At 40.6% G+C, this 288,358-nt stretch overlaps 1 protein-coding gene across 1 annotated transcript; it reads right to left on the bottom strand.

The window, feature by feature from the left end:
* Positions 1 to 49,723: 49,723 nt before the first annotated feature.
* CNTN6 (contactin 6) lies at positions 49,724 to 282,524 on the bottom strand. The gene is made up of 23 exons (XM_045022626.1): positions 282,410 to 282,524; positions 232,658 to 232,792; positions 192,026 to 192,152; positions 182,855 to 183,030; positions 147,199 to 147,294; positions 133,974 to 134,177; positions 131,570 to 131,672; positions 118,414 to 118,598; positions 115,873 to 116,009; positions 111,755 to 111,884; positions 110,300 to 110,450; positions 82,973 to 83,100; positions 75,657 to 75,832; positions 75,199 to 75,316; positions 74,134 to 74,292; positions 73,893 to 74,042; positions 69,433 to 69,503; positions 66,318 to 66,552; positions 65,530 to 65,645; positions 63,876 to 64,062; positions 53,526 to 53,638; positions 51,517 to 51,685; positions 49,724 to 50,673 (listed from the first exon to the last, which is right to left on the bottom strand). The coding sequence occupies exons 2-23, from the start codon at positions 232,710 to 232,712 to the stop codon at positions 50,573 to 50,575; spliced, it is 3,087 nt and encodes a 1,028-aa protein (XP_044878561.1). The 5' UTR covers positions 232,713 to 232,792; positions 282,410 to 282,524; the 3' UTR covers positions 49,724 to 50,572.
* Between the last annotated feature and the right edge of the window lie 5,834 nt (positions 282,525 to 288,358).

Here is a 288,358-nt window from a genome sequence, read left to right as displayed (position 1 = left end):
TAAAGAAACTATTTTTTGTGAGAGAACTTGAATTCATGTTGAGCTTTCATGAAAGTGGATTTGGAAGAAAAATGTGTTATGTACATCTGTACTAGGCTTCATTCCGGTATCTGTTTTTATTTGAGAATTGACAATGAGACAAAAAAGAAAGGGTTTACTGATTGAAATGGATTAATTAGACAATATTGTATTGGACTGGATTGTTGAGGAAGCAATTTTGTTAGAGCTCTGAATACTTACTGTTGTTCTGTGCTGTAAAGTGGAGATTGCTTTTATTTATTTTTTTTATGGTACCATAAAAAATAAAAAGGGAGAAAGAGCACTGATCAACAATCTTTTATTACACTCAGAGACTAATACAATGCCGCTGCTTCAAACATAAGAAAATATATTCAACAGGCAGTGGACTACTTTACCCCGGATTCCTTGTGGTAGGACTTATTGAACTAAGAGGTTGTTGATTTGTTTATTTTTATATAGATCCTTTCAAGAAGAATGTACACTACAGACCAAATGTTCATATGATGAGTGGGATCCTTGTATAGATGAGTTATATCTCTGCATGGCTGTCTTAATGACAAATGAGTCATTTCACTTTGGCTAATTGATCATGCTTTGTATATTTGTTTATTAGCATGAAACCATTTGTTTCTGTTCTTATTTTGCATCTGTAGAAAAGTAATGCTGGCAACTGGTAAATTATATAAGAGATCTCCTTTGAATCTTAATGATAGAGAGGAACTGTTAACATCATTTTTGAGATAAGTTGGGTTGTACTTTCTTTCAGATACTTTTGTGATCATATAAGTAAACTACAAAACTGATTTTAAAATCATGTGCTAGATTGTAACCTGTCCTAACATGGTTGCACAAGGCAATCAGAAGAAGTAAGGCCATGGACACATTAATGGAAGTGTCCCAATGATTGTGTTCTAGCCATCAGAGGAGTGAGGTTCAGGAACAGCTTCACAATAGGAGCTCGGAGGACAAACAACTTAATTTTTAAGAGAGAGCTGAACACATTTATGAGTGCAGCTGTATGATGGGGTTGCTTGTGATGGTAGGGGATAGGGCTCAGAAGACCTGAGGCTCACTTCCAGTTTGTCTTATGTTTCTAAGTCTCATGCTTCACAGTTTCAGCCAGCCACTGTCAGGGATCAGGAAAGGATTTTTCCTCCCAATGGTATTCTGGGAGGTTTTTTTTAATCTACCGTACTTTCTCTGAAGCATTAGGAATGGCCATGACTGGAGATGTGACATTGGGTGAGGGTTAGGCAAGGGCTCTGAGGTAGCACTGGGCATTCTCTCATTGATACCAGCTCCTGCTTTCATGTATTTTGTGGGTCTTTATTAGCCATTAAGGAAATATTTGAACACAATAACATTGTTTAGGGAAATCAATATAAATTTACAATAAGGCTAACTGGCTTTCAGATTGCGCTGTAACATCTCTTCCCTAGAGTAGTTCAGGAATTCATGTGAATGGAGAGGTTTGGATATCAGGTGGGAATGTAATTGGACCAAATGAGGGACTACCCAGAGAACTACAATATAGGGCCTTTAAGGATCACATAAAGGAACACAGTGGGAAGGAAAGCAGAAAATAAAAGGCCAGATCCTCAGCTGGTTTATAATAGCATAGCTCTACTGAAGCCAGTGAGCTGGGCTGATTTACAATAGCTAAGGATCAGGCTTAAAGTTATTTTGCAGTAGGTACAAGTTGCTTTTTAGGAAGTTGCATAATGATAACTTCCAGCATAAAACAATATTCAACAGTAAAGTATATTAAGGAAAGAGCTGAAAAGGAAGATAAGGAGACAGTCTGAGGAGTCATAACTCAAGCAGGAAGAAAATGGAGTAACTTTCAAAGGAATTAGCGGGATCCCTTGTCTTGTTGGTAGGAGTTAAAACATTTTTCATGCTGACCATGATCACAGTTAGAGGTGTATCTGTTCTTATCAAAAGTAACTATGTTCAATTGAGGCTTATTTGGCCAGACTAAAATTACCCAAGACATAATTCCTTGAAAATAAAAGGAGTTACTTGACTACCACAAATGGTTAGTGCTCAGCCATGGAAGTAGAGTGACCACCCATCCCAGTTCAGGGACAGTCCTGAAATGCAGACTTCAAGTCCTGGTCCCAGGCTGAATGACTTTGGGACAGCATTAGTCACAGATTCCCTGCAGCGCCACCCCACGGCTCAGGGGTGGCACCAGCGTCTTCCCGGTGGTGGGAGGAGAGGACTTAGTCCCCCTTGCCACAAGGCGCCGTCCTCTGCTCCCCTGAACCCCCTCCCCCTATCCAGACCAGAAGTCAGACCCAAGCAGTAGTAAGAGCTGCCCAGGGAGCCTGGGCCATTGTGGGAAGCCCCGGACCCTCCGCCTGCCCTGGGGACTGGGGATGGTCTCGGGCCCCCCGGCCAGGGCAGATGGAGGGTCCAGGGCTCCCCACAGTGGCCCAGGCTCCCTGGGAGGCTCTTACCACTGGCCAGAGGGCAGGATCTTGGGGGGAGGAGGGGAGAGAAGAGGAGGATCAGGTGGCAGGGCCACAGAGTGGTCAGGGCTCCTGCATATATCTGGCTTTTGCCTTTTGAAAAGGTGGTCATCCTACATGGAAGACACTGCATAAGAACTGTTTGGAGTAATACCAAGTATTTTCTCCTCAACATTTCCCAGCTGCTCGAGTAAGAAAGGGAACTTCCACCTCTCTTACGTTCTTGTTTGAATGTGTGCAGAGGAAGGCAGTACAATGAGAAGAAATAATACTTACTCACTGAACTGCAGGAAATTCACCCATGCAGACGGCACAGGGTTGCATGGCCCTCTGCACATTTCTTCCCTTATGTATCTAAAACCATGAAGAGTGTTCACACTGCCCTTAATGCCCTATTGTCTAGGTGTTTTCCTGGACTGACAGCTAACACCATCACTGAACCATTCTTCAAGACTCATTTATTTGATAGACAGTAGCCAGTAGGTAGTTTCCATCCTGCTTTAATATTGGTTTAACCACCAGAAGAATTTTACTGTTTAAAATATTAAACACATCTTCAAATATTAAACAGTTAACATTTTTCCCCCTGATTGTTAAATTTGTACTAAAACTGCCTGGAAACTGTGGTGCAGCCTGTATCTATGGATCTGCCGAAAACTGGTATCAACGGCTATCTCTGATCTCATATACATATAATAATGCAGAAAGGGCTTGTCATAAAGAGTTTCAGAACATTGCACAGAGCAAAATGGGGAAAGCTTTTCTTATGTGACTTTGTGATTGATCCAGTGGGAAACAAATCCATGCCAATGAGCCTAAGGGGCCAAATTGATCAGTAGAATGATGGACAGATTATTTTTGCTTTTCCAATTTTAACAAATGAAAATAATTAAAAATGGGAAAGTAGATAAATGACAAAATCTACTTTTAGTGATTAGTACTGGGGGCTAACTGCTCTTCCCAGTTCTCTCTGTTCACTGAAAACAAAAGAACAAGTAAAAGGTCTATGAGCAGGGGAATCTAAGAGAAGCTAATGGGGTTAGGTGTAAGGACATCGCTTCTCCATTCCTCTGACATTGCCCAAGTGGATGTGCAGCTGCTCCACAGAAATAATTACAAGCAGAAAGTTGTTGTAGCACCTGGTCACCCTGCATCCACCAGGGGAGGTTAGGAAAGGTGTGGTTAAGATTGTACATCCATGTAGTGATGGATCTATTGGGAAAACTCACACCACGCCTGCCCCAGCCTTACCTGAAACCCCTGTGTCTGTTGCCATGGGGAGATGGGCCTCACAGTGTGTTGGAGGTCTAGAGTCTCTCCAGGGTCTGTCCTTTCCTTTCCTCTCGCCATACAGTGTATCAGTGGTGGCTTCACTGGGTTTAGGATCTCACACACAGATAGAAAGGAAAGAGGGGATGTAGTGGCTTTGAGTGGTTCCTCTCGGTCAGCTTCAAAGGGAGACCACTCCGTCTCACTATGCCACCTAGCTATCGATAATCAATTGGCAGGGGATTAGCAAGGTATAGTAGCAGTTAATGGTCTAGGCCCCAGCCCCTGGGGGAAGTACCAGCAATCACCCAAGCTCCCTCACTTGGGTAGATGGCAACCACCATCTGGCTCCAGGCCTAAAGTTAGCAGTCTTTAGTCCAGCCTCCCTGGCTGGGGAAGACAGCAAACACAGTCAGGCTTTAGCCCTCTGGGTATTTGGCAGATGGCAGCAAGGCAGGGGCATCTGCCTCCTTCTCTGGCTCCAGCCCAAATGAGCTGGAAGCCCTGCCTCATATACTTCCTGCCCCGCCCCCCTGCTTCTGACATTGGTGGCAGGCCTGGCCTAGCTCTGCCCACCAGGGGGCAGGGAGTGGTTCCTCCACTCAATCAGTCTTGGAGGGAGGTCACTCCACCTCACTATGGGGAGGTAAACAGTTGGTCCTGAATATCTTTATTTCTAAGGGGGAAAAATGATACTTCATAAATACTGAACTGTGGTGTCATTTTCAACCTATGCCCACTTTCCTATTTTGGATTCATTTCTAAAATCTACTAAACCAGTTCAAAAGACTGAAATGTTAAATTAACAAGTTCTGGAGTTTTATCAGCAACATGTAGCTTTTTCGTTCAATATATTTGCATTTAAATGACCCCTATGGCTTCAGGGCACTAAGGCAACAATTATTTCTTTATATTATTCCATGAAGAACTAATAATAATTAGTGGGATGGAGTTTACTGCTCTTTTAAGTAGATTCGAAGGAAACTATTGCGCTTGGGAAAGTTCTTCTATAGATAACACTAGAGAGTGAAATCTTCAATATACCTATGCACCATTTACTAAATGGACAGCAGAAATGTAAGGTTCCTCACACTACTCCCCCCAGTTTGCTATAGCCTTGACATGGAGAGAAATATTCTTTGTTTTCTGTGATGAGACTGCCAGCAAAAACTGTCAATTAGTGACAGTTTAATTTTGTTTTGTTGCTGTTGTTGTGGTCATTAGTCACTTAGGAGCTGCACTGAGGCATTCAACTCACAAGGCCACTGAACAGTCCTCAGTTGTTATTAATTTTAGCTAATTTCCCTGTTGAGCCAGATTTGTGTCAGCGTTCTACAATACTGTTGATGGTATATTTTGTATTTTCTTCAGAGCAACTGGTTTAATGCCAAAATATGAAAGTGTCACTGAACAGTTTCTCTGTTCTTTGATGGAAATTCAAGATTCTTTAAATTGAAAATTCTGAAAACTCCAATTAGCACTACTAATCATTTTGTTTAGCCGATCTAAAACATATTAAATATTTCAAAATGGATGTATCCATTATTCTTTGTTTTCTCTAAGCATACACTTTACTGGAACTAGTATGATGATTAATCATGTGTCTTGAGATGGGATTTGAAGAAAGTCAGAAAGGTCCAGAAGGTGGGACAACATGGGAGAAAATGTTTCCCATTTTTGTGAGACAAGAGACCAGGCTGGAGAATAGGAAAGGACCTTGAAAATTATAAGGAGAAATTTTGCATTGGATTCTTAAATGGACTGGAAGCCATTTCCGATTTCTGAAGGCTGAGGTCTTCCATAAAGCCAAACACATAGCCTTAAGCAATTTAATTTCTTTCCATTTTTAGGAATCCATAAAGAGATGAACCACCATGTTTTTATCAAATCAAAGGTTAATTTTTTTAACTAGAATCCCTATGTCAATCTCAGGAGATAAGTTCAGAAGTACGTTGGTGTCACTTTATATAAAAGTGTACGCACATATAGGAAGCACATGCAGTATATAGAAAATACACTGACTATATGAAGAGTGGATATTTCTCTTGTTTTGTTGACACTTCCATTCATATGGAAAATTCAGTGCCAAGTTTTCATCTCTTCATGTTCTGTTACCTCTTGTAAAAGTCAATATGTTACTATTTTCTGTATGTCAGCTAAGACTGATTGGACTGCTGACTTTAAAGACAGGTCAGAAAGTCATTGGGAAATAAAACAATAACCTTTGCTAGAACCGAACAATGATAAATGTCACAGAACAAAAGATTTAGATGAATTTCAGAGAACTGACAAGCAAAATATTTTGACTGTGGTGTTTAGGGGAACATTCCTTTAATCATATTATTGTTTAACAAACTTTGCAATATAAACATACGGATAGTGATAGCTAAACATGTCATGTTCCCTTCTAAACTGCATCAGCTTAACTGTACCTTTAAGACAGTGAGCACTGTGTTGCGGGCCGTGCTGAGCTGCACCATCAAGAGAAGCACCTACTGGCACTCTGCAGAATGTCTCCCAGAACTCACAGCACACATGGGGAGCGTGTGCATTTCTACACCCATTTCTAGGATACACTGCCCCTTCGTGATGGCCCATTTCCATGGGCTGGTGGAGGTGAGGATTATGCCCCTTCCCTGCCACTTTGGATAACTCCAAAGGGAGAATAAAGAGACTTTTTAAATGGCTATAAACGTTTTTCAGTAAAATGTCAGACCTGGGAATTCTGAATTCACTTCAGTTGCCTCATTCATTCCTTATTCTGTGCTATTAATAATCATTCATAGAGCACTATAAATGTACAAAGTACTTTACAGGCATAGAGTAAGACATGTCCTTGACCCCAAAGAACTTTAATCTATGGCCTCAGTTGGGAAACACCTACTCACACCAGTTGTCCTTATTCACAAAATTAGTCTCATTGAAGTAAATAGAAATGTCTGAGTTGCGGTTGCAAGATCAGACCTTAACAATCACTTCTGCATGTCTTTCTTCAGAAGACACTATTTTAGTTCCAGTGACAGAGCAACGAGATGAGAGCACCTTAAACTGCTTTTGACAAAAATGGAAATTAAAGCATTTGCCTATTTATAATCTAAGATCTGATCTTCTTCCTAGCGTTAACTGGGTCTCAATTTTCAAACTCACATTTTTGGGGCTTAAAATAATCAGAAGCAAATAGTGAATGCAAAAATAAAGGCCAGCTGTTAAAAACGTGTTCCTTACAGTGCATCCATGCTTGACTTAATACATTCTTCATACCGGTTTAAAAGCCATAAAGTCAGAATTTGTAAATATAATGACTACTGGACACGTGCGTTTTAAATGTTTCTTTAACAGCAGAGTTAGATTCAAAAGTAAAACAAAGTAGAAACTGGATGATTTCAAAGTATTGGTAATGGGAGGTGTAGTCTTTCAACTCTAGGTCAATGGATCACCTCTGGCTGAGTCTGGAAATGACCATTACAAGTCATTACCATCTGATTGTTCAGTGTGAAACGAGTTGCTAGTCTTAGTCCTGTTCCTAACAGAGACATAGCTATATAAAAAATCTACTATTACAAGTGGAATGAGCTGAGAACCTAAATGACAGAGGTTGAAGGTTGAAGGCAAAGGTTGAATGAGCCCTGAGATGCTGGAACTTCTCACTTCAGAGGTGGTTACTGAATTCTCTGGGTCTAAATGAAACTTGTGGAAGATACAAACAGATTCCTTCCTGCAAACATGCTGCAAATGGAACTCCTGCATGTTGGACACTTACAGTACCTGGCATGTATATTCAGTTCAAGTATGATCAACATTTATTAACAGTTGCCATATGGCAGTATCTGACATATTTCCTTAGCTAAGTATTTTTGAAGATTTTGATTCTATCTTTGAACTCTTAGAAATTTGGCAGGGTGCACAAACAGGTTTGACATAAGCATTATTTTACAAAAGTTCTTTGGTTATTACTCTATTATTTTATGGGATCTTATTTATATGATATTAAAATTAAATTAAAATAATAAATGGTGTAATTGCTTACTATGCAATACTAACTTTTATTTGATCAATTATGAAAAATTTACCTACCTAATAAATTTAAACTAAAACATTTTATTTTCAGTCTATTCCTGTATTCCAAGTTACTCATGGATGTTATCAAGGGAATTCAATCCAAGTTTTTTAAAACTTTGATCAGCAAAACAGTTTGAATAATTGTGACTGACAACCATAGTTATTAAACTCTTGATCCGTGTAGTCCCATTTTAATGGTATCTTTCAGGGAAGAATATATGTATCATATTAGCATAAAGTTAATTTAGTTTCTCATTCAAAATGCAAATCATTAAAGCTTAATTTTAAGTAGCTCTCCTTTATTTTTATTATTATTATTTTTAATGCTAGCAACTCTGCAGGGCCAAGTTTCTCAACATCAGTGAGACATAGGTGGCTAGATAAACAAATCCCTCTAAAGCTAGTTTGAACTTGTCGACGAAGATACAGCACCGTCCTTTAAATTGTCAGTTTTGGGTGTTTGTCTGATGAGGAATCTATGAAATCTGAGTTGGGTACACCTAGTACAATAATTTTCTCAGATATGATGTGATGACAAGGCGATGTTCTTATACGGTTTGCTGGAGACTCAAACTTAAATATGAACAGTAGAAACTTCAAGGGTCGATGTATAGCAACATCACTCCAGCTGAGGATCTGGGCCCCAAACATTATGTATTTATTTAAGACCAAATCTGGCCATCCTGCTCGAAATGACTAATACCTTAATTCACAAGGAGTAGTCTCATTGATTTCAATGGGATTACTTACAGAGTCTGGTCATACTCAGTGTGAACAAGGTTATCAGAATCTGGCACTGGAACAGTTCCTAAGCTGCTTTTAGCCCCCAACGAACAAATCTCTACCCAGCAAAACTCCACTCCCCTGCAAACATGAGCTCTCATCAAAGCCCTACTTCATTCCAAGCCTGGGAAAATAAATTGGAGTGTGCCCCAAAGGTCCTTCTAACCTGAAAATAGAGATTGACTTTCCAAAAGATGACAGTTCTTTAATATGATTTCTATGTTTATATATTTTTTCAACTTAAATCCTATCTTTATAATTCAATTGAGAAACAAAATATTTTGCCTCTGATTGCCTGGAAAGAAACATTTTACAGCTTTCTCTAGAGTTCTAAGAGCTGTTTAAAGTCATCTGGTTTTTAAAGAAAAAAGTTGAAGGGGAGCAATTTCAAAGAACCACAGAGGAGGGAAACCACATCTTCTGTATCTTCTTATTTGTATACACTTTAGCACTTATTTAAAAGAAGGGAAAATATATTCTGGTTTCTACAGGCTCAGGATGTGAGAAAAATACTGCTTAGAAATTGTCATCTGCAATGCAGTAAAAGCCTGATCCCAACTCTCATAGAAATCAACGTAATCCTTTCAATTGACTTCAGTGAGAAAACAATCTGGCTCTAAAACATTCAGAAGCACACTGACACACGTTTTGTATTTACTCCGTTTGAGCAGATTATGTCATACGGCGTTATGTACGAGCATAATTTAAGGGTAGAACATGATAATGACTTCCAGGTAGAATTAAACAAAAGTCACCTGCCATAGAGAAGCTGCTGTTAAAAGCTAGAAATCTGACATTTTCTGATTGTGAGCTTTCAACAACAGTGAAATCTTGATTCAAAATGAAAATTAATTTCTAGCATTCTTTGTTTCCCATTTCCCAATCAGGTCTATTGATAATATTGTTGCCCCTTCTGCTGGCACCAGTGACCATTCCAGCACCCCTAACATCCTTCTGACAAGTGGTAATAATGGAGAAGAAATCCATGAAACAGAGTCTGGATATATTTAAAGAGCAACTTGCTTTAATTACACATACACCATTCCTGGAACAAAGACAGTCACAAAGATGATATAGGTAATCTCCTCTTCCAGACATTTCCATCCCCTTATCAATGCCTAATTTCTAGGATGCTACTCTGTCCCAAGAATTCTATCCAAATACAGAATGAAGCAGAGATCAAACTCCATCTGTGTCAGTTTATTTCAAAGGGCCAGCACATAACAAAACTGACAATACAGTGTTTCTTCAAGGACTAAAAACTTGCTCGCTCTCCAAGAAAAAGAGACACTATCTGTGACAGTGCCATCTGCTGATTTGTGACATAACAATATCCTACATTTTTAGGATTTCATTAATCTCAAAGTTGCCCAAAGTTCTTAACTATACAGAAATCACTTCATTTACCATTGAAGGGCAGGCACCTCCGAAATGAAACATGGCATCTACTTTACAGCATACAGGTAGGTATTAAAATATCCAATTTAAAATACAGTTGCCTTACAGGATGGAAGAATGTACGTTTCTGAGCACACTGTGGTATGGCTGCCTAAAGCAGAGGAAAAGGTTGAATGGAGAATTTTGGAGATTTTCTTTCCCCAGAGATAAAGACAGTTCTCATAACTACTGTTAACAGTAACTGGCTTTATTTTCTGCTTGGTTATAGTTAGTTTAATTTTCTTTCTCTTTTTGACATGTTCCTGGTTTTCATAACAATAGCTGTTGGTTATTTACTGTATGTGAATTCATATTATGTTTTGAAATAGTCTCTCAATCCTGTTTATTTGCATTCTCACTATATTCCTTTTCTTCAGAAGTTTTCAGGGTCCATTGACTGAACTCTTTGATGAAAGCATTTCATTTGACAGATCGTTTTAACCTTCTAAAAATAAACCTCTCTCTCACACCCATGCAAAGTCAGTCCTGCTTCATAATCTTATCTCACAAATATAATCTGGCCAATCCATCTTTTAATGCTACTTCTCCAAAGGCAAATGTCACATCACCACAATGCCTCAAAGTGCCATTCCTTCAGATCTCCCCAGGACAAACACAGTTATTGCAAAATCCCCAGATATGTTGAAAATATCAGATCATGAATGGTTTTCACCAAGGCGATAGCATCTTTTTTTTTTATTTAATTAATTTATTAAGTCATATCCACTGGTCAATATTCAAATAAAAGCTTCCTGCTTACAGTAGCCTCTCCACTTGGAGATATTTTCCCTACCATATTTTGCCTTTGAATACTACTAGCACAAATCCTGCTCCTGCTCCTGTTGAATCAGCTGTAAAATTGCCATTGACCTCACTGGGAAAAGGCTCAGGTTCAGATTTTTGCCATTTAATCAACGAGAAATTTTAAAGATTAGTCTCTTTACATCTTTGCTTAGTTTGATCTGTCAGTGAGCTGCTCTGGCTGAGGCTCAGAGCAATCTTTGCAGACTTTGGAGAGAGCCTTTATGTCACAAAGGAGAATCCCTACAAGGGGGCATTTCAGGAGGGAGGGAGGAAAGCGAAGAAGAAAAACAACAAGCTCCAAAGATTCCCCCAAGAAGAACAAAGAATAAAATTAATTAAATGATTTGAAAGCCGTGTTTAATCTTTTCAAGTGAACTGAAACCTGTTTCCACCCTCCTACCTCTTTTGATTTCTCTTTGATACAAAACCTCAATTAATTCTTTGTAGGCTTTTTTTACAAGACAGTAAAAAGCTCTCATGAAAATGTCCAACTAGCTGATTCCATTAATCCACTTCTCTAGATTAGTATCTAAATTATATTATAGTATCTGTCCAGCATGTCTACATAACATTCTATCTTCTATTTTCAATACAACTTCACATAATCACTGGTCCCTATGAAAGACTTAGTTTGTCATTTCCTAAAACTAATTCATCTTCTTTAAATCCCTTTTCAGTAATCTCTGAAATTAAGACAAATGATATAAATAAACGATTTAATCAACAATTTTATTTTGTCTTCTGTTTTTTTCTGATGTGTCTGGTCCCAACATTATCCACAATTTTTAGAAATTAATCAGGTTCTCTTGCAAAGGCTTCAGTTGCTCTTAAATAGTTTAATCTCATCTATATTAAATATTTAAACTTCCAACATTTAATAATGATGAATAAGGTTAAGATTGAAGCTAAAAGTAAATTAAAAAAATTCTTTTATTTCAGCCAGTGTTGACCTAATAGTTTTAAAGAATTATTAAAACCATCATTCCCATATTTCTTTTCATTTCATAATGTTGCCACTTCTTATATATTTAAAATTATTCCCTTTTTTCTCTGCTTTGTACTACTCTTGCTGTACATTAGTGTTGGTGCTTGAAAGATTTAAATCTGGCCTTGTCTATTTGCATACAGCACACTGCTTTTTATGTTGTCTTTTGGGAGACCTAAGTTTGAATGTGACCTCAGATCTTCTGATTTTTTTTTAGCTCAGCAGAGGATAGAAGATGAGGGATTAATTTGCCAAGCCCTGTGCAAGTCAAACCAATGAGATTCCTTCAGTGAACAAGTGCTAAACTATCTGGCCCAAAATTATTCATTTTGGGGTGTTTTTCTTTCCCTAGAGGAAGAACCTGGTTTACCATTTCAAATACTTCTCCACGCCAGAAATCTCAAATGCATTTTTAATGTAACAACACCTAATAACTTTCTAATGTTTGCAGTATTGCTTTTTATTTTCAGATCTCCCTTTGAAGAAATATTGAACTTCACATGCAGTCTATATGCACATAGATACTGCAGGTGGCAATTCATCCTGTTTGTGACTCTTCTGTTTATATATATTGTAGTGCATTCATTTTTTAATCTTTCTCAGTAATAATAAAACATTTCAGCTATTGAGTGTTCCATTCACCAACATCTCTGAAGTCTAATTTCTATGCTTTTGGAGTATTAACTTACCCTGTTTCCGCAATCCACCTTTCTTGAGGTGTAACACCCAATTACCTCCAGATGTTTCAGACTGTTAGTAATAAATATTAAATCATTAAGATATTCTGAAATTTCTGTTCTTGTGATGCATATGTTTGTAGTATGAAATCATGATTTAAAGCTTTAGTTGTGGTCCTTATTAGACACGTCACCAAATTATCAGTCAAACTCCCTTAGTAACTGTCCTGTTTGCAGCCTTTAAAATCAGCCTTCTTTCAGGCAAGGCTCAAGTGTTAGTTTCTTATTTTACTTGTAAGATATGTAATGCTTTTCAACTGTTATTTAATGAGCGCATTTCAGTTACATCCTCCCAACACCCCGATGAGTAGTAGTATCCCCATTTTACAGATGCATAACTGAGGCACAGATAACCTGAATCAATGGTCATTGACGGCAATGAAATGACTCCCATTGACTTCAATGGGCAAAAAAGATTAAAGATGGGGTTTTCAAAAGCACTCAGGTCTGCTCCCATTCAAGTCAATGTAAGTTTTACCATTGACCTCATTGGGAGCAGGGTTAGGCCAAACACTGGACTATTTTTGAAAATCTCAACCTAAGTGGCATACACAAGGAGTTCTGTGTGAGAGATTGAAATAGAACTCCACTGTCTGGAGTCACAGTCCATCTGTGGGGAGGAAAATTCAGTAATGTATGTTATATATGCATTGTACAGACTACATCTTCATAAGATGAAAATGTTACTAAGGCTAACCCTTGAAGGCTTTCAGCCAATAAAAGGATGACAACAGCTAATTTTTGAATACAGCTAGCCCTAAAAAAGGTGTTTTTTCCTCTTTCACTGAAATTAAAAGAGAGTGGTATAAAGTCTTTCTGAACTGATCAAGCAATGCTCTTTGCGCCCCACTTTTGTGATAATCGGACCTACACATTTACACTAATTGTGAGTTCAACTGTAAAAAGTATGTGAAAGTTCATAAAATGTCACAGTAACTTATAGTGACAAACATTAATGGGAAAAGGTACAAAAGGGAGATGGACTGAATTAGACTAAACACAACAGGTGACTGATATAACTCAAGGACTGTGTTGATATCATGCTTGACAAAAACAGAAAAAGTGGAACCAGAAATTAATATACTAAAACAAATAATAAGGGGATGGGCCATCCCACCTATCACTCCCTTTTTGGGTCCTTAAAGAAAGGAACTTTGGGGATAAAAGATGGCTCTGGAGCAAGCTTCACTGTCATGTCTTCCATCCCACACTTTCCTGGGACACTAAGCCTTTGTCTTGATAATCCTGAGAGATGTCTTGACCAGAGTGGCTTAGAGATACAGATGGCATTGACACTTCTGCCAGCTCCAGCTAAATCCCAAATATGGCCTGAGATGAAAAGGGATTGAATTTAACAACAGTAGCCATGACAACAGCCATAGGCATTGAGTTTCTAATCTGTTGGGGGGTGCTCCCCACGGCTCCACCCAGGCCCCACCCCCACTCCACCCCTTTCCGTCCCACCTCTCTCCCACCCAGTTCCACACCCTCCCCTGAGCGCACTGCACCCTAGCTCCTCGCCTCTCTCTGCCCAGTGCCTCCTGATGCTGCGAAACAGCTGATCCATGGCAGGCGATAGGCACTAGGAGGGAGGGGGAAGCGCTGATTGTCAGGGGCCCGCCGGCGGACAGGAGGCACAAACACAGTCAGGGAAGGGGAGGTTCTGGTAGGGGGGCTGCCAGTGGGTGCTCAGCATCTACCATTTTTTCCCAGGGTGCTCCAGCCCCAAAGCACCCACAGAGTTGGCGCCTATGACAACAGCAGCTCCAGCTCATATCAACTAACTTCTTTTACCCAAATGGATAGTTATTACCATTTTTATACCAGCCAAACAGAAAGCGAACAAAAAATGTTGTCAAAATGAAAGTCTTACTTAATACTTTACATTTAAAATACTTTAACTGTTTTTATTTGTCTGTATCATTAATAAAAGGTTAAAGGGATTTTGTCCTGTTTAATGTTGGACAATGACTAGGTTATGTTAACACCTTTGGCCCATTTATTCCAACTAAACCAATATAACAGCACCCTTTACAGAGCTCATCATGACTCATCCTGTTCATTTCATCTCTGCAAGGAACCAGCAGCTGCAAAACTACAGCTAAGAGGAACAAACAGCCACAGAGGAGCAATACGAATAATCAGCTTTCCAGTTCAGATGACATCATCCATGCTGAAGTCATGTATTGGTGAGATGAAGTTATGGAGCATTGCCAAAGAATTAGTTTAAAATGGGTCTTCAGTAATTTTAAATGGATATTGAAATGATATGGTAATTTAAGATATTAACAGCTTCTCCTATTAAACACATAGTTGTTTAGACAGTGTATTTCTGGAAAGGAGATATAAATTCACATTGGTAAACAAAAAGATATATAGTGGGATTTAATTCAAATTTAAAATTGTGAATATTCATTCATTTGTGGGTCTCAAGACAGCTTCTTATATGGCTTACTTTGACTCAATTATTTCTTTGTTATAGGACTTAGTGGAGATTACACACCTTTGCCCACAGCCTGTTTAGGTTATCCATAAAAAAACAAACAAAACTCACCTGCACTGGCTCTGTGGATGAGGGGAAAGCAGTGAACATGTTATTCCTTGACTTTAGCAAAGCTTTTGATATGGTCTCCCACAGTATTCTTGCCGGCAAGGTAAAGAAGTGTGCGCTGGATGAATGGGCTATAAGGTGGATAGAAAGCTGGCTAGATCGTCGGGCTCAACAGGTAGAGATCAATGGCTCCATGTCTAGTTGGCAGCTGATATTAAGCGGAGTGCCCCAAGGGTTGGTCCTGGGGATGGTTTTGTTCAATATCTTCATTAATGATCTGGTATGGACTGCACCCTCAGCGAGTTTGCAGATGACACTAAACTGGGAGGAGTGGTAGATACGCTGGAGAGTAGGGATAGGATACAGAGGGACCTAGACAAATTAGAGGATTGGGCCAAAAGAAATCTGATGAGGTTCAACAAGGATAGTGCAGAGTCCTGCACTTAGGACAGAAGAATCCCATGCACTGCTACAGACTAGAGACCGAATGGCTGGGCAGCAGTTCTGCAGAAAAGGATCTCAGGGTTACAGTGGATGAGAAGCTGGATATGAGTCAACAATGTGTGCCCTTGTTGCCAAGAAGGCTAACGGCATTTTGGACTTTATAAGTAGGGGAATTGCCAGCATATCAAGGGACATGATCATTCCTCTCTATTTGACATTGGTGAGGCCTCATCTGGAGTACTGTGTCCAGTTTTGGTCCCCACACCACAAGAAGGATGTGGAAAAATTGGAGACAGTCCAGCGGAGGGGAACAAAAATGATTAGGGGGCTGGAGCACATGACTTATGAGGAGAGGCTGAGGGAACTGGGATTGTTTAGTCTGCAGAAGAGAAGAATGAGGTGGGATTTGATAGCTGCTTTCAACTACCTGAAAGGGAGTTCCAAAGAAGATGGATCTAGACTGTTCTCAGTGGTACCAGATGACAGAACAAGGAGTAATGGTCTCAAGTTGCAGTGGGGGAGGTTTAGGTTGGATATTAGAGAAAACTTTTTCACTAGGAGGGTGGTGAAGCACTGGAATCTGTTACCTAGGGAGGTGGTAGAATCTCCTTCCTTAGAAGTTTTTAAGGTCAGGCTTGACAAAGCCCTGGCTGGGATGATTTAGTTGGGGATTGGTCCTGCTTTGAGCAGGGGATTGGACTAGATAACCTCCTGAGGTCCCTTCCAACCCTGATATTCTAGGATTCCATGATTAAATGAAATTATTTTGCCCATCTTTAAACTGTTTAGTCATCTATGGTTCCATAAAAAAGGACTCATTCCTGATTTTGAGAACAAGAATAGACCACCTCTGAATGGTATCAGCTGTGGTGAAAGTTCTCCACAGAAGCCCATAAAGAAGAGACTGTAACCAAAATAACTGTTTGCTGTTTTGTTTGGTTTTTAATTTCCCCCTTTCTTTAGCAATAAAATAGTTATAGTTAATTGTGATTGTTGTTCTTGTCTTTAATCATGGTGTCCACTAAGCCATGACAGAGAACCCCCTATGACTAGCATAGTGGGAATTACATCCCTGTATTGGCACTAAGAGACAGAGCTATTATGATTTGTTTCTCTAGACTAGAAAATGTTAGTAACATGGAGAGGGGGAGAAATTACTTGAAACCACCCTTTTCTATTCTCCACATCCTTCTGTACAAGTGCACTCCTGTAGTGGAGGACCGATTGATAACCTCTGGTGTAAATCTCAGTTGTCTTTTCTTGACCTATTTTTGAAGGAGATCTCTTGAACTGTAGATTAATCAAGATCCGTACGGAATGTCTGAAAACAGAGTACAATGAAATCTGCCAAAACAGGGCTGAGCTTGCTGTGATCCTTCTTTTCATCACTCTTTAAAAGCTTTTCTAAGGATAAGTCTAGAAGTGAGCATACTAAGCCACTGAAACCTGTTCCTAGGGCTTAATGAGTCCTACATTTCTTCAGCTCTGGGGCAAAGCAATAGATTGTGTCGCAGGTACTTACACTTTTTTTTTAATTTGTATCCCTGTTTATTCTGTTGTCCCCAGATATACAGTTACTGGGAATGTGCCAGTAGCTAATGTCTCCATTTTATTACCTTGATTTTGTCTGTTCCTGAAGAGTATCTATTTTCTCTATGGTTTCCTAACCTTGCTTCATATCTGATTCAATAGCTTCCCTACAGTTGGATCCTGCTTAAGCTGGAGTCAATGGCAAAACTCCCCATGACTTCACGGGTGCAGTAGTAGGCCTTGAATGAATAGTATACTGTTCATGTTATTTCTTCTCTTCTGGCTAATCACCAGAATTAGGCCAAGGGAATGTATATGGCCAACATCCAGTCAAAATGCCAAATAACACAAAAATCAGTAGGCCATATGCAGCAATGGGAAGATCGTCCATGATATGCCACTGTTCTATTGTCGTCCTCACCTTCCCTCAGTTCTAAGAAGTTCATGCAAAAAAGATTCATTCTCTAAAAAGTTCCCCAAATAAAAAGTTTGTTTCTACTTGCTTGGCAGGAGGAAGAAGCAGCTAATGTCTCCCTGCTGAAAGCATTAACTGATTGCATTGTTGCTTGAGCACAGCAGCTGTCCTTATACATTTAGACTCCCAGTGACAACAAAATTAAGGCAGTCTCCCCTCCTGACAGGCAATAAAATGAAGCTATCAACTTCTTTATTTTTTATGAGAACTTCTCAGATTAGGAGGGCATCACAGGAGAGATAGAAGACGTGGTCTTTTCAGTGACTGACCCTCTATGACTGGACTAAGCTGGTCACATGGAATACGTCCAACTGATCATAATGACAGAGCCCGCTTTTTAATGTTCCCAAGGAAGGCAAAGAAAAAAATAAACAAGACAAAACTCAAATTCCAGGGTGCCCTGGGGAGAGATTTCCTTCCTGGTCCCAAATTTCCCACTTAGTTTAAATTTGTTCATGTGAGCGAGTGTTTCATCTCATTTAAGCCCAAGATACCAAAGGCATTCCAAGTAATTGTTCATTGTTTTCTTGTATGCTGTTAAGTGGATCCTGCCAATATATCTGCAGCAGAGTACGATTATCCAGCAAGGGGAGGGAGGATGCTCCTGCATGTATTTAACTATTTCTTTTTCATTTCCTGAAGGAGTGCCCAGAGGCTTTCTCATTGCTGCTAAATCTGAGAAGATCCCTACTATCCCTAAGGTGACCTTTCACTGTAGTAATGTCTGTGATGTCCCAGGCAGGCTATGGATCAAAACTCAGACCTGTTGATTTTGTGCCTCTTTTGAGGATGCCATATACAGGGGCTGTCAGTGTTCCCTCCCCACTCTGAATTCTGGGGTACAGATGTGGGCACCCACATGAAAGACCCCCTAAGCGTATATCTACCAGCTTAGGTTAAAAACTTCCCCAAAGCAAAAATCCTTCCTTGTCCTTGGATGAGTACTTCTGCCACCACCAAGTGAGTTAGACAAAGATTCAGGACCAGAAACACTTGGAGTTCGTGTTTCCCCAAAATATCCCCCCAAGTCCTTTCACCCCCTTTCCTGGGGAGGCTTGAGAGTAACCAAGGTGAGCACAGACCAGACCCTTGGGTTTTTAGGAAACTAAAAACCCAATCAGATTCTTAAAAAACAGAACTTTATTATAAAGAAAAAGTAAAAGAAGCACCTCTGTAAAATCAGGATGGAAGGTAATTTACAGGTAATCAGGTTCAAAACACAGAGGATTTCCTCTCTAGGCAAAACTTTAAAGTTACAAAATCAGGGATAAACTTCCTTCTTAGCACAGGCAAAATTCACAAGCTAAAACAAAAGATAATCTAACGTAGTTCCTTACTATTACTTACTATTTTGGTAATATTAGATGCTTAGTTCAGCTATGGCTTAGGAAGATGTATTTTCCCTGCCCTGGTTCCTTGCTGATCCAGAGAGAACACAAAGGAACACAAAAGAAAAACCTTCCCCCACAGATTTGAAAGTATCTTCTCCCCTCATTGGTCCTTTTTTTCAGGTGCCAACTAGGTTATCTGAGCTGCTTAACCCTTTACAGGTAAAGGAGGGATTTTATGCTACCCTTAGCTATATGTTTATGACAGGGGCTGATTTGGACTTTGGTTGCCCTTTGGATTGTGTAACCCTACCTTTGCCCCTTCTCCTCCTTTGGGTCCTGTCAAAGTTGGGTCCTGTCAAAGGATAGGGCAGCTATGGAGTCTCCTTGTATAGAAGAATCTACATATGGCACAGCCAACTCTACATCACCTTCTCTTAGCCCCCCCGTAGTGCAGGGTACATGTTGATGGCATAATGGGGATAGAAGGGCATATGGGCAGAGTAGAATACTCTTCAGTGGTCCCCAAATGGTGAAGCAGCTGACCTAAATTAGGTTGGGAGCTGAACCAGCCCCAGAAGTCCCATGTATGTTGTCCCAAGTATACCTGAAGCCATCATAGACCCTCCCCTTTCAGGTGCACCAATGCTCTTTTCTGGCTCACTTGATGATCTGGGCCACTATCTCTATTTCTTACTACTGCCTTTCATGTTAGGCCATCACTGAAATATGGCTTTGCGATCTGATAGTGTAGTGAGGAATAAGAAAACTCCAAGTAGTTTTACCCTCCAGGACTTTAACACTTTTGGAAGACAAAATTATTAAGGGGAAAACTGCAAAACACTTGATCCATTTCTGTGTCTTCAAACTCCTATGAATGTTTTGATTTGGGTGGACATCCTACCTCCTGTGAAACCAATGGAAAGAGGAAACCTCTGGAACCTGAGTCACCTGTTGCTGAATTGAATTGCATATAGTTGAAATAAATGGAATATGAGTACAATTGAATCACAATCACACACACACACACACACACACACACATATATATGAAAAAAATGAATTAAAAAGTTAAATCTTTTTAGGAAAGAATAAAGAGCTAATCTTTTGTATAGTTGTGATTATATATGATTGCATACATACAGCTGAGAATTCAAGTCAAAGACTTCAGGAGTATTGCTGAGTTCTTGTATCCAATGGACTATAGAAGAAAATGTTAAAACTTTTCAGCATTCAGCTAAATCATCCAAATTTGCCACAGCAGGATACTTTACCTATTTTCTGAAACATTTAGTTTCATTTTCCCCCCTCTTAATCTGACCCTTGTAAATCAGTGATGGTAATTTGTGATCTCTTTCTTGTGAAGCTACTAAACACCCAGCAGAAGTAAAAGTTCCCATTTTAAATATTCAGTGTTGATAAATGCATAGTAATACGCATTGGGAAACATAATCCCAACTATACATATGAAATGATGGGGTATAAATTAGTGGTTGCCACTCAAGAAACAGATCTTGGAGTAATCATGGATAGTTCTCTGAAAACATCCGCTCAATGTGCAATGGAAGTCAAAAAAGCTAACAGCATGTTAGGAACCATTAGGAAAGGGATAGCTAATAAGACATTAAATATCATAATGCCACTGTGTAAATCCATCGTACATCTGCATCTTAAATACTGTGTTCAGTTCAGGTCGCTCTATCTCAGAAAAGATATTAGAACTGGAAAAAGTACAGGGAAGCACAACAAAAAATGATTAGGGGTATGGAACAGCTTCCATCTGAAGAGATTAAAAAGACTGGAACTGTTCAGCTTAGGAAAGAAATGACTAACGGGGCATATGATAGAGATCTATAAAATCATCAATGGTGTGGAGAAATCAATTGTGTACGTACAAAACGGGAAATGACTGCCTAGGAAGGAGTACTGTGGAAAGGGATCCAGGAGTCATAGTGGATCACAAAATAAATGAGTCAACAGTGTAACACTCTTGCAAAAAAGCAAACATCATTCTGGGATGTATTATCAGGAGTGTTGTAAGCAAGACACAAGAAGTAATTCTTCCACTCTACTCCATGCTAATTAGGCCCCAACTGGAGTATTGTGTCCAGTTCTGGATGCCACATTTCAGGAAAGATGTTAACAAATTGGACAAAGTCCAGAGGAGAGCAACAAAAATTATGAAAGCCCTAGAAAACATGAACTATGAAAAACTGGGATTTGTTTAGTCTGGAGAAGAGAAGACTGAGAGGGTACATGCTAACAGATTTTGAATACATAAAAAGTTGTTAAAAGTAGGAGGGAGAAAAATTGTTCTACTTATACTCTGATGATAGGACAAGAAGCAATGGGTTTAAATTGCACCTAGGTCAGTTTACGTTGGACATTAGGAAAAACTTCCTGTCAGGGTAGTTGAGCACTGGAATAAATTGCCTAGGGAAGTTGTGGAATCTCTGATATGGAGGTTTTTAAGAACAGGTTAGACAAACACTTGTCAGGGATTGTCTAGATAATATTTAGTCCTGCCATGAGTGCAGGGGACTGAACTAGATGATCTCTCATCGTCCTTTCCAGTCCTGATTCTATGATTTATCCCTTCACATAACACAACAACCAGGGGTCACCCAATGAAATTAATACGCAGCAGGTTTAAAACAAACATAAGGAAATACTTCTTCACACAGAGCACAGCCAACCTGTGAAACTCATTGCCAGGGAATGCTGTGAAGGCCAAAAGTATAACTTAGTTAAAAAAAAAAAAGAATTAAATAAATTAATTGCAGCTAGGTCCATCAATGGCTATTAGGCAAGATAGTCAGGAACACACCACCACATTTTGGGTGTCCCTAAACCTCTAACTGCTAGAAGCTAGGACTGGACAACAGGGGATGGATCATTTGATAAATTGCCTATTATGTTCACTCTCTCTGAAGCACTGGGCACTGTTAGAAGACAGGATACTTGGCTAGATGGACTATTGGTCTTATCCAGTATGGCCATTCTTATGTTCTTAAACCATTATTACATAGGCATTGCCATGGAACATTGGAAAATACCTCATGATATAAGAGCAATTGTTATAAAATGACACTCATGCATTTGGATTTTAGCTTTAGAATTAAAAACACCATTTATTAAAAAAAATGAGACAATGTTATTTCTACAATTTTTAGTCTGATTTCAGCTGTTAGAATCTCAGTGTGACATCCTAACATGCTAGCATCTTTGAAGAAAAACACTGATGTGCCATAGTTAGTATATTAATATAAATATTGTAAATTTCTTTTGAAACATGCCATTTTCTGCCCCAAAATGTTGTAATCACTTTAGCAAGGGATGGTGTATGAAAGTAAGCTTTATAACCATGTTTCCTTGTGACATACAACATGAAGTACCGTTACCCGTGCACCTTACCATCTGCTTCCTTCTTTCTCACTCTTCCTATCTGCTTGAGAGCCTCTCACACTAGTGATTGGCCACACACCTCCAATGATTCTGCATCAGCCCACATGCTCATTCAGTCCCTAGCTTTCTACTTACACGGGAGCCCATTGATATGGTGTCCTTTATGCTACAAAATGGACTCATGCTCAATTGGTATGGGGGTGAGCCTTATCTAAATATCTGGACAGACTCATATCACCATCTGTTTTCACCAGAGAGGCCTTTAAACAGTGGCTTTTTTTTTAACAGGTAAGCTAAAACCTCCAGGACTTTTAAAGGCACATCAGCCCTAGTTAGCTAGGACACTCATATGCAGTTGCTTATTATAACTATGGATTTTAAATTTAAATCATATTTCCCGTTCAGCAAAAAAATCAGGTTTTGGGGGATTCTAGGAATTACATTACTGACTAAGATACCAATCTTGCTATGATAGTGTCACCAGTTCTCACAATTATTGTGAGTCTTATCACATTTAATTTTTGTTAACAGTCCAACTGCTGGAAAAAAAGGATTGACTGCATGAGAATCTCAGCATTTGTTTCTCCAAAAAAGTACTTTCTAGCCCTCAGGATTTCAAACAAAAGCTGACCTGAGGGCATTCTCAAGCTCAGAAACCAGAAGGCAAATAAAAAGAACCCCACATTTATTATTTAGGGGGAAAAAAACCCTCATAATTTTATAGGGCTAACTTATGAATTTTGAATGCTTGAGGTTGGCAATGCTTCAGTAAGCTCTGTGCAGGAGTAGGGCCTGCCTGCATGGAGTTCTTAGCAGAACTGAGTGGTGAAATTCACTGCTGTGCAGATGGTCCCCTGGAGGACCAAGTCCTACTTACATGTTATTTTGAATGCTTAAGTAGGTCTTAAGTAGTGTACAGGTTTTGAGCTGTCCCTCTTCAGCGGTATGAATTGCACTGTAACAGAAAACAGAGGGGTCTATCCTCTTCATTGAAGTCAGTGGCATAAGTTTCAGTGACTTCAATGGAATCAGGTTGCAGATAGGCAACGTAAACTACTCCCCCGCATCCTCCAGCTGTCTTCCAGAGCTACATGCTAGTTAATTTCCACGGGAAGATTGATATGAACAGAATGTTGCTTTTAGAATCTGGGTTTTTCATTGAATTCCTCTCTCCTCACCAAAATTTTAACTGCTTATCTGTGTTGACCTGAGATTTTCAGTCAGTTTGTGTACTAGTTAACATGATATATTGCTGCTTCAGAAATTCCATTGAATGTGACAAACTTTTTATCTATAACACAAGATCAGGATGAAACTCCTTAATGTCATCCTGAAGAAGATCTATTTTCATTCTTTTGTGAGCCACCAGAAACACATTTTGTATTACAAACCACAATTGTAAATAATGATTCTCTTTTAATTCAGTAACCTCAGTGTCTAATTTTCCACTGATGTGTATATGCTACAAGGAAAGCTTAAAGACATAGCTGCTAAATAGATCAAAAAGAGCTAAGGAAAAATGCCTTTAGCTGAAGAGAAATCACAAATGTTATTTAAGGCACTTTATATGTTCACAACATGCATGAATGCTAATCTTTGGGAACTCTCATGTAGCAAACATGGTTTTAATTCTCATCTTCTCTCAGTCTGGAATTGTAAATGAACTTCACCCTATAAAAAGAAATAGAGACATTAATTTTCTTAAGCGATCTAGCTTATTCAGCTGGAAACTAAATGTGAATTAATGGTCCTGATACACTGAATATAAAATTAGTGATAATGTGAAATGCACATAATGATAATATCAGCTGAAAGAGTTATAATGCTAGGGTATAACTTTTCCCCCCTATTAATACACTCCATTAGTATAAAAAATGCAGTGAAAAATGCTATCTAGCACTTGGGTGCTTTTTCAATAGCTTCTTTAAAAGAGTTTGTAACACCAGCCATATTAACCCTGTGAATGTATACTTTATCTTATTTGTGTGAGACCTGATTTATAACTATGTTATTCACTGGGATAATATTATAATGGAGCTCAGGTAAAAACCTTCTTGAAAAAGGTGGACATGACAGCTGCCCTTCATCCAGGATACATGTAAGAAACAGCTAAGCTCCTTTTTGGAGTAGATAGCTGAAATAACAGGAGGCAGTGCAGAAGCTGACTGGTGCAGGCGATGGATTTCACTGGGTATTGTTTGATGGAGATATCTCTGATTGGGAACAGAAGCACTCAAAAGTAGAGCTGGTCAGAAATTTTTCAGCAAAAAGTTTTTTTGTTTTGTTTTGTTAAAACTGAAACTCTGTGGGAAAGGGTTGGTTCTAATTCATTTCTCATTTTAAATAGAGTGGAAACAAGTTTTGAAATTGTCAAAGTGATCCATCTGGACATTTTCAAAATGCAATATCCCTTTCTTATGGATTTAAAATGGCTTTCTATTTTGAAATGTAAGCTAATTATACTAAAAAAAAGACTTTTTGCAGCAGGCGGCATACTAAAACACTGTAATCCTGGCCAACTTCCAAATTACTTAGTTACATTCTACTATTCTTCACTTCCTGCCCTAAATTGTTATGTAGTATTGCTATACACTGTTAAAGAGTTGCTGCATTTCACTGTAGTGGGGGGTACATTTCTTTGTATCTGTGTAATGGCATCTTCTTTAATGATGTAAAAGCAACCCAAGTACCAGAATGCATGTTGGTAGAAGTCTGGGTATGTTTTTATTAGTGAACAAGATGTGTTCACTCATGTTAGTGAACACATGGTGACTAACAATGTAAAGTTCCATGAAGACAAGATAATTTGTAGTTATAATACCAGTAGTTAGGCCAAAGTATACCTTATTTACAGGTTTGGTTGACAGAGATAATAGTACTGATCTAATATACTTACATTTCTGTATGACATTTGACATGGTACCGCATGCCATTTTGATTAAGAATTAGAATGATACAAAGTCAACAAGGCATATATGAAATGGATTTAAAACTGGCTAGCTAATAGGTCTCAAAATGTCATTGTAAACAAAGAATCATCACTGATGGTGTGTTTCTAGTGGTATCCCACAAAGAGAGGTTCTTGGCCCAACACTATTTAATATTTTTATCAATGACCTGGAAGAAAACAAAAAATCATCACTGAAAAAGTTTGAAGATGACCCAAAGATCGGGGGAGTGGTAAATAATGAAAAGGACAGGTCACTGATACAGAGCAATCTGGATCACTTAATAAGCTAGGTACAAGCAAACTATTTGCATTTCAGTATGGACAAAGGGAAGGAACAAAGAATGCAGGCCTTACTTCTAGGATGGGGGACTCTATTCTGGAAAGCAGTGAATCTGAAAAAGACTTGGGAGGCTATGTCTTGGGCGGGACTTAATGTCATCAGTGCAATGTTGTGGCTAAATATGCTTATGTGATCCGTGGATGTATAAACGGGAGTATTGCCAAGAGGTAGGGAGGTTTTATCACTTCAGTATTTGACACTGGTGCAACCACTCCACCCAATAAGTTAATCAGTCTGATGTCCACTTATTCAAGGAGAACGTTGTAAAACTGGACAGGGTTCAAAGAAGAGCCACAAAAATGATTAAAGGTTTGGAAAACATGCCTTACAGTGTGAGAGTCAATGAGCTCAATCTATTTAGTTCAGGGGTGGGCAACCTTTGGCACGGGGCCCATCAGGGTAATCCGCTGACAGGCCGTGAGGCCTTTTGTTTACGTTGACCATCTGCAGGCCCCCCATTCCCAGCAATGGGAGCTGCAGAAAGCAGTGGCCAGCATGCGCCTGCAGCTTCCTGCAGCTCCCATTGGCCAGGAAGGGCAAACCACAGCCATTAGGAGCTGTGAGCAGCCGTGCCTGCAGACAGTCACCATAAACAAAATCTCTTGCAGCCCGCCAGCAAATACCCTGATGGGCCACGTGCCGAAGGTTGCTGACCCCTGATTTAGTTCATAAAAAGAAATGGTGATAGGAATTCTTCAGTCTGAAAGATAAGGGTATAGCAAGTTCTAATGGTTGAAGTTTTACAAAATCAAACTAAATAAGGCATTTTTTAATCAGTGGGGGTGTAATTATAATTCCAGTGGTTGTGGTGGCTCTTCCAATACTGAAAATGTTGTAACAAAGATTGGATGTTTCTCTAAAAGTTACGTTCTAGTTCAACCACAGCTATTAGCATCAAGAATGGAGGGGTTGCTATGATGGGATAGCCTAATTTTGGCAATTAATTCATCTTGATTATTAGCAGGTAAATATGCCCAATGGTCTGTGATGGGACACAAGAGAGGGTGGGATCTGAGTTACTACAGAGAATTCTTTCCTGTGTTCTGGCTAGTGAGTCTTGTCAACATGCTCAGGGTTTAACTGATCGCCATATTTGGGGTCGGGAAGGAATTTTCCTCAGGGCAGATTGGCAGAGGCCCTGGAGGTTTTTCACCTTCCTCTGCAGCATGGGGCACAGGTCACTTGCTGGAGGATTCTCTGCACCTTTGTGCAGAATCTTTAAACCACAATTTGAGGACTTCAATAACTCAGACATAAATTAGAGATTTGTTACAGGAGTGGGTGGGTGAGATTCTGTGGCCTGCGTTGTGCGGGAGGTCAGACTAGATGATCATAATGGTCCCTTCTGACCTTAAATTCTATGAGTCTCTGAGAAGGAATTAATTCAAGGAAGTCCTACAGCCTATGTTATGCAGAAGATTAAACTAGATGATCATAGTGGTTCCTTCTGACCTAAAAATCTAGGCTCCCCCATAGTTTTATCTCAACCCTCTAACACATTTTAAAACTACAAATTGCTTTGTCTTCACTGGGATTTTATCTCATTTTAGTTACCACATTAGCTAACATGAGTCAAGAACACAACTATTTTCCTAGTAAAGACAAGACTATTTTCTGAAGAGTTTAGATGTCAGTTTAAGTTTGTGCAGTGAAATGCACTATATAAATCTTTATTAATCAGAACAGTTGCAGAATATTGACTGTGCCTGTAGCCCATTAAGCACAAAATGTTCTCTGTAAAATAAAGTCTAGTTTAATAACCAGTAATTATTAATTTCCCTTCTTTTCATACATTAATCTTTGAGAAATAAACAAATGTGTAAAATGTAGTTTAACAAAAGTTCAGTTGAATTAAAATCCACAAATAAGTCTTAGAAAATGAATCCTGCAATTTAAAGCCTCCTCAGTTTTAACCTTTGTAGTGCTCGGTTAGGAACAAAAGATAAGTGTAAGCAGCCAAAGTGTGACTCACAGGCCAAATATAATTGTGAAATATGGCTTGCTGTCATCTTCAGCTTTAATAGGCCTACAGAGACTACAGGTTCCAGCAGGGGCGGCTCTAGTAATCCGGCCGCCCCAAACAGGGCGGCATGCCACAGGGGGCGCGCTGCTGGGCGCCGGTCCCGCGGCTCCGGGGGACTTGCCTGCGGAGTGTGCGCTGGTCCGGCGGCTCCAGTGGACCTCTCGCAGGTATGACTGCGGGAGGTCCGCCGGACCCGCCTGCCGCCCTCCTGGGAAAATGCCACCCCACGCGCGTGCTTGGTGCGCTGGGGTCTAGAGCCGGCCCTGGGTTCCAGCATGCCATACTACATCTTAATCTGAACGGAATTGTTGCAGCATCACATGCTACGACTTTTATTATCTCTGTTTGTCTTAAATTGGAATATTGAATGCTGGGACTAGAGCTGCTTGGGAAAAAAAAATGAAGAAATCATTTTCCAGTGCAAAAAATGCAGTTCTATTAAAATCTAAAAGCTTTGTAAAATCATGTTAATCATGTTGGGGTGGGGTTGAGCAAAAAAAGGGAAAAAAATAGTTCTGCCATTGTCAAAACGTCCTTATTTGACACTTTTGGAATGAACCATTTCAATTTTTCCTTTTGAAATGAGTTTTCATTTCAAAATTTGTTTGTTTCAATTTTGACTTTTACGTTAAAATAAAAAGTTAACTCGACCAAAACAATATTTCCCCCAACATTTTCTTTCATGGATCATTTTGAATTTTTCAGGTTTTGTTTCTAATTGGAATAAAAACAAATTTTGAAATCTTGTTAATTAAATTTTTGTTCTCCTCAGAACTGTAGGTGGGACATAATTTTTTGGCTCTATACAAAAGATGAGAGAAGCTACAATCCTGCCTGAGAGTTTTCACAAATTACTTGCAGTGCTTTGGCACCAAGTAAATTGCCTTTATGAAGTCTTTGATTGGATGATGTTTGGATGTCACTGTGTAATTAAACCCCAAAAGAAGTGTCTGATAAAGCAAGTATCTCTGATAAGGTAGTGCATGTCTCACATACCAATGGGAAAACTCTCCTCTCAGGTCTACGTGGCAAATTTTGACTCCAATATTCTATGCAGATGGAATGTGCAGGGTCCATGTAATGTGAATGTGAGTTCTGCGAAATGAAGGAGAGCAGAGTATTGGAGGATCTGGGATTGGAAGCCTAAGGACCAGAGAGTAGCATTTTGTCCACAGTAAGTAATGAGCAATATCTTATTAAACATCAAGGACTACATTGGAATTGTGGTTTAAAAATGATGATGTAATTGGGCCCTGGATATTTAATGTTATTAAATGCCAAACTACATCCCATAAAGCTCGGCGAGCCTATGAATCAATAAGGTTGGCAGTTTTATTTTGTTTAAAGCTGTGAACTATCACATAGTGACCAAACCATAGTTAATGTCTTTAATTTCAAATAAAAAACCCCAACTGTTAGGCTGGCATAATGATAAGCAACAGACTGTGATTTTATCTCGTACTTTTCATTTAGTGTTTTTATTAAAATGCTTTACAGACAAGGTTTTATAGAGCAGGGCATGGTCCCATTTTTTACTTCCTCGCAGTGACTCGTATGTCAAAGAACCAGTGATGTATTTATAGAAGAAATCTTCCAGGAGCTGGAAAAAATAGTTTTATGTTTGGAAATGATTAGGAATCCATACTTATGAGTGTAGTACCATAGATAAATTAGATAAATTATTATGGTGGGCCTTAGATACAAATGTCTGCTGCTATGCACTGCCTAATATTTCAGAATCACTTTGATTTTCCTTCTCTGGGAGAGAGTGATGATGAATAATTTACCCACCTCTTGACTACGTTGTGCTTCTAAAATAAGGATTTTTAGTTACTAATTCTTTTTATTTTATTTTTCTAAGCATTCTCAATCTCTCTGTGCATGAACAATGTAAAGATTTGGCGGCTTAGATATTTCAAACCTCAATAACAGGAAGGTCCTTTTGGAATATCCTAATCAAACCACCCTGTATTCAAATCTCTGTCTCTTTGTGAGATCAAGCCTGCTGTTTTCAAGCTATATGATTACATGAAAATGAGGTTGCAACAAAATGATTTTTTAAAGAGACAACAAATAAGCCAATATAAATCTGAAAATCATACTATTCTATTCAGGAGGGTAGGAACATTTGAAATTCATCAGTTAATGGAATAAACAGCAACTGCAAATCTTTAATGGTCAAGGTTACCTAGTACACATGAGCAGGGTCTACATGGACTGATTAATGTGCAACACATTAGTGCTTTTAGAAATCACAAACTCCATTATGCACATTCCCCCATTGTGTAGACACTCCTAGGTCCCTTTTGGAAAGATACTTTGGCTCCTAAATCATGTAGCTGCTTTTGAAAATTACACCCTTTCTCTAATCTTTTGTTCTTTGTCATTGAAGCTTACGTGTAATTAACAGCTCAGTTCCACAGTACCACCTTCAGATTCAGTCTATCTCTGCTAGTCACGTAGGATGGCACAACTTTTAATCAATTGTATAAGCTGCAATAATTATACTGTACATGTTCCACACACTGGGGGCATCTCAGATGTTTGAATACATATTTATAAATATAGCACCAACATCCTGAAAATCGAGGGCAATACAGACTGGCAAGAAGAAGTTGGCCAGAAAATGGAATTTCTGTCTGGAAAGAAATTCTGAAGTGTCTTTTTGTTCAAAATCTAAATGAAAAAGTCAACAATTCTAAATTTAGTTTGTGATGAAAATGTCAAAATATTTTATTTCAGAACCATCAAATAATTTAATACTGGTACACAGTGATGATGATTGTGAAGCTTGGTTGAGGTGGAGGAGTCAGAGGGTGGGATATTTCCCTTACTGCTAAATGATGAACTAGCAATTGGCTGAGACCTCAAGGGTTAACTCTCTCACTCTACAAGGCAGCAGGAATGGAGGGAGATATGCACCTTTCCCCTTTAAGTACTCTGCCTTGTTAATTAGATCAGCTTGCTGAGACCACAGCTGCTGCAAGCTCCCTCCATCCTGAGCCCTGGTGTTCTCCCCCTTTTCTATAGAAGATGGGGTAAGTGGGGTGCAGGAGCAGGGGGAAGGGGGACACCCTGACATTAGTGCCCCTCTTCCTTCCCTCCCGTTGCCCCCGCACAGCAAGCAGGACTCTCGGGGAGCAGCTCCAAGGCAGAGGGCAGGAGCAGCACATGGCAATGCGGGGAGGGACTGCTGCAACTGCTAGTCTGATGGGCAGCTGCTGCACAGGGAACTTAGGGGAGCGGGGAGCTGATAGGGGGGCTGCTGGTCCACCCTGGTTCCAAGCCCCCACCAGCTAGCTGCAATGGGCTGCTCTTCCGGCAAGCAGTGAACAAAGCAGGCGGCTGCCAAACGATGTTAGAAGGGAACATTGCACAACTTTAAATGAGCATGTTCCCTAATTGATCAGCAACGTGACAACAAAACAACGTTAACCGGGACGACTTTAAGTGAGGATTTACTGTACTAAATTAATTAAAAGTTACAAAAGTCAAAATGAAACAGGAGTCAGAACAACAACAAAAAAGTTGAAATGAAATACTCCATTTTGATAGATATTGTTTTAATTTTTTTCTGTCAAATTTCACTGAAATTGACACATTGCCATAAAATGTTTCAATTTTGATGAAAACAGTTCAGAAAAAAAAAAGTCAACCATCTCTAGCAGGAACATTGCCTATTCCCATTGTGTGGGCAAGTGAAGAATATATATTATTTTAGGCTCGATTCCAGTAGTCTAAAGGAAAGTGGCATCTGTAATAGCACTCTTTCAGTCAGGCAACTAGTCGTGAGGGATGCTGTAGTTAATAGTACAATAGCACCTAATATTTCTATGCACCTCTCTTGACATTGAGTAAGAGAAAGTGTTGTTATGAAATCCCTCTCACTGTGTTCTTCCAGGCAAGTTCACAGAATCAAATAATGGTTGAGCTGATAAATTTCAAAATGTTCAGGTCTGATAATCGCTTTCACCTTTTCCTCTCTCTCTTTTAAACAAGGAGAACAAACATTAGAGGTTGCTAGCTGGACTGGATTTTTTTCACACCAAGACACATTATTCTTTGTCTTCTCCTAGGGCTTCAACAAAAGATCTGCCTCATTGATATTTTTGTGTATTTGTTGTAACATTTTATTATATGCTGGATCTTTTGGATTTTTGCATTCCTTAAAATCAGTCAGGAACTGCCGTCTACTTCTCATGGTGGCTGGGGGCGGGGGTGCATAAATTCATGTTGTGTCTTTCAGAGCAGACATTTTTGAGACCTTAACGTTTTTATACTTTTGCATGTAGTTGCTTTGAGTGGTTTTCTCTCTTTGGTCTTGTCATATACAGTGCTACCACTAAAACATACATGTTTCATTACATACTAATGTAAATTCTATATGGAAATCATCATTATATAATAGGCATCAAGCCCGGAATAAGAGATAAAAATGCAGCGATCTGGTTAAAAGTACTCCTGTTCTTTTTGCGGATATAGACTAACATGGCTGCTACTCTGAAAAGTGGTCTGGTTGTTTTTTTAAACATTTACACTTTACCTTCATGGGTTGGGATGAAAATTTAGTCCCATTTTTAATGAGATAATGAAGGATCCTGAGAGTTTTCCCTCTAGCCACTATTAGATTTCTGCCTCTATTTCTTATAGGCAGAGGTCATAGAAAATAACAATACTTTGCATTTACTAGACAAAATTTTTGGACAAAACTTTTTTGGTAAAAAAAATGCATATTTGGGTTGGCCAAAACATTTTGTGAATTAGTGTTGAATTCACCAGATTGTTTTCGCTGGGGAAAAAAATCCAAAAAATCTCTAAATGTTTTGTTCAATAGAAGCTGGTCCAATAAAAGATATTTCCTCACTCACTTTGTCTCTTTAATATCCTGAGAGCAACATGGTTACTACAATACTGCATAGATTTCTGAAATGAAACATTTTGATTTTTTTCATTTGAAATGACTTTTGACTTGATTTTTAATTTCATTTTATTTTAAAAAGGTAAAAAAACCCCAAACCTCCTCAAAAATGAAATTAAGTATTTTGTTTTCGACAAACTAAATGTTTCATTTAAATTAAAACTATTTTTTTTACATTTTGTTTCCCTGAAAAACTCAAAAAAAAATTGGGTCAATCAAACCAACAAAAAGATTATTCACACAGCTCTAGCACATAGTGGACCAGGTCCTGAGCTGTACATAAGAAGCACTCAACACTTCTCAGAATAAAGAGACACGAAGTTGTCATTTGGTCCTCCCTCATCTTAGAATGGCTCACTGCCCAAGCACATAGTAGAATGCTACATGAAGGCTACTGGTCTACACAAGGAAATTAGGTGGGTATAATTATGTCACTCAGGGGTGTGAAAAATCCACACCCCTCAATGGCACAGTTAAGCCATTGTAACCCTCCATGTAGAAAGCATGTGCTACCCCTCCTGGGAAGGTGGATTACTTAAATTGATGGAAGAGCTAATCCCCTTATAAGGATCTGGCGTCTAAAAGGCAGATCTGCAGAGCATGGGGCAACTGATATTTCCACAATGCCACCAGGAGGCCCCCGCAGGAAGCACTATGGAGAATAGGCACCTAAAACACCCAGAGTGACAGTACCATGTGGCCCTTTGATTGGCCAAGCATACAATTTAACACTGGAGGGTGCCTCAGGAAGCCCTTTTTAATAATTGGCGTCGCATTAGCTGTCCTCCAGTCATTTGGTACAGAAGCTGATTTAAATGATAGGTTACAAACGGCAGTTAGTAGTCTGGCAATTTCATATTTGAATTCCTTCAGATCTCTTGGGTGAATACAATCTGGTCCTGGTGACTTATTACTGTTTAGTTTATCAATTTGTTCCAAAACTTTCACTAATGACACTTCAATCTGGGACAGTTCTTCAGATTTGTCACCTAAAAAGAATGGTTTGGGAATTTCCCTCACATCCTCAGCTGTGAAGACCAATGCAAAGAATTCGTTTAGTTTCTCCACAATGGCCTTATCATTCTCGAGTGCTTCTTCAGCATCTCAATCGTCCAGTGTCCCCACTGGTTGTTTAGCAGGCTTCCTGCTTCTGATATACTTAAGATGTTTTGCTTTTACTTTTTGAGTCTTTGGCTAGCTGTTCTTCAATTTTTTTTTTTTTATCTTCCTAATTATATTTTTACACTTCATTTGCCAGAGTTTATGCTCCTTTCTATTTTCGTCACTAGGATTCAACTTCGTTTTTTTAAAGGATGCCTTTTTGTCTCTTACTGCTTCCTTTACTTTGTTGTTTAGCCATGGTGGTACTTTTTTGGTTCTCTTACTATGTTGTTTTTTTAAATTTGGGGTATACATTTAAGTTAAGCCTCTATTATGGTGTCTTTAAAGAGTTTCCATGCAGCTTGCAGGGATTTCAGTTTTGGCGCTGTACCTTTTTAATTTCTGTTTAAGTAACTTCCTCATTTTTGTGTAGACCCCCTTTCTGAAATGAAATGCTATAGTGTTGGGCTGGTGTGGTGTTTTCCCCACGACAGGGATGTTAAATTTAACTATATTATGGGCACTATTACCAAGCAGTCCAGTTATATTCACCTCTTGGACCAGATCCTGTACTCTACTTAGAACCAGGGCCGGCTCCAGACTCCAGCGCGCCAAGCGCGTGCTTGGGGCGGCGTCCCGCTGGGAGGGCAGCGGGCGGCTCCAGTGGACCTCCCGCAGGCATGCTTGCGGAAGGTCCGCTGGTCCCGCGGCTCCGGTGAACCTCCTGCAGCCGTGCCTGCGGAGGGGCCGCTGGTGCCGCGGCTTCGGTGGAGCATCCGCAGGCATGCCTGCAGGAGGTCCACCGGAGCCGCGGGACCAGTGGACCCTCTGCAGGCACGTCTGCAGGAGGTATACCGGAACCGCGGGACCGGCGACCAGCAGAGCGCCCCCGCGGCGCGCCGCCCTCCTTGGGGCGGCAAAATTACTAGAGCCGCCCCTGCTTAGAACTAAATCAAGAATTGCCTCTCCTCTTGTGGGTTCCAGGACTAGCTGCTTCAAGAAGTAGTTATTTAAGGTGTCAAGAAAGTTTCTCTCTGCATCCCTTCCTGAGGTGACATGTACCCAGTCAATATGAAGCTAGTTAAAATCCTCCATTATTATTGAGGGTTTTTTATTTGTATAGCCTCTCTAATCTCCCCGAGCATTTCACAGTCACTATCACTATTCTGGTCAGGTGGTCAGTAGTACATCCCTACTACTATATTCTTATTATTAGATCATGGAATCACTATCCATAGAGATTCTATGGTATAGTTTGGTTCATTTAAGATTTTTACTTCATTTGATTCTACGCTTTCTTTCACATATAGTGCCACTCCCCCACCAGCATGACCTGTTCTGTCCTTCCGATATATTTTGTACCCTGGTATTATGGTGTCCCATTGATTATAGTCATTCCACCTCCAAAAAAAAACCCACCCCCCAAAAAAAAACCCCAACAGTAGTTGACCTATAGGGTCCAGTAGGTGAGTTATGAGAGAGCTTGCTGGATCAGACCTCCTTTGCAAATTAGGAGGAGGAACTCCTATCTTCTCCTGGTTCTGGGGTGCAAGTGTAACCCACATACTTTTTGAGTGTGGTGTTCTGTCCCATCTAGTGGCACCAAGATCACTTAAAGAGAAAGATAAAATGAGTCTGTTCTATAGCCTTAGTTAAGAGCCAGTTGGCTTTTAGCTCATGCAGTAGAGGCTCATGCACTAAGCTCCAGAAGTCCTAGGTTCAATTCCCCCTGCCAGCAACCCGGGTCTGTGGGAGTTACAAGTGGGGTCTTGTCTGGGATTTCAGCTGGGAAGTCTCTGAAGCTCAGGTTGTGCTTCCTCAGCTACAGGAAGTATGTAACCAACCCACCTTCTGGGTGTGGTGCTCTGTCCCATCTAGTAGCACCGAGACTACTTAAAGAAAGAGAGAAAATGAGTCTGCTAATACAGCCCGTTGGCTTTGGCTCATGCACTAAGCTCCAGAGGTCCCCAGTTCAATCATGACTGGGGTCTGTTGACATTACACAGGCATCTGGCTGCAACGCGCATGCCCGGAGGCGGAAGATATAGGCACCTCGGGAACTTTTACTGCAAAAATTTAGGTACCAAGCAAGTTTGGGTACCTGCAGGGTTTTGTGAATCCTAGCGGGGCTGGAATCTGGGATTTAGGTGTCTGAAGTGTCATTTAGGTGCCTACATCCTTTTGCGAATCTAGCCCTAAGTGTCCTGACTCTCTCTGCTGCTCTACCCACTGTTCAACACACCCTCCCAGTAACCCAGTCCAACCCATACAAAGCAACACTTCTTCCCCTGTTCCTTCTGGGGACAGTAAGGCCCTCACATTTCTTTCCTTCTCAAGTCTAGCTGGCCCTTCCACTCTCCTGAAGATGGGGGCAGGGGCAGACGGGGAGGGAGAACAGAGTTCACCATCAGCATCAGTGAATAGCAGGAAACGCCAAGACTCACCTGGAAAAGCTTGAAGAATGAATAGCTATTTGATCCTTTGGTTCAAAATTAAAAGTTATCCTTTTAACATCTGTGTCCCAACTCATTCCCTACCTGAGATTATGGGGTAGGAGTTAGCTCAACTACAGTGATATTGCAGGGGTTGAGCCATGTAGAGTCAGGAGCTTCTTTCCTTGGAGTCAGCTTTTGTCTGGTACTTTCTGTGCTAGAAGCAGGAATATAAAAATGTAGCACTAGCTCAGCCAGGAGGAAGACTTTCATCAGCTCATTTTTGTCAATAAAGAGAGGAGTCAATCACTCTTGGAATGCAGCTCTTTCCAGTGCTGCACATACCAGGCCAGTGCAATCACAGAATAAATCAATAACCACATTAATCAATACGCAGTAAAATGCTGATCTCAGTGGATAAATTGTACAGCTGTAAGAAGGCCTTCAAATAAATTTCAAACCCACTCAAACTTTGTAGGCTTTCAATTTACTTAGGATAGTGAGATGTGTGACAGATTCCAGTTGCACATATGCAGTCCCTTTAAAATCTCCAGGGTAGCAGTGCTGCAGAATAACACAATTAACTCACACTAGCACCACCTAAAATGTCTATTTCATGGCACATTGAATGCCCCAGGAAATATCCTTTAGCTGACACCTGTCAGCACAGAAAATTATCAGGAGGCATTGACTCAGGAAGAAAGTCCAGGATGAATGCAGAGGAGTATAAAACTAGTGGATGCTGGACTGAAATCTGGGCAACACAGGATTGAAGACATTGTGGTTTCATGAATGTAAAGAAGGGTAGATTTGTGAATCTAATTGCCACAAATGCTACCATGTGCCTAGGGCAGGCTGGAATAGCTGACCCCCACAGACACTTTCTGAGTTCTGGTTGAGTGAGTGAACTCTAGGGGTATGTCGATGCTGCAGCTGTGGGGGTGCTTGCCAGCAGAGACACACTAGTTCTGATAAATCTACCACACTAGAAGTAGCCACATATCCATGGTGGTCTGGGGTGGCATCTCAGGTTAGCCACCCATGTACAAACCCACCTCACCCTTGGGTATGTACTTAGATTGCTAGCCTGAGTCAGTGCCCATCACCACGCAGCCACACTACTATTTTTAGCATGCTAGTGTAACCCACACACCTTCTGGGTGGGGTGTCTGTCCCATTTAGTGGCACCGAGACCACTTAGAGAGAGTTAAATGAGTCTGCTCTGCCGCCTTAGCTAACAGCCAGTTGGCTTTTAGCTCATGTGGTAGAGGCTCATGCACTAAGCTCAAGGAGTCCCCAGTTTGATCCTGTGGTCTGTTGGCGTTACACTAGCTCAAGCAGAGCTAGCATGTGTCTATCTACCTGCGCTGGGAAGCATGCTACCAGCTGCTATATAGACATACAAGCAGGAGATGACTGGAAAGAACATTAACATTGAAGATAAACAAAACTAAAATCCTCAGATGAAAGGCACTATGTAACCACAAAGCATTATTTTCTCAGCATTAATAATAATTACTAATGAATATCTAACCAATAAAACAAATCCTTTTTCTTGTTGACAAGGCCATGGAGAAAATACAATTTTTTAAATCTAGTTGTTATTCAGAATTATTCAGTAGTTGTAGTTTAAAATTCAAGCTGTGTTTCTTTTTTCTTTTTTTATTAGTTGGGTAAATCAGATGGTGTTGATTATGTTACCTGACTGAAACTTTAATGTTTCTGCTCAGGTTTCTGTGTAGGAGACAAGACTGCTTTTCAAGTCACTTTAGGGTATTTCTCAGTGTGAAATCCACTCCATCTGTCTAATCATCTGAGGTACTCGAGTATCTACAGGCCAGATTTTAAAAGGCATTTAGACCTGCCTAAAGATTCAGATAGGCATCTAATCAGATTTTTAAAAGCACTATATACCTAATTCCCATTGAAATCAATGGGAGTTAGGCACCTAGTTACTTTTGAAATTCCTGCTAGGCACTTTTAAAAATCTGGGCTTGGACACCTCACTATCTTTTAATGTATGTATCCATCTTCCTAATGCCACTGGGTAGTAGCTCTATTATCCCCATTTTACAGATGGGGACCAAAAAAAAATAGCGGGAATTGATCCCCCCGCCCCAGGCCAGCCTTCCTATCCAACCCAATAAAGCCCTAATTGTGCTCTATCTGCGTAGAGTACAGAGATGTTGCTAGCCACCACACAATCTGGAGACAATAAGCAGAGCTGCTGTGAGCCCACCTCACACTTCCTCACGCCTGATATTCAATTCTACCTCTTTGACCTTTGTTCACGAAGCAGAATGGACACAAAAACAATTTCTGTGGTACAAGTGTACAGGCACACATTAGTGGCCAGTGCTTTAGTCTCCTTTCACAAATCTAAGTGTTGTGGAGGGCCTAGTGGGGTTCCTTTATACCACTGTGGATCTCAGACTTATTGCTACCAAGTAATTCTCTTTCTAAAGAAACATGTTGGCATATGAAAGGGAAGATTAAGTAATGAAAAGATACATAACAATAGTATAAAAATGGCATTCTAATTGCTACCTCAGAAATATTTTTGAGTACTAAGTGCTAGGAATTTACAAAGAAAAGAAGTTCATATTAGAAAACTAAATGACTGAGGGCTGTGGAGAGGCCTTCATTTTACCATTCTGTCAAAAATGTCCAAGTGACCTTTTCTATATGGGAAATTTATCCAAGGAAGACTTTTTATGAACCATTTAATAACACTGATTTTTTTTTCTCCTGCTTTGAGGATTAGATAATGGTCAGCATCAGAGAAATGCCAAGTCCCTGTGTATACTCTGGAGATGACATGGGGCACATTTGAATAATATGCTGATGTTTTGCAACCTTGTTTAAATTTTCAGAAAGAGTTCATATTTTTAATGCGTCATTTGGCCATTTTCTATATATTTTTTTCCCCTGTCAGACAGAGCTATCATCATAAGTGGCAGAACTCCAATAATACACACTCAGTACTAGAAGGCAGGAAATAGACATTATATTGTTGCAATGGCAGAGAGAGGTTGGACTACTTTTTTTTTAATTATTCCAGAAAGAGAGGTGCAATGTATGTTTCCACACTATCTGCACTTTGAAAATTTCATATATGTCCTTTCTGAACCAATTTATAGGTCATTGGTCTGATAATTTTATTATATGCCAATCCACATTTACACAAAGGCCAACATTTTCAAAACTGGCTCCATAAAACGAAGTCCTTAAATCCATTTTTAGACACTGATGTAAAAGTGGTCCGATTTCCTGGGCAACTTCTATGGGCACTGTGGGTGCTGGACATCTCAGAAAGCCAGACCTCTGACTATGCATCCACATTTGAAAATATTGTCCCAGACAATATTAAAATATTCTCCTGAAAAGGTGTGTGCAGTATGCCAAATACCGCCTTCAAAAACATCATTCATCCTCTGCTGAAGCCAAAGGAGCTGAATGAAGCAGCTGAAAATCCATCCCACTGTGATCTTGTTTTCACGTTTGTCATCTCAGCTGATATCAAAAACATACTAGCAGAAGCAGAATGAAGCTATAGGCTCAGCTCATTAGTTCATTAGGGAACAAGGAGTATTCTTGCCTCAGCTGTGCAGAGCAGTTGGAGCACGTCCTCCTGAGCATTCATTATCAAAACACAGGTCATTTTAGCTGCTACATGTTCCAGAAGAGGAGGCGAAGACTTGTCTGTGGGGGGAAGGAAGCCTTCTGTTGATGCGAGTGGCCAACAATCCCCCAGCATGTAACACCAAGACAGTCAATCAGAGATGGTGCCCTGAGGCCTGGCAGATGGACAAGCAAGCCGTAAGCTAATCAGACCCCCAGGAAAGCCAAGTGTGATGCACATACTCAGATATGCCAACAGCAAAAGATGTTAGAAGAAACGCTGTGGCATATAGGCATTGACAGAAGAGAGGCAGGGGACAGCCCAGGAAAGGTGCCAAGTGTCAGCAGTATAAATGTGCAGCTGTATCCCACATATATTTCCGATAGCAGAGGGCAGGTCAGCACAAGGAACTGGTACAGCTGGAACCAACAATAGCAATGTGAGAGACAGCCCAGTATATATGTCATTCCCAGCCAGTATTCTGTACAGGCACTAGAAAAAGACAATATGGAGGATATTCTGGGGGCTTGGAGAAGTGATTTGTTCCAGATAAAGAATATGGTGAGATGAGTGGGATTCTTCAAACCCACACGTTAGTGAGGGAGCAAGGAATCAAGACTCAAACACACACACAGACTGCTGGACCTTGCATAATTATGCTTCACGTGCATAATTCCCAAGACCTTCAAGTGACCGTGTCTAATAGCTATTGATTTCTGTCATACCTCAAACATATTCAATCCCAGGCTCTGTTCACCATCACACACTCCCATCTGTGACTATGATGTAGTCGGATGTGTACTCTTCTGAGAGCCATCACAGGACTGCCACACTATTCTCACCACTGAGTTCCTAACCCCCAGTGCAAATGCATTTCCCTTTTTCCACAGCGGTATCCAAGTGTTGGCTTGTAATCATGTTGTGATTGATGCACACATGTCTCTCTCCTCTGTCACTTCAAGCTGATGAGCCCCCAGCTTTTAGTAGAAATACTTACTACTAGACTAGGGTTTCTCAAACAGGGGTCACTGCTTCTGTCGGGAAAGCCCCTGGCGGGCCAGGCTGGTGTGTTTACCTGCCCCGTCCACATGTCCGGCCGATTGCGGCTCCCACTGGCCGCGGATCGCTACTCTGGGCCAATGGGAGTTGCTGGAAGCAGTGGCCAGTACGTCTCTCAGCCCGCGCCACTTCCAGCAGCTCCCATTGGCCCTAAGCAGTGATCCGTGGCAAGTGGGAGCTGCGATTGGCCAGACCTGCGGACGGGGCAGGTAAACACACTGGCCCAGCCCGCCAGGGGCTTTCTCTATAGAAGCGGCGACCCCTGTTTGAGAAACCCTGTATTAGACCTAAAGTGCATGACCCTGCACTTTGTACTTTTGAATTTTATCCCATTTCTGCTATTTCAGCCTTCAGGAAGATTGGAATGACCTTGTATAATATTCTGACCCTCTGTATTGACTATGTCTCCCAACTTTGTCTCACCAGCTAATTTCATTAGCCCACTCCTACTTTTTATGTCAGACATTAATCAAAAAATTGAATAACATTGGCTCCAAGACTGATCCTTGAGGAATTCCACCAATAACCTCTTTCCAGTCCTATAATACACCTTTCAGCACAACATTTTGCCTTCTCCCCTTTAGGCAATTCCTTATCCACCTTACAATTCTGTACTAATCCCCATCTTCCCAAATGATATTCCCATGTAGTACACTGTCAAATGCTTTACTAAAGTCCAAGTGTATTAAATTTACTGTATTTCCAGTATCTTAAAAAATCAGTTATTTTCTCAAAGAAAAAAATCAGATTAATCTGTATGATCTATTTTTGATAAACCCATGTTGCATTACATCCCTTTTACTGTTTACCTCCATGAATTTAATTATCCTTTTCTTCACAATTTCTTCTAAAGCCTTGCATACTATTGAAGTCAGACTAACAGGCTTGTAATTGCCTGGGTCACTTTCTTTCTCTTTCTTGACTATAAGTAAGGCATTAGCTAATCTCCAGCCATATAGTACTATCCCGAATAGATAGATGTATTAAAAATCTTTGCTACCAGATTAACAATCTCATGTGCCAATTCTTTTTGTATTGGGATGGAAATTATCTGACACCTCTCCCCCACCCACCCTCAATTTGAGCATATTAAATTCTTTACGTTTTCTTCCACCTCAGATGTGGTCATTTCCATTTCTATATGCTCACTTCCATCAGTTTTCCTGCCTTCATGTGCCTGTTCCATATTATCACCCTTATTGAAAATCAAGGCAAAGTATTCACTTAGTTTTTGGTCATGCCTAGATTATCTTTAATCTCCTTCCCATGAACACTGAAAAGTTTTTTTATTATTATTATTATTTGAGAATTTACTTAAAGGTTTGCTCTTTGGGACAGCTTGGTAGGTATATATTTATATATATAGGTGAGAGTATTAGCTCAGGCATGTTATTCCAGAATAACATACTTTATTACCACATAAATACAGTGCAGGATACTATACATGGCAGACTAAAGCAGTGAGCAGGGTCCATTTCAGATCCTTTTACTCTATTAAAGTTTCCTCAGGAAAGAGATTCATATATTTTGTTAAAACCAGGTGATGTGTCTATATCAGTGGAATCGTTTATTCTAGTTGTATGATACCAAAAGCCTGTGTCCTGCAGACATCTTTAGAACATATTTCAGTCGAACCGTTTGAATGAACAGTAGCAGCTAGCAGACTGCTGGGGCTGCACAGATAAATAATGATTGTTGCTAATAAATATTTACAACATAATTATAGTGGGCTAGATTGTGCTTAGGCTCAGCCCTGTGGACAGTCCCAGGCCAGAAATGTGACCCAAAGAGGCACAACTGCTTCTCTGATTCCAGTTTGTTTTAAGGGAGTTTAATACACATGTAACTTTATTCACATGCGTAGTACATCCGCCTTTGGAGGAGCTCCACACTTTAATGGGCCCACTCACATGAGTAAAGTTGCACGCTATGAGGCGTTTCATGGCTAGGCCTGTGAACATTTTTCTCAAACAAATAATCCTATTGCAGTCAATGGGACTAGTGGCATGACAAAAGGGTTTGTAGGATCAGATATATATTTGAGGCTAGAATGAGAATAGCAAGGTATGGCTAGAAAAAAATGCTTCCATTTGAAAAGTTTCTTCAAAAAGAGAGAGAGAGCAACAACACTGTATATTGAACTGTCCCCATGAAATGTTTCATTTTCCACTAATCTGCACTCTCTGGTGGTAAAACTAGCCCCTCGGAGAAATTCTGACCAGCTCTAACTGTAACTAATATCAACTTACCTATGACCAAAACAAAACACAACTTTTCATTATGGCACCTTCCTGGTAACACTACACAACCAGTAAATCCACAAAAGAGTGAAATGGATTCTTTTCTGGCTCTGATATCATCAATATGAGATGCCAATTTGTAACAGTGAGGGTAATTAACGAGTGCAACAGTTTATTTGGAGATGTGAAAATTTCTCCATTGCTTTAAATCAGGATTAGATGTCTTTCTAAAAGACAAGTGATGTCAGCTTTCATGATTTTATCACAAGTCTCATGATATTTAGAGTGTATATCTATATATACATACACACACACACACACTTTTGTGCTTTCTCCCCAGGTTACCTCTCATGCTTAGCTATTCCCTGTAAACATCAACAAAACTATTTAAATAACAAAATTGTCCTCCTTCAAATCTCTCATTTAAACTCTTCTTTGATATGATGCTTAATAAAAGCACTTGACAATAGTTAAGCAGCTGGAGTGCTGAGATCACTCAGATCAATATTGTCTCATTGTTTCCTTGTGCTCACACCTGTTGCCTCTTGTCTCCCACTTGTAAGCTCTTTGGGGGCAGGGAACATCTTTTTGTCTTCTCTTTGCACAGCGCCTAGCGTAATGGAGTCCAGGTCACTGACTGGGGTTCCTAGGCACTACCGCAATACAAATAATGAATAAATAAGAATAATAAATGTTAAAACTGCTCGTGAATAAATTTAAGTTTGTGCGTAAGTGTTTGGAGGATCAGGGCCAAAGGGAATTTTGCCTCTCTACAGGCTGCTTCCAGCTGCAGAATCTTTATGAATTATAATGTCATACAGCCCAGAAAGAACCAGCCTAATATTCAGAGCCTGCTTAAGTTGCGGAAGTGGTACATAGAGATGTCATCTCTTTACATGTGACCTGAGGAAGGTAGATGATTGATTATTGAGAGGTAATTAGTATGAAAACTCCTAGCAGCATGCTTGCAGAATGGCTTTCTAGAATAGAACTATACTTTTTGTTTTGTGACAAAATCTAACAAGAGAATGTAAGGATGTTCAGCTCCCATCCCCATGTTGTTTCTTTGTCTGGTAGACACTAAAAATTCAGATTACAGAAATCTGAAATTGCTATTAGCATGGAAAGGTGCCACATGAACTGTAACCTACCTGCTGTGTCTGTAACTTGACAGATACAGCACTTGCACTGACTATTCAAATGAGCTGAAAATAGTTTTGCTTATCTCTATTTTTAAATGTCATCTGTCATAAAATATTAAGCAACTCTAAGCAATGTTCAGATGGCTTGTGGGGTTGTGCGTGCAGTCAGATATCTGTGTTGGGAACTTGTGCTGACTGTGAGCTCTCCGCAACGCAGAAGAGTGGGAGCAACTCAGCATGTGCTTGCAAGGTTAAATGCAACGGTAACTTAATGAGACAGTCTCTTCATTTTGAAATGGATAATAAACTGTTCTGATTTTGAAGCCCACTAGTGGATTTGATTGTCATGTCTTTTTTTTTTAATTAATCTCAGTTTTGAAATTATTGGGTTTTACTCTGGTCTCCCACTGATCTTCCTCTATTGACTATAATGGAATTACCCCTGATTTACTCCAATGGGGGAGGAGAATCAGAACCACCCTACTCTTAATCCATCTGTTCCTTTTTCAATGATAATTCAGCGTTGCTATAACTGCTAGAGTTGCCATTTGGAACACTTGAAAATATTTCAGCCTCTTCATCTACACAGGTTATTTTGGCCATGAAATTTGTTGGCTAAGGCTGAGGGAAGCTTCAGATAGTCCTAGTGCCTTTCTTTGATTTAGAGGAAATAATTAGTTATTATTCTTTCTTTTCATGCTTACAGATAATCATTGGCTTTCAGGAAGTCTTCAAGGTAAACAGAGAGACAATGGCGTTAAAAGAAAAGGTTGAAATTAGGACAAATGCTGTGAGTAAATATCTAAATAAGAGACTACCTACAGTAGGGCTAGTCAATAGACAGACCATGAGCCAAATCCAGACTGCCAAATGCTTTTGAACAGACTCTGAACTCTGTTTATTTACTTATTATTATTCTCATTATTGTTGTTTTTGTATTATTTTCTCTGGAGTCTGGACCTTGACTATACCTTGACCAAGAAATTTGGACCTTGACAAAAGATAATTGATTACCCTTGGCCTACAGACTAAACGTTCTGCCCCAATTTACATGGATTTTTAAAATTAATACACTACACAAAGCACCTTTGTGCAGTTAATACACTACACAAAGACAATAAATATACCAACTGCAGCATAAATCCTGGTTCTATATCATAGTGGTGTCCCAAGTAATGGATCTGGATTACATTGGGGAAAAAAAGTCACTGGTGCTGTCGCTCTCTCTTTCAAGGGTGGAATAAAAGTTTTATTTGTCTTCCCTGGAGCTGGGAGAGGACATGTACCAAACTGTTCCAAATACAAAGCAATGTTTCCGAAAGTAAACAATTCAGGTTCCACTGCAATTCCCCTTAACTTAACTGCCCCAGCATTTGGAAGCAGGAAGCTAAAGCTTCCAACATTTGAATTACCCCTCTCTCATCGACAGGAAAGCTGTATTTATTTTGCTTCTCTAGTCCTGATTGGCCCCAGACTGTTTTATTCAGAGGCAAGGTTAGGGTTGCTGAGAATTAAACCAAGACAATTAGCCCTGTCTTGTCTAACCAATTGTTGTTAAGGCAACTCAACTGAGTCCCAGGTGTCAGGAATCTCTTAGGCTCATTTGAGTCCCAAAAGAGAGTGAAAAAGGAATTCAAACAACAACAATTCTGCACATAGAGTATAGTACAGAAAGAGAAAACAAGACAAGATGATCTTTCATACTCCACTTACATCACATTTATTCACTTAATCAAACCACATAAAACACTGGGTTTTATAGGCTATAGAAACATCTATATACCCTACAAAGCACCAGACCATCCTGTCACATTCCTGAATATGGGCACCCTTCATGGCACATCTTATCCCTATATATTACCAAACAGTGTAAAAAAGATGTGATTCATAAGTGTGCTGGTAAGAGATTAATCTTTATTTCCAACTCCTGGTTCAGTCAAATGACATGAGTCCAGATTGCAAAAGGTTATACCATTGTCAAATACTGGGGATCATTGTCGATTGAGTCCAGTGTCTATTGTTACCTGTTCTTTTTGTTAAATCTTTTTGTTAAATCAAATGCAAATAAAGCCGAGTCTCAATAAAATTAGCAACTATCCACAAGCACAGATGATCGGTGGAACCCACCAATAGACATGGAAAACTTTTATGTTCTCAAAACAGTTCTGTGCCTGGTTTGGCTTCTGAGGTGGATCTGCCATCTAAAGCCTGTGTTTTTCAGTGCCAGTGACTGGGTGACTTTTGTTACCTCCCTCTGTCAGCAGCATTCTGGATGTCCTCAAGAAATAGAGACAGTGTCTGCCTTACTTTTGTTTAGATAGCTTCTTTTCCTCCAGCACAACTGGTTATTGCATATAATCATGTTGTGGATTAACTAGATATTAATTTAGCACATTGGACACCAATTTCTGTTTGAAATTTGCCGTTCTCTCCTACTTGACATGGGATAAGTGTTTGACATTTGTCTTGTTCGCTATCCTCCATTCAAGTTTCCTGGCATATCAGTTTCTTGTAGAGGTGGTTGGAATATTTTGCTGCCAGATGCTGTTTCATCAAAGCTGAAACATTTTGTAGTGGTGTATTGGTTTTGACAAAGTTTACCTTGGAAAGGCGAGAGAGGCTTTCAGACAGCCTGGTGTTTAGGGCACTTGCCTTTACACACACACACACACACACACACAAAATGAAAATCTCCGTTTTTTGTCTGAAAATGGACATTTCAACACAATTCCATTTTCATAAAAACAGTTGAAATGGCTTGTTTTCATGCCAATGTGGAACAAAAACAAATTCTGAAAGTTGCTGTAAATTGGAATTGTCAACTCTAGTTTTTGTTATCTACTTTAAAGTCAATTTCTTTGACTCAAGAAGCATTTTAGATATTGTCATTCTGCCCAGACGTCTCCAGAATGGTGATCCTACTAACACATGGGAAATGTAATCTGATATTGTAACTAATGCTTAGTATGACTCCCTGGAATTAATCGGGGATATTTTAGCAAGTTCTTTGCTATTTGCAGTGACTTTTCTGCTATTCCATTTATCGGTATTGAGTAATGGTTTGGTGCTTAGAGATCAGAGTTCCTGAAATGAACCATATATGAAGTGGGGTTAGTTATCTGCTCTTAACACTAATGAACAAACTATGATTCACAATAAAGGGTAATGAGCAATTACATTGCTACTCAGGGGGTTGTCCAACAGCTCAATTTTCAAATAAATTGAGTATTAGTCCACTTAAAAAAAGGTAATCTTTTCTATTTAGTTTAGATATGCAGGCCTGGGAGGAAGGGTGATCAGGAATCTCGTGATTTTTCTGCCTTTTGTTGTATTTATTGCAAACTCCTCTCCCTGCAGTTCCTTCTTTTCCCTTGCTCTTGAAAGTGTGTCCACTATAGGAAGTTCCTCCTTGGGCCTGTATTTAATGAGGGGGTTTTGCAAGTTCATGCTAATTTATGGATGTGTAGGTGTCACCTCTCACAATGGTAATATAGTTTCCAATGGTTTATAATCTCTACCGCAACAGATTTCTGCCAATATACATATGCATGAAGCTGCTCACAACCAAGCACAATTGCCAGCATTTCTTTTTCAATCTCAACATAGTTCTGCTGTGTTTTAATCAGTGCTTTAAAAGTGTATGCCAGGGGGTGACTAGTCTGCAGAATGACATCCCTCAATCCATTTGAGCTCACATCTGTTATAGGCAGCACTGGCTCTGCTGCTGATCAGGTCTTCCATGTCTATGGATGAGCATGTTGTTTTGAGCTTTGAAAAATGTGACCTGTTCAAAATAAATACTAATCTTAATAAGAATCTGTTTTCACTGCTCTGCTCCTTAGTACGTGAATAGATTTCTTTTCCCTCTGGGCCTTTTGTGAAGGGGAATGGGTACACAATAATCATCAGTAGGAACATTCAGAACATGTAAGTATGTTTCATGAAAAGTGCTGGTGTTAGTAAATATTTTCTACATATTCCATTTTTTAACAAGCAAAGGGGACACAGCACGGGTCTTTATGCTGAGGGTGCACACTACACAGTATTTAGTAGTGGAGAAGGAATGTAAACTAGCGCGAAGTGCTGAGGAATATTTTGGTCCCCCAAACCTAATGTGAGAGAGTCAGTCCATTGATATTGATGTTCCTAAAGCTGTCAAGCTATAATCCACTAGTGTCACTTCACATTTTGGGCCAAACTCATTTATTTTAAATGGTTTATAGTCACCTACTATGGGGCTGAGTTTGACTGTCTAATAACTGAATAAATTGAAGAACTTAATCAGGTGATTTTCATCATCTTGTAGTATAAATATACAGCATTGCTCCGTTCCTTTCCCCTGACAGTCCCACCTGAATATCAGGGCCGGCTCCAGGTTTTTTGCTGCCCCAAGCGAAAAACAAACAAAACCGGAGTGCCGCCACCGAAGCAAAACCAACAACAACAACAATAACAACAACAAAAAAAGCCGGAGTCCCGCCCCAAAATAGCCAGAAATGCTGCCCCTTGAAAAGTGCTGCCCCAAGCACATGCTTGGAATGCTGGTGCTTAGAGCCGGCCCTGCTGAAGATGAATCTACAGTTTCAAACAGTGACAAAATAAATAATAGTTAATACATAGTGATGGAATCTGTCAGGAGACTCATATTTTTTTTTCAGTGACAAAGCATTTTAACAAGCTCTGATATAATACCATTGCTCTGGTAAATGTGAGAAAATGGTGGCAGTCAAACACAAAGGGAAGACTGAGATTTTTCCATGTGAAGGTTGGTAAAATCTATACTGTATATATCTGAGGGAAAGAGACAATCTGTGGACATTATGACTAATACTCTTGCTGAATTGATTAAAGAGCAACTTTACAAATCATTAAAAACATTGGACCCTATTCTCCCACCACATGATTTCAGTATCTCCTGGTCAGAACCCTTTAAGGGCCCTTTAAGATTAGTCAGTGATGTAATATGCATCAGGTGATATTCTACCCTATTGAAGTCAATGGGAGATTTGCTACTGACTTCAATAGGGCCAGGATTTCATCCACTATGTACAGGCAGAGGGGACCCACATAAATGTGAATACCCTGCAATTATATGTCTGGGCAAAAAACATTTCAGAACTTTTTCAACATTTGAGGTGATTTATGTCAAATCAATATGCAGAGCTTTTCAACAAGGCACTGTATATTTTATTGGTAACAGAAAAAAGCTCTCCTCAGATTCGTCATTAATTCTTTCAGTGATTGCATTTTATTCAATAGGGTAGTATTGGTATAAAAAAGATATAGTGAAAATGTGCGGAGAGTTTTCTATAAGATCACACATCAACTTTTCATCTCCTGAGTGGCACTGCTGTATGCTTGTGAATTGCATTAATGCTAAAGGAAATTATGTACACAAAGTATATCCAAAAGCAGCAAGATGAAAATATAGTCTTAAATATTTAAGTAACTATATGTTTGGATTATTCATTTATTTATTTATTAGAAAAACAGAACTGAAGCAGATGATTTAGAAAATGAAACACAAAATTACATTGAATTTCCAAACATTGATAAGAAAAATAGTACATCAAATATTTCGCAGACCAACCGTGAAGATGTTCCTTTAATAATAATATTAATGTAAATATTTAGCCCCCTCTGAAATGCTTGATTTATTGACCAGAATAGTTTCTTTGCATTAAAAAGTTTTTTAAAAGCGTATTTGAGAATATACTGGTTTAGTGTATGCTATATCATAAGAAATATTGTCTCGTTAAGGGCCTGATCCAAGGGCTGTGGGATTGAAGTCAATGGGATTGTTTTAACTGAGTTCAACAGGTTTTGGATTGGCCTCTAATTCCTTTTGTAGAAGCAGATGACTATTTCCCTTTTCAGAGAAAATAATTTGGTAAAGTTCAAAAGGGTACATTATATGTCAATTCATGTCTTGTAACATCCAAGTGGTAACCTGATACAAATAGGTGCAAAATGTAAACAAATATTTTTTCATTAAATTGTGAAGTGTGGTTATTATTCTTTTGTATAGATTGAAATGAGGAAGATAGGAAAAATATCCACTTCACAAACATCTGCAAACCTATTCCCTCTTTGTTATCAATTCACAATTTATGAGTTGGCCTGGGTCTTTCATGTGGGTCATATAGTTAAACTGGATTTGTACCATACCTCATTGTTTGCAAAATATAATAGGTGTCACTTGTTCCAATCACACAGCTATATTTTGGCACCACTCCATTTAATTTATGTATATATATTTATCCTCAGATTTTAATATATTTTTAGTAATGCAATATTGATATTTACATTCTTAATAATGTACAGTGTACATTCCCACCCCTCAATAGTATAGTCATCGCGAATGTTGGCTGTGGCTTTAGTATCAGGATAAAATCTATAGACGATTTACTTTCAAAAGTCCATGACTGTCCCTGGCTTTAATCATCAAAGAGCTGAGAAAGTAAGAATGCAACTCAGAATCATAATCCCATTTGTTACCACATGGACTACCAATTGGAATGATTTTGTTCCTCTGGAGTTTAAACCTATAAAAATACAAAAATAAAACCACCTCAGGCAAGTAAATTCATATGCAATAGTACTTTGTGTCAGATCTATTTTTCAAAGAATTCAGAATCATTCAAATTTTTCAACAAAAATGCATATACAAATGTTATGAATTATAATAATTCATATCAGCTCATGCAAGGTGCTAAGTGTCCTCGGTGCAGATGCTAGCACTTCATAAAATCGGGACCATGGTGCTTTGTTACTAGGGGGACCAGATGTCCTGATTTTATAAGGACAGTCCCGATTTTGGGGGCTTTTTCTTATATGGGCACCTATAACCCTCCACCCCCGTCCTGATTTTTTACACTTGCTATCTGGTCACCCTATTTGTTACTGCTAATGGGTTCACATAATGCTTTTTCCAGCAGCATTGCCCAGGAATTACAGAAATAAAATGACATAACTTCATCTCAACAAGAGAAAAGGGGGAACCTTTTCATGATAGCTGGCACCTTCTTTGAAGGTATTTTAGGAGGAGATGCACCCCCAAGTCTATTACCAACAAATCAGTGCTACATAATGCTTATTAGGCACACCCTTGTGTTGAATAGAGTCACTTATTCCACACGGAGTTTTGTCCCACTCTCCAGGCCACTGCAGAGGGAGAGAGACCCTGAAAAGTTAGGCCACACACAGACTGTGTAAATTCCTTTCCCCTATTTGCATTAAACATAAAACTATACCAGAGATTACTGCAGGTTTACCTAGCTTTAAGCCACGCTATTGCTCATCGATGGTGGTGAAGGTCTAGTTAGCCTTCCCTTTAGAAGTGCACTGGCTTCATTTTAGACAATAATATTCAGAAAAAAAAAACGTACTTGACATTTTTGGAATCCTAATTTCCTCACTACTGCTGCCATCCCCACCGTCACTGACTGTTCTTATTTCTATGAGATAATCTTCTTCAAATGGTACCAGAAGCTCAGCTGAGGTGTTATTTGTCTCCAGTATATGAGTTTTGCTTTGTCTATTTTGCCTGTACGAAATCTAAATATGAAGGGATTAGAAAAAAACAGAAGTAATTGGATTTTTGTAGTTGCCTTTTTTTGGCTCTCTGAGAGAGCATTATTCCTCGTATCTCACACACATGTAATTCTGCATGTTCAGAACCCTGCAGATTTATTGAGCAGAAACTGAGACCACTTCAGAAAATGACAATCATTTTCTGTGTAGACTCGGCATATGGGGCCTAATGCGTGTTGTGCTTCAATTACAAAGCCAGCCCTTGTCCTATGTGCAACACAGTATTAATAAGAAATAGATCCAAATTTCAGTTACAGTGTAAGGCCATGAAAGATTATTAAAAATGTATTATTCATGTCTCTATCTCACCCAGTGTGGAAGTATGGAGGATGCACTTAAGGCCAGATTTTAGTGTTTCTCATCCACAGTTAAGGCCTGATTTGAAAACAGCTCAGCTCTCATTAAGATAGCCAAACGAGGGATTTATTTTCAAAAGTGCTCATCTCCCATGATCTCCCCTTGTGACACTGATGGCCCCATTTTCAAAACAGCAAAGAATCCATCGTGCTGAGCTCCTTTGAAAATCTGCCCATTTGTTTCTGATCCAAAGTCCATCAGAATCAATACAAATACTCCCACTGACTGCAGTGTAATGTTTATCTGCAGAACTGAACAAAGTGAAGCAACCTGTAGGTGTATGTACTAAAAAAAGCTCAAGAGCAGACAATAATTTGGATAGCGTCAACTAGAACTTCTTCTCTCCTAACACAGAACTCACTGCATCTAGTACTGTTCATGTGGTCTTTTTGTTGTGATATCATTGTGCCATCTTACAGATTGGTTGGACTATTTCACTGGTGCACGAGGGCTAGCCAGAGATAAATTTAGATGCAAATCCTGCGTGCAAGAATAATCTCTTCTTCAGGAAGTCTTTCTTCTTTGCCCGCACAGCAATGACACTATCTAACTCCTTGCTCTTGGCAGCTTTTTGACACTTTTATGCTAAAAAAGATAAACTGAAGAGTGAAGTGGATGGAGAAATGGTGTTAATGGGCATTTTTAAAATAGGTTTATTGCAGTGAATACTTAGAGCTCCTAGAATGTTGAAATATAATAGAAAAGTATTGCCTAGAAGCAAATGGTTAAAGCACAAAGGAGTGAACCTAACAGAGCTCATCTAGTCTGTCCCTAAAAGTGTGCAGCTCGTCAAATAACATAACTCACTAGGGAGTAACAGTGTACGGGCTCACCTCTCTTCCAGAAATGTTGCACATTTTTTTATTTTTTGGGGCAGGGTTTTTTTTTTCCATGGGAAATATCTGTGCATAACCTTAGGGTGAGTAAAACCACAATACCACAAAGGTCCTCCATATCCTTACTTATGCAAGTCTTCACCCATGCGAGGAAGAGTTTTGCAGGACTGGGCCTAAAGGACAGTGTCTAAATTCTTCATGAATGGTCTGAAGAATCTTTCCTTTCTTGAACTGGATTGTGGCCACCTCCCTCCTTGGTCAAAACCACTGCAAACAGGCTTCATACTAAATTTACCCTTTTAAAACAATAGATTTATTTAAATGATTTGCATGGAGAGCTCCTTGACACTTTTATTACCTAGAGGTCTATCCTCTGATCTGTGTGGAGATGCATTTATGCATTGACAAATTATAAGAGCTGATAGTATATAGCCCAATTTTAATTTTTATATTTAACTGTCCATCATGCATCCCAAACACTGAAGAAGTCAATATTTTCCACTTAGTGATTAGTCTCAGGGAAAGTATGATCATCATCAAGCATTTGCTCTACTTGTGGTGTCTCTATTATAACCAATATGTATGATTAATTAGACAAAGAAATTACTTACTTTGTAGCCTAACACCTCTGATTCATTTTCCATTGTTTTTACATGTTCCCAATTCAAGCATATTTTTGAATTTGTCAGTTTCCATGCAATATTTGCTGGTGGTTGACTTGGTGCTTTAAAAAAGATAATCACAAGATACAATTGGATATTAATTTGCATCGTATAATCGAATGAGCTGATGACATGAAAGTAACCAATGCACGGCTGATCCAAACCAAGAGGAGTAAAAATATTTTCAGGTCAGTCATCACTATCATGTTACTTAGAATTGTAAAGTTCTACTCATAACACAAATCACCTACTGAGAAAAGTGCAGTTTTGGAATATAGGACGAATCTGGTGCTTTCAGCCTATACTAAGTTACACTGAATATATTTTGTTAAATTTTAAGTACTATTAAGAATATTTAGATGTAATGTACTACAAAATGTTTTTCTATGTGGATATCAGAAAAAAACAAAATATGAGGTCACAAAGGTTGAAAAAAGCTCAATGTGCAAGTCTTTGTTTTTGATAGATCAGACTGCCAGGGTTTTAGGGACCCTTGTGTCCAGTAGACAGAGTAGACTTTTGAAGGCACAAATAACACTCATTAGGTGCTAGATCCACAATGTTCCAGATCCTCAAAGGTATTTAGGTGACTAATTCCTGCTACAATCAATTGGAGTTGGGCACCTAAATGCATTTAAAAGTTTAGTGCCTAAATTGAACCTTTCGGCACCACTGAGATCCAGCGTTGAATATAGACACCACTGAGATCCCCAAAACCCTGCTCATCTGCCACCTAACCCAGTAGGCACCTGGAGTCCTCAAGGCATCTAAGCTTCCCATTGTGGGCATGTGCAAAAAATGCCTAAGTCCTGACTGTCACCAAGCTGCTTGGTGCCCTAGCCATGCCAGGATTCCTAAATGAGATTTCCCTGCCTGTCTTGCTTGTGGGATCCAATCTGGTACATATGCTCACAATCCTCTGTCTCTTTTTTCACGAGAAAGGACTGTCTAGGCTTAGGAGACTAATTCTAGGAGAGGGTTCATGGCTGAGAATCCCAAACAGGGGGAGGTGTCTCCCTTTTGCCTGGAGTTAGGCACCTAAATATCTTGGAGTGGAGACTGGTGGGACTTAAGCCCCGCCCCACTCCTTGGCATTTCCTAGTGGCTAGTTTAGGGAGCTCCTCACTCAGCTTGCTGGACTGAGTCTCCTTTATGGATCTAGATCAAGTGCCTAAATGCTGTTTGTGCCATTGAAAATCTACCCCAAAATGATTGGGATTAAATCCTGCAAAATTCAGAGATCTCCAAGGATGTGTGAAATTGAAACTGCATCTCTGAAGTAAATTTGAGATTTAGAATGGTGGATTGTATCCTGCTGTATGTTGTATCCTCCTTGGTTAGGGAACACATCTGGGAGGAGAGCATTTAGAAATTAAGGGAATGAGACGAGATTGCCTACAATGGCATATGGCTCATCTGTGACTGCTAATAGAATATATCTCCAACAGCCAGATATGAGACACTAGATGGGGTGGGGTTTGAGTTACTACAGTGAATTCTTTCCTAGGTGTCTGGCTCACTGGTCTCACTGACATGCCCAGGATCTAAATGATTGTCATATTTAGGGTTGGGAAGGAATTTTCCTGCAGGTCAGATTGGCAGAGATTCTGGGGATTTTTTGCCTTCCCCTCATACATGAGGCACAAGTCACTTGCCAGTTTGAACGGGAGTAAATGGTGGATTCTTTGTAACTTAAGTCTTCAAATAATTATTTGAGTATTTCAGTAACTCAACCAGAGGTTATAAATCTATTACAGGTTCTGTGGCCTGCAACGTGCAGGAGGTCACATCAGATGATCACACTGGTCCCTTCTGGCCTTAAAGTCTATGAATGTAAACTTGGATTGGAAGGAAGAAAATGGATTCATTAGGACCAGTAGGACTCCTATGGTTTTCAAGACTCAGACTTAAAATGAACATATTAATTTTCTGGGATCCATTTTCTCCCCTTTTATATGTATGCACTGCTGTTCCCACATCTGACCTTGACACTTAACATATGTAAATTATAAGCAACAGTTAATTTGGTAACAGTCTGTAATCTCTTTTGTTTCCTACAGAGATGGAACAAACTAATTGTTACATTATGCAAGAAAAGTAGTTTTGTTTGTTTCATAATTGTGGAGAGGTTTAATCCTTTTCATCATCAGGGAAGAAAGATGTTGGAGAACAACCGAGGTGTAACCAAACAGATGTGTGCACATTTCAGCTGCTCCCTCACTGAGAAATAGTGTGAAAGCTGGGTGAATACTGATTTCTTTCTTTAAAAAACGTTCATGAACTTGCATAAAAAGTGAACTCACTTAAATGGTGTTCACAACCTCATTTGCTTTCCACAAACACTTTTTCAAGCAATTACTTGTTCACAAGGAGATTCAGTGAAGGGAAAGTATCATGAATCCTCAACCAATTGTGTATGCTCACAGGTATTTTCATGGAAGCGTTGCAAGTACTTGTGCATGGATGATCATCACCCCTCTCCAAAGAGCCACCACAAAGGTCTTTGTTGGGCCACCGAAGTCTAACTTAAACTCATACGCCATTACCATTTGACTTTCACCCAAAATGTGTTGGTTTGCATCACAGGAGAGTTATCCAAACCCTCTTCTGTATCTAAAAGTTGCAGTTATCCGCTCAGAGAGCACAGGTAATACTTTGTTACTGAGGTGACCAGTCATACAGCATGAATAGCAAATTACAAATACCATAGTCATAACTCAAAGCAACAGATGCAATGAAGCGCTCACAAAGTCTATAATGCACAGACTGAAATATCTTCACAACTAGTGTTCATCAAATAGCTTGTAATAATGAATGTGGCCTCCATTCAGCAAAGCATTTAATCATGTGCTTAACCTTAAAGCAATGGGATTGCTCGCATGCTTAATGTTAAGCATGTGCTTGGCTTCGTTGGGGTTTATGTTTCTAAAAGCTGAAATCTGTTCCATATAATGTGCAAAGAAAAAGAGGGGATAAATTGATCTGACAATTAGATGGACTTCCCTGAAGATACATAAACTTTGCCTAATATGTATCGAGGGAGGGAGGGCGTTCTGCTTTCCAAGAAGTGTACACTACTGTTAATGCTACTTTATAATCTAACCAAGAGACTTGGTTGGGAATTGCACTTGTTCAGACAAAGGGCTAAATTCGGTTTTGTTATACTATGCAATTCCATTTAAGTCAATAGATTTGCACCAATGGAAATGGAAGCTAAATTTAATACATGGGCTACCTTTTGTCCGTTGGAGAATAGGAGAGCATGACCTCTTTATTTTTAACCATAGTATTTCAGATATCTTGGAAGACAAGTGGTTGTGAAGATGGAGACACTGGCTTGATGTTAATATCCTTATGATAGATGCATCCTGTTTATAATTCCTTCACATATTATCTGTTCTCATTAAACATATTTCTGTCTTTCAGTAAAGAGTTTGAACATTTCATATATATTTTAAAATATTGAACTTGTTACTTTTACTTAAACTTTAAAATGAACCATTATCTTAATTCTTAACTTGGCAGTAGATGTAGTCATTGTAAAACAAGCATATATTTATTCCCTTCCTGTCCTTCTATCAGGTAAGAATACCTTAAACGTTTGTTATTTATATATTTATTAAGAAGCGTATCTGCTCTTACATATACTGAATCATTTCCAAATACTGTCCAGTTTCCATTAACCAAATGAACTACTAAGAAGATTCCAGGCCTGGACCACAGACTTTTTGGCTCAATTTTGCTTTATGATAGTTTTATTTAACAGTAGCTCACACTATGCATTGTTAATTTAAAACAAATAAATAATTATGTTGCACTTTTAAGTATCATTATGGAGATGGCATTTGATCAGGAGGAAAAATTCACAAATGATGAGAGAAAAGCATGGTAAATACTTCCTTTTTTGTCCATATAAGGACTGATCACATGTTCACAGCTGAAAAGTAGCTTGTTAGCAAAGCCTAACAAGAGAAGTAAGAGCACTTAGTCGTGAATTTAGGGCACTTAAGTTTAGAAGGTGTTTTGAAAATCTGGTCTATTTCTGTGTGTGTGAGAGAGAGAGAGACAGAATATTTTCTTTTCAGCACTGATTTTCTCTTTTCCTATAAGCTAACTCTGCTTCTTGGGATACGGGAAGGTACTATGTGTTTTTACATAGAATATATTTGATTATTGATAAACAAAATCAATGTGGGCAAAATTTGGTTATTCCACTATCCCAGAAGTTTCAGAGATTTCTAATTTGATAGTATTAGCTATTCATTCACACTTGCTGTTATGGTCTATATTCTGGCTGCCTTTGTGCAGCAAAACTAGGGTGGAGGGGAAGGCGATTGCAGAGGGAACTCCAGGCCATACTACTACATATATGTAAAAGCCACCCAGAATCCAGAACTAGTGTTTGTTCCCTTCAGCACAAGGATGTAGGCTGGCCAGCCACCATGAATTTCCTAAATCCCAAAGGGGTAACAGAAATCTTCAAAACATGTAGCCAAGAGCAAAAATTCATGGCAGTCACATTTGCCAACCTAATATACAATAATACAGCTATATGTGTGATAGTGTCCTTGCTGTGATAAATGTACTGCGCCCTGTGATCTTAGCTGTATTTAATATTTTTGGCTTATATAGGAGAATAAAAAAATGCAGAGTGCATATTAATTTACTTGCTTTATCAGTCAATTAGCTCCAAAATGGAATCACAGCCATGCTACCCATTCCCAGTCAGTACCTTCACAGCCTCCTTTCAGGCTGCTTTCTCAGTTTCTGCCCAGGTCCTTTCTTCTACACTCACTGCCGCTACCATGTCCTGGTAGGGACGCACCGATGGACACCATTATCACAGTGTGGAAATAGACAGCATTGTGAGCTAGGATGGTCACCAAGCGAAGAACAAAGGGAGGAGGAGCACTTAATTTGCCTGCTCCAGGGCTGGATTCCCAATAAAAATGGGCTAACAAGTGGAAACTTCATGGGTGAAATTCAGTTTCTCCTCAACCATCCCAGTGGGGTCCCCCCACCATCCTGAAAGTTGAATGAGCCAAGAGGCTTGCCTGTTGTGCCTCCTTCCCCTGAACTACCCATCAACAAGGCCCCAGTGGAGCAATATGACCAGGGATGCCCTGTGATCTCAGCTGCCGCTTAAAATGGGATTCCAACAGTGAAGAGGGTTACAACTGGACTGGTAATATGGCCTGTGGTACTACCATCCTCACCAGAGAATCCCTGAGGAGCTTGAGGAGGGGAGAATGCATGATTCACCAGCCTCACTCCATCCTACACGGGGCTACCTACACCTCTATTTTGCCCTCCATAGATATTTGTAAGGCAGATTTCACAAATAAATAAAAATATAAAAGATCGGGGCCAGATCCTTTGCTTTCCACCTGGCTGCTGTACACCTTGTAAAGCTGATGTGGTATTCTGGGATTCCTGCATCTAGCCAGCAGTACTCTGTGCACTCCTATCCCCACCACTGTAGGGGATACATCTGGGGAGGCCTGAAGGTGTAGCTGGAGTTCACTGTGCTAAAGGAACAGTCAGTAGGGCAGTCACTACCTGTGTAAATTAGAGCAGTCCTAAGGCTGCTCTAAATTACTTTGGAGGACAGATTGGCCCCCAGCCAGTCCTAGATTGGTGGACAAGAAAGGTGGCTTACAGCTATCTTTCCCATCCCTCACACCTCCTTGGGTCTGTGCAGAAAGCCATGTGACTGAATTGGGAGATCTGGCCTATAGAGAGAAAAATGATGTGAATACAATATTCTTATTAAAATAAATTAAGCAAAAAACCAAAAGCCTAACAGTCTTTGCAATATTTGGAATTACACTTTCTTTAGCTAGAAACTTTATCCTATTGAATATTCTGATAGGCAGATCTCACTTTGATATGTCATTCTAGTGCAGGAGTTGGCAACCTTTCAGAAGTGCTGTGCCGAGTCTTCATTTATTCACTCTAATTTAAGGTTTTGCGTGCCAGTAATACATTTTAACGTTTTTAGAAGGTCTCTTTCTATAAGTCTATAATATATAACTAAACTATTGTTGTATGTAAAGTAAATAAGGTTTTTAAAATGTTTAAGAAACTTCATTTAAAATTAAATTAAAATGCAGAGCCCCCCGGACCAGTGGCCAGGACCTGGGCAGTGTGAGTGCCACTGAAAATCAGCTTGTGTGCCGCCTTCGGCACGTGTGCCATAGGTTACCTACCTCTGTTCTAGTGCCATGATAATCAAAAGAAAACACAGATGCTTTGCTAAACCACAAGTATTTTGGTACATAGAGAGAAGTGGGTATTTGGTGGTGGAGATGGGAACTAATCAACGAAGCTGCTAGTGAACATAGTTACAAGTGCTTAACCTTTTTGCTGCCAGTCATAATAAATACTAAAGATAGGCCTAAAACACACAGATCCAAATCCCCTTGAACTGTGGGGAATTTCAGTTCTAGATCAGAACTTCATAGTTCAGGCCCATACCTATTCTACATTTTTATACACTATCCTCTAATGATAAATAGTAGAGTATCTAGAGAGCTTATTTTCATTTATTATTACTAATATTTGATACTTGTCACATATAAAGCACCTATCTTCTGAGGAACTTAGAGTTTTTCAAATATTAGTTAGTGAGACCTCATAATGTCAGAGTATAATTACATCCTTTAATAGATAAATTAAGGTTCTAAGAAATTAAGGGACAGATTCTGCCATTTGCAGTCATGGTGAGTAACGCCTTACTGTGTGCTTAGATGACCAATCACACCACTTGAATGACAGGGTGTAACAGGGTGGCTTGCCTCTTTAAATGCCAGCCAACCCTAGTTACTAAGCAGGCATACCCAAGCAAGGCTCAGCAGTATCTGTTATTAAGGGCAGCGTAAAGCTGCACGGACAATATTCCCTAGGAGACTAGAGTGGGGATGGAGGGAGATGACTGACTGTGGAGAGCAAATAGACTCCAGCAGAGAACACTGAGACACCAAGGCTGAGTTGTGAGAGTTTTGGAGGTGTTCTAAGAGATATAAAATGAGTACAAAGGTTGCTGGGAGCAAGTAGGTTCCAGCACAGAAACCTGGGACTCTGGGATTGAAATCAGAAGCAGGAAGTCTCTAAGTGACCTGATGAGAAGATGTAAACAGATCAACTTAAGGAGGGATTTGAATTTTTATTAATTTAATAAACAAGAAACTGAGGAGATGTGTGAATGGACAAAAGGATTTGTGAGTTATAGAAGAAGCCCCTAAAAGGCAAAAAATTGAGGTAGAGGCTATTTGCAGGACTGCCTTGAGGCCACAAGAAGGCACTCAGCCACATGATGATGTATTCAAACTGATATATATAGTGAGCAGCTCACAAGAAATCCATAGGCTAAAAGGTTTCACCAAAATAATCATTTTGAAGGGTAAGTTAATCTACATAAAGCAATCACTTTGGACAGGAAAAAGAACTAAATTCATTGGATAAACTGTTTGTTATAAATTTTGTGTTCAGCTCTAATTCTGATGTACTCTTTTGAGGCATAAGCAAAATTCAGTTTTGCTGATAGTGAAGGTTACAAAAACCAGTACAAAACAAAACATATTTTTTCTCTTTTCTACGAGACAACCAAAATGCTACCTTTTCATTTTTCTAGCAGCAAAAGTTGTAGATCTGTTCCAAGAAGTAGTATGTAAGTTGTGGGCTGAAGGTGGGGAGATGGGACCCAAGGTTATGATGACCAAATTTATTGTGGGGTAAAATATGATATATATGAACTGTAACTAGAAATTCAGAGAGAGAAGGATAGATCTTGAATTATTTGGCCTTCCTCTATGCCATAAGCATGATTCTGTCAATGGAGCTAAGTGTCCAATTCCCATTGAATTTCAATGGGAATTGGACACCTAACTCACTAAATCCCTTTTGAACATTGAATTTGCAATCTAAAAAGGAGATGGGGTTAAACAAAAATAAGGATGGCAATACTCAATAAAATTGTCTCTTAAATTGACATTAATAGGGGACTCACTCTTTCTAAAGCCTAATATTCAGGAGGAAGAGCAGATCCAACAAGCAAATGCAAAAGATTTTGAAAACATTGAGGCCTTTTCACGCAGGCCCCAATTCTGGACTGAGAACTCCACTCCAACTCTATTTTTTCTAATACTACTTGAAATATAGAAAGAGAAAAGGAAAACTGTCCTCATAAGCTGTATGTACTGGGACACGTTTGAGCTTTCATAATGTATCATAACACTACATATTAAAAAGGCATTTGGTTCCCCTTAGTTGCCAATATGTTTTGCGTCCAGGATATGCCAAATTTCCAGGTTCTATGCCAGGTTTCTGCCTGAGTTATTTTTCACTTTGAACTCAGAAACCACTGAAAATAGGAATTTATTATGAAAACGATGTCACAAATGCCTAGCAGAGTTTCCAGACAGCACTATAATAATACATTTGGCTTTATAGAGTCCCTGGAATGTGTATTTTTTCATCTCTAGAAATGATACGTAATAAAGGCAGAAAAAAAAAGCAGAATTATGGCTGGGTTAAGATAATAGGTGAGAGGTACTCAGAATGTATTTGATAGTAAGGAAAAACTGTATACCACTTACTAACTTATATGTCCAACATTCCCACCACTGTATCTAATTAAGGATCAGTACAATTTCTAGCTGTAAATTCTATCAATCTTCAAGGGGCAAAAGAAGTTTAAGTAGTTAATTTAAGCCCTTGACAACAATATGCTTATTTCGATATCATCTAGACATGATATGTCTGGTTAATATTCAGATTTTGTTTTGAATCTGCCATATGGTATGCACATGCATGCCCACTATTCCACAAAATTGTTCTGCAAACTCTTGCTATTTTTATTCCTGTTTTATCCAGTGCCCACTGACGCTAATGACGACTTCCACTGGAATTGGATTAGTCTTAAATCTTATTCTTATCATGATTCCACAAATACATCCCTTCTGTGTAGATCTGTGGCATAATGCTTTTTCTAAGGCATGTTTACTGTTAACTAATAGGTCTCTCACACCACTTTAAAGACTCTATCCTGTGAGATGCTTGGTAGCTCCTGGATGGCGCTTGATACTTCCAGGAGTTTCTCAGCATCTTGGAGAATCAAGCCTTAAAACACCAGCAGCTATTAGCTTAATTGGACAGTGTTCTAAAAAGGGAGTGGCATTTTCTCAGCACCTTGGAGAATCAAGCCTTAAAACACCAGTAGCTATTAGCTTAATTGGACAGTGTTCTAAAAAGGGAGTGGCATATGTTTTGTCATAATTCTGTTACTATGGGAAATTTAAATGACTGAATAATCTGCCTTTATATGAATCTATTACATATATTTCTCTCACTCTGCAGAACAGTGGAAGACAGCAATGTAACCAGTAACATTTAACAATTGTATTACAAAAGAACCCACCCCAAACTCATATTCCTGGTTCCCAATATTGTCGTCTGCCATTTGGAACAGCTTTTCTTTATTGACTCGCCATCTCTTTTGAAATCGCATATGAAAACATGCAGCAATGCAGCACATAATTGCTATTCAAAAGTAAATGTTTATCAATGGTTGCCACATGGCAGCATCTGAAATTTCATAGTTATTTTATGTTCTAAAAAATGGGGAATTACTGGGGGAAATCACCTAAAGGTAGACTAGAACAGATAAAATAACCTGCAGGGGTGAAATCATGGTCCTATTGAAATCAATGGGAGTTTTGCCATTTACATAATTAGATGAGTCTACAGTGCTCGCAACTGGCCCATTTCAGCTGACTTGGGCTTGATCTAAGGGTCTGTTTAATTCTGGTGTAGACATTCAGGATCAGCCTGGCGCTGGGCTCTAGAACCATGAAAGTGGGAGGCTCCCAGAGCTCAAGCTGCAGCCGGAGCCCAAATATCTACACCGCAATTAAACAGACCCTTAGCCCGAGCCCCTTACCCTGAGTCAGCTGGCACAGGCCAGCCACAGGTGTCTAGCTGTAGCGCAGACATATCTATTGTGGCCAGGATTTCTCCCCAGGAGTTCCCTTTGCCTATTTACTGAATTGGCATCTCAGATATCACAGGGTAGGAAACTGCTGGTAAATGTTGACTTTTTAATGCTGCCTATTAACAGCGGACGGAGAGCTAAATTAGTTTATTTTATTTTTAAATGAACCGTTTAATACTGTCAAGCTATTTGGGATCAATTTATTAACATCACCACATAAAACAAAGATGCATTGTGATACGTTGATATAAGGTTAGGCATTTGTTCTGCTTTTGTATAACTTACTGCATATGAAATTAAATACTTACGCGACTTCTTAGTAGTGATGTTGACTGGAGTGCTGGATGGTCCTGTCCCAGCTGTATTGTAAGCTCTTATTGTTGCAAAATATATTGTGTTGGCCTTTAGTCCTGTGATGTTTCTTGCTGTTACATTTCCACTGACTCTAACTTTACCAGCTGCGGTTTCCTTGGAATCATCTGTCCAGTATAAAACCTGAATATTAAGAGAAAAGAAGAGACAGTTCATTGTTTTCCCACCAATTACAGTCTTGATTGGAAATGAGACAAGCCAACAACTAAGGTTTCAAGAAAGACAGCATGTTTTGTAATTGAAACTGTCAGGAAATAAAATTAACCATGAATATTTATAGTGAAGAAATAAAATTTCAGACTCTGAATACAAATTAGAAAAGCAAATGAGAAATCCCTAGCTTTATAGATTTCCAAAAGGGAAACCTTGATAAGGTAAGACATTTTAAAGGCTTGTCTGATTTTATAATTTGAGCATATTTGAAAAAGACTTAAAAAGACACAATGAGACACTTATATCAGCCATCAAGGAGGGTTTTAATTATGAGTTTTGATACAATAGCAACTATCTACTTAGACCTTTCTCTTGCTTTAATGGATGTTTAATTTAGTAGGGCTTGCATACTCTACACCTCTGCCCCTTTGTATGATATGTATATTCATAATGATAGGACAATAGAATTTTAAATATTTCTGTTGTCTGCATTTGATTTATTCTAGGCTTATTTTATCTAGAGAAGTGGGGGTTTTTCATAGTGCATGTGAAATGGGTTGGATTTACAGCATTGGAACCTCAAATAATATTTCACTGTTAGTATATTCATAGAACATATAGAGCACAAATAATGGTAATGTAAAAAACTTCCCCCCACCCTTCACCGGTGTGCCTTCACTCTATCCTGAAGGCACCACCTCTTGGGATCAATTCTTTCCCAATTTACATCCCATGAAAACCCATTGATATCAATGGGGTTGCATGTGGTGTACATCAAGGTGGAATTTGGATGAAGTCTTCACGACTATTCAGTGCTAGAGACTGCCAATCAGTGTGTGAAATAGGGAGAAATGTGCTCTTATTGTAAGCGGTTATTTTTTATGACATCGACAGCTATTCACTAGAAGCTGGACTGAGAATACCAATGTATTTCATATAAGCTACAGAACAGTCTTTTGATGGTAACAACTTTCAGTTACTGCCAATTTCAAATGGATTTGTACTGGTGACCCAATGTTAAAATACTTACTCTAGCTCATCTATATGCCTCAGTGCCATCAAGTGCCCGATGTTGCTCAGATACTACAGTGATGGTTATGCTATAAGAACATGAATGGATGGATAGATAGATAGTTATGTTTTTTAGAATACAATGCAAGTCCTCTTATATTACTCAATGCAAAAGAATAGACCGAAGTGCTGTTCGTGAAGGTTTAATTTACTTTAGTCCATTATAGGAAGGCATAGACAGAACTGTAGTACTGGACTGTAAATACTTATGATTATTTCAGGTGAAATGTTGCTAATGAGAGTTGAGTGAAGGTCTCTTATCCATTAACTCACTGTAATGGAAGGCAAGCTAGAATATGCATGGCTTTCGGAAGAGATATGATTGCAGTGATTAATTAATGATGTAATTAATTTTTTGTGCATCACCTCATAGCCAAGTACCCTTCCTGTGTGCCTGTTCCATGCAATAGCATTCCAAGATACCTCAACTTCAGAAGCTGAAAAGCTCTGCACAGAAACCCCCATTGGTGCAATCTGTGGCTCTAGGATCATAAGAAAGAAAATGCATTATCTGTAATAAATGCAATTTACAGAACATATCATTTGATTAAAAGTTAAACATCAAAAGTGCAAGCACTAAAAGGAGCAAAAGGTATTATGGTTAAGGCACTAGTCTGTGACTAAGGAAATTTGGTTTCAGTTCCTGGTTTTGCACAGACAGCATATGTGACCTTGGCTAAGTCAGGGCATGATTTTCAAAAATGCTCAGCACCTATAACTTGAGCCAGATTTTCAGAAAAGCTCAGCTCCAATTTAAGCACCAAAATAAGTGGCCACATTTACAAAAGAGTTTGACATTTTGAATGCCAAACTCTTTAGAAAAGTATGGCAATAAGTAGCCTCGTCTAGCCTTCTGAATCAACTCAATGGGGGCTGCTAGATGCAGAGTGGTTTTGAAAATCTGGCCCTGAGCTCTCTTCACCTCCATCCCCTACCTATACAATGCAGGTAATATTTTTTCCTCTTCTACCACATTTTGCCTGTCTTGTGCATCTAGACTGTAATCTCTTTGGGGCATGGAGTGTTTCTTAGAATATGTTAACAGTGCCTAGCACAGTGTAGCCCTGATCATGGCTGGGGGTCTACAAATGCTAATAGAACACAAATAAATAATAAATAAATAAATAATAATAATAATAATAAATACTCCTTACCATCTTCTCCTGAGTAGACAATAGATATTGAGCTCAGAGTCCCTTCTCCTTCATTATTGTAGACACCCACTTTAACTTCAAAAGGGGAGAGAGGTGTAATACTTTCATTTCTGTAGACATATTTCGATGCTTCTATTGAAGCCACTACTGCCTTCGTCCAGCTTGTTGAACCAAGAGGCCGAAACATAATGATGTAGCCAAAACCTTCCCCATTTTGTAATTCTTCAGGAACTGACTGTAGATGTAGAGGAAATCAATCAATAAGCATTTGAAAGTATAGATGGTTTTAATTGAATCTTCATTCTATCAGTATATTTCAGTTGTATTGATTTGGTTGACTGTGTCTTAGAGAAGATAATAATGTTTACTCCATCAGTCAATTTAATATTGAACTAAAAATCAAAACAATATATCTATTGAGGCAATCAATTTAGAAACAAAAGATTTGATCGGTCCCATTAAAGGCATGCTCTTGCAAGTGTGAAGTTTTTTAAAATTAAAAGCATTTCACTCAACTCAGGATGTATCTGAATCTTTTCCCCCCACAGGGACTGAAATGCTAATTTTGGATAATTTATAAGGAAGAAAGAATTTTGGAAAAGAGCGAATGTATATACATAAGTGTATGTTAATTGCATACTTATAAGCAAACCACTTTTATTTCAATTTTAGCATGAGTGCAATCCCAAGTGCATAAAAAATGTCCTTATTTAAGTTTGTCTTGCATAGAGATGTTATTGAAAGTCTACATGGCAAAATTAATGTTTCTATTAATGAAATCTCCTCTCAAGGTATCTATCAATGACACATGCCAAGCGGGCACTTTCATCAGTGCTGTATCCAGTTTGCCCTTTTTTTTTCTGAGAAAAAAAAATATTGCCACATTGGCATCTCAAGGAGAGAGAACATTTGTGCAATATTTTGAACAAGAAAGTGAAAGGATCAGTGCAGCATGATACAAGATATACAGGATGTATTCCTTTGCAATATAGCACGCCATGCAAATATTCACATCAAACAAAGATGCACTGAAAAGCAGCCATGCAAGAACAGCAGAACCTTCAGTGAGCCTTAGCTTACAGTTCAAAGATCTACTGTGTGTTGGAATCATCATGACCATCATCAATATTGTAAAAAGGAGAAAAAAAAGCTAGAAGAGCATAACAAGTTTCCTAAGTACCATATTTTAGCCTATTCTCCTTAATCCTCCTGAGCCCAATGGCAAGGAAGACATGAAATAGTATAGCTTAGCATCTATATTGAGCTTACCATCCTTGAAGTACTTTACAAACATTAATCCTCAAAACCCTCCATAGTATGTTCTTACTCAGGATTGAAAGAGTTAACTGTGATAGATTATGGTGCGTGCGGGGGATATGTCAGAGTTTAAGCTATTTGCTAGAGCATTTAATTTGTTTTGAGGCTTTTGTGACCTCAGATTTAATCAGGGTGGTTAGTCAGTTCATCATGGTAAGCAGAAGAGTTGTGTTCTGTTTTGTTAGCCTGGTATGAGAAGTGTCTCCCATGGCTGCTCCTCAGGACAGATTGTAGAGTCTAATATGTTAGATTTCAAAACAGGGATAATTTGATGCGGGTGTTTTGGGGTGGTTGCTGTTTTCTTTTCTCATGATGGATGAACAGAGGAGAGGAAACCAAACGTGGAGAAAATAGTATACTGAAAAATAAGAAATTCATAATTGAAGTGACATGGGTACACAGGGTGCCTGATATACAAGAAGAGAAACACCTTTGTAGCACTATGAAAAACAAAAAGCCCACTGTGCAATTTAAACTCTGACTCCAAGATTCCTATTTGCTCAGTAAGAAACTGTAAAATATTTTACTGAAATCACCATTTGCTCTTAGATTCTTTCCATGGAGGGAAGAAAATAACGGAAGTGTCATCTCTCAAGGCCATGGAAATCAAGAGCTGCCACTTACTTCTTGACACTGTGTAACAGAAGAAGAGTTTATCTAAGGAGGCTGAGTGAAATGTCAGTTTAACATATCATTAAACGCAGGTGAATTTAGATTAGTTGTGGCCACTAATTATGGAAATTGCATCATATAATTGTCCTTAATCTTCTTTAGAATTACACCCTATCTATGAGTTCAGGATTCTCCACTCTTTACAAAGGGAAGCAAACTCAAGGGTCAAACAGAGGGGCAGAATCAGACCATGCTCCCTCATCATCCTGGACCATGGAGGAAGTTCCACCACTTAGAGAGGGAGCACTGTGAATTGAGGAGCCTGACCCTAAGTCCATTAAAATAAATGGGAGTCTTTCCCCTTAAAACATGTTTCATCTTGTAGAATGTCATATATACTCACTCTTTCCAGCTTTATCCTACACAGGAAAGGGTGTGGCCTACTTGCCTGGTCTCCACCCTGCAATCTGGGTTGAATCCTCCTTTTCATATATCCAGATACAGGTTGACATTTTCTAAGACAACTAAAATATTTAACAGTGTAACTCCCATTAATTTCAGTGTAGTTGTGTGTCTAAATCCTCTAATTGGCTCAGAAAACCCAAGCCACATTTCTGATCTGTAATAAAAAAACTGAAGCGAAGGAAGTGTTTTAGGTGTCTATCACTGATTCTAGAAGTGGTGATTGGAGTTTTAATCCAGACCGGTATCTTGTGGCTTGTATATTTTAAGCAAGAGATTTCCTTTGGATGTGTGATTGGTCTTTAATTCTCTAATACTAAGTGTATGCACTGAAAACCTCATCTCTTTTAATACATGATAGGATATGCCTTGTCAGCATAGTATTCAAGAATAAACAACATGCAAACAAAAATGTTAAAAATGTTTAATGCAGAAAATGGCCAAGCAGATTAGCGTGTTAAGCAATTTTCTGTATAATAGAGATAACAGGTTATAGACGTGTTCTAAATATATTTAGAGTATGCCTCTCAAACTGGTTAGTTCTATAAATTATTTATGACAAAGAAAACCTGATCTGTATCTTCTGAGTATTTCTTTGCCAGGCAGAGGGTGAAGTCCTGGCTCAATTTAAATCAATGACAAAACTCCCATTGGCTTCAAGGGACCTAGGATTTCACCCGTATTCTTTTAGAAAACTATTTAGATCAATTGATTTAAAAGTTACCTCCCATGTGATGACAAGCTCAGAGCGACTCCCTCCGCCTCCGCTCACATTTGTTGGTGCCACTAGAGGAACTAAAGAACAAAGGACATTTGTGACTTGCAATTCACAGCAGCTGTTGTCAAATGCATGATTGCAGGCTCACATTTTAGCTGTTTTTATATACAGCAATTCCGCTTTTCATGGGCTCTGTGGTACAACAATATACTTTATATGAGTTTAAATTATATTTATACATTTTCAGTTTTCTAAGACTGAGAGCACAGATGGGTCTAATACATGGGCATCCTGGTTCAAAACATTAAAGAACCTAGTAACATCAAGTATCTGACACTAATATGCATCAACTAATTGCAAATGTTCCATTCAGACTGTAGCTGCTATACTATTGATTTTCTGGCTAATTATACATTTGTGCGGTAAACATGTTGCTGGAGAAATATATATTTTTAATTAAATATAGGTTTTGCTTTTTCTTAAGAAATTCAACACTCAAAAAAATCCCACCACGTTTGTGCTTGTTGTTTAACAAGCAATCAGAAGAGGCCAATGGTGCATAAATATGGGGGCCTGATTCACCATGACACTATAGTTCCGGTGTCCAATTAACGTAATGCAATGGTGATTCAAGCTGTGGAGCATAATTCATAGAACTCCCAAGTGAGGGTTGGGGAAGGGAGGCAAGAAAGCCAAGGAAATTCCCTGCCTCTTGCCATAAGTTCCCAGCAGAAGGAAGCTGTTTTTAATCCTGCCTGTGAACCAGATTCTGCTACCTCACAATGTGCCAGGTTCTGACAGCATTACTCAGATTGAATAGCACCCCACAAGTAGCACCATTGAGAAGGATTCTCACCTCCACTATGGCCCTAAGTTAGAATGCTGGAGCTAGCCAAAAGAGCATTCCCTTCATTGGTAGCATTGCTCAAGGCTGTTTACGCTGCCCTACAAGAACTCCACTGCAAGGCCTGATGTAGAGCAGAGTCTGTGTCAGATGTGTGATGTGGGCCAAAAGGATATGTCAGAGGTGGAAAGGGTAGGGTTACAAATTATTGGGGCCTCCATGCACCTCAAGCAGGCCAGGTCTGAGAGTGAACAAAGGTGGCTTAAAACCTTCTGAGCTGCAAATTTTGTGCTCTCAGAGGCACACCATAAAATAACACCCATTGACTTCAGGGGAACAATTTCTGGACTAAGTTGATATTAAACCAGAGTACAGGTAGAGGAATCTGACCTTATGGACCAAATTCTGTCACCTTTACCTTGAGAAGTCCCTTTTTCTTGTCAATATTCTATGGGACTAACGACATAAATAAGCTACTACTCAATATCAGGAAGATAGCAGCCATATATTTGACACACTTTGTATTGTCATTAACCAGATACATGACCACACACTAATTACAGGACTCCAGTACAGTTCTAAACCTTTGTGAGGCTTCATCCTCTCTAGCAATATGGTATATAAATCATAGTCTCTCTCCAAGAGCACATATTCTTTAGCCCAAGTTTAGCCTCAAGCTCATGTCTTCTGAAATGTTGTGCAGAGGACTGGGTGCAGACCATTTGTTTTGCTTTGTTTTTCCATTTTTAGAAATGTGGAGAGAATATTGTTACAAAATGACTGTATTTGATGAAAGTAAAGTATGATCTTTTGGTGGGTAAATTTTATCACTCATATCCAACGTCACTGTGTGCTTCATAGTTAAGAAGTTTAAAATGGGAAGGAGGGGGGGATTAATCTAAAGAAGTAAATGAAGAAAAAGACTTTCAAGCCAGACTCAACTAGCACTCCACTGTTCCATGAACCAGTTGATGCTCAATTAGCACATGTGTTAAATGAGTTCAGTCTTTACTACATTTGCATGGGGGAAAATTTATACTACTGCTCAACAGAGCCTCAACTGGGTCATAGTTGAGAAACAGATGAAAATTTACGGTTGAGTGCACCAATGGAGGCTCAATTAATTCTCAGCTGCATTTTAATGAAATGAGCGGTGGCTCATTTGCATCCACAAATCTACTACTGCTCAATCAGGTTTTAGCTGGCAAAATTGCTATTACAACAGGGCATTTCCAATTTACCCTTTCACTGCTAGTCTTCTGCTGCCACTGCTGTGTTCTCGCTGTGAATTCATATTCTGTTAAGAAAAGAATGCTAGGCTGTGTCTAGTATATCTCGCTGCACAGCAGTTTTATTCAGGCCGTATATACATCAGCCAGAATGTTTTACAGCAATAAAGTGTTTAAGGCACTAGGACCTGACCCAAAGTCCAACTGAATTTTGGGGAGTCTTTGCACTGGCTTCCATGGGCATTGGGTCAGGCCCTAGTGAATGCATTGTGAGAACGTTGTTTTCTTTTATTTCAATTTCTCCCCAGCTCCCTACTTTAAATTGTCTTATTGTTGTTGGGTGTTTGTTTTTTGCTGTGCAAATGCCATCTCTTCACTTCTAGTCTTGTGCAGCCCCCTAGCAGAGCTACTGAAAGCTTTTCCTGATGGAAGGAATCTTGAATTCCAACATACTAGTTCTCACTGAAGCATCATGTAAACAGCAGCATTGCTAATTAAGGGAGAGAATCAAAAGTCCCTGACTCCAATAGGTGCTTCTGAAACCTCATCCTGAGAAGATATTTTGGTATTTGTTCACTCTAGGTTGGTGGGGAATTAGAACTCCCCCTGGGCTATATTGAACTTTTCATGCTCAGTCCTATGTGAAGGATGACACATAGCTCTACTGTCCCAGCAGCAGTTTTAGTAAGTCACAATTCCTCTCATACTCCACACTTGCTTCAGGGGGAGAAGGTAGCAATTTACTATACCCCTTCTGGGGCTGTAGCATACTCCCCTTGCTCTTAAGAAAAGCTGGCCTGTATCTTCACTCTATTCATCACCACCACCTGAATGAGAAGGGGTGAGTCACCCATTGCAGCTGTGTTGGGCCCCAGTCTTTAAAGAGCACATCGGCTCCCAGTGGGTGGTAAAATGAAGGCAGCTGGGAGACTAAGGGAGTTAGGCAGTTGGTGACTTTCTCTGGAGCACTTCTGACTTATTATTATTGATTAACTGGAGGGGGGGGAAGAGGAGCTCTTTTTGTACTGGGAACTTGCCATTGAGTTTGGTGGGATTCTGGACTGGTTTCTGTGTTTTGAAATCTAGATGTGGTTGAGGACAGTCTCAGCTAGATTGCCTTGCAGTTAGGTGAGTTAGCACCAGCTTTCTGGCAGGGCTTTTAGAAGTCAGAGCAGTGCAGCTTTTATTTGAATAGACCAGTAATTATAGGCAGCTGAGTGAGATGGGTTGAGTCATTCATTCCTGCTATGTATGGGGCTCACACTTTCAAAACTAGGTACCAGGGTATGTCTACACTACAATTAGACACCCGAGACTGGCCTGTACCAGCTGACTCAGGCTTGCAGTGCTTGAGCTAAGGGGCTATTTCACTGCAGTGTAGACATTTGGTTTGGGGCTGGAGCCTGAGCTCTGGGACCCTGAGTGGGGGTAGTTGGTAAGACGAAGGCAGATGGGAGTCTAAGGGAGTTTGTCGGTTGAGGAAGGTAGGTTTTAAAAAAATCCTTTCCCTAACTTTTAGGTACTCTACAAGGAAGACCCCACAATGGGAAGAAAATGGCATGTCACCAACACTACTGCTAGCTTCTCCTCTGTGTGCACCTATAGGGGCCCCCACCAGATAGGTATCCTGACCCTAGAGGCTTCTGCTCAGGCTCTAGTCTTGACTTGCAGGGAATGTGGCCTGCATGTTCCCACATTAAAAAGCCAGGCAGGGAGGAACCAACCAATATAATAGGTGTTTGTTGGTAAAGTCCCTCAGGAAGTAGGTAAAAGAGCTGAAGGAAGAGATGGTTAGAGAAATGTGTATGGGCTAGGCTGACTTTGTAGCAAAGGGCCTGATCATTTGGCCACTGAAATCATTGGATACAATCCTATTGGCTTCAGTGGTCTTTGGATGAGGTCCTAAGTTACTTCCTTCAGCTATGCCCAGATACTGGTGGCTGAGCTCTCAGACAAATTTTGAATGGAGATGTCAAATGTTGTTAGGGACTCTACTCAGGAAGACGATATTAACCATTCCATGCTGATACTTTGCTTTGTGGCTGACGTGCACACCATTATAACAAGATCTGTGATTAATGTTTAAACAATAGAATTCATATCTTGTTATAACAGTATGGCCAAACTCAGACCTGGTGTAAGAAAGACCATCTCCATTGAGATCACTGGAGTTTCATTAAGACTGAATTAGCATATTATGAACTGAAAGATGCTTCCACAAATCGAATGTACACAGGGTGTAGACCATGGCTCATTGATGTCAATGCAAAATCCTCATTGATTTCAGTGGGCTTTGGAGCAGTTCCATAGCCTGATGTAATTTCATTTTTAAATAGAACAGAGTAGTGACTAGGAGGTTTCTAAAATCATTGGAATAAAGCAGGAAGACTTACTTGATGCTTTCGTTCTTAGCAGTTCTGATGGTCTGCTTGGCTCCCCAATTCCAATGTTATTGCCAGCAACCACACGGAATTCATATTCAACCCAAGGGTTTAAACCAGTCACGGTTGCTGAATAGGTTCTGCCATTGAGAACTTCAGGAACTAAATACAAAAGACATGTGAGTGAAAATGCACCTTTGGAGTAAGTCTTGTGACATGCATGAAAGTGAACCAGAAATTTCAAATTGCTTACCGGTTGAAACTGCCTGCCATCCAACTGAAAAAGGAGTCCTTGTCTGAACACTGTAGATCTGGACTGGACTATTATTATCTGTTCCTGGTCTCCAGCATAGCAGGGCAGTGGTGCTAGAAATGTGTTCGACTCTAACATCTTGTGGGGGACCTGGAGGGCCTTATGGAAACATATATTTTAGGGTAACTGATGCCTAGGATATTGAATTCATTGTTGGACAGGATTGTGCAACCCACTGGGCCTGTCTCGTGGAAATAAGGGCTCACCCACATGAGTAAGAGTTACATAATCTAGCTCTTAAGATTTCATGTCTTCATTAAATGCTTCAAAAAATGACATCCCTGGGGTATTGAAAACAAGATATTGAACATAAATATCTCTTTCGTTAGCATGAAGGAAACAGAACTCAGTTGAAAGAACTTTATTATATGATTATGTAAAATATCCAAAATGCCCACTGAAGTTAATGGGAGATTGGGGTCTGGATGGAGCCTTATGTGACTTTTCCTAAAGTTTGAAATGGATGCATAATTGAGCTTCAACATCTATTGTAGAGCATCTTCTTGGATTCTTAATTGAATCCCTGTATTTGGAGTCTTGGCAGCCAGTAGAATGCACAGAATGTTCCATCCTAAGAACTCTAAAGGGGGGAGGAGGGAAGGCAGGATCATGACATTGCCTCTTTGCACCAATGTGAAGAATAACCTGGGCACACCTGGGAGGGGGCAAGGGAGAGCAGGCTGTGCCATTCTTCAAGGCTGGTGCAAACTGTGGAGACAACCTCCCCGTTTACTGGAATGCTTGGGGAGGATGTTTGCCACCTTACCTTAAATGGGGCTTGCTCCCAGTGGAATGGGCAGTTACTCACCACCCTTACTTTAGCCAATACCTACCAAGTATAGTTTGGTCCAAAGAGAGCAATGAGTGTAGAAAAGGCCGTCACATAACTGCATTGTTATACCAGAGACCCACAAACTTTTTAAATTTCACCAACCTAGTTGCTGACGTTAACTTATGTAAGAATGTGAAATGCCTATGTTAGAATTCTACACTTAATAGACTTACCTCTTACAATTACATCTGCTGTTGCAGATAGACTGTCTATGGTTGTTTGTACCATGCAAACATATTTCCCGGAATGATTTAGCTGAATATTTCTTATCATCAAATCCCCAACAGATTCCTGGAGATAAAAGGAAGAAAAAGATAAAACTAATCACTCACAACATGTTTTCCAACCGGACATTTTTATAACTTGCTAAATATTAATAAAAATGCAGCTTTTAAATTAAAGCATTCATTGCTGTCATCAGTTTATTTCAGTTTGACACTTTTATTATGGCTTCACAAATAACTTGAGCATGTTTATGAAATATAAGAAAGCAAACTAAATGGATGTAACGTTCATAAAGGAGCAGTGATTTGACATACATATTGAAAATGGGAATTGTGAAAGATGTTTATGTGGTTTAAGGACTGTTAAGAACAGTTTGATGAAGCACTAAAGAGTTTGAAGAACTTACTCCTCCAATTCTTTCAAAATGATTCACTCCTCTTTTAAAATCTATCACATCTCCATTGAATGACCATGTGAACACAACCTCAGCGGAGGGGTCATGAGACACCTGACATGGTAGCACTATACTCTCTCCAACTGTAACATCCATTTTAGAAGGTGGAACAGTAATTACAGTCCTCTCTGTTGAGAAAAATCATTCTTTATTATAAACAAGTGTATAAAAATCCCAGTATATGTTTGTAATAAAAAAAATTGAATGATTTTTGCAACATTTCTGAAATGGTTTAAAATTGATCTAATGTTCTGCTATTGTCCCTATTAAAGAAATTGATCTTTAACATTTTGATGATTCCAGTGCATTATTCATCATTTATAGCCTATTGCCAAAAACACTGTAAATACAATGGGTGCTATGTATATCTTAGAGAAGACTAGAAAATGTGCAACATACCAAATTATTCATCTCCTATAGTATGCTGATTCATAAATGCCATACTCACTAGATCTGACTTAAATTCAAACAAACCAGCATACATTGTTGAGGCTGCTAAAACTACATGGAGAAGGGGAAGAGACATGATAATGCAGACTTTGAAAAACTGTCCTTGCAGAATACTGCAGCAAAATAAAATGTGGTCACTGTTTTCTTACTTCTTAAATAGAAATGTCTTGTCCTTTTAATTTATTATTTTAATAAATTTAATTTTCATTGGCAGTTTCCCACAGTGTCACGTGCATTGCAATATTTAGGCTCCAAAGAAGATGACTCAAAAGACTGAAAATCATTTAATCTTTTTTTATCCCCATATACTGATAATGAGAGAAGCAGCTGTCATTAAAGGAAAAGGTAGCTTCCTGAAGGGGAAAGACGGTGGTTTATATGGTTTTACTATTGTTGGCATGATTGGCACATAACCTTTCTGTGAGTGATTCTCCTGAATAAAGTCTCTGTGCAGGAACATTTATAAAATCATGAGAATTCAAAGATACATGTGAATAAAATGTGCACAGAATCCATTCAATTATAGTAATATGTTCTGAAAAAACTGCGTGTGTGGTTGTGGTGGTGGGGGGGGGACATGGGAGTTTCAGGGACTGCATTAGTTCAGCAAGTCTATCCCATGCCAGGATCAACCCTGTGTATTGGCAAAGTATTTGAGAATACAGTATTTTATTCAATATGGGGCCTCGACTTCAAAGGGTTCACTCATTCATTAAAGGCGGAAGATATTAATTTGCTATTCAGAACATGCTTTTGAGCAGATTGCCAAAGCAATTGCAGTCACTGAGTCCTATGTAGGTGGGAGCATTCTGTACAGTCCTGAACTTCAAGTGACTTCCTCACAGAGTCGAGTTACAACTTCTGCGCCTGTCAGGGCTGCGGTCAAGTGGCAACGAGGAGGAATGTTGCATTTTCTGTGATCCTTCTTTTGAACTAAAACTAAGTCTCCAGTTACAGGGTTAACATCTCAGTCTTTAACTGGCACTTCCCAAGGAATTCAAAGAAGGATCTTTGTATTGTTAAAACAGATTAGGTGGTGCTAAAATCTTTTCTTTGCTGGACTCCCCCTTTAACAGGTACACATTGCAAGGAAAGGAAAAAGAGTCTTTGAAGAACCTCAATTGCTGAAGCAGAGCCAACTTTTTCTTGGTTTCCATTGCATGAATTAATTGCTGTTTAGAACACTTCCTTTTAATAATCAGAAGAGTTTCACATCACTTGTTTTTTTGAAGATTTGCTCAAGGGTGATGGCATGACATGACACTATTAAAGATTTTGTTTTAACCAGTAGAATAGAGAACATTTTCCCTGTCTGGAAGCAAGAGTGGCAGGTGCATTACATTTCACATGGATTCAAATGCCAAATTCTCTGTTGGCACGACTCTGAAAAACACCCAAAGAGAGTTTGGCTCTAAAAATCTTGTAACTCAAATAACATCAGTGTAGTTACACTAGGGGATTAACTTCACCTTTTATGCCTAGTTTGATTAATCTTTAATAAAGCTGTGAATGTGCATTATATTTCCCATGTGCCACGTGCCCTCCTTGTCCTTCAAATTCTTCTTCGCAACACATATCCGTCACAGAAATCTTTCTGTGTCAATCTCTTCTAGGATGTCTGAACACCACCTGGTGCCTGAGCTGTTCTCCTGCAAATCTTATTCGTCTGTATTGGATGGTAAATCAATGGGGCAGGTACTTTGTGCCTATTCTGTAAAGCTATGTGTAAAGTTATAGCATGCTAATACTACTAGTAAAAACAATTTAGCCTTATAGGAAAGTTATATCAAAAGTTAGAAATTAAACCAACAGGGTTGTGTGTAAGTTAAATAGGGCTCCATACATATAATTCAGAAACCTATGGAATGTAATAGAAAATGATATCCTTTCTCTTCAATTTTAAATCATTGCCTAGGACAGTGTTTCACAATACATGGAATACCAGCCTCAGTTAGATGACTAGAGTGAGTTGGGGATTTTTCAACATATTTTTTTGTCAGAAACTGCCAATTCATCAGATCTACACATTTTAACAAGAAAGAGTTGGCTTTGACAAATTTCTCAACTAAAAAACATTTTGCAAGGAAAGTTTTGAAGTTGCCAAAATGAAATACTGACATTTGCTAAATAAAATATTTCAGTTTTCTCCTTCAAAAGGAACTTTTTCATTTTGAAACATTACCTAATTATAATTTAAAAAAAGTAAAAATGGTCAGAATCGAAACAAAATGTTTCAATTGACCTAAGCTGATTTTTTTTTTCTTTACAAATTTTCAGTTTGCAATTTTTTTTTGTGATTTTGACTTGTCACAATGTAGGGTGGGAAATGTCTTGAAATCTTGAAAAAAAAAAAAGGCAGGATGAGAAAACTGTTTTCTACCCAGCAATATCTGTGAGTGGGTGGGATCTGATGAGTCACATGCACACACGAAAGAAAAATAAAATCTGTAAAAACCTGCTAGGGGATAGAACACAAAGAAAGAGCAATTTATCCCTCTCTTCTTTCTTCTGGTTGCCTCCTACTGCCTCCAAATCCAGAGCGTTGTTTCCCCCTCTCCTCTTTCCATTCTATCACAGTGCTCAGTTCACTGCTCCAGAGCTTAGGATTACACAGGCAGGCACAGAGAGAGGGAGAGGGAAAAGGGGAACTCCTCAAGCATGCCCATTCTAGCAGTTAGCACCCACGTCTGCAGTACATCCAACTTCCATTATGTCTGCCTATTGCTATCTCCCTGGAACCATGCCATTGTGACCACAAACAATTGTTGGGTAAGGTCAGCTGGAAGACTATTTTTTCTGGGAATTTATTTGAGTCACAGACACAAAGAGACTGAGAACAAACCATTATTCTAACATTTGACAGTAATGTCCCTGTTATAGAATTGTATAGATTAAATTCTTAATCCAATAGCCAACTTGTCATTTTCTATTGGATCCCATAGGACCGATCCATAGGGATAGACAAGCAGTTTGAAAAATGTAGTACTAGGGCTTCCCACTACAGATCTGCTCTTTTGGACTATCAAAAGGCTTCCATTTATACACTGACAAAGTCCATAACTACACAGTTCACCATTACCTGCAAAAGAGACCTGCTTTCTCAAAACTTCAGGTATCTTTTTATTTTTCCACACATATATTTTTAAACTTCCTTATCGTGTGTGTATGTGTATTCTTGCTGCCTTAGCAAAAAAAAAAGAAAAAGTACATCCTTATAGAAGCATCATGCTATGAGGTGATTGTTCCTTTGGGGTCATCATTCTTGCTGGACCATGTCACATGACATGCCTCATGCCTACTTGCTCACTTAGTAGGATCTTTGCTATTTCCTTTATGAACTTGTGTTTACAACCTCCACCTCCGATCCTTTCAAATGCCTCTCAAAAACCTTGGTTTCCCATTATCTATCCATCTTGCTTAGTAACTGCAGAGATGTATTATATAGAATGGCTTTTTTTCCAGAGACAAACAATAGATAAGATGCTGCGTGCTTGAGGTATAATAAAGACTTCTATCACAAAGAATAAACAACTCAATGAGCAGCAATAAACTTAATTTGCACATTAGATATGCTTTTCCAAGTTCTGACATTTCAGTTGAAAATAATGCTGAAGCAATGAGCCCTATAATTGAACAGCCAAAACTTCTCCAGAGGGGAAACAAAAACAAATGTTCCCTGCAAACAAGATCATTTTTATACCATGTTATTACTCTGTTTTTTTAATACACTTTGTAAATGCCAAATGAAATAATTTTGTTGTGATTTTTTGCATGCTGCTCCATTAGGATGTATATATGGCGGTATGTGCAATGGTATCTAACTCGCATGAAGTACGAGCTCCTCAAACACTACACGACTCATTTTATTCACTGCTAGCTGTGCTGTAACATTTTCTCAAATTACGCATTGCATTGGTACAAACTGCACTTCCAAAATTTGAACGTGAAAACTACGTTAGCCAGCTGCGGTATGGTAAGGAGGAAAGTCAAGACTGCAGGCTTGAGAAAATGATTGTGAATTTACCTAAAATTAGCCGAATCAGAAAAAAAAAAGCTGAGTTACAAATTATGCTGAGTAATCTGTCATTCTTATAACTACTATCATTTCTAGTGTTCTCTAACATCAAGCGTATTCTGCTCATAACTCTGATAATTAAATTCAAAGTGACATGTTTTTAACTTACTTTTCTCCACCTTTTCATTGTTACCATTTAATGTCACCAGGATGTTTTTGTAAGAAACCAGTTACATATATATTAAGAATTGCAATGATTCTTAGTTAGCAGCAAGAGAAGGTACGGAATTTCCCCCCATTTAACCTGTGTTGGCAGCTACATTGATGTAATGATTCACCCATCCACTGATCAGCAGGGACTGAACCCAGACTCTTCAGCACCAGTCACAAGCATCCTATTCCTGAGATAAGGAAGTATCTCTATAAGCTGCTAGCAATAGTACATTCTTAACAGTTAGGAGGCCCAGCCATGAAATGGAGGACAAGATACAGTTAGGCTTGTCTACGTTGCTATGTCAGCATTCAGTGCAGTTGCACTAGTGAAAATGCTTATTATAGACATGATTTACATTGATGCACTGCAATTTGCCTGCGTTTCAAAAAAAAAGGCTATGATATTAAAGGCAAAGGTAAAATGCACCATTGTCAATCACAGATGCACTCAGGGCTTGCAGATGAAGTCCTAGTGTAGACAAGGCCATAGTCAGTGTATCACATTCACAACAGAGAGAAAAAGGTCATACAAGCATAATACACTTTAATATGCTTCCCAGAACAGCAGTAGGAAGTCAGAGACATTTAAGTTGACAATCACAGAGAGATAGTATAGCTACAAAATCATCAATCCACCCTTAAAAATACTTTTAGCTACTCAGGTAAAATTCTCCCTTCCAATACAAACGTAGCACCCTGTTTTAATAAGGTTAGAGGTGCATTGGACCTTTGCTGACCTGGCATGCTGCAGGTGAATGTAACCCTTTCCTGTGCTGGAAACTTGTTTGTTTTTTATTCTGTTAGGGTTCCCACGCTTTGTGACTAAGCATTCTATGTAGTATATAAAGAGATCTGGATACTTAGAGTTAAAAAAAAAACAAAAAAACCCTGCTTTTCTTTCTTTCTTTCTTTCTTTCTTTCTTTCTTTCTTTCTTTCTTTCTTTCTTTCTTTCTCACAAATCCTTTTGTAGGTGATCTTTAGGATAGGTAGGCAGGGCTGATGGGGGGAGGGAGCAATTGGAAGGGGGTCCTGAGCTCAGGGAAATACCGAAATATCTGTGTAAATGAAGTGAATGGGAAAATGTCAGGTCCCAGATAACATGATGTACTGAAGCCTCAACATTTCCTTCAATGGGCCCGTAGGTAGGCAATTACTTGTAAACAGCCCCTTCAGAAAAAATTAGGTATGGCTCATAGGTAGCAGCAATTAATATGTTGACTCCATAACGCTTTCAATGACAATTCAGATTCTGAGAAACTTCTATTCATATATTAGCCTGGTGGGTGCAGTTTGACATATCCCATCAGGTTACTTCAGTCACATTCTCTTAGAACACTTCAGACTGGATTTGTCAGAATGCAACCTGACTAGGACAAGTCCACAGTGATGTCTCACAAAGTGATATCAAGTCCATTTCTTTCAAAGAAGAGGATTAGAAGTTCAACTAATATGCAGTTTGCAAAAAAAAAATGTACATGAGAAGAAGATGGGTTTTTTTCCTTCACTAAAATTACTTGCTTGGTGATGTGAACATTAGTTGGCAGCTCAGATTACTCTCCTAAGAAGCAAATATTTTTAACTGTTGGAGCAGGCAGTGAAATGACACAAATGAATCTGGGAGGTTAAAGTGTTAAAATTCAGGAAACTAACCCGCAGATATCACAACTGCAACTTGTGTTCTTTGCTAGTGTGTGTGTTTGGGGGGAGCATTTTAATATTAAAAATAGGAAACTGTCTGAAGGGCCTGAGACCACCCCTCTTTCAGTCGTGTTGTTTTAGTGTCATGTGCCAAGGTGGTTAACCACAATTGTGACAGAGGGAAGCAGCTTCTTAGTGGTTCTGTGTTTTATTAGAGTGACATTTTTATTCAGCTTCTAAATCAGCCTTTTTTTTTAAATAGACCAAAACATCGAAACAAAACAAAAACAATGAAACAATCCAGTTATGAGATTAATTCACTAAATCTCTTTTCCTTAATTTACAGTGGCAGAAATAATCTTTTTTAGCCTGAGATCCAATGTAAGCTATAAATGAGCAGCATTGATTCAACCCATCATACATAGTGGAGAACAGAAAGGTGTTCAGAGGCCCACTGCCACTATAGTTCAAGTTTCTGGTCCATAGCTTGCAAGCTCTTTGGGGCAGGGGCTGTCTTTTTGTTCTGTGTTTGTACAACACCTAGCACAATGGGGTCTTGGTCCAGGACAAGGGCTCCTAAGTGCTACTGCGGTACAATACTAAATAATGACTGGTCTATATTGCCAGATTGCTGTTATTTTATCAATCTTTTTTTCTTAGAAGAACTGATTTAAAAGTGATATTGATAACTCAGAGGGTCCTGGTGAAAGACTAGGGCTTTGTTGTCAGTATCTTCTAAGAATGATACTGAAGCATAGTCACTACCTGTGGATAGGCCAGGCATTTTAACAGTTGCTGCAGCCATCTGGTAGCTCTGTTTCAGTGTAAAGATTTAGTTGAAACCCTGCATCATAACAGTATTTTTATGATCTTTGACATCCCAGTATGTTTCATCAAATATGTATGTACATTTCCAATATTCATAAAGCACAAATGAAGACAATAAAATACCTTTCACAATCAGGTTTCCTGAATTCCTGGCAACTCCAAATTGATTCATTGCTATACAAGTGTACACTCCTGCATCTGTTTTGGTAATATTATATATCTTGAGACTGCCATCATCTAGCATAAAGATCCTAAAAAATATACAAATAGATAGATAAACTTAACAGGATATTGTGCCAACTTCCTGTACAGGAACTGTAATAAAAGTAGCATTGCCTTGCTAATATTTAGATGATATTATTATGATTATGCTTTCCTACAACAAACTAAACGTATTCCCATTATTTTTCACCTCCATCGATTAACTGTCAATGTATAAGGAACATAAAAGTGACATACCGGAATTGACCATCAATCCATCTAGTCCAATTTTCTGTGTCCTTCTATGTTCAATGTTGGATATTTTAGAAGAAGAAATAAAACCCCAATAATGCAGCCAATTATGCTATATTATACTAGACGGGATTTTTTCCCTGACCCCAGATGGTAAGCCGCTTACGATTTGAAATATGAGGACTGACAGCATGTGTAATTTTATCAATTTTATGAAAAGTTGTTACCAGTCTAGATGAGAGCCTGAAACACCCTCTCACAGACAATGAAAACATAAAATACACAGTTTTGTCATATTGCTCTAAGAAATCACCTTATTAGTGACTATGTTTTACCTTGCTAAGTTATGTACTGATTAGTTTATACTGACTAAGATTATGAGGCCCTCAAAGATAATGGTGAGATATGTGGAAAGAAGGTTGGAGAAATAGAGGCCAGATGAAAGCAGTAACAGTATATATCAGAACTGTCTCAAGCAATGTAAACTCAAATTCTTGGATTTTATGTTTCAAATGATTCACTGATTTTTACCTTTTTGAGTCAACGTGGTAGTTCAGAGTATAAATCAAGTGCACAGTTTGGCCTAAGTTCTTGCTAGTTAAACTTTGAGGGGCTTGAGCAAGGACTCAACGCTGTGTTACCTCCCAGACAATGAATATGGACAGATAACACTAGACTTTTTTTCTCCTGCTCACGACAGCTCATCTCAATTGATTGGACTCTTCCAGTTGGCATGGGTACTTCCACCTTTTCATGTTCTTTGTATGTATAAATATCTCCTGTCTGTGTGTTCCATTCTATGCATCCGAAGAAGTGAGCTGCAGCCCACGAAAGCTTATGCTGAAATAAATGTGTTAGTCTCTAAGGTGCCACAAGTACTCCTGTTCTTTTTACTAGACTTTCGCTGCGTCATTTTATAGACCAGGGATCGGCAACCTTTGGCACGTGGCCTGTCAGGGAAAGCCGCTGGCGAGCCAGCACATCCCTCAGCCCACGCTGCTTCCCACAGCCCCCATTGGCCTGGAACAGTGAACTGCAGCCAGTGGGAGCTGCGATCCGCCGAACCTGCAGACACTGCTGGTAAACAAACCGCCCTGGCCTACCAGCGAATTTCCCTAATGGGCTGCATGCCAAAGGTTGCCAATCCCTGTTATAGACATACACACAATGTTCAACCATCCAGAAGTGGGAAAATTAATTTCAAATCTGAGTTACATGGAGAAATAAAAAGTGAGGGAATTTTCTGGCAGCGGGGGAGATATAGATCTGATGTAAAAAACATTTTACATTACAAAAAAATAATAATGTAAGCCTCACAGCCAGGGTGTTCAATATTTACAACATACATGTAGATGATTTAACATTTAAATTATTAAAGCAAATGAACAACAAATAGAGCACAACAGGAAGTTGGTGGTAATATCAACCACATTAAACATATACAAAATATTATTCTATCCTGTATTCCTACATATATTATATCTTTGTGTTCTACTCTCTTACCTGGGTACAATTCTCATTTACTTTATGTAGTTGAGAGCCATTCTGTGTCACTGAATACGGAATCTGGTCCAAGTTTTGATAAAGTACAAATAATAATTTATTTTGTAGCATCACCACACTTTCTGTGAACTGCATGAACAAATTCTGATTTGCGTGGAGTTAGACACATTATTAAGTCTGTGTTCAACTAACTGTCCAATGAAAGGGAGCTCTCACACCTATGCTGGGTGATCAGGTGTGAGTACAAAAGTTAGCCCTGTGAGGGTATGGAGTGGGAGGGCTTTTCTGTCTGCCACTATTGCTGAATCAGCAGGATGCTTTCATATGTCCTAGAACTGACTGAACTTACCTTCAGATCTACATTTTCAGCAGGTATAGTTTATGTTATTTATTCTCACACTGTGATTTTTGGGCGTGGGGAGAGGTAGAATATAGGTCCAAAATTCTCTGCTGATGTTAATCGATCACAACTCCACTGAAATGAGGGAAGGGAGGGATTTTCCAAGGTCCCTAACTGAATTAAGAGTCCAAGTCCCACTCTGTATCACTTAAGTGCTTTAGAAAATGCATCCATAAATTACACTCTACTCAAACTGGTGAACAAAGAAGAATAATGCTAAATCAGCCTAATCTCCCCACGTCATGCTGAGGGAACTTTGTAGCTAAAATGGGACCTAATCCTTTTGGAAGCCTGATAGAGGAATGAGCCAATTTATTTTTTGCTAGGTTGTCACTAGCCCTAGCATAGCCATATTGGGAAGAAAGACATGGCTGCATTCAGATCTTGTATCAGTTCAGGGGCTTTAACACCAGCGCTGCCCTCTGTGAGACAGTGAGCATCTATTCTTCTGCCCGCCTCGCTTCCAGAACTGACCAGTAAGTCATTTCCCTCTCCCTTTCTCCTGACCCCAACAGGCGCAAGAGGGAATTGTGGAAGGCATTGTGACTGTGTTCTTTCCAGGCTTACTCCGGGCGTGCTGCAGTTTGTGCACTGTCCATTGCGCAGGGCTATGCCTCAAACAGGGGAGGCTCTACGTTTTTTGCCACCCCAAGCATGGCAGTCAGGTGGCCTTCGGCGGCGTTTCTGCAGGAGGTCCACTGGTCACGCGGATTCGGCGGTGGTTCTGCGTGTGATCTGATGGACCCATGCCTTCGGCGTACCCGCCGCCGAATTGCCGCCAAAACCGCGGGACCGGCGGACCTCCCACAGAAACGCCGCCGCAGGCTGCCTGACTGCCGCCCTCACAGCGACCGGCAGGCTGCCCCCCCGCAGCTTGCTGCCCCAGGCATACGCTTGCTGTGCTGGTGCCTGGAGCCGCCCCGGCCTCAGGCCACACTAGTCCATAGTAAGTATTGATGAAAAGATTACTGCACTCTCAAGTCTTTGGATATCAACACAATCACTAATACATAGCAAATCCAGGGACAGAAAATATTCCCTTTGAGAAACCAACTAATGTTCTGTGCATCTGCCTTGTTATTCCCTATTCACAATGTAATTTTATACAGTAGTTTTGATTGCCCCCTCTGCCAAAGTATTTGACAAATGTGACACTTGTTAAAAGCAATATGGGCTCTTTTTACAGCACAACTTGAGTGTCTCCACTTACAAACTGGGTCAAATGACATCCCTCAGGTTTTACCTTTTATACAGCCAACAGCTTTAACACAGCAGGAGATGAGGAAGGATGGCCAGAAAAGGCCATCCATTGAGCTGTCCTGTACAGGGGCAGAGCAGCATCTGGGACAACAAATTATAATAGCTGCCACAAGTGGCTATACTGCTGTTCTGAATTCTCTGGTGAAAGGGAAGCTTTATCCTCTGGATTTGGAGTAGAGAGAGGAGAGGATTTGGCCTTAAGTGAAGATCCTTGTTACCTTGACTATGAGGCTGCTGAGCTGCATTCACATGCATACAGTTAGTAGCACTGTAAGAAAGTAAGTTTGGATTGAACAGCCATTTTGTTATAAATCAACATATCCAACTGGAACTTAGCAACATATGAAACGAAGAGGCAGACTTTTAGATCTAACAACATATCAACTAGCTGAGATTTTTCAGCTAAGAATGGCTGCACGCAGAAGAAAAAGCTAGCACTTTTTAACTGATGTCATTAAGCTAGCTATCAGTACAAGAAAATAAGGGTGCCTCTCTTAATCGGTTTTGGAGAGAGACATAATAATAGAATCATAGGACTGGAAGGGACCTTGAGAAGTCATCTAGTCCAGTCCCCTGCACTCATGGCAGGACTAAGTATCATCTAGACTGTTCCTGACAGGTGTTTGTCTAACCTGCTCTTAAAAATCTCCAATGATGGAGATTCCACAACCTCCCTAGACAATTTATTCCAGTGCTTAATCATTCTGACAGTTAGGAAGTTTTTCCTAATATCCAACCTAAATCTCCATTGCTGCAATTTAAGCTCATTGCTTCTTGTCCCATCCTAAGAGGTTAAGTAAAACAAATCTTCTCCCTCCTCATTGTAACAACCTTTTACATACTTGAAAATTGTTTACCATGTCCCCCCTCAATCTTCTCTTTTCCAGACTAAACAAACCCATTTTTTTCAATCTTCCCTCATACGTCATGTTTTCTAGACCTTTAATCATTTGTGTCACTCTTCTCTGGATTCTCTCCAATTTGTCCACATCCTTCCTGAAATGTGGCACCCAGAACTGGTCACAATACTCCAGTTGAGGACTAATCAGCAAAGAGTAGAGCAGAAGAATTACTTCTCGTGTCTTGCTTACAACACTCCTGATAATACATCCCAGAATGATGTTTGCTTTTTTGCAACAGCGTTACACTGTTGACTCATATTTAGCTTGTGATCCACTATGACCCCCAGATCCCTTTCCGCAGTACTCCTTCCTAGGCAGTTATTTCCCATTTTGTATGTGTGCAACTGATTGTTCCTTCCCAAGTGGAGTACTTTGCATTTGTCCTTATTGACTTTCATCCTACTTACTTCAGACTTTATAAGTGTACTCTCTATGCCATTATCTAAATCATTGATGAAGATATTGAACAGAACCGGACCCAGAACTGATCCCTGTGGGACCCCACACATTATGTCCTTCCAGTATGACTGTGAACTATTGATAGCTACTCTCTGGGAACAGTTTTCCAACCAGTATTGCACCCGCCTTATAGTAACTCAATCTAGGTTATATTTCCCTAGTTTGTTTATGAGAAGGTCATACGATACAGTATCAAAAGCTTTACTAAAGTCAAGATATGTCAAGTCAAAGATTACTGTATTTGAAAGATGGAATTACGTAAATATGAAGAAAAATCATTTGCAAATGTTTCATTCTCTCTGCTGCAAGCTTTTCCGGCATTTAAAATGGGTCTATGCCACAGCTGCAGATACACAGTGATTAGAAAATACTGGTGATAAAATAGATTGATGTGACTAATAAGCAAAGACTATTCATTCTGTATAGTGAAAATCAAAGAATATTTCACCTGTGGATCACCACACACTCTGTATGCCTGAGTTATAATTCAGACTGAGCAGGAGTTAGAGAGTTTAGAGTAATCAGATCTTATGTATTTATTATTTGTATTGTGGTAGCTCCTATGAGCGCCAGTCATGGACCACTGTGCTAGGGGCTGTGCAAACATAAAACAAAAAGACAGTCCAAAGAGCATATGATCTAATTCAGGGGTCGGCAACCTTTCAGAAGTGGTGTGCTGAGTCTTCATTTATTCACTCTAATTTAAGGTTTTGCGTGCCAGTAATACATTTTAACGTTTTTAGAAGGTCTCTTTCTCTAAGTCTATAATATATAACTAAACTATTGTTGTATGTAAAGTAAATAAGGTTTCAAAATGTTTAAGAAGCTTCATTTAAAATTAAATTAAAATGCAGAGCCCCCCCCCCGAGCAGTGGCCAGGACCTGGGCAGTGTGAGTGCCACTGAAAATCAGCTCGTGTGCCGCCTTCGGCACGCGTGCCATAGGTTGCCTACCCTGGATCTAATTAAATAAACATATAAACAAATACCTACTGACGGAAAGATCAATCGCATGGCTATACATAGGATCTTTGCATGCACCAGAGCTGTACAGAACTTTGTATATCAGGGATTGGGAAGTCAAAGGTAGCTTTCTGTTACCTCACTTGTAGGTCAGCAGAGTTCAGTTCAGCTCCTAGTGTAAATTACTAGTGTAATTTACAGCTCTTCTAAGTCACGCCAGTTTGTAATGCCCCCCAGATGCCATTGTGTGAGCCGGTAGCAACAGAGCATGTTGTGTTGTGAGGAGGTGGCAGGAGGAGCATGTGCTGTAGACCTGGCTACACCACTTCTACATAAGCAGAGCATACCCCATGCAAAGACATTCCCCTATATAAGGCCGTTTTACATTCCCTTTGTAGGGCCAAAGCGATGTAAAGCGATCTAATAAGGAACTCTGTAATTTATTGACACTTATACTCAGGTCTATTCACCAGTGCTTTATTTGTTCCAGGGCTGAGCCCCAGCACCTCTAGGCTCAGCAGTTCAGAGCCCCGGCACCTCTGGGCCTGGCAGTTCAGAGCCCCGGCACCTCTGGGCCTGGCAGTTCAGAGCCCCGGCACCTCTGGGCCTGGCAGTTCAAAGCCCCGGCACCTCTGGGCCTGGCAGTTCAAAGCCCGGCACCTCTGGGCTTGGCTGTTCAGAGCCCCGGCACCTCTGGGCTTGGCGGTTCAGAGCCCCGGCACCTCTGGGCTTGGCGGTTCAGAGCCCCGGCACCTCTGGGCTTGGCGGTTCAGAGCCCCGGCACCTCTGGGCTTGGCGGTTCAGAGCCCCGGCACCTCTGGGCCTGGCGGTTCAGAGCCCTGGCACCTCTGGGCTTGCTGCATCCGTTATTAATGTAAAAAAGTTGCTTGAGTCCCAGCGCCTAATTGCTTGAGCCCAGACACCTCTTTGATTACAAATTAAGCACTGCAATTCATTTACAGTAGACTTGTTCCATGCATACAGAATGCTACAAAACAGTCCTCAGCATCCCGCCAACCTATTCTAATTAAAATGTGTTTCAGAACATTACATGGGGACTTCTCACATGTACTGCAAAAGGTATAAAGAGTTCATTATTAAGACATTCAATGCCACATTCTGCCAAAGTGACTGGAGTCTGAAACTCACTCTAATGGAAAATTCCTCAAATTTATTAAGTTAATCCAGCTCAGAGAGAGATTACTGCTGATGGTTCATTTCCTGAATTTAGCTGTGCAAACTCAGATATGTTTCTATATTCTCTTCTAGAAATCTAGGCCTCCATGGAGTTGAGCACAATGATTAATGCATATTATACATGATATCATGGCTACAGACATGTTTATCCATTTGGATTGCTTACTGTCCACTCAGATGTTGGTCAGATAATCCTTGACCTAGAGAATGACTGTTGATACACAAATATTTAAATAATCAGCCAGTTTGAAACTGGACATGCTTTCTCTACTGAACAAAATATATGCTGGCAAAGAGAAACTGTGAGAAGAGCTAATGGAAGTTTTAGAGTGATTTTAGAATTTGAAGTCACATTACCTAAAAATTAGGAAGCTGGCAGTAAATAGGGGACACAGGCACAATTATTTCAAACGGTAATGAATACATAATTAGTTAAAAGGAAAGGCAAGTTAAAGCAAAGATTGTGAGTTTGTTTCTGGAGAAGGATGGGGATACAGAACATGGCAGAAAAGAAAGACACAATTTAAATACATCCATAAAAATAAGGGGTGAAATCCTGGATTTCACTCAGAGGATTGGGCTGGTTGGCCTGTTTCTTGTATTTTTCAGTATGTCATTTATATAGTGAAATTGTGGGCCTGATCCAAAGCTCATTGAAGATAATGGGAATCTTTCCACTTACTTCAATTGGCTTTGGATCAAGCTCCCTCAGGAAAGGATTAGCAAGAAAAAAGGTGTGAAAAGTGACCCCATTTTGCTTTGTGAAATGCTTACTATAAAACAATAACTTTTCACAAGGTGTGGACAGAATGAAGCTTGGTAATAATAATTCTTGTTTACAGCAAAAGTCAAGGTAATTCCAAGTACTCAAACAAGATAATAATGTGCGTTAATATTTAAAGTTCAATCTAACACAAGTAACCAAGGGATACGTTTTCTCCTCCAAGAAAGTCAGTAGTTCCCAGCAAATAAACTACCATGTGTCAAAGGACAAAATGAATAAAAGTTAAGGTGAATCTGTTGAAAGCATTTCCATTAAGAGATGTCAAGAGACAAGAGTGCAGTAAGCTTTTCAGAAGATATAATTGGTTTTCTCTTTGAGGCCCTATGTCAACAAGCTATTTGAGCGCGTGCCTAACTTTGAGGATGAACTAGTCCCAGTAAAGTCAGTGGAATGGCTCACTGGCTTGAAGGTAGTCATGTGATTGCTATTTTAATCTGGGTCTGAGCTGTGCTACCATAGTGTAGGTGAATGACACAAATAGGTGACCATTCCGTCGGAAATGAAGTGATGAATGAAAATCCTGCTATATCAGGGGTGGCCAACCTGTGGCTCTGGAGCCGCATGCGGCTCTTCAGAAATTAATATGTGACTCCTTGCATAGGTGCTGACTTTGGGGCTGGAGCTACAGGTGCCAACTTTCCATTGCTCAACCCCAGGCCCTTCCCCCACTCCACCTCTTCCCCCAACGTCCCCGCCCCTTCCCACGCCCTCCCCTGAGCCTGCTGCACCCTCACTCCTCCCCACTCCATCCCAGAGCCTCCTGTACACAGAGAAATAGCTGATCATGGTGGGCAAGAGGCACAGGGAGGGAGGGGGAGGTGCTGATCGGCAGTACTGCCAGAGGACAGGAGGTGCTGTGGGTGGCGGGAGGTGAGCCAACATATTACTGTGGCTCTTTGGCAATGTACATTGGTAAATTCTGGCTCCTTCTCAGGCTCCTGTGCTATATAAACACATAAAATAGACACACACCCACTACGGACTTGAATTAATCCATTATTTCTAGAATTATTGCTTCATCTATGAGATAAACATAATATAAAGTCCTATCTCTATAACTACAATCCTTAGCTCTGGATGCCTGTGACTTTACACTATAAGAGAAAATAAAAAGGACACTAAATTTTCACCCGAGTCAAAATTTTCTTAATGGTCTCCAGGAATAAAGACATTTTTTGCAACTTTTGTGCAGGAGACACAAGACTGAGCAGCACCAAAAGTGTTCATTAACCCTGCCGCACATAAGTAAAAGCTTAAGAAATCAAGCAGAGATGATATGTACAACTTTTAATTAACTGTGCCAAACAAATCATCTCCCAAAGTGATATCTCCTGTGAACAAAAGGTTGTTGACAGCTATTTCTCTTGATCTTGAGAGCACAAAAAATATGTATTTAACAAGGCTGACAGAAAATAAAAGCTGGAAGAGGTAGCAGATGTCAACACATTAGATTTTTAACTGTGGCAGAGGTAATATGTACCCTGCTAAATTATTCAAAGGCAAGTTGTGCCATTATGTCATTCATTTTACCTATTTACACTCTTACACCCCTGCTTCACCATTGCTTTATTTCAGTACACCAGCAGACTAATGCCATTGAAATCATTAGATACACAGGTGTCAAGTTTGACTAATGTTGTAGTAAATCAGACCCAATGGTCCAAGTCCTACAGTCTTTACTGTAGCCAATGGGTCTTTTTTCCTTATTAAGGGCTGCAGAATCACTGCCTTTTAATTATAAAAAATGGTGTTATTTAAACCTACTGCAATTAGGACAATGAGGGAAAGAATTTTTTAAACATTAGATCTGAAATTTTGTGTCCAACTTGTGTGCGCACAATTAGCACAAGTGAATGTACAAGTCTGACAATTAAAAGGTAATAAAAAAAGGGTAATAATTGGAGATATGCCAAGCTCCTAGAACTGGAAGGGACCTTGAAAGGTCATCAAGTCCAACCCCCTGCCTTCACTAGCAGGACCAATTTTTGCCCCAGATTCCTAAGTGGCCCCCTCAAGGATTGAACTCACAACCCCTGGGTTTAGCAGGTCAATGCTCAAACCACTGAGCTATCCCTGCCCCACGCACAAAGAGGTCTGAATTAAGGAATAGGCACTTTAGGTGTATGACTCAGGACTACATTCCTGGAATTATATGATTAGAATGGAATCCGCTTTCATTTTGAGGATGGGGGAGAAGTAATTTTCTAGTCCTCAGGGATGTGATGAAAAGCTTTAAACTGTGAATCAATTATAATCCACCCAGCAACATCTGCCTGAGTCTGCAGACAAGCTGGAACAACAGCTGAGACTGGTGTGCACAATCTCATGCATTTCAATAGATTGTTAATGCCAAGACCAACTGCTCTGCTGGGTCTTACCAACATCACCCAAATAGAGGACCCTGTGCAACAGAGTCAGCACATCCATCCAAGCAGATCAACTCTAGCTGCTGGGATAAGTATGGGGGAGGGGTATCCTTGTAGTCATTCTTCGTGGACAGAAAGTGCCCCCTTTACTATCATCACTCAAAGGGGGGTTGGGGTGACGTTGCTGGGACAAAACTATTCAGGGACCCATGTTGTGGTGTTGCCAATAGGCCTAGATTGGTTTAATCCAGCCCTATACACAAATAAGAATTGTTAGCCATTTGTGAATTTAATTACCCGAATTGCATATACAATCAGGGTAATTACATTTACAAATTAGGCCAGGAGACCAGATTTTTAAAAATAGGAGCCTGCAGTTAGGCTCATAAATCCATATTTAGAAACCCAAATGAATAGCCTTGTTTTCAAAATTCAGCCGAGTATATTCAGAATTCAAATGAGAGAGATTGGATTACAGTGATCTGGATAAGTATTACAGAAACAAGAGAAAGAAATAGAAAAGTGGGCCAAATTCTCAAGTAACTTCACTAAAGACAGTCAAATTACACTTTCAAAGGTATGAATTAGACTTAAATTTAAGCTAAGTGAATGAATTGTGCCTCAGGACAGCTTTGGTTTTAGTTAAAAGGTTCTACTGACTTCCATCTTAGATCCAGTTGTTTATATTATATGTTAATGATCTTTGTACCTGTTTATCCCATTCAAAGTATCAATTTGTATGCTAATAGTATTGCTATTTAATAAACTATATTTAAAAGATTTTCTTTATATGCAGGCTGATATTAATGAGCTTCAAAATCAAATGGCACAATTAACTGCAAAGAAAATAAATACCATTAAAACCAATGTTTACTATTTGGATCAAAACAAAGTTACAATATCTAACTGAACAGGGTTATTAAAATATTTAAATAAAGAATATTATAAAGTAATCATAATAAGCGATAACACAACATTGTTCCTTGCTAATTAAAAAGCAGGTCTCTTATTTTTACTATTTTTTCACATAACCTGGGGTGTAGGATCTATGTGCAATTTGTGAAGACAAATTTTTTTTATGCAAATATAGACAAACATCTGAATTGAGTTTTACTGAATGATAAAGCTTCCAGGCAAAATGCAATATGGTGAGGAAACTAAGTTTCCATAAAAGATAAATTAGTAGAGTCCCCCATTTCACCATAGAGAAGAACCAAACCCAACCCATGTGGTCATTTGTGCAGTGACCTGATTTACTTTTTTCTAAGAAAAAAATAGTATAGTGGGTCCATTGTTACTCAGCAACTCACTGTTCAGTACAAAATACACATGTCATAAAGCACCCTGATGCACCTGGATAAATCATAGAATCATCAAAAAGTAGGACTGGAAGGGACCTCAATATGTCATCCAGTTCCTTGCACTGAGGCAGGACTAAGTATCATCTGGAGCATCTCTGACAGGTGTTTGTTTAACCAGTTCTTAAAAACCTCCAATGACGGAGATTCCACAACCTCCCTCGGTAATTTATTCCAGTGCTTAGCTACCCTGACAGTTAGGCAATATTTCCTAATGTGTAGCCTAAATCTCCCTTGCAGCAATTTAAGCCCATTACTTCCTCAGTGGTTAAGGAGAATAATTTATCACTTTCCTCTTTATAACAATCTTTTATATATTTGAAAACTTGTTATCCTGTCTCCCCTCAGTCTTCACTTCTTCAGACTAAACAATCCCAGTTTTTTCAATCTTTTCTCATACGTCATGTTTTCTAGAACTTTCATCTTTTTTGTGGCTCTCCTCTGTACTTTCTCCAATTTGTCCACATCTTTCCCAATCTGAGGTGCCCAGAACTGGCCACAGTACTCCAGCTGAGGCCTTAACAGTGCTAAGTAGAATAGAAGAATTATTTCTTGTGTCTTGCTTACAACACTCCTGCTAATACATCCCAGAATGATGTTTGCTCTTTTTTTTGCATTACTGACTCTCATTTAGTTTGCAATACATTATAACTTGCAAAAATATTTTCCTGAAGTACTCTTTTCTAGGTAGAGATTTCCTATTTTGTATCTGTGAAATTGATTATTCCTTCCTAAGTGTAGTACTTTGCGTTTGTCCTTATTGAATTTCAGCCTATTTATTTCAGACCATTTCTTCAGTTTGTCAAAATCATTTTGAATTCTAATCCTGTCTGCCACAGCACTTTCACCCCCCTCCCAATTTGATATTGTCTACAATCTTTATAAGTGTACTCTCTGTGCCATTATCCAAATCATATTGAAGATATTGATAAGAACTGGACCCAGGATGGATCCCTGTGGGACCCTACTCAATTTGACCTTTCAGCTTGACTGTCAACCACTGATATCAGCTCTCTGAGTACGATTTTCCAACCAGTTGTGCACCCCTCTTAATAGATTAATTTAGGCTATATTTCCTTGGGTTTGCATATAAGACGGTCTTGTGAGACTGTATCGAAAGCCTTACTAAATTCAAGATATATCACATCTACTGCTTACCCCCTCTCCATAATGCTTGTTACCCTGCCCCCCTCTTGCCACCAATATCCTCTTTTTAGGCCTGTCCCAGCTCCTCCCGCATCCGGGCTTCATCAGCAATTAGGCCTTCTCAGCCATGACTCTCCTTGAGAGGCACTCTGCCACTTGGCCCTTTCCACTTGGTCAGTCCTTGTGTGGGGTAGACATCCCATCACAATACCACAAAAATAATTGGTTTAAAGGCCGGTGGCTGAAACACCATTAAAGGTTTAATTCAACCTGAAGAAAAACATAACTCGGCATCCCCAAATTCCTGTTGTCTCCCACTCCATGAATATTGGCTATCTATAGCATATTCTCCCCCCATCCACTGCTGCAAACCATAACTCCCCATCCTGGTCTTTTCCTAAGGGCTCCATGTGAGCTCAGGCTATGTACACTATATACTCTGCCCCACAGTTGGGACTACGGGGGTATGAATTACTGTGCGAACCAAAGTGCTGTGATGTAATTCCAGCATGGGGATACTGTGGGTATGAAATAAGTTTCCTAGTTCACATTAATGTAGTCCTGTTAGAAGATGACTATGTAATGCGAACTAAGAACCTTTGTGTTTTCACACACAATGTCCACATGGAGGAGTTACAGCTCAATACTTTGCTGAGCATTGCTATTCAAACCCTCATAGTCCCAACTGCAAGGCAGTATATACAAACCCCCAGTATTAAGACTCATCCACACTAGTTATGGTCCCACTTTCTGTCTAGCCCCACCCTATCTTCTCATTCCAAGAGAAGACTAGGAAACTGTGCCAGGGTACTTGCCCAACCTCAAAATTGTGACCATGTGACAATATATACAATACTTAGCTCCTCGGGTGTCTGTGAATGATCGAATTACCCAAACTACAAACGGAGATAAGCATTCCATCCTACAAATGAAAAATAACTAACCAGCCTGCTCAAATAAAAATCAATAAATATAGCAACCACTGAGCAGTTCCTGCAAAAGTATACCAAGGAAGCCAACTCTTGCTTCCCTCCCACTGACACACTCACACACACACACACACACCCCTCTCTCACTCATTCACTTCTTTTTCAGGCAATCCGTGTAGGAAGAAAAATATACTCCCAACTACAAATGTACCAATCAATATTACACAGCATAGCTAGCCAAGGACCAATTCAAGTGTCACCAACCTGTTCAGTACCATCAACCCAGCCGACTGCCACCTTATTGAAAGCTGCAGCTAGAGTAAGAAGATTACCTTCTATTAGCACAAGGGGGGACGAATAATCTTCCCATTCCGTAACAGTCATACACCAAAACTCATAGTCCGGCCGAGAGAGGTCACAGGTTTCTTCAGTATGGTTCTGCCATGTGAAGGTGGCACAGTGAAATATAGTCCTTACAGACCTGGGGACCTGAGCCAAGAGTCCACAGCAGGAAGAAATATAATATAGCTTTCTACTGAGAGGGAAAGAATCAGCTTCCACTGGTTGTTGAATTCTATAGTGAAAGTAGAAGTGTAAATGTCAAATATAATTGTCAGAAGGATAGCCTGCCAATTTCCCCTGTTTGCTAGTAAATCCTGCTGTTTTTGAAAGACATTAACAATGCAGTAGCGCCAGAGAAAATCTCACTTACCCTCTGACAGCATGCCCACACAGCTATTATTAGATCTAATTCCACCATTAATCATTATTTTTCATGATGTTTCAGGTATTATTATGAGTTCAGATACAGCCACTGATAAGACCAAACTCAGTCCTGATGTAAAGTTAGACTGTTAATACAAGACTTAAGTGGGATTTAAATGGTGAATTGAGCCTTATGTGACCCTTTGTGTGGGAGTGAATTCACTCCCAGAGAGATTCTTCCTTCCTCTAGGACACACTTAGAGTCAATATAAAATCAAAACTGTTGCTGTCTCACAAATATTCCATATTTACTGTCTGTACAACCAGCAAGTAACATTTATCCACACCTGATGTAAAAGGCCTGATTTGCAGTCCCTGGACACTTACTGTCATGAACACTTTGTCTACAAACACACACAGTCAGCTGCATGTGCAATTTGGTGCACTAATATCTGTTCATGCAGTGGAAAGATTCCAACACCTGAATAATGAAATATTTATAATGAAATCACACTGATTAAAATTGAATTTGTGAATGAAAATTCTAACATACCTAACAATGGGATGGGGACAGAGGACAAGAGGCAAACAGGCAGGTCTGCATTTCTCTCTTATGAAGAACCCCTCATTCCCATCAGTCTTCCCACCTGATTTCAACATCTGACTCTCTCTTCCTCTCCTTGCAATCTCCCACACTCATCCTTGTGACTTGAGATTGGTATTGATGACCCATGCGACCCCTTAGCTGTACACCAGACCCTCGCCCTCACTTCTTCATCTGATCTGCAGCCCTGATTCAACTCTCTGACTCCAACAGGGCCGTTAACTTGATTTGGTCTCCACCAAGCACTGTTCTTTCTCTGATCTCTCTGTTGCTGAGTTCCCCATCCCTGACTAGCACCTAGCCTCCTTCAGCATCATTTATCAGCCCCACACTCATGCCCTGCCAAGGAGCCTTTCCATGACTTCCAATCCACCACAACCAATGACTTCTCATCAGTGTTCAGCCCTCTATTCCATGCCCTCTCTTCCCTTTCTTTCATTGATACGATAGTCAATTATCTTCATTCCTCATTTTCCTTCACTTTTCCCCCTCTCTCTCATCACAAAGTCAGCCCTGCCAACCCCCAGCCCTGGCTCACTCCCAACATCTGCTTCCTCAGCTCCTGCTCTCAAGCTGCAGAGCATCTCTGCTAGCGATCCCATGACAAGGCTGATTTCTTCCACTACAGATTTGTTCTTTCCTCCTTTAGTTCTACCTTCTTTCTAGCTAAACAATTCTATGTCTCCAACTTAACAGAATCCCACACCCGCAATCTCAGCTGACTATTCGCAGCATTTGGCTTACTCCTCAACTTGCCCCCAACCTGTGCCTCCACTTCTCTCTCTGCATAGGATTTCACTGACTTCTTCCGAAAGAAAACTGACAAAATATGACATGCCCTCCCGTCAGGCTTCCCTTCCTTTCCTCCATTCCCTCTGACAACTTTTATTATTATTTTTATTGCCTTATCACCTAACAGCCCCAGTCATGGACCATTGCACTAGGTTCTGCACCAATACAGAACAAACACACAGTCCTTGCCCCAACGGAGCTTGCAATTTGTGGGTAAGGCAAGAGAAAACAGATGGATTCAGACAGACCACTGAGTACAAGGAAACAAGGAGACAATACTGGTGATAGGCAGTGGTCATAAAACTCCAGCAGCCAAATTATTGTCACATTTTTGGAGGCATCATGGGAAAGGAGAGTTTTGAGGTGGGATATGAAGGAGAGTAGTATGTAGCTATGCAGATATACAGGAAGCATCTCCCAAGCATGAGGGGTACATATTCTTTCTCCATAACATCGCTAATATACAGTCTTTCCTATCCATATGCACAGCTAACACTCTCAAACATGCTCTCGTCATCTCATGTCTCAATTAATTCAACATCCTTTTTTGGACCTTAACATATTAAATCTTTCCCCATTCAGTCCCATTCACAATGCCTCTGCAAAGATAATTTTCCTAGCCCATTGCTTTCATCAGGTCCATCCTCTTTTTGCATCCCTCCACTGGCTCCCCCTGCTCTGTTGCATCAAACATAAGCTAATTATTTTCACTTTCAAGGCCTTTCATAACCTACCTCCACCTACCTTTCATCTCTTATTATCTTATGTCGACTTCCACCTCCAATCATCCCATGATGCAAGCCTCCATTTACCACTTGTTAAGTTTTCAAACACGCTTTCTCCCAGTTTACCCATAAACATTCACAATATTAATTCATTACCCTCCTTAAAATTCTCCTTTTCCATGATGCCAAGCTTCCAGTTATTGATCTGATCTAAAGCCCATTGAAGTCAATGGAAAGATTTCATTTGGCTTTGAATCATGCCCTAAATATCAATGATATTTATATTCATGAATCAAGGGCTAAGCATGAAGCTCAGAAAGAGTGACAGGGGGCTCATCAATGACACTCACAGGATTTGAACTTGTTACAATTCCATATGAAATGGTAAGAGTGGCAGATTGTTTGGGACATTTTCAGCATGTACTGCATCCCCCTTGGTATAGCTCACCTTAACAAGGCTCCCAGAAGCTGAATATGAACTTTTTTTTTTTAACAAAGACCACATACATAGGTAAATTGTAACATGTTGATTATTATGCAGGTTGTCATTCTTCCTTAAGCATGAGAACATATGGTTCATTTGCCTATTTGTTGGTCACACTACCTGCTGTACTAAACACGTAACATTAAGAAGTCAGTGATACAAGATAAAATTAGGTTTATTGGCTTGTTTCATTATGAAACTCTCTAAGGAGGAGGAAGGTGGAGAAAAGGCTCTTTTCTTATTGCCTTCTAATATCAGCTGCCTGCTAACATTTCATTGGGTCATGTGAGAAGGGGATAGAGTAGGCCAGAGTGGCTGTGCAGGCCGACAGCCAATCAGGAAAGGGCTTACTGAGAGCCAATGAGGGTCAAGATTGGAGACAGACAATCAGGGCTCAGCTTGGCCCTATATAAAGGCTGCCCTGAAGAGCAACAGGCAGTCTGTCCCAGACCTTCATGGGGAAAGGTCTGTCTCCAGGGCAGGAGACCAGCACCTGGGACAGCGCAGTGCTGGGCAGGCTTGGAGGAGTAGAAGGGAACTCCAGCCGCTACCTGCCAGGCTGCAGGCCCTGAGGGAAGGGCCTAGCCGGTGCAAAGGGGCCGAAGGGGAAGTGGCCCAGGGACAGATGGACAAGGGGAGAGAAGGAGGGCAGGGAGGCTGACACTAAAGGGTCCCTGAGTTGGGAACCAGAGTAGTGTGTGGGCCTGGGTCCCCCCCTTCCCCTTTGTACTGCACCTGGTCATGCAGTAGGGTGGTTGAATTAAACTGCAACCGGCCCTTGCAGCAAGGGGCTAGACTTCGGAGGTTTTGGTTGTCCACTGAGGCCAGTGCAAAGACTGTTGCTGACCCCGCCCCCAGAAGGGGGTGCGAATGGACTAGGGGGCACTGCCGGAGGGCAGTGACCTGAAGAGGATGCCATCGAGCGGGGAGCAATGTGGGTCCACATGCCAACCGAGGGCAAGATGATGGACAGGACACCACCGGGAGAGGGCGCTCCACTGGACTGAGCTAATTCCCAGAGTGACCAGCGGGAGGCGCCGCCGGGGTGAGTCCCAACCCTGTCACAGTCCCATTCTGCATTCTCATTAAGTTTCAGTGCAATGGCTTCAGATGGAAAGAGAACAGCAAAGGAAGCAAAGGGACAATGAAACAAAAGTGATAGGATAAGAAAAAAAGGAGGATCTTCCCCTTTCTTTTCCTATCCCTGCTCATTTTTCTCCTATTATCAATAAATATTTCTATTCTATATTTGGGGGGAAATTGATGATGAAGTCATGTCATGCAAAAACACTCTTTCTTGTCTATATACCTCAGGAGGGTGTTAACCAGCAGCTACTAATGTTAGTTATTTAAAAATCAGCAGGTCCAGGTAACTAGAATGCTAGAATTTTAAAAGAGCTGACTGAGGAGCTCAATGTTGATTTTCAACAAGTCTTGGAGCAGAAGACTGGAAGAAGGGCAGTGTTGTGCCAATACTTAAAAAGAGTAAAGATGATGACTGGCCTGTCAGTCTGACATTGATCCCAGGCAAGGTCATGGAGCAGCTGATATGTGATTCAGTTAATAAAGAATTAAAGAGGAGGTAATACAATTAATGCCAATCAGCATGGAAAATAGATCCGTCTAAGTAACTTGATATCTTTCTTTGAGTAATATATCCTATATACTCGTTCATAAGCCGAATTTTTTTAGTAAAAAAGGGGAAGCACCAGAGGAAGGGGTCGGCTTATGAACAGGTATAGAGAGGGAGAGGTGGGACACAGCCCCTCCCCCCAACAGAGGGAGCAAGGAGAGGCAGCACAGCCAGCAGAGCCAGAAGGGAAGACATGGGGCCAGAGTCTCGCCACTTCTGGCCACGCTGCTCTCCCCCCCAGCCTCTGAAGCAGCTGCAGCTCCGGGGCTGGCAGGCTGCAGCCGTGCTGCTCAGCCTTGCCCCCAGAGCAGGCTGTTGCCATGCCGCCCAGCCCGCTGGAACATGCTGCAGCCGTGCTGCCCAGCCTGCTGGAGCAGCTCCAGCCAGGTCAGAGACATCCTCCCCGGCCCTCCCCTGGCCCTCCCCAGATAAGGTGGGAAGGGATGGGATGGGAAGTGTGGGGGTCCTGGGCTAGAGGTGGGGTCATGTGGGGGGTGGTCACAGGGGTTACTCCCCTGACCCCCAGCTTCTCCTCCCCAAAAACATTTCACCACCATTTGCTGTCCCAGCCCGTCACGGTAAGCAGCTGGTGCGCCAGGACACTTTGTTTACTTAGGTTTACCTCCGTGCCTGTGGACGTTCAAGGTAAACAAACCATCTTGGCTCACCAGCAGCTTATCCTGATGGCCTGGGAGCCAAAGTCTGCTGACCCCTGAATTATAAGGTCAGCTTATGAATGGGTCATAAATATTTTCCATTTTTACTTATCCATCTTGGGGGGGCCGGCTTATAAATGAACCGGCTTATGATCGAGTATATACTTGGATTTCTTTAAGGTGTTTAACTTGGTACCAGACGACATTTTGATTAAAGAACTACAGCAATATAAAATCATCATGGCACACATTAAATGGATTAAAAGCTTGCTAACTCATAGATCTCAAAATGTAATTGTACATGGGGAATTGTAAATGGAGTGTGCTTCTAGTGAAGTCCTATAGGGATTGGTTCTTGGCCCTATGCTAATTAACATTTTTATCAATGATCTAGAAGAAAACATAAAAATAATACTGATAAAGTGTGCGGATGAGACAAAAATTAGAGGCATGGTAAATAATGACTGATGCAGAGCAATCTGGATTGCAAACAATACGTCTTTTAATATGGCTAAATATAAATGTGTATATCTAGGAACATAGAATGTGGTCATTCTTATTGTATGGGGGACTGAAAAGATTTGGGGGTTGTGGTGGATAATCAGCTGAACATGAGCTCCCTGTGCAAAACGGTGGTCAAAAGTGCTAATATGATCCTTAGATGCATGAACAGGGGACATCTCTAGTAGGAGTAGAGAGGTTATTCTACCTCTTAATTTGGTACTGCTGCTACAACACCAGAAAACTGTGCAGTTTTGGTGTCCACAATTCAAGATAGGTGTTGAAAAATTGGAGAAGTTTTAGAGAAGGGCAACGAGAATGATTAAATAATTAGAAAACATACATTATAGTGATAGACTCGAGGATGAGAGAAAAGGTTAAGGGGTGACTTGATTACAGTCTATAAGTATCTACATGGGGAATAAATATTTTATAATGAGCTCTTCAATCTAGCAGGAAAGTATAACAAACTCCAATGCCTGGAAGTTGGAATGAAACAAATTCAGTCTGAACATAAAGTATCCATTTTTGACAGTTAGGAAAATTACCAGGTTCATGGTGGATTATCCATCATTGGCAATTTTTAAAATAAGTTAACTCTAGAAATTATTTGGGAAAGTTTTAAGGCCTGTGTTATTGAGGAAATCAGACTAGATGATCACAATGGTTCCTTCTGGCCTTGGGATTTATGAATCTCTCTTCTCTCTTATCATCTTTCACCCATTAGTGAACATAAGAACATCAATAGTTGGTCAGACCAATGGTCCATCTAGCCCAGTATCCTGTCTTCTGACAGTGGCCAATGCCTGGTGCTTCAGAGGGAATGAATAGAACAGACAACCATCGAGTGATCCATCCCTTGTCATCCACTCCCAGCTTCTGGCAGACAGAGTCTAGGGACACTCAGAGCATGGTGTTGCATCCCTGACTATCTTGGCTAATAGTCATTGACGGACCCATCCTCCATGAACTTATCTAATCTTTTTTTGAACCCTGTTATATTTTTGGCCTTAGTCTTGCCTGGAGTCTTTCGGTCTCCGACCACCCCAACACTTCAGGCAGAGCAAGTGCATCTTCTACTTTGCAATCCTCCCTCTTATCTTAAGGGAAAGAGAGTCTGATAAGGAGAGAAAAATGATTGAACCTACAGACAAATCAATATGGTTAAAATGAACTTGGAACAATCTGAGCAATTTCGCAACATTCGTATGAATGGACAACTTTTCAGCCAACGTTTTTTGTCACAGTCTTTGGATTTGGGTGTCAGTGTCTTTGGGTTCCCCCATTCCTTGTTGTTAGACCAAAGGCCCTATTTCTGGAAACACTTCTGCATATGCTTAGTTTTTCATTTGTGAGCAGACCCACTGAGTTCAAAGACACTATTCAGAGGTGCAAAGTTAAGCATGTGGAGAAGTATTTGTAGAATTGAGCCTAAAACTGTACATAATTCACAGCAAACAGGATAACAATAGAGTCATTAACAGATGAATATATTATCAAGGTCTATAAATCCCTTCTTCTTACATGTTTTTGCCACAAAACTTCATTTGCCTCCTTCCATATAAAGAGAGAGAAGCCACTGTGCTCATACAGTGAAATATATTTTTAAAACACAAATACTTATCATTGTTACCAGCATTCCCTTGAAAGAGATGTAATGATGATGTTGTCAGCTTAGCAGAGTATATTAAATGTTTACTGCTAGAAGAAAAATCAAAGTGATTCTGTCCAGCAATCTGACATTTTGCATGCATTTTCATATCTCAATAGGTGATTTCAGAACAAGCGATGCATGGGCACTGGAAATAGGCAGGCAAATCTATGTATTTGATTTCTGTCAGTTCACTTGTTAGCTAAGAATAGAACTGAAGTGATTAATCAAATTTAGCAGATGCAGAATCAGTTCCATTGCTTCCCTAAGTCAAATTAGAATGTCATGAAGAGATAAGCTTAATCTGTATTCATGTTGACTTACAGTGATGCTGCCTAAGATATCTAAAACTGTTCTGACTGCTAATGCCAATACTTCAAGAGCTCGCTTTAAAAACTAGAAAGGGAAATGAACTTTCTTCTTTACAAGTATACACGTGCTGATAAGATACTGGGTTAAAGAGAATCATCAAAGCTATAAAAAACTACTACTGAAGGAAGAGCAAGAAGGATAAATGAGAACAGATTGAAACTGGGCCCCAAAACTGAAAATACACAAACCCAAACTATTTTGTAGGTGCACATATGTTCATTGAACATTTTGTTAGAAAAATCCAAAGCCAGAAGTGCTGAAATACAGTGAGAAAGGTTGTTCCCATGTAAAAATGTAAAGTCAGCACAGATGGTCCCATCCCACCCCTCACCGCTAGCAGAGGGTGCATAAGGCAGTGTGGTCTACAGGCTCGGTTACTAAACTAGGTGTCAGGAGCCCTGGCGTCTATTTCTCTCTGCTACTGCTCTCATGTGTGACCTTCAGCACATCACTTTGCCTTTTCTTTGCTCCTCAGACCCTTTGTCTGATATTACAACATTCATTTTCATCACAAATCAAAGCAAAACACTGACATTTTAAATTTTTGTTGTGGAACAGACATTTCAAAAAGTTTCCATTTGGAAATGTTGAAATGGTTTGTTTCACCGTTTTCAATCAAAATGAAATATTGTGACATTTTGACATTCTGAAATCAAAATATTTCATTTCCATTTGTTGAATTGACCTGAAAGGCCTCACTTCAAGTCAGTTCAATATTAAGCTGCATTTTCCCATTGTGGTGCATTGCTGTTTGGGAGCTGTAGTTTAAGAGCCTGATGCCCCTCATCTCCCCTGAAGGCCAGATACCCTGGCCAGACTACATCTTGCATGATGCATCTGAAGTCATGTGATTCCCATGACGTACTACGCAGCTTGGTCAGAAGGGAGTCTGCATTGCATTGTGTGTGATGTAATCCTCCAGGGAGCATGGTGGCCATTGGCGAACAGGAGAGAATGGGGGCCTGAACTACAAGAGACAAGGCAATGTGCTGATAGGGAAATGCACTTTAATGTTTTCTTGAACTGATTCAAAACTAAATATTTGGAGTCAGTTAACCAAAATGAAATATTTACAATTTGGGTCAAGCCAACCAGAAACAAAACATTTTTTATTTTTTCCACCAAAAAAAAAATTATATTTTTTTGGCAAATCTGAAATGTTTTCATTTTGTGGAAACTGTATTTTCCATTGGCATACATGTTCACTGAAAATTCCTGACCAGCTCTTCTGTCTTGTCTGTTTAGAATGTAAATCTCTGGGGCAGGGACTGTCTCTTGCTAAATGTCTGTACAGTGCCTGGCACAATTGGCTCTGATTTTGGTTAGAGCCTATAGGCACAATTGTAATACATATAAATAAAGCCGTTAGGGTCTGATGCTGGCCCAACATCAGTCTGGTTGAGGACACCTGGTTGAGATGCTCCCTGAGTTGTGCAATATTCAATACTTCTAGGCTGTAGGACTGGGCCTAGTACTTGTAGGGTCACGGTTAAATTATGTTAGCAAATAGGTATGTGGTTTACACTGTTGCTGACTATCTTGTATCTATTCTATGGACAGTGAATTGCAGTTCTGAGGTCTCTCAACAGAGCATCTTCCGTGAACACTAAATTCATTAAAAAAGAAAATCTTTGCCTTAAAATGGAAACTTATGATCCCTTTCTTCCTCCTCCATGGTATCTATGTTTGGTATTTTTTTTCTAGCTAAAAAACCACCCCAAACATAGTATCTTTTCCCCCTTCCCCAAATAGCAAAAAACAACACCCCCCCCCAAAAAAAAAGAACCTCCCTAAACCACCAAAAGCATCAAGAGCAAACAATCAAACAAAAACCTAAGGAGACATGTCTACTCGTTAGGTGTTATAAATGTTTTAACTTTTGACATGCTGGGCCTGACTGGGATCTGAGTCACACCACTGTAAATAAGGACCAACTGCATTGAGACCAAATGTATTACCTTAGCAAATTGTGTAAATGAGAACAAGGCCCTTATGCTCTCACAATATTGGGCAAGCTAGATTTTTTCCAAACACAAGGAATTGATAATATCTGTGCATCTGAACGCAGAGCCCTGGAAGAACCCTCCTGCTTAGAAGGTTGGTGGCATAGTTCAAATGCAATACCTTGCTATAAACAGATTGAAATCCTTTACTTAATGAAACCTTATGGGTCACTACACGCCATGTTGGGAATGGGCAGATCTCTCTGAGTTTAAGACTCCGGAGGTCAGCTGTAAGATCTTAGCAATTACTGGATAATCTTTATTAGGCAGCGATAAAAGTCTGTAATTACATCTGTTTAGTTGTCTAAGTTTTCTTTAGATAGGTTATTAAAAGACAGCATCTAATTCTTCTTTTCAAGAATTTCCTCTTTTTCCTCTTCTGACAAATGCCAATAATGTGCATGGTAAATACTGAAATACATCATGTACTGGAGCCTTGATTTTGGATAGATGTCTCTCATGTCTGTAGTGATGGAACTGGAATAAAGTTTTAGCTTACAAGTCAAACTGGGGACCAATAGATATTGTAAAATAATGCTTTCCTTTGTAGATTGCTAGACTGATTTTTGTCCAGTTGCATTGTTTCCTAAATAAATAAAATAACAAAGTCTGGAGTTTTAAAATTATGAATATTTTATTACTGATTATTAATGCACTGAAACAGCTGTATACAATTAATATATTCCTTTCTCTTGCCTTGTTAAACAATTTCTATGCTTTACCTCAGCAGGCTTCCTGTAAGAAAAGGGTGAGTGATTCAGATATGTATGTATGTGTTTCAGCATTTTGGGATCCCTTGCCCTTGTATTGAGGAAACAGTGCCTCTCACAGATGACTAACTGGGATAAGATTCCCATCTACCAGCTTGTTTCAGCTGAAAATAACTTGTAATATATAGCAAAGTTTTCATTAGGTCCTGATCCTGCACCCTTGAGATCAATGGCAAAGCTCCTAATGACTTGGGCAGGATTAAAGTCTACAGTTAAAAACTTGCTTTATCTGAGGTACAAATTGCCCCCCTCCCTTCCACATTATTCAAAATTTGAGCAAACAGCTATAATCAAGATTTGAAAATACTCTTATAGACAGAACAAGAAGGTGGATCTCAGTTGATTAGTCAGTTCTGCCTAATAATCTCTTTGTTTTTATATGTAGGAGATAAAATAAATAAGAGGTAACATTTTCAGACCATGTGATATTAATAAAGGAGTAGCTGCACATGATAATACTATGCATAGCCATCAGAAATAAATCAAATCATGAGCAAGCACAGGATGTGGGGGAAATGAGTATCTTTTCTCCTTTAGGGCAAAATATTCTCCAAAGGTTTGGTAGCCCCATCTCCTTAACAAAGGATTTAATTTGTCTAGATCATCCTAAAGGAGCTATGTGGTTTGACTTATTTAGCAACTTGTCCATCATCGCATTCCTGTCAGAACTGTGAACGATATTTTTTCTCATATAATATGCCAACCTGCTTTTCAGAAAGGTTAGAAAATGGGTCCGTGGAGATTATAAATGCTGCACAATAAAATAGGAAAAGAAACTCAGGTAACCTTTAGTTAAAATAGTTCAGATTTATGTGTCCTGCTAGAATTAAAATATACAGATAACAAGCTAGAGGGGATATTTTCCCCCCTTTTAATAAGTAAAGATGCATATGATTTTGCTAGGTGAGGGGAAAAAAAAAACTTGCAAGTCCTTACTTCATTTTCTGTATGCTACCGCATATTCTGTGGGACTTCTGGAAGAGTTCTACTATAAGGAACTCTCTCTATCATCTTTAAAATTGTGGCAATAGCTACTTTATCATTTAACAATCAAGAGAAGGAGCAATTTACAAGAGATTGTTGGTTATTATGTTATCTTATGTCCAAATGATACGCTTTAACTGCATGGTAGGAATTGGGGGGGCTGGTGAACTCAAACACCCAACCATTGCCTTTATAATGGAAATTATACTTTGGTTTATTTTTTTGAAGGTGCCTGGACCACTTCAGGATGGATGCCCATAAATGCAAGATTATTATAATTATTATTATCAATAATTTAACATTATCAGGGAACATATAAGTCCAAGTAAATATTATGTCTGTGTGCATGTATGTTTAATATATATAAAATTAAACATACATGCACACAGACATAATATTTACTTGGACTTATATATATAACATGTACATGCAAATCAGATGGGACCCTCATTTCCAGTGTAGACCTTTATGTTATAAAGTTTAGGCTGTCTTTATCTCCTTACTACTGTACATAAGGAAGCCCAGTCATTCTCTCTGCATATTATAGATGTAGCATTTTGGATAGGGATTTGGTTGAGCATATTGTATAATCTAAAAGTAACTATGTGAAAGATCTGGCTAAACACTAATTAAAACAATATTCATGATAAGTAATGAATGTTTTCTCCATAATTTAAAGATACCGCCTTTGCTACTGTCTCAGAGGAAAAATAATTAGGAACTTCTGTTTTGTATTAGCATCTTATATTACCATCTCTGGGCCAGGTTCTCTACTGACTTTATTTTGTGTAATGATTTGTACTTCGCAAAGTAGATGCAAAGTGCTCTCTTTTTGATTTGGTGGTGTTTTACACTCACTTTATACAGGTGTAAATGAATATACAGAGTGCAAACAAATGGAGAATCTGGCCCTCTGTTCCTATATTTAACACCATTATACACAATTGCAATATTGAATATGGAGACACATTTCCACATTGCACATTTGGTTGGTGTAATGCCAATGAATTATAATTTAAAGTGTGTTGTTATGGAAACTTAAGTATAGATAATGGGATTTATTAACAGATAGATAGATTCCCTGTACGGGTGATTGAAAATCTTAGGTAGATCTCTCCTTAAAATCTTAGGGTGTGTCTACATTGCAGCTGGGAGGTATGATTCCCAGAGCAGGTAGTCAGACTCATGCTAAATCTGATCAAGCTAGTGTGCTAAAAATAGCAGCACAGGCTAGCCAGCCAAGCTAGGACCCAGGCTGTCAGGCAGACTTGAACATGGGTGGCTCAAGGTAAACAAAGGAGTTTGTGGTGGAGGACTACTGCAGAAGGGCCAGCACATGGCAAGTGACTCTACTGCTTTGCTGATCCACTAGCAAAATCTCCTTGCTTAGATATTAAAGGCACAGACTGTGGATAATGACGCAGCCCTGGGTTGCAGTACAGCCTATATAGCTACTGTGCAGTTGATCGGGAGCCATGAGGTAGAGTTCATCCACTCAAACCTCCACTGATCTCCCTAACATGAAGCTGATTCAATCAGGCTCTGCATGGGGTAAGAAGAGATGGCCCAGAGAATATTGCAATGATATAGCTGTTCAAGAAAGCAAAGCATGTATCCCACAGACAGAATTTACAGTTAACCAAAGTATTTAAACCAGCTTTGTTGTCAATCAGCTTTCTATCTAGAATTGTATGGACAGAGCTCATGATGAATAGGCCTGCAGCATCAGGGTATTCCAGCAATGAGCTGTCAAAAATGATACTTAGTCAACTGATGTTCAGATACCAAAAAAACCCAATCCAAAAACAAAAAAAACCCCCAAACAACTCAGCAATCAGTTTACAGAAATACCTTTTGTTTTGTCGCAGAACATTGGTGCCCTTTTTCCAGCTGATAACTGCCCGGGGAGAAGCATTTGGTTTGCATTCAATGGTAACTTCACCCCCAACTTGAGCAACTGACATTTGTTTCACAGGATTTTTGGAAAAATCCGGGGCTGAAGCTTAAAAAAAGGAAAGGAAAAAATGAAGAAACTCATGATATAGCTGACAAAATAAATTAATTTTCCAAATTTTCTTTCTGCTGAACATAGTGGGTGAACCCAATTGCCTTTTTGCCTTTTCAGATTTGAATTCAAGTTTTTTGTTTGAACTCTAAGAACTTAAATCCGTTTAGAGGTCTTGTATTTATATTGCTTTTTATGAATTTTGTTCACCTGGAAACAAAAGGATTAGAACAACCCAACTTTCTCGGGTATCCCTGGTAGGCTTTGCTTAGGACAGTCTGAGGACTGGAAGGAATGTTTATTTTAGATCAGGAATGAGGTGATTTAGCAGAGCTCTAACAGGCTGCACAGTGAGTGTGTACCTAGAGAGGGTCAGGTGGGCTTGTGTAGCCCATGCCAAAGACCACACTACTGCATCTTCAATTTATTTTTAGCAAGCTGGCTGGATTAAAAGCTAAAGCAGATATGTCTACATGAGCTACAAATCATATTCCCAGCTGCAGTGTAGACACACCAAAAGCTTGAGCAGAATTAACAGCATTAAGCCTGAATCTAGTCCATTGTATTCATTGCTAGAGTGTAGATTATTCATTGCAAGTAAATTTTTCCAATTAGTTTTTTTTTCTGTTCATGATTTGAACCCGATGTATGAAAACCATTCATTATTTACAGATATTTGTCAAATAATTTGTTGGTGAATTTCAGTCTTCTTCAGAGAAGCAGCACAAGACTTACGCAACATTTAGTGCAATTGGAGGTCGTTTTTGATGGCTTAAGGTGGACCTGATTGTTATATTGGCTGCAAAATGACTCTCTGTACAGGGATGAATTTCACCACATGTGAACAAATTTCAGCCTGTGGGTGTTGTTGAAATTCATATTGAGATTATATGCACTAATTGCGCTTTTTGCTTAAATCACATGATATTTTTGCTCACTTGAAATGATGACTGATGTTTTTAAATTGCAGAATAACAAATAATAATTTCAAATACCAAGTAAGGAATAACACACAATAAGCACCCTTGTTCACCCACAGAAATGCTGTTCACATGAAAATACCGATAAAGAACATCCTTTCCCCCAAACATTCATGCAAACAAAACACGTTTGCCCAAATGTTTGCGAATAGTAAGCGATACAAACATAGCTGAACTAAACAGCCTTGTGGAATTCAAATAGTCCACAAAAGCTGTTTTTGCAGTATTCAGTCAGCTCTCTTCATTTCTTCCTTTCAGAATTTCGAAATTTGTTTTACATTCTAGCTGCTATCTGCTTATTTTAATGACTCATTTACTTACCTATCACTCTTAACTCAGCATTGGCGTAAATTGTATTGTATTTGTTTTCCGCAACACACTGATAGAGGCCAGAATCTGATACATTCAGCATAGTTATGGTAAGAGTTCCATTTTCTATTTGAATTCTCTCCTAATAAAGGAAAAACAAGCAAACGTTTTGTTTGAAGAAGTGAACATAAAAGCAGGAGGTCATGAGTCAGAAGTTGAGATTTTGTTATTTTTGAATGCTTATTAAAACACTATGAAAATGTAAAAATAAATAAAGCCAAGTAGCTTAGCTCAAAGATATATCTTAGAAAAAAGGTTACATGATGGCTGTAATGAAATAAGAGGAGTTAGGCAAAAATTTTCTCATGACACTTTTTTTTGGAGAAATAATCAGATTCAGCAACACCAAAATATTTTGCAAATTTGTGTAGATTTTGATTTAATTGTTTCAATTAAAAAAACTTAAAGAACAAAAGAAAACACTTTATTTTTCTATTTTAAATTACCTTTGTTTTAGAAACATTCCTTAATTTATTTTTAAAAACAAATTAAAAAGTTTGAAATCAAATCATTTGACATCCCCCCAACTATTTTTTTCAACTTTTCGATTTGCCAGACATTTTTTAAGAATTGTTTTTAGCTTGACCCAAAATGAGTTCTCTTCCAATTTATTAAAATTGCCTGCAAACCAAATAATTTGTTGTTCGCCCAGCTCTAGCTTTAAGGCACCAGTTCATCTAAGCACTTAAACATATGTTTAACTATGGGCACATGCTGAAGTCTCATAGTTTAAAGGCACTGCTGCATTGACAGCTAAAGGGTTATGCTTTAACAGGAAGCAGACACCAAAGCAGTTGCATCAGGGACAGCTGCACCATGAGAGGAGGCGGGAAATGAGACCCCAAGGGGTTTACCCACTTCAGCACCTGAGAGACCAGGGCCAGCTCCAGGTTTTTGCTGCCCCAAGCAAAAAAAAAAAAAAAGCCAGAGTGCCGCCCCTTGAAAAGTGCTGCCCCCATGCTTGGAAAGCTGGTGCCTAGAGCCGGCCCTGTGAGAGACAGAAATCTGCAGGGAGACTCCTCCCCAGGGGCACTAAGACCCATGTAGTCCACCCTTCCCCTCCACCCATTTGGGGACGAGAAAAGCTCCGGAGTAGAGCCAAAAACACAGCAGGCAGGAGCAGATCCAGAAGCAGCTGCATTAGGGGCTTTGGAAATTTATGATGTCAATAGACTGTTTCTCAATTTTTACTTTGGACATTCTCTCCTCTCTGCTAGTTGTCTGTTTGCTCCAACCCCTCATCCGCTCTCTCTAACAGCCACTCATGCCCTCCTTAAGAGTCACTTACCTCAGCCTCACTCCCCCTGCTTCATTTCTCCTTCCCTCCTCTCCCCCTTCACCTTCCTCTCTTCAATGCTTTCTCCTCTTCCCTTGCTGTTTAGCTAATTCCCTCCAAATAAACCTTCCCTCTTTTTTTTTTAAATCATGGAACTAATATGATATTTGCCAACAGTCACTCTGCCTGTTTTCCTTAATGATTTAAGGATTATGATCAAGGGCTACCTTATTACAAATCATAAACATGCCACATAACCTGCAGGAAACTGTGCTGTACCACTTGTCCAGCTAACACTCACATATTCCCACACAGAGAAGCAGCTGTAGAGACTGAGGCTAGGTCTACACTGGTGGGGGGAGGGGGAGGGGCAGAGTCAACCTAAGTTACGCAACTTCAGCTACGCGAATAGCGTAGCTGAAGCCGGTGCATCTTAGGTCGATTTACCTGGCCGTGAGGACGGCGGCGAGTCAACCGCTGCCGCTCCCCCGTCGACTCCACTTCCGCTTCTTGCCGCGGTGGAGTTCCGGAGTCGACGGCAGAACAATCGGGGATCGATTTTATCGCATCTAGTGTAGATGTGATAAATCGATCCCCGATAGATCGATCACTACCCGCCAATCCGGCGGGTATTGTAGACGTACCCTGAGACAGAGAATACAGCTAGGCTAGATTACAACAGCATCACAACTGTCTTGCAAACTTGTCTCTCTCACCAACAGAAGTTGGTCCAAGAAAAAGACATTGCCAAACCCACCTTGTCTCTCTAATATCCTGGGAACAACACAGCTACAAAACAGCATACAACATTATTTCTTATTGTTAGTTAAATAAATAAACTCTCCTTAAACCTTACCTCAGTCATCAGTTAAACATTTCAGGTGTCCAGCAGATTAGATAATATTGCCTAAAACATTTAAGGCATGAGTTGTGTGAAAACAACCAGACCTTCACAATCAGAATAAAATTTTGGAGGGCAACGGACTCTTTTCCATTGATAAGCACATTTAGTCCTCCAACTTTGGATCATGTAATGATATACTCCATTTGTGAACACATCTAGTTACTATCCAACAATTTGATCCATAACTACAGTTTGGTATCCTTGTTATTAAAGGGTAAAATATTAATTATTTTAGGTAGATAGGTCCCAAGTCAATTAGGGCTTTAAATGACAGTCTTCACCTTAAACTTCATCTGCAAACCAACAGGCAGCCAGCACAGATCATCTAGTGGAGGCTGGATATGCTTAGCTTGAATTTCAGCTTTTACTAGGCCAATTTAATCAATGGTGTAGTGCTGCTGAAGAAAAAACAACAACAACAAAACAAATAAAAAGACCACACACACATATACACTAGGGATAAATGTGGCCCATATTTTTGTTTCTATGTTTTAAACATTTTTTTTCTTCCCTTTTCCTCAGCACACAATAAAACTGGCTCCGTACTACTAACATAACTTAAAACCAAATATTTCAAGTCTTACTATCACTATCCTCCAGGGATAATAAAAACCACACTGTAAAGTAGAATACCAAAAAGCAAGAGAGAGTACTCTCTCCAAAATGAATCAGTGAGAAAGAAACCCACAACAACAGAATATAAATTCCATCATTGAATGCAGGTCTGGAAGCAAGAGATTTGTTTTATTATTATATCCTTTAGACTGGCTATACTGCCTCCATTGAATTTAGAGTGCACCATACAGTGTTACAGTATGTAATAGTATCCTCAGCTGAAATACTGTATGCATCTAAAATAAAATGTACTTTTGTGAACTAGTCAATGCATTTCATGTAACTTCCTAATAGTAAAAGATAATGCTAGTTGCAGAGATTATTTGATGTCCTCTTGTTACTACATCGATGCATAGGAAAGAGTGCCACCTATTGAGTCAACAAAACCAATTTCTTCAGCATCCTGCTTTTTTTTCCCCCTTGGAGGTCTCCCAACCAAGTACTGACCCAATCCAACCTTGATTATATTGAAAATTTGATGAGAGCATAGCCAGGGGTTATGTAGCTGGTATATTGCTAACTAATTAACAACATCGCATTATTTATCCACTTTTTTCCTCAAGACTCTGACTACCGATATCTTTTGCATACTTAGTTCTTACCTGCAGGGTGTTTGCTATCCTCTCAATGTATTTTTTTTCTTTTTTTTTTTTTTTAGCAGAGAGTCTATGAATTTAAAACCCCTTTTAAAAAGTAATACAAGCAGTTCATGCAGAAGCTGAATTCCCCCACCCCCCATGTCTCAGCTGACTCTTTTTTTGAGTTATTCAGACAAAATGAAGAATAAAGCACCACATTCACAAAAGCAGAAATAATGTAGAGATGACCAGCTATGTGGTCAGAAAGAAGTAGTTTGCTAAACAGTGGACCTATACTATAGAATAAACCCTAGGGTGGAAAGCAGCTTGCTAAGATATTTTCAGCAAGCATAGTGCTGTGACAGAGTGAATATTTTATTACACTCACTGTACATTCACCTGCAAATTATCCATTTAGTCCATTGAGCAACAACATTCTTCATTTTGTTGCCTGAAGTATTCTGAAGTACTGTGAAAAATATTAGTGAGACTTTAGAGTATTTTATCCCTCTTTTATTAAAAGAATACCATTAGAAAATGGCAGGCTGTAAATAACATCTCCTTCTTCTAAGACAGACTTGATAATTCCACTTAACAAGGGGCAACAATACTCACAAAATGATCAGGGTTGGGTTTTTTTTAGAAAAGTCAAAGCCAAACCCACCTGCTAAACAATGTAAAAAATGTTGGGTCTTACCTCTGGCATAAGGGGTTGGCCATTTTTTAACCAACTGTAGGAAGGACTTGGTTTTCCACTTGCCTTACATTCCCAAAACAAGCTGTCGTAGAGAGACAGATAGGCATTTTGGATTTTTTTATCCCATTCAGGGAGCGCTGTATTAACAAGACAAAAAGTGCAAAGCATTGTAAACGGAAGCCAGGCTTTTGGCTTGCTCAGTTTACAGCCTATCACATGGACCAATATTGTCTCATTGGTTCCTTGTTCTCCCCAGTCTGTCTATGTCCATCTGTTGTCTTTTGTCTTATACTTGGATCATAACCTCTCTGGGTAGGGAGCATCTATTTGTTCTATGTATGTACAACGGCTAGCACAATAGGATCCTGGTATATGACTGGGGCTCCTAAGCACTACGGTAATAATACTTGTAATAATAGGGTGACCAGACAGCAAATGTGAAAAATTGGGACGGGAGTGGGAGGTAATAGGAGCCCATATAAAAAAAAGCCCCAACTATCAGGACTGTCCCTATAAAATCGGGACATCTGGTCACCTTACATAATAATAAATAACAAACTGCATTCTTGGGGGGTGCACTGGGAAATATCCCTCTGTGAACTTTTCAGTGGACCAGGGAACTGTGACAGGACGATGACATCTGCTCTCCCTGGTGTGCTAGTCCTGCTCCAGAGGCTAGCACAGAGGAGAGCAGGAGCACAACCCCACCTACTCCTTGCTACTGTTTGCCTTCTTTGAGCTGATAGCCATCCCTGAGAGACATACACAGGGAGCTGTCACTGTGTTCTCCTGTAAGAGACACTTGGGCAGGGTGTTCAAAACACAGAGAGGCTCTTTGTGCCCATATCATCTCACTCTCCAATGTAAGGGCCAATCACAGTTCTGCCTTAATTAACAAAGAAGATCATTGTAATTTCAGGGGATGATCAGAACAAGATACTTTGACAAAATACCCTCCAGTGTTATTCCTGATACACAGGTTGACTCCTGACTCTGTGTCCCCAAATGGTTCATCCATGGAGGCAAAGCACTCTTAGAGTCCAATCCCTCCACTGGGGATGTACATTTGTGATAAAAGAGCAAGTTGGTAAAAGCTGACCATGCTTACCGTTAATTATGGACCATATTTATTACAGTAGTTCCCAAGGACTAACCAAGAATGGAGCCCATTGTGCTAGGCACTGTACAAATACAACATAGCAGACAGTTCCTGCCCCAAAGAACTTACCGTCTAAATAGGTCAGACAGACACAGGGTAGAGGAAATGGACAGAACTTTCTGCAACAGTGTGGGAATTAAGTGTGAGGAAGTAAATCACCCACAAATCATGCCAGCCTGCTTATAAAATCATGAAAAATGCTTGTGAAAATGTTTGTGGTATTTATATACATTTCATTGCCTACCAACAATTATGAATGAAATTGCAAAGCACAATTAATAAGCTTGAAATCTTAATTGCATTTACTCCATTAATAATTGTATAATTAAATTTGTAGTTATTAGTCATGGCAAGGTAATCTGCTAAATGTAATACAACCGTTTGATTCACGTTCCATGAAAACAACTAGACAGTGAGAACAAAATAACCCCAACCAAAGCATCATCATCAACAGCAATTAAAGCAGCAGCAAATTGTTCTATTCCTGGCATAAACCTGTGCTTTGACATTAACCTGGAGATTGGTAGTCCGTCAATTGAACCAGACTCTGTACATTAGAATGAAAGTTTCCTAAAGAAAGAAAGAAATGTCTGCTGACATACAGCCAACTGCAGGATCAGAGAGCTTAGTTTTAAATGATCATGTCTCATTATCCTGTTTTATTCTTTACTCTCCTCACTTTAAAATTATTTCTGGCCTACAAAGAAGAGTGCCATAGTTTGCTATTTAGGGAAAGAATGTGGGTTGGTCCTATGTACCCATGCATGAGAGCAAAGTTGATAAGATGCCCCCTGATTTTCCTGTGTGGGCTACATGCATCTTGGGTCATAGAAAAGGAGTGGGGATTGGTTTCATAGCGCTGCTATTCTACACTTCTGTGCAGGTGTGCAAGGGGTAGTTGGGAAATGACTTCCTTCTACAACACATTGCTCAACACAGCTAAACCAGGATGGTAGGTGAAGGAATCTGCTACTGGTATAAATCAGAAGGTCACAGTTCCTTCCCTATGTTCATGGGACATCACAGCTACATGCTGACCCCATGATATGGGCTGAGAGTAAATTTTCTATCCATCCCTTAATGTTTCATGTAAATACACGAGATTCCTTTCTGCCTTATATTAACCTTCATAGCTGCAGCATGGCACAGCCTACATTTTTCAGTCTGATACTAATACACAATATCTTGTACTCGCTGAAGTTTAAATTGTAATTCAGAGGTCATTTCAAGCCTCCAATCCTTTTATTAATCAGCTTAACCTGAAACTATATTCTTCACTGATATCTCCTTGCAAGGGGCTAATGGACTTCATTATCTTTGTCTTGTACAGAATATTTCCAAATGCTAACATACTCTAAGTAAAAACAATTCAATTAGCTCACCATAGATTATTAGTTGACCTCTTGCAATGTTTCTTCCTCTAATGTTCCCTGCAATACATTCATAAAAGCCTTCATCTTCCTGCTGAAAATCTGGGATTTCAAGGACTCCTTTGGATTTGTAGTGTTTGATTTTCCTTGCCAATGGGTGTCCATCACTCCTCTTCCAGCTAATACTGGGAACTGGACTAAATAATTATACTGCATTAGATGTGGGGATAGTTCAATCAATACATCAGAGAAAAGATAAAGTGTAATCTCTGAACAATAATTCCAGGGGGAAGAGGGAAGGATTTTAAATAAAGTTTAAAAACACTTCCACATTTCTAAAATGTTTAATTAAAATGGTCTCCAAGGATGGGATTTTCAGAGGCATCCAAGTGATTTAGGAGCACAGATCCCATTGACAGGCAATTGGAATTGTCCCTTAAGTGCTTTTGAAAATTCCAGCCTCAGCCAATACTGCTTCACCCAGATCTGCTCAACTTTTAGGACCAAATCCTGCCATCTGATACCAGAGAGAGAGAGAGAGAGAGGAGATTGGGGGAGGGGAAACCTTAGAAAGCTTGAAAGGGCAGCTAATCTTCATGCAAGAATCTGAATTATTGGTTGGTTTTCAGAACAAACAAAATGACTGCACCATTTCAGATACTCATTGCTAATCAGAATGATGAAACTTCAGACAGGAACACAAAGGAGGAATGAAGAGCCATAAATAAGGACATAAAAAGATGGAGTGAAGGGAGGGTACAAAAAAGAGAACTGAGCAGAGAATGAGAAAAAAGCATGAGTGACTGAATCAGGAAGAAGGTAAAGAGACAAGGGAGAATATTTCCTTGTTTCGCATTTTATAGCTTTTTATCGTTTCCATTTATGTTCGGATCAATATATTCTATATATGATAAAAAATACTCAAGTGTGAACAAGGCTATAAATACTTCTTGAGTTTCTGGTAATATCACAGACCATACAAACTTCACCTTCATGATTTATTGTGTCACCAGAACACTTTGAAATATTAATAGTCTTGCATTTCACGGTTGCCTTTCATGGTACTGAAAAGTAAAGTAAGCTGCTTTTCCATTGCAGAAGATCTGTTACACTGGGAACAGCTTTTTGAAGAGGCTTTCACTGAATGTTGGAGTGTTTTTTTTCCCTGTGGCTAGTAATGTCATCAGAAAATATTCCGTGCTAAAATTTAGAATGGCAACAAATATATTTTGTGTAACTTGTATGTATGTATGTTCCAAGGGAGCAGTAAGTATATGTCCCGATCCTGCATGCTCATCTTCATTAGCAGATCTCTGCTCCTGCATAGAGCCTCATTGTATGTCTGTACTGCTAATAAAACCTCACAGCTGGCTGACTCAGGATCACAGGAGCTCAGGCTAAGGGGCTGTTTAACTGTGGTGTAGACATTAATGCCTGGGCTGCAGCCCAAGCTCTGGGAACCTCCCACGGAGGATCCTAGAGCTTGGACTCTTGAGAGTCAGGGTCTCGGACCTGTATCAACTTCTAGAGCAGGAGCTATCATGTGTATGAATCTGTATCTAATTATATTGAGAGAGAGGTCAAATGTTAGCTGTATGCAAATATAGTTATATAAGTAGGAAAAAACAAATATGCACAGAACAATTTACAGTTAGAGTTACAGTTACCATGAAATGTAATGAAAGACAAAATCATGCAAACCTCAGTTGCTTTGGGGTACCATTACAAACTCAAAACTCAGACCAGATGCACTGAAAACTTTGCAAATGTTTTCAGCAATCTAGTGCTGGCAGAAGTTGATAAATTGTGCAGCAGAAGGACTTCTAACCTAAGCTCCTTTCTGCTACATGATACAGAAAAGTATAGCATCAAGACCAGAACTTTAGCACCCTCTAAGAGCTATTAGAGAACTCAGTGATCTATCTAGCTATCTTAGTATTTCATCATAACTATGCTGCCTACACAGCCAGTGTCCGGTTATATGCAATTAATTCTGGGCCTGACTGTGGCATTTAGCCACAGCCCTGAGTGTATATATATGATTCTAATCTGACCTCTCCAATGTAGCTGAATAAGCTACTCTAAGTGAGACTGGGAAATGGCTGAGAGCTAGCTGAAGGAGTCTTAACTGAATTAAAACTAAGGTAATGTCAGTAGCAAGGGGAAGCACCTGGAGGAAGCAACCAAGATTTTATCAGTGCCCACAATTAATGTGCTGTGCCCTCTTTTCTTGTGCAGGTTTGTAACCTACAGGGCTTTTGGGGCCCCAAGTATCTTCTGGATGGTCAGATAGCAGTGGTTGTAAATTGATTAGTTTTATTACAAAGTAAAATGATTACTTTTATTATTTGTGGTTCTCCAGGAGGTTATACTCTCTTTTTTGCAGGTGAAGACCTGCTCACTGTTATCCAGGGCTCTGCTTCTGTGCATTGGATTATTGAAAAACACACTGCTTCTTAAGCTCATGTAAAAAATGCAGCTAGTGTGCAGAAAAGGCCTGTCCCCTCGTTATTGTGATAAGTTTACGAAAAAGATTAGTTGGAGTGGATCTTGCTATAGATTGACTGAGGCCATTGATAACAGGCAGGAGAACATGGCAGGCTTTTAAAACTGATATTGCATATTAAACAATGGATGAATTGCTAAACTTTTTAAAATTGTGTCTTCAGGGGTAGGGGATAGCTGGCAAAAAGATGAGAAAATAGGAACCATTGAGGGGGAGGGCGCAAAAAGACAAAAAAAGAAAACAATTAAGTGGATTCACTCATACTTTGTTATCCAGAAATGATTATTTAAAGATTTCCTACCCTGTTCCTGGTTTGTTTTATCTTAGCAATCACTATTCATGAATAAGGAAAGTCTTCAGCAGACACCAAGGCCAGAGGCAGGGCTCTGTGGAAAAATGCCTCTTCTGTCAATCTGTCAACTCAGATTTAGCAAGGCCTGAGCTGAAGATGTCCTCCTGTTTTCCTTATCCATACCAGATCCTTATAATTACTTCCTTGGGGATCTTTCAAGACAAACTCTCCTCCTCTTTTCTTCCCCTTTTCCTTTGTACCAACGTGATTGAAATGCATTTCTCCTCTGTTGTGAACTATTATAGGATGACAGAAGTAAAAGTCAGCATTTGGCTCATCAACTTTGCTCTATTTAAATTAGTAATTGCAATAAATACTCAACAGTACTTTGTTCTCTCAGAGCAGAGGCTTAGACAAAGTGAATGGCCTAGTTTTATCAAAAGGGAGAATTCATTTGTGAGGACAGCAGCTCCAGCAGACCTTCTCCAACCCAAATTATAGGTTAAATGATTGCTGTTGCAGTCTATAGTAGGATCAGTGTTTCTGTTATGTGCCTATCATACATAAATAGAATCTGCATTATCTGGGCTGTTTGAGAAGGTTTGCATTTCTCCATTGGCTTTTTCTAATAACTCATTAGCATGGACTTTCCATGTCTTCAATCACTATTTTTTTGCACAAGGCAGCTTTTTATCTAGTTTCTACAGATTTAAATGACACCCTGTTACCAATGAGCTTTTATCCATTACAGTAGAACCTCTTAGTAGCAACCTATTACAGTGGGCCAAATGAAACATTTTGACTAAAGGGAGGAAAAAAAGGAAACACTGAATGGATTTAAAATGAGTAAATTAAAATTCACCTTAACAAAGAGAAAGTAATTTTTTGCTGCTAGTCACTTTTATTAAAAGTCAGTGCTTTAAGGAGCTTAGTATTGATAAACACACACAAAAATTGTCCAAATGCCAATCTTGGACCTTCATAATGGGAAGTATTTTCTATGGGAGGATTTGTGTTCATTATTTTTAAGATCAGAATTATCCCAAAGGCTAGTGAATCACCATAACATGGAGGGTCAGACTGTAGTACCCTTACTCACACTGAGTAGTACCTAACACTATGAGTAATCCCACTGACAATAGTGAGCGTGCTTGGGGTGTAAAGTATACTCAGTGTGAGTTAGGATATCACAGACTGGCCTTGAGTGTTTCCCCTCTTTTTAACTTGTCCTTTCTCAAACACACATAATAGAAGACTTAGAGGCATCTCTTGTGCATTCATTCCAAAGGGGAATACGTCTTGAGCAGGTTTAATATAAGAAGCACACACAAAAAAGGATTATAGAGTGCCAGCCACTTGAGGTTCACTTTTCATCTATCATTCCCCTTGAAAAAACATAAGAAGGCATGAATGTGGTGAAATAGTGTGAATGCAACTTCATGGACTTTCAGCGTAACAGGAATTCCAGCTCATAAGTGATCACACAGCACCCAGACCTTTCCAGATCTTTGGTCTGTGAAGGCCTCTTCCGAAGCACAGTCGGGCTTCTCCATCATAATAGGAGGTCGGTCCTACACACATAAATGTTTCTCCTTCCCCACCTGCCCCAGAAATCAGATATCCACTCCAAAGGCTCAGCCTTTTCCCCAGTTCCCATCTGGATTTAAATCTCCATTGTGCAGTGGTGTGCAGGGAGCTTCAATGGAGCTGGTCTTCCTCGTACACAGGGAGCACACAAGGTATGCATCCCTTGTGCTGGCTCCCCAAAGTCCTGTCCCTCTACTTTTAACCCAGCATCCCACTACCTCCGACACATACAGTTGCACTAGCTGTGCTGCAAACAGGCCATCCACAACAAAACAGGGGCACTATTTGTTCCTCTATTAACAATCAACTCATGTACCTTTGCTTTCATTTAATACATAACAATAAACAGACTAAATTAATTAATTGTTTAGGATTGGATAGATTTGTAATGGCTAAGAACAATGAGGACAATTTTAAAAAGTATTGCACTTCACAGACAGGAAAGCCTCATTCTTTTCTTCCTAAATAAGAAAACACAGTATATAAATGTGTGCGCGTCTGTGAACATCAATCTATAGTTTGTTTCAGAGCTCCAGAGCACCTAGGGACACTGGGCACAGCTACTACTTTTATTCATATTCTACAGCACAGACTGCAGAGTCACAAATCCATAAGTTACTAAATTAGATAGAAAAGAAGACACAAATATTTTATTTTGGGGGATAAGTCTTATCACACTGGGCCTCAATTTAATGTGTTTGTAATGTCATAATCTGCACCAATAGGAAAGTTCCATCTCATCACGAAATGAAGGCACATATAGCATAACAGCCAGTCGATCACACTGTATTTGAGTAGCATCTTTCATGCTGTGCATCTCAGGACACTTCACAATAAAATTAAATTTGCAGTTTAGATAATTAAGACCATGCCTGGTTGAACAAATGAGACAAAGCAGAGATTTGAAAGCTGCTATAATGTCTACATCAAATACTGACACACGAAAGAATTAAGCTCCAAAGGGCATAATAATTAAAAGGCTCAAGCTTCCAATCATTCTGCTTTATTACATGGAGAGCAACTGAGGCTTCCATTGCTCTGCAAGAGATGTTTGGTCAGATATGTGACAAGAATCAAGTGATCCACCTCAAGCAGTGTAACAGGGAGATGGAGATGATCCCCCTGGAGCTTGTAACTGGTGATGTAATGCTAAGAATTGGTTGTCTCTAGCAGTTAATGTGTGGAGCATCAGCCAAAATATCCATTCCCTGAATCAGGAGTATGGGCTAGGAAATTATCCAACCCATTTTTAGCACATTAGAACTGGAGAATATCATTTAAAACAGATTGGGAACCTCCTAGTGGTCCTCCCTGTCTTCTATTTCAGTAGCCACCAGATCCTAGCAGAGTACCAGTGTTTAGAGTTAGCTAGACCTTGTATGTTTGTATATAGTTAGTAAACATGTTTGGAAAGTATAGACAATGCTGTCTCTGTCCAAAAAGCGTGGCAAGATGATGGGGGGGGCATGATAAGTGTTCTGGATTATGAGTCAAAGGGCCTGAGCTATATGGACTCCATGTATGTGTTTGTAAGTTCTCTGATCCAGCAATGGCCATATGCCCAGGCTCCCAAAAGGATTATTCCTGATGTTAGCAGAGCTAATCTATATGGGGAATGGCTATGAACAGGGTTACCCCCAGTCAGAATACAAGTGAATTTTGCATCTGCAGCATGTGTGCCTGTTTTGGGAGCCATTTTGTTTATTTTCACAGCAAGTAAGCATGCTCCTATTCCCATTTGGCCCAGGTCAGGGTGAAAAAACATTTCTGGAAAGGTGTCTCATTTTGGAAGTTCCCTCATTTTATCAAAAACATAAACATTAAAATGCTTTTTAAAAACTCAAAATCAAACCAAAACTATTTTTGACATTTAGTTTTGCTAAAAAAAAATGAAACATTTTTGTTTCAGTTTGAGCCTGAAATGATTCCCCCTACCCCCTCCATTTGTTTGTTCAGCCACCAAACTGAAATTAGGTGAAGGTTCCTAACTATCAAAGGAGTGAAGCTCTGGAAGAGCCTTCCAAAGGGAAGAATGGGGACAAAAAACCTAACTTGTTTTAAAACTAAGCTTGATAAATTTATAAAAGGGATGGTATGATGGGACTATAATGACATACGGCCCATCCATGTCCACTATTATTAAGTATCTCGAACAGCTGGAGGTGGGAGGAGGGCTCTGAGCTGCTACAGAGAATTCTTTCCCAGGTGTTTGGCAGATGGGTTTTGCCCACATGCCCAGGGTCTAACTGATGACCATATTTGGAGTTAACAAGCAATTTTATCCCATGTCAGATTGTCAGAGATCCTGGGTGGCTTCTGCCTTCCTTTGCAGTGTGGGGCCTGGGTCATTGCTGGTTTAAACTAGAGTAAATGGTGGATTCTCTGTACTGTGAAGTCTTCATGTCAAGATTTGAGAACTTCAGTAACTCAACCAGAGGCTCTAGCCTACTATGGGAGTGGGTGGGTGAGGTTCTGTGGCCTGTAATGTACAGGAGGTCAGACTTGATGCTCATGATGGTCCCTTTTGGCGTTAAAGGCAATAAGTCTGATCCTTTACTGCAGTAAACCCCTTCAAAAGCATAATGAAAGTAATAATATCTAGCACTATTGATACGGTTAAATCCAAAATGTGACCTTTAATGTTGCATGGAAGTAACGTTGTTCAGTGGAATGAACAGAAGGCTGGAACTCAGAAGTTTAGATCCCAAGTTCTACTACTGAGTTGCTGTGTGGCCATGGGAATTTAGTCAAGTAACTCTTCTGAATTTCAGTCTCCCTCTGTGTAAAATGATGAAACTAAAGCACATTTAATTGCTTCATTTGTCCTATTCTGCTCACCCTTCTAGTTAATCGTAAATGTAACTGCTATTCATCTGATGGCGACGCATGGTATTTGTGTCCTCCAACCCACCCAGTCACCCAACACTTTCAATACTAATTTATTTTCCATCTAAAAGTCAAAGGTTTCTTCATGGTCTGGGGAAGCTATACGCAGAGTCTTGTTGTATTCTCCAGAATACGATTCCCTGTCAGTAGATGATCCATGATTTGAAAATTACTTTTGAATACTGCCTGCTCCATGCTTGATGCAAATTGAAAAGATACTCCATTCATCACTAATTATGGGGTCCTTCATGCTTTTATAATTTGATATTAATGTTGTTTTTCAGCTTGGAAGTATATTCCTGTCCTTCAAATATTTTGTGAACAGCTAACTTACAGGCAGCTTCTCCATCCACCGGGAAACCACCTCAACTGAGTTAATCTAATATTGATGCTCTGTTCACCTTCACTTTCTTGGCAATTCAGCTTGCTGATTTCTGAGATCTCTTGTGACAAAAAATTGCTTTCTTCTTGGCAGCCAAACTGTCAGTGAAGCAGAGTTCTGCAAGGATTTCCCACCCCCCAGTATACTAATTGGTTGTATCTATTAGAGTCCAAGACACAGGAACCTTTGTAGAAGTTGGAGCGGGAGGGGCGACGCCAAAGTACTCCCTCTCTCTGTGAAGGTGGCTGCTCTGGTAGTAAGCCAGCTGCCCTCTCTTCTGACAACACAGCAGCCCCTGCTGGGTGAAAGGTATAATTGCAGCACATCCTCTGCAGAATCTATTATTCTGCTGGATGGAAAAGAAATCCGCAGGGGACAAATTGGGGGAGGGGCAAGTTCCAGCACCAGGGATTAGTCAAATAATGTAAGAGAGAGAGGAAGCTAAATGTATCCTTTGACCTTCAACTTTCCAGAACCATCCAACCAAAAGATAGTCGTCACAATGTCTATTTTCACTTATAACTAGAGATAGACAAACAGTTTTTGATAAAATAAAACCTCTTTCTAGGTCTTTTGTCGTTTCTAATTCCCACTGTTGCCTAATGTGTTTAATCCTGCTGTAATAAATAATAATAATCAAGACAGTTTCAGGCTACAGTTACACTAGTTTACACGAAGAGTAAGTCCACGGACATCTTCGGACATACCTTGCATTTACATCAACCTAACACCAATCCATTGCTATCCCGCTTCTTAATGTATTATCATTCCTTGTATATATAATGATAAATAAAATACCACCTTAATTATCTTGATCTAAACTATCATGACATTTTTTCTTGAATCGCCGTTACTAAGGCAAATAAAACCAAATCAAGACTAATGGATTTTGAAGTCACAAAATATTAAGTCCATTATTTACAATTAATGGTAAATTATTCTTTCTAGTACTGACATTTCATTATGCAGCTGTACTTAGTACCTGAACTTTTTCTTCTGTTTCTTGCCTGACATTGCAGCTGTTCAACAAGAGACTTTACCTCTGGAGGCAGAATAATTCTAATGATCCCCACCCCTACCCCCAAGCTTCCTCGCAAGTCCTTTAGTTTTTAAAATCACTGGATGAATTTTATCTCTATTATTAGTTTCTGGCAGATTTCGGTAACTGAAATTTTCTACATGGTATTGTTTTCTCACTCTCCATTATTATATGTGTGGCACCCACTAGAGTTAAGGGTCAACATTTCAGCCATAATCTCCTTTTTATATATTTATACCTATATTCATTTTGCCATCTGTAATAAACATATAATGATTACAGTGCCCCAAAGTGTTACCAAACAACTAAAAGGCCATAGCATAGAGGCTAAGGTCTTTATCTAACACCATTTTTTGGCTATTTCTTAACAGCTCCAGTGCTAATATTGAAAAGCTACAAAGAAAAAAATGAAATGAGAAATTAATGTGATATTTATTAGCATTCTGGGGATTGCAAATGCTTGTTCTTTACTGTTATTTGCAGCACTATGCCGTAAGAATTTCCTGAGGTCCCAATCATGGTTATACTAGTTTACATGCTATGTCCAGGGTGTAGGAAATATTGTAGCGAGGAAAAGATATATTTAAAAAGTCAATATTCTTTTAGAAAGAAATGTTAGATCACTGCATATAAGCAAAAAGAAACAGTTGGCAAGAGAAGTCTAATCATCGAATTGCCAATAAGTCAACATCTTCATTCTTATTGCGATTTAGAATCCATCAAAATGGTGTTAATACAATGGGATGGCTAAGAACAAAAGACTCAGGAGTCAGAAAATACAAACAATCTTTACAGTTCAATCTTAACTCTGGTCTGATGCTCTTCTATGTTAGAGCGCCAATGTGTTTTGTGAGCAGCAGTCAGTGGTGTGGTTTTATATTCCAGAAAAGGAAAAGGTAGTGTTTCTCTAAACACTGTGAAAGTACTTTCATTTAAGGCTTTTGGAGCGCAAGAACACAGCAGGTTGTCTATAACCAGCTTAGATGTGAAAGATCTTTGTAATACAGAGCACAAAGACATTGACAGCTGATGGCATTGGCCAACCCAAGTGGACTAACAGTATGAATATATATGAGTGAATAATGGGAATGCAGTTCTGAAGCCCAAGAGAGACAAAACCTCCTAACATCTGAGCTATATAAGAGGTGTATTTAAAAATTGTTGAGCCGATATGTATAAACAATACTAAGCACCAGTTTTTTTAAAAAGTATTTAGGCTCCTGTACACATCTTGTGGGATTTTCAAAAGAACCTATGCTTAGAGGTGTGCTAAGTGAATGTTGGTTTGCTAACAGTTCCAGAAAAAAAAATGTTTCAGGTTGACCTGTAATAAACATTTTTTTGAAATTATTGGCAAACAAATAAGTTGAAAAAAAATCATTTTGGAGCGAACTAAATATTTTGTTAGACCTGAAATGAAATACTTTATTTTCACTTTGAGGTTTTAAAATGTATATATTTTTAAATAAAAAGAAAAGAAAATTTGAAATGAAGTCATTTTTGAATAGAAAAGACAAAGCATTTTCTTTATAAAATGTTGAAATAGCACATTTTAATTTTTTTAGGAATTGTTTATTTGTTTATTTATTTATTTTGGTGGGGGTTGACCAATTCAGCAAATTTAACACAAATTCATTAAATGTTTGGTTGACCTAAATCTGCAATTTTTGTCTAGAAAAGAGGAGAATTTAGTCAAAAAATGTTGCCCATCTCTACATAGGTGACTAACTTCAGTTGAAATCAGTGGGAGTTAGGAACCCTGATGCTTTTGAAAATTCCGTTGGGAACATATTTGCATATTTAGGCACCTAACTTCCTTTAATAATATGGCCCTATATAACCTGCTTAAGAATGATGCACATACTATACTTTTTTTCCTGCTGTACTCATACATGCCTGTCAGCTCTGGAATGGTGTCTTTTCGCCTATTCAGATGCTGGTACAAATGTTGTGCATGGTTGAATTCGATTTAAAAATATCAAGGACTGCATAAAGGAAGAGAGAGTATATCTGTTCTATAGCAAATCTATAATGGAAAAATTCTCCTAAAACTCCATTACACAGATTTGAACACCAAACAGCACCCATCCAATACACACTTGTTCCACTAAGAACATATTGTCAGTACGATATCAATGGTATCCATAATTATTTATTTATTATTGTTCAATAGTCACTGGTACTTACTGAATGTACCCCAAAGATACCATACCAGCACCAATATCAGCTGTGATTAAATATGTGGAGTAGCAGAAGCTGCTTTGAACAACTCTAACTTGCTCCCTGTTTTAAACATAACTCAGAGAGTACCATACTGTTTAATGGGTTTGGCCTTAGCCGCACATCCTTTTGGATAGTCAGATCACGTTCACTTTTTTTTACAGAGTGCCCAAAATGTGAACAAGCCACATGCACCACATTATTATGCCCTTCTTGAGCTTCCTGAAATAAAATGGCAACATTCTTTTTTAATGTGTAACTTACATGCCTTTTGAGATGTCTCCATGTAGCCTGTATCTCTTTCTGTCATATGTTCACCATACATCTGATGACTCATACTTAAACCTTTGAAATGTAAAGCCAACACTGACTCACCCATTCTTTCTTAAGTCAAGGCTTTAAATGTGTATAACTGTAAGTATATAAAGCAAACTCACAGTATTTCAGAGGGGGAATCACATTTGTTACATGTAGAAGAAAGTGTCATAAAAATTAGTGATTTTTTTCCTCCTATTCGTTTTTGTTTGTTTGTTTGTTAATTTAATTTATTTTTCTTCTCAAAGTGGTTTCTGCAGGAATATTTGATTAATTTGTCTTCTCGACAACTCTGGAAAATCTCTAAACAGTTAAAAACTCACCATCTTAAAACAGATTGTCGAAGTGACCTAAAACTAAATAGAAGTCAACAATCTGAGGTTATTTTGTTTTTTCTAGAGAAAATATATATTCAGGAAACATTCTGGTTTTCTTAACCCACTTTACATTTATTGAGTTAACTGACTGTTGTTTGATACACAGATCCCTACAGGACATGTTGAAAGAGATCTTGAGTGCTTGATTGGGATGTTTGTCTTCCTTGGACATGGAGATTAATGGAGATTAAGATTAGAAAAACAAATCAACTGCAGTTTCCTGCAGTTCATAGATTTTAAGGCCAGACGGGACCTTTAGATCATCCAGTCTGTCCTCCTGTATAACACAGGCCATAGAATTTCATCCTGTTATCCCTTTATTGAGCCAGATAACTAGTGTTTGATGAAAGCATATCATTATAGTGAGGTGAGCATTGGTGACCAATCTAAGAAGAGATTCACTACAGTGTATAGCAAATTCCCATTACATGTTTTTATTCCCCAAATGTATTTGTCATACCAGATACAGTCAATTCAATGCAATTTAATAAATACTGTTCTTCAAAAGACCCAAGCTGTAGCTAAAAGGACCAATAATCCCTCAGAAGAACTGTATGCCCAGCAATATTTGAAGTACTATAAGAAGGGGACATAACACCTTTCCCATCTCTAAGCAGTTCCAGTTTATCTGTAATTATCTTTTACAAATGTCAGTTAATTGTTTTTAATATTCAAAACAGGAACATGCTTTTTATTTGAAAATGCCAATTAATCATGCAACAAGATACCTTAGAAACTGGCCAGATCCTCAGTGGGTGTAAATCAGGATAGCTCCATTGACGATACATTGAATTACACCAGCTGAGGATCTGGCTCACTCTATTGCTGATTGAGTGTCTTACTGCACAACATGTTGTGAAGTATGAGGTAGACAGTCAAGCTACTTCGACTACTCCTTTGGACAAGCACAATAGTTTCCTATAATTACTATGCCTAGAGGATATGGTCCAATCCTGATGGGTGCTGAGTACTTGTAACTCTGATGGACTATAATGTGAAGTTTGCTCCTTAGCACCTCTCAAGAGATAATCAGCACCTCTCAACAGTAGTTATAAAGGGAACTGCAAAGGTCAGTGGCTCTATTTTGGAAGGTTCCTTAGCATGCGTTCAGGTTCAATCCGTATGGGTTCATCTCAAGTTTTGTTCTGAGATGTGAATTTAAACACAAAATTTGGTTTCACATAGTATTTGACATGATCTTGATGCAAAACTGCAAATCAGCCCAAGATTGTTCTGAACTAAGGCTTGGGTTTTCTTTCAAGGTTTAGACAGCTTGGTGAACCTTTCAGTGAATGCAGTCTCAGTTCTGAGTTTGTAACAAACCGGCCACTACGTCAGCTTCAGATTTTTGTTTGTTTGCTGGCTTGCATCATTGTGAATATTTAACACAGAAACAATAATAAACCAGAATAAAGGTTGTTTTTTTTAAATGACCTATCTAGGTATTTTTGACATTTGAATGACAACCAATCAAAAAATGACCCAGCATTCTAAAGATATTCACAACTCACTGTGAATATCGCTGTTGAATAGCAAACATTAAAACAAAAACAAAACTCCTTACTTTCCAAGGGCAAAGCATTCCAGTTTAACAGATGAACCCTTCGCTGCATATGTTGTTTCTGGAAAATGTACTTCAATCTTTGGTTCATACTCTCCCATCACACCTGTTGAACATCAAAACAGCTAGCACTCCAGTTGTGTGTCAGACCTGTCTAGTACAACAGGATTTCAGTGTAAAAGAAAGGATGTGGTTATTTCTAAAATTAGAGCCTCATCATGTTCCCATGGGAATCAATCAGCATTTTAAAAACAATTTCAGAGAGAGTAGGATTGAGTTTCTGAGTGAATTTTACCTCTATGCAAGCAGCCACTACGAGGCCCAGGAATTATTTGAGTCTATGTGGATCTTAAGTAGTGTATAGGTTTTGCACTGGTAAATTTCACTTGTGGGTCAAGATATCTGAAAAAAACCTCAGCACCCAGAAGCTCCCATTCAGAACAATGACTACTAATACACACAGTGTTAACCACAATGCTGTCAAATATCAAAAGTGAGATGGTTAATGTTCAGTATGAGATGTGGGTGAAGATGAAAACAATGAAAGCAGCTGGGTACTGAGCACTTTTTTGAAAATCTGACCATTTCATTTAGATACCTAAACAGGATCTGAAGGTTTGGGGAAATCTGGTCCCAATTTTCCGTACTGAGCACTTTGGAAAATCTGACTAAGAGTTTAGCATCTGCAATGCTTACTGTGAATGGGATCAGTTTGGGGGTGTTTAGCTGTGCAGTGATTGTAGGCTTATATTTTTACCCAATATGCTTAAAGCTGAACTTCCTAACCATACAAAGATAGGGTACACTGCACCAGGGCCACCCAGAGGATTCAGGGGGCCTGGGGTCTTCGGCGGCGGGCAGGCCCCCGCTTCGGCAGTAATTCGGCGACGGGGGGTCCTTCCACTCCGGAACCTGCCGCTGAAGTGCGCTGAAGACCCACGGCAGGGCCCCCCCGCCGCCAAATTACCGCCAAAGATCCGGCACTTTGGTGGCGGGTCCCGCTTCAGCAGTAATTCGGCGGTGGGGGGTCCGTCTGCCCCGGAGCGGAAGGACCCCCTGCCACCAAAAACCCGGAGCGGAAGAAGCGCCGCGGGCCCCGGCCCCATGAGAGTTTTCCGGGGCCCCTAGAGCGAGTGAAGGACCCTGCTCCAGGGGCCCCGAAAAACTCTCGTGGGGACCCCTGCAGGGCCCGGGGCCTGGGGCAAATTGCCCCACTTGTCCCCCCCTTTGGGCGGCCCTTCACTCCACTGGGATTAATCAATCTATTCAAATATTTCCATCGATCCAGTGTCTTCACCCATATCCCATATTGGATATAAACCAATGCTTTTTTTTTATGTTTAACAAGAATTTCATTAACATTATGTGTGTTGTTCTTCACTGTCGCACAGTGCTTCAGAGATCACTGGCCTGGGGTCTGATCCAAACCCCATTGATGTTAATGGAAATACTCCCATGAATTTCAGTAGGCTCTGGATCAGGCCCCTACTCTCCCTAATGTAAAGAAAGAGGGAAGACGATAAGGAGCAGAAGAGATATGGAAAAAATATGGATAGAGAAGGAGGGTAGGATAAAGGGAGCATGTTGGTAGAAAGGGGCAAAGAAGAATAGGAGCAAAACATCGGGTGTTTGTACCTATGTTTTATATAAAATAACTAACTTATGAGCTATGAAGCTATACATTTGTTTGGGGGCTCTGGTATTTACGCAGACGACACAAAAAATTATCTTCTGAATTAAAATACCATCAGAACTTCATGGCAGAAGTATTGCCCTATAATGCATGTTTGCCTTTTATTTATTCTAGGAACATAACCTTCTGCTGTATTTCGTTAGTTTATCAGAGTACTTTGAAAGCAGTATGAGGGATTACAATCTAGGTAAACAATCCCATCCAAAAACTTTGCTAACAGATTTCCCAGCTATATATTCCCCATTGTGAGCATTTATTTAGAGAGCTGCCTAAAAGGTGTTTGGTTTTTTTCTCACTCCAATGACTTACTGAGTTTTGAGCTACCTCTGGATTTTATATTTGAGCAATAACTTGAATTTACGTTTAGAAAGCTTTGTCAAATTCAAATCAAAACATAAGCCTTCCTGGATAGAATAAAATTAGAATTCTTTTGCTTTCCTTCAGTTGCATTGTTTTGTCTTGTTGTAAATGTGTTTATTAATTAACCCCAAACTGAACCTCTTTCTTCATTTTACCAACTAAGGCCAGATCCAAAGTCCACTAAAGTTAAAAAAGGAATCTTTGGATCAGGACCCAAATAAGAAGTATGAATCTGCATGTTTGTCTACAGGGATTTGTTATTGCCTCAGAATGAATAGCTAACATCAAAGTCAAATACATGATTTTAATAAGTTTTGTATTTTTTTTCCAGATAGTCACGTTAAAAGAACTTACCATCACTGCGGAGGATGAGTGGAGTGGGTGGGCCCCGAACACTTTGTTCTGATTTAGCATTAGTTACAACACAGGTGTAATTGCCAACGTCAGATAGCTCTACTTTGGCGATGCATAGATTTCCTGTCTCTTGGGAGACAAATCGACGGCTGTCCTCCTGAACATACAAGGGGTTATCATTGAAGATCCAAGCATAGGAAAGGTCTGGAAAACATCAAATATTCATCACGCATCCTTTCCAATGTACTCTATTCCATGTTCGAGTCTAACCCGAATGTAACCAGTTTCAAATATCCAGTCATCCTTACAGGAGAAATTTGGGATGAACTCAGATAAAATAAGCATTTGTTTGCCCTAAAACATAAATCAAACCTTTCAGAAATTCACCAACTTTTGGATAACTTTTGTGCACCATTCACTTTCATTTTCTAATGCCAATCTATTTCTTGGCTTCCACAAGAAGAAGAAACAAAAGTGCTGAAATGCCATGAAAAAGCTATTTTAGTAAGTAATTTCCATTTATAATACTGTCCTAAATATCTGGCAGTTCTATTGCTCTTTGCATGGCGTTTTGGCTCCCACATATCCTTATATTTATTCTGGAAGCTTAGTGTGTTTATATGTGTGTAGAAAAAGCTTGTTTCTCTCCCTTCCATCCATCTAGATATTTGTAGGCTATTTGAATCCAATCACTTCACTGAGACATTTGCAAGCTATTTCTAGGTATTTGTGGCCCCATTACCACAGTGTCTGAAAGCTTTTCAGATATTTGAGAAAAGAAACAACAATAACAATCCTGCTTTCTGTTTCTTTCCACCCCGTAGGAGAAATGGTTTGATATTAGCATAAGTGTTTGTAGGATGGCTTATTTATATTTGGGAGTGTAAGTTGGTGTGAGTTTTGTTTTCTAGTTCGGAAGGTAGTTAGTTCCATGGCACTTCCCATCTGCTCTAGAAGAGAGTTTCATAGATGCAGATCTTGTAAAATTTGCGTATCTTCCACACAGTTTTATTCTTGACAGTTTTATTCTACTGGTGGTATGTATATGTTGTGGGAGATCACAATTATGGAGGGAGAGGTGATTTCTCAAGTAGTTATGGCAAATCTCATCAAGGGCTTTGAATATAAGGACAGAGACCATGAACTTCTCTCCCTACTGTTGCTGACATATGGATTTAAGAAAAATACCTGGGTGCTGCTGATGGGTTCAGCTGTCAGCTGTGCTAACACACGGTCTGCACAGACTGGCGTTCTGGTAATTTTGGCTGGTGTTAGGTTTTAGAAGGGATAACACTCAAAGTGATGATCACTGTGTTGGGCAACTTAAAGTTCAGAACTCTCCTACAAATGAGAAAGGAGAACAAGAAGAAGCCTGCAGCTCTCCCTGGCATCCATGAAGCAAAGGAAGAGGAACCTAGTTTTATCAACTTCTCCTTTGTCCTCTCCAGGGAAAGAGATGGGGCTTGTGCCCTGTGCCAGCCCCTCTGCCAGGGAAAAAGAAAGAGAAAGAAATAGGGAGAGGTATCACACCAACACCCAGTATTGTATAACTACTACTTGTTTGTGTAGTGCTGCTCTTTACTGATGGACTCAAACAAGACCTAATACGTGCATTTATGTCACCTTCTAGGGGCAGCTCATATAAGAGATTGGCCTTAATACTACTGCATCTAAAAACTCTTTCCTTTGGGTCAGTAACAGAAAATCATGAGTTTTGCTATAATTATCACAGGTACCCTGGGAGTTAACTGACTCTATTTAGCAGATTACTGAACACCCAAACGGAGGAGCATACTGAATAGTGACCATCAAGTTCCATGTTCATCCCAATATTCTATTGGCCCCTTCTCTTCTGTCTTAAGCAACACGAGGGGAAAAAAAGGGTGATTTAAGAGTATATCACCAGATTCCCAAGAAGGGAGGAAATGAAGGCCTCACATGGACATACTTGAGTTGTTTATTTTTTCTATAATTTATTTTAAGAATAGGAGGATGTGCATGCCTTTTGCTTCCATCTACCTCTTGATCTCTTGCAGCTCTCACCCCTATTTGAGTGACTTCTAGGTCTCACTTCACTGTGGTCCCCATGCAGCACTGAATTCCTTGCCTCCCTCTCTTCTAACCCTTTTCTTTCACCCCCTTTCCTCTTGTTTCCCCTCTGTTTCTAAGTTTTCTGTCTGCCTCTGCCACAGCTGCTCCTTTCTGCTGCCCGGAGTTTGACAGCTGCTGACTGCAGAGTTCTTTCTATCACGTTCCAAAAGTGGCAGGAGTAGTACTGAAATTCTATTTTTAATAAAACACAGTAAATCCAAAGCTTAGCTCATGAATTATACATTTAAGAAAAGCTAACCACATTCTGCCAACAGCTTCATTTTCACATATCCACCCCCCTCCATCATCAACCCCCTTTTTGAAAACATAATTTATGTTTTTCAGTTATGGCATCAGTATGGTGTGATAATAAGTCTGTAAACTTCAGTAGTTTGTTGGAGTTTTACATTCTCACCCTACAACATTATATGAGTGTAATTAGAAATGACACATCTCTGGGGACCGACCAAGGACACTTTCCCTAAGTAGTTAAAGCCTGTTTTATTACTAGACATTACACTTCACTATTTGGATGTACAATAAACCTAGAATAGGTGGCAATTAATAAAATAATGTCATACTTGAAAAAGATATGTAGGGACAGATTTTCAGACGTGTGCATGGCCAGCTGGTGCATGTACTTACTCTGATGCAAACTCAAGTTTAAACTCAGATGTAAAGCTGGGCAAAATTTCTTAGCAAAAACCTTTTTTGGTGAAAAATGCAGATTTTGCAACATCAAAATTTTTGAAAATTCAAGTTATTTTTTTCATATGCTTTGTGTTTAAAATAATCCAAAAAGGCAAAGAGCTTTCTTGAAATGAAATCTTTGTTTGTTTTTTGGTTCAAAATCACTTTGTTTTGAAATTGCCTTTATTACTAAAATTAAAAATGCCCACATAAAAGTCAAAATTGAAACTGAAATGTAATGTTGCATGTTGAATAAAATGCTTCATTCTACCCAGGCCTTTTTTCTTTTCATTTCATAGAAATTTCAAAAAAACTGTTTTATGAAGTTGACCCAAAATGAAATTTTTCCACTGTTTTTTTGGAATTGCCAGTGACTCTCCCCCCCCCAAAAGGCAATAATAGCTCTGCTCACCCGTAGGTGTCTGTTTGTGAAAATTAGAGCTTGTATACATAAACAGTTAAATAGCTGGCTCATAAGTCTTTAATTTTGTTCTATCTGAATGAAACAGTCAATGCTCTAAGTGAAAAGAGCCAAATTTTAGGTAGATATGTGAAAAGATGTTTATTGCAAGCTGTCATCTGAGACCGTGATTTCATCACATTTCACAAGTGTCATGTGCATCCTCTGGGGGAAAGGTGAGAAGGACTAATAACACCTTCCAACATCTTTCTACTATTCCCTTCACTTCAGCTGCAGGACTTAAGCATTTTAACTTTTGTTCTCCCCCCCACTTCAACTTTTTTTTTATACACTTGCACCTTTGAGAGTCAGCCCTAGTTTGCACTGGATTTATAGACCACGCCACATCTCAAGACAAACCTAGGGTACTCTAGAAAGTGGTGTAGGTAGTTCAGCAGACTCAGAGGTTCTCTCTTCTGGTGCAATACTAAACCAATGCCCCAGTGTGGTGCCCACAGACTACCATGTTGCACAGAGTATTGTGAAAAGAATGAGGAGTACTTGTGGCACCTTAGAGACTAACACATTTATTTGAGCATGAGCTTTCATGGGCTAAAACCCACTTCATCAGATGCATGCAGTGGAAAATACAGTAGGAAGATATATATATACAGAGAGAACATGAAAAAATGGATGTTGCCATACTAACTATAACAAGAGTAATCAATTAAGGTGGGCTATTATCAGCAGGAGAAAAAAAAATTGTAGTGATAATCGGGATGGCCCATTTCCAACACTTGACAAGAAGGTGTGAGTAACAGTAGGGGGGAAATTAGCATGGGGAAATAGTTTTTATTTTGTGTAATGACCCATCCACTCCCAGTCTTTATTCAAGACTAATTTAATGGTGTCCAGTTTTCAAATTAATTCCAATTCTGCAGTTTCTCGTTGGAGTCTGTTTCTGAAGTTTTTTTGGTGGAGTATTGCGACTTTGAGGTCTGTAATTGAGTCACACTGTTCTCTCTAATAAAATACAAAACCAGTGCCTGTTCAGAGGTTATAAGCCATTCCATAGAATGCAATAGAGAATTATGTTCCTGCTATAGAAATCAATAGTGTGGTATTAAAAAAAAACAACAACAAAAAACAACAAAAAAAACAATAAAAAGGATCTTACTCCCTACTAAATGCTATGTCATTTAAGCAACATTCTACAGAATCCTATTAAATGTCTATCAAATCCTACTGGCTTCATGCTATATAGAGCTTTCCATAAGGCTGATCTCAGAGCCTCATGAATCAGCAAAGAAGGGTCAGCTTTTTTTCTCTCTCCTTCTCAGTAGTCTCCAGTCAGCCTCAGCTACCACACACTTTGCTAGGCATCTCCCCACATCCCTATCACATTATTGTATTTGGATCTCTGTGAAAAATGCAGCTATGTGAATCACCTCTTGCTATCAACATACTAGTGACAGGCTCAGAAGAATTATTGAATTCTGGAGACTGTTGTGTAAGGACTACAGTGTTGCTGGTCAGGATACACATTTTACCTATCAGCAGCGATGAGGATTTTGGGGTGTTTTTTTTTTCTCTTCAGAGAACACTACCTTTGAGATTTTTCCTTTGGGGTAACTACTTCTATATGAAATTAAAAATAAAACAAAATTTCTGAAGTTAAGGAGTAGAAGATTTTCCATACTTGATCTCACTACTACTCAATTTACTCAATTGTTCTCTTCAACAGTAGCCAATGTCTAACGCTTTAGAAATATGAATACATTTAGCAAAATATGCAGTCTCACACATGGTGGGCAGAGTGGGTCAGGGGAATTGTAGCCCTTTTAGAATCACTTGCAGGTGATAAGCATATTCACTGAAATATGCGATTTATTTCAAGATATATTATAAGTAGTCATAAAATTACCTAGTCTTTTCTAGATGTGGTAGGGCCACATAAAAGATAGATAGATAGATCCACATCTAACCCACAATGGATTAAAAACTAGGCAAAGTTACATCATTTGTTTATACTTTAAACTAATAAAATATCTTTAGAAAGATCTTGTGCTGTTCTGAAAAGAAAAACACACCCTCCAGAATATGCTTTAGATATTGAAAAGAATGAAGAATCATGTTATTAGCAGATGACATTCTTTCCATTTTGGCCCAAATCCTAGTATAGCTGATTACACTGAAGTTTATGGGCTATGCATAGGCTCCATCAGATACCCAGTGTGTAATATATTGCTGGATGGGGCTAAATAGGAGCGAATCCTGCTCTGTGGCACATCACACATGTGTCAGGCAAGAAGAACCTTGGTCCCAATCACATTTATGGGGTTTTCTGCAAACTTTTGAAGCAAAATCATCTACAATACCAGCTGGATTCATTCCCAGGATACTGTAGGAACAGAGTGTGATTTACCCTCAGGTCATAAAAAAAATATTCCGCTAACTTTATGGCAATTTTACACCTGGAGAGTATCCCCTGGCTATGTGTGCCTGCAAATAATGATTGAAAATCAAATTCAGAGACGTGTGAAACTTTTAGGATTTGCTTAGCAAAAAATCCACAGCAAAACGGGAATATATTAATGTCATTTTCTCCTCACATTTTTAATGAACACTGAGGTGTCAGCCTCTCAGACAATTGCAAAGTGTAATTGTTCCAGTCTGATTAAAATATTTTGAGCATATTCAACCACTACATAATAAGCAGTAAATGACAACTCCTATAAGCAGTTACTGCTGGTTGGTCTTTGCCCAAAGCAATGTGCTTGGGCACCAAATACTAGAAAATGATTCCAGTCTTTCAGTGGCAATGGCCCGGATCCTGCAATTGACTTTGTGTGAACAGATCCTTTCAACTTCACAGAACTCCAGTCACTTCAAAGGGGATCCATGTCAGTGCAGGAGTCCCATCATAGGGAAAAAGGCCCTAAGCCCATATCCACAAAGGGATTTAGGCACTGAGATGCTGAGCATCACAGCAGCTAACTTTCTGGTGCTTAGAAAATCATTGGCATCCACAAAGCCTGAGTTAGATGGCCTGGGTCACTATAAAATGTATGGGGAGAGATAGGTGCCTAAGAATGGGATCTTCAAAAGCCATCATGTTAGATGTCTCCCTGCTTAAGCAAGCCAATAGTGGTTGCTGATGAAAAGGGTATGCCGTAAACCCTGCTCATTCTGGGATTTAGAGACCTATCACTCCTTGGGATCCACAACTGAGAACCTTTGCCAAGAATCAGGTGCCAGAAGCATTTTTGCAAGAAACACAAATGACTGTGGTGCCCTCTCCCTTATAGCACAGTGATTAGAGTACTCATTTGGAAGGTAAGTGAGTTGGGTTCTATTCTTCCCTATGACTGAGCAGGAGAAAGAATTTGAATAGGGGATATGCTACCTTGTAGGAATGTGCCTGACCCACCAGGCTGTGGGATATTCTGATGGAGAACTATGTCCTGTTGTAGCTTTCTACTTTGGATTAAATATCAAAATAGTCATAGGGCCAGAAAGAGAGTGTCTGAGAATGACTCTCTAGCCTGGTGGTTAGGCACTCATCTAAGAGGAGGGAGACCCAGGATTTAATCACCCTGCTCAAGTGGTTTCTAAGCCTTTTTGTGGATGTCAGCCCTGGTATCCAAATACACATGGAGCAAAGTCTGCCTCCACTAGTGCTCTAATATGAAAAACACATAAGTGCTTAACTCTATGCCCATGAGTAGTCCCACTAAAATCATAGTAGGAAAGCTAAACATGTACTTACATACGGGGAATTAGATTCCAATCCTGCAAACACTTTGGGGAGGGATAGCTCAGTGGTTTGAGCATTGGCCTGCTAAACCCAGGGTTGTGAGTTCAATCCTTGAGGAGGCCACTGGCATGCCTGCGGGAGGTGCACTCAAGCCATGGGACCAGCGAGCCCTCCGCAGTCATGCCTGCAGGAGGTCCACTGGTCCTGCGTCTCCGGTGGACCTCCCGCAGGCATGACTGCGGAAGGTCCGCCGGAGCCGCCCTGCCGACAAAATGCCACCCCAAGCGCGCGCTTGGCGCGCTGGGGTCTGGAGCCGGCCCTGTCAACAACAAAAGAATCCAACTTCCTTAATGATCAGCTCCAACAAACTAATATCCCTGTTGTCTGGTGCATTCATTTGAATTAATTAACAGCTTTTTTATTTACTTCTGTTACATATTATCCATACATGAATACACCTTCTTAAAAGAGAAAAGGCCAGTGGCTGTATGCATGGGTCCCACTGAATTCAGTGGAAGTTTTTAAGTCACAACTTCTTTTTTAACCTGTATGCAACTGGAGGGGGAGAGAGAGAGGGACAACATCCTCAGATTTGCTATTTTCTTTTTTCTTTTGTTCTACTCTTTAAAATTGCACAGAATTACCAGTTAGTAACTGATGTGGCTGACACTTCTCCCAGAGACTGTGGCAGAGAGAGATTTAAAACACCTCCCATGACAATCAGACCTCCTGAACCTTGTTAACCAGTCCAGGTAGTTTAGCAGCTGCACCTTGCAGAGTGTTGATGAGCATAATTAGTAATAAGCTGCTGATTCTATTTGGGGCGTGGGGCTGGGTTTATAAATCCACATGGAAGTAGAAGCAGAAAGAAGCAAGATGGTTTGGGTATTGTGGTAGAAGAGTTATTTATGAGCTGTGTTATTTATTTTAAACCTAGATGAAATCAGCTGTGCATTATTTTGCTTACTTTGAAGTTGACAGAAAAAGCCTTTCCTTATAATTTCTTCTTTGACTAGGGCTACCAAAAAGCCTTGAAGAGTCAGGATATTCTTGATTGTAACATTCATTTTGCTCTAAAATTTACTGTCTTTATCTATTAATATGAGTAAAGGGACAGATTAAGGCTGAAAATTTCAGGCCTGGCTAGTGACTGGCAGTTTTAACATGCACAATTTGAGATACCTTAAGGCTATTACTGAAAACTTTGGCCAAATTATTTAAACTCCATCAAGGTGTTCAGGGTCTCTTGCTTTCTTGCTGGAGATCTTTATCTTTCTACATGACAACCTTCCTACCCAATATATAATTGACCTCTTATTTTGAGATGGTGTCAATTTCTCCTTGCACTGCTGGGGAAATGGAAGATAACCATTATATCTTGGGTTGGGGGAATGAATAATCTTAGAGGCATAACTGACAATTTTGTTTTACTTCATACATGATAGTATTTACACTTTGGGGAAATCAGTTTATTTTAAAATTGTGCTTTCAGTAACGTTTAAAGTGCATTAAAAGAGGAGCACCTTTGTGGCTATCTCCGAACTACACATTCAGAATGGGCAAGGAACTAGCGTCCATTGCTCTGTTCTTTTTCTCTTAGCAAATGTGGGTCTAGTGGTAAGGCTAGTTTCAAAACATTTATAAAACAGAAGGGCAGGTCCTCAGCTGCTGTAAACCTTCACAACTCTAGCAGTGGGGTGGGATGTGAGGCCCAAGCGGAGCTTTTGTTCCCCAACCCCCACTTCATTACTGCTGTCAGAGGTGGGAAGAATCGTCTCCTCTCTCAGGGGCTGGATCCATCCCTAGGAGTCTGATTATTTTTTTCCCCTCCATTATTTCATGTTTTTATTTTTGGGTCTGATGAACATGAGGACCTAAGATCCCAGCTGGAACCTTATCCTTTATTCCCCTCCTCTTGCTTTTGCATTCCAATCTTCTAGCAGTGGGGTGGGGGAGATGGGAAAGAATTTCTGCTCTCAGGATTATCTGTACTTAAAATAGTATAGAAAGATCTTCTTCGGTATTCACTACCAGCATTTCCTATGCGTATATTTAGTTTCAGTTCTTCTACACTGTCTTGGGCTTGAAAGTTCCCATATTATTTTGTACGTTGTCTCACATTGAACAAGACTGTGAATTCCTCAAGGCAGTTTTTTCTCTGTAATATGTAGAACACTAGGGATGCATATTACATTCGGCTGCCAGTAATAATCATATAATAAATAATATGGTGGGTCCTTATTTTATGCTTTGCATGTGGAAATCCCATTGGCATCAATGGAATGTCATGCATGGAGCTTGCACACTCTACAGTATGCATCTTGTTCGACAGTACGGAATAGAGAACATAACTATTCCTTATCTCGATCCTCTACAAATAATGTGAGGAATAAGATTACAGTTTGATTTCAAAGCCTCTTGATAGCATAATACTATTCAAACAGTCTATGTTAAGTGGTGCTAAGTTTTATTACAAGGGTCCTTCACAGCTACATGATTCATTTGTTCATTTCACAATATTAAACAAAATTATTAGCTGAAATCTAATGATGAATTTGTTTGAGTGAACTAACCATATCAGGAATGAGAGTTGTGGCAAAGTAACACAGTGTAAAGCCCGGATGTTATTCACTGTAATATTTGTGGGAACAATGTTAGGCCTAAAAAGGATCATCAGTGGCAAATTTAGGCAATCTTGGGGTAGGGACCCTTGTTCTGTGTTTGTACAGTGCCTAGCACAATGGGGTCCTGGTGCATGACTAGGGCTTCTAGGTACTACTATCATCCAGATAAATAATAATAACCACCTCATCATTAGTTCTGAGGCTAGTCTTAGATTGCAACAAATGGACAGAACATGTTGTCTTCAGTAGTAAATGCAGAGAGTACAGCCTGTAGAAACTAAAGTTCTGTTTAAAGAAACAAAGATCAATTTAATTTGACCTCTCTCTCTCTTCTCTCTAGTGAACATTCCAAGAATGTCTATCCTGTAATGATTCTGCTCCTCCTTCTAATCCAGATTACCCTTTTTGGATAAAACAAGGAAATTCAACACATTTGCAACTTTTCTCTGGCACGGTGTACTGTCCAAAAAAGTAAACAGCAAACTATTTGATAGCTAACTAGTTTCCTTCCAATCTCGTTTTAAAAGCCAAATCCTGCCTGCCTTACTCACACAGAACTTCCATTGAATTCAGTGGGAACCATGCATACAGCTACTAGGCCTTTCTCTTTCAAGTGTTCAATGTCAGGGGAGAGCAGGGGCAGCTCCAGGCTCTGCTGGCACTTGCGGGAGGTCCGCCGAAGACGCGGGACCAGCGGACCCTCAGCAGGCAAGCCGCCGAAGGCAGCCTGCCTGCCATGCTTGGGGCGGCAAAATGCTTAGAGCTGCCCCTGGGGGAGAGAGCTTCAATCAAAATACTTTTTCCACAGTAATAGAAATGTTTCACTGTCTTAGCACCCTAGAATAGAATACAATTCATACTGTACCTCACACCTTATCCCTCATCTCCATGGCATATAATTTTGGAACAGATACAGTGTCAATGGCTCACAGAAGGAGAGGAACTCAATTTCCATTCTCTGAAAGCATGTTATGCCAAATAACGTTTTTTGTTTTCGTGCCCTTTCATCAGCAGCTCACATTTCCAACCAATAAAAGACTATGGAAGGGGGGTTGTTCATGACTATCCTTCTGTCAGTTCAATTAATCTGGGATCAACTCACCTTTTACTATTTGTTTCCATTATGAACATCTTCCCCGGCTTTATGTCAGTATAATGTTTTTACTTTGAGTCTAAAGGAGCCTGCTAGTCTGAGGATGGTTAATTGTCCTATCTGTCCCATTGATCCATCTCAGGGACTCCCTTTGGAGCTTTCTCTGCCTATAAGGACTGGGTTTCAGTTAATCTCCCAGATTATATACCTTTTTCATAGTGCTGTAAACATTACATGAACTGACATTTCATCTCTCTATAAGATTTTCTGAGCTTAAACTGATTTGATGGACTTCTTTCCCCCTCTGATATACTGCTTTCCCTTTACAGATTGCTATTTATCTTCCCCTCTAGAGAATTTGTCTTATTTGTCTGTTTCTTTAATAAGAATTGAGAAAATATTGCTGAGAGAGAGAGTAGTCAGTGCCAGCACGCAGTAAACTATTTTAAGCTCCCAAGTATGTGTGGCCACCTCACCTGGAAGACAGAAAAAATAAATGACCGAAGAGTAGCTGCTGGTTTCAGTTTGAAAAACTGATTTGGCCATTGTGCTATTTTTAATTCTTCATGAAACTAATGGGCAGCAGGTTTAAAACAAATAAAAGGAAGTTTTTCACACAGTGCACAGTCAACCTGTGGAACTCCTTGCCTGAGGAGGTTGTGAAGGCTAGGACTATAACAACATTTAAAAGAGAACTAGATAAATTCATGGAGGTTAAATCCATTAATGGCTATTAGCCAGGGTGGGTAAGGAATGATGTCCCTAGCCACTGTTTGTCAGAGGGTGGAGATGGATGGCAGGAGAGAGATCACTTGATCATTACCTGTTAGGTTTATTCCCTCTGGAAAACCTGGCATTGGTCACTGTCAGAAGACAGGATACTGGGCTGGATGGACCTTTTGTCTGACCCAGTATGGCCATTCTTATGTTCTTATGTTCTCAAGCAATTCCCCAGAAGACTCATCCCTCGTTCTTTATGGTGTTTAGTCAAAGTTTTACTGTGTGTTATGTACTGTACACAAACAGTCACAGCATAACACACACATACAGGTAAGCTGGGTTTTGCCTCAGTAGAGAATCAGAGATGTTTCAGAGAATAAAGTGAGTTTCCATGTCAGATTGTATGTATAAATTATGAAATAAAAATAATGGGGACCACAAGGACAAATGTTTGGGTTAGAGCAAATATTCCCTCATCGGAACATTTGTTGAGAAACTAAACACACTTTCTGAGACTGAAGAGCTTCTGTGCAAAACGCTTCGTGTCAGTGAGTATTTAGTTGAAGTTAGGCATGGCAGTGTTTTCAGTTAAGTGTTTAGCTATGCCTAACTTCAACTAAATACTCAATAAATGTTTCACATGGCTCTCAAGCTGTCATAGTGCATGTGGTCAAAATTAGTGATATGGAATAGTATATCCATTAATTTTATCCCTATTTTTAGAGTTTCCACTTTCTTTCTATTGATGAAGAGGTGTTGAATACTGATGAGGGAATATTTGCTCTAACCCAAACAGTCATTACCAGGAAATGAATAACCAATCTGCATGTACTTAGTTCTTTAGCAAAGGGATCATATTTACATCATGTGTATACAGTGGCTAGTACAATGGAGCCTTGATTCTGCATGGGGTTGCAATATGAATAATAATAATAAAGAAAAATTGGGATCTTTTATGACCTTATAAAAAAGAACTATCATCTATCTGAATTTCTTTGATCTTTGAAATTGGACTGACAATCTCATGAAACAGGACTTCCATTAATTTTTGCTCCTGGTGGATCTAGAAATACAATGAAATCTTTATAATATACTTTGTACATTTTAGGCAAATCTCTTTCTTAAGATGCTACCACAGAATATTCTAAAGTATACTGTGTACATTTCTGCTCCACTGTTATTGGAAGATCTTACTCTCTGTTAAAAAACAATTTTAATCACTCTTTTGATCAACACACTGCATTGTATTGATAACACTTTTCCAGATGTTTTTGGAACTTGTACTTCAGGCTGAAATTCGAAATGTAGAGGAACATGAAAATGAAAAATAATAGGGGTAAAAGTTGTCCATATTTTTCTGAAACTCTAAAAGGTTTGAGTCTGTTTGAGTCCGAGGTTTGATATCTGAGTGAAGATTTTCAGTGGTGCTTAGTTAATACAGGAAGGTTTACACAGTTCTAGTACTCGCCCAAGTATAAATTTAGGCCACAATCCTGCAAACACTTATGCACTTGCTTAACTATATTGCCACAAGTAGTCCAATTTAGGGGTCTTAAAGCTGAAAATCCACACATTGTAAGAAACCCATTTAAGAGCACAGCTTTAGTGGTTTGAATCTGAAGAATACTTACTCATATCTGATGATTTTATAGTAAGATAGTAAATATACTTGCCATTTCATTCTCTTTTTAGGAATGCAATGCTCTGAAACAAAAATGACCAATTTGTTCAGTCCATCTCACAGTATTCTACTGTCCATCACCTTGTGAGCTGCTGGCTACCTTTTGCTGGACATGACAGTATCTGTATAAATCAACATCAACTGCACAGTTCAGAACGTCATATAATACCTCCATAGTGTGGTGGAGGACCACAAAGCAAAACCACTCCTTGTCCTTCTCTGACTGAGACGGTGCTTCTTGTTTTGGTTTCAAAATTTCCAAGATCTTGAACAAAAGAAAAAAACAAACAAATATTAACTGTCAGATTTATTTCGATGCAAATTATGGGTCCAATTTTGCAAACCTTACTCTGACAAAAATCTAATTGAAATTAAACAATCCAGGCCTTTTATTGTAATGTTATAATAAAACTTCTATCTGCAGACATGCTCATATACCATGTCAGACCAGTGGTCCCCCTAATCTAGTACCCTGTTTCTGAGATTGTCCAGTACCAGGTGCTTCAGGTGGAGGTGCTAAAATCCTTGAGGTGCATGATTATAGAATAACCTGTTCATAGGGAAGTTACTTCCCAACTCCCATCATTTTGTAAAACATTATATTCCCCTTTGCAAGCTCATTCAACATTATTTGATGACTCTATACAGGAGCGGCGCCATGGTTTCTGGCGCCCTAGGCAGAATTCGGGGGGCGGCATTTTGTGCGCTCCCTACGGGGCACGCGGGAGCTTCCAGTTCCACTCCCATCACGCCGCCGAAGAAGGACCCTCCGCCGAAATGCCGCAGGCGACAGCGGCAGTCATTGAGCTGCTCAATTGCCTGCCGCTGTTTTCCGCAGCACGTCGGCAGAAAGTCCTTCTTCGGCGGCGCGATGGGAGCGGAACCGGAAGCTCCCGTGCGCCCCATGGGGAGCGCACAAAATGCCGCCCCCCGAATCCTGGCGCCCTAGGTGACCGCCTAGGGTTGCCTAATGGAAGCGCTGGCCCTGACACTCTAGCACCACTTTTGGATCCTGAACACAAAAAAGAAGCTTGTCTTGACCTTTTGTACAAGTCCTTCATATCAATGGAGAAAAAGCCTATTTTTTTTTCTAATAGTGAATGTTTTATTCATTTAATTCTTAGGTGGACAGTAACTTTAGCCTTTACTTTAGTACATAGAGGAGAATCTGTACTTAAATGCCAATGCAGGCAGACCTTTTTTAAAGGAATCTGATCAGTATAGTCCTGATCCAAACTCCACTGCAGTCAGGGCTAATCTCTTTCTTAATATCAATGGGCTTTGTATCTGGACCTATAAGAGCAAATGAAGAGCTTTGCAGGAGACAAATAAATGGACACTAGGAGATTCATTATGGTAGTATAACCTACCCGTAAGTGTAATTTCTATAGCTAATTGTTAGTTTCTTTTAACTGAAGCTATGAATATACATCAAGAGAAGAATCTACCCTTCTGTTTCATTGCTTATTAAAAAGGTGCAGATAATAAGTTTCTCAGTGTGGTTCCCTGTTAATAATGTGACTCTAATGACAAAAGATAACATAGCAGATGTATCTTCCAAAAAACGCCACCAAAGCCAATGGTTTTCTTTTTGTTCCAAAAGCTCTCATTTAAAATGCTGAGATTCATTACTTTTATGTCAGAGTGCCTTATGGCAGGGGCTGTATCAAATGCTATTTTTTTTCATTCAAACTGGGTTTTAATAAAATATAACAGGATATATTATCTCCTTCCTAGAGCTGTCTATCCCATATAATTTCACATATTGTTTGCTTTATTCATCTTTCCGCAAGGGTTTAATGTTCACACTCTGAAAAGTACCTTTAGGTCCTGTTAGGCATGGAAACTTAGTCCTGTAGATAGTGTCATGCAAATCAAACTTATAACCTACAAGAAATCAGGTAAATAGTAGCTGTGCTTGCTTTTTTCCCCTATGAGCTAAACTTTTTATTTTATTTTATTTTATTTAGAGCTGCACAGGGAGGTAGATGTGTCAGGGGACTTTGTTAATGGGGCTGTTAAATGTCAGGGTTAATTCAGGTCATTTGTATCCAGTGACAGAGTCAACTGTTTTTTCACTGAGAAATAATCAGATTATTTTGTGGCTAAATTAGTTCAGATTTGGCCCAGACTGTCTGCTCCTGCAGTCACCTTTGTTTTGAATTTTTGCCAATGTGACTTGCTGATATACTAGTGGTGATAGGGACGTTTTCTGTTATGACCTGCAAATTGAATCCATGTCCTTCTTGGCTAGTGAAGGCCATCAGAAAGTTGCTGGCGATATTGTTGGAAATTATTTCCATGAGCTGTCTCTGGACAATTTTCTTTGAAAGAGATGATTATAAGAGCCTTCCCAGACAACGACAGTATCTTAAAAATATCTTCTTTTTTTTACCATTCTTTGGCTGAGAAGGATAATCAAGAAGGTTGTGGTGGAAATGGTCGAGATCCTAATGGAGTTCTCAGGTTTTACCGTAGCCACTTTGGCTTTAAGCAATGCTATAACATGGAGACGATGCTGATTGTCGTGGTCAGCAGGCGAAGAAGATCACATGTCTGTGTTGTTTCTTTTGTATTTGTCAGCTGCTTGTGATAGCACTAACCCTGTGGAGTTCTTTGACATGTTTGTGGACCTTAAAATGAGGAAGTGGAGTCACACTTGAATGGCTCTGTTCTTTTCTTTTTGAGATGATGTAGACGGTAATAGTGACCAATTGTTCAACTTCCCTTTAGGCTCTCACATTGGTGATTCCACAGGATTGGACAGTTCCCAGTGTGTGTAGGGGATCATTATATTGCTAGCTAGAATTCATGAACTGTTATGTCACCAATATGCAATACCCACTAGTTCTATATGTCAGTGTCTTCAATCCCATCTGCTGTCAAGCATCTTGCCTTACATCTAATTATGAGGTTAAGGATGAGACCAAGCTGGTGCAGATAAGAATGAGGTAATAGCTAGTGGGCAACCAGAAGAAATGGAGGAGTCTATATATGTGCATACCATTTATTACACAAGTTTGCAACCTGGGGCTTTTGCAGAGTTCCCCCTAAGGAGCGTATTGTATTTGTATTTTGCAGTCTGTACTCACTGTTGGCTGATTTGGGCGGGGGGAGACTCAAAGTGCTGTTTTTTATCTAGAAAGTTCTGTTTGAGACCTTGCTTTCTCAGAGAATACTTTACCTTCATGTGGTTCAACAGCAGTTTGATCAGCTGAGGTGTTAGTTTACAGTCCCTTAGCGTAAATGAGAGGAGGGGAGTAACAAGGGTTCCAAATGATTATGGGTCCTGAATTCTGGAAATGACACGAAGGAGGCTCAGGATTAAAGAGGTCAGGGGCAGTGAAATCATATTTCATCCCTACAGAAGGTTCTTCCAGTCCAAGATGGAGGCACATTGGTAGATGTAGGTATGTTGGCAAGGCTTAGATGAGAATGGTCCCATTGCTTGTGTCGCACCTAGTCAATAGATAGAAGAATTCTGCCTCCAGGGTGGTCAATCCTGCACCAAACTAACTTTTTCAAAGTGGTACAACTAGAGTGACAATTTTGTTCAGATTCAGTTTCAGCATTGTATTTGTTCACAGTTTCCACAAACAGCCACTATTCTCCTCATATTTTCAACAACTGGGTAACTTCTTCAACCAGTAGGCAGAGAATTTAATAAACAATAATAAAAACCAAAAACAAAAAAACCCAGCCTCATCTACTCAAAACAATAGTAGTCACTATCTGGACAGGCTCAGCTCTTACTTATCAATACCTGAATTCACTCCCCTTTAGATGAACCTTACACAACTGACTTTACTTTTTTTCCTTCTCTCCCTCTACTTGTATATTGGTCTCCTGTGCAGATATTGTCTATTCAGAGGTGGATGAATTGAATTAGGCAGCTGCAACACCTCATGAGCACTTTCTACACTCTGTTATGGTGACAATTGAAGGTATCTGTCAATGCATTGGAAAAACATTTTTAAGATATATGATGTCCCTTTAATTGCCTGCCTGCTAGTTTTCTGGGTTGGAGTCTAAGTATTCTATGGGGAAAAAAGACAAAAAGGAAAGGAGCATATAGTATATTGTATTCACTACCATAAACAGAAAGGAAACCAAGAATGGTGTGATTCTGTATGCCTCACTCAAACTTAACAGATACTTATTGTTTTATTTATTTGGTGTAATATCTAAACACCCAGTCTTTTAAACCTTTTATAAACATGTCTACGTGTTCTGAAAAATTAGTACACTATAAATGAAGGAAGTAATAATAGAATCATTTGATTATGCCTGTTCCGTTTTCTCCAAGGTGTCAACAATTTGCTACAGATCCTTATCAATTCACTACCCATTTTCTTGGGAAGGGAGATTAGTAGGTGCATAGCACCCACTTACACCTGGTCCCAAAGTCAGGCAATGGCATGAAAGAACACAGTGCATAGGCCTTAGTGGTGACTTGGCTGATATAGGGATAAGTGCCTCACAGAGTACTGTGTGCTTATTAGAACGTAGCAAAAATCAAGTCTTTCCCGACACTGCTGTGAAGATATTGGCGATGCCATGTGAAGGCTGCTGTGAAAAACTAGTGTTTAGAGTGTGTGTAAACACCTTTACTAGGTGCTTTTGTGAGGATTGGATAGAACCTCATAAGAACACTGCCGCAGACTTCAAATGTCACCATAACATTTGGAGATTGTTCAGGTCTGAATATCCCAAATTTCAGAGTGTAGGGTTTCGGGGAAGAGACCCAATTACGTTGTGGGGGGAAAAAATGCTCATTGTCTTCAATAAAAGAAGGATCAGAAACCCTCACAAAGTTTCAAACCTGCACAACATTTTCAAAAGACAACCCTGGGAGCTTAACTCTGCTAGACAGTAAAAAACATGGACTGAACAGAGACACTGGATTTAGGGCTTATTAGAACAATCGGTAACCCACAAATCCCCCCTTTTTGTCCTATGGCTGCAGAAGTATTAGTGGGCCACTCTACCTTGAATAGTGTATGTGCTCACTACTTATGTTAAACAATCTATTCCACCTCCCAGGACACTGGGAGTTCCTTTCCCAGGCCTGAAGAAGAGCTGTGTGTGTCTTGAGAGTTTGTCTCTCTCACAGGGGCGGCTCTAGGAATTCCGCTGCCCCAAGCATGGCGGCACGCCACGGGGGGCACGCTGGCGGTCGCTGGTCCCGCGACTCCGGGGGACCTCTTGCAGACGTGCCTGCGGGGGGTCCGCTGGTCCCGCAGCTCTGGTGGAGCATCTGCAAGCATGCCTGCGGGAGGTCCACCAGAGCCGCGGGACCAGCGGACCCTCCGCAGTCATGCCTGCGGGAGGTCCACCGGAGCCGCCTGCCGCCCTCCCGGCGGCATGCCACCCCAAGCGCGCGCTTGGCGCGCTGGGGTCTGGAGCCGGCCCTGCTCTCTCACCAACAGAAGTTGGTCCAATAAAAGATATTATCTCACCTGCCTTGTCTCACTAATATTATGGAACCAACACAGCTACAACTACACTACATACAAATTTTCAAACTGTCAGATTACCTCAGGGATGAAATAAACCAAACCTTTTGAGGTTTGTGCATTAGTAATAAAAAACAGCAGAAATTCCTCTCCTGAGCACATTCTTCCCGCCCCCCCCCTTTTTCCTACTGTAGCACAGAGAAGACCAGGCTTTATTTTTTTTCATAAAGCAGAATAAAATAAAACAAAACACCCTGAAAAATGCACATAGTTTAGTCAATGGCTTCCAATCCCCTTCCAGTACTGTAAATCGTAGATTCACATTTTTGCTAAGAACAAGATTCTGATGGTAAAAGAAGCTTTGTGGGGGGGTCGGGGAGGGTGGGAAGAGCAATACTGTGAAGAATGTTTTCACAAAAATGCAAAATTAACCAAGTATGCACTGCTGTTATTAGATCTCTGCCAGTAATATTACACATCCCTCTGGACATAGGCCCACGGGGAAAAAATGGTTGGTGCTGAGCACCCACCGGCAGCCCCCCTATCAGCTTTCCCCCCCAGCACCTCCTACCCGCTGGCAGGCCCCATGGATCAGAACCTCCCTCGCACCTCCCGCCCACTGCAATCAGCTGTTTTGCAGCGTTCAGGAGGGTCTGGGGGGAGAGGGGAGAGGAGCGAGGGTGGAACTGGGCATGAAAAGGGGGTGTATGGGTGGAGCAGGGGCAGGAAGAGGTGGGGTGTGGGTCAAGCAGGGTGAGAAGAGGCAGGGCGTGGGTGGGGACTTGGGGGAAGGGATGGGGCGGAGCCACTGGTCAAGCACCCCCCCCCCCCCCGGCACTTTGAAAAGTCTGCGCCTGTGACTCTGGAAATTGATTCATTTGCAAGAAAGCAGGAGACTGTAAAGGGAAACTTTCATCTGGTGGGGCTACAGTAATCTGTCTTGCATCCCCCCCCTCTACCTTTCCCCAAGAAATTGATTTCCCCTTGTTTTTCAGTTAAAATCACAGACTCCATCACTGATTAAAATATCAATAGTGCAACAGTGATGAGTTTGTTTTTTTTAAGTCCCAGAAACTCCTTTGTTTCCTAATTAGTAGGACTGATTTTGATGTGGTAAGAAATTATCTTCCGTATCTGATCTACAAGTGATGTGCCAAAATCCCTGTGCAGGAATCTTGCCTATTTCACTGGCATTATTGGCAGTAGACTGTAGGCCAGATTTACCAAAGTGTGCAGCACTCACCACAGTTGGGGACAGGTTTTCAAAAGAATTTAATTCCCATTTGGTTACCTAAAGGGAGTGGCCAGATCACTTAGAGCTGCTCAGCACCTCCCATTGAAACCAATGGACACTTAATGAGTGCTTAATAGAATTAGTAAAAAAAAATCTGCTTAAACTGTTTTCTAATGAAAAATTGGGTAAATGACCCTTCTTTGCAAAAAAAAAAACCCCACCCCCGCTCTCTGCAGAAAATATCAAATTTTCGTAAAACCCCCTAGAACACCTGGAAAATGAGGGGGAAATTATTGATAAATGCCTCATGGGAATTGTAGCTCAGGTGTCTCATTCTTTGCTATGGGCCAGTTTCCTCAACCAGTCTACACCTCCTATGATACATAGAAGCCAGGGACTCCCATGATGCACTGTGACAGCAGGAGACTGGGAGGTATAGTCTAGCCAGGGAACCCAGCCCATGGAAAAGAATGGCGGCATGAGGCACCTGAACCATAGCTCCCATGAGGCAGCACAGCTGTGTTTCCTAATCCAACATTTTGGCTGAATGTGTTCAATTTTTGGCCAAAAGCTTTGTTTTTTAGTTTTTCCATGTAAAAACAAATGTATTTTAGTTTTTGTCTTTTTTTTTTTTTTTAGGATACCTCCCTCCTCAACCACCCAATTTTCCAATCAGCTCTAGAGTTGAACTGTTTTGAAAATCTGCCCACTGATATAAGTGACTAAATGTAAGCTGTTTGGTGCTGAACTCCTTTGAAAATCTGTCTCAACATGAACATTTACAATAACAGCAGCAGAACCACACTGTCTTCTTTGTTATTGCGTTACCTAGCATAACTTTATAACATAACATGACATAACCTAATAAAGCATAATGTTGCCTGTCAAGTACAGTATTAAATAAGATAGCAAAGATCAGGTGTTTGGCATGTATTTAGATTGCTAATATGCACTTAGGAATAGTGTGGATATGTAACAGATGGTATATTTCGCTAACTATAGAGTTTCTGCAGAAATCTATAAATAAGTTATTACCTATTTCTCTATAATGCCTTCCATTCTTTGCTTGCATTTCTCTTCCTTTGTGAATAATGAGTTGCCACAAACTGCATTGTACTATGAGCTGCAAGTCAAAAAAATAATCCCCCTTTCAGAACTGTGTGTGCTGGCAGATTACTATTGGTATGGCACAATTAATCAGTCAAATGTAATAATGAGCTCCTGTAGACAAAGAAAACACTCAGGTGAATAAGTGGTTCTTAGTGTGGAAATATATGGACTCAGCTGTGTGTGGCAGCAAGTCATCATCTTCAGTAGGGAACATTTGCAGACCTCAGCAATTGAGAGATATGCTTGGAGCAGGAAAAACATATGTTACCCAGTGGAAACCAAATTAGCAGCTGACAGGACCATTTCTGATATAGGTTGAAAAATTTGAGGTGGTGGGGTCTCCAGATTTGTATGGGGTGTAAATATGGGAAGGAAGTTTGTATAATGGGTATAAATTGTTATAGCTCTGTCAAAGTCAACAGAATTACACTGATTTACACCAGCTAAGGATAGCCTGTGATTCTTAAATTTGGATATTCAATTACAAGTAAAAGGAGAAGGTAAAATGAATAGTATTTTAGAGGAGAGTGAACACCAGAGCAGGTTTGCTAAATACTGCACTGCAGTTAGCAGGAGATAAGCAAATCCATAGTGATCAGTGAAGTGTTTAGTTAAGGTGATGAATGATGATATCTGGAGAAATGTACTAATGTAATATACACAAACATTTCCTGCTCAATGTGCTCATGCTACTGCATTAAAAGGACTGATGATCAATCACTGAAAGGAGACTATTTCCCAAAGTCTTTTTTTTTTAAGTGTTTAATGCCAACCACTACAATGAATGCTAATTGGACCAGGAGTTTATAACTATTTTTATTTTTACCTACAGGATGCTTGATATTTATTTAATGTAAACTTCTTTTAAAATAAAGTGATGGATTAATTCTTTTAAGTCACACAGCAGCGCATCCTAACATGTCACAATGCAGTGAGTGAGACTGGATGTGGGGAATTGATGCACTTTTGTACAGTGGGTATCAAAATCCCATCAGGAGTAGGAACTAATTTAATATTATCTATGTATGGTAAGGCCAAAGCTATGTAAATTACATAAGGGTAGTTGGGACACTTCCCAACAGGACCGCCCAGAGGGGGGGGGGCAAGTGGGGCAATTTGCCCCAGGCCCCGAGCCCCGCAGGGGCCCCCACAAGAGTTTTTCGGGGGCCCTGGAGTGGGGTCCTTCACTCACTCCGGGGCCCCCGGAAAACTCTCGCGGGGCCCGGGCCCCCGGAGCTTCTTCCGCTCCCGGTCTTTGCCGGCAGGGGGTCCTTATCCTGAAGCGGGTCCCGCTGCCCAAGTGCAGCCGGGTCTTCAGCGGTATTTCAGCGGTGGGGGGGGGCTTCCATTCCGGGACCCGCCACCGAAGTGCCCCGAGGATCCACGGCGGGAACCCCGCACCGCCGAATTACCGCCGAAGACCCGGCTGCACTTCGGTGGCGGGGGGGCCCCGCCGCAGGTCCTCGGGGCACTTCGGCGGCAGGTCCCGGAGCAGAAGGACCCCCGCCACCAAATTACCGCCGAAGCAGGGGCCCCCCGCCGCCGAAGACCCCAGGCCCCCGGAATCTTCTGGGCGGCCCTGCTTCCCAATCTGCAGCTTAATCAGACATTCTTCAGGGTGGTGGAGTGTTATTCCCTTCCTTTAATTGCATTTTAAAATGCCAGAGACAGAGGTGGCAGAATCCTCACCTTTCAGACAGAAGCTGGTAGGTAGGGACGGGTGAACCAGTTCAAGTAAAACATAAACTGGTCTGGCTCTTAGCTGATTGTCCATCCTCTGATCTGAATCCAAATGTTTGTTCTAGATAAAATCCCCTCCATCTAGTCTTACTCTGAATCCCAGAAAAACTCCTACTTCCCACCTCCATGTTTAGCCCACAACATACAGCTGATTTCTCTCTTTTTTTTTAAATATGCGGCAGAGCATATTCTCTAGTGGGCCTTGGCAACTGATACCTATATGGCCAATACACAATTAATTACTAATTCCCTGCCTTTAAGTGCTCTTAGGTGCCTTAAATAGAGATAAATATACCAGATTCTGCCATGCTTGCTTACAGATATGGGGTGTTCTGATACCATGGTGAGAGCAATGTGCAGAAAATAATAAAACTGTGTATTATTCTGTGAAGTAGGAGCAGAACAGGCATCAAGGCCATGAAGTACGGACACACACTTTGCAATACATTAAAACCAGTGTATGACGCTCTGGCCAAGTGAGTGATAAATAGTGCTATTGAAAACCATGCCTGGTTGGTGAGGGACTCTGGCCTCCTCTAGTGGCACATAGACCATCTAGAACAGTGGTTCTCATCCTATTTACCACTGTGGGACGCATATGCGGCCTGCATTGTGTTATGTGGGACACATCCAATACGATGTGTATGGCTCAAGGATGTCACATGGGCTGCAGCTCTGTGCTGATTGGGCCACAAGTGGCCCACGGGCCACAGGTTGAGAACCACTGATCTAGAGTCTGCTACAACCCTAACCTCGACTCATGTGGTTTGTAGTTCATGTAGTAGAGGTAAGCTTCAGAGAGTCCAGGTTTGATCGTGCCTGAGAACAACCAGGGTCTGTCGATATTATATTATCAATAGAAATTGCATTATTTAAGTTGAGACAGCTGAGCTTCAGAATGCTCATAGTTTGGATTCAGTTGGGATGCTTATTAAAAAAGAAAAAAAACTATCAGAAATATCTAGGCCTTCTGAGTTGGTAAATTTGGGTTAAAAATATCACAGGAAGTGGTTGTTTCACAATGTTTCCATCACTTCTGCTCCCAGTTATAGCTGGGAACATTATGAGGATAGTGTTTATCATGGCATTCCAGGATTTCTTGTTGCAATCCTGGCCAGAAACATGCAGTAAGAAAGTAGAACTACGAGGGGTGTTGGGGGAGGGAATCATCATATTCTTTTTTTCAATATAAGAGGACCAACTCTCAAAGAAAACATTGATTCAAATATTTCACAAGTTCCAAAAATGATTTAGTTATGAATTCTAAAAATGGGCCAAGGTTCAGAAAGTGTTTTATTTTAGCCAACACTGTTGACCCTACATTTAAGCCTAGCAATAGAGGACAGGACTTTTGCAATTATTTCTTTCACTGAGAAAAAAATATCTCTTGCATACTGGAGAAACAATGGATTTGGCACTGAGAGAAGAATGTAGATCTGGCCTTTTTGTCGATCCTTCAACCAACTTGCTAGTGCAGGACACCGTTTCAGAAAGGCAGTGCTCAGAAACCAATCTTACCACTGCACCAGAAAGGACCCACATGTATTTCCACCTTATGCATGTTTCCTGACTTTCAGACTGCACAATATGTGCAGTAGTCCACTGAACTTTCCATGACACCAGCCAGGACACCATGTTCTTTTTGGGTCTCTGTTAGTTAGAGTCATTGTCACTTGTACCACTGTTTGGGCAACCGACTCAGGTCATGAAGCAAAGTTGGTCTGATGCAACAGTATGTTAAGGATTCCATGCAAGGGATACTCTTGGTGTATTTATATGAAGATAATAAAACAACACTGATTTGGTGCATGAGATTTGGTGATCTGGTGATAAATGATGTTGCTTTATTGCCAATAGCTTAGTAGAAGAAAACAAATCTTGTTTTTTTTATAATTAGAGAAAATAAAACTCTCTATTAACCTGTTTTAGGAATGAATATTGAACAGCCCTGTACTACTAACGATCAAACAAGGAAATAAGAGAATTTTAATATCTGAGATTGGTACAGACAATTAAAGCAAGTCAAATTTATCACCTTTCATAATTACTAACAGTTCATCTGCATTAATGCAATTTCATGCTTTCTTGAACTTTTGATTTTTTTCTCCATAAATGTTTTGTCATTATATAATCCCAAATATTACTGATATAATTATAGGCCATTATTGAATAATACAATGAATGCTAAGTCATTAGAAGTAAGAGCACTTCACAAGTTAGAAATCCTGCTGAGGAAAAATCAATAGGCTTTCTCACATTTCTGTGGAGATGTGCTGATTTGTGATACACCACGTTAGGTTTCAGTTTCTTCTTTGCTTTAGAGCGTGTGATAGATCATGACATGATGTATCACAATGCAATTTTCCTCACAGGGAAATGTGACCAAAAATTGTGATCTCAGCAGTTTTCAGAAAAAGCTCATTGTTAAAATTTGCAATAAGCAATTCTACCATCTGTGATTAGAGACTGGTTATTTGTTACCTATTTTTTTCTGTAGTGCAAATTACTCATATAACTCACTGCTGTTATAGTATATGTTACAGGTCTCCCTTTGTGCCTGATTCAAAGAGGATATGAGTCTCTATTACTGCACCCATCTAAAGAACCTGGATCCTTAGCTTAAGCTGTAGCAGTTCATGCTTTTAGTTTTGGAGTTCCCTGTTATATTGTCGAAGATGGGAACCATCCTTCACACTTCAATGGTTTTTATTCACATGAGTTAGCCCCAGTGCAAACAATGAGGCTACTCACATGATCAAAGCTTTGCAGGACTGGGACCTTAGACTCATGCCTACCTTTGTTGCTATTTCTTAGTCATCATCTTTCCTCGTGTAAGAAGGTTCATTGACTTCAACATGGCTACAAAAATAGTTAGGGTCAGATTGTGATTGTCCCTGATACGCATCCACAAGAGTGTAGGGCACCAGGATGCTTTCCCAGAGTGCACCAGAAGGCATTTTGCCACCTAGAGGTACAGTGCCTCCCAGTGTTCCCATTTGGGCACTGTAGCTTTGAGCAATATCTCTAAAATGCCACAACTGTATAATATCAATGTGTTTCTTGTCATCATTGCTGTACATTTGAAAAATTGTATGTATAACTATTTTAAAGAAAACCTAAAATAGAGAGTTAAACGTGTTGCGCCTGAGCCACCTTACTTTGAGCATGTGGGAAATTTCACTGATGCCAGTAGGTCTACTAGCTTGAGTAAAGCAAGCAGGATGTGACTCACAATGAAATATAGTATTCTCATTTTAAATAACATGAAGAAAACTCATCTAAAAAAGACAGTAGAGTGAGACTGCAACAAAAGTTCTCAATTAATTATTGCTGTCTGTAGTGTTATTGTAGCCATTTTGGTGTCAAGATATGAGAGAGATGGAAGACCAATAAAGGTGATCCAATAAAAAAGATATTCGCTCTTTGTCTCAATTAACTAGTAATAGAAGAGACGGGATAATTGTCAATCTAAGTGTTCGTTATTAACTGCATCATATGGCTGATTTGTTTAAACAGAAACAAGTAAGTAATACAGCAATGTATACAATACTGTATTATCGGTACCATTACTTGTAATGTATGTCTTGTATGATGGTCTTGATGGAAAAAAAATGCAGCACAAGGGAAATAAAAGTCCTGATATAATTTATCTATAAATCTATATGAACTGAATTCAAATATCAGAAAATGAGTCAATTAAATCAAGATTAATTATTTAAAATCTTGAAGATACCTAAAAAAAAAAACCCTTGAAGATCAGAGTCCTTAAAATTTCCTCTACAGAAAACAACTCTCTTTCAACATCATGGAAAACAGATATTATGATTAACAAAAACCAAACCAAAACAACAACAGAAGATCAGGTAACCTCAGAGTATGTTAATAGTCAGGTTGGGAGGGGAAAAAGTCAGCTTTATCAATGGTAACTCACAGTTTAGCATGTAAAAATAATTATGATTGAACACTTATTTTAGAAACCTCCATTGTAAGCATATCAATGTTATCTTTGAATGTTGGTTTGATTTGTTGGTTTCAGGAGTTGTTATGCTCAGTGATCTAAGTCAGTGGGTTTTGACCTTTTTCATACCGTAAGCCCATTTTACAAAAGGGTCCACTTTCCATCTAGGTATAAAGAGAGGGAAGGTCACAAGTGATTGTGGACCTGTTCATGACCCCTCAAATGAGAGGGCAGTGCATTGCAATTAAAAGGTTGACAATCCATATTCTAAATATATATGGCATTTTTTAATCCTTGTGACATGACCTAGTCACGAACAGAAGACGATATGATAAATGATTTCCCTCATGGCATTGCCACCACAGTCTCCCACTGTGAAATCAGATTCCCTGCCACCAAGCAGTGGAACCTGTTAGAAAAACTTTGAGGAGGAGAGGAGTATGTTCCACCTTCACATTGCAGGGCAATTGAGCCTTTAATGTGGCTCTGTAAGGGCCATGTATTCATAAAAGTAGTTACTTTGGTAAGCACCCTCATTTTCTACAAATATCACGATGGTGGCGCATAGTGATCACATGTTGCTCAGAAACCTCATAGAGTCACGAAATACTTTTTTAACTGACAAAAGTGAACTTATCAAGTAACTTCTCTAATGCTTCCTAGATCCTGATAATGGTGTTGATGCTATTGATCTCTTTCTTCTTTTAACACTATCTAATCTTCAATTTTTACTTTCTAATTGATTTTCCATAAATTCATTCTTAAGATTAAGAGCAATACTATCTCTAATTAAGGCAGCTGAAAGCTGCTTAGCTTTATTCACTTCCTGATTTAAATCCTTAGGGCTTGGCTACACTTACAAGTTGCAGCGCTGGTGGAGGCTTTCCAGCGCTGCAATTATACCCCGTCCACACTTGCAGGGCACAACCAGCGCTGCAACTCCCTGGTTGCAGCGCTGGCTGAAAACCCGTCCGGGTTGGGGTATAAGGAGTGCAGCGCTGGTGATCCAGCGCTGCTCAGCAGGTGTGGACACTCACCAGCGCTTTAATTGTCCTCCAGGGAATAAGGAGTTATCCCAGAATTCCTGTTCAGCCACTCTGCTCATCAGTTTGCACTCTACTGCTCTTGCCTCAGGTGACCCGCCCTTTAAATGCCCCGGGAATTTGAAAAATCTCCTTCCTGTTTGCTGCAGCCAGGTGTGGAGTGCAATCAGTTAATCTTTACAGGTGACCATGCCTCCACGCGGCAAACGAGCCCCAGCATGGAGCACTGGCGAATTGCAGGACCTCATTAGTGTTTGGGGGGAGGAAGCTGTGCAGTCCCAGCTGCGCTCCAGCCGTAGGAATTATGATATCTTTGAGCAGGTATCAAGGTAGGGGCCATGATCGGGACGCACTACAATGCAGGGTTAAAGTTAAAGAGCTGCGGAGTGCCTATTACAAAGCCCGCGAGGGTAATCGCCGATCCGGAGCTGCCCCCACGACCTGCCGTTTTTACAGGGAGATGGACGCGATACTTGGGGGTGACCCCACTGCCAATCCCAGGACCACGATGGACACTTCTGAGCCGGGTGGGGGACAGGAGGAGGAGGAGGAGGAGGCGGAGGCGGCGGGGGGGGGTGGGAGGAAAACGCGAGTGAAGCTACTGGGATGGGGGAAGACACCCCAGAGTCCCAGGAGGCATGCAGCCAGGAGCTCTTCTCAAGCCAGGAGGAAAGTACCCAATCGCAGCAGCCAGCAGTTGCAGAAGGACAAGCAGAGCAGCGGGTTACCGGTAAGCGGCTTTTATTTTCTGGGTGGAAATGTTTCTGGAGAGGAAGGGGGTTTAGGGCTGCATGCATGCCAGCCTAGATGTGGAATAGCCCATTGATGTGGTCTATCACGTCGCGGTAATCGGCTGCAGTAATCTCAGCAAAAGTTTCAGCCAGAGCGTGGGCAATATGCCTGCGCAGGTTTATAGGGAGAGCCACTGTTGTCCTTGTCCCAGTCAGGCTAACGCGTCCGCGCCACTGTGCCGCGAGGGGTGGGGGGACCATTGCTGAACACAGGCAACCCGCATAGGGTCCAGGGCGGAATCCACATTGCTGTAGAAGAGCCTCCCGCTGTTCCCTAGTGACTCTCAGCAGGGAGATATCTTCCAGGATTAACTCCTGTGAAAAATGTTGGGAGACTCTTTAGTGAAGCTAGTGATAGAGATAGGGAGATAGTGAAGATCACCCCTGCAGCTGCATCTTCACTCAACCCCTCTATCACTGCAGCTTACCCGAAGCAACCAGCACCCCTCTATCACTCAAGCCCCACTTCTCCCTCTATAAGCACCCCTCACTCACCATTTCGTGGCTTCTGTTGTGTTATGTGTGTGGTAAAAGAATGCTAAAGTGAGGACTAAGAACTCCTTCAGTGTGTGGGAATTTCAGTCTGGAGATAATGAACACAATGCTTCCCTGTTAAATGTTGTCAATTCTGCCTTTCTAAAGTGACCTTGACTGCTGGACTGACCAGATGTACCACAGCACAGAAGCTGCAGAATTTGAGAAAAAATCCCCGAAAGAGCAAGGAAGACATGCTGAGAACTGTTATTACTCACTCTGCTAGAGAGAGTAAAACCTTGCAGGAGTTGAGAGAAAAGGAAAGCATGATCCGCCAGAGACATTGGCGTAGAAACGCTGTGGCAAAGAGGAAAAGCACAAACCAGCTGCTAGACATCCTGTCGCGCCAAGCGGACTCTCTCCAGGCTATCGTAGCCATGCAGGCAGAGCAGTCCCGTGCTGCCCCACAGCCCCCCCCCCCCGTCCCAAAGCTTTTTGCCTTGTGCCCCAATGTCAGCTCAAACCCCCTTTCCCCAGCATCCAGGTTCTTACCACCACCAGCTGCCTCCAACACCTGTACGTTCACCAACCAGCCTGATAACTACAATCCTTACCCTCTGCACTCAACCCCCATCACCATGCAGTATATGCACCCTGAAGTGCAGGATTCATTGCACAGCACTCCAGACAGGACATATGCAAACTTGTGACTGTACAGTTCACCAACCCACACCCCTGCCCTCTTGTGTTCGTGAAATGTTGTCTGTCTGTCAAGGAATTTTTTTTCTTTTCAATAAAACAATTCTTGGCTTTGAAAACAGTCTTTATTATAGCAGATAGTGAAAGATACCTTAGCCCAGTAAAGAAACAGGCACTGCAAATCATTTTGGGGATAATAGAATAACAGTGTAAACAGTGCACTTCACTCCCATGCAAGGCAGCAAACATTACTGTTGGCTTTCAGCCTCAAATTCTTCCCTCAAGGCATCCCTAATCCTTGAAGCCCTGTGCTGGGCCTCTCTATTAGCCCTGCTCTCTGGCTGTGCATATTCAGCCTCCAGGACTTGAACCTCGGTGGTCCATGCCTGACTGAATGTTTCACCCTTCCCTTCACAAATATTATGGAGGGTACAGCAAGCGCATATAACCGTGGGGATGCTGCTTTCCCCCAAGTCTAGCTTCCCATACAAGGATCTCCAGCGCGCTTTTAAACGGCCAAAAGCACACTCCACAGTCATTCGGCACCGGCTCAGCCTGTAGTTGAACCGGTCCTTGCTCCTGTCAAGCTTCCCTGTATAGGGTTTCATGAGCCAAGGCAGTAACGGGTAAGCGGGGTCTCCAAGGATCACAATGGGCATTTCGACGTCCCCTACTGTGATCTTCCTGTCTGGGAAAAAAGTCCCTGCCTGCATCTTCCTGAACAGGCCACTGTTCCGAAAGATGTGTGCATCATGCACCTTTCCAGGCCAGCCTGTGTAAATGTCAATGAAACGCCCACGGTGATCCACAAGCACCTGGAGAACCATAGAGAAATACCCCTTACGATTAACGTACTCTGATGCCAGGTGGGGGGGGGGGCTAGAATAGGAATATGCGTCCCATCTATCGCCCCTCCACAGTTAGGGAAACCCATTTGTGCAAAGCCATCTATTACTGCACCCATCTAAAGAACCTGGATCCTTAGCTTAAGCTGTAGCAGTTCATGCTTTTAGTTTTGGAGTTCCCTGTTATATTGTCGAAGATGGGAACCATCCTTCACACTTCAATGGTTTTTATTCACATGAGTTAGCCCCAGTGCAAACAATGAGGCTACTCACATGATCAAAGCTTTGCAGGACTGGGACCTTAGACTCATGCCTACCTTTGTTGCTATTTCTTAGTCATCATCTTTCCTCGTGTAAGAAGGTTCATTGACTTCAACATGGCTACAAAAATAGTTAGGGTCAGATTGTGATTGTCCCTGATACGCATCCACAAGAGTGTAGGGCACCAGGATGCTTTCCCAGAGTGCACCAGAAGGCATTTTGCCACCTAGAGGTACAGTGCCTCCCAGTGTTCCCATTTGGGCACTGTAGCTTTGAGCAATATCTCTAAAATGCCACAACTGTATAATATCAATGTGTTTCTTGTCATCATTGCTGTACATTTGAAAAATTGTATGTATAACTATTTTAAAGAAAACCTAAAATAGAGAGTTAAACGTGTTGCGCCTGAGCCACCTTACTTTGAGCATGTGGGAAATTTCACTGATGCCAGTAGGTCTACTAGCTTGAGTAAAGCAAGCAGGATGTGACTCACAATGAAATATAGTATTCTCATTTTAAATAACATGAAGAAAACTCATCTAAAAAAGACAGTAGAGTGAGACTGCAACAAAAGTTCTCAATTAATTATTGCTGTCTGTAGTGTTATTGTAGCCATTTTGGTGTCAAGATATGAGAGAGATGGAAGACCAATAAAGGTGATCCAATAAAAAAGATATTCGCTCTTTGTCTCAATTAACTAGTAATAGAAGAGACGGGATAATTGTCAATCTAAGTGTTCGTTATTAACTGCATCATATGGCTGATTTGTTTAAACAGAAACAAGTAAGTAATACAGCAATGTATACAATACTGTATTATCGGTACCATTACTTGTAATGTATGTCTTGTATGATGGTCTTGATGGAAAAAAAATGCAGCACAAGGGAAATAAAAGTCCTGATATAATTTATCTATAAATCTATATGAACTGAATTCAAATATCAGAAAATGAGTCAATTAAATCAAGATTAATTATTTAAAATCTTGAAGATACCTAAAAAAAAAAACCCTTGAAGATCAGAGTCCTTAAAATTTCCTCTACAGAAAACAACTCTCTTTCAACATCATGGAAAACAGATATTATGATTAACAAAAACCAAACCAAAACAACAACAGAAGATCAGGTAACCTCAGAGTATGTTAATAGTCAGGTTGGGAGGGGAAAAAGTCAGCTTTATCAATGGTAACTCACAGTTTAGCATGTAAAAATAATTATGATTGAACACTTATTTTAGAAACCTCCATTGTAAGCATATCAATGTTATCTTTGAATGTTGGTTTGATTTGTTGGTTTCAGGAGTTGTTATGCTCAGTGATCTAAGTCAGTGGGTTTTGACCTTTTTCATACCGTAAGCCCATTTTACAAAAGAGTCCACTTTCCATCTAGGTATAAAGAGAGGGAAGGTCACAAGTGATTGTGGACCTGTTCATGACCCCTCAAATGAGAGGGCAGTGCATTGCAATTAAAAGGTTGACAACCCATATTCTAAATATATATGGCATTTTTTAATCCTTGTGACATGACCTAGTCACGAACAGAAGACGATATGATAAATGATTTCCCTCATGGCATTGCCACCACAGTCTCCCACTGTGAAATCAGATTCCCTGCCACCAAGCAGTGGAACCTGTTAGAAAAACTTTGAGGAGGAGAGGAGTATGTTCCACCTTCACATTGCAGGGCAATTGAGCCTTTAATGTGGCTCTGTAAGGGCCATGTATTCATAAAAGTAGTTACTTTGGTAAGCACCCTCATTTTCTACAAATATCACGATGGTGGCGCATAGTGATCACATGTTGCTCAGAAACCTCATAGAGTCACGAAATACTTTTTTAACTGACAAAAGTGAACTTATCAAGTAACTTCTCTAATGCTTCCTAGATCCTGATAATGGTGTTGATGCTATTGATCTCTTTCTTCTTTTAACACTATCTAATCTTCAATTTTTACTTTCTAATTGATTTTCCATAAATTCATTCTTAAGATTAAGAGCAATACTATCTCTAATTAAGGCAGCTGAAAGCTGCTTAGCTTTATTCACTTCCTGATTTAAATCCTTAGGGCTTGGCTACACTTACAAGTTGCAGCGCTGGTGGAGGCTTTCCAGCGCTGCAATTATACCCCGTCCACACTTGCAGGGCACAACCAGCGCTGCAACTCCCTGGTTGCAGCGCTGGCTGAAAACCCGTCCGGGTTGGGGTATAAGGAGTGCAGCGCTGGTGATCCAGCGCTGCTCAGCAGGTGTGGACACTCACCAGCGCTTTAATTGTCCTCCAGGGAATAAGGAGTTATCCCAGAATTCCTGTTCAGCCACTCTGCTCATCAGTTTGCACTCTACTGCTCTTGCCTCAGGTGACCCGCCCTTTAAATGCCCCGGGAATTTGAAAAATCTCCTTCCTGTTTGCTGCAGCCAGGTGTGGAGTGCAATCAGTTAATCTTTACAGGTGACCATGCCTCCACGCGGCAAACGAGCCCCAGCATGGAGCACTGGCGAATTGCAGGACCTCATTAGTGTTTGGGGGGAGGAAGCTGTGCAGTCCCAGCTGCGCTCCAGCCGTAGGAATTATGATATCTTTGAGCAGGTATCAAGGTAGGGGCCATGATCGGGACGCACTACAATGCAGGGTTAAAGTTAAAGAGCTGCGGAGTGCCTATTACAAAGCCCGCGAGGGTAATCGCCGATCCGGAGCTGCCCCCACGACCTGCCGTTTTTACAGGGAGATGGACGCGATACTTGGGGGTGACCCCACTGCCAATCCCAGGACCACGATGGACACTTCTGAGCCGGGTGGGGGACAGGAGGAGGAGGAGGAGGCGGAGGCGGAGGCGGCGGGGGGGGGTGGGAGGAAAACGCGAGTGAAGCTACTGGGATGGGGGAAGACACCCCAGAGTCCCAGGAGGCATGCAGCCAGGAGCTCTTCTCAAGCCAGGAGGAAAGTACCCAATCGCAGCAGCCAGCAGTTGCAGAAGGACAAGCAGAGCAGCGGGTTACCGGTAAGCGGCTTTTATTTTCTGGGTGGAAATGTTTCTGGAGAGGAAGGGGGTTTAGGGCTGCATGCATGCCAGCCTAGATGTGGAATAGCCCATTGATGTGGTCTATCACGTCGCGGTAATCGGCTGCAGTAATCTCAGCAAAAGTTTCAGCCAGAGCGTGGGCAATATGCCTGCGCAGGTTTATAGGGAGAGCCACTGTTGTCCTTGTCCCAGTCAGGCTAACGCGTCCGCGCCACTGTGCCGCGAGGGGTGGGGGGACCATTGCTGAACACAGGCAACCCGCATAGGGTCCAGGGCGGAATCCACATTGCTGTAGAAGAGCCTCCCGCTGTTCCCTAGTGACTCTCAGCAGGGAGATATCTTCCAGGATTAACTCCTGTGAAAAATGTTGGGAGACTCTTTAGTGAAGCTAGTGATAGAGATAGGGAGATAGTGAAGATCACCCCTGCAGCTGCATCTTCACTCAACCCCTCTATCACTGCAGCTTACCCGAAGCAACCAGCACCCCTCTATCACTCAAGCCCCACTTCTCCCTCTATAAGCACCCCTCACTCACCATTTCGTGGCTTCTGTTGTGTTATGTGTGTGGTAAAAGAATGCTAAAGTGAGGACTAAGAACTCCTTCAGTGTGTGGGAATTTCAGTCTGGAGATAATGAACACAATGCTTCCCTGTTAAATGTTGTCAATTCTGCCTTTCTAAAGTGACCTTGACTGCTGGACTGACCAGATGTACCACAGCACAGAAGCTGCAGAATTTGAGAAAAAATCCCCGAAAGAGCAAGGAAGACATGCTGAGAACTGTTATTACTCACTCTGCTAGAGAGAGTAAAACCTTGCAGGAGTTGAGAGAAAAGGAAAGCATGATCCGCCAGAGACATTGGCGTAGAAACGCTGTGGCAAAGAGGAAAAGCACAAACCAGCTGCTAGACATCCTGTCGCGCCAAGCGGACTCTCTCCAGGCTATCGTAGCCATGCAGGCAGAGCAGTCCCGTGCTGCCCCACAGCCCCCCCCCCCGTCCCAAAGCTTTTTGCCTTGTGCCCCAATGTCAGCTCAAACCCCCTTTCCCCAGCATCCAGGTTCTTACCACCACCAGCTGCCTCCAACACCTGTACGTTCACCAACCAGCCTGATAACTACAATCCTTACCCTCTGCACTCAACCCCCATCACCATGCAGTATATGCACCCTGAAGTGCAGGATTCATTGCACAGCACTCCAGACAGGACATATGCAAACTTGTGACTGTACAGTTCACCAACCCACACCCCTGCCCTCTTGTGTTCGTGAAATGTTGTCTGTCTGTCAAGGAATTTTTTTTCTTTTCAATAAAACAATTCTTGGCTTTGAAAACAGTCTTTATTATAGCAGATAGTGAAAGATACCTTAGCCCAGTAAAGAAACAGGCACTGCAAATCATTTTGGGGATAATAGAATAACAGTGTAAACAGTGCACTTCACTCCCATGCAAGGCAGCAAACATTACTGTTGGCTTTCAGCCTCAAATTCTTCCCTCAAGGCATCCCTAATCCTTGAAGCCCTGTGCTGGGCCTCTCTATTAGCCCTGCTCTCTGGCTGTGCATATTCAGCCTCCAGGACTTGAACCTCGGTGGTCCATGCCTGACTGAATGTTTCACCCTTCCCTTCACAAATATTATGGAGGGTACAGCAAGCGCATATAACCGTGGGGATGCTGCTTTCCCCCAAGTCTAGCTTCCCATACAAGGATCTCCAGCGCGCTTTTAAACGGCCAAAAGCACACTCCACAGTCATTCGGCACCGGCTCAGCCTGTAGTTGAACCGGTCCTTGCTCCTGTCAAGCTTCCCTGTATAGGGTTTCATGAGCCAAGGCAGTAACGGGTAAGCGGGGTCTCCAAGGATCACAATGGGCATTTCGACGTCCCCTACTGTGATCTTCCTGTCTGGGAAAAAAGTCCCTGCCTGCATCTTCCTGAACAGGCCACTGTTCCGAAAGATGTGTGCATCATGCACCTTTCCAGGCCAGCCTGTGTAAATGTCAATGAAACGCCCACGGTGATCCACAAGCACCTGGAGAACCATAGAGAAATACCCCTTACGATTAACGTACTCTGATGCCAGGTGGGGGGGGGGGGCTAGAATAGGAATATGCGTCCCATCTATCGCCCCTCCACAGTTAGGGAAACCCATTTGTGCAAAGCCATCCACAATGTCCTGCACGTTCCCCAGAGTCACGGTCTTTCTTAGCAGGATGCGATTAATTGCCTTGCAAACTTGCATCAACACGATTCCAACGGTCGACTTTCCCACTCCAAACTGGTTCCCGACCGACCGGTAGCTGTCTGGAGTTGCCAGCTTCCAGATTGCAATAGCCACCCGCTTTTCCACCATCAGGGCAGCTCTCAATCTTGTGTCCTTGTGCCGCAGAGTGGGGGCGAGCTCAGCACACAGTCCCATGAAAGTGGCTTTTCTTATACGAAAGTTCTGTAGCCACTGGTCGTCATCCCAGACTTCCATGACGATGTGATCCCACCAGTCAGTGCTTGTTTCCCGAGCCCAAAAGTGGCGTTCAACAGTGCTGAGCATTTCCGTGAATGCCACAAGCACTGTAGTGTCACATGCGGCAGGCAAATCCATATCGATATCATCGTCGGACTCCTCACTGTCACTTTGGAGCTGAAGGAATATCTCGACTGCCAAACGTGTTGTGCTGGCGACACTCATCAGCACAGTCCTCAGCAGCTCGGGCTCCATTTCCCACAGAAATCGCGATTCACACACAGAGTAAAACAGAAAGACACTCACAATGGCGCCAAATGTTGCCGGAAAGACAGAATGCTGGGATGTGAAGCGATGCACCACGGGGCGTTGGAACAGGAAGCGGAATGACCCACACACTTCCTTCCCCTTCCCACAATACTCAGCGCCAAAATGGGACGAGGTGCTCTGTGGGATAGCTGCCCACAATGCACCTCTCAATACAGCGCTGGAAAGTGCTGCAAGTGTGGCCACACTGCAGCGCTGGTAGCTGTCAGTGTGGCCACACTCCAGCGCTGGCCCTACACAGCTGCACGACCAGCGCTGTAACTCCCAGCGCTGCAACTTGTAAGTGTAGCCAAGCCCTTATATTTTCCACTAAACATTTAAAAAGCCTCTCTTTACCATAATCAGAGGGGTAGCCGTGTTAGTCTGGATCTGTAAAAATCAACAAAGAGTCCTGTGGTACCTTATAGACTAACAGATGTATTGGAGCATAAGCTTTTGTGTGTCTGATGAAGTGGGTATTCACCCACGAAAGTTTATGCTCCCTGTTGCTCTTTACTATAATATATCTCTTCTGTCCCATTTGAAAATATATGTTGGGTAAGCCTCCAAATTGTCATTAATATAATCTTGTATTGCAACAATAGCCCATAGCACACTATGGAGACACAATGATCATGGCTGAACTAACAGCCACAAATGCTGAGTGTCCCATTCCACTGGGCATAGGTTGAAATACTGGTGTAATATTTACTGCTCATGTTCCATTGTCCCACTGGGGATATTCCACAGGCCAACCCTACCTTCTGTTTAACAGAAAACCTTCATCCTTTTTTCCTCCTATCTCCCTTCACAAAGGCACAATAGTTTTGGGCATAGTACATTATTTCTCCTTCACTTTGAGACCGAATACCCTCTCCTTTATCCCCAGTTGTCATGGCAGAGCTGTTTGGAACAGATGGGGGAAGAAAGTCAGTCACCAAAATTCATCTTTTTAGAGATCTATCCAGTTGAATAACTTCACAGGAGGCCTCTGATCGGCATAAATTGGCTCTGGAGATTCTGATGGAGAATTGAATTGCAATGAGAGGCAGCCTGTGCTGAATATTAGACAACCATCATTCAGGAGTATTTGACTGAAACAGCCTGTCCCATTTAAGAATTAGCGGCAGAGTGCAAATATGCATTCAGTAATTTCTGAGATGGTTTAGGATGCTGTTTAAAGCTCTGGTTTTTTCAGGTATGTTGCCTTCCTCATTTAGGATAAGTTGCTCTGGTTGGCTAAAGGACATATACATATTTTTAATAATCTATAATCAGCCAGAAACCATCAGTTTATTAAAAATTGCAGCAGAAGCAGAGTAATGGTTGGTGGAAGGTTGGCCTTGCAGTTAAGGGACGGGACTGGGACTGCAGATTTGGGTTAAATTCCTGACTCAATCCCAGTCTTTCTGGGTGACTTTGGACAAGTCACTTAGCACAAGGTATTTTAAGGTATTTACTATATAGGTGCCTATCTACGTCCTTAGGTGCATAAATACCTTAAAAATCTGGCCCTCAGTCTCTCTGTGCTCTAGTTCCCCTGTTATGAAATGTGGATAGCAACACTTTGTCTGTCTTGTAAATTAAGAAAGTAAGCTCCCTCTGCAAGATAATATCAAGCACCACAATGGAGGAACAGCAAAAGACCATAATTAAATTAAACATTGAAGTAGAGAAAAATCCTTGACTGAATTTATATTTGCTGTGTGCACAAAGAAACTCACTGCAAAGTGTATCCTGTGATGTCCTTCAGCTGGACCACATCTGACTTTTTTTTCATCTATAGTGTTAACAGCATAAAATATTAAAACTCATTTCTGAACTGAACCAGGGTGAACTGTACTGAGCAGTGAGTATTGATGGAGGCTTTCACTCTAAACTCCATCTGGAGGCCAGAGGCACAGTCAAGAAACTGACCCTCACAAAAGGAAACAAAACATATATTTTTAATATTTATATTCTTTACGTGTTCTCACTTGTCATCATAGAGTCCCTTTGTCACGGGTCATCACAGCATCACTTTACCATCTGCATGAGTTTTCCCCAGATTGGAGAGTTCTTTCTTCACAGTCTAAATCAAATGAGCCAAATTAATCCTTAATGTAACTCTGTTGACTTCAATGCAGCTACACTAGGGATGGACTCGGCCCCTTGTGGCAAACTGTATCTCATGGCAGAGGCATTCTTCCTCACCTTGAGCAGGTCTCTTCTATTTCTATTTACCCACTATCCTATTTGGATCTGATTTTTCAGTATGCATGTAGGTGTTTATGTATGACTAAGTCGTTTGTTAACTCAGACTCTGATCATACAATTGGCTCTGAGCATGTGTAGTCCTGAACCTGCACAAAACCAGTTTTGTGACTTTGTTCACCATAAGCCAGATCTATCTTGCAAGGTGCTGTGAAATACTGAGTGCCCTCATCTCCAGTTATTTATTTATTATGATTGGCCCTGGGAAACCCTCACACAATATTATAAATGATAATCCAATAAAATATAAGCAATAGAAAAAGCAGAAGATCTCACAACACTTGGGCCTTCAGAACATAACAAAGATCCCCATCCCACCAATTGTTGCCCTATCCAAATGCTTGTCTAGAAAGATGAACTTTGTGGTAGGTCCTTAACGGCTCTTGAGCCCGGGGATCCTTGACATGGCCCCACCTTCTCTCTCCCACACACAGCCAAGTACCCCAGGAGGAGTGGGGAGAATCATAGGGTCCAGTTGCTGCACAAAACACTGGCAGGGACATCCCTCTGAATTGTGTGGAATTCACCTGAGTAGTGCAAAGGGGCCATAACCCTGCTTGTGAATGTAACCCCAGTTCTATGGTTTTCAACTTCAACTCAAGATGTTAACATCTAAGATGTGATTATTTATAGCTCTGAGAGGTAAAAACAATGTGATTCTTCAGATCAGAATTTATCCTTTTTATCCCGAATAGCTAAGTTTGGGGCCTTTTTCACTTTTATTATTAAAAGTATTTATGATGAAGACTCTTTCTGTTCCTTGAACATAAATTGTACAATATAAAGACTAACTACATGAGCTTTATCTTATGTCTTTGAAACTGATATTAAGCAAGATTTACCTGTGCTACAAGAATAAATAAGTAATAAAAACTGATTTAATTACTTTTTGTTAAAAGAAAACAGTCATTTATTACTGAGAATTTTATGTGGGTTTCTTATTTTTTCCAAATCTCCATCTATCTTTTTAGTTTTTGTGCCAAGCCAAAAATAAAACAGCTCATGTGGACATTGTAGATATTGCATTCCATAATTTATTGGAAGCTAAGTCATATTGTGTTCAATGAAACTCGGATAGATAAAAAGGAACTTCACCCACATCGCAAATAAAGAGACTTGGTTTTACTCTTCAAAAAATATTAAATTTTATCAATCAGAATCCAACAGCTCTGGGACCTATAGATGCTTTGTTACCAACAATATCTCAATCACATATATTGCTTTTTCCAGGACAACTTACAACAGGCTGATTTAGGATAAACCTTTCTATAGGACTAACAGAAGAGTAAATAATACCTAACTAAAAATAACCTACAAATACTTATATGGTCCCTATTACCTGAGCAATTCATAATCTTCAATACTCCCCACAACAACTCTCTGATGTACGGAATTGAGATTACCCCCATTTTATAGACAGGGAACTTTGGCACAAGGAGAACAAGTGACATACTCAAGGTGACACAGAAAGTCTATGGAGGAAGTAGAAACTGCACGCAGGTCTCCTAGGGTATGCCTACAGAATGTTGGGTTGAAAGACTCAGGCTAGCAGGGTTTGAACTAGCTGTCTAAAAAGAGCTGTGTAGACAGTGCTTCATAGTTGCTACTTGGGCTCTGAAGCCTAGGGAGGGGATGGGCTTCAGACTGGAGGGTTCTTTGGTGATTTGTGCTCATAAACAGATGGATAGATTTAATTTTGTACAAGGCAGAGCTTTTCCAGCCAATTGTTTCTACGTAATAAGGAGTTGCATTTGTGAACCCCAGGCTTATCTATTACAACTCTATATGCAGCAGATTGGACACATTCTAGCCAGTCACAGGTGGGATTAGGCATTTATTGCTGCTAGCTATGTGAGTACCCACTCATAATGAAGATTCCAACAAGGAACTCAGGTTGTGGACCTATTTAACAACCTGAAGGCACATGTCAGTCAGCAGTAGCATATATCTTCAAAGCATTCCCCCCTCTTACTACCAACATCACTTTAGTCTTGCTTGAGTTTGGTATAGTTGGTTGCTCTTTCCTCACTTGGGAGAAATGCTGAGGGAGGGCAGGCAGTAATTCATTGCCACTGCATGACCTCTTTGAGGTTGAATCCACACTGGGACATATCTTGCCTTGGTGACAGAATGAGGTGCAATGTATTAGGCTGGAAATCATCTTCCAACTTCCAATAGGAGTAGTGGGGGCAAAGAATCAGTTTTAAGATGGAGCTTGATACATTTATGAATGGAATTAGATGAAGGGTTTGCCTGTGATAGCAGGGGACTGGACTGGATGACCCAGGAAATTCCTACCGGTCTTATGTTCCTCTGTACTCCGTCTGGTCCTATATGTGCATACAAGTTGAGACAAGCTTCTCCATCAATAATATGGGAACAACTGTAAGCAATGATTGTGTGTTTTAGGTGTTATTCTATTTAGGTGTCATGATCATGCAATGTAAAAAAAATGGCAAAACTGTGACTTGCCCTATGTGCCCCTAGAGGGGAGTAAGGGGGCTTCGAGTGCTCCTTTTTACTCTTCTCTGTGGTGTTCCTGGTCTGAATTTGGCAGTATTACTTCCTTTCACCCCATAGGAAGATAAGGAATGGCCAGAGAAGGGTGGGGAATAAAGGGATACTTAGCTCTGTCCCACCTACCCCAATCATTGGCCAGTTATCATTGGCCAGTGATAGAGAGTCAGTGCTCCTGGGGAAGTAATTTGTTGCCTATATGGGTCAATTGCAGGTTGCTTCCATCTCTGGAAGTCACAGCTCCTTCCCTGGGCTGCTCTGAGGGTGGTGCCGTAATGGGCTGCTCCTTACCCAAGATGAGACACAGGGTACATTTTTCAAAAGTGCCTAAGTGAGTTGGGAGCCAAAGGCTCATTTTCAAAAGTGACTTAAGTTAATGGAGCTTAGGCTTTTAAAGATCTAAGGCCAGATTCTCAAAGGTATTTAGGTGTCTAATTCCTAATTCTCTAACACCTTTTAGGATTTGGGTCTAAGTCCCCCTTTGAAGATATGTCTTAGACTCCTAGTTTACTTAGGAGCTTTTGAAAATCAGATCCATAATTCTCAACCTTGGAAAGATGAATAAAATGTAAACAATACTATGGAATTCATACAATTATTCGTGAAGGAGAAAAATATTGCAATGATTTTTGTGTCATACAGTATAAGAAGATAAAGTCAGGCTGATCAGTATGCAAGCATTTGTAGGTAATTAATTGGTAATCAGTGGTTCAAATTACCTGAGAAAGCTTTTACTCCTGGGCAGTAGCTACTACACCCACTACATCTTTAATCATGATATAATAATTACACTGGGCATCTCAACACATGTACAGTAGCACACTATCAGCCTAGCTAGTAGTGTATGAGCCATTTAGAGGGAAATTCATGCATGTCGAGACTTCATAAATTCAGAATATCTGATCTGATTTAACTGAATTGATTTTTCCATTTTCTGTTTCAAAACATATGGTTCAAGTAAAAAGGGTTATGACATTTTGAGGCATGCTATATTGCTTTGTGATGTTCGTGTAATTTGTGTGCAGTCAAAGGTAAACAACATGATGAAGTAATCAGATGAAAAGCGGGATTTTATGCTTTCTGAGCATCTCATACAAAAAATGTCTAAAAGGGCTCTGCATGTACCCGATACTGTCATGATCTAGCTAAGACTAAATAGATCTGAATGTTTTTAAATATCTTATCCTAAAATGGTTAGATACTAATAAAGATTTGGGGTTTGGGGTTGTTTCCCGTCCCCCTCCCCCATTATAAAACAGAAGATCGTGCTAGAGGGGCTATTTCCTTTTCCATTTGTCACTTTAACAAAGAGAATATTTGGTCTGTTCTACACATACAACAGTCAGGCACACACCATATTAGAGTGTTTAGGAAATCCAGATTTCTTCAATCTATTCCAATCCAAAATTTTATCCCCAGCTAAGGGCAGGGAGGATGAAAATGGAACATGAGGTGTTCTCTCTGAAACTGATAATAAGGTCCAGGTTCTGATACCTTTGCACAGAGTACCATCTTGCTTTCTGAGTAATCCCATTGAAACCAATGGGTATATAAATGTGGCCATAAAACGCCAAGCAAAATATAACTAGAGCTCTGTTTAAAATAAAGGGGGAAGCTTTTAAAAATGTGGACAAATATGTCTGTGCTGCCTGATCCAAGAGTATTGCTTTCTTTTGAAACCCATTAATCTTGTACCTGTATCTGAAACCCTGAATCTTGTACCTTGTGAATGTTTATTGGAGTTCACAAGTAAAAAATAAGGATTTCTGACTGTCACTTGACTTTTACATGGGAAAGGAATAGACCTGTGTTAAATAGAAATCATCATCACTTCTTCTGATTAGTGATGGAATATATGACAAAATAATTTTAATGTATTAGAAAGAATCTCATTTCGGATCCTTGACAAATTGGATGTCTTAAATATTTGGTCTGCTGTTTTCACTCTCTATGAATAGTCATGATTGATATTGTTTCACATAATTTGAGTCACAACATAGTCCTTTTTCCCTCAGTATGTTATTTGACTTTTTATTTCTGGAGTGTGCCTGTGTACGTTTGGATCATTACTTGGAACTAAAAGAAATAATAGTGGGCAAGGATGGACTGCTTTACTGCAGCTGGTTATGGGTATTTTCCCCCAGCTCAGTTGTTTGCATATACTTATTTTACTTCAAACTGATGAAATAATTAAAGCAAATGCCAGTGCTTGAGGGATAAAATCCCAGCTGAAGCAGCACTCTGACAGTTCTTCATGACTTGGGTTTTATTGTTTTGTTTTTTTAAGGAATTAAATGTGAGTTATATAATCCTCATTCACAAAAATAGACAGGCTTTATGAAAAACAACTCCTTAATATGCAGAAGAAAATGCCTCTCAACGCCAAAGTAGAAGAGAAACGCTCACTGGTCAAAACTCTTCCATGAATTGGGATGCTTTTTCATCTTGTGGATTTTCTGATGTTCCTGTGCTTCCACCCTTGCTATTTCTGGCAATGAAATTACACACCAAATCGCTGCTTTGATTGGCTCTGTGACAATTTCTAGAAACGCCATTTTTTAGTGGCATTATCACAATGGATCCTGTCATTGCACTCTGGGTATCTAGGAGGATGCTGGCAGTGAACATTTTTAATGCTATGTTCATGAAGGGGAAAAGCAAGTCAGGGAAGCCTGCACCCATGCTAAATATAACATCTTTGTTTTAGAAAATACCGTGCTGAATGCAGAACCAGTAGTTAGTTAATGGTCATTCAATATTTGCACATCATCACTCAAAGTATTGTATAATTACTAATCTGATTGATTTTTCAGACTGAGTGAAGGGTGGTGAGGATGGGCAAGGGACTCCTTGACTGCTACTCCAGCATATAAGTTTGAATAGAGCTGAAGTCCCTTTGCACCACTTGTGTAGTTTTTTGGGATCTCTGGATGCACATAAACTCAGATTCCATGGCTCCAGCACTGACCTGCCCCTAGTCCTCCCCCATCACCACCCTCCTATTTAAGGCTACTTGCTCTGCACTGCCCAAAGGAAATGCAGAGGCATCTCTGCATGGCAGCTCTCTTGAAGGCTCCCCCCACTCAGAGGTTAACCATTGCACAGAGCCTCATGCTAGGCCTCTGCACCATGGCTGAATTTGTCACCTAGGTGATAAAAAAGATGGCTGCCGACTCCTGACTTTGGGAGTGGAGGGGGTGATTCAGAATCTAAATCTAGTTCTGGACCCATTTTTTTTGTGACTGGCTGCAAAAGGAAGATCCAGGATCTGATCATTTGAAGGGGTTGGAAATCCAGATCTAGATTTGGATTTGAATTATGCAGCTCTAGTTCTTATCTAGATAACATTAACTGTTGAAGAACATATTGGCCAGTGAATAATCAACGCTGAATTGCAGTTTCTAATTTAAAAGTATATACTTTATGGGGAATATGTACAATTTCCTTTCTATTTAGGATGACGCAAACTTTCACCAAGAAGTATTAATAACCTAGGCATGGCCATGCCATGTGTCCTGCTAAAGCATCTATGTGTTTGCATTGTCCTCTGTCTCAATGATACTGTCTTTTATTTTAATAATCTATGTCGTTTCCGCCCACACAATATTCCTCCTGCAGGTTTTGATTTGACAGCTCTGTTTTTAAAGAAGGAAACTCCAGCTGAATCTGAACATCTATTTGTAATCTCATGGAGCAATTATTTTGTTACTCAATGTAGAAAAAGCTCATAATTTTCACAAATCTTGTCGAGGTGTGCAATGAATATGTGGCCAACAAGTTTGAGAAGAGGGAGAAAGACACAATGTTACTTCAAGTAACAATAATTTACATTATACTGTATGGTTATTTACCTTGTAATAAGGAAACAAATATACTTAAAATTCCCCCTCCCAAATTTATTACTAGAATTATCATTTTGACTGGGATTGTAATAGCATCTTGAGGCCCCAATCAGAGATCAGGGCCCCACTGTGGTAGGCACAGTGCACACATGTATAATAAAATAGACACATCCAGTCACAAAGGGGTTAGCATGAGATATGAGACAACAGGTGTACACAAGAAACAAATGGAAAGAGGTGCGAAGATAGGGAATGGGAGACTGTAACAGTGAAATAATCATGTTTCATATATAATAAGTAGCATTATTACATAATTATAATTCCTTCCACTATTGCTATTTATTTATACAGGGTCTGATTATGCCACACTTAAATTTGATGAGTAATACACTACTAGGGATCTGATCCTGAACTCCTACTGATGTTTACGTGGCCTTGCTTTTGGCTTAGCACCATGCAAAAGTTAACTCCTACTCAGTTTGGAGATATGTATCTTTGCAGTTTGTCTCAGATTTATTCTCACCTGGGGGTGGGCAATGTACCAGCTGGGTATTAAACTGCAATTTCGAGAGGTCAAAGAAAAGTGAGTGCTTGATTTATCAAAGGCCTTTTATAAGAGCAGTTTTGTGACCACAATTTTAATTCTCTTTTGATTGGACTCATAGGTGGAAAACCGCTTAAAAGCTATGTAGCTTTTGTAATAGGTTGGGGCCAAGAGCCATGCAGGCACCATTCATGAAAATGACAAGATTGAATGAATTAAAATCCCTTTCTGTCTTCATATCTTTTCACCTATCTGTCAAGGACTTTGTACTAGACTCCAAAACAAGGTGCCCTTGTGCCTTTCTCAGTGTTGCTGTCTTTTCTTTCTGTAAACCTGGTTATGAGCATATGTTCAGAGTGACTTTTTTATTGGGTGCTTTCACTTCAGTTTCTTGCTGCATTTCTGCCATCTCCTCTGATAATGAAGCCTTCTTCCCAAAATTAGGCTCTCATATCTGTTTACATTCCTCTTTCTTATACATCCGCATATTATTACTAACGTTTGCTGGAACTTGCTGGTTCATCTGCTCCACACAAATGAGAACTAGGATTTTGTATTCCATATTGGTCCCCAGGGCCAGTGCAACCCATTAGGCGCCTAGGGCGCTAACATTTGGGGGGCAGTGACAGCGGCGGCCGGATGTTTGGCTGCCGTGGTCGTCGGTGGTATTTCGGGGGCAGGACCTTCCGCTGCCTAGGGCGCCAAAAAGATTGCCAGCACTCCTGTTGGTCCCAAAAGTAGTTGTGGGAAGTGTATCTCTGGGGATATCAAATATCAAATCAAAAAGCGAACTACTTGACCTTTAATCTTTGGAGCTTGTGGTATATCACTAAGGGATCTTATCTCCCAATGAATTAAGTTTTTCTGGTAGAATGTTTCACCAATATAGAGTTCCTAAAACTCTGTATTAATGAGACAAAGCCATTTAACACTATCCATGTAGCCATAGTCCTTACTAGTTGTTGAATTGCTTTAGTTGCATCCAGTTGTGTACTCCTTATGCAGATTTTCTGGCCAGCAGAATTGCCTGGGAAAAGTCATTTGTGTTTTCCTTTAGGTTTTGGTTAACTTCACCCCTGATAACAGTTGCTGGTACACTCATCTAGGAGTGAGAGAGTTCTGATGTCTCCTACATAGTATCCTTGCTTTCCACTGCTGCATATTGTATTCTTGTTTGTAGATCCTAATAATACTTGCCTGGCAACGACAATTTCCTCAGCATTCTGAGATCTAAATCATCCTTCAGAAAGGAGTGGACCTGCTTTTGGCTTAGCACCATGCAAAAGTTAACTCCTACTCAGTTTGGAGATGTGTATCTTTGCAGTTTGTCTCAGATTTATTCTCACCTTCAAGTTCTTTGGCCAAACAGAGGTTTGTGTTTCTATTCCATTACTTGGCAATGTTTTCTCTTCTCTGATCAGGGAGATCTTTCAGTGGATGTTACTTCAAACACAAGCTCCACATATGGAATGTGTCTCTGTCAGCCATCCTGGCTACCACTCTTGGTCATGTGATTCATGCCAAGAACTGTGTAAAAGTAACACGCAACAGCAGACTGGCAGAGAATGGTTACCCTTCCTTCTTCCAAGTGAAAAGAGACAGAAACTCCTTCAAGTCCTTCCTGCAAGCCCCCTCTCTCTTTTTTCAGGTTCCTCTTCTACTCTTCCAGTGCTCCTTTCCTCTTGTAGCTCCCTCTTTCCTCTACCCAGGCTGTGAGAAGAATATTCCCAGAAATGTTCAGGACATCCTGTGGGTAGGGCCCAGATGCCTTTTATTTTTTCTACAGGCTCCCTTTTCAGGTGGATGTATCTTCCTCCTGGCAGGACAATGTGCCTGTGGTGAAGAAAAGGAGGCGTGTCCCCTCATCAGATTTGGAGCTGGACTCTATACACACCTTGATTACAAGTATATCTGTGACATATATGCAGCCTTCAGCTTCCTCCTTGTAGGCCCTGCTGGGCATCTTCCTTTTCCTCTCTTGATCTCCTCCTCCTCCATTCATTCCCCAGTTTCCTCCCAGTAGCCAACTCTGCTTCCTTCTTCACTCAGTCTCCACGAACAAAATTCTAAAATGGCTGCTCCACTACTCCTGCCTGACAGGGATTTTGTTTTATCACAAAGCAAATTTCACCTTCGAGCTTGGAATTCATTTCCCATGAACAAAAGGTTGCTTGCAGAAATATTTGAGAAAAGTAAATATAAAAGGGTCAGAATATGATGAATTAAAATTTGGTTTTCATTTGTCCAGCTCTAGAGACAAAAGCTCTTTGCTTAAGAAAGTCAGTGGGAAAATTATAAAACCCAGTACAAATGATAAACCAAATGATCAGCTTTACGAAGAAAAAGTCTGTGAACCATCTCAACCTCTGATGTCTCCTTTGTATAACCTCTGTGACATGAAATTTGCTATGAGAAATGGAACAAGATTAATAATTAATACATTTACTGATGTCTGAAATAGCGACATAAGGTTGGCTTTAGAAGTATGTTTTATTAATGAGGTTTGAAAACAATTGCTTTCTCACAATGAAAGACAGTGCAGACCTTTAGACTGAAAAAAAAATGAGTGCAAGTAAAACATGTGGCTTCCTTCAAGTTTCCTTTGAGGGTACCAACAGAATTCAGTCACCACTCAAAAATGTGCAGAAGAAATAAAAAAGGATTAGCATAATAATTCTCAAATGGTTCAAATTGACATCAGCAACTGTACCCAGCCTGGCTGAAATATGACACATTTCAGCACAGCAGAACAATATCCTTTTGCACAGTGTATAAGGAAGACGGGAATCTTACTGTATGTCTGTTAATGTAACAAAATGTCACTGAAGTAATTACTGGTGTGACATTTATGTGACTCTGTTGGATATCATTATGTTGTAGCAAACGTAAAGCTTAGTCTTCCTGCAACTTTTTTTGCATGTGGCTAGGTGTGGAACTAGATAACTAATGAATATCACTCCGACAAAAAAAAAAAAAGCCCTCAAAAAAAAACCACAACAGCTTTATTGAACAAAAGTAATTGCATTCATCTTTCTTGACCTTTCAATCATCAGTGGTAATTATTGTTCTCTGAGCGCTGTAAGGAATTGGGAGTCTGTTTCTGTTGTTAATATTTTATGAGAAAATAGATTTTTTTAAAAAATTAAACTAGAAAAGCACTGCAGAGGTAAATCCACCCTTTTCATTGTGGTCATCATGATACGTTAATTATCAAATCAATTACATTTCACATACAGAATTACTTAGAAATGCTTTAATAAATGCAGTCTTAGCAACTTACATGCAAATTGAAGCTTTGCCTTCCTGCTCAGAATTGTTCCAAATGAATTTGTAGCCAAACACTGGTATGTTCCAATATCCCGTTTTGTATGTGGGTTATTGATTGCCAAGCTGCCTCCAACCAACCTGTAGTGATAACTCATGGTAAGATCAATATCTCTGCCATTTTGCTTCCACCTTTGAGGGGAAAAAAATCAAATTATGCTTATAATTTACAGAGCCTATTCATATTTATCAACTAGCGTGCTGTAGCATACCTGTAACAATAAAAGTATGGTTAAATATCAGAATGCTTTTTATATCAATCTTAATATTATCAATAATTCTATGGTTTAAAAATCTTTGCTGCTTTTATGTTAGTCACCAGAATTCAACCAATATCTACAAAAAGTAATGATAACTTATTCATAAAAACTAAATTATCCATCCAATTGGGAGTACAGAATACGCCTTGACTGCAGATACATTATTTTTATAATATAAATGCTACCTGAACATGTTTTATGGCCCTTGCAAGTGATGTCATAAATTTGGTTATAGAAATGTTTTAGAGATATAAATCAGAAAGGATTATACTTCATAGAGCAGAAGAAAGCGGGAAGGTTTTATATAGCATGCCTGAGATTGATAATGTAATAATGAGAATGCTGCTATTTTAAAACATGATTTGTCTCTGTTAGTCTGTTAAGTAGAAAGATTGTGTCTGCAACACTTCACAGCTACTTACAAATGTCAAAATAAACATTATATTTCACAGAAAATAAATATTCTTTATTTTTGAAAGGAAAATGTCTCAGGGCTTTACCATTAGTCACATTAGGATGAAATTAACATAACTCAAGTTAAAGCCCAAAAAACTAGCATTCATATGGGTTGAAGCTCCTCAATAGGTCTCACTCCAGGGGTGGTCTTGAATAACATCTGAAGCCTTGTCCTTGCATATACATATGGTTTTAGCACCACTGGCTCCACATGGGTCTTCACCTAATCCAGTCCCCACACTCCACTCTACCCACTGTTCACACCCTGCACTGGCATGTGAAAGTGGGGTAAACCCCCTGTGGCCTGCAAAGGACTTAGACACTTCCTAGATGGCTTAAGTGGCACAGATGCCTTCTGTGAGCCTTCTGCCCCAGGGGAATTTTGTTTGTTAATTATCCATACAATCACAGAGCAAAATATAGAGTACTAATTAGCTTCAACAATAAGATTATTCACAGTGATAGTAGTTTAGCTGAACTAGATTCTACAGTCAAAAACTTGAAACAAACATTTTTACTTTACAATTATTTCCCACAAATGTAAACACTGAAAGCTAGATCTTCAGCTGTCATAAACTGGCATAGCTTCATTAAGGTCAATAGGGCTATACCTGTTTACATCACCTGAGGAGCTGGCCCTGCTGTGCATTGCAAAATACTTTATATGAACCAATCCCTGAGAGGGTTTTCTTCATAGAATTTGATTGTGAGGAATATTTGTGAGTAGGAGAAGATGCTTCAAAGAATCATGCGAAATGTCATTGCATGCTGTAAGGAAAATCTTGACAAATATGTACAGAGAAAGACTAGAAACATGACCTTGGATGAGGATATATGTTTTTAAAGATGAGAAGTGATTGATCAAATATCAAATCAATTGAATTTCATGAACAAATTCTAGTAGCTTTAAATAATTTAGCTGGATCCTCCATATCTCTGATTTCTGTTTTATGAGTGCCTTAACATTAAGGAGTCTAGTGGCAACTGCAAAGCATCAATATTTTGCTTGCCTCCAGTTGCTGCTAATTTTGATCCTTGAATTCCTATGTTCTATTTTATCTTTCACATTGTTATCAAGACAAGCAGAACTTTAGGTAATGGCCATCCATCAGCCTTTTCTGTGAAGCAGTTCTGTATATCACAGTAAGGATTTCACCATATTTCATAATTTGTGTACTGTGCATGTTCTCTGGACCTTGGTTCTCCTTTTAGTTTTCTAGCATAGGAAATACTGGTATTTAGTTTGCCAGCTCTTTTTAATTTGGGAATCAATCACTGAAATAACCGCTGTCATCATTACATGGCTCCCAATTAAGCTCCATAATTGTTTTTCAACACAAATGCAAAGTTGTTGGCTTAGTTGCAGCAAATGAATTTTTCACAGTATCCCCATAATCATTCTAATCACCATGGTACAATGATTATTAAACTGTGCATATAGATCAGGGGTTCAGCTCCTGGTGTGGGCTTTTTTCCTAATTAATATGTTTAAATCAATGAAGGAACAGAATTAACGAATCCATGAGATTGCCAGACAAGTGTTTAATCATAGTATGTGTGCCCTAGTGTATTTATCTGATATTAACTAATCCATGAAGGATTATTTCAAATCATTTTTAATAACTTTATATTAAGTCCAGTTGATCTAACAGTTTTATGAACCTTTTTTAATGCAATCATTTAAAAATATATTTTTTATCACTGTATGTGGAAAATGCATCACTGACTAATAATTTATCTTCAGAATATAAACCAAAAATATGCAAGTCACTGAGTTTGGTTTAAATATTTGTTTAGAAAGGAAATGTTCTCAAATTGGACTGACAAAAATATGACCTCCAGTAAAGTAAATACTACACCTGTTTCATAGATTCATAGAGTTTAAGGCCAGAAGGGAACTGTATGATCATCTATTCTGTCCTCCTACATAATACAGGCCATAGACTGTCCGCCATAAATCCTCCATCAAGCCCATAACTTCTGGTTGAGCTACAGCACATCTTTTAGAAAGACCTGAAGTGATAATTGGGGCCTAGCCGGACTACCCCAGTTGTGATCCTAAATGTAAGAAAGTGAATAAAAGTTTTTAAAAGGTCACAATAATCTGTAACAATAAATATTTATCAGAAAAAAGGTACAAAAGGGAGACAGACTCAATCAGGCCAAATACAAAAGGACTACAGACATAACTCAAGGACTATGTTAAGGTCATGCCCTGGTAATTGGGATTGAAAATCAGTGGACCAAAACTGGTGTGTTGGAAATTAGAACTAATTGGTGGACAAAATAATGAGGGCTTGAGCTCCGTTTCCATCCACCTCCCCCATTTTGGGATCCTCAAAAAAGATACTTTGGGGTGAAGGAATTAGTTATCATGGATGCTGGCTGACTGATAGATGGGAGAATAAGAAGGAGTGAGCATCTTCCTACTATCTCCTGGGACCTTGAAATCCGCTGTGACACACCATTGGAGATTCAACACTCTGATCTTGAGAGATGTCCTGATGACATTGGGCCCGAGAGGGGTGGACCCATAAGATATTTTAACCTCCACTGGTTCAAGCTAAATCCCGAACACTACCTGAAATGTGACACTTTGTGTCCCTCCCTCCTCAGAGTTTTTTTTCCCCCTTTCCCTGCCTTATTTCTTGTTTTTCCTAACCCTCTCCTTTTGCCTTCTGTTTAATAAGAGTCAGTGTTATCCAGCCAAAACTATGTACTTTTCAACACTGCTGTAAACCTGTGACCAAAGAGGCAGCTAAAAGCAATGCCCTAAAAATCTCACTGCTGCTACAAGTTTGCCAAGTCTCAGAGTGCCTAATAAGATGGTCTGATGTGCCTGTATTTTATTAGCTAAGAGAGTACAAGGTGAAAATAAACACCAGAGACAGAAGCTGCATTTTCTATCTTTACTGTTCTTTCCTGCACCCTCCTGTACATGTCTTTGTTATAAGCATTAATTAGAGCAGCCACATTACCTCCCTTTGATCATTGCACCTGAACAAGCACTATCTATAGATCCAAGAAATCATGGACTTTCAAATCAGATGTGCATTGACGCAAAATCTCCCCTTTATCTCAGTGAGATAGAATGGATTCTCTGAGGCATGTTAGTGCCAACTCAGGTCAATCAAATTATTTTTATTGGTCCTTACTGATGCTCTTGTAAGTGGTTAAAATATTTATGTGCAGCTCAGTGGCACTCACCATTCTGATCATTACAACCAAAAGCCAAACTGATCAGGAAAAGGGCTGGGCAAGCACACTAAATTTTCTGGAAATCAGAATTGGCTCCATACAGCACGATGAGCATTATGAGTGGTGCTTATTAGCACAGTAGTGTCAAGGAAATAGACCGCTTGTGTGGATTGGTCTAGGCTGAGGTTGATGGTGGGATGGAAATCGTTGAAATAATGGTGGAATTCCTCAAGGGCTTCTTATCCATGGGTCCAGATGATGAAGATGTTATCAGTGTAGTGTAAGTAGAGTAAGGGCATTAGGGGATGAGAGCTAAGGAAGCGTTGTTCTAAGTCAGCTATAAAAATGTTGGCATACTATGGGGCCATGGGAGTATTTGCTCCAATCCCTCAGACAGAGACAAACACCTACAAGATCTCTATCAAGCATTCTTAAAACTACAATACCCACCTGCTGAAGTGAAAAAACAGATTGACAGAGCCAGAAGAGTACCCAGAAGTCTCCTACTACAAGACATGCCCAACAAAGAAAATAATAGAACACCACTAGCTGTCACCTTCAGCCCCCAACTAAAACCTCTCCAGCGCATCATCAAAGATCTACAACCTATCCTGAAAGATGATCCCTCACTCTCACAGATCTTGGGAGACAGACCTGTCCTCGTTTACAGACAGCCCCCCAACCTGAAGCAAATACTCACCAGTAACCACACACCACAGAACAAAAACACTAACCCAGGAACCTATCCTTGCAACAAAGCCCGATGCCAACTCTGTCCACATATCTATTCAAGGGACACCATCATAGGACCTAAACACATCAGCCACACCATCAGGGGCTTATTCACCTGTACATCTACCAATGTGATATATGCCATCATGTGCCAGCAATACCCCTCTGCCATATACATTGGCCAAACCAGACAGTCTCTACGCAAAAGAATAAATGGACAGAAATCTGACATCAGAAATCATAACATTCAAAAACCAGTAGGAGAACACTTTAACCTGTCTGGTCACTCAATAACAGACTTGAAGGTGGCAATTTTGCAACAGAAAAGCTTCAAAAACAGACTCCAATGAGAAACTGCTGAACTCGAATTGATATGCAAACTAGATACAATTAACTTAGGCTTGAATAGAGACTGGTAATGGCTGAGCCATTACAAACATTGAATCTATCTCCCCATGTAAGTATTCTCACACTTCTTATCAAACTGTCTGTACTGGGCTGTCTTAATTATCACTTCAAAAGTTTTTCCTCTTACTTAATTGGCCTCTCAGAGTTGGTAAGACAACTCTCACCTTTTCATGTTCTGTCTGTATATATATCTCCTCAATATATGTTCCATTCTATGCATCTGAAGAAGTGGGCTGTAGCCCACGAAAGCTTATGCTCAAATAAATTTGTTAGTTTCTAAGGTGCCACAAGTACTCCTGTTCTTTTTATGGGTTATATCAATTGTAACTGTTTTTACCCCTTGCCTTTGCTTTTCCCAGCACTTTTACTTGTCTGTTACCTTTATCTGGATTTGGATTTCATCTGTGTCATTTTATCTTATTTTAGTCCCTGAAAAACACACTTTAAAAGTTATGGTGCAATATATATATTTGTGGTGTGTGTGTGTGTGTGTGTGTGTGTATATATATATATATATATATATATATATATATACACACACACACACATATTTGTGGGGTGTGTGTGTGTGTGTTTGTGTGTGTGTGTGTGTGTATACACACACACACACCACAAATATATATATTGCACCATAACTTTTAAAGTGTGTTTATATATACATATGTATATATATATATATATATACACACACACGTAAAATGTGGCATTTATTTACTTATTTTAAACAATTATCTTTTCCTGGAATGTATAATCAAAGGATGTGAATTTCAAACTCACATGAAATTTTATATTCAGTATGCAAGAGAGCTCATTTGATCTCTCGCAATCAGTGATGGGAAAAAATGCCACGTGTCGTACCTGAACAATCATAAGTCATCACCCACAGTTCAAACAAGAAATGTATAAGTATCACAGAGAACTATTTGTGAACAATCCTCAGAGTTTTTAAAAAAATGAAAAGAAAAACAGAATAATGAATAAATTAGAGAAAATCAAGATATGCTCATAGATATTTTGCAGTCAGAAAAAGAGGATAAGTATATTGGTAAATCATTCATTGTGAATTATTGACTCCACTCTATCGAAAATACTCAAGTGCAATGAATTAGAAATTATCTTGCAAGCCTACATGATATTTTTTCCTTCCATCAATATTATATAAGGTACAATAGAAATACTGGACCAAATATTGTTATAAACAACCAACTTTGTTGGACATTAAAAGGCTTAGTAGGGTATTAGGTTGGGAGGTAATATAATTAGATATTCATGTTGTTTTACTCAGGATCTAAAGTTATATTTCTATCTTTACTTTTGTTTTCATTGTAATCTGGCCTGCATTCTGCTATTTCTAGCACAATGTAGAATATAGTGTCTCATTTTTTCCTTATTCCCTATGCCCATTTCAGTGCGCTCTCTCTCCGCATATATATATATATTGGTGTGGTTGCTAAGTATTATGGATTTTTTAAAAGAAGTTGCAAAAAATTATGACTATCGTCAACAGATATTTTTAAAAGTTATAATGAAAATCTTATAAAAAGACCTTTTGGAAAAACTAAACATTTATTATTATTATTATTTATTATTTATTTTATTTTCATATCCACAAATTTCTTTATATAGAAAAGTACCAGCTGGCAAAATATATTATATATAACTTTATTCCTATTGTAGTGCTTCTGTGTTTATGAATCAAAGAAAAACATTGGCGTAGTCCTTGCAGTCCTTAACTCCACACTCAGCATAGCATATTACTACAATTTCATACTGGTCTTGATTTATATAGATATATGGGTACCTAATATATATAGGCCGGATCCTCAGATGGTATAACTGATTTAGCTGCTTTGAAATCAAAGGAGTTAAGCTGATTTACACCAAGGTCTTATTCCTGCTCCCAATAAAGTCAATGCAAGACTTGAACAGTGCAGGTGAGGATGAAGCTCCAGGTGAGGATCTGACCATATAAGTGTAACCAGGGCTTTGCAAAATATTTTATATAATGCAAAGCTAAAAATGTTGAAACTGATTCTGACATCACACTAGTTGTGCGTCACTGTAACTCCATTGACTATAACTGAGTTACTCCCGATTTACAGCAAAGTAAGTGAAAAGGGGGCAAGAGAGAGAAAACAACACCAAATTATTTGGCCCATCTCTTGTTCATTCCATTGTATTTTGGGGGTGGAATGAAAATAGGCGGGATGTGGAGTAAAGGTGGTAAGGTTCGTGGAATGTGGGAGAGGGAGAAAGTGAGAAAGAATAATCGAGAGGAGGAAGAGGGGGAAGTAGGAGACTATGGGGTGTGACTGAGAAGAGTTCATATTCCAAGGGTGTGTGTTCACAGGGACATCAGGGGGAAGATCCACAATGGATCTGTGACAACTCACACAAGCTGAGAATCTGCCCCAGTGACTCTGAGGTTCTGAAGGCTACTCCTGCTGCTGCAGAGACTATTTGTGCATATGTGTGGAGGAGAGAGAATATACTGCAGGCCTGGGCTGGGTTGCCAAGGAAGCTCCCTCTTCCCTAGTTCCCTGAATGTGGGTAAGTAGATGTACTGGAGAGCTTGGAACTCAGCAACCTGAAGCAACTGATGGCCAGGCTGGTAGGTAGCAGGAGTTCATGGGATGAGGGCTGGAAGACGTATGTATAGTGTATCTGAAGAAGTGAGGTTTTTTACCCATGAAAGCTTATGCCCAAATAAATCTGTGAGTCTTTAAGGTACCACCAGACTCCTTGTAGTTTTTGTGGATACAGACTAACATGGTTACCCCCGATACTATATATAGTGAGCAGCTACTGTTCCAAAAAATGGAGGAAAATGTACTTGCTCATATATAAAACTCTGAAAAGATTTAATCTTTAATACAAAGATTTATATTGGCATTTAAGATGCAGAGAAGCCAAGTTCCCATTTGCTACTGGCAGCTTTGCAGGGAAAACCTTCACTTCATATTTAAAAGGTTATTGAACATATTCTCCAATTCATTAGGTAACACTTGATTTCCTTCACTATCTTGCATATACAGTTTCTCGTTCCTCAGTTTTCTTTTTCCAAAATCTTCACTTTAACCCCATTTAATGAGGAACATATAGCATCCTTTTCTAAACTTACAACTTCTCCTTTTATTAAACTCAAGTTTTTAGAACCTTGGAGCAACAGACTGTTTAAAATAAGAGTCTAAGGTTATTGAACAAACAAACAATGTTATGGACCTAGATTTTATTAAGTGAGCCTATTGGGTATAGTAAGCTAGAAATCAGAACTGTGCCATGCTGTTTCTCTAAATAAACCTTATAAATATATACATGAAATGTTAGAATTAGAGTTAAGCAAGACTTGTGGTTTTTTTGCATTGCAAGCTTTTCTAATGAAAGTTTTTGCAAATACTTATGCACAGCAAGACGCTACCCTTTTCTGGTTTTCACAGCTGTTCTGTTTATTTTAAGTAATGTTGTAGATTTTTAAACACTTATATGGGAAATTTTCAGTGATGTGGTTTTTTTTACATTAAAAGCTCATGAAATTACACAAGCAAAAAATGACATTTTGATAACATATACTCTGCAAAATTGATGTATTTGTGTATTTTTTCACCATCTTTTTAAAAAGAATTCTGAACAACTCAGGCCTGATCCAAACCAGTGAAGTAATAGAAAGATTTCCATTGTCTTCAGTAGGATTTGAATACAGATCAATGGGATGTATAGTTTCCCAAGGGCCTATTTTTTGTTTTGTTTGCTTCTTGCCCTTACATATGGTTTCTTAATAATATTTTAAACAGTGGTTACTTTGAACAGTTTATATTGTCATTATTAGGGTTTTTAATTTAAATACCCAATAAAATTGTTACTCAAGTGAATATATTCCATTTTTGAGGGTTAGATTGTGCCACTTTTACCCATATAGGTGAGTATCTACTCACAAAGGTAGTCTCATTGATCCATTACTAGCATTAGTGTGTGTGTTATCACTCACCAATGTAAGAGATGTGCTACTGAGCTTTTGATCAACTAGAGTTTAAAACATTTACAGGGAGACCACACAGTTGCAAAGATGACTTCACCTGTAGTATGGCAATGGATATCCTTTGGCTGTACAATTCAGTAGTATTTCAGGATCCTCTGAACCAATAGAATAAGTGATGTCATATGGCTCTTGGATAAAAATAGGACTGTGAAGAGTATCTTCCTCTGTGAAATAAAACAATAATTTAAAATTAGCCTTTTATACGTAGGTAAGAGCTTCCAGTGTTCTTGCCTTTGTTTAAAACCTAAGACCTTGCAAACTATTATATTGGGCATCAGTCTTCAGGTTTTTTCTGTAATGGAGCAAACATTTAAAATCAGATTCATAATGAAACCTCATTCCAGGGGATTTGTGGTTTATTTACATAATGAAAGTGAAGAGTACCTTGTTTGCATGTTTCCTATAGAAATTACGTGGATGTCTATTACATCTACTCCCTCTCCTATCAACATCACACTTATGCTTAAAGATTATGAGTGGAAGCTGAGAAGGACAAAGAGGTGTCATTCTATCCATCTATCTTTAGTACTTGTATGGTTCTCAGCACTGCAGTATCTGAAGGCCTCAAAATTGTTAACATTTTTATCCTTACACACAGTACCCCTCTGAGATAGGGAAATACTATTTATACCCATTTTACAGATGGGGAGCTGTGACACAGAGAGACTTACTGAATTGCCCAAGGACACACTGGAAGTCTGTGACAGAGCAGAGAACTGAACCCAAGTCCTAAGTTAGTGCCTTAACCACTGGACCATCCTGCCTCTCTAAAATGTTTAAAATTACTTTGGTAGTGCTCACCAGTTTTCTGTATGCATTTTTTGTCTCAATATGTTTTTTTCTTGGAAAATGATGATTCATTGGTTACATGTCGTGTAACGTAAAGACTGGCAAGTATTGCAACACACTTAAGTATACATTTAGGTCCTGATCCTGCAAGTAGAACTTCACAGGGGACCCCTGTATGTGCCCATTGATTTAAAGGGTCTATCAGCTTGCAACTTGCGGGAATGGGGCCTTATAAAGTGTACTGCAAAGCATAAGGAACCCTTGTTGCATGACTGGTTTAATCCTCTTGATCCTCTTGCTGTTATTAAAGCTTCTTCTATTCACAGATGAGACCAGAATTTTACAGTTTCATGGATCTAAAACCAATAATGTTTGACATTTGCAATAAGTCCATTGAGAAGATATTATCAAATGAAAATCTTGTATATTTTAACTCTATTGCTTAAAAGCTTTTAAAGGATTTCAGCTGATCGTCAAGACAGCACTGCGGAAAAGGGATGCTCTATAAAAGGCTTTTCAACGTAGAAGCATTTTTTAAAGCCTTGTAAGAAGCAATCTCCCATTTCCTGTTCCCCGGTACAGTCTTGGCTTATTTATTTTATTGTTATCCTATTTAGTGCTTAATTATTTATATTGAATAATATTCTGTGGGACAGGATTGGTTACAATCAGATAATACTATAAATATTTATGTACTATAACTACTGTTAGATTTGTTATAATTTGTTTCCTGTCCTACACTTTTGTATTGTGCTCTTGAAGAGCTTTTTGTTCAACCCCAGAAATGCCTGCTGCTGCTTTTGTAGAAGTGTAACATAATGTTGGCTACCAATCTTTTTAACGGATGGTTATATCTAAATACCAGTGGCCTTGTCAGGATTCCGCCCAAGGTTAAACACAAGTCTTTCTGGTACATTTTAATGTTAAAATCTGCCCTTGAACAAATTCTGCACACTAATATAAACTATATTCAGCCTACACTTCAGGAATTACATAAAAATTCACAGAACTCAACCTGACTGTGAGTGTATTTTTATGCGTAGCACTTGGTAGAAGTAGCCTTCAGGAGAGGTGGAGTTAAATTGTGGTAGTAGTCTGAAGAGATTGATTTATTTTACACTGAAATAGCTGTTTGGAACACACATCTCATTTTTTTAAGAGTATCTTGTATTATAAAGGAAATGGTAGGGCTATACATACATTAGATACACTAGAAAGATAAAATACATCCACCAAGTTTAGGATATAAAGCTAGAGCTACACAATATTTCAAGCCAGTAAAACAGCTAAGATGAGCTAGTAGTTTGAAGGTAAACCATTAAACTTCTCTGAACGTTATATGAGATATTATAAATGACATAATAGACCATAAAATGAAGTAAATCATATGAAAAAGCATCAATTTCCATAACTGTTTACATTCTGCTGAACTTTGTAGGCTATATCTGAACTTGAATGAGACTTCAAACATTTCTTCACTTAGCCATCTCTAGTGGACATAAATTAAGCTTCCCCAAAAATACAAAGCAAAACCAGTGACAGGATGCAAAAGATAGCAAAGCAAATATATAACTGAATACAACCATTGACACTATCTCACCATTTGTCTTTAGTGGGACTATCCATGCTTTAAAATAAGTATGTACTTAAATGCCTTGCTGGATCAGGGCTTAAATTCAAAAATTCAAACACAGAACAAAAAGACAGTCCCTGCCCCAGTCTCAGGAAATATCTAAGTAGGGCTCTCATTTATCTCTGCTTCCAGTGATGTCCAGTTTGCTTGTACTAAAAGTACAGACATTTTCCATATTGTAGAACGAAACTTCCCCGCCACTAGTAATCGAGGCCTTGATAATTCCTTCCCATATTGCATAGGAAAGGAATCAAATTAGGCTCATCTGGAGTGGCAGATAGCATAGGAGTCACTTTGGAGGTTGCTCCCATTTCCCTCAGTCCTGTTAAAGTGTCTCCTCAGACAGGAGCTCCATGAGGTGAAAGACTGGGGAGAAAATATCCCCCTCCAAGTCCATTAGCACCAATTAGCAATAAACCCCATCACATTTTGAACATCCCTTGGGGTTGAAGGGGAGCCACTGGTGGGGACTACAAAAGACCATAGTCAGCTGTGTTACTATAGAGATGGGAGCTCCACTGAAGCATTGGGCCTCCTTATAGATGACACATACTAATGTCCACAAAAATTTACGCATATTTTTTTTGCTTTAAAGGGCTGAGCTCCATTTATCCAATTCCTTGAGGGGCAAGGGAGGTCAGACCCCTTCCAGAGAATGCAATGCAGAGTTTGTTCTCATTGGAAAGGGACAACAAGATCCCAATTAAACAGTATTTTTTTCAATAACATTAAAAAACAAGCAAACCCACTCATGTATTGTAGAACGATATTGGGAGAAAGAGAAACCCAGATGACTCATACATCTGCCCCAGCTACCTCCCTAGACACTTCCAACAGATTAAATATACTGTTCTTTCTCTCAACATTTCCTACAATGCTACTTTTCCTCCACTTGGTTCCACTAGATCTTTCTAATACTACCTTTAGTAGGACATTTGTCAAACTGACCACCCACTGTATAAATAACATTTATCTAAATTCTCTCTCTCTGTGCCTGCTGCTTTCTTATTTTTACCGCCTTTCTGAAATTTGATGTTTATTATTCCAAGAGTTCAGCCAAATTATCCCTCGATTGCCTTTCCTTTGGTAAGTGCAATGTGCTTTTCTTGCCTTATGTGTTAATCTACACAGCCCTTTCATCATTATTATCTTCCTATGGCTCATGGCTAAAATTTTCAAAAGCACCTAAGTGTTTTAGAAGCATTAGTGCCATTTTCAAACATGATTTTGGCCCTTAGAACTCTTAAGTTTCATTAAAAGTCAATCGGACATAGACTTCCAAGGGCCAGATTTACAAAGGTATTTGGGTAACTTAAGATGCAGAGAGGTGCTTAGTGGGATGTAAAAAAACACCTGTGCAGGTTAGGCACCTAACTCCAATTGAAAGTCTCTGTACTGTAGTATGATGTCAAATCTGGATACACTAATTAACATGTGATCTAAAAGGCCCTTTAAGGGAGACATGCGTTACTTACCCCTATTAGAAAGGTTACCCCAGCATTGTGCATGACTTTTTTTGTATGTCTCTGAAGATGGCTTCTCTGACATGAACCTCTTGATGCCAACTGGCAGAGAGCACAGGGGATCAGATATATGCATATTAAGTTTACCTAAAGGTGGCATGTGAGGTCTCTCTACCAACAGACCACTGGTTGTCATAATGACTGTGAAATGTACATATGGAGAAAGTTTAAGGAATTATGTATCTGTACTGAAAATTGTGTTCTCATCATATGTGAGTTAAGGCAGGTCACCGGGAGGCAATAACCATGCTCCTGTCAGGTAAGAGAGAAGAGATGCTTCTCTCTCTCTCTGGCTGGTCAAGTGTGTGTTGTGTATTGTCTGCGTCACAGTGGAGACCTAGCAACAGTCTGAGAAAATTAAGGCACAGATAGGGGAAAAACAACCAGGAGGGGGCATCCCATTTATGAGTAAGGACAACAATAAGGGTAGGGTGTCTAACTGGGGGTGCAGGGAGCATCCTGGATCTTTTCCACTGAGGAGCCGCGCTGACAGTGTGGCTTGTCTCATGCATGGAAGATCACAACTAAGCCTGGCTGTACTACACTGGAAGGATTTTGCATGAGCTTTGCCCTATAAGACATGACTGTAACTAGTTAAGAAAGCTTGCAGAGGCACAGCAGGGTCTGTGTAGGCAGAGATGGGGGTGCTCGTGTTATCCAAGTCCAGTGGAATTGATAGCTGACCCCTGGAAGGCACAAACAAGGCTTCCTCAGGCTAAGGGCAGGTGGCAGCGCTCACAGGCTTGGGTACCCTAGGAAGAGCCTCACTTTGCCACTGTCATCCTCTCTTCTCTCTAATATTTTCTCTGTGAGCCATGGCGAATGCCACCAAGTTTGTCAGAATATATTTGCACTGTTGGAGACCATAAGGATTAGGTTTTATCAGCATACATTTCTTCGGTTGTGTTGGGAACCCATTCCTTATTACCGTCTCTCTAAGAAAGGTCAGGCATGGTCATTTCTCATTTCCTGACTCTTCCATTTTGCCTTTCTTGTAGACAATGGTCATATATTTTCTCCCATATTGGCCAGTTACCACCATTCCTCCATAACTAGTTATGGCAAATGGATCTTTTTAGCGTCTCTTTCTCCTGTACACAATGAATTTGGATTTTTTATTTCAGTCTATCAGAATAATGGCATTTGACTAAATGGATGTATTTGTTCATAAACTTTGGCTGTGAATCGTCTGCTTAGTGTCTGAAAGCAAATACAAACTCTCATTATGAAACACATCCTTATAAAGTTAAAATGTATGTATTTCTCTATGCTGCCTGATCAGTTTGAGCTCCATAAACACCATAATTATGCTAGCTTGCATTCAAATGTGGAATATGGAAATGAAATAACATTCCTTTAATCATTATGTGATATTGTCTTGAACCAATATAAAGATTAACTTGGATATGGTGGAAGCCTATTTTTTTCAGAATCCTAAATCAACGAAGGATTTCAATTTGTTTTCCTTTAGTGTCTGTGTAGGCAGCACATTTTCTGTTAGGTGGACTAAAGTAGTTAGTTCAGATCCAGTCAAACAGTTTTCAGTATGTCCCTCTAGATTTTTACCTGTTTTCACTCTGTGTGTGTCACTCACAGTAAAGTCAAGTAAAACTCTAAGTATATTTGATATGCTTGGGATCTGAAGAGCAAAGAACAGACCTTCAGCTCCCCTTCTTTTGATTCCCTGTCACATATGGATGTATATGGGGCAGAAATATGTAGGTTTCCTTTTCATTATATGAATTCTATGTAAAATGGAATTATAGTCACTATTATTTCATTAAAAAAATCATAGAATATCAGGGTTGGAAGGGACCTCAGGAGGTCATCTAGTCCAACCCCCTGCTCAAAGCAGGACCAATCTCCCACTAAATCATCCCAGCCAGGGCTTTGTCAAGCCTGACCTTAAAAACCTCTAAGGAAGGAGATTCCACCACCTCCCTAGGTAACCCATTCCAGTGCTTCACCCATTATATAGCACTATAATCACTATTATATTATAGTACAGCCTCTATTCATTATAGGTGAAACTGGTCCATGCATGGAGTGCACCACTTAAACAGAAGGCCACAGAGGGCTTTTGGCCTATCTGCATTCTGCAGTCCCCAAAGAGACTAACACAAGAGAGGACACTGCACATGGTTAGGGCCCATAAATGATGCATAAGCAGAAGATCACCGGGGCATGGCATTTCTTCTTAACTGTATTCTGATAACATGTAAACGCCCCAGTCTGGGACCTGGATTGTGCTAGGTGAAATACTAACAAATAACAACAAGACAGTACCTGCCGTGAAGAGCTTAAACTGCTGCAGCCACTCTTTTGTCCCAGAGGCTTGAGTAGCAGACAGAGAAGAGTTGTGTTGCTATCCCATAAAATGAATGGGTGGGTATTAACGGCAGCCTAAATATGCTGAAATATCACAACTCTGAAGAGGCCAGAATAAGAAAGCACTATGGTGAGGAGTGTACTGCAAAGAGCTTTTAAATGCTAAGCTGCAATAATTCGCATAGGGAAACCAGATAAGGAGGAATTTATCCCAGCTATTACCATCCAGAAAGGTTATAAATTTCAGGGGTTGTGAGTCTTTAATGAATCTTTCTTACCGTGCCTTAGACAGAGCCTTGTATCTGATTCAAAACATTAACAGGACTTTATGAACCAAAAACAGCAGATGATTAAGAGGTGTCTTTTCTAGCAACTTTATAGTAAGGACCAGGCCAATGCTCAAAAAAAGCAGAACAGATGAATGAGTGACTCTTCTGCCCTGTAGTGACACCATGAGGGGAAAAATATGGAAAACCAGAATGTCTTGAAAATCAGTTTAATTCTGGGACTAGACGCACTAGAAAGTTTTTATCATACTCATACAATTATTGCATGGCATCAATACAGAGCAGAGTTAAGATTGTTTGGGTGCCTTAACTGTGCATTTCCACACTCAACAAGTTTGGATTTCTTTTAAGTGTATTCTTAATGCTGAATTTCCTGGTTTGTAGCTTCGTGTGGGGATAATGACAATATCCCTGTAATGTATTCCAATCCAAATTAATGATACATTTCTCAACCATAATTCCATTTTAAAGCTTTTTGTCTTTGTGTTACTATCACTTATTTATAGTCTGGTAGCACCTGACCCACCAATCAGTACAGGGGAACCATTGTGCCAGGCACTATACCAGGGGTAGGCAACCTATGGCACGGGTGCCGAAGGCGGCACACGAGCTGATTTTCAGCGGCACTCACACTGCCCGGGTCCTGGCCACCAGTCTGGGGGGCTCTGCATTTTAATTTAATTTTAAATGAAGCTTCTTAAACATTTTAAAAACCTTATTTACTTTACAGACAACAATAGTTTAGTTATATATTATAGACTTATAGAAAGAGACCTTCTAAAAACGTTAAAATGTATTACTGGCACGCAAAACCTTAAATTTGAGTGAATAAATGAAGGCTCAGCACAGCACTTCTGAAAGGTTGCTGACCCCTGCACTATACAAACAGGTGTCTGACCCAAAAGACTTACACTTCAACTTGGCTAGCCATTGGGCAAGAGAGAGTGCCAATGACTCTTGAGGCCAGTGGCCAGGGCACTCATGTGGGAAGTAAGAAGTCCAGGTTTCAGTCCCTGCTCTAATGAATATTTAACTGTTTATACAAGGTGGAACAGATTCAGTCAATTCACTTTCCATGGAACTTGTGCTCCTAAATCACTCATGCACTTTTACAGTCCCACCATAGTGTGTGCTATTTAACTGTGTAAAGGTGTAAGCATCTGCCTCTAAGAAAGCCCTGCAAACCAGAGCGAAATAAAAGAAGACAATATTTAAAAAACAAAACCACCCCACATATACACAAAGAAGAAATGCTGTTTAGGCCCCATAAATATTAAAACTGTGTGAGAACCTCTTGTTGCAAATAATGCTAGGGATTTTGAGTCAGTCCTGTTAGAAACAGAAATGAATGGATATATTCTTCGACCAAAAAGTAGCTCAAGGGCTTTCAATAGTATGACTGATGCAAAAGAAGAGGCAGTGGATGATACGTTGTGTCAGTTGGTTAGCTTGTTAACACCAATAGAGCATACGCTTAAAATAACAGATTAATGCAAGGAGTCGGATATTGGCCATGGAAGGAGCTAAGCAGTGACAGGCAGAAAGGAAAGGGAATGAAAGCATCCAAGGAAAGGAATAAAACATGAGAGACATAGCAGACGTATACCCAGGGAGACATATTTTCCCCAGTAAATTGTTCAAATCCCAGCCTGATATTGAACGAGGAGAGTAGCATATAGAAAGTGAGATTAAAGGGCATATTACAGGCTTCCGCAACAAAAACAGCCTAAAGCCTGTAGGGATTTTTCCCCACAGGAGTCTTCAACTTTCATGTGCTTTCTTCCCCTCCAGACATTGATGTATAGAGCTTCAGAGACACTGGGTTCCTTTAAGGTTTCAGTTTCTCTTGAAAAAGTCAACTCAGGAGCAACTGAGACCTCCCAGTTTCTGTCTTATCAGAGACTAAAAATAGAAAGGAACCCAGCTTTCTGAAACGCTCTTGAATGTGGTGGTGGCCTACGAGGCACTTGGTGTGAAATCTTAGTCTCTCTGAAGCCAGTTGAGAAACTCCCATTGACTTTAATGGCACTCAGGATTTCAGACTCAGACTTTACATGGTGAGGCCATATATATAGAATATATTTAAATTACTTCCAACAGAGCGAGGCATTATGCTCCAGGTCACTACCATTCTGAAGCTACAGGGTCGGTACCACTTCTCAGCATAGGGGGCGTGGCAGGATGACACAGGGCACAGCTGTGCAGTCTGGTGATCCCCCCCGTTGTGGCCACTGGCAGCCAGGAACAATATAAAGGAGAACAGTTTAGAACAAGTATCAGAGGGGTAGCAGTGTTAGTCTGGATCTGTAAAAGCAGCAAAGAGTCCTGTGGCACCTTATAGACTAACAGACGTTTTGGAGCATGAGCTTTCGTGGGATGCAGCCGACGAAGTGGGTATTCACCCACGAAAGCTTATGCTCCAAAACGTCTGTTAGTCTATAAGATGCCACAGGACTCTTTGCTGCTTTTACAGTTTAGAACAGGGGTTGGCAACCTTTCAGAAGCGGTGTGCTGAGTCTTCATTTATTCACTCTAATTTAAGGTTTTGCATGCCAGCAATACATTTTAACATTTTTAGAAGGTCTCTTTCTATAAGTCTATAATATATAACAAAACTATTGTTGTATATAAAATAAGTACGGTTTTTAAAATGTTTAAGAAGCTTCATTTAAAATTAAATTAAAATGCAGAGCCCTCTGGACCGGTGGCCAGGACCCGGGCAGTGTGAGTGCCACTGAAAATCAGCTCGCGTGCTGCATTCGGCATGCGTGCCATAGGTTGCCTACCTGTGATTTAGAACAAGCCATCTTTGTACATATCCCCCCTTTTCCTCCCCCTCCCAGACCTTGTACTGGGCTGGACCAGAATATCAGGGTCTACAGAAAGTTTTCTTATCCTTTCCCCATAGGACTGAATTCATTACTGCTAAATCATCCCTGAAAAATGAGAGAGAAATCTTAAATATCTCCAGTGAGAGCAGTTCTACACTCTGTGAATACCAGTCCTTGGGAGATTGTTTCAGTATTTATCTATTCTGATAATTTTTCCTAATATTTAAACCAAAATATCTATGGTATGTTTACTGGCCAGTGCCTTCTCTGGAGTAGTTGGAGATGAAGTGTCCATTTTCACTCTCATTACATATTTCTTGCATATTCTCTGAAGTTCCTTGATGCTACAAGTACAATATTGGTTTAAACTATTACATTATTGTGGTTACTGTTTAATCAGGAACAACTTGTCAAAAGTTATCTTATAGCGGTAGAATACAAAATATCACAGTTCTGCCAATGATTATGAATTGAAATAGCTAATTGTACAGAACTGGTTGGAAAATAGGGCATTTTCATGAATTTTGTTCCCTCTTTCCATTGCAATTCGAATGTTGATAAAATATTTTGTCAAAAATTCAAAGTCCAAACATATTCAACAACTACTACTATGGTAACTTAGATACTTTTTCTTTATTTATTTTTAAATGGTGACCACTATACTTAATTTGCCAGAAATATTCATTCAGTTTCATAATTCGAACTTGTATTTGTGAATAAAAAAAGCAATGCTGATTTACACCAGTTGAGATTCTGGAGAGTGTATATTAATGTGTACATCTATGTCTGTCCATTTATTTTACGGCTGAATAAATTATAGCTCTTAATATGATTAATATTTCACTTTAAATGTCAACATTTGATTAAATCATTGCTCATAAAAAGGAGCATACTGAATTTTAGGACCAAATTCTAACTTTGGATATATACGGAGAACTAAGATAATTTAATGCAAAGCCAAAATATTCTGCAAAGCATTCAGAGCTAGAAGTTCAAGCTATGGCATAGGAATATTTCTGGTAAATTTCATAAAATTGTTCTCAGTCAATGAAGTTTAATCAGTTCTCCCCAGATGAGTATCTGACATTACATTATGTAGACCCGGATGCAGATATATATGGATAAATTCATTATATAAACATTGGTATAGCTATATAGACCATAAATAGGTACAGAGAATATAGACATTCACATCTTATGGAGTTTATTACTTGCACAACACCACAAGAAAGAAAACATTTAAGTTTACAAAAGAGGGGTCTGGCTGGAGTAGAATTACTTGCTGTGCACTGCTACACTGTTTTTTACAGCACATTTTTCGGAAGGCTTTTGTACTATTGTGTAGGATGCAGAAGAGATAAAGGAAGCCTTTTCATTTATGAGGGTGATTTGTTTTATGTCATGAACTTGGCCATGTCCTTCAGATATAGAAGTATTGCAGAACGGGCATCTAATTACACAGACAAATATCCACAGTGAAGTTAAAGGGATGTGTCTTTATGATGTACAGTAATCCTGACATGCATTCTTCTCAATGAAATTTCATTAGTTTTTGTGTTACCAGGCAAGACGAATAAATAATAATGAACCTTTTTCCAATCTACTACACAAGCATTTTATTCACTGTAATTTCAGCTGTAAGTGAGACCTAGATTCAGTGACAGATATTGTTTGCTGCATTGTACTGTTGTAATATTCATTTGGCACTATTGCCAAACTGACTGAAGGTTTAATTCAATAATTTACAATACAGGAAAAGATAACAGCTATATTATTTAATATCCTGCCAGTTAAATAAATCCAACATTTTGTTCTCATAACTTTTTTTCTGAATAAAATATAACTATGCTTACTACATTAAAGGGATGATGATTGATTAAGCTCAGATAATTTTTACAGTTGCAAAAGTTGGTTTGCTCTATATTCTTGTGCAATTTACTCTAAACTCTATCACATGTATTTCAGTCATATTACTCGGAATGTTGCTCTCAGATTCATGTTCAGACAGGGGAAAAAAGAGACTTTTATGTACACTCGCATATAATATTTGGTCCATTGCAAAGTTTTATTTAGACTTAAAAACAAAATATTGCACCAAAAATATTTCTTCCAACCTCTCTGCTGGCAGGACCATTGGAAGTATGTTAAAGACAGAAGAACATGTCCATGTTTACTTTGTGCTAGTGGTTTGGTTTAAATAGATTTAGACACAGTGTTTCATTGAAAAAGCGTATTTTATATATTTAGAGATTGTACTTCTCATAAGGCTACACTGATTGAATAACTCTATAATCTTTCTTGAGAAAGGGTGGCACTTAACTGCACTGCTCAAGAGCATAGCTCAATATTTTCCCTGCTTCTCTGTTGCTCTATGGAGGGAAAATATAACTTTAGTTCTTTATGTGAGGTAGCTTGCTCTGCATGGAGATAGCAATGGCTGGACTGTCTGTGGGTATAGCTATGACTCCTCCCACTCCTTTTAGCTCCTCCCATTTCCATTTCCCCAGGGAGTGAGTAGCCCCAGATCTCCCCCTACATCCTTGCCCCATGGCAAGAAGGACAATCTGAACAGGGTTAAGGAAGCAGGTATAGGAGTAGGAGGTGAGGGGGTGCTGTATTTTTCCTTATTCCCTTGAATGGATGAGGAGGGTTTGGGACAATCTACATGATTATCTCTAGGGGCATTTATACAATCTTTAAAACCACATTTGCTTCTCACTTATCTGATTACCTTCTGGAACGGTTTATTATGGGATCTGCCAGGAAGAGAAGGGATAAACACAACTAGATTTATACAGAGAATGAGAAAATAACCTCTCCTCCCCTCCCACAGCATGACTTCAGTTGCAATAAAGAAAAATATTCATAGGTGCATGATAGATGCATAATAGAATTAGCTTACATTTTTATTGCTGGTGCTAAGATATAGTTTCATGTCACAAATTGAGTGCCTCATCAATTTTCTCTTTGCAAAGGGCATGAGTCAAATCCTTTTGAAGTCAAAAGAAAGTCAATGACTTCAATGGGTTTTTGATCAAACCTATCCTAAGAATAACATAACAGCATATACACCACTATCTTTCAATTGTGTGCATATATACGCATGGGAATCCTGTTACTGTGCAACCACCGTGCATATATACATCTATAGAAGCACACACATACCAGCACATTCCTAGTGGGAAAGAAAGATTACCAAAGAGACTTTCTTATTGCCCTTCTATTCAAAATTCATTTTGTGCTGATTACAGTATGTTGTGCAGGAAATAATAATCCATTTACTAAGTACTACAGTGCCTGAAAATTCCACCAACACTGTGTGCAATAGCTAGTTAATATAGAAGACAACTGCATTGTTGTTGTGCAGATATGAAGTAGTAAAACAACCACAACTACCACCACCACAACAAATGGATCTGAATGAAACTGCAATGATGTAAAAGGGTGTATGGTCACATTTTTGTAAATGTACTAAAACAAACTCTATTTCCCCCTTGTTTCCATAGGACATTCTTTGTTAGTCCAGTTCATGTTTAGTAGGAAACAGGTGATAATGGGTATTATTTTGGCCTTTATAGTGGAATGTTTGCTCACAATGACCAAGTCCCTGTATGGCATTAGATACAATTGCAATTATAGCCAAATTAACTAGTAAGTGTCTGTATAATCCTATGTTACAATGTTATTAACATGTATTTTTACTCTGAATAGCTGGGACAAGATGACTGCTTCATATGTTTTGTAACTGTAACTGAGATTGACTGTCAATTTGGATGTGAATTCTTGAACCACCCACCAAAACAACTTAACTTAGAATCAGACATGATTCTGGCTGCAAAAAGGGAGAGTTAAATGTAGCAACAGCACGTAAAACCATTAGGGACTATGAAGAGACACTGGAAATAAAACCATAAGGAGAAAATTAATTTTGTAGCCAAAAGTAGGGTTCAAGACAAAATCTTAAGAATGCACAAAGATTTGTTAAAAAAAGTCCTGCCCCTTATTGCTTGCTTTCAGATAATTGATAACTGGGAGAGGGGGAAAAATAAACCATCCCAAGCAATTAGAGCAATATTAAAACCTGACAACACTAAAAGGGTCGGCATTTTCTTTCATACAATTGGAGAGGAAAGAAAAATATTTATAATATTTTTAAATCTGGGGAAATCCTGATTCAAGTCAGATTAAAAAAACAATGTTTTTGGAATATATTTTATTTAATGATTTTCATGTGTCCATTGTCACAGCATCTGGACACTTTAAGTAGATGAAATGCAGCTTCATGTTCAGTTCAACTGCTTACGATGGACCATACAAATCACTTGCCTTCCTATACCACCCCCAATGAATAATAAAGAAAGCAGCTATTGTCCATAGTCAGATCAGTGCTTGGCCAAAATTATGTTTTGAATTCTGAGGACCTCAGGGCTGCAGCAGGTTCTTCAGCTCATTCTTTTTTACTATTCTGGGCTTTGCCCTGCCTCCAACCTTGTCTTTGCATTGCCTATGAAAAAGGAGATCTGGGGCTACTCACTCCCTGGGGAAATGGAAATGGGAGGAGCTAAAAGGAGTGGGAGGAGTCATAGCTATACCCACAGACAGTCCAGCCATTGCTGTCTCCATGCAGAGCAAGCTACCTCATAAAAAGAACTAAAGTAATATTTTCCCTCCATAGAGCAACAGAGAAGCAGGGAAAATATTGAGCTATGCTCTTGAGCAGTGCAGTTAAGTGCCACCCTTTCTCAAGAAAGATTATAGAGTTATTCAATCAGTGTAGCCTTATGAGAAGTACAATCTCTAAATATATAAAATACGCTTTTTCAATGAAAAAGCAAAGAAGTCCCTGGAAAATCAATCCTGAAGCACATAGAGGAGACGAAAGTGATCAGGAACAGTCAGCATGGATTCACCAAGGGCAAGTCATGGCTGACTAACCTAATTTCCTTCTATGAGGAGATAACTGGGTCTGTGAATGAGGGGAAAGCAGTGGATGTGTTATTCCTTGACTTTAGCAAGGCTTTTGATACGGTCTCCCACTGTATTCTTGCCAGCAAGTTAAAGAAGTATGGGCTGGATGAAAGGACTATAAGATGGATAGAAAGCTGGCTAGTTTGTCAGGCTCAATGGGTAGCGATCAATGGTTCCATGTCTAGTTGGCAGCTGGTATCAAGCGGAGTGCCCCAAGGGTCGGTCCTGGGGCCAGTTTTGTTCAATATCTTCATTAATGATCTGGAGGATGGTGTGGACTGCACACTCAGCAAGTTTGCAGATGACACTAAACTGGGAGGAGTGGTAGATACGCTGGAGGGTAGGGATAGGATACAGAGGGACCTAGACAAATTAGAGGATTGGGCCAAAAGAAACCTGATGAGGTTCAACAAGGACAAGTGCAGAGTCCTGCCCTTAGGATGGAAGAATCCCATGCACTGCTACAGACTAAGGACCAAATGGCTAGGCAGCAGTTCTGCAGAAAAGGACCTAGGGGTTACAGTGAATGAGAAGCTGGATATGAGTCAACAGTGTGCCCTTGTGGCCAAGAAGGCTAATGGCATTTTGGGCTGTATAAGTAGGGGCATTGCCAGCAGATCGAGGGATGTGATCATTCCCCTCTATTCGACATTGGTGAGGCCTCATCTGGAGTACTGCATCCAGTTTTGGGCCCCACAATACAAGAAGGATGTGGAAAAATTGGAGCGAGTCCAGCGGAGGGCAACAAAAATGATTAGGGGGCTGGAGCACATGACTTACGAGGAGAGGCTGAGGGAACTGGGATTGTTTAGTCTGCAGAAGAGAAGAATGAGGGGGGATTTGATAGCTGTTTTCAACTACCTGAAAGGGGGTTCCAAAAAGGATGGATCTAGACTGTTCTCAGTGGTGGCAGATGACAGAACAAGGAGTAATTGTCTCAAGTTGCAGTGGGGGAGGTTTAGGTTGGCTATTAGGGAAAACGTTTTCATTGGGAGGATGGTGAAGCACTGGAATGGGTTACCTAGGGAGTTGGTGGAATCTCCTTCCTTAGAGGTTTTTAAGGTCAGGCTTGACAAAGCCCTGGCTGGGATGATTTAGTTGGGAATTGGTCCTGCTTTGAGCAGGGGATTGGACTAGATGACCTCCTGAGGTCCCTTCCAACCCTGATATTCTATGATTCTATGATTCAAACATAGAGCACTGCTACCTGGCATATAGAGGTAAGTAAAATATCCACTGTCCCCCTGGGGTCACTCCAAAACCTATTCCCTGGCACATGCAGCGGAATCATTCCAGTTCGACTGTGTTTAGGGTCCTTTGTATGCACAGGAAAGGAGAAGAGTGTGGTGTAACCTAGTTGTACCATAGCTGTATTTCATGTAACCCCACATAGATCTATTTACAGTAGTGCAGCTGAAATATAACAAAGAAGGTGTTCCCACACTGACCCCATGCAAAATGTCATATATCCAAAAGCCTATGCAGAATAAATCCTTAGGTTAGGAAAGTGGCTATTTGAACAACCGTGAGTGCCAATCTTAGGTCAGACTGCCAGAAAACAGGGCAGGCACCACCAACTTGTGATATATTCAACAATTAGGTTTCACCAAGTGAGTAACTTCTGGATGACTATACCACTCTTACCATGGAGTCACAGGCAGTCCCCTTAGGCACTCCAGCCTATCTTGCCACCCAGACAAACCGGACTTAGTGATAATGGTCACATAAACCAAAAATCACACCACAACAGGTTACTCCCAATCTCAAAGGGTCTGTCACGTACCCCAGATCAATTGGTACTTTGGGTCTCACTCCAAAGACAACACCAACAGCCAATTCTCTAGTAAACTAACTACAGATTTATTAGCTAAGAAACAGAAATGAGGGTACGTCTTCACTACCCACCGTATCGGCGGGTAGCAATCGATTTCTCAGGGATTGATATATCGCGTCTCATCTAGACGCGATATATCGATCCCTGAATGATCTCCTGTTGACTCCGGAACTCCACCAACCCAAATGGCGGTAGTGGAGTCGACATGGGGAGCCGCGGACGTCAATCCCGTGCCGTGAGGACGGTAGGTAATTCGATCTAAGATACTTCGACTTCAGCTACGTTATTCAGTTATTCGATTTCCCCCCGTAGTGTAGACCAGTCCTGAGAGTTATTGAGAGGTTCAAGCAGGTAAAATACATTAACAGGTGAGTGAGTCAAAGTTTGTAAGTCCAAATGAAAGCAGTTTATGTAATGAACTGCTAGTTTCCCAAAAGTCTTTTCAGGGAACCCAGATGTTTCTGGGGAGCTCCACTTTGCATTTGGTGTCTTCCTTGAAGAGTCCAAACAGTCAGCGATAAGGGATCTTTCTTTGAATCCATATTTATAACTTCTTCTCACAGAGGACAAGCTGGCAATCTCTCTAACCATGTAGGTTTTCCTTAATGTCAATGAGCAGTAAATGGAGACTGAGTCTGTGAATTCCTGTAGTTGAACCATAATGACCCTTGCTCTGAAGTTAGCACTCTTCTTCACTTACATTTCCAAGGCTCCAGTTGTGTTTGGTGGGTAATTTACTTACAGATATACACTCTGTAAAAGGTAATGTAATAGCCAACAACAATTCTTCATTCATTTTCATGACGTTTATACATCAAGTACATTCTCATCTTAACAATAACACACACTTTTGATCTAGAATTAATTAGTTGCAGGGATATACATACTGTAATGCAATCACAGTCAACAGGTTATAGATAAGTGAAGACAATACCATTAACATTTCCTTTGAACTAAAGTAACACACAAGTCAAGTGGCCGGATTACACTACAATACTTTTTGACACTCCTTTTCATTTCTCTCAGCATATGAGTGATTTGCCTGCAACCCAGACCCCAGCTGGCACTAGGGTAGACAGCATCATAAAGGTCGAGGAGCAGATTGATAGAACAACAAGGTGAGATAAATGCAGAATATAACACATGCAGCTTACTGGAAAGAATATAGAAAACATCAGAAAAGTAATCTTAGTGGAAAGTGGGAAAAGCCAAATGTACAGTACATAAAAATGCTCTTAACAGACTGAATTCTATCAGTTGTGGTTGTAACAAATGTAAACAATATTGATCTTGGGGGCTACCAATAATTATAAATGATTCTAACATGCCCTTTAAATTACCCTCAGGGGCCCAAGTCAATCTTATTTTATTGAGACACTACATTAATTTATGTCACAGACTTCATGTGCACTAAAATGCAAAAGTGACAAGAGGCTCTGGGTCTGAACTACCAGCTAAAGGAGCAATGAGCTACTGTACAATCATCAGCCAAGAGAATGACTCGTATTAGAACAAGTTCTTGACTGTATCAAAGTAAGTACAGCTTGTATGAGGCCTGAGTGCATATGAATACACGAATCTGGTTAAATAGGAGATTACAGTAACACTGAGCATTTGGCTTTGGTTCTGGGTGTCTGGATTTATTCAAAGATGTATTCTCTGCATAATGTCATCTGCTGTTGCTTCAGATTTGGCCCAGACTTGGAATATTCATGTTCAGTTATTATCTTGGCATTCTGCCAAAATTTTCCTTTTTAACGTTAGTAACAGAAGGGAAATGGTGATTTTGGCCAGTTTATATTTCAGCCAAACCTGAATGGATTTTCATGGGACATAGTCTCAGGGCTTTCCACCTGCTGAATTTCAAAGGCCTGATGAAAACAATAGAAATACAAGAGCTTCTCAAAAAAGACCACAATAATTTTTTATTGTGGAAATATGTGGCAACTTACATATTACTGTTGCTAACATAATTAGCGTTGTATGTTTTTGTTGTTGTGTCAAGCACCTCAAGCTCATAGGCAGTTTTAAAATAAACATAAGCAGAGATAAATGACTCTGAACTCAGATTTTACTTTACTAATTTAACAATCTTATTACTGGTAATTAAATGGCAAAAGTCAAAACACAAACTACCGTTATCATTCATTGATTAAAAACAGTTTAGTATGTTGCATTTCAAACTAACCTGGCTTGCATGTTATGTATTTCAACATGAGTGGCAGCACAATATTTAAAAAATAATTAAGAACACACCACAAGCGATCTGTGTTAATGTTCTTGAATAAAATTACCAAAGCAAATGATTATAGATAAGCAAAAACACGATTTGAGGGAGTTGTCTTTTGTGACTATTTAGTATCTTGATGTTAATCTCAGTCTGTGCAAATTACTCTCACAAACAGGGATGATGTTAAAAGCAGTTCTATTGTCAGTATCCTAAATTTTAGCAGAAGCATTTATTCAGCTGGATGTGTGTGTTTATGTGCCTGTAAGTGTGGGTCATGGATATATGGGGTAGAGTGTTTCAGAGAATATCTGTAGCATGTCTCTGTCTAAATGTGGCTAATATTTATTTATTTGTTTGTTTATTTATATTGCACTACTGTGCAAAATGTCCTCCATGTTTTCTAAACATAAAGGAGGACCATTCCTCACCACAAAGGGCTTGCAATAGAAATAGACAAACAACAAACAAAAGGTGAAGAGAAAAAATGCAGCCTATAGGCAAGTGGTTATGGTGATACATAGCAGACCTCTTGGAAGCCCCTGGACTTTCTTTTCTCCCTCCATTAAAATGATGTTTCAAGTGGTGACTTTGAGTGTTTCTCTTTTTTTGCAAGGAGGAAGGTGTTTGCTGGATAGTAAAGAGAGAATGAGATTGATAGAAAAGATAGTAAGGAAGGTAGGAGAGAGAGGAGTTTAATGGGAAGGTCAGAAAAACTTCAAGTGGCAATGTCATTGATGAAGTCTGGAGGCCAAGTATTTGTCCCATGCTATTTTGAAGCCTTTCATAGGGGACTTATGATGAAGACCACTTGGGCTTTCAGGTTCCTCTTCACCTTTTGGTCTCAATGGTGGAGAACATCTGCTTCAGATCCATCCTTATCAAAAGAGTGCTATGGTATTCCACAGTAATGGTTCAAAATACCGCAGCTTATACTAGTGATACTACTGCAGTGACCTAAAGTAGTAATTGGGGTAGAAGAGTTCAGCATTTTTAAAGGTGTTAAGACTGGTCTTCACACCTCTCTCTTTCTCTCAGGATGTAATTTAAAGTCCTAACTGTGCAATTCTTCACTTCAGAATCTCTGAGCTTTCACTCCCTTTCTCTCTGACTCACCAGACCATCACTGAAATTAGCAATGGCTACATTTCTTTTTCTTTGTTTCACTCTGCACTTCCCCTTGATTGTCTCACTCTTAAAACACAATGCTAAAAATAGCAAATTCTAAAACCTCTTGGGAAAGGTGTTTTTTATAGCCATTATTACGAGGCTAAAATAAGTGCGGCTAACAAAATGGTTAAACTGTCAAATGGCAAATTCTATTATAGCAAAACTGACTAGATAAATGCCCTTTTTCCTCAGAGTATTTTTAGTGTTCCTAAGAGAGAGTACTTACATGAATTTCCTTTGTGTTACTTTTATAATTCATGTGAAAAATAATATAAGGCATGAAGAAAATGGCCTTTATCTCACACTCGAATGCCTATCACATAGACATTGTAGAATATAGAGAATATTTTGAATAGAATTTCCCTTGAAAGGAAAAAAAAGTGGTTTTGTTTTTTTGTGCTTTTCAAGCATATTTTCACAAGTGAAATTGCCAATGGATTGCACAAGCAAATCTGTGAAAAATTCCGTGTCATCTCTGGTGCAGTCTCCACCAGTGATGGCAGCTTAGCCATCCTGTTTGGATGCTCCTTTCACTCCATTTTCACCAGCACTGGCTCCAGTTTTTTTGTTATTTTCCCTCCAAAACACAGATATATTGTAGACATGAAAAAGTTTGCAGAAAATGTCTATCTTCCTCTAAATGTCTGGGGCTTGTATCCAAATATTGAAATCCTGAAAACTGGAAAAAAAAAGGCTGAAATCCAAACTATTATGAGGAAAATTTCAATGAAACAAAAATAATTCTTTGAGGAAAAATGTTGACAAAACCAAAAAAATTTCATTTTAGTCAAAATTATTTTCCGGGGAAAAAAATCAACCAGATCTAATTTCCATGCGTATTTCTATGCTGCTCTTCCAATGTCTCCCTCAATTTAAATGCCTCTTTAGACTCCCTTTTCAATGATTCCCACAAACACTAATCTGAGTCAAATGCCTTCTCCACTCTAGACATTTTTAAAAAGGACAGTAAAAAAATGGGAAGACAAGCATAGTCCTAATTTAACACCTGCTTACGCTTCTCTCAGACTGTTGAGTACTGGATAATTTCTGGAGTTTCTTTGACTGGTTTGGTTCAAATGGAAATATTGAGTTTAGGTTTTATCTGCAAACTGAAGAGCCTGATAGACATTTCAATACAGGGCAAATAATGAAATGCAGGGAAAACACGGTGTATAAAACTTCTCTCTACATTTTCACTAATGAAATCCCACATGTGCCTCCCACTCCCCGTGCAAATGATGACTATGCAGGGGAAAGTAGATGTGCAGAGAGAGGTATGAGAGGGCACTCTGCATTCGAGGGAAATTGGATTAGTCACCTCATCAATGACAGTGGTGAAATTCAGGCTGAAACAGATAAAAGCATAATGAGAATAAAGAGAAGCAGGGTTCTACAGTATGCTGAAGGAAGAAATGCTCTCAGTAAGTGGACCACTTCAAATAAGTGGGAGAAAGAGTTTGAACTGTAGAGATAAACTGAGCAATTAAAAGTATTCTCATCTAAAAAGAACTCAGTAAATAACATAAAATAGATGCTACCAAAAAGCCATGAGGGCACTTGGGAATTGAAATGCAAGGACAGTAGGTCAAATAAATACGTGATCAAAATCAGTTACAATGGATCATAAATGTCCATGAGTTGTGCCTTTGCTTTAAAGTACAGATCTTAGGCTGTACTCATCCATTCCATGAAAAGCCTGGTTCAGAAGGTAGGGAATGTTCTTGTTTTACTTGCAATGGTTAGAAAAATCTTATCATGGATTGATATTCAGCATGTCTACTGTGTAGCACCACCAACAGCACTGTGACAAACTGCCTGAGGGCCATATTTTTAGGGATTGGCACAAAAATGATTGATGTGGTGATAGTATTCTGATTTAGCTATGCTGAGGGGACACCGTTTGCAAGGGAATAAAGCAGGGCAAAACTTCTGTCGTTTCCTTTTTTAGTATGTGTGTCCAACTGGCGGAGGAGGGAGTGCGGATCATAACAGCTTTATAGATTCCAAGGCCATAAGGGACCACTGTGATCAATCTTCTTGTACCAAATATTTTCAAGGTGCCTGCATTTTCACAAGAGTGTCATTATCCTGAAAACTGCACCTGAATTGTAATGACATTTCAGAGCTTTAGGACATTTTGGCTTAGTGTGAAAATTCCACAAAACTATACATGTAAAAAGAATCCCCCCCCCGACATTTTCTATATACTAGCTAATATATATGTGCAGTATTTCATCTTACATGTGTTAGCTCTAAAAACAACCTCTGCTATGCAATGCATTCTCTGAATCATATATATAATGAAATGATTTATTGACTAAAACTTGACTCATTATACAGCACTTAAGACTCTGGGCCAGATTCTTAACTGGTGTAAATCCATGGAGCTATGCCAATTTACACTAGCTGAAGATCTGGCCCTTCACTGTTTACCTAGATGTAATCAATTTATTGTTAACTAGAGTTTCATAAAGCTTAACATCCTTAATGCAAAGTGGTTGAGTGACCTTTTCCTTTTGCTTTGATTTGTGTTAATTCCCACCTGCTAGTTTTCACTTTCAGTGTCAGCTTAGAATGAACACAAACACTTGGTATGAAACTCACCTAAAACTATTGCATTTAACCCAATTTAGGGATGGCCCCAGGACAGCCATGATTTCAACATAAACCATTAGTGAGTCTTGTAACATAAAAACAGGGAGGAAGAATTGTCTTGTGGTTAGGGCACAAGACTGAGAATCAGTAAATCTGGGTTCTGTTTCCTGTGCTGCCACAGATTTTCTTTCCTGTGTGACCTTAGGCAAGTCATTGAATCTTTCTGGCCTAAGGGACTATGTTATTTTGAAATGGCGTGATATGAGATGTCATTATTAGATAAGTGTTGTTAACCAAAATGGTATGATGCGGCATGTTGTTGGCTGAAGAGCAAAATAACATATACTGTTGAATACACAGAGACACAGGGTGCATCTATACAGCAAAAAAAATCCCGGTGGCAGTGAGTCCCAGAGGCTTAATCTACAGACTTTGGCTTGCACGGTCCACAACATCACTAGAAACAGCAATGTAGACATTCCCACTTGGGCTGGAGCTCAGGCTGTGAAGCCCGGGGAGAGGGGTGGATTTCAGCGCCTGAGCTCCAGCCCAAAGAGGAACATCTACATGGCTATCTCAGAGCGATAGCGATAGCCCACACCTGTAGCTCTGATACTCACAGTCTTGAGTGTTTTTCTGAAGTGTAGACATACCCCCAGAGGCTTGGATTTCTGGAAGGAAGCTCAAACCAGACTACTTGTTCAGAACTTTAGGGGGATTAACTTTGAAAGAGTTGGCATCTGGCTGCAGAGGAGAGAGGGAGGAAGATCACAGAGGCAGTTAGGGAGCTAGACTGTGCTCAGGAAGGGAAGCATAGCTGGGCTCTTAGAAAACTAGAGTTTCCATCTGGGAATGAGAAGTAGAAGGGTTACTGGACGCTACTGTTCAGTTTACTCTGGTTAAATAAAAGTTTAGTGTTTTTTTGAGACCCAGAAGTTGGAAGTGTAGTTGATCGATGCTTCCCCCGCCCCCACCCCAGCTCCCCCAAGAGATCTGCAGTGCCCTCGAAATAGAATGAAGAACAGCAGCCAAAGTCATCCAATATTCACAGAAAAGCACCCAGAGAGGGAGATTAGAGGGGGAAATGGGCTGTGCTAAGGCCCCAGAGACACTGGCATTAAACTGGTGCGCCCAGGAAGGGCAGGTCATTACAACTGTAAAATAGAGATAATGGATAAAAGTTTTCAAAAATGCCTAAGTGTTTTAGGACCCCAAGTCCCATTTTCAAGAGTGACTTTGTCACATAGGAGCCAATGTCTAATTGAAGAAATTAGGTTTTTAAAGGTATTTAGGTGCCTAACTAGTAGGCATTAGTAGGAGCATTGCCAGCAGATTGAGGGAAGTGATTATTCCCCTCTGTTCGGCACTGGTGAGGCCACATCTGGAGCATTGCATCCAGTTTTGGGGCCCCCACTACAGAAAGGATGTGGACAAATTGGAGAGAGTCCAGCGGAGGGCAATGGAAATTATCAGGGGGCTGAGGCACATTACTTATGAGGAGAGGCTGAGGGAACTGAACTTGTTTAGTCTGCAGAAGAGAAGAGACAGGGGGGATTTGATAGCAGCCTTCAACTACCTGAAGGGGGGTTCCAAAGAGGATGGAGCTTGGCTGTTCTCAGTTATGGCAGATGACAGAACAAGGAGCAATGGTCTCAAGTTGCAGTCTAGGTTGGCTATTAGGAAACACTATTTCACTAGGAGGGTGGTGAAGCACTGGAATAGGTTAGCTAGGGAGGTGGTGGAATCTCCATCCTTAGAGGTTTTTAAGGCCTGCTTGACAAAGCCCTGGCTGAGATGATTTAGTTGGTGTTGGTCCTGCTTTGATCAGGGGGTTGGACTAGATGACCTCCTGAGGTCTCTTCCAATCCTAATCTTCTATGATTCTAAGGAAGCAAATAGGCACAATCATGAGAGTTAGGCACCTAGGTGCTTTTGAAAATCTTGCGAGGTACATATCTGTAGGCACGTAAATACCTTACATGTTTGGCTCTCAGTGACTAAGTCATTTTTTAAAATGGGACTTAGGCATGCCCTATGTTTCCCTGTACCCCTGCCTTTTGTGTGGGCACTCTACCGCCCCTCCCCCTATTAGTGGTTTGCCTCCAGCCCTTCTGATGTGGGGGCTGGCAGTTAACAGGCATTAGGCATGCGCTGAGCATACCTCCTGGATTGGGCCTCACTGGTCAGACAGGTGTTCCCCCATCTATTTTGACAGTTCTGCTTTGTGACTTCCAAGGCTTCAGTTTGAGCTAGGGCTCCAAGCAGGTTGTTAGATGTGGGGACACACCAGTGCTTAGGTAGCTTTGCAAATGCCAGCCTTAGGTGCCTAGGTGAAATTTAGGTGCCTAGGATAATTAGGCTCCTACCTGATTAGGTGGTAGCTTTGAACATGTCAGTGGTCACTAAATGGTGGGCTTAGACACCTAAAGATGCAGATGGGACCTAAGAATCTTTAAGGATCTGTGCCTAGGCTTCTATATCAGTTAGGCAGTTTTGAATACTTACCTAGCTCACAAGAGTTTTCTGAGGATTTATCTATTATTGTTTGTGAGAAGTTGAGATAATATGCCATAGAGATGAATGCAAACAAGTAAAACAAAATGAACTTTGAAAAGAGATGAGTTTCATGTAGCTTCAGGTTTTATAATGAAAGATTCTCATTGCTTCTTTTATTAAAGGGAACATCCAGGAGTGATGATTAAGTACCTCATTGTTTGTCTTCAGCACTCTGCAAACAATTTTTTTAATAATACAGAAGTGATTTAAGTCCATAGATCTCACAGCACTTTTGTAAAGTTGAGATATAACTATCTGTGCTCTTCAAATGGGGCAGTGAAGCCAAGACAGGTGTAGTGACTTGGTCAAGGGCACATAGGAAGTCAGTGGCAGAGTTGATGATAAAACCTGACCTCCAGACTCATTCCCTTTATGCTGTACCACACATCTCTAGTCCACACTCAGCCTGATATGATATTAATAAGACTTACTATGGTTTGGGAAACTTTCTTCAAAACTTCCCCAGGACCCCACTCCAAGAGCCAGGCCCATTACTGTGACCTTGCCTTCACTAATATAAACAAAAAGTGAAAGGTTTATTTAGTTAACAAAACAAACAAAGAAAACCCCTCCAAAATCAAGCAAAGAAACAAAGAAACCAAAACAAGACACTCCATTACACATATTTTGCCCTCTGAGAAGATGAGAGACATTTGACAGATGTGTGTTATGTTCATTACTGCCCTACTGGAAGGCTCGCCGATACTACAGTGAACCATGAAGTATAAAAGCTTATGCAGAACAGAATAGAAAACAAAACTGAAGAACACATATAGACTACTCTCCCAAGTACAATATCACATACAATTTACACACTGTCAGATTATGTTCCGGAAAGTCTGAGGGTTAAGTTGGCCAAAAAATAAAACCACCTACTAATTAGAAGATGCCAAGTCATGATAGATAAGATCATTTGTCAGGCAAGTAAGAGTTCAGTGTCTCTCACTGAAAATGACTACATTTCCTCTGGCCTAGAGCTAAATATTCTCAATTGTAAATACGCAAATGTTTACAGGAGAGAAAGATACAGAAAAAGCTCTCTTTTCATCTCTAATACGTACAACAGCATAAAGCATAACAAATCTAATTATCAATAGCATTTAGAGTTAATATGTCAGATTCTGACCTCAGTCACAACAATGTAAATCTGGCATATCTTCAGTGGATTGACTCCAGCATAAGTTCAAGGACTAATGAGGACATTATAGAAATTTACCCCCACCCTCGTTAGTTTTTTCTTGGCATTGCACCTACTGGTGTAAATTTCTCTGTGAGCTGCACAAAAGCAAGTAATTGTCAATTGCTATTGGGTACAAATCTTTAAAGTGGGAAGTTACTAGAGTATAAAAAAAAGTTGCATTCCATATTTTGTCTTTGTATTGATAGGCAGGTGATCTAGTCTTAGGAATCAGTTCTTGTGACTTCATTTTTAATAGGTTTTACTATTAATCTACAAAGTAATTTTCTAGACTGAGTCAGGACAACCTTTATTAGATGGAGAATATGCTGCTATCTGGAGGGGAAAAGTCAATGTAGATATCTGTAGAGATAACCAAATGCTATAAAGAAGGAACTGTCCAAGACTATATAAGAAAGGCAAGGTGGGAGAGGTGATGTCTTTTACTGGACCAAGTTCTATTGGTGGAAGAGACAAGTTTTAGAGCTGCATGGAGCTCTTCTTCAGGGCTATTAGAGAATACTACATAGTAATTCAACAAAGGGGTAAAGGATTACATAGAAGTATTTGTGTTATGATTTTATAACATGTTTATATGTTACTAGTGAATTTTCCCAAACAGTAATAGTTTGCCCCACTCCCCATTTTTAAGAAAATCCAACTGCAAATAGTATAACAATACACATACTCCATTCCGGCATCAATGGAGTCTTTGAGAGCCTGTTGTGCTGGCGTGTTTTTGTCCATTCTGGAGACGTGGCTGAAGAGCAGGCAACACTGCTTTTGAATATAATGAATGTTTGGAGGAAGGTCAGTTCTCTGAGAGATTATGACATTTTGCACAAAATCAAACTGCTTTATGCTCAGGACTTGGCACTGACAGTGCAAATGGAATGCCTCTCGCTGCTCCATGTCTGACAGAAAAACGATCCTGTTTCTGACCCTTATAGCAATTCAGATTGTAGATATGTTTGATAGATCCTGAACCAAATGGTTTTGCATCCATAAGTGAGACAGGGACTTCATGAAGATGGCAGTGAGACGGATTTGTTGAAGAAGGTCTGGCTTGATGCACCCATTCAAATTCTACATGCAACCTAGGTAGATGAACTCATCAATACTCTCCATGATATTCAACCTGACTTGCACCAGGGGTTCTGGTGGCCCAGATTTGAGCTTCTGTGCCTTTGTCTTCTGCCCTGAAATGTTCCACATCATTCTTTAGATTGTTCTTTCCCTTCTTCCCCTCACAGTTCAAAAGAGCCTGAATCTGTTGATCATCTGAACATCTTCAAAACCAACCTGTTTGATTAGGCATTGATGGAGGAGTAAGGCAGCCGTGGGTGGTATTTCTAACTGGTGAAACAGTGCGGTGGGGAGTGGCAATTTTAAGCATATTGATCCACTGATTAGCAATTAGATGAGGTATTGCTGGGTTGGGGAGGAAGATGTGCTGAAACTTTACATTATTTTTGCTTTGTCATTCAAATGATATTGTGTTTTCCATTCTATATCAGGAGTGCCTTTTGATGTAGAGTGGGGTTCTGTTCATTTGATTTGTTTTTTAAGACAAAAATCCAATTAAATAAACTAAGAACTCAGCCTTTTTACATAGTTATGGCACTAACAAATGCACACGTATATTGTTGTGTATGTGCATATAATACCAGGCATTATAATAAGCAGTTCTACAACATAATGTACTCATTTATAAAGACTACAAATTAGGCTCAGCATATTGACTCAAAAATATTTTCTTTATGGTTATACTTTTTATAACCAATGTCTATAAAACAATTGAACATAAATAGCACTTTATATTTTCAAAATTCTGCACAAAATGTTAACACAGTATACAGAATTTACCAATGTCATATCAGTAAAAGCAAATATGCAGTTTTTCAGAATTATACACAAATAAATAACCACACAATCAATATCAGTGTCTGAAATAATTTACATTAATGGCATCTTACAGACATACTCATTGTGTGTCCTCTGGTTGTTCGGAAGCAGAAGTAAATACATATCAATTAAAAGATAATGCAAATATGAGATGAAGAAACTGGGTGGGGAAAATGCTGTCCCCAGCACACAGGCTGAATAACTGGACTTTATTTTTGGGAAGATTCACAGAGGGCATGCCAGAAAAAAAATATCTCTCCCAAGGGATAGAGTTTCAGTGTAGTCACTCCACAACTGGTACTGCAGCCTCCTCAGCCATGGTTGCTATGTGAGACAATGTTTGGTGGAGCCCTGTGGTAATCATTGCATGCCTCCCCATTCTTTCATACACATGAAGATCTCACTAATCTCAATGGGCTTCACCAGTTATGCTGAGTCCAGCAACCTCCATGACCCAAGTGGAAGGTGAATCTGTCACTGAATAAACAGCTTCAGCCACTGGATTCTTTTCTTGCCTATTCAAGGCAACACATGCTATGGCATCACTCCGAAACGACTCACTAGATTAAACTAACTGGTTTATGTAAATAGAAATGAATGACCTTCACATAGTTATAGCAAGTTGAAAAGCAAGGGCATGTATTTTTGAGTTCAATAGTCTCACACCTAGTCACTTAATTAAATAGAAATTATTTAACAGACTAATACACTAATGCAGATTCAATTGCCACAACATATTAATAATAATGACGGTATAAGAGAGATTCACTAACAATGATAAGCGTATCTATTAGGGAATTCAATAATTGGAGTGTAAGCACAGAAGAACAATATGGCATATTTTCACATGGGACAAAGGGGCAAAATAATGTGGTATTAAGTTATAACAAAACCTATTTGTGTCAAAGTGGAATAGGATTTATACAAGAACAAAAGCAACCGTATAACAGTAAAGGCATAGTGGTTAGTAACTAAGCAATGCAGTGGACTTTCCTGTGGTAAAACACACAGGAAGGAAATGGATTGTCCAGGCCATGAGTCTCCTCTTTATATTCCCCCTCATAGCACAGGGGTTTGTGGGCCTGGATGAAGCAGATTATGTAGCCCTCTTTTCATGTTGAAGTGGAAGATGAGCAAGGAAGTAGAGATCCAAGACTTCTTCACTAGTTTGAGAGTCCCCTTCCCTTCAGGAAACATACTGCCATTGGTTTTATGCCCTGACAAGGCTGTAGAGTAGAAGGCCGAGATGGGAGCTTACCACTACATAGTGCTCATTTTAAAAGCAGTATTGGCAACTATTGAGATATCATCGTGAATGTTGCAATATCTGGTGTTTTTCATAAAGTCCCAGCTCCTGAAGTCATGTGATTTTGTAACCATGTGAATTTTTATTATTTCATTATATTTTATTTTTTAAGTAATTTTCCATCCCTAAACCATGGTGAGGGAGAAAAGCTTGAAAACGTTAACTCTATATTCTCAAAAAACATCAGCAAATAAAAAGAACCCATTCTTGTTGTTGTTCTTCTTGTTATTTATTTCAATCTCATTATTTTTAAGCCAATCTCATGATATTTGTGGGCCAGGCCTATAAGTTCTGAATGCTTGGGGTCGGCAATACAAAGAAGCCTGCAGGATCTTGTTGTGAGACCCTTCCATGAACAGCAGCTGCTCTCTAACTCCAACCCAATATCGATGGCGCCCTAAGAACATTGAGTTAGCATGGAGGGCCCAAGCACACCCCTGTAATTTCCTGAGGTTACTTCCTCCATTTTGTGACAAAGACTTCAGAAAAACTAAAGAAGAAAGATCGCCTCCAGGACTCCATCTCAGGTGTTGCATGCAGTCTGCTCAATGCAGCAACAGGATATTGGGGCGATCGAAGAAGGATATGTAGCTTAGTGTGAGTTTTATTGATCATAGCTGCACTATTCAGATAGTCAATAAAACTCCAACTAAGCTATATGTCCTTCCTCCATTCAGATCGCCACACTCTCTTTAATGCAGCCCCCTTACACCTGGCTCTCCCCAGCAATCCCAATTTAACATGATTCTGTTCTCAATATATAGATAAGGGTCTGGCTCTGACTCATGGTTGGCTTCATGCACACACAGAACAACAAACAATGATTTTGGTGGCAATAGGGAGTCAGTGTTCCAGATAGTTGTTTAAAAATTCCCAGCTCCCCAAATAGATTTCCCCTCCAATCTACACATGACCATCTGTGTCTGAATTTTACTTCTTGTATCCAAATTAAACTGTTAGTTCTTGAAGGCTTTCAGTATTCAGATAAATTCCAGCAGTAAACTAGGGTGACCAGATGACAAACATGAAATATCGGGACACGGGGGAGGTGGGGGGGGTGGAGCAAAAAAAAAAAAAGCCAGAGCGCCCCGTCTCCACCCAACTCTCAGCTCTGACCCCCAATACACTCCCAGCTCCCCCATCCCCTCGCTCCTGGGCCCCGAGCTGTGCAGCCGAGCCACGCTCCGGACCCCTCTTGCAGCTCCCGGCCCAGCCGCTCCTGGGCTTCATTGCACCAGCCCCACAGCAGAGGCTGCTCCACTCTGCCCCGCCTGGGACACTCGCCCCGGGCAGCCCCGCTCCGGCTGCAGGGAACTCGGGCCCCCCCCCCCCCGGGCAGGGGGCGAACCAGGCAGCCAGGCCCGGCCCCTCCTGGCAGGAGCGTGTCTGCCCCACACGTGTCTCTGCCCCCTGCCTGCTCCGTGCTGCCCTGCAGGCTGCAGGGCTGGAGCAGCCTCCGTGCTGCACTCCCAGCCCCGGCCATGGCCCATGTGCAAACCTGGGAGGGAGGAGGAATGCTGCGTGCTTGGGGAAGAGGCGGGGCCAGGGCGGGGAGTTGGGGAGGGATCCAATGGGGCAGTGAGGGGCAGGGTTGGGGCGGGTCCAGGGCAGGGATTTGGGGAGGGGTCCAATGGGGGAAGAAGGGGGATGGTCGGGGGAAGTGGGGGGTGAAAGCCCCTCCGGGCTCCGTCTATGCACCGGAGCGGAGGGCAAAATTGCTTGTTTGTCCCGTGTCCCGACCGAACATCGGTCGGGACGCGGGACAAACAAGCAAATATCGGGATAGTCCCGATAAAATCGGGACGTCTGGTCACCCTACAGTAAACACACCAGTAACAATGAAAATGGTTTAAAAAATCCTTTTGTTACCAAGAAATTGAAGGGGAAAAAATTGCTTTCTTGAGTCCACAAACACAGTGACTGAGTTAGCCAGCATTTGCTAACAATCCTTCTTTTACAGATGTATTGGTAGATACAAACATAAGGAATTCAAAGAAATGCTCATGTTAATTTCTGCTTTACAAGAAACATGCAAATCCAAACACAACTCAATATCTGTTAAATGAAAAGGAAGTAGCAAATCAGTAACAATTAAGGAAATTTTATTGTCAAGCTTCTGCAAAAAATGGAGGGTTTTTGTTTGTTTGTGTGTTTAATGACACACTGAAAAGTAGTAGATATTGTCCTTTTAGTTTTGGAAAGCGATTTTGGGCCATATCCACAGCTGGTGTCAGTGAGCGTAGCTCTATTGTCTATGAGAATATACACCAGTTGAGAATTTGGTCCACAATTTCCATTACTACGTAAGCTAACCACTTTTAACATTTTAAGAAAAACAAATGTTTTCAACTATCTGAGATTTATACATTTGAAAATCAACTCCTGAGAGTGCACATTAACTCATTTTTTTACTCATTTTTTCTTACTATCTATCATCACAGTTGTTGTTTATTATTTATATTACCAGGTCAACTGAAAAATGGAAAGACCTAACTGGTGAGGTGGCTGCAGCCTTATCTTTAGAGGAGTTTACACATAAAGTGAATCAAGTCCATTAGGACAGAGAAAAATCCTAGATGGTACAGTAGACTGGAAGAGATGACTTCTTAGTCTTTCCATCATTCTGTACTTATAGGAAATTAGAACAAATTTACATTTGAAAACAGTGGTTGGGTCTGATTTATTCACTCTTGTTACCTACACATTTTCATATTACCTTCTCAGATTTGATTTTTTAACATTCATTTTTCCACTTTAAGCAACAGAAAAATGCTCAAAAATCTTTTAAATCCTTAATCAACTACAATTCTCAGCTTCTTGGCAGAGATAATGAAGTGCAATTGAATTTTCTTTGAACCTGCTACATACCAAAATGAAAACATTAAATTATTTCTAAAGTACCAAAAGAATGTTATTTTCTAGAGTTAAGCCTCATAGGCAAAGATAAAATTACTTGATTTAAAATAGAAAAACACCATACAAAAATTGACTAGATAGAATATATCTAACATTGAATATATCTAACATATATCTTCTCATTGAAGAGATTATGAAATAACAATTATTTAAAGCACTAAGTGGTAGGATTTTCAGGCTATACATTTGGAGTGATACACTGCCCACATATAGTAACCTCCAGATGAACAGATACCTCAAGTAATGACTTCTGTGCATTCTAGTACACATCACTTAACATTAAAAACTGTATATAAAATCTTCCTGACAGGTAAATCAATGCAACCTAAAACCTGAAAGTGAATTGACCCTCAAAGAAGCATCTGTGCTCTAACCTCTTTTGCACCATATGTTTGTGCACTACAGGGAATTCACAATAGAGCTGATGGCTTTCTTGGAAATGAACTTTGAGCAAAGATTGTTCACAATATTGATTGTAATATTGTTACATGATTTTAAAGGACGTCTAATTCCTTGTGTTTAACAGGTCAGTTTGATGGACTATAGTGTGTTGGGGATAAGTGAAGACACCATATTTCATTCTCCTAGTTGTCTAATTTTTTTTTAAATTTAAAAAGCAACGTTGAAATAAACCTCTGTAATTTCAGAAATGGAATGTATGGAATTTTCAAAAGTGTTCAGCATCAGTCAAACTCTCCTCCTGTTGAAGTTAATGGTAAAACTCCCATTGAATTCCCTGGAAGATGAGATGATCAGCACTGAGTGGTTTTGAAAACCCTAACCAATAAGCCTCTTTGAAATGGATTATCAATAAAACATCATTCTTATTGATCAGTCGACTTGTATGTCCCTTATCACAATAATATCTGAGCCTGGGCTAGGGTGCGCCCTGGGGAAAGAAGCCAGTGACATGCTTGATTTCCTGTGTTTTGTGCCCCTGTAATAATAACACACCACAGTTCTTATAAAGAGACAGAGGGAAACAAACAGCATGTTAGCATTAGCTATTGCTCCTAAAAGTAAGGAGTGTGGGCCAAATTTTGTGCAAACCCCATTAGAGTGTTATTGAGAGCAAAACATTTCCTGTATTTAATAATGGCTCATTCTCTATGTAAGACTACTTTAGGTATTGTACGGGGAGATTTTGGTAAACCAGTAAAGTGCCTGAAACCAGTATTGCTTATTGCAAAAAGCAGCCAAGTCAGCAGGCCGTAAAATGTCCATCCAGCAGGCTTAGCTTAACCAAGGAAGGAGGGGAGGGGGTTTTGGTGCCACAGAAAGGGCAGCTTGACCCCGCGTCCTTCCTGATAAGAATTGTGTTGAAGTTGCTGATACATGCATTTTAGAAGAGCGGGATGTGCCCTCAGGAATGTGTCTAACAGGGTCTCAAGGCTGCAAACTCTGGGAAAAAAACCTCACCTGGTTAATCAATAATCAGAAGAAAACCTCTTGCTTGACCATTGGAACTGTTTGCTTAACACGTTTTCTTTAAGGGACATGTCATTGTGTTACTAGTGTATAAAATAAGGGGGGGAAGTTTGAGGTAGGGGGACTCTTCAGGACTGGACTCTCCCTCTGGATACATCTTGTGTTCCCCACCAGCAGCCGCTGTGCCACTCGAGAGGCACACTCAGCTTCGGTAATTATCAAGGGTTGGGGGTGTTTTACTAACCTGTTGCGGGCGTGTGTAAGTGCTTGAGACTAAGGAAAGTTTAGCTTTAAGTGAAAGCACTCTTGTGTTGTCCTGTTTGTGCCAGCCATCTATCAGTCGGATGGCTGTGTCTCCCCAATTTATTTCCTGACACCACCTTGCACAGAGTAAAAGTTACCAAGAGCTTTGGGTTGAAAGAACCCCGGGTAACAGCATTACATGGAAAACCTGTGTGATAGGTACTTCCTTTGAGTGATTTCTGCAAAGCTGGCATTTACATTAACAGCCTTAAGGGTGCAATTTGTAAGGAATGGTTATTTTTAACTCCTATCTGCTATGCACCACAGAGAGGATTTCTTCTGCCAGCTGGTGCTTCTACTGCTCTACCGCTTTGTGGACAACAGTATTTTTCTGGTCAATGGAGAAAAGACTTAAGACTTGTTTATGTTTGAATGTAGGTGCTGCTGTTCACTGAGGGACAGACTGTGGCTAGCACTTGCGTGGGAGCCTTCTCCCTCTCTTGTATTGCCCACCTCAAGGCTAGCTACAATAGCAATCTTTGCACTGCAGGGAAAGATCCCTCTGGGTATTCTTGAAGAGGAGAAGGAAGGTGCATGGCCTCATCTCTCCCACTCTACACCAGCCTTCGATGCATGCTCCAAGCATTGGGAAAAGAGGCTACACCATCTTAAGAAATACCTCCAAATTACAGGCACCTCAACTGATGTCAAAATCTAGGCTGAAATCTCATCATACACCGAAAGATGGAGAGAAAGGCCCTCCTTTAAATATCGCAGCTAGTTCTTCTGAGAAGGATGTCTCATCACCAACTAACCCATTTTCTGTTGCTTTGAACTCATTTTCAGAAATACAGATCTCATGGTCAGTGTTTCCCCAGGTTATGAAAACCTCCATCTCTTCAGAGAGAAGCCTGAGATTCAGAACTCTGACTCCTCAGTGGCCCTCCAAGTGTCACTGAATGTTCAGATATGCCTCAACGTTTACTTGTTCATCTCCAAACTCCATTGTTAGAAAAAGCAAAGATGTCACTTGTCTTAATATATGGTCTGTTGTTCCATTCCTAAAGGTGCTGTTATGGTAAAAATAAAACTATAAGAGACTGTGAGTGGAGCCTGGGATGTAATGTATTCCATATTCATCATGCTATAACCTAAAAGAATATTGCGGCCTTTTACGTCAGGGAATATCTTTCCTGACTTAAACAGTTTCAAAATCCAGCCACAGAAGACACAACTACATCTCCCATTGAATTTGGTCCAATAAGTCAAAGTACATTTTAAAATATGGATCCACTCACTTTTTTAAAAGTGAGAATAAGGACTAGCCAGTCTTGGTCTTCAATATATATAATGTGTGTGATTAATTCTGGATGTTTAGGCGCATCCCAACTCACAATCTCCTTTGTTCTTTCTTCTTACACCCTGACAAAGTGAGTCCACGTGCAGGGCTGGGTCTAGGCACCAGCGTTCCAAGCATGTGCTTGGGGTGGCACTTTTCAAGGGGCGGCACTCCATTTTTGGTTGTTGTTTTTTTTTTGCTTCGGCAGTGGCACTCCATTTTTTTGTTCGTTTGTTTTGCTTGGGGTGGCAAAAAACCTGGAGCTGGCCCTGTCCGTGTGTCAGCAGGGAACAGGCCAGCTTGCAGAAGCAGTAACTATCTTAGAAAGGGACTTCAATTTCTTCTTTGAAGACCAGCAGCTGGAAGAAATCTGGAAGGGGAGAGCTCGTGTCCCAGATTCTTGGGGGCAGGTAAGGGTGAAGGGTTCTTGGTGGGGAGGGGAGAACAAAAAAGCAGCATCTTTAAATCCAGAAAAAAAATAGGTGGCAATGGAGGAGCTGACTTTCTGAGTTCCCTGGGAGATACTTGACCCCTCCCCCTCCCCAGGCCCCGCCTCCATTCCACCGCGTCCCCAAGCCCCCACTCCTGCATTCCGCCCCATTCCCTGCCTCTTCCTGCCCCTGCTCCTGCCCCTCCTCCCCCAGCGCCTCCTGCACGCTACTGAACAGCTGATAATGGTGGATGGGAGGCACTGCAGGGAGGGAGAGGAGCTGATCCTCAGGGCTGCCAGTGGGTGATGAGCACCCACTACTGTTTTTTCTGTGGGTGTTCCAGCCCCGGAGCACCCACAGAATCAGCACCTATGGGTGGCATCTGGAGGGGCAAAGGTAACCATCCCCACCCCACACTTATTCCCCTATGGCAGTGAACTCAAGGGGGAGTCTGGGAATGAAACAGCAGACTGGCTACTGGGAAAACCACACTAGAGTATACTGTTCCCCTCTCCTTTCACTGCTAAACAGGCAGCCCCTGGCACGTCTGTTTCTACTTCCTGTCTAGTATCATGTTGATCTGCTTTTGGGAGGGAGTGAAGAACACCTGGGACTTCTGTGTCCCCTCCCTCAAGACCCGGTCTCAGAGTAGGGTTATTCCCCCTGCCCCCAGCCTAATGTGGGAGGGAGGAAAGGGATGGGAGAGTTGCTGAGCTGAGCTGCTTTCAGTCTTTTTTCTTTTACATTAATAATATCATTGTTGTATTGCAGTGGTGCCCAATAGCCCCAGCTGGGATTGGGGCCCCAACGTATTAGGCACTACAGAGAGAGAGAGAGAGAGAGAGTTTCTACTTCACTGAGCTTAGAAGCTAAAGACAAAAGACAGATAAAAGGTGGGAACAGAGAAGTATTATTTATTTATATTTATAAATGGAGAACTAACGCACCGGGAGATTAAGTGACTTGTCCAAGATCACATGGGAAGTCTGTGGCAGAGCTGGGAACTGAACCTGATTCTGAGCCTCGGCATAGTGCCTAAACCACAAGCTCATCCTTCCTCTCATTTCTGAGATTACTTGCCATTATCCTTGCAGAATAAGGGCAGAGTAGATATGTTTCAATAAAGACGGAGAGATGGTGAGAAGAAAGAATGCTTTTCCTTCACAAGTAGAATGTCCACTTCTCTATTATGATCAGCTTTTTAACATTCTGTCCAAGTCCTTATTCCTGAAGTTGGATTTTCTCCCTCAACATATTAATACCAAGTGACATTTGCATTTCAACAAGAATGGGACGAGACAGCCACGAGGCATCCTTATAACAAATATACAGAATTTAAAATAATGATCTCTGAGTTTATCTTCATCATCCTCCTTGCCTCCGGTGCTACATTGAGATCTGATTATCTCATTGAAATAGCAATGGGTTATTAAAGAAGAAGAAGAAGCAGAAGAAGAAGAAAAGAAAAGCTCAATCTGTTCCTTCACTGTGCCACTGTGCATGCATACATTATTGTTATTATTTTATTGCTGTAGACTGTGGCAAAAAAAAAACCTTGTTGAGCCACATAAAAATACTCTGTGGAAAATGAGAGACAGAAGGAACATTTGTTGCTGCATGTAAAATCTGTGGTTCTCAGGAATATATATATTTGTCTTGCATGCAGTTAATTTAATTAAGATATTCTTTGTAGACTTATGGGTTCTGATACTTAACTCCCCTTATACCAACCAGTTCCACATCAGTGTGATTCCATTCTTTTAAGAAATCAAAGAAGTTTTGTCCTTTTACACTGGGATTGATTATGGCCACTATGTAGATTTCAGGCCAGATCCTCATCTGGTATAATTTAGTTGGATGATTTAGTTGGTGTTGGTCCTGCTCTGAGCAGGGGATTGGACTAGGTGACCTCCTGAGGTCTCTTCCAACCCTAATATTCTATGATCCTATGATTCTATAAATCCGCGTAACGCCATTGAAGTCAATGAAGCTATGCTGATTTTTATAGCTAAGAATATGAACATTCATATACTTGGTCAAATTGGTTCTACTCTCATTTAAGTCAATGGTAATTTTGCCATTCAGATAAATTGCAGCAGGATCAAGCCAAGAGTGCTGTATTATGTACCTGATTTACTAATAACACGATTATATGAAACTTTTTTGAATGCTATCTTTCTTGGACATCATTCTGCTATTGTTGTCAAGTCTTTCATCTATATTTCAATAGTCTTCACAAAACTGAATATTCCAGTGCAACAGTACACTTTTTGGATCCCTTAGCTCAAAAATGTCTGACATACTGAGCTCCTTTTAAAAGACAATCTTTGCACAAGAATATTAAAATAAGTTTACATAATTACAAAATCATGCAGACCTTTTAAAAATAAATATTGATAAAGACTAGGAAAGGGAACAGTTAGAACATAAATCAGTCATGCAGAATAATAAACATCTTGGAGTAGTAATAAAATGAGTATATCCACTGATGCAGATTGAGAACTGAGTGTATAATCATCTGTTAAAAAAATAAAATAATTGGAGATGTATCAATCTCCTAGAGCTGGAAGGGACCTTAAAAGGTCATTGACTCCAGCCTCCTCTAGCAGGACTAATTTTTGCCCCAGAACCCTAAGTGGCCCCCTCAAGGATTAAACTCACAATGCTGGGTTTAGCAGGCCAATGCTCAAACCACTGACCTAGCCCTCCCCCCTAGAGGGATGTCTGTGTGAGTCTGTGTGAGTGTCCAGGCAACCTGAATCAATAGCTTTGATAGGTGTGAAAGGGATGAAGATTCTGAAGCCTAATGATGATGGTTTAAATGTCAGCACTGTTAACTACTTCACTGTTGACAAAAGAAGGCAAGGAAGAAGAGAGACCATGCTATAATAAAAATTTGTATATCTGGTGAGACTGGCATCTCAAGTAGGTGGGGCTTGTGTGACCCAGGGACTTCTTGATGCCAACTGGCATAGGACATGGACGGTGCATAGGACTTTACAGGGATCCCCTAGGTTGGATATAAGCATAATAATTCACTAAAAGGTGGCAGGTGAAGCCTGTATCGAGAGGAAGTAGCCCACTTTTCATGATATTGCTAAATGTGAGGATGGATAGTATTTAAGGAGTTATGTGTCTATACTGAAAATTATGTTCTTAAGGCAGGTAACTAGGAGGTGACATGTATGAGACAGGCTTCTTTCAGGCTGTGGGTAAGAGACATTTATCCCTCTGTCTGGCCATTGTGTATTGTGCGCTTATTCGAATACTGAGCCAGATGCTGATTAAGAGATTGAAAAATCTACAAGAAAGAAGTATACAGGAGAAATACAATCAGCAAGGGGTGTCCTGCTTATGTAGAAGGACAATGTACTGTTCTGGTATGTCTGGGGGTGCAAAGAGACACCACGGATCTTTCAGTAAGGAGGCGAGTTGACAGTGTGACTTGTTTCATGAACAGACGATCACAACCAAACTCGGGCTGAAAAATGTTAGAAGAACTTTGGGCGAGCATTGCTGTATAAGACATGACAGTATCTAGTTAAGTAAGTCTAGGTTCTAGAATGTGTGCTATGGTTTTATTTTATATGTAACGATTTTTTTCCAATACGTTGACTTCCTATCGCTTGAATCTCTATCCTTTGTTTAAAAGACTTTTACTTGTTTTCACTGTAAGTGTATTGAAGTGCTGTGTGCCAAGCAGAGTGGCAATCTGAGGAGAAACTGGTAAGCCGAGTGTAGTGCTTCTTTGGAAGCAGAGAAACTGTGAATGAGGGTTTAAAAGAACAGGGACTGGACTCTCCAGGGAGTCATTTGGTGGGCTCAGGAGTTGGAGTGTGCCTGTCGCTGATCTAGAGAGAGAGAGCAGGCCTAGTGTGGAATGCTTGTGTTGCCTGTGACTAGTGGAGTTTGGGGAGCTGACCCCTGGAAGGCACAGCCAAGACTTCTTCATGCTAAGGGCAGGTGTAGCACAATGCCTCATAACCCTGCGTATGCCTGGGAACAGTCGCAGCTTGATTTGTGGGTGGAGTTTTGGAGAGGATCAGTACATTTTTTTTGCCCCCTAATCTGATCCCTGACTGGAACTGAGCTTCCAGAGCTCACGAGGGAGAGGGAAGGCAGTGTTCACACAGCACATATATATTGAGTGTCTTCATGCATTCTAGGATGTTTTGAATATGGGGGTAGGCTGAGGACAAGGGCAGGGATGATGGATCTGTGAGCATGCAGGCCATGCAATAGGTGGAGGAGTTGGTCCAGAATTAAAGCAGAGATAATAAAAGAATGTAATTATTTTAATTGTTTGTTTCCTCGGCAACCTGGATTCCAGTATATCAGTCTTTTAAAATGCTTAATATGTGGCTACTTGTCATTGACACAGCTGCTGTTAAGCATTGATTTAATGGCAAAATCTATATTACTGAAATACTAAAATTTTAGATTATATCTAGAGTCTATTAGATCAAATATGACCTGGTTTCATTTTAATTTTATTTTAAAATGCTACCTCAGGCTGCATTCTACATTATCTTCTGTTCAATCTTCAGGTCAAATAAAGCTGCTGATTCATGCATGATATAATTAATTTAAGCATTATTTGAGGTTGCTATAATTAATATAATTACATCATAAATATATGACAAATAGACCAATTGCTTTCAAACCTTTAAAAGTCAATGCAAATTTAGGGGTTGACTTTGTTGGGAGAAGGATTGGGAGCTTAACATAGACAATCCAAGTAAACAGCAGAAAAGAAGATGCAAATTGTTTGGTTAATGGACTATAAACAGCAGAAATAGGCATGCTAATTTTCACATTTGGAGACGCACATTGCGTGAAAACTTCAGTTAACAGACAATCCTCTGAAAATTGGAAGATAGTCACACATTTCTCATGATATATAACTTTCAATTTTTCCTTTTTGAATGACACAGCTTAGAAGTACATTGATGCCCAATATCTTGCTTTCTTGTAGCACTTCAAACATGTTTGGTTTTTTTCCTGGTTCAAAGTCAGCAGCGTGTATTGCTTAACAATAAAGGATCTCCTAAAGAAAAGCTGCTTACTCACTGGTTCATGAGAATAAGTACTGTTAGTTTTAGTAATTACCTCTCTTTTTAAAAAAGGGAATTATGATGCTGACATATTTATCAATCACAAACAGTAATAATGGTACATTTTACCTGTGTTGCAGCTCAGGAGTGGCAGCAGAATGACTAGTTTCCATAGCAACATCATCTCCACTTTCCAAGGTCAAAAATCCCTCCCATCCAATCAGCAGAGAATAAAATATATCTTCCTGGAACTGTCTTTATATTCTGTAAAAAAAAAAAAAAAGGTAAGAGATGTTGAATCGTTAAAATGTAAATATAAACCAAATACCCAGAGCCAGGATTTCCCTTGTGGTGTTGCCACTTCAAGCTGCACTGTTGGACAGCCTGCCTCTAAATGGGGCATAACTAGTGCAGGGAAGCTGAATGAGTGTAAAGGTGATTCTCAGATGCCATAGACCTGAAATATAGGCTTCTTGTAATGCCATGCCTCCTCCCAGCTGTAGTAGGAAGAAGGGTATGGTCAGAGGAAAGGGGTCATGGCTGGGATTCCCCAGTGGCATGGTAATCCTTAACCGTAGTTTCCATCCCTTGAGGCCATTTGCTGCTACTATATGTTAGAGCAGACCTCAGGCACAGAAGCATGATCTTCACGTTTATGCATATATGGTCTCACTCATATAGCAATAGGTTCTATCAACAGGTCCCTACAGATTCTTTCTACCACTTAATAGCTGAAAATCAGCCTTGGGGAAACAGCCCATGTAAGTCCTATGAGTACCTTATGTTCCATTAATCTGTCAAAATGTCGCTCTAGCGCAGGGGTTCTGAAACTGGAGGTCGGGACCCCACACAGGGTTGCAAGGTTATTACATGGGGGGGTTGCGAGCCGTCAACCTCCAACCCAAACCCCACCTTGCCTCCAGCATTTATAATGGTGTTAAATGTATAAAAGAGTGTTTTTAATTTGTAAGGGGGGGGTCACACTCAGAGGCTTGCTGTGTGAAAAGGGGTCACCAGTACAAAAGTTTGAGAACCACTTCTCTAGAGAGACTTAAATCAGGGATAGGCCTTTCATGGACCCTTGGCACAGGAATGAATTTCCCCAGATAAGACGTTGGAAGAATCTCTATGGATCTCTTCAGAGAGCCACTAGCTGGATGGGGGAGAGTGCATGTGCATAAATAAGCTAATCACACCCCCCAATGCTGCCTACTCTCTAATGCTCCTAGATGGTTCTTGTCTTGGAATTGGCTGGAAAACAAATGGAGTTACTACAAACCACGCAACTTCTGCTGTCATGCACATCTACACAAAAGCCAGAATTTGGCCCATATACCAAATGCATATGGCCCCATTGTCTAACTGCAATAAGTAAATGTCCCACTGAAATTAGGAGTTTTTCAGGGTGAGAATCCGCTGTATGTTCTTTAATATAAAACATTTTATTTTATAAGGGGGATGGATAAAAGTTAATAAGTCAGATAAGAATTCTGAAAACAAGTGTTCATATTTGTGTGGGTTTTCAAATTACAGATTACTAAACTCTTTAATTCTTCACTTACTCATACTAGCAATAGGATTTCATAGAAGCTCAGTTCTGTGATCTTCTTTAAATACCTTAAATCAGATGTATTAGTCACCAAAAAACAAAACAAAAAACCCCACAAACCTTGACAAATGTTGTAGTATGCCACATTATTCCATATGCTAAATACACTCCAAGGAAGGAAATACCACCTTAATGTTCATTTTACTGGCGAATGGTGATTGGCCAGTTTTAATGAGGACCACTGTGGTTTTAATGAGGACCTTCTTGGTTACCTCCCTTCAATTTTTATCAGTATATTTGAAAATGCAACTATAAAAGAAATAACGTCTGCTAGGCCTGGTCTACACTGTGTGTGTGTTGGGGGGGGGGGGTCGATCTAAGTTATGCAACTTCAGCTACATGAATAACATAGCTGAAATCGATGTACTTAGATCTACTCACCGCAGTGTCTTCACTGCGGTGAGTTGACTGCTGATACTCTCCCGTCGACTCCGCCTGTGCCTCTCACCCTGGTGGAGTACCGGAGATGATGGAGAGTGCTGGGGTTTATCATATCTAGACCCCCGCTGGATCGATCACTGCCCGCCGATCCGGTGGGTAGTATAGACATACCCTTAATAACTAAAGACAGGGGGCTTATGGGAAAAATATCTATACATTCCATATGGGACTTTGCAGGGGGACTGTGAGCATCTCACCTAAGCTGTGAGCAAACCCAGAGTTCCCCCTACACTTGAATGAATCCAGGACCCAGCAGAGAACCCTCCATAATGCCCTAGGAGCTGGGGACATATGCTGAAAAGCAGTGGCTCTTCCATCTTCACCATGGGGAGGAGGAGATCATTGGCAGATCTAGGGGAATGAACAGGGAATGAACATGAATTGTAACTTTCACAATTAAGGTAAAAACAATATAATAGCATACACTATAATAATCTTTTTTTTGAAGGGTTATTCTTCAGAAATAAAACATGTTTCCCCAAGGCTTTAAATAACAATTTGCTCTAATTTTCTCTGACATCTCAGTCATTGTATGATGAATTAAATCAAGAAGAAAAGGATCAGTATGGCCTTTACTCCCAAAGGGCAAATTAGTAATTTACTGTTGGGAATCAGTTCATTAAAAAGTCAAAACTGGAAAGCACTCAATAAAGTGGGTCTATCAAAATAGAAAATCATTCTGGACCTTTTAAGTGCTGAAAATTTTCCAGTGACAAATTAGATTTATGGTCCACATTTAGGGCCCAATTCTCCTTTCCTTTGTACCACTTTACAGCAGTGTGGGTCCATTTATTTCAGCGGAGTTCATTTACATTGATGTAAGCAAGAAGCAAGATTTAAGAGAATGAGAGATGCTGGGTGCTTGGCACTTTTGAAAATCATCCAACTTATTCAAGTGTCTAAATATGGACTTAGGAATCTAACTTTAAAAACTTGGCCTTAATGGATTGCAGGTGGCCTCATAATAGACAAACAATCTGATTCTCCACAGTTTCTGCATTAGAACAGGTGCATTCTGTTATTTGCACCTGCACAAAGTGGTTGTCAAATGCTACCAAACCAGAATTCACAGTATACGTACCCTACTAATAGCACCTATCTTCCAAATGATTTCACCTAAAATGTATCTCAAAAGGTGAATTTTTAGACAGTTGAGAACATGTGAAAACAAGGGATTTTCAAGGATTTAGAAGTGGGTAAGAATATCTTGCCCAATCTGAAACTACAATGGTAATTTTGTATAGGTATGTCCTAAACCTTAAGGATTAGGCTGGACCGTTGTGCAGGTATGCATTGGGTGGGGGAGGGAATAAAGGACATAGCCTGTTTCAGGGCTTAGCAGAATTGCAGTCCCTCTGCTTACCAGGAATATAGGGACTGCTCTTTCCCATCTCCCCTGAGGATGTACAACACACTGAAGAGGGTGAAGAGGGGTGGCCAATGAGTTGTACCTCAGCTTCACCTCCAGACATGTCAGACAGGAGTTGGGTGGCCAACCTGAGGAGAGTATGTCGCACACATGCCTTCTTAAAGGTTTCTTCAACGCCAATGTAACAGGGAGCTGAAAGCATCGTATCTCTTCAAATGCCCCCACCCTCATCTGAGGTGATGCAGCTCCATACTACCCCAACAACAGGGCTGTGACTGATGCACAGCTGAACCTTGCTTTACTATTTTTAGCTTTCAGAGAGCGGCAGTTAAATATTAATCTATGAGTATATAAATGGCTTGTGGTTTCTGGAATAAAGAAACCTAGTCCAGGTAGTCAGGTTGTTCGGCTGAAGCATGTAATAATACCCATTTAAACTGCATCTAAACATGAGTCTCTTGTAACACAGATGCACATGCTGCTGCCAATAGCAAGAATACATATCCGGTAATCATGGCATTCATATAAGCTAAAGATATTTATCAATCTTCTGATTTGTAACTGCTTCCCCACTTATAACCTCAATCCCACAAGTTATTGCACATGATAATAAAAAAATAAATAAAAATCTATTTTCTTTAGTTAGCCCAACTATTTTACTTATTTAAATTCTGCCAGAAACAAAGACCTTATGGGCAAACAAGTACCTAATAATTTTTACAACAGCTTTCCAACAACAGCTTCCATGGGATTATTTACTGTCAAACTAAATCAAGAATAAATGAAAAAACCCTGAAATATTTATAATCGGAAAATCTGGTTCAGACTAGAACCCCAGTCTGGCATTAAATCAGGCAAAGTAACAAGATAAATCGTGCCGTCATACTCTTTGTTTTCTGGATGTAACGCTATCACTTATTATAATTGTCATGCCATACTTTAAACACGCAATCTATTTAGATAAAAAAAAAGGCATGCTAAATATGATCACAGGGAAACATTTTTCCCAAAGTACTGGTTGCATGTCCATTTATTAACAGCATGTAATGTATACAAATATGTTTGTTACAAAAGTAGTCAGTACCAGTGTTTTTCTGCTTTCCCATTAGAGCAAACAAATCAATGGAAAAGAACCCACTCATCAGATATTCTATTCTAGTTGTCACTTACTTCCTCTCCATTTGACATTGGAGGGGGGAAATTACTACTAAGTCATATGTGCGGGTTATATGGTTATGGCTCGGTATATATGGTTGCACGATTGAGATGAATAGATCTATATAGTCTGATGGATAAAAAGATAGCTGAAGTGGGTATAAAGGAATTACATGCAGACAATCGCCAAAGGCCCAATTCTGCCACCCTTAGTCAGATTGTGTAGCGTGTTACTGTGTGACTGTTACTTTTGAGATGTTTTTTCACAGACAATAATCTGCTCAGCTCTGTTGGAAAGGATGGATACAGTGTAATATACTCATGAATTACTTCTGTCTTGGCATCTAGAATATTGATGATTTGGGGCCAAATTCAGGCCTGGTGTAAACACATGTATTGACTCCTGTGACATTGTGTCCAGTGTGATGTGGTAGATAAAGAGAAAATTCTTTGGTGCCTTAAGGCCAACGTTTGAAATGTGATTGCTATTCTCTTAGACAGGAAGAATTTAGAAGCATATAAGATATAGATAAGTTATTTCATCACTAGGGTGAGCTGACACGTATATGATGAAATAGCATAACAATACTCAGTAGATTTGAGGTTTGGGTTGTTTTCTAAAACTTGATTTTGTTACTAACTTTTCTTTTTGAATAACCCATTTGCTAGTTTTAGGCTTGGTCTATGCTGGCACTTTCGCTCTTAAAACTTTGGTCGCTGAGGGGTGTGAAGCCCCCCACCCTCAACGACAAAAGTTTAAGCAACGAAAAGTGCCGGTGAGGACAGCACTTTGTCGGCGGGAGCTGCTCTCCTGTCATTGAAGCTACCGCCCCTCGTTAGGGGTGGTTTTATTTTGTCGCCGGGAGAGCTTTCTCCCAGTGACAAAGAGCGAGTACACTGCTTACCTTACAATGGTGCAGCTGCAGTGGCACAGCCGAGCCATTGTGAGGTACGCAGTATAGACATAGTCTTAGTCTGGGCCAGGGTCATTTCTGATGACGTAACAGATTGTCTATTAGTTTTCTAAAAGTCAAAGACAGTCTCGTCAGGTGGAAAACTGACATTTTACAGAGGAGGACATTGTTGGGCAATGAAAATTACATAATTTTGCTCTTAGGGCTTGGCTACGCTTGCGAGTTACAGTGCAATAAAGGCACCCTGGGCACCCTAGCTCACTCCCCGTCCACACTGGCAAGGCCTGTAGAGCGCTCTGACTCTGTGGCTACAGCGCTGCTGGTACTCCACCTCGGCGAGAGGAATAATGTTTGCTGAGCCTTGGCTTCAACACCCAGGCGTCAGTGTGAACGAGGTGTTGGGTTACTGCGCTCTGATTGGCCTCTGGAAATGTCCCATAATCCCCTTAAGTCAAGTGACCACTCTGGTCATTGTTTTGAACTCCAGTAGGAATGCGGAAATGTCCTTTCAAAGCTCCATTTCTGACAGCCGGCATGCAAGCCATTACTGTGGAATGCTGTGTGTGTGAGAGAGAGGCGGGGGGGAGGGGGAGGTCTGCTGCTGTCTGATCTTACAAGACAGCATGCTGACATGCTCTCAGCCCCCCCCCCAAAACCCACTCTCTCTCCCCTCACATACACACAACACACTCCACCCCTCCCAGTTTAAAAGCATGTTGCAGTCACCTGCATGCTGGGATAGCTACCCATAATGCACCGCTCCCAATGCTGCTGCAAGTGCCACAAATGTGGCAAGTGTGGACAGAGTGCAGCGCTTTCCTTACTGCACTCTATGAAGGCTGGTTTAACTCAAAGCGCTTTACATCTGCAAGTGTAGCCATGCCCTTAGTTAAATACAAGTGCATTGACAGTTTTACCTACAACAAAATGTTGTGCCATGACTGCAGAAATAGTAACACTTTGACCTGAAGAGGAAAAATAGAGTGTTTAACAGCAGAGGACGTAGGCCAAATTCAGTAGTGATGCTAATGATGGGACCAAAATATACATCAGTGAGAGCGCATTGGCATAATTCACATGGCAAGGAGATGAAGTGTGGAAGCGTAGCAGGAAAAGAGAAAGAAGGATATGATAGAGTGTGTGTCTAAAACTAGGAGGAGATAAGTTAGGAGTGTGCTTATCTTACTCTTCTTGGTAGCCTGTGTTGGAGGATTTTATTCTGCAATCCCAACCTTCCCTCCCATCCACTTACACAAATATCTGTGTCATGATATCTAACTACGAATTTGGCCTATAATACCTATTTCTCTCTTTCATGTACTCAGCTACCAGGAAAGAAGCTGAAGTCTGGCTTATACTCTTTATTCCTGATCTCTATATTGTCTCCTGAGCACTTGATTTATGGCATCTAATGTGAATTTTCTCATGAATGCCAATGATATACAGATACATTTTTCTTTGCAAACTTCATCCCTCAGACACTCTGCATTCAGACTCCTTCTCAGGTAGCCATAACAGAATGAATAGGAAATGCTTGTAACTATATGGAGCAAAGACAAAGGTGACCAGTCCTACTGATTCTGGGAAGATTTACCTACCTTGCTATGGCATTTATTGCTTATTTCCAAATACTGAATCATATCTTGTTGGGTGGGAGGGGGGAATTATTATTTGCCTAAGGTTTCCCTGACGCTGATGGCTCCTGTTTCCTCTCTTGTTGCAAAAGGAACTGAGTCACCATTGGTTTTACCTTCCAGGCTACTACTGAAAACTGTTTCTGTGGAGCTGAAAATACTGTGGCTTGTTTCTAATTCAAATTTAGTATATAAAGTCTCTGGGTTTTTTATTTTTGTTAATACTTTTTGCCTTCAATGAACATTCCTAACTCCCAACACCTCAGTGGGATACGCATGTCCCTGTTGACAGAATATAAGCTCTCATTTCTTTCGACATCCTTTGTTAAACACTAGCGGCCAAGTTCTACCCTTGAATATGTGACTGCAGCGTCTCTTGATTCACTTTTACCACTGACTTCACTAGTATTTGCATGTGCGCATCCAAAGGCAAAATCTGGCTCCCAGTGAAAATTCCACTGTTTGGCTCTATGGTGCCTGTGGATAACTATGATAGTTTCAATACTCCTTCTACCTCTAACATGCTGTGGGTTTCACTTTAGAAATTCCTTCTATGGGACTGGCAGGTCTCTTCCTTAGCTGAACCCATCTCCTCATTGATAGTGAAGATGCACCCCCAGCATTTTACCAGGCTGATCTATGGATGCAAGATGCTGTATAAATGCAAAATTACTATTGGATAAAAGAAGGAAAAACAAATCTTGTTATGACATAATGTTTTTGGCCTTGCTTTTTCCAGGGGCAGTGCAACTTAAAATGGGCTATGTGCAACCCTCCAGTATTTAACAGTCTAGAGCTTGGATTGTGTACGTCTCATAGCCAAACGAAGAAAGCAATATAGGTACAAATTAGCTAGTTGTGCTTTACAATTCAGTCTCTATAGTTTCTAATCACACACTGAAGAATGTGTGTATACTTTGCATGCACAGTTATGGTGACTGCACACATCATATTTAAGATATACGTGCAAATTACCAATGGGCAATCTAGATGATCATTTGCACCTGTAGCTATTACAAGTGCAAATACAAGCAATAATATTGTTCTCCCAAATTATGCATGAATGCCCACAATTAGGAATAGATGAACCTCTGTAGAAAAGAACTAAAATTACCAGTTTGTAATCATTTGCCGCATTTAACACTATTATTTAGAATAAGAGATATAAGTTGCATTGTTCACAAATATCACAAAATGTCTTTTAAGAGTAAACTGCTTCAGCAATAAGTCATAATGAAAATAGCTATTGTAAGACAATCACAACCCTGGTGCTTAACCCAAGCCTTTGGAGAAGCATAGTGAAGGTACAGTTATCTCATAAATACCATGCTCTTTGAAGCTGATTTACTAGTACTTTGAATTTTCTTCAGTTGATATACAGTATGCAATGGCAGTAATCATTCTGAAAGGGTTGTCTCCTGGGCACAAAAAAGAAAAGAAAAGAAATTGCTTCACATACTCAGATTTCAGTATCACTGGCAGTTTTTCCCGATAACACAGAAGATTTAGACATATTAGCTTTCTCTCTTTTTTTGAAGAATGTACCAACAAAGGTATAATTTAGGTCAATCATCTCAACTCCAGAAACTTTTTGGACTGTAAAGTTATCGTGTATTATTTTCACTCTAGTTTGTGCAATGTTTGATAAATAAAGGCTGAGATTCTCCCTTGTGCTGTGCTGGTGCAAAGTTGGCCCTAAAGTTGGAATAGTGGCTCCGAGTCCCCTGCTCCCTTATGTCAGTGCAGGGACATGGCTGAGAGTTAAGGGAGAGTGGATTGGGCTTCCCTGTACCCCACTGATCCCTTATTGGCCTTTTTTGGGTGGGCAGCTGGCATAATTTAGAGCAGCCATCAGGCTGCTCTAAGTTACACAATGAGATTTGCTTGGTATATGGCCAGCTTTGCAACCCTTCTCTTCTAGAGCTGCACTGCATGCTCACTGGCTTCAGCAAAGGATCAGCTCCAATCCATTTACATTTCAAAGCTTACCCTACAAACATCCTTCACATTTAGGAAATTTCCTACTTTTAAAAATGAAAATATTTTATTTATTCAAAGTGATAGATTTCTTTTTCATATTGATCACTTTATTCAGTGTAGTGCTAAGATACTCAGATCATTCAAATCTTCTCAAAGCTGGGCTGTTACATTTCTGTTTTAAACATTACTGTTTATAAATTAAATCTGTTTTGCAGTACAGCTGCATCAATTAAAAAAAAGACTTGATATATATATATATAAAGGAAAACTGTAAAGAGTTCATTTAGAATGATTAGAACCACTACCGTAATTAACAATTACTTAAAAGTTCTCAGAAATCCCTTCTTTACTCAAATATTAAGAGCTGTAAGTTTAAGGAGCACACACATTTATTCATACATAACAAAGAGACTAAATATGTGCTTAAAGTGACAAGTCAAATCAAGAACTCTGGAAATAGCCTCCAAAATACTTTCAGCATGATAATGATAAATAGCTTGATCTTATTCCCATTGAAATCAGTGGCAAAACTCCTCTTTATTTTAATAATGAAGGATCAAAATTGAAATGCAGTTAAACAACATGGAAGGATGTCTCTTGCAGGAGAGGGGTTTCATAATGGAACTGCTGATAAACCATTACAATGGTGTCTTGAAGATCTTTTGTCTTGCAAGATCTGGTACAGAGGTTGTTACAATGTGAGCCAGATGTCACAATAACACTTTAATTTATACCATCAAGTCCTTTATTCAGTGTTTAAAAAGCTGACACTGGCTTCATATGAAACATCACAGATTGTTTATTAAAAACCATATTAAAACTATTTTGAGACCTTTCAGTGCACTCCCTTCAAGAGGAACAACATCCTTCACTAACAAAGCACCTGATCCTGCATTCCTTGCACACCTTACTGACTTCAGTGGCAACTTTCAGTATACAAGGATTGCACGTGCCTGTTCCCAGTGACCGGTGATGGATACAATCTGTTAGGAAAGGCCTACCTAGTGTTTTTCATAGCAGTAATTCTGCGTCTTTTGATTTGTATTATATCTCCCATCTCCTTTCTAGTACTTGTCTTCTACTGTAGATCCATGCATGTAGCTGAGGGGGCTTTTCTTACAATTACATACAAATCTCTCTTTTAAAAAAATCAATATGTGGCAGGAATGTATCATTTATGGAGACAGTCCCTCCTTTTTTAATTCTTGGCTTGTAGACATATTACATATTTACCTGCCTAGAATCTCAGTTGCTGTTTATTGCTCCTACATCATAAATGATCCTTCTGTTTCTTATTTCACTGTTGCTCATTTATTATTCCTTCCAAGTATAATTGGCCAGCTTGAAAATCTGGGTTCCATAATATCATGGGACCCATTGCTAAGCCTTGTGGTAACTTCCTAGTAACTTTTCTTATTTAAAAAGTATGTTATGGCTAGTTTGTTAAATGACAATTTTTCCCCCCACACTTTCATTTTGTATTCTGGAGGGGGGAGAAAAGGAATAATGTGTTGAGCATACAAAGCATGCCAGGCAAAGGGAATAAGAGTGCACAAAGGAGGCTAGCAGATTGGAGGGAATCTAGTGTAACATGAAGTGGTACTGAACAAGTAGACACTAAAAATAACTATGGGGCTTAAGTGCTGGGTCAAGTGCTCCCTTATACCATCCATCCATTAAAGCTACTCTGTAAGACTTTACCCCTATACACATACCTCTACAATAATCTTGAGACTCCCTTGAAAAGAAATGGCAGGTTTTCTGGCCGCAGAGGGAGGCTGCAGAAAAAGCTTATGGAACGCTGTAGAACAAGGAAGGGTAGTCCAGGGGTTAGGCACTAACTGAGGACTTAGGAGACCTAGGTTCAAGTCCCTGCTCTACTACAGGCTTCTTCTGTGATCTTGAGAAAGTCACTTAATCTCTCTGTGCCTCAGTTCCCCATCTGCACAATGGGGATAGGAGCACTTCCCTGCCTCACAGGGATTTGTGACGATAAGTGCATAGAAGCTTGTGAGGCAGTCTGATGCTTTGGTGATGGGGCCATATAAGTACTTAAAATAGATAACTTTTCACCAGCCTTACTTAGGGATTTAAGGAGAACAAGCTGGTCAGCCATGTTCCTTCCCAGCTGCAGATCCCACTGAAAGAGTCCTCACTGGGGTCAGTGTGAGTATACGTGAGTGGGGACCAAGGGTATACATTGCAATCTGAGTGCTGGGGAATGAGTGGACTTAATGCAGAACAAAACCTGCTGAAAAGAAGTCCTGGTCTGAACACTGCATTGGGAGCCAGCTATTTCTAAATTCTAATCCCAGTTCTGACACTGCATCACCCTATGGCCTTGGGTAAGCCATATCTCTTTGCCTCAGTCTCTTTGGCTGTGAAATGGCAAAAATAGTGTTGACCTGCCTCAGAGAGGGGATATAAGAATTAATTAGCATTTCAACAGTGCTTTCAAGATGAAATGCACTAGGTGGGTACTAGGAAGCCACCTTCCACTCAAAAGACAAGGGATCCAATAAAGACATGCTGCAGAACTGGGGATCTACATGGCATCATTTCTGGGCATATGGTTATCATTTCCTTTTCCCCTGCTTCTTTTTTAGGATGTTTCAGTCACCTAGTCTCATAGAGGCCATATACAGTACTGAATGCAGAACTCCCCTTGACACAAGTGGGAATTTTACCTGCAGAAGGAGTGATTACATAAATAATCTATTTCCTATGCTCTAAAAGTAACCCTTTTGGCTACTGTGAAAGAAGAATGCTTTTCAGTGAAGGCAAATGAATCAGGCGGCCTTCCACTTGGCACGAAAATTGAGGGAGTTGCCTGTCTGTGGAATCTGAATATTGTAGCACAGTATACTTGCAGCTCACCACAGCTAAAGAGAACGAGTGATGACAGATTTAAAGAGAGCTACTACATCTAATTGTCTGGGATTTGCCAGCTTCAGGCTTTGTCTTTACTGCCAATAAAAGGGTGTTTGTTTGTTTGTTTGTTTGTTTGTTTGTTTGTTTTTATAGTGAGATAAAGGAGATCTAATGTGCTTTAGTTCAAATGCTAATGGGCACAAGGTGCTGCATTATTACCATGAGATAAACTAGATGAAGTCTACAATGCTTAGGGGGTACAGTGCTGACTTTAACTAGTTAGGGCAGGGATCAGCAACCTTTGGCATGCAGCCCGCCAATGGGGCTGGTTTGTTTACCTGCTGCATCCGCAGGTTCGGCCAATCATGTCTCCCACTGAAGTGGGGGCAGCGTGAAGTGGCGTGGGCTGAGGGATGTGCTGGCCACTGCTTCCCACCACCCCCATTGGCCTGGAGTGGTGAACCGCGGCTAGTGGGAGCCATGATTGGCCGAAGCTGCGGACGCGGCAGGTAAACAAACCAGCCCGGCCCGCCAGGGTGCGTACCCTGGCAGGCCGCGTGTCAAAGGTTGCCGATCCCTGGGTTAGGGGTTGGCTCAATCAGGCACAGGTGCCCTGGCCTTACCTTACTCTTCAGGGTGAATCATCCCAAGGTAGAATTTAAAACAAACAAACAAACAAAATCATAGGGAAAGGGATCTACAGGCACTTCTGACATTGTACCAAATGGCCTCCCAGTTCACTTGCGTCAGTGAAATTTGTAAATCAGATTCTCCTTTTTAACTCTCTACACAAAGTGGATGGGTGGATCTGCAAAAGATCAGAAGAGTTTTAGTCACTTTTATGAGTTGCTGGTGAGATGCTCCTTTGAACCAGGCACTCTGAGAAATTCCTTTAAAGTGGGGAGGAAAGCAAGGCCACCTATCACTCCAGGCTCATGAATTTATGTATCATAGTTTGTAACAAAATAAAAAGTGAAAACAGGGCTAATGTTACTTCTTAGGCCAGAACCTGGAATTTTGCCAGCTTAATAACAATCAGGTCTTCAGCCTGGCAGAAAGCATTAATGCAGCATGAATACAAATTCTTAGCTTCAGATTTTTCCAGAGAGCTGTCAGGAAATATTTAGATTTTGTAATAGCCAGATATTGCTGCAAAGCGATAAATAAGGAGACTAGGTCAATTTCTACACCAAGCAAGGAGACATGAATTTTTATAGGTTAGGTAAATTTGAACCATCCAGAAATGAGGCTAACTGGAATACTAAATAATATAAATACAAACCAGGCAGTTCTATATCTCCTACTGCTATTCAGGGTGTCTAATATTAACTGAGCAATTCATGTCTGATATACTGTATTTGTTCCCCAAGAATAAATACATAACTACTATTCACACGTACATGTGTACATGCATGCCAGTAGGTAAACTTTGAGCTCAGGGTTTATTGTTTAACAAGTAAGTGACTCAAGTTAAAATGCTAATCTTTGTAATTGCATTCTCCTTTAGCAGATGTAAATTGTTTCTATTTATTAGTATAATTTAGAATCTCTTTTTATAATACCGAGAAAACTGGAAGCAGCAAGTGGTTTTAGCTCGTCTGAATTGGGTTTAGCGAAAGTAATTTCTTAACAGATAGAAAAGAAAATGTGTGAGTGGGATAATCCATTTCAGCATTTTAAAGAGATTGATTAAATTAGATTTTCTATACAGGATTCTATCTAATCCAGTGGCAACAGAAGCTCCCAAACATAATAACCAAATCTGCAGAACAGTGAGATTATATGTAGATGGGATCCAGAAAAAGAGAAGGATGGTATTTGTGCAAGAGTCAGGGAAAAAAGCATGAGACTCAGTGGTCCACAAAGGGCTCCACTAATGACAGTCCATTTGATGTGGAAGGCTTCTGATATTATGGTGATGGGCAGCAGTACAACCCTAAGGTAGAGTAACACTGAAGTAATTAACAAAAACTAGAATGTCTCATTTCTCCAGACTCTGCATTTGGTAGACACATTTTTTACACATTTCTCCAATGGTAGATGTACTATTTGCAGACCCTCACATGGCTGAGGAACCATTCCTACCTCATCTACTTCTATGCACTGCAGCACAGGGAGTTTGCACGGTGTAGTGTTCTGTGATGCACAGCACACACCCTGTGTATCACTCCCACCTCCATTTACTCATCTTCCATGCAGAATAGAAGCCCACCAGTGTCACTGCCAAAAGGCCCTTTGCAGCCAAGGAAGGAAGGTGCTGGATTTACATAACAAAAAAAGACAAACATGCTATATGGATACAAAATCTTATTGCACACCGAAGCCTGTTACACTAAAGCCCCTTTATACTGCTCTGGCAGTGCCTTGGTACAAATGAGAAACAGGCACAGTATGCCCCAGTCTCCACATTGCCAATGACACAATACTCAAGGACAGCAAGGGGACAGCATGGATGCAAATTTGGAAAATGTCACAACTTTTTGTTTCTCCTGTTTTTCATAGGCCATGAATTTCAGGCATATCTACATTCTGAATATTCCCAAACGGTAAAGGCAGACTGTGATTGGCCTTTGTACTGGTGTGCAGGAAGGAGCAGGTGTCCTGTACCAGGATCTTTCCACCCACCCCATCCAAGGGCCAATCACAATAACAGGCTGTGTCACTAGGATCTGCCCAGTAATTGCTCCATCTAGGGCAGTGGGGGAAGAATAAAGGTGGGGAGGAAGTCAGCCCCTGGCCCTGCCCCCTTCCGCACCCGCCTGTGAAGCCGTGTCAGTGCACAGCAGGGAACAACCTGCATTGTTCCTTATGGTTGATGCAAAGGCCAAGCAGACCATCTCCCTTGGAGCACCATTCCACCCCTATACCAAGCTACGTGTAAAGCATACCACTTAGTGCAACATTGTATAATTGTGTGTATAATGCACACACCAATACAGGTCATACAGACAGATGAGTGAGGGTTGAGGGTTTGAAATGTGCAGGTGCTTATGAAAATTTGCAAACTCTGTCTGACTTCAGTATCTCAAACTGGGCTAAGATAGAGTCCTCAGAAGAGCTGATATTTTCCACCAAAGTTCTAATGATAAATGATTTATTAGTGTTTAATAAAGGATACATAGCCATGTCTTACTTTACTAGCTTGTAACAAAGTAGGCATTACATGCAGGTTTGATTTCTTAACAGGCACACTATAGCAAGTTGCATGCTCAAACATATTATAACATGTAGATTATAAAATATTTCAATTTCCTTTTAAATGGATAATTATAAAATAAAGCATATGTTACCATATGCCATATTATTGAACATATTCAGAAAAATGTGTTAATGTGACTGGAAGAATGCAGAAGGTTAGAGAATACAGAGCACTGGCAGAATTTTACGCAATACTAACATCTAATTTCTTTCCCTCTATGAGAAAATATGCTTTTTTTAAACATAAAACTTTAAAGTCACATTCTAGTTCCTTCAAAGTCAGTTCACACACCAGGCCACTATTTCTTCCTACTGCTCAGAAATTATGATGTAATTCTATTACTAAGATTAATTGATGTCTGTTTATTAATGAATGTCTTCCCAAATCCATTCTGTTTCCATGTGAGCTGTTTGTGCATTCTGAAGGCAGACCATATCAACTGTCACCAAACAAGCGAGAAAAGGAGACAGAGAGAAACATGAATACATTTTATTACATTCATTACTACTGGACTCCCATTTCACACATGACAGATTATTTGTTTTAATTGATTCTCTTTCCTGATAATTATACTGCACTCAGTCCAAGTCACGGATGTGCGTATTAATACATTTGCATCTGCTGTGTATGCAGCAGACAATTTCTATAGATTCTGAATATGTTAGACAGAATTTTATCTTGAATAATAATAAGTATTTGTGAATGTTTGTGGGGTTTTTTTCTTCCTGGCTACACTAAAGTGATGTGTTCTTGAGCTTATTGTTCTGAAGGTGTTTTACTTTATTTGACAACAAATGCAATGGGAGAGATCCTCTACTGGTGAAAATTGGCATAGCTTCCTTGAATTTGGTGGAGCCATGCTTATTTATGCCAGATAAGAAACTGGTACACACATATTTGGGAAAAAAGCTTTTATATCTGGCCAAGGCAAGAACAATAAGGATGGTATTATTGAGGATTTATTAATATGTAGAGATTAATTTATTAATATGTAATATTTTGGTCAAACCTTCTGTATTGAAAACAAAACAAAACAGAGAGGCCATCCATAAGCTGACCTATGTGGGGATTGAGCTAGACAAACTGGCGAGTATACCTTGTCTCCCAGTAATCTTCTTGGGGGAGGAGGAGGAGGCACCTTAAAGGGACAATGACCCATCCTACCAGCTGTCCCACAAATCCTATCCCTGCAGTTAAATGGAATCACTTTCTCCATCCACCAGGCCAAAGGGCCCCATGGCTTAATATGCTGTGAGGACACTTTAAGAGAGTGAATCTGCTTTTTATTTCTGCTTTCTTTTCTCATCTTTTAAACTGTACATTCAAAAGGTAATAGAACTTGAAACTGTTTTCTTGTTCCAGCACTTCTCTGAGAAGCCTTTTTTATACCCATCTAATGAGCACTTTAATTTAGACTCTTTATACACTAAAATATGTAGTCTGAATCATAGTGATTAATGGAAGGGGGGATAGCAGAACACTGAACTATCTGTTAAAGTATAAAAAACTAACATTAAAAGATTAAACATCTACCTATTTCACTCAGGCCATTTTCTGCAAGCCTTACTTATGTTAGATAGCACTTATTCACATGTGTAGTCCTACTGTCTAAATGCTAGTCAGCAGATTTTTTAAACTGAATCTTCAAATTTAACAGAGTTCTGGGAAATGTATAAGAAGCCATCACAACAGTTTTGTACTAAAAGTGAAATAAATTGAAATTGACAAGACTCATGGGTCCATATTAACATAAGGGAAAATTAAACTGATTTTACCTGAAGCTTTAGCTATTTGAAAGACTCTTAAACCCAGTGTTTTGATCAAATCCAATCTAGGTAAGTCCCTTTTACCTCACTAAATTCTCCCTGTGATTACAATGCTCTATATTTTTTATCCTAAACAGTTGTGTGGTGTGTCTGTACATTGTTTAAACAGCTGCCACTTTTTAAGACCATATATGGCAGCATTTCAGGGGTGGGTGGAATGAAATCAATGTTCAAGGCAAAGTTTTCTTCCGAGAGCCACAGCTCTAACATTCTGTTTTTAAAGAGGAAGGGAAATCTCAGTGATATTGGTCATGGGATTCAACTCTGATGTACTGTTTTTCCTTCATCAGGAAAGGAGAGTGGAGTATTGGGATCAAAATCCTCCAAGTGGATTTAAGAGTAACATTTTATTTAGAGTTTGCAAAGACCATAAGGATCCTTTAGAACCATAAAATAGATACAAATGTAATCTAGAATTAATTTGTTATTAAATAATCAAAATAAAATCAGTTTCTCATGCTTGCCTAGTTCATTGTATTGCACCTATGTGAATGCATGTTCTCATTCTCTTTGTGTTATCAAAATGTTTTAAACATACCAGAACTCAGATCCATTGTCCCTACATTCCTCAGTGCCTTCCAAGGCTACTGCTTTATGGTTGTATACCCACAAAGATCTGAATATACCTCTGTAAATTCAATACAGCTTCATGCATGCTCTGTAATATTTATACATGAGTCAAGGCCATATCACTTGCCAAGTGGAAACATCTTTCCCAGAAGTACCTATAAATTTCCTATATCTAAAAAGCATTACTTAAACACTTCATATATTGTCATCTTTTAGTATTCTCCAACAAAAGGAAGCTTTTCAAAGGACTCCAGTGCTCATACAGATGTAGTAGCAGCAGAGACTAAAGAGATGTTTCAAAATCCTTCCATCGATGTCACAATTACTCACCATGCATATAACAATGGTTTTATAGATTTCTTCAAGCGACTCACAACTGTGTACAGTTTTATAGGACCCTAAATCAAGAAGCAATTTTTGTCTTTTGACAATGATATAGAAAGTACCTACTTTCTCCAGGATACCGTACCCGCTCTAAAATGTTTGATCATTTAAAAAATGTCCCTTCGATTGTTTAGCAGAGTCTGATATGGTTAAAGTCAATCTTATTATAAGACAGGGAATATTTACATGTCCTTAATCAGATGGCAATTTTTGACATTACTGTGACAGTGTGTTATTTCTCCATATCTCCTTATGTTACCCCATTTTTTCCAACCTCTGCAAATGCAAATATGGATGGAGCATAATAAAGCAAACCTCCTGACTCAGTAAATCTTATCTCATATATTTGCTTATAAAAGTTTAAATGTATTGCAGCATATAAATACAAATAAAACAAACCAATCAGCAAAAGTTGACCTGGATTTTGTATCAAGAGAAGCAAATGACCTACAACAGTGTGGTTTGGCTGTTCATTATTGATCATTTTCTGGTGAGTGCACAGCCAGAGATGCAGGATCATGGCCTTGATCCAGCAAATCACTTAACGATGTGTTTATCTGTTTAGATTGTAATCTCTTTGGGACAGGGACTGCTGCATATTTTTACAGTGTCTAGAATAATCAGGCCCCATTCTTGGTTGGTCTCTAGGCACTACTGTAATAAATGTGGCTGTTAATATTATAGTAATTTATAATACTGTGTTTAACGTTAGTCATGTGACTTCTCCCATAAAAACAGTCAGACTACTCACATGCTAGTCACTAAGCACATACTGCTAGATAGGGCATCTATACAGTATGCTGAGACGGTTCTGCAGAGGTCAGGAAAGGAACAGAGTTGTTTCCTTCAGGTGTAATATAATTATGGCTGCTGCTATTTTTCATACTGCCTGGAGGAGAGGTGGTTTGCCTGGGGGATCCAAGTAGATGCAGATTCCCTGGGCACAGCCCCTGCACAACCTCACCCCCATGGTAAGATACTAGGAGTCTCCACGAAACAGTGACTCATGGCACGCAGGAAACAATGAACCGATACGCAATCTCTCTGCATCCTGCCCCCTATGCACCATGGGGGACCATAATGATTGTGCTCTTTAGGGACAGTCCATGACAGGTTTTGATTGCATGTGAACTAATGACATGTCAATAACTACCTCCATTTGAGCCACTTATTTCTTTATTTTGAGCTATTTTAAAACACGCCTGTTCAAAGCTCTTGGCAAACATACAGAACAATTATACTATACTATACCCAGAGCAGGACCAGTGCCCAAATCCATCAAACTAGGGGTATGGCGACACTTGCAGCTGTGCAGCGCTGGGAGTTAAACCTGTCTTCGTACAGCTGAGTAGGGAAAGTGCTGCAGTATGGCCACACTGATAGCTACCAGCGCACTATCGTGGCCACATTTGCAGCATCTGCAGCGGCATTGGGAGCGGTGCATTATGGGCAGTTGTCCCAGCGTTCAAGTGGCTGCAACGTGCTTTTCAAAAGGGGGGAGTGGGGTGGAGTGTGATAGGGAGCGGGGGGAGAGAGAGAGGGGATTTTTGGAGCCAACACTGTGTCAGCAGCTGCCTTGCAAGTTCTGACCCCCTCCCCCACCCCTCTCTCACTCACTGAAAGCAAATAGCCCTCTTTGTTTTTTTCCTCACAGACCAGATAAACAGCCGCTCCGAAACGGACCCCTCGTCCCTCCCGCCCGCCGCGCTGCTTCTCTCCTCAAGCCCTTCCCTTCCTCTCTCTTCAAGCAAACACTAGCTGTGGATATTCTAAAGGGAGCTCCCTGCCTCTGCTCGTTCATAGCAAACAGGAGCTGTGTTTGTTTTTTAGATAAGCAGGTCACGGAGCTCAGAGTTCACAACAAAACAAACAGAAGCATCACAACAAAAGAAAGAGAGTAATCCTCACTTAAAAGGATTATGGGAAGGTTCCAGAGGTCAGTTACAATGTAGTAGGATTATTCCCTGTTTACACTGGCACCCCAGCACTGCAGCAGCAGCGCTATCTCGTCGAGGTGGAGTACAAGCAGCGCTGTAGCCAGGGAGATACAGCGCTGTATGTGCCTTGCCAGTGTGGACGGGGAGTGAGTTACAGCACTGTAAAGCCACCACCAGCGCTGTAACTCTCAAGTGTAGCCAAGGCCCTAGGACTCATCCCAGCACCTAATCAGCCCAATATAGTGCCTTCCTGTCATTTAACTGTATTTGAATAGGAATGAGGGTGGAAATATGAAAAGGAAAGGAAAGGAACAGACAGCAATGAGAAGGGGTGAGGATGGAATTCAAATTATGGCATGGGCATTTCCTTGATGAAATCCTTATCCTAGGTAAAGCTATGGACATGTAACACACTCTACATGCATATACAGCATGCACATACAGTGTTTATATCTCAACACTGTTCATCTAGCTATCTGTCATATTTTTATGGGGCATCTCTCACAATTGCAACAGAAAAAGAGAATGTGTAATACCCGAACCATTGTCCATCAGCCTTCAAACACTTTCTCAGACATACAGGCTACAGTGTGAATGTCATGGGTGTGTTGACACATACAATTTTAAATAGTTGTAAAGCCCTCCTATCAATAAACCTCAATATGTTTATTTTAAATCCAATTTATTTAATCTTAAAATAAAGTTCAGTCTCTAATGACCCTACACTAAATTCTTGTTTGAAGAGCAGAAGCTGAGGAGGATCTCAACATTAAAAGAGTCTGCATTTTCTAATTCTAATATTATTTTCATCAGAGTTATGTTTTTAATAATGTAGATTGGTTTCTGGGATTTTACTGCTATTTGGTTTCTTGTCATCCACATGTTTGATTGTATTTGTAGAATATCAGAGTTGGAAGGGACCTCAGGAGGTATCTAGTCCAACCCCCTGCTTAAAGCAGGACCAATCCCCAGACAGATTTTCTGACCAGTTCTAGACAATACATAAAAGGAAGCCCCTTAGACCACATAGCTCCAAATATCTCAAGCTTAATTAGGTTATGTGGGTCATAAGTCATTGAACAATTAATGAATAAGGTTTGCTATATGAAGCCTGATTCAAAGCTCACGCAAGTGAATAGAAAGACTTCCATTGATTTGGATCAGGCCTTTAATGATTAGGATCATCAGTCAGTTTGATCTTGACATTAAACAGCATTCCACTTACTGTTTGCCTGTATATCTAGTTGTGTATCTCTATAGAGACATAGCCCAGACCTAAAGAAGAGTTCTGTGTATCTCAAAAGCTTTTTTCTTTCACCAACAGAAGTTGGTCAAATAAAAGACATTACCTCACCTACCTGGCCCTCTATAGATCTTTAATTGCAATTTAAAGACAGTCCTACAGAGTACAGCCATTGCTGATGAGAGTTTATTTTGAATCAAGCTGGTCAGAAATTTTTCAATAAAAGATATTTTCTTCACCAGTGTGACGGTCCTCGGAGTACCCAGGACTGGAGTCTCCTTTTTACCCTCCTGCCTCTAGTGAATGGAAGTCTTTCCTGTGGCAGCAGGGTGGTAGCTCCCTGACAGGACTAGCTCTTAAGCCACTCAAACACTTTCCTCTGGACTATGTTAGGCCTAACTTCGCCTTGCAGGTTAACTTGTTACTGTAGGCACACTCCAATTCCCAACCCCCTTCGAATCATTCTTTTGTGATATCCAGCCCCTGATATTGGATAGTCAGAGAAATTCCAGATCCTCTGCCCGCAAAGGTGAAGTGTACTCCGATTTACCAGTTTTACCTTAAACCACTGCTCCTGTGAATCACACAGCATTTGTGAGCATATTTAATAACACAAAAATAGGTTTGTATATAAAGAGTTAACTAGGAATAAGAGACAGTGGTGGAAACACATGGTTACAACACAAAACAAAGTGTGAATCTGTGGCCACACTTATTAATAATTACCTTTCCTATATAATAAAGTAGATTTCCCACCCAAAATTCTGTCTTTTGAAAAGTTAGCTGGTTTCAGACAAACCAGGATCCAAGCATTCAATAATTTCTCCCCTCATACCCCACTCCTCAAAGGGTTTCCCTTTCCTTCCACACACACACTGTTATGCTGAAAATCTATCTTCTATTCAGAGATAGGTTAAATCCTTGTCTTGTTGTAATGTTTCTTCTTTTTACCTTTAAGTGGTTTCAACTGTTTGTCCTTGCCTTTGATGGTTTCCCATTCAAAGTCTTAGCATTATGCAAGTTTAAACAATTGAGCCTTGCATTGACAGGGTGGATAGACAGAAACGCCCTCTTGCAGAATAGGCCCTTATTGAAACATCCTGGTGACTAATCTTTACTGTTTACTCCAAGTCCATAAAGCAGACTTTCAATATAAATGCATTATTCCTTAAATATTACCTGAACATACATATCACAATGATACTGAATCTTGACACATTACCAGCTTTCTGTAGATACCTTACATGTTACCCTTTATGTGTAAATATCCTACAAGATATGTACATATTTGGTGTTATGAGTTTGTCAGGTCTGAGAGCTGTTTCCAAAGAACAGGAGACCCTTTGGTAAGGGCTTTCTGTGTCACAATCAGAAAATGGAGATTCCTCAAAACCAAAACTATTGAAAATTTCCTTTTTTTCAGCTTGAATGACTTTTTTGTTTCAAAATTTAACTATAGTTACAAATTAAAAAAAAAGTTTAAAAAAAGTAAAAATGGAAACAAAACATTTCCATTGACCCAAACAATTTATTTATTTGTTTGTTTATTTTGGATTATTGGCTAATGAAAAATTTTGAGATTTTGTTTTTTGTCCCCTTTCATCATGGGAAAAATTTTGTAAATCTCAAAATATTCTTACTGGACTGGAGAAACCATTTCCCTTCTCATATCTTCTTATGATCCCTGTATCAGGAGGCGGGGGGGGGGGGGGGAAGAGAGAGAAAAAAGCAGCATCTCTCTAATAATTGAAGAGTTATTCATTTGTTTTTTGTTTCCAATTTGGAAAGTGTATTTGGTTTTAAAAGTTGCAGTGTCTCAGTCATTTATAAATGAGTCGTGACAGATTTTTATATATGGTAGAAATAAGAAGTGAATAACTTATCTGATTTATAGTTACATGTTTCATGCAGTGATGAAAAATATCTCTCTTTCCTAAACGGCTGGAAACTGATTCAGATCATTGGTTGAGATGAACCATATGTGTCACAAACATATCTTTAAGAAAACACATGAGAAATGAACAAAACATCTCCAAATGAACACAAAATCTGTTTTGTTGGTTTAGTCAGTTCTATTTAGGGATGCATAGAACTCAACTGAGAAGTCTGAAGAAACTCAAGAGAGACATACAGTCCATTCCTCCGTGCATCTAAATGGCTATGCACAGGTCTAGAAATGCAACACATTCCAAAATCCAACAAATTTAGCCTATGGAAAATTCTTCCTCCTGAGCATAACCCTCATATGAAGGGCCCCACCAAATTCCTGGTCCATTTTGGTCAATTTCATTTTGGTCAATAGGATTTTAAAAATCGTTAATTTCATGATTTCAGATATTTAAATCTGAAATGTCCTGGTGTTGTAACTGTAGGGGTCCTGACCCAAAAGAGAGTTGTGGGGGAGTCACAAGGTTATTGTAACGGGTCATGGTATTGCCACCCTTACTTCTGCACTGCTGCTGGCGGTGGCGCTGCCTTCATAGCTGAGCAGCCAGAGAGTGGCGTCTGCTGGCTGGAATCCCAGCTCTGAAGGCAGCACTGCTGCCAGCAGGACAGAAGTAAGGCTGGCATGGCATGGTATTGCCACCCTTACTTCTGCACCGCTGCCTTCAGAGCTGGGCCCTCAGCCAGCAGCCGGCACTCTCTGGCCACCCAGCTCTGAAGGCAGCAGTGCAGAAGTAAGGATGGCAATACCAGGACACCCTTACAATAACCTTATGACCCATCTGTGACCTTTTGGGTCAGGACCCCCAGTTTGAGAAACACTGGCCTGCCCCGTGAAGTCTGTTTAGTATAGCATAAAAGTCCAGAAAAGACCAGATTTCATGGGGGAGACCAGATTTCATGATCCGTGATGCATTTTTCACAGCCGTGAATTTGGTAGGGCCCTACTCATGTGGTGTAAATCCTGTGCTAGTCCCTTCCTGACAGTGAGCATAGGGGGTTGACTATGGGTAGGGTTGCCAACCCTCCAGGATTGGCCTGGAGTCTCCAGGAATTAAAGATTAATCTTTAATTAAAGAGTATTGCAATGTGTTCCCCTCCACCTTCAGGGTATCACCTGGGACTGGGGTACCACTGAGCCTGCCTGACCCACCAGCATGGGCTCCCTTTACACTGTATTGCTGAGGCAAGCCAGCCAAGCCCTCCCTCAGGCTTCAGACTGCACTTTACCAAAACACACACAGGTAGGGACACATCCTGCTGCCGCTTTAAACACAGATGCTGAGATCAGATCTGCATGGGAAGGTTCAGCTAAGGAATTTGCCCAATACTGAAGGGCACGCCTTCCTCTCGAGGGGAAACCCAACATTGTACTGTCTTGCACTGCATAGAGAATTGTACAGTGTAAACTCATGGAAACCCACCCCACCCCCAACGTGGAGAGAGATATACACAGCTTTCTGCCCCAAGTTATGAATTTTAGACAAAACAAAACAAAACTACACCAGATAGATTTTAAGTGATTATAAGGGATAGCAAACAGATCAAAGCAGATTACCTAGCAAATGAAACAAATACCCAGTCTAAGCTTAATATACTAAAAAAACCTGGTTATAAGTAGCAAACTCTCACCCTACATGTTGTTTTAGGTAGATTGCAGAGATTCTTGAAGGCAAGCTGCACTTGCTTGCCACTTATAACCCCAGATATTCCTTTCACAGGCCAGACACCCTCCAGCATGGGCTCAGCTCTTCTACCCTAGTCCAGTCTTTTTGTTCTCAGATGTTTCCAGCAGTTCTCTTTCTTGGATATGGAGTCAATAAAGAGTGAACCATGATGATGTCACTCCCCTGCCTTAAATAGTTTTTGCATATGGTGGGAATCCTTTGTCTCCCAGTGTGATTCCCATCCCCAGTTAGTGGAAAAATACTAGTATTATAATGGAGTCCAGTACCAAGTGACTTGGTCACATGTCCCTGCAAACATAACTCAGAGGCTGTTTGTAGGGTCCCCAGGAAGACTTCCTGGTGGGAGATTAGCATCTTCAAAGATGCTTTCCCTAATGGCCCTTCCCAACCAGACTGATTGCATTCTGTCTAGTCTAGTGTTCCCCAGATGTAAACACATTTGTAATAGATGCATAGACAATATTCCTAGCTTCAGATACAAAAATGATACATGCATACGAATAGGATAATCATATTCAGTAAATCATAGCCTTTCCAATGATATCTCACGCAACCCATCTTGCATAAAATACATCTTAGTTATGCCATAATCATATCATAACCGTACCTCTATGAAGAATATGGGGCTTAGTGTCACAATTATGTCATGTGATTAAATCTCCAGGAATATGTCCAACCAAAATTGGCAGCCCTAGCTTTGGGGCATGACTCAGACAAGTCTGACCCTCAGCAATCCCCAGCTTCTGGAACAGTCAATGTAAGAAAGAACAGTCCTGGGGCTGCTCTATTTCATGGTTGCAACCACCTAGCCTCTGAACAGCCTCAGGATCAGTGTAGATAGAAGGGGGAAAATGTATATTAGAAAAGAAAAATACCTGAGTGCTAAGTACAGCAAACTTAAATTTACTTCGCAGCCATGTACACAATCCTAACAGCAAGTATTAAATATTCTATCTGGAGGTAAAATACATACAAGTTACTATGGGCTATATTTGACCCATCTGCGTAGAAGAGTATGAGGGATGAAGGATGCCCACCCTCTCTTGCATTGCCATGTTACCAGAATATTCACTCCAGGTGATGAGGGAATGGTGGGAGGATGGATCTAATGGGCCAGATATTCCCCCAGGAAGCAAATGCACAGAGGTTAAGCACAGAGTAAACAAAACCACACCTGTGCCTTCCCCCCAGCATCATTGCGGATGGCCATGGGGGAAATAAGCAGCACCCATCTGAAGTACCTACCAGATCACCTCCTGGGCATAGGCGCCGACTTATATGGGGCTCTGGGGCTTTAGCCCCATGAATAAATCCCAAGCAGGGGCTCTGCCCCACCAATGTTTTTTCTCCCCTGCTTGGAGCGCCCCCCCGCCGCTGCCGCCGCCGCCAGGGCTGCCCAGAGCCCTTTAAATCCCAGCCGCGGCTGGGAATCAGAGGGCTCTGGGCTGCCTGCTGCAGCGGGAAGCCCAGAGCCCTCTGATTCCCGGCTGCGGCTGGGATTTAAAAGGCTCTGGGCTCCCCGCGGTTGCAGGCAGCCCAGAGCCCTTTAAATCCCAGCAGCGGCTGAGATTTAAAAGGCTCTGGGCTCCCCGCGGTTGCAGGCAGCCCAGAGCCCTCTGATTCCGGCGGCGGCTGGGATTTAAAAGGGCTGCCCGCCGCAGCCGACAGCCCAGAGCCCTCTGATTCCCGGCCGCGGCTGGGATTTAAAGGGCTCTGGGCTGCCTGCAAACGCGGGGAGCGCAGAGCCTTTTAAATCCCAGCCGCGGCCGGGAGTAAAAGGGCGCTGGGCGGGCTGCGGACGCGGGGAGCGCAGAGCCTTTTTAATCCCCGCCGCGGCTGGGATTTAAAGGGCTCTGGGCTGCCTGCAAACGCGGGGAGCCCAGAGCCCTTTAAATCCCAGCCGCGGCCGGGAATCCGAGGGCTCTGGGCTGTCTGCTGCGGCGGGCAGCCCAGAGCCTTTTAAATCCCAGCCGCGGCCGGGAATCAGAGGGCTCTGGGCTGTCTGCTGCGGCGGGCAGCCCAGAGCCTTTTAAATCCCAGCCGCGGCCGGGAATCAGAGGGCTCTGGGCTTCCCGCTGCAGCAGGCAGCCCAGAGCCCTCTGATTCCCGGCCGCGGCTGGGATTTAAAGGGCTCTGGGCTGCCTGCAAACGCGGGGAGCGCAGAGCCTTTTAAATCCCAGCCGCGGCTGGGATTTAAAGGGCTCTGGGCTGCCTGCAAACGCGGGGAGCGCAGAGCCTTTTAAATCCCAGCCGCGGCCGGGAATCAGAGGGCTCTGGGCTGTCTGCTGCGGCGGGCAGCCCAGAGCCTTTTAAATCCCAGCCGCGGCCGGGAATCAGAGGGCTCTGGGCTGTCTGCTGCGGCGGGCAGCCCAGAGCCTTTTAAATCCCAGCCGCGGCCGGGAATCAGAGGGCTCTGGGCTTCCCGCTGCAGCAGGCAGCCCAGAGCCCTCTGATTCCCGGCCGCGGCTGGGATTTAAAGGGCTCTGGGCTGCCTGCAACCGCGGGGAGCCCAGAGCCTTTTAAATCCGAGCCGCGGCCGGGAATCAGAGGGCTCTGGGCTCCCCGCCGCGGCTGGCAGCCCAGAGCCTTTTAAATCCCAGCCGCGGCTGGGTATCCCAGGGCGATGGGCTCCCCGCCGCGGCGGGCAGCCCAGAGCCTTTTAAATCCCAGCCGCGGCCGGGAATCAGAGGGCTCTGGGCTGCCTGCTGCGGCGGGGAGCCCAGAGCCCTCTGATTCCCGGCCGCGGCTGGGATTTTAAAAGCTCTGTGCTCCCCGCGGGTGCAGGCAGCCCAGAGCCCTTTAAATCCCAGCAGCGGCTGAGATTTAAAGGGTTCTGGGCTCCCCGCCGCAGCGGGCAGCCCAGAGCCCTCTGATTCCCGCCGCTGGGATTTAAAAGGCTCTGGGCTCCCTGCGGTTGCAGGCAGCCCAGAGTCCTCTGACTCCCAGCCGGGGCTGGGATTCAAAGGGCTCTGGGATCCCCGCGGCTGCCAGCAGCCCAGAGCCCTTTGAATCCCAGCCTCTGTCCGCTGATTGCCCCCTCCCCAGACCCCTGCCCCAACTGCCCCCAGAACCTCCACCCCCTATCTAAGCCCCACTGGTCCTTGTTCCCCAATTACCCCCTCCCGAGACCCCTGCCCCTAACTGCCCCTTGGGACCTCAGCCCCTATCTAAGCCTCCCTTCTCCTTGTCCCCAACTGCCCCCTCCTGAGACCCCACCCAACTTCCCCCCCGCAGGACCGCACCCCCTACCTGTCCCCTGATAAACCTCTTAGACTCCCATGCCTATCCAATTGCTGCCTGTCCCCTGACTGCCCCTTCGAACCTCTGCCCATCCAACTCCCCCTGCTCCTTGTCCCTTGACTGCCCCCCGGAACTCCCTACCTCTTCTCCAACCCCCAAACCGCTTACTGTGCCACTCAGACCAGCGTATCTGGCTCCATGCAGCTCCAGACAGTTGCTGCCATGCTCCCCCATGGAGCCCACAGCCCTCTCCCACCCCCAGCACCTGCCTTCCAGATTTGAACACCTCAAAATTCAGGAGTGCTCAAGCTCGGTTTGGGCAGCTTTTACTTCATTTCTCCCAAATCAGTTTCCCCTGCAAGGTGCCAACTGAAGGTGTTGGAGAACAGAGAGATCAGGTGGCCTCCTAATGCCTGGAAAAGAGACAAAGGCCGGAGGAGGGAGTGTCAGTGCCTGTGCGGACTTCTGGGAAGTGCACGGTGTGGAAGGGGATGCTGTGATGCTTTGGAACATCTCCATACAAAGCCAGTCAGGACTCTGGGGGAGCCTCCTCTCTCGGAGCATACTGTCTCCAGGGCAAGAAGCTTACACCTTCCTGGGTCTGACCTCGGAGCATTCAGCATGCCCTTCCACGTCATGCACTTTCCAAAGTGAGTCTGCCCAGGCTGGTCCTGGGGCAACCAGAGGTCGCTGCACCCCAACTCTGCAGTCAGATGTGACTCTCAGCCAGACAGTAAAACAGAAGGTTTATTAGATGACGGGAACACAGTTTAAACAGAGCTTGTTGGTACAGAAAACAGAACCCCTCTGTCAGGTCCATCTTGGGGGGTGGGGAGCCCAGAACCAAGTTCTGGGTCTCTCCCAATTTCCCCAGCCAGCTCCAAACTGACACTCCCTCCTCTGGCCTCTGTGTCTCTTCTGGACAAGGAGGCCACCTGATCTCTTTGTCCCCAACACCTTCAGTTGGCATCTTGCAGGGGAAACTGAGGCACCCACACAGTATTCAGAGAAAATATTAAGAACATTCCCACTTCATCACAACAGATGCAACAAAATATAATACCGTATATTGAAGTAGGCAAGTGCTGCTTCTGACTTTCCACTTTTAATTGACCCTTGTAATCTTGTGGCGCTGACGCGTTGTAGCTTCATTTTATATCGGCTTACAGGGCGGGAGCGGGGGGGCACCACCATTTTGGGCCCCACCAAAAATTATACAAACCTGCCGCCTATGCTCCTGGGTCAGTGCAATTTATTCACTACCCACTACTCAAGGCGCAGTGTATTATCCCTCTTCTAGCCTTATATTTCCACAGTCAGCTGTAGTTTATCGCACAACGAAAAACACTTATTCTTTAAATACCAACACACCATTTCATAGCTTGGGGAAAAAAGTGTGTGGGAGCCACCCAACCAATCTATAAAACTATATGGAAAATGCTGCGATACTATAAATACAAAGTTGTCCCTTGAAGAAAGATTTCAAGCTGTTCTTGTCTATTTTGGTCTCATTAGGCTGCAACTACTTGATTAATGACTTAGTTTGAGGGTAATTTAATATATTGCATGGTATGTATGAAAGGTTATTCCTTGTTATGCACTACTCACATAATGTCTACCTTACAAAAACAAACTTTTAATGACTCAATAAATAGAAGCCATAGATAGACTGTGTAACAAATTATATATTGGATAACAATCTATAACCTGTTATTAGGTTATGAGGGTTGCATTGATTTGAATTTTACCCAAAAGCAAATATTACGTTTCTGACATTGTAAAATAAAAGAACAGCAAAAGTCTCCATTGTGATTTTTTTTAACATGTGGCCAATTCTTCATTTTCCCATTTAAAAAAACAACAACTCTCACCAATGCAGTCAAATACATCTATCCTTGCCGGAACATTTTCTGGTTCTCATGCACGATCAAAGAAAAACATAAAAATTGATTAAAGAATGGGATCAAAGAATGAGAAGATACAGCATTATGCCAGGTGGAGTTATCTTGGTGACATCCATTCCAGACGTTGATTGGAAAAGAAAGCTATAAGACTCAATTGTCACACTTTCATTTTAGGATGCTAGTAATTTACAATTAATTTAATCAATACAACTGGGAGAAATTGAATAAGAAAAACATCAAAACATCCATACTGTTCATTTTGCACAATAGTCTATTTCCAAAATTCAGGTGGGTTTTTTCCACAATTTTGAGGGACAGAAATTCATAGTGAATAATATTAAGTCTAGACAGACATCTTCACTTGAAAGTTTGCATTTATGAATTCTGAGGATCTAGAAAGCCTGATCCAAAGCCCATTGATTTTGGTGAAAAGACTCCCATCGATTCCAGTGTGCTCTGGTTCAGGTCTTAAATTAACAAGGAAGCCATGGATTCTGTTTGGATCTTGTTATTGACTTTAATAATACTTAGTTCTTATTTTACAGACATTAGTTACAAAGAAAGTCAGAGTTAGACTTAGAAGTGTTCAGAGATTTCTCAAAGTCAATGAACAAGCCAATGTCAGATCCATATTAGAACCCAGATCTCTTGACCTCTACCTAATCTAACACAAATAATTTTAATCCTGGTAAATAATATTATCTTTCTTAGCCTTGCTTTCCCTATCTGTAAAATTAGGGCAACAATGCTCACCACAGGCAAAATCTGAATATATATCAATACATGGCCCAAATATGCAAGTGGTGGGATCATAGGAACTTCTACTGATTTATAGGAAGATGGGAATTTCCATACTGGATCAGTCCTAGGGTCACTGTAATCCAGTTTCCTGCCTCCAACAGCATCAGGAATCAGAACTAGCAGAACAGCCAGTCTCCAGGAAACCTAATGAGTAGGTTGTAGCAGGGTGCCTGATTGGCTACACCACCTGATTGGTGGGAAGAGTCACCAGATCAGCTGTTAAACCCAGCAGTTTGGTAGCTTCTCAAAGCATATCCTTATGGGTGTGACAGCTCCTGTGCCTGCTTGTTCCCTGCCCCGCCTCTGTCTTGGACCCAGCCCTGCCACTACCCTGCCTCACTCCTGGTAACCCAGTTCTGACTGTTGGTTCCTATTCCTGGCTACTGATGCCTCTTCTAACCCCTAGGTCTGACTCCTTTGACCATTAGGCCTGACTGCCCACTAACAGTGGCCTGTTCCAAAGGAAGGTGCAAATATCTCCACAGTAGGCAGATGAAGAATAATCTGCCCCAGTAAAGACCCCTAATTCCTAATCGTCAGAGATAGGTTTAAACCCTGAATCATGAAGTTTTATCTCTCTCCCCAAAATTTCTGCTAGCATTACCTGTTCAATGTCCTTGTTATCTATATATCCAGAGTTAGACGAGTTAATGCTTAAAAAAAAATGTGGAAGGGATGTAACCTTGCTCTTCAGGGATTAAGCCAATTCTCAGAAGTAGTTCTGTTGATTTCATGCCATTTATTCAACAATGTGCCTTTCCCCACTGACATTGTCACATGTATCAGAGTCATCTGGAAAATGGGAATGACTCTCTAGCAGAGTGCAGTCCCCTTCCTGTCCCCACGAGATTGCCCTGTAGATTTGCAATGCATCTGGGCCTGCCATATGCAGCAGTGAGGAGTACCTTACCCTTTCTGATTTCTCTTCAACACCACTTGCTGCCAAGGAAAGTTTAGAAGTGCTAGTTCTTTGCCTGGTTCCCTTTTCCTAGTGAGAGATTCAGCTGGCTTCATATTTGCCAAATATTTCATTTACTTCTGATGCCATGTACTAAAGGCACATCACACAGGCATGCTGGTAATAGACTATTTTTTTTCTTCATTTTCTGCACTGGTTGCCTGATATGCATCAGATAAATAGAAGGCTTATAACCCTGTCATACGGCAGGAGCAAATATCTACTGACTGTTACATTGCTGTGACACAATCCTGTAGCAAGAGTCACCAAGATGTCTTATTAGAAGGTTACATCTTTTTCTCTTGGGCACCCTCCTCCTTGGGCATTTCCAGGTTAGACTACTGGAGCGTGTTCTGCAGGCATCTACTCTGTAAATCAACTCAGAAACTGAAGCTGGTGCTTCATTCGTTCAGCAGAATATCTCAGCCAGCGCACCAGTACTCTGGAATCTGCTTGATCTTCCTGTTGGTTTTCAGGCGGACTTAAGATATTGGGTTTGCTTTATAGACCCATAAGTGGCTTGGGACCTGTCTTTTTGAGAGACCCATGTCTCTCAGCTGAGGTCAGTGGAAATGCTTGAGCTGGAGTGCCCAGGGTATATAATGGCTCTGTCTTCCAAGATGCGCTGCTGAGTATTATGAGCTCCAACCCAAGTGAACACTTAATCATGTGCCTAGCTTTAAGGATGTGAGTAAACAAATTGATTTCAGTGGGACTCTTCACACGTTTAACAAACACTTGCATAAGTGCTTTTCTGGACTGGGCCAGTATACTTAAGGGTTCTCTGTTCTGGAATTTTCCCCTTTCCTGGGTCTGTGATATAATCCGAAAATATTCACTCTAAGAAACATCGAGAATCCTATCTATTGGATAGGCATTTGGGGGCTTGGGCACAAGTGTGACTTTTGCTATGGGGGCGGAGGATGCAGCTGGGGAGAGCAGAGTTCTACAGGGGGTGGAAGAAAGTCTTAGTGCAGAGAAAGGCCGTTTGGTTTAGTAGTGGTGTATGTGTGTAAATGTGCTTCTATCTTTAATTATCTGGAAGGGGCTGGAGAGCCCATGATAACTGCTTTTTACGTATATATGTTAATCTAAACAACTACTAATATTAACCATTGTGATTCTAGCCAGTGGAAGGCGCAATGGTGCCTACATACACGAGGCAGTTAATTACTTTACACAGAGAAACTTATATCTATAAAAGTTAATGCACAAATATTTTACAGATTTTTAAACTATTTACAATGCATCGGAGAATGCAACATATCAATAACAATTGCAAATGCATTAATTGTACTTAGTGTTGTCTATTTTCTTATAAATGGTTTAATTTCAATCAGTAGGCCAGGTATCAGAGGGGTAGCCATGTTAGTCTGGATCTGTAAAAAGCAACAAAGAGTCCCGTGACACCTTAAAGACAAACAGATGTATTGGAGCATACGTTTTCGTGGGTGAATACCCACTTCATCAGATGCATGTAATGGAAATTTCCAGAGGCAGGTATAAATATGCAGGCAAGAATCAGTCTGGAGATAATGAGGTTAGTTCAATCAGGGAGGCAGAGGCCCTCTTCTAGCATTTGAGGTGTGAACACCAAGGGAGGAGAAACTGCTTTTGTAGTTGACAAGCCATTCACAGTCTTTGTTTAATCCTGAGCTGATGGTGTCAAATTTGCAGATGAACTGAAGCTCAGCAGTTTCTCTTTGAAGTCTGGTCCTGAAGTTTTTTTGCTTCAGGATGGCTACCTTTACATCTGCTATTGTGTGTTCAGGGAGATTGAAGTGTTCCCCTACAGGTTTTTACCCACTTTTTCGGATGCAAGAAGTGGGTAAAGAAGTGGGTATTCACCCACGAAAGCTCATGCTGCAAAACGTCTGTTAGTCTATAAGGTGCCACAGGATTCTTTGCTGCTTCTACAGAACCAGACTAACACGGCTACCCCTCTGATACAGGTTTTTGTATATTGCCATTCCTAATATCTGACTTGTGTGCATTCATCCTTTTACATAGGGACTGTCCAATTTGGCCGAATCAGTAGGCCAGATACTGTAAAATTATCAAATAGCCTTAAAATCAATATATCTGCATAGTTATTGACCACTTATGTAATTGGTTAGTAAATCATTCATAATGATGCAAAGATATAAATTCTGTAACAGACCATAAGACATAGATTCATAGATTCTAGGACTGGAAGGGACCTCGAGAGGTCATCGAGTCCAGTCCCCTGCCCTCATGGCAGGACCAAATACTGTCTAGACCATCCCGGATAGACATTTATCTAACCTACTCTTAAGTATCTCCAGAGATGGAGATTCCACAACCTCCCTAGGCAGTTTATTCCAGTGTTTAACCACCCTGACAGTTAGGAACTTTTTCCTAATGTCCAACCTAAACCTCCCTTGCTGCAGTTCAAGCCCATTGCTTCTTGTTCTATCCTTAGAGGCTAAGATGAACAAGTTTTCTCCCTTCTCCTTATGACACCCTTTTAGATACCTGCAAACTACTATCAGGTCCCCTCTCAGTCTTCTCTTTTCCAAACTAAAGAAACCCAATTCTTTCAGCCTTCCTTCACAGGTCATGTTCTCAAGACCTTTAATCATTCTTGTTGCTCTTCTCTGGACCCTCTCCAATTTCTTCACATTTTTCTTGAAATGTGGTGCCCAGAACTGGAAACAATACTCCAGTTGAGGCCTAACCAGTGCAGAGTAGAGCGGAAGAATGACTTCTCGTGTCTTGCTCACAACACACCTGTTAATGCATCCCGGAATCACGTTTGCTTTTTTTGCAACAGCATCACACTGTTGACTCATATTTAGCTTGTGGTCCACTATAACCCCTAGATCCCTTTCTGCTGTACTCCTTCCTAGATAGTCTCTTCCCATTTTGTATGTGTGAAACTGATTGTTCCTTCCTAAGTGGAGCACTTTGCATTTGTCTTTGTTAAACTTCATCCAGTTTACCTCAGACCATTTCTCCAATTTGTCTAGATCATTTTGAATTATGACCCTGTCCTCCAAAGCAGTTGCAATCCCTCCCAGTTTGGTATCATCTGCAAACTTAATAAGCGTACTTTCTATGCCAATATCTAAGTCATTGATGAAGATATTGAACAGAGCCGGTCCCAAAACAGACCCCTGCGGAACCCCACTTGTTATACCTTTCCAGCAGGATTAGGAACCATTAATAACTACTTTCTGAGTACGGTTATCCAGCCAGTTATGCACCCACCTTATAGTAGCCCCATCTAAGTTGTATTTGCCTAGTTTATCGATAAGAATATCATGCGAGACCGTATCAAATGCCTTACGAAAGTCTAGCTATACCATATCCACCACTTCTCCCTTATGCAGCCACTAAAGTTAATGCAAAATAACTAAACATTAAAAATGTGTATTAAAACCACTGAAATTGAGTTAAGACAGTAAAATAAAGTTAATACAGTGGTTATCAGTGAGCTATGAGAGGCCTTTGGAAAAGGTGTTTGTGCTGCTGAAATGCATGTGGATTTCATGCTGGACACTTTTTTGTGGGTCTTTTCAATAGTTCAAAATTCTAGGTTCCAGATTTCCCCCCTCTCTCTGTAACAGATGGTACAGCAACAGCAATTCTATGCTGTTGGCATCTCTGCCAATAACTGTAACCCTGCTTCTGAAGGGGTTTGGCTGGGAGGAATGGCACTTTTGGAATCTTCGCACAAGTCTGGAGGAGCTATTGAAGGCTCAGTTCCCAAATTAAGATCTGTGGATAGATTTGGGCAAGGCCGCAGTATCCTTTCAACAGTGCCCTTGCTATATCATAGGAGTGGCTGGAAGGCAGCAAATACAACTCTGCTTGACAGTGGCACAGCTTTTAGATCAATGACTGTTGTCACTTCTTTATCTATTATTATTATTACTACTACTACACACTTTGAGGAAACTGCAGTAGGGCTCTGGGGTTGGACTTGGGCAAGTTCAAGTCCATGATTCACCCAAGATGTCTTCCGCTGGTATGTGAGATAGGGAGTTCTGTTACTGTTTCCCAGTGGTGTAAGATGCAGTGCTACCAGGGCCGGCTCCAGGCACCAGCTCAGCAAGCAGGTGCTTGGGGCCGCAAAAATCCTGGAGCCGGCCCTGAGTGCTACTAGTTCTGTCTGGCATTGTTAACTCTTACGGAGAAATATAAAGCTACATTGATGCCCCTAAGCTGGATCCAGTCCATTATTACTGCCAATACCAAAGGTCCAAGTTTGAGTCAGGAGTCCAGGTCCAGGGTCAGATTCAGAAGTTCAGGAGCAGGAGCACAAATGATCATGGCAACAACAGAAGAGCCACACTGTTGCCTGGACACTTCCTGGAGTCAACCTTGGGTTTATTTAGAGTAGGGATCCAATCATGAGGCTGCTGTCTGTCAAACCCTCAGCAGGCCATATGCACATGTGGTAAAACTGCTACTGGGTGAAATTATAGAGCTGTCAGCAGGCCTGAGTTCTAGACCCATCAGGTCTTACAAAGGGATTTGATAGCTTGTTCCAGGAGGCCTGTATCTAATGGGGATCCTGAGTCTGCCAATGTTTTTTATTTGTGTCACTTCTATTTAAATTTCTTTTAGCATCTTGATCAGTTCTGAGGTCACCGACAGTACTTAGACCTCAGTCATTACCTCAAATGACTCCAGTTTATGCTTATATGATATACACAATCTCTTCTAAATTTTTAAAAGTATTCTTTTTTTCTTACTCTGAAATGATGTATTATGTATTTTTTTTTTGCAGGACATTTAGGAAATTCATCCAGTAACTAACATCTCTATGAGCTTTTTGTATTTTTGCTTCGTCATCTTGTAAATGTGGGCTTTTCCTTCTGACTGTGATTGAATTAACATTCTTTGGAATGTGACTGTGGAGGACAGCAGTTTTGTGGCCTGTGGGACTCTCATGGTCCTGGGAGCACGTGTTGATGGTCTGCTGAGAAGTGTTAGGTCACATAGTGCTAGTTGCTTCTCCTTGTTCCCAGCTGCTCCAATGGGCTTTTCAGCTCTTCCTCATCTAGTTTACGTACATGTAGTCCCTTACTCATATTATAGTCCCCAGTGTATTCTTGTTGTTGAAGCTTCTACATCATGCTTTGGATTCTAGGTGGCACTGAAAACACTTGCTTAAAAATAAACTTTTGAGCAACTTGTGTGTAGGTTTTTTCTCTTACATTGTGTTTTTGTGGCTCTTAAGACAATCAAACACAATTGATAGCAACTCCCTTTATTATCAGGGTGACGTTTCTCTGTTGCTTAAGTACTTTTCTACGAATGCACTGATTGCTCTGCTATACTCAAACAACTGCATATGACTACCAAAAAGCCCTTTTAGGGATTACTTGACCAGAAATAGCATTAGAATTAACTTTGCTGACTAGTTTAATATCCCTCTATTCTCTGTAAATCCATTGTACACGGTAGAATGCCGGAGACTACAGCTGGTAGGACAAGAAGCAGTGAAAGCAGGGGTGGCTGCACTGAAGGGAAGGAGTATGATTGATGGTGACCAGCTGGGGCCTCTGCTCCTGAACCCAGTCTCCTGGACCCAGAACTGTGCAGGGTAGATTCCCCACACATACTCTGGGGCACTAAGACCCAGAGGGTGCCTCCTCTTCCCATCACCATGTGGTGTTGTGGCAAAACCACAGAGAACAATCAGCAGCGTGACCAGATATCCTGATTTTATAGGCTATTTGAGGCTTTGTCTTATATAGGGACCTATTACCCTCTGAATTTTCACACTTGCTCTCTGGTTACCCGAACAGCCAGCCAGAGACTTGAGCTGGTAGAGGCAGAAGCAGCCAAAATAGGGACCCATGGACAGTCCAGTCAAAACTGTAGAAAGTTCTCTGACTTTCTCTGCCATCCACTGATTGGCTGTTCGATCCAACCTCCTCACAGTCTCTTCAAACAAAGCTTCACTCCAAACGTGTCCCTTCTGCTCTCTCCTCCCCTGCACTCCACCTCCCTTCTATTCTCTTTCTGTTTAGCTTAATCCCAATGAAGTAAACCCACCGCCCAAAAAACAAAACACAATAAAATAAAATAATTGTGGATTAACAAGACCTTTGCCACTGTCACATTATTCACTCTACTTCTGCATTCTAACCGTTTCCCCACCTGTTCTGTCTTGTCTGATTAGACAATATTGTCTCATTGCTACCCTAGGCACCCCTACCTGTTTGTCTGTATCCATCTGTTCTTTCTTTTCTCATACTTGGTTCCTAACCCAAAAGATTTATCTTTACATTTTATCTTTTGGTTCTGTGTTTGTACAGCACCAAGCACAATGTGAGTCTGGTCTATGACTGGGACTCATAGGTGCTCTGATACTACAAATAATAAATATCAATAACGACTGTTTAAATTTGACCTGAATCAGTAACTATGTTATCTTTCCCCGCTTTATATTCTATAGAGGTAATTTCTGTTTACCAGTTACTAACTGAAGTGCATTATTAGGTGTTTCTTGCCTAAATATTCCATTTTGTTCTTCCAGATCCTAAATCCAAATTTAAGCATCATCCATTATGTAACACCTTTAATAACATAACTTTACCACTTGGAATCCCCCAGAGAGCTAATGGCTGAAATATCTCAAGAGCAGAACTAATACCAAATGGTATTGTCTTAAGTCTTTAATGTTCCAAATGCATGTTGAGACCTAACTTAGATCTTGACTCACTGGACATTGCTTGCTAAAATTAAGGTCCTGCATCTAAGTGGATGTTTTGTTACTAAAAACTTAGCTGCCGTTTCTTAAATAGTTTTTACTGAATAATATTTTATGGCTTGATTTAAATCATGTGTTTCTGTAATTACCCCTATTTTACTGGGGTTTTTAATTGCAACTATAGAATTGGCCCATTCTGTAGTTTGTTCTACTTTGATCACTCCACAATTTTCCATTTGAATGTTCAGCATGTACTTATCTGTTAAGGTAAATAGTTTGGGGGGGGTGGAGATGGGGGGCAACGAGACATTAGAAATATTATTTTTTCTAACTGAATATAGTATTCTCCTCTCAAATAGCTTGGACCTTTGGAAGACATCCTAGAATCTCTTGCCATGCTCTCTGTGCTTCCTGTATGTAATTGTGTGCAGCACACATCTTTTTAAACTAGCTACTGGCTGGATACGTCTTCAGTCCTAACCCAGGTGGTACATCAGCAGCTATTCTTTGAGAATTAAGTGAGATGAGCCTTTAAACAAGTTTAATATTTACTCCTCTTTGTGCTTTTATTTTATGGCCCACATCTGAATCAAGCCAGAAAAAAGCACCAAACATGTCATGGAGAAGACACGTAAACCAGCTTTTGAGATGTCCCAATTGTATAGGGACAGTCTCGATTTTTGGGGCTTTTTCTTATATATGTAAGCGGGGGAATGGTCCCGCTATTGAGGGGAACTTTCCTGGCTTCTGCACTACCCCGGTGAAGTGGGCTAGCGGAAGGATCTGAGTCCTCGCTCCCACTTCCTTTACCCAGAGGCCTCCCTGCCCTTGAGGACTCCCCTTCCACTCTCCTGTCTGGCAGAGTCCTCGTAACCCCAACAAGGCTGGGCCCAGGATTCCTAGGGGGCTCGACCCCCAACCCTGCTGTGGTCACCTAGGACAGGGGCTAGGGTGTCCCCACTCCGGGGTACTCTCTCTGCACTGCGCACATCCCTGACCCACTGATCACATCATACAATTTAAAGCAAATACAAGTTATTTAATTAACACAATTTAAAAAAAGAATAAGGAAAAATGGGAAAGGTTAAAGGAAAACACATCACCCTGCTCTGTGGCAGGGAACATCACAAACAGTGTCTCTGAAAGGTCAGGGCAGTTCACAGTCTGTTCCTTGTAGGTCCCAGGCTTCCTTCTCAGGTCTTGGCTGTGCTGCAGGGATGCTGCGGGTCGGACACTTGCTCTGGCGGTGGCCACACACTCTCAGGCTCTGGGTGGCAGGACCCTTCTCCCCAGCGTCACCCGCCCCCCCCTCCCCCGTCAGGGTTACGATCCCCCTCCCAGTCTGGCCTGCAGGGCCTCTTGGCTGAGGTATCTCCCTGCGCTGGGCCCACTGCCCGGGGTCCCCCTCGCTCTGCCCAGCTGCTCACCACACTCAGCTCCAGACTGCCCCAGGCATAGGCGGCAGGTTTGTATAATTTTTGGTGGGGCCCAAAATGGTGGTGCCCCCCCGCTCCCGCCCTGTAAGCCGATATAAAATGAAGCTACAACGCGTCAGCGCCACAAGATTACAAGGGTCAATTAAAAGTGGAAAGTCAGAAGCAGCACTTGCCTACTTCAATATACGGTATTATATTTTGTTGCATCTGTTGTGATGAAGTGGGAATGTTCTTAATATTTTCTCTGAATACTGTGTGGGTGCCTCAGTTTCCCCTGCAAGATGCCAACTGAAGGTGTTGGGGACAAAGAGATCAGGTGGCCTCCTTGTCCAGAAGAGACACAGAGGCCAGAGGAGGGAGTGTCAGTTTGGAGCTGGCTGGGGAAATTGGGAGAGACCCAGAACTTGGTTCTGGGCTCCCCACCCCCCAAGATGGACCTGACAGAGGGGTTCTGTTTTCTGTACCAACAAGCTCTGTTTAAACTGTGTTCCCGTCATCTAATAAACCTTCTGTTTTACTGTCTGGCTGAGAGTCACATCTGACTGCAGAGTTGGGGTGCAGCGACCTCTGGTTGCCCCAGGACCAGCCTGGGCAGACTCACTTTGGAAAGTGCATGACGTGGAAGGGCATGCTGAATGCTCCGAGGTCAGACCCAGGAAGGTGTAAGCTTCTTGCCCTGGAGACAGTATGCTCCGAGAGAGGAGGCTCCCCCAGAGTCCTGACTGGCTTTGTATGGAGATGTTCCAAAGCATCACAGCATCCCCTTCCACACCGTGCACTTCCCAGAAGTCCGCACAGGCACTGACACTCCCTCCTCCGGCCTTTGTCTCTTTTCCAGGCATTAGGAGGCCACCTGATCTCTCTGTTCTCCAACACCTTCAGTTGGCACCTTGCAGGGGAAACTGATTTGGGAGAAATGAAGTAAAAGCTGCCCAAACCGAGCTTGAGCACTCCTGAATTTTGAGGTGTTCAAATCTGGAAGGCAGGTGCTGGGGGTGGGAGAGGGCTGTGGGCTCCATGGGGGAGCATGGCAGCAACTGTCTGGAGCTGCATGGAGCCAGATACGCTGGTCTGAGTGGCACAGTAAGCGGTTTGGGGGTTGGAGAAGAGGTAGGGAGTTCCGGGGGGCAGTCAAGGGACAAGGAGCAGGGGGAGTTGGATGGGGCAGAGGTTCGAAGGGGCAGTCAGGGGACAGGCAGCAATTGGATAGGCATGGGAGTCTAAGAGGTTTATCAGGGGACAGGTAGGGGGTGCGGTCCTGCGGGGGGGAAGTTGGGTGGGGTCTCAGGAGGGGGCAGTTGGGGACAAGGAGAAGGGAGGCTTAGATAGGGGCTGAGGTCCCAAGGGGCAGTTAGGGGCAGGGGTCTCGGGAGGGGGTAATTGGGGAACAAGGACCAGTGGGGCTTAGATAGGGGGTGGAGGTTCTGGGGGCAGTTGGGGCAGGGGTCTGGGGAGGGGGCAATCAGCGGACAGAGGCTGGGATTCAAAGGGCTCTGGGCTGCTGGCAGCCGCGGGGATCCCAGAGCCCTTTGAATCCCAGCCCCGGCTGGGAGTCAGAGGACTCTGGGCTGCCTGCAACCGCAGGGAGCCCAGAGCCTTTTAAATCCCAGCGGCGGGAATCAGAGGGCTCTGGGCTGCCCGCTGCGGCGGGGAGCCCAGAACCCTTTAAATCTCAGCCGCTGCTGGGATTTAAAGGGCTCTGGGCTGCCTGCACCCGCGGGGAGCACAGAGCTTTTAAAATCCCAGCCGCGGCCGGGAATCAGAGGGCTCTGGGCTCCCCGCCGCAGCAGGCAGCCCAGAGCCCTCTGATTCCCGGCCGCGGCTGGGATTTAAAAGGCTCTGGGCTGCCCGCCGCGGCGGGGAGCCCAGAGCCCTCTGATTCCCAGCCGCGGCTGGGATTTAAAAGGCTCTGGGCTGCCCGCCGCGGCGGGGAGCCCAGCGCCCTCTGATTCCCGGCCGCGGCTCGGATTTAAAAGGCTCTGGGCTGCCCGCGGTTGCAGGCAGCCCAGAGCCCTTTAAATCCCAGCCGCGGCCGGGAATCAGAGGGCTCTGGGCTGCCTGCTGCAGCGGGAAGCCCAGAGCCCTCTGATTCCCGGCCGCGGCTGGGATTTAAAAGGCTCTGGGCTGCCCGCCGCAGCAGACAGCCCAGAGCCCTCTGATTCCCGGCCGCGGCTGGGATTTAAAAGGCTCTGGGCTGCCCGCCGCAGCAGACAGCCCAGAGCCCTCTGATTCCCGGCCGCGGCTGGGATTTAAAAGGCTCTGCGCTCCCCGCGTTTGCAGGCAGCCCAGAGCCCTTTAAATCCCCGCCGCGGCTGGGATTTAAAAGGCTCTGCGCTCCCCGCGTTTGCAGGCAGCCCAGAGCCCTTTAAATCCCAGCCGCGGCCGGGGAACAGAGGGCTGTGGGCGGCCTGCTGCAGCGGGAAGCCCAGAGCCCTCTGATTCCCGGCCGCGGCTGGGATTTAAAAGGCTCTGGGCTGCCCGCCGCAGCAGACAGCCCAGAGCCCTCTGATTCCCGGCCGCGGCTGGGATTTAAAAGGCTCTGGGCTGCCCGCCGCAGCAGACAGCCCAGAGCCCTCTGATTCCCGGCCGCGGCTGGGATTTAAAGGGCTCTGGGCTCCCCGCGTTTGCAGGCAGCCCAGAGCCCTTTAAATCCCCGCCGCGGCTGGGATTTAAAAGGCTCTGCGCTCCCCGCGTTTGCAGGCAGCCCAGAGCCCTTTAAATCCCAGCCGCGGCTGGGATTTAAAAGGCTCTGCGCTCCCCGCGTTTGCAGGCAGCCCAGAGCCCTTTAAATCCCAGCCGCGGCCGGGAATCAGAGGGCTCTGGGCTGTCTGCTGCGGCGGGCAGCCCAGAGCCTTTTAAATCCCAGCCGCCGCCGGGAATCAGAGGGCTCTGGGCTGCCTGCAACCGCGGGGAGCCCAGAGCCTTTTAAATCTCAGCCGCTGCTGGGATTTAAAGGGCTCTGGGCTGCCTGCAACCGCGGGGAGCCCAGAGCCTTTTAAATCCCAGCCGCAGCCGGGAATCAGAGGGCTCTGGGCTTCCCGCTGCAGCAGGCAGCCCAGAGCCCTCTGATTCCCAGCCGCGGCTGGGATTTAAAGGGCTCTGGGCAGCCCTGGCGGCGGCGGCAGCGGCGGGGGGGCGCTCCAAGCAGGGGAGAAAAAACATTGGTGGGGCAGAGCCCCTGCTTGGGATTTATTCATGGGGCTAAAGCCCCAGAGCCCCATATAAGTCGGCGCCTATGGCCCCAGGCCCAGCTCCAGCTCCACTCTGCCTCAGCACGGCTGCTGCTGCTGCTGCTCTGCCTTCAGCTCCCTGGGCTGCTTCTCTGGCCTCTCTGGCTCCAGTTGCTACCACTCTGCTCCCAGGGCAGGGCTGCTCTGCAGGCTGCTTCTGTGACTGCTCTGAGCTCTCATCTGCTTCCTGGGCTGCTTGTCTGGCCCCTCTGGCTCTGGTTGCTGCAGCTCTCCTCCCAGGGCACGGCTGCTCTCTCTGGGCTGTGCTCTGGCTTTTTAGGCTGCAGCTCCGCTCCCATCAGCTTAGCTTGGGGCCCTGCTCTCTCTCCTTAGCTCGGCCCCACTCCATTTGACTCAGACAATTCCAACGGAGGACGGGACCCCCTTTGGCCTCCTGACTCCTTGATTAGCCTGCCCGCCCTGTCAATCAGGCTGACCTGGAGCACTGGCCTCGCCACATTGTTCCTGGAGACTGTCGGTCTCAGGCTCCTGATTTCCCATCGACCTCTCCCTTTTTAGTGCTGGGAGCTAGCAACCAAACACCCCCACTGAATGTTAGTAAGGGGGCAACAGTCCCCTTACATATAGGTACCTATTACCCTTCACCCCCGTCCCGATTTTTTACACTTGCTATCTGGTCAACCTATTTTGAGCACTCATTCAGCAAGAGGCTTTATACCAGTGATGTCTGTTGAAAATACTGAGCCCACAATACAGAGACAGACAATGACTTGTAATAGTACCAGTGAGCTTCACGTCCCTGTTTCTACAACAAGTGACACTGTTGAGGAGGAAGCTGTCGCTGATACAGCTACACCAGAAAGTACAGATGCTGCTCCAGATACTGTTGGGATGTCTATGAAACATTATCTAGAGAGACGTCATAAACCACCTCTCAGACTTAGTTTGTAGCATGCTGTATATTATTGATAGTAATATATTTGTAATTTGTGTATGCTCTTTTACACTGTAGGGGGAGGAATATGTACTATATAGGAAGTGGATGGTGTCCCTTTAAATAGTTTGGAAACCTTGTACTGGGTCTTCTTCCTATCTTCTATTGCTGTATCCGTCATAATCCTGCCAGAACACCAGATCTTGCATATATAGTGTATAGTGTATAGTTAATAAACTCGGTTATTTGGAATCCAACTGTGTCTGTGTGGTATTATTAATGGTGTGTAGAGGAAAAGGACATAACACTGTTTCTTCATGTTTTTGCCATTTTCCATCTCTCTTAACAAGAACTTTACAGTGAATGCTGCCAAGAATTTTAATAACACGGACTGTGTTTCTGACCATCTTCCTTCATTTGGTCTCGGCTTTAGCGGCTAGAACCATATTATAGGATCTAAGTGAGGGAAATGACTCTCTCTCTCTCTTCCCCGAACACTCCATTTGCAGTATGTACCGTGCATGCCTCCCACTTGTATCAACAAAACAAACAAAAACCCTCCACAGAGACCACAGTGCACATTTTGACAATCTGAAAAGCTATTCCCACAAAAGGCCAGATTGTGCCCATTAGACCAATGTACCTATGTGAGTTCCAAGAGGCATTGCACGCTGCCTCCCAGAACTACCTGCCTGCTACACCATCACTGAAGGGGATCTCCCTTTCACAATAAGCCAGCTATTTAGGCTCTGTGAGACAAAGAGCCAGGGCTCAGCTTTCTTCCTGCTGTCTCAGAGGGAGCTAGCACCTCAGGTGTGCTAGCAGGGAACTGTCCTTGTACTTAAGAGAATTGATGTAACCATGTGTGGCCCCTTTGTGTGAGAGTAAAAAATGTTTGTGCCCTCCTCAGCACACCCATTCAGGGACCAGCTACAATCTGGCTCAAAGCTTTGACAGACCAAGGACACTTAGACTACCCTATTGCACTGGAGTTTCTGTGGGGAATGAAACAAGACAGGTTAATTCCTTCGAATTCCCAAGCCCTGTCCAGTATTCTGCGTGATTCCGGTAGGCTAGGAACCCATCTTATATGACCGTTTTAAAATTTTGACAGTGAATTCCTCTCAGAGCTAGAGAAGGCATCTGCACATCACCAAAGCTGTCTTAGCTCAGGACAGGCAATTGTTGGGTGAGTCCTGCCACCACTGATTCACGTATATGTTTGGGTGTCTGCTTACACTTGTTCATATGGCTGGCACTAAGCACCTGCTCTTTGACAGGAGCAGTAGCAAAGGACAGTTTTAGATGGATCATCAGAAAAACCCAGCAAATACAATCTCCCCTGAAAGCCCACAGGAGCACAGGCGCTGTGTGGCAAGAGTAGGAGCAGCAGTGGGCTAGAGCGGGGTACTGCTCCCAGAACTTCTCTCCGCAATGTGATATTCTACAGACCAGGGCCTCTCTGCCCCTGCACCAAGACTCCACTGGAAGAATCTTCAGCCAGAGCTGAGATCTGTAATGCGGCACAGCAGTGAGGGCATGCTAGGACAGCAGGGGAGAGGAGACAGACCCTACCAGACCTGCTCCAGGACTGCAGTGAGCAATTAACAAGCCACCCATCTCTATGGTCACCCTGATACCTCTGCATGGATATGTTATTTATGTCTCTATACTTCCCCTCCACACATACCAGCACACACACCTCTTCCCCTGCCCCCATTCTCTGTCTTTGTTTGATTAGACTAAACTCTTCTGGCCACCGACTACTGCTTCCTTTATGTACAGCACCTACCACATGTCAATCACTGCCATATTAATAGTAAAGCCTTGCTTCCGTGCCATCCCTAAAAAAGAATGAAGTGCACATACCTTGCTAAAGTCGATGTAACACACATTGCTGCGTATGTGACACACATGGGAATTGGGTGATACTATATTCCTAGTCACAGGTAAGAGGTTATACCACATCTAAAACCTAAAGGGTGCAGAAGGTGATGCCAGAATGCCTGCAACCTGATTGCACATCGCGCATATCTTTGCACAGGGTGGACAAATGGAACTATTGCATATACACAGAAGAAAACTTGAGTCATAGGCCTACACTAGGAATTTTCCCACCCACTGTTGCTGTCACGGGTTCAGCTCCCCCAGCGTTAGTAATTTTGTGGGCCCCAGCATGGATGGATCCCTGGCAATTATAATACTGTGCCACATAACCCATCTCACAGCAGGGTATTACAAACATTGGTGTCAGCCATAAACAGTAGAGATTCCAGCACTGCTAATGCCAGTGGAGCTGAACAGGTGTTAGCATCAGTGGGAAATGTAGACAGAGCCATGTTGTAAACTTGCCCTGAAAAGAGGACAACCAGTTTATGCCAAATCCCAAGTACACAACAGGAGATTTGCAGCACCCATGCAACTGGGGCAAAAGAAAACAAGCCAGGGATTTTACCAGTGAGAAATAACCCTGCTTAAATGGCACACAGCTGGTGCTAGCAGTACTGAAAAGAGGTCTTCTGTCCGCACTGAAGTTGCAACAGTCAAGAGAATGCAGACCATGAGTGTATTAACAGAAAAGCAGGGGAGATATATTTATTTTTTTGCTGGTGACCCACAGTTTTGCCCTTTTCATTCTTTTTGAGAGAGAAAGAGACATTTGGGACTAGAAGATAAAGGGATCTTGGGAAATCATTATCTGCTGCAATGGCATCAAAGAAGCAGTTTTGTAAGGCAAAGTACTAAAAATGAAGTGAGGTGTTGAATCTTTAATTATCATGTGACTATTGTGGGGCAATTAATTTTACAGTCCCTGAACAAATGGGTGAAAACACCTTTAGTCCTAAGAAGAAAAAGCAGAGAAACTGCTTTTTAATCTACGTAACTGTATCTAATCCACAGGGCAGGAATCCACTGTGCTAAAATACTGTAAATGAGATGATAGCCTGACAGAGGTATGTCCACTAACCCGGTTGGAGCTTCACAGGGAGAGGAGATGGAGCTGGAGCATGAAGGTATAACACAAAGAAAATTGGCACCTTATTCTCTCCCAACACATCCAGGGAGAGATTCTGAATCCTCTTTTTGCATGTCTAAGTTTCACTGCTCCCTTTTCTAAAGAAAGTGTCTTGCCAGCATTCTATTCTATTCTATTCTATTCTATATAGGTTCTTAACCAACTCACATCCCCACAGTATCTGAGCACTTTCCAACAGTACATTTAGCAGCTTCACTAACACCTGTCACATGCGGCTTGTCCTCCCTCTTAAGCTCAACTCGGGGGAGAACCGTGTGTGCAGTGAAGGGTTTTGATTCTTACAGTGTGAACCAGTCCCACATTGTTTTTGGAAAAAAAATGCATTTTCTGTACATCCCATTGTTATATTAAGAATTTAAATACTGTGAATAAATCACAGAGATAATCAAATGCTAGTCTGCCATTTTGCAAATGCAAAAGTCACCTGGACATCTACATAACTGATTATACACACAAATCAGCTACTTTGGTGACCAAGGGATAGTAACTGTAAATGTAACTGTAAGTGCAAAATTGTATCTGGAATTATTTAGGCCTACAACCAGTAATGGAAGGCCCAGTGAAAACTGGGCTAGAATTTTGGCCAAATGTCTCTATATAATCCTCTTGGACTACATCCTTGATAGCAAAAGGGGGAATTTTTGAGTCAATCTTTTTTGAATTCATCCTCTTTAAGAGAGTTCACTTGAAATTCATCTCTCAATGGCATGTCACAAAGGAACATATCACTAAGAAGGGTTTGTCTGCACCCATTGAGTTGGGAAAGAAAGGAAAGCATTTGGAGCCCTGACTCAGAGCTAGGGAAATCCTAATTTTAATTCCCTTGAGTGTTCTTTGCATTAAAACAGTAAACTGCATTCATCTGACCTCACTGTGAGGGCAATTGGGAGAGCGTCTGTGATGAGTATCTTTTATAAACTCAATGCATAATTTAAATAATGGAACACAAAATTGGGTTGTTTTGTAGTAACATGAAGTAAATACAGAGTTACTGCAAAATCTTAGAAAGAAATTTAGCAGCATTGGTGTATAGATAGATACACATTCTTTTAATGAATAATTTCTGTTAAAATACAAAACAAAATGTATGGTACTGCTTCATAGACACACAAAACAAACACACAATCTGAACTCTGCCCCCTTTCTGATGCCAGGGCCTTGTTACATTTTTCTTTTGGGAGTGGAAAATATTGTAATACTCGCTTATAGAAATCAATGGATTTCTTGGAACACTGTAAGTAACAACTCCAGCAAACAGAGGCAGAACTAAATTTCCTACAACTTCTGCCCTCCCAATCAGACATTACATAAAATCAAAACAAGACAACAATTTAGCACTAAGATACAGTTGGTGCTGGTGCTGACTACAGTGATCATTACAATATTTACCTAAACTGAAAGAAACTGGTTTTAGGAAATCCCATAATTCCCAGCTAGCCTCCTTAATTACGGTTGCAAAGCTAGAAACAAAAAAAGAAAAGTATATCTCTAGTTTGATTTAAAGTGCCAAAGTTGTTTTGCATTATTTACATATTCGTGAGTTGAAAGACAGTACTAGTTACTAAAAATAACCCCCCCAAATACGAGTATCTCACTAGCATTTTAAGAAGATTGCTCTATGTATGGGTTTATTTTAGTATTCTTTTTTGCACAATCTGATATATAGTAGTCACCAGCATCACATAGATAAGAATTTGAGACTTGTTGTGTGATCGTACCTTTGAAGCAGAGACACAAGAAACACAAAACACTGACTCAATACCCCTGAAGACCCAAGGCTGATGAAGATATATTATTTGTGTTGCTGTGGTGCTCAGAATTGCAAGCACTGTAAGGTTTAATTTTCTTTTCCCACATAAGACTTACAGGACTTTCAAGATATTTGAAGAGGAAGCAAGTTGTTTGATTTCTGCCTTCAGAAAAAAATAAAGGTGATTTAGAAGTAACTATTCTGCATTCATCTTATAATATGTACCTATAAATTACTGCAAAAAAAGTACAAAGGGGTGAATAGATTATTATCTAAACAGTCCTATTATTTTACAAGTGTAATTATTCTGTGAATGCTGTAAGAAATTCCTAGCATGGAGGCTCAATATATCAGTAATATAAGAAGAGTCTCTTTAAAAACGCAGCAAATGTCTGCAACAAAACAGTTCTCCAAAAAGCACAATGGAAATATACCATGACATAAAGCACAACTGAATGATCATCATACAGTTCCTATTGTTTGTCTCTGGGCCCACAAACTTCCAAAACTTTTAATAAAGTATTGCAGTTCCTTTAAAGCTGCAACATCCCATTTAAATAACTGACGGAATCAAACTTGCAACTCATTCATAAATCTTTGGATGAAAACATCAAGTTCAGCACATGTCATCACCTCGTTCGTTTGGATTTTTTGTTTGTTTTGTTCGCCCCATTTAAATAAACAAAAAGGGAAACTTTCATCTAAAGCCTCCCTTAAATCATCTGAAGACGTATGTTTATTGCTTTTAAACCTTCAGCTTTTAGAAAATGAGATGAGTAGCCTGATACCTTCCCCACCTTTTCATATGCAGTATCAAGTCACATGAAAGTGCCAAAATTAGCACTGTCATTCTCTGTGTTGCCCATTAGTTTTACTGCAACACACAGCTAGTGAAACACTCAAAAATATACCTGTAGTGTCTTTATAGCAGCACAGTCTCCTATTATGTTTTATCCTTGCCTCACTTGAATACAAATTCAATATATATTTTTCCTTAGCAAAGAATGAATACATTTTGAGGATCAGTTATTCATCGAAACACAGCATAAATAAAACAGTGATTTGTTGCTTTCTACATTCTCTACCTCTTATGCTAATGAAAATCACCAAAAGAAAGAGAAAATGCACCTTCCCCAGCATTATTCACATTGCAGTAGACACCACAATTTTGTACTTACAGATCTTAACAGTGAAATGTCTCAGGATCTCTACAATTTTCTGCAGAACTGTTTCAAGCTCTCAGCAAGCCACACTGTTCATCCAGGCAGAACCAAGCCGTATGGAATGTCTATGCAGCTGGGAGATAATGGAACTATTTTCCCAGCTGGGACTACAAGCCTTTTATCCACTGAGCATTGCGTGTCTCTTCACTGGTACTACCCATGAAATACACTGCTTTCTTGCTGTATTCGTGACAGGACCCACACGATTTGTGTTTGAATCACATGCACACATAGCCGCTACGGCTTTTGAATATTCTTATCTGGAAATCTTGTACATATAAAAATCAGCTCTCCACTAATCATTGTTCATGCAAGCTGAGAGAGCAAAAGCACAGCTTTCACACCAGTAGCATTCGTTTGCCGTGTTGTAGCTGTGCATGGAAGATTAAATTCTTTTCATACAGATATGAGTGCCTGTCAGGTAATCAGAAAACCTCTCTTCTTGAAAACTGGGTCACTAACCAGTAGTAGATTTAGAACAGGAGTGGAAATAATTGTGTTTGTTTCCTGGTCCCACAACTGCTCCGTGCACTACGTAAGATTAAGCTTGTAGGAAGTCTGTCTGGACTTAGATTACATTCTATCACAAGCTCTCTTCATGAAATTTTAAATAACCCTTCTGTGCTTTCCATATTAAAAAAACCACTAGACTTCTCTAAAGTAATGCATAACCAAATTCTATTTATTAATAAACTTCAAAACCGCCCTGATTTCCACTACTCTTTTTGGGATTGCTCCAGTGGAGAGGCCAAGAGCTGAGGATGCTTCTACTTTAGTTGGTAAATTATTTGTATTCACAGGAGAGGGACATGGAAATGGCAGGTTACAGAACATTTCTGCCAAGAGAAGTGCATTGTTTCACAGCTATTGCTTCACCAAAACAGTTTAATGTAATCCCCATGTAAATCCATTAGTTTGTAATGGGATTAATTGCACGCCTGCCTGAGCAATAAGATGCTGAAAGGAAGTGAGAGTCAGACGGCAACAGACATGCACGTGCCAAAAAGACCAAAGTGACAAGCTGGTAAATAAAACAGAGGGAATATTTTATTTTGTTTACATAATTTGGATTGACTCCAGTAATAAACATAAAACATACATGCAATAGACCAACTTAAACTTCTAGCATAACTCTACTGACTTTGGTGAATTTACACCACATTTAATTTGTCCTTTTTTAGTGTAGTCAACTAGATGGTGCCATATAGGTGAACTTATGATCACTTTAACAGCAGTCATCTCGCAATTGTATGCCATGCACATTGAAATGTACATAATAGCCGGTGTTGCTGTGGACCATTGCCCTCTACAGGATGGAATGCCACAGCAGGCAGTGACAAGCCCTTAGTCTACATAAACCTTTATATGACAGTACTGTAGCTAACATCAATTCTCTTTTAGCTCAACTGGCCATATCATGGGGTTTTGAAGTTGTTCCTCAGTAAGGACTGAAGTAAGGGGGATCACATTGATGGGGGAGGGTGATGGAAACAGCACCCCCAAAAGGAGAAGAGATTTCACCTACTCTTTCTGGTTTGAAGAAGCCCTCTGCCACAAGTGCAGGGAGGAAGACTGGTTGTGTGGTTAAGGTCTTAGCCTGCTACTCTGGTGACCCAAGTTCTTTTCTCTACCACAGACTTCTTGTGTGACCTTCTGCAAGTCCTGTAGTCTCTGTGCCTGTAATTGTACTCCCTTAGCTCATTGGTGGTACTGTGAGACTACAATCACTAAATATAGTTAAGTACTCAGGTACTTGTATAAATACCATAGAGAGACAGTAGGGTGTGTCCACCATTGACCAATGTGGTGATAACTCCCCCTCCTGTTTCAATCTACTTTTAACCACTCTTCCTAATTTCTAATGCAATATTTGAAGCTCTACCATACCTTCCATTTGAGGATCTCAAAGTGCTTTTCACACAGTTAATTAAGCCTTCCAATACTCTGTGAAGTAGGTAAATATTATTATTAATAGAGCTATATTTAATTAGGGAGGAAATTCTTATGGATTTTTGTTATTTATCATTAAAATTCTTCTAAAGAATGTGGGGGTCTTTTCTAAGTTATATACAAAAGAAAAATCTAAATGCAGAAGCAAATACTCGCCACATAATAAATTGGTCATCTTGCCATAAAACAAAAATTAAAATTGAAACAATTTCTGGGTTTTGAGAAAAATCCCCTCAAAACAAATGGTGTTGCCTAGTAAGTTGTCTATATTGCTGGGTAGGAACAGGATTTTTCATTTAATGGGAAAATTGGAGATTTCAATTTTTTTAAATGTTTTCCAGAAGAAAAGAACTTCCTTCAGAAAATTTCCAACCAGATCTAATTGTGTTTTAAAAATGTCAATAGAGAAAAAATAAAAATCCATTCTATTCTCCTATTCATGCTGTACTTTCAGAAGTCTAAAACCCTTGAAAGAAGTTTCTACAAAAATGAAAATGAAAACACACCTGTTATATTTATAAACTACTTTTCACTTCTGTTAACATGTTGTAAAATAATCACTGCATTACAAAATAACCAAGAAAAGTACTAAAGTGAACTCAAAAAAGGATTTCAGTGGGATTTCTCCAGTAGACAGCAAATCACAGGGAAGAGTGTTATCAGCTTAAATCTAGCAGAATGCTGATATGACTAAAAATGTCACAGTAGAATCTAGGGTATGAATTGAAATATAGGAATTAGAAGGCTTTCATCTGATGAGTTTGTTGAGAAAACTTTTGAATGTCTGGAAGATATTCTCTCATGCCCCATTTTCTTTGTAAAAATAAGAGATTTCCCAGCCTCAGATTGCTAGAACACATGAAATGGTCAACACAAACCCATGTAACTAATCCAGACTATCTATATTGGTTAGGGGATCTTTAACCAATGAGGTTTATTGAAATTAACTGCAAATGACTCCAGGGTTTTTATCACAAAATAAAGAAATCGATAAAGAGAAAAAAGGAGAGAGTGTTGTCTAGTACCAAGAATCTGAGTTAGGAACCTTGGGCAGCATCATGGCTTTTCCATAATTGATGTTTTCCCCTCAGTAGAAAGTGAATTATAGAAATGCTGTGATGCTGCCAAAGGTATACATATCACAGCCGATACACCTGCAAAAAGGAGTAACTTTTTCATTCTTACTTCTGACATTTTTTGGGTTTTTTTGAAGGGTTGGGCTTTCATTTTTTCATCTCCTCTTCAATATGTCTGATAGAAACATATAATATGTGTATCTTAAAATAATGTGCTAAGTCACTCCAAATGTGAGATGCAGACTGTGATATCAAATCTAAGATGTTTCAGGCAAGTTCATAAAGTGTATTAGATCAAGGATTTTATATCAGCTGTATTTATTTCTGATGGAATCCTGCAATGTAGTATGGGTTCCTTGGCTTGAAACTAATGGTTTGACTGTAGGGTGACCAGATGTCCCGATTTTATAGGGACAGTCCCGGTTTTTGGGTCTTTTTCTTATATAGGCTCCTATTACCTGTTTTTCACATTTGCTGTCTGGTCACCCTATTTGACTGCCAAACGGCAGTGAATAATATAGGGCCCGATTCTTTTTGCTGTACTCACTTTGAATAATCCCATTCATTTCAAAGGCACAACTCATATAGACAATTTCTATTCCATGTGAGCAAAGGCATCAGAATCTCGGTCAGGACATGTTTTTTTGTTTTCGTTTTGGCAGTGCCATCTACTGGTTGGAAGCTGAATTATTAGGAGCTATACTGTCTGTATGGTTTTTGTTATTATCAGGTCCTTGTTGATCTCTCTGTATCCTAAGCTAGTTACTTGGGCAACACTGAAAGTGGGTGCTAGAGGTCCTGTCCTGTACTCCTTACACAGGTAAAACTCAGTTCAAGCACAGCTTTTAGTAAAGTTATATTCCATCACTGCCAGTTGTCACAACTGTTTTTACAGAAAACATATTTTAAATCAATGGTTTTTTAGAAGGTTTCCTAACACATGGGAAGCATAAGTGCAGAATGAGCCACAGGGTCTATGAATGGGAAATTGGATTTCTTGCAATCATTTCCTAGACACTAAAATGTGAACCATTTTCACAGAATTAACAGCTATGTGTAAACTAAATTTGTGGTTTTCATCAAAAGTTTTGGCAGACAGATATAAAAACCATTTAATAATTACTGTGGGCATATGGTTGTTATTCTGTTTACTAATATAATTTCTAATCAGTTTCCCATGTGTAAAATAGGGATAATCTTTTTTATTAATTGAATTGCTATGGTGTGTCATATGCAAGAGGTCAGAATATCTTCATGGTTCCTTCTAGCCTTCACATCTATGAAAAAATAAAATATACCCATAAGAATGAAACGCAGCACTCACCATTAAAAAGTCATCATTTACCTATAGATATCACATAGTGGTTTCTGAAACTTTATAACCTTTCCCTGTGATTTTTAAATCCTGATTTAATTTGTCCTCAGTCCTGGTAAGTGTATATGGAGTAAATAGGAACAGAAAATGGTTGAAATATGAACATTATGTGAGTGAGATTCTACAGTCTTTTTATCACCAAAAGTGGAAGCTGGACTTTTGAAATTAACGAGGTTTCATGGTCTTTTTTTTTTTTATGTCCATACTGTAGAAGTCCCTCTTAATACAGAGCTTTATATTGGTGAATATGTGGACAACATAAACAATTTAGAGTAAATATTTATAAATTGTGTATTCTTATAAAGTGAAAACTAATAGAAATATGAAGTCAATGGAGCGATGCCAATTTACAACAGATAAGGATCTGGTACATAAGGCTTAGCAAGTTATATTAAAAATAAAATATTATGTATAAGTGATTTAATTGATTAGTGAAAAATGTAGCATAGCTTGTCAGAAGAGCTAAAAAGGAGAACAAAAATAGTTTAGATAATTCCAAGGCAAAAGAAATCAGACGCAGAATGAACAATAACTTGTTCAATTTTCTTCAGGTCAGTATGCTGTCAAGTAATGGTAGTTCATTTCTGCATGGTTTGGCATAACAATTAAATGTCTTGCATGTTAGATTTTAATTTAAATGTCCTATGTGCAGCTCATCTATATAGTTCAAATCGTTGGTGTGTTTGTGTGTGTAGAGTATTCATTAATATGCATTCCATTTCGAAAAATGAATTCCACATTACATTTCAGAAAATAAAACCTCAGACCTCAATAAATGCAATTATGGTTCAAAGTTCAACCTTAACTCTGTCCACTTGTGTCTCTGTCCTAAAACAGTCTTACTTTTTATCAAACTATTTGCCAGTTAATATAATGTGTCAGTTATTCTTAGAGTGCTTTATGTTAAAGTTGATTGGTATCTTTCAAAATGTAAATGAAAAGTTGACAAAATATTTTAAATGCTATTTTTCTGGGAGTGCCATGGAAAGGGGGGTGGGGGAGGGAAGCTCTTGTAATGCTAAATTGTGTCAGGTGACTGCAACCAGGAAATGAAGATCAGTCTTTTGCCAGCACCTCTGCATATTACACCCTCCTCACACCACTCTTCAAAGGTGTTTGTTTTGACAACTAATCCTGGCCATATCATGCACTTGGGGGGAAATCCTAAATGCCAGGGAATTATGTGTGTGTCAAATCCTAGAGTTTATTACATTCCCATTGTTCTGTTTAAAGAGATATGGAACACGTTTACAGATGGCTTGGCCCCTCCAACCTGCACATTCACTGATATCTGTAGGGAAATCCCAGGAGTCAGAAGGCATCTCTGGAGGGCTGAGTTATTTGTATGTTAGATCCACACCTCTGCACTAACCCTTCACACTGTCCACCCCCTCCACACACATACTTCATGGCAAAATGATTCCCTGATATCAACTATAGCCCCTCTACTGAGATTCTGGTATGCAGAGGCAGAAATCAATATAAGGCAAAACTGACAAGGCT

The sequence above is a fragment of the Mauremys mutica genome, chromosome 7, assembly GCF_020497125.1.
Source record: "Mauremys mutica isolate MM-2020 ecotype Southern chromosome 7, ASM2049712v1, whole genome shotgun sequence".
Taxonomy (NCBI): Eukaryota; Metazoa; Chordata; order Testudines; family Geoemydidae; genus Mauremys; species Mauremys mutica.
Note: the sequence above shows the minus strand (reverse complement) of the source record. Positions and strands in the feature narration are given on the sequence as shown.

What these genes read in the sequence shown, in the direction of transcription:
- CNTN6 (XM_045022626.1), bottom strand. Translation starts at nt 232,712, where the DNA reads ATGATGTTGCTATGGAAACTAGTCATTCTGCTGCCACTCCTGAGCTGC. An exon ending in AGCAGATGTAATTGTAAGAG is followed by an intron (nt 74,293 to 75,198) that starts GTAAGTCTATTA and finishes TGTTTCCATAAG; the next exon opens with GCCCTCCAGGTCCCCCACAA. An exon ending in CAGAGGTGTTAGGCTACAAA is followed by an intron (nt 51,686 to 53,525) that starts GTAAGTAATTTC and finishes CTTCATATTTAG; the next exon opens with ATTTCGTACAGGCAAAATAG.